This window comes from Oncorhynchus clarkii, chromosome 3 (genome assembly GCF_045791955.1).
Source record: "Oncorhynchus clarkii lewisi isolate Uvic-CL-2024 chromosome 3, UVic_Ocla_1.0, whole genome shotgun sequence".
NCBI lineage: Eukaryota > Metazoa > Chordata > Actinopteri > Salmoniformes > Salmonidae > Oncorhynchus > Oncorhynchus clarkii.
In genome coordinates this window covers 38,456,506-38,744,557 of record NC_092149.1, presented here as the reverse complement: position 1 = coordinate 38,744,557, position 288,052 = coordinate 38,456,506, and the positions used below count along the sequence as shown (strand labels likewise).

Sequence of the window (288,052 nt, the reverse complement as noted above, 5' to 3'; positions counted from 1 at the left end):
AAAACCCAATTTCCTTTATGCTTTTTTATATCCTGGGAAGGCTCTCCTTGACGACCCTTTGGTCTTTTGTTCGAGAAAACGGAGCTAATATCCTCTAGCTCTCTGTGCAGTTTAAAGGTCTTAATTGGATTCCATTAGTATATTGCTTGACATGACACTTGAGTCTGCTGTATTAGAATACCCTGCTCGAGATTAAAAGTCTCCTCCATTCATTCTTTCCGCCAGCCCCTTTGTTACGTCTCCAATATACTTTGTTGAATTCGTAGTTTTCGCCAATGTTATTAAGCTTGAAATGACTTAAACAGATGACTTCACTTGTAGAAGATGTGCAGTAATGGGCACAATGGCAGGCCCACATCTTCACGTGTGTCCACTTTCTCTGCTCAGCAAAATATACATGTGTTTCATAGCAAATCGTGTATAGCCTACATGTGTTTCTGTGTATGTCTCACATGTTCAACTCCTTCTAGATTTCGTCATAAAGGAGTATCAGGAGTATCATAAAGGAATGAATGCTTCTTGCTGTGGTTTGATGGAGTGTACAATAGACATATTGTACATTCATGTATTGTACATTCATGATGATATTCGTCTTTATCTTCCCAGTCCTGACTTGACATGGAGGGATGTGCAGCATCTGATCGCCATGACGGCCAAGGTCCCCGACCCCAAAGAGCCAGGATGGAGTGTCAACGGAGCAGGGTACCACGTCCACGATAGGTACTAGTTCCACACACAGTGTAAACACACCACACACATCATGTGTGGTTCCCAAACCTTTTATAGTCCCGTACCCCTTCAAACATTCAACCTCCAGCTGAGTACCCCCTCTAGCACCAGGGTCAGCGCACTCTCAAATGTTGTTTTTTGCCATCATTGTAAGCCTGCCACACACACACACTATACGATACATTTGTTAAACATAAGAATGCGTGTGAGTTTTTGTCACAACCCGGCTCGTGGGAAGCTCTTATAGGAACAGGGCACAAATAATAATATAATCATAATCCATAATTTTGCTCTTTCTTTATCCATCTTACACATGAAACCTTATGTGTTCATTGAAAATGGTGAATAACTCACCACAGGTTAATGAGAAGGGTGTGCTGCAATGTTGGGTTGTATTGGAGAGAGTCTTAGTCTTAAATTATTTTCCACACACAGTCTGTGCCTGTATTTAGCTTTCATGTCAGTGAGGGCCGAGAATCCACTCTCACATAGGTACGATGGTTGCAAAGGGCATCAGTGTCTTAACAGAGCGATTTGCCAAATCAAGAAACTCAAGCGCAGCCCAATCCAGAAATCTGGCAGTGGCTTTTGATTCAATAAAATTTTCACAGAACCGCTTGTTGCAATTTCGATGAGGCTCTCTTGTTCAGATATCGGTAAGTAGACTGGAGGCAGGGCATGAAAGGGAAAATGAATCCAGTTGTTTGTGTCATCCGTTTCGGGAAAGTACCCAACTCACTCAGGTGCTTCACTATATATCATTTGACATTGTCCGTAAGCTTGAGTTCATTTGCAAACAAAAAAATAATACAATGATGGAAAGATCTGTGTGTTGTCCTTGTTAATGCAGACAGAGAAGAGTTCCAACTTCTTAATCATAGCCTCAATTTTGTCCCGCACATTGAATATAGTTGCGGAGAGTCCCTGTAATTCTAGATTCAGATCATGCAGGTGAGAAAAAACATCACCCAGATAGACCAGTCGTGTGAGAAACTCATCATCATGGAAGCGGTCAAACAAGTGAAAATGATGGCCAGTAAGAAAACTTTAAGCTTGTCTCTCAATTTAAAAAAAAAACTTGTCAATACTTTGCCCCTTGATAACCAGCGCACTTCTTTCTGTATGTTGTAAAAAATTATTTGTCCTCCAAACACGACGAGTTGAGTTTTTACAAAAAAGTTACATTTTGGTTTCATCTGACCATATGACATTCTCCCAATCTTCTTCTGGATCATCCAAATGCTCTCTAGCAAACTTCAGATGGGCCTGGACATGTACTGGCTTAAGCAGGGGGACACGTCTGGCACTGCAGGATTTGAGTCCCTGGCGACGTAGTGTGTTACTGATGGTAGGCTTTGTTACTTTGGTCCCAGCTCTCTGCAGGTCATTCACTAGGTCCCCCCGTGTGGTTCTGGGATTTTTGCTCACCGTTCTTGTGATCATTTTGACCCCAATTGCTCCCACAGTTGATTTCTTCAAACCAAGCTGCTTACATATTGCAGATTCAGCCTTCCCAGCCTGGTGCAGGTCTACAATTTTGTTTCTGGTGTCCTTTGACAGCGCTTTGGTCTTGGCCATACTGGAGTTTGGAGTGTGACTGTTTGAGGTTGTGCACAGGTGTCTTTTATACTGTTAACAAGTTCAAACAGGTGCCATTAATACAGGTAACGAGTGGAGGACAGAGGAGCCTCTTAAAGAAGAAGTTACAGGTCTGTGAGAGCCAGAAATCTTGCTTGTTTGTAGGTGACCAAATACTTATTTGCAAAGACTTCCGGCGCCGACAGAGATGGCCGCCTCGCTTCGCGTTCCTAGGAAACTATGCAGTTTTTTGTTTTTTTACGTGTTATTTCTTACATTAGTACCCCAGGTCATCTTAGGTTTCATTACATACAGTCGAGAAGAACTACTGAATATAAGATCAGCGTCAACTCACCATCAGTACGACCAAGAATATGTTTTTCGCGACGCGGACCCTGTGTTCTGCCTTACAAACAGGACAACGGAGTGGATCCTATGCAGCGACCCAAAAAACGACTCCGAAAGAGAGGGAAACGAGGCGGTCTTCTGGTCAGACTCCGGAGACGAGCACACCGCGCACCACTCCCTAGCATTCTTCTTGCCAATGTCCAGTCTCTTGACAACAAGGTTGATGAAATCCGAGCAAGGGTAGCATTCCAGAGGGACATCAGAGACTGTAACGTCCTTTGCTTCACTGAAACATGGCTCACTGGAGAGACTCTATCCGAAGCGGTGCAGCCAACGGGTTTCTCCACGCATCGCGCTGACAGAAAAAAACATATTTCTGGTAAGAAGAGGGGCGGGGGCGTATGCCTCATGGCCAACGTGACATGGTGTGATGAAAGAAACATACAGGAACTCAAATCCTTCTGTTCACCTGATTTAGAATTCCTCACAATCAAATGTAGACCGCATTATCTACCAAGAGAATTCTCTTCGATTATAATCACAGCCGTATATATCCCCCCCCCCAAGCAGACACATCGATGGCTCTGAACAAACTTTATTTAACTCTCTGCAAACTGGAAACGATTTATCCGGAGGCTGCATTCATTGTAGCTGGGGATTTTAACAAGGCTAATCTGAAAACAAGACTCCCCAAATTTTATCAGCATATCGATTGCGCAACCAGGGGTGGAAAGACCTTGGATCATTGTTACTCTAACTTCCGCGACGCATATAAGGCCCTGCCCCGCCCTCCTTTCGGAAAAGCTGACCACGACTCCATTTTGTTGATCCCTGCCTACAGACAGAAACTAAAGAGGCTCCCACGCTGAGGTCTGTCCAACGCTGGTCCGACCAAGCTGACTCCACACTCCAAGACTGCTTCCATCACGTGGACTGGGAGATGTTTCGTATTGCGTCAGATAACAACATTGACGAATACGCTGATTCGGTGTGCGAGTTCATTAGAACGTGCGTTGAAGATGTCGTTCCCATAGCAACGATTAAAACATTCCCTAACCAGAAACCGTGGATTGATGGCAGCATTCGTGTGAAACTGAAAGCGCGAACCACTGCTTTTAATCAGGGCAAGGTGTCTGGTAACATGACCGAATACAAACAGTGCAGCTATTCCCTCCGCAAGGCTATCAAACAAGCTAAGCGCCAGTACAGAGACAAAGTAGAATCTCAATTCAACGGCTCAGACACAAGAGGCATGTGGCAGGGTCTACAGTCAATCACGGACTACCGGAAGAAATCCAGCCCAGTCACGGACCAGGATGTCTTGCTCCCAGGCAGACTAAATAACTTTTTTGCCCGCTTTGAGGACAATACAGTGCCACTGACACGGCCTGCAACGAAAACATGCGGTCTCTCCTTCACTGCAGCCGAGGTGAGTAAGACATTTAAACGTGTTAACCCTCGCAAGGCTGCAGGCCCAGACGGCATCCCCAGCCGCGCCCTCAGAGCATGCGCAGACCAGCTGGCCGGTGTGTTTACGGACATATTCAATCAATCCCTATACCAGTCTGCTGTTCCCACATGCTTCAAGAGGGCCACCATTGTTCCTGTTCCCAAGAAAGCTAAGGTAACTGAGCTAAACGACTACCGCCCCGTAGCACTCACATCCGTCATCATGAAGTGCTTTGAGAGACTAGTCAAGGACCATATCACCTCCACCCTACCTGACACCCTAGACCCACTCCAATTTGCTTACCGCCCAAATAGGTCCACAGACGATGCAATCTCAACCACACTGCACACTGCCCTAACCCATCTGGACAAGAGGAATACCTATGTGAGAATGCTGTTCATCGACTACAGCTCGGCATTCAACACCATAGTACCCTCCAAGCTCGTCATCAAGCTCGAGACCCTGGGTCTCGACCCCGCCCTGTGCAACTGGGTACTGGACTTCCTGACGGGCCGCCCCCAGGTGGTGAGGGTAGGCAACAACATCTCCTCCCCGCTGATCCTCAACACTGGGGCCCCACAAGGGTGCGTTCTGAGCCCTCTCCTGTACTCCCTGTTCACCCACGACTGCGTGGCCACGCACGCCTCCAACTCAATCATCAAGTTTGCGGACGACACAACAGTGGTAGGCTTGATTACCAACAACGACGAGACGGCCTACAGGGAGGAGGTGAGGGCCCTCGGAGTGTGGTGTCAGGAAAATAACCTCACACTCAACGTCAACAAAACTAAGGAGATGATTGTGGACTTCAGGATACAGCAGAGGGAACACCCCCCTATCCACATCGATGGAACAGTAGTGGAGAGGGTAGCAAGTTTTAAGTTCCTCGGCATACACATCACAGACAAACTGAATTGGTCCACTCACACAGACAGCATCGTGAAGAAGGCGCAGCAGCGCCTCTTCAACCTCAGGAGGCTGAAGAAATTCGGCTTGTCACCAAAAGCACTCACAAACTTCTACAGATGCACAATCGAGAGCATCCTGGCGGGCTATATCACCGCCTGGTATGGCAACTGCACCGCCCTCAACCGTAAGGCTCTCCAGAGGGTAGTGAGGTCTGCACAACGCATCACCGGGGGCAAACTACCTGCCCTCCAGGACACCTACACCACCCGATGTCACAGGAAGGCCATAAAGATCATCAAGGACATCAACCACCCGAGCCACTGCCTGTTCACCCCGCTATCATCCAGAAGGCGAGGTCATTACAGGTGCATCAAAGCTGGGACCGAGAGACTGAAAAACAGCTTCTATCTCAAGGCCATCAGACTGTTAAACAGCCACCACTAACACTGAGTGGCTGCTGCCAACACACTGACACTGACTCAACTCCAGCCACTTTAATAATGGGAATTGATGGGAAATGATGTAAATATATCACTAGCCACTATACCAGGTGGTGTCAGAGGAAGGCCCTAAAAATTGTGACAGACTCCAGCCACCCAAGTCATAGACTGTTCTCTTTGCTACCGCACGGCAAGTGGTACCGGAGTGCCAAGTCTAGGTCCAAGAGGCTTCTAAACAGCTTCTGCCCCCGAGCCATAAGACTCCTGAACATCTAATCAAATGGCTACCTAGACTATTTGCATTGCCCCCCCCCTCCCTTTATAAATCGCTGCTACTCTCTGTTGTTATGCATAGTCACTTTAATAACTCTACCTACAGTACATGTACATACTACCTCAACTAACCGGTGCCCCCCACACATTGACTCTGTACCGGTACCCCCTGTATATAGTCTCGCTATTGTTATTTTACTGCTGCTCTTTAATTACTTTTATTTATTATTCTTATCCATATTTCTTTTTTTTAACTGCATTGTTGGTTAGGGGCTCGTAAGTGAGTATTTCACCTGTTGTATTCGGCGTATGTGACTAATAACATTTTATTTGATTTGATTTACACTTCAGACAGCATATATACACCTCAGATACTACACCATACTACTGATATCACACCCACATTGTAAAAAAGACACTCTTTTATGACTTGGGAATAAATGATTTTGGCAGGGGAGAAGTAGCATTGTTAGTGTCACCATGCATGTGCCTGACGAGTGTGTCTGAGCGTGTATCGATGGTCTGATTTACTGCACCGAGCAGGGCTCAGGAAAATGAAAGCACTCTCTCCTAATGTGCGAGGCGAGAATCAGAGTGAGAGATGCTTTAAGCGCCAGGCTCCTCCACACGTCGTATAAATGCTTCTACATCGCGTTTACAACGCCTTTACAATGTCAGTCGAGCAACGGCATCGCAGTGATCAGTCTCAGAGTTGTAATGTGTTTTCTCTCTCTCTCTCTCTCTCTCTCTCTCCCCCTTCTCCCCTGTCTTCTTTATCTCTCTCCCTACTCTCTCCTCCTTCTCCCCTGTCTTCTTTATCTCTCTCCCTACTCTCGCTGCATCTTTATCAGTCACTTCCTCCTCTTCTTTTTTTTTAAATCTGTCTTTTTGTCTCCATCTTTATACCGTATTTATTTCTCTCTCTCCTTCCTCGTCTCTCTTTCTTTTGGTTGAATCCTCTCTCTCTCTCTCTCTCTCTCTCTCTCTCTCTCTCTCTCTCTCTCTCTCTCTCTCTCTCTCTCTCTCTCTCTGTCTCTCTCTCTGTCTCTCTCTCTTTCTCTCTCTCTCTCTCTCTCTCTCTCTCTCTCTCTCTCTCTCTCTGCGATATGTAATAAAACAGATTATAACCAGTCTGTTTCTCTGAGAAGAATAGATTAATTAGATTATAAAGATTCATCACAATGCAGTTGTTGTTGAAATACATCAATGTAGGTGATGTGACTGAGGACGGGTAATGCCCTGATCATACTGTTGCACTGCCCTCAGTAATTACAACTAATGGTTCATTGTGTGGGTAAAGACCGTCAGAGCAGTGCATGGGTTTCGGGTCACTTAAAATGGGTACAGTTGTTAGGAGATGGTGATTAAATGCAACATATCTTAGGTTAAGATTAGGCTAAGAGGAGATATTGTGTGCAGTAGAAATTACGGGAGAGTGTGATGATGCTAGCTATTCTTCGGGTCAAGAACAGTTCTGTTCTACGATGGTAAAGTGTATGAAAGATGATTGAAAAACATGGTTAACAAAACGACACATTAAAGAGGGGAAATGTATGAGTCTTCACAAAGCGTTTAAAGGTGTAAAGAAGTCCGTTGGGTAGGGAGTGGGATCTGGGATGGGTTTTTTCCTCTGGTTCTCTGAGGATCGGCTCACTTTTCAGGAACGATTGTTTTTGGGCCTGGACAGAGTTATAGTGGGGTTATAACTGAGTTATAGCTGTGTTGGGAGAAGTATTTCTGTGCATGAATGATGTGTATGTGTTGTGTACGTGTGGTGTTTGTGTAGTTTGTGGTTTCATTTAACATGGTAGGCTAAAGGTTTCATTGGGGACATGTGTGTACTGTATTGAGGACAGATGGCTGTTGTTATAGGAGCAACTGCAAGGCCTCTAGGGGTGCGATAGAATAGTTCTTTCACAGGAGGTTGATGTAGAGGAGAAAGGGGGGCGAGTGTATACCCAGAATTCGATCTGTGTGACCTCCATACAGACTATGGGGCTTTAGAAACACTTATGTCGTAGACCGACCCCCAGCTCCCATCGCCATGGCGACAATAAACATGTCAGCCGCCACACGCCAGCACAATCTGCAATCAGATTTACTGTGCATGAAATATGGCAGCGTTTTTATTGGTCTAAAGGCTTGTCACTCATAATTTATTGGCTGTTGCTAGGCCTGTAGGGATGTCAGTGAGTTGCCTGCCCTTTCTGGAGTAAGAGAGAGAAAGAGAGAGAGGGAGAGAGGAAGCGGAAAAGGAGGCGCAGAGTGAGAGAGGCGGAAGGAGGCGCAGAGAGAGAAGGGGGCAGAGATTGAAAGAAGGGAGGGGGGAGAAATAGAGAGAGTGATGGAGCTGGAGAAAAAGAGCAAAAAAATAACATGCGTCCATCCTATTTCATTGGTATCAGGTTGACAGAGGAACAGTGCCAGTGCAATCTCAGGTCCACACAAATGAAGCTGCTCTGGCACCCCCTCATACAGCTTTGTATTCCTTTGAACACTGACACCTATTGATCACGTGGTTGACAGTGGAAAAATGTATCTCTGGTTAGTATCTTCACTTGAAGTGTCTGACCCAGAAATAGCAAGTTGGGTGTGTCAGCACTGGGGGAGGATACAGTCCAGAGCACGGCACGTCCAAACAGGCTTCATTTCGTTTCATCTCTTTGGATAGAATAGGTGAAACTATTGTAATTACATCGTGGAAGATTGGATGGAAAATAATTGAGAGAACATATCAAAGAAATGGTGTCGTCCCTGTAAAGACAAAGTGAATATCAAGGAGAATGAGCAGCGAAATGGTATACAAATGAGATAAGATTCCAATCCCCCTTTTTGAGAAATGGAGAACTATTAGAATGTTTACATTTGCGGCATTTTGTTCCATATCAAAATAATTAATTGCCTCCGTTTTCAAATTAAAAGTACATTACAATGCAATTAAGGATGCAAATGAGTCTAGGCCTGTCGCATAGAGCCAGAAAAAGTGAGAGACAGAAATAGAGAGAGAACGTGGTGATGCATGAGAGTCGGTGTGCATTTTTTGTGTATTAGTGGTAATGTACCTTTGCGTGTCAATGTGTGTGTGCATTTGTTTGTTTGTGCATTTTTATGTGTGCTTTTACATGTGTGCGTGCATTTGTGTGTGTGTGTGTGCATTTGTCTCTGTATACTAATGCGTGTGTGTGTGTGTGTGTGTGTGTGTGTGTGTGTGTGTGTGTGTGTGTGTGTGTGTGTGTGTGTGTGTGTGTGTGTGTGTGTGTGTGTGTGTGTGTGTGTGTGCGTGTGCGTGTGCGTGCGTGTGTGTGTGTGCGTGTGTGTCTTTGAGTGAAGAGGAGCACGTTTGAATTGTGTCCTCTTAAACAACATCAAAGTAATCAGGTCACTCTTACAGTAGTAACTAATGGACCATAGGATGGTACATATCCCTTACACACACACACTAAGAGCCTCCTCGTTTTGTATCTTGCAACTAAACATACACATCAATACAAGACACACACAGCACAACACAGCACAGCGCGCACACTCCTCTCTGTCTTTCCTCCCTCGGGCTGTGACCTCCAAGCCAGCGTCTCATGAAAGATGTCTACATCCCTGCCGAACTGTGGACCGTAAAACATCATTTTGCCATAACCTTCCCTCTTTGGAGAGAAAACAGATATAAAAGTATATATCGTGTGGTTTACTGCGGCCCCTTCACCCACCCTGGCAGAGGCACCGGCTGATGGATGCTCCACATCGCCCGTCTTTTAATTGCTCGTAAATTTTTGATCCAGGGAAACGCCACGTTCTCCTTGTCCCCTTGGCGACATGGGTGACAGAGCAGCTGGAGGGGGACAGGGGAGGGAAAGCGGGGAAAGCTATAAAAGACCCTCACACAGACAGAAGAACCATGGAGACACCAGATCAGGAATATCTAGGATAGAGGACAGGATGCAGACCACAGAAACACTGTTAGGGATCTCAAAGAGTAGAACACACAATGTTAAGAGGATGCTGCCGACAAAACTGATAAGCTATGTCAATAGTAAGTAGAGTATATGGCATCCAATACTTTTCTCCCATTAACAGTTTGAACATGAGAATAAAACGTTCAAGCTGTGTCTTATACTGTGTGTTGATTTATTGAAACGGTACTTTGAACATCAAGTCTCTTCAAATTAAATCTGAGAATAATGTTAAATTGTTTGTGTGGGTTGGTCTGGGCCTGTATTGCAAGGGGCTTGTGTACAACTGACACTCAAGTCATTTGGACACACTTTTAGGGGGATTACGGGCTGGGAGGTTGCCTTCTTGCTAGCTTGGTTATTTTAAAACGAAACTCCTGATGTTTGCGCAAATTGCCTGCCTCAGAAAACCTAAGAGAATTATATGAGAAGCTTGGTTGAAAACTAAACACGGAGAGGTCTTTAAGTACTGAAATATACTCTACTAAATTTGAATACTCACAGGCGTTGTAGTAAAGTAGTCCTTTAAGTGCCTTCACAGTGTTGACAGTAATGGATGAAAGTGAGCAGATTGATAAATGACTCATCAGAATTCACATCTCTGTGACTGGTGGGTCCCCAAGTGGAACGGATGTGCATATGGTCTTGTTTTGTTGTGAATTATGTTGAGGTGATTAGACAGATACAGTACATCCTGAAATATTTGGGTTTGCTTGACCATTTCCTGTAGTGTAAAGAAAAACATGCGGCATTGATATAATTGTGAGTGGGAGATAAAAGTGATTCTGAAAACATTCCTTTGAAGGGGAGTATCTAAAATAATGACAATTAGGAAATGTGAAGCTTTAATGTGAAATCATGCAAACATTTATACAATTACATCACAATTTGGAACAATTTCAGATGATCAGGTTTGATGGTATTCGATATGCCTTGTGTGTGTATTGGCTCAATATAAATGTGTGCCACTGCATCACTTTGCTAGTACAGTTTACTATAGATGCAGACTGCATATGAGATTTTCGGGGACTCCTCTGTACCAGACTAGCTTGTTCTTTGAAGGAAACAATTAAATTCTCTCTCACTTCCCTCCCTCCTCTCCCTCCCTCCCTCCCTCCCCGCTCTCTGTTCTCTATTCTGCTCTCTGTCCTCCCTGCTGTCCGGGCCTGCTGTGTGAGTGTTCTTGGCCAGTCTCATTAGTTAGTGTTCCACTAGGTGGGTCTGTCTGTAGTGATCTCTCCTCACATTGATCCTGATCGCTCTACACCCAGCAGCAGCCCTGCATGGCCAACACACACATTGATATTCCACAGGTCACTGTTTAGGGATAGGGGTTAGAGGTCAGAGGGCACTGTGTAGGCTCACGTTCAGCTTTCCAGGCTTATCAATATTTTGTAGCAAGACAGGGGAGGGGGGACGATTGAATCACACACACATACTAACAAAAACACACGTACTGTACATACCAGGGGTTGGAACCGATTTAGGGAATAGAACTGAAAGCCGGAAAATAGCAACATTTTTAGAGGAATGGAAACAGAAATAGTGTTTCCCGGAACCGTATTTGTATATATTCCTAATATCTAGTTTATAATTATGTAATTCATTGAAGTTCTTATGCCTATAAAAGCCTAAACACATTCCAGTTCAGGTCATGTCATAATGTTCAACGCTTCAGGCCAATCCCTCTACATGTCCACCCCTCTCTCTCGCTCTCTCCCCACCCCACTGAAATTTCAGTTGTATCTCGCACCTATTTTTATTTAGAATTTTTTTGAATTTTTACCCCTTTTTCTCCCCAATTTTGTGGTATCCAATTGTTAGTAGCTACTATCTTGTCTCATCGCTACAACTCCCGTACGGGCTCGGGAGAGACGAAGGTTGAAAGTAATGCGTCCTCCGATACACAACCCAACCAAGCCGTACTGCTTCTTAACACAGCGCGCATCCAACCCGGAAGCCAGCCGCACCAATGTGTCGGAGGAAACACATGCACCTGGCAACCAGCGACTCCTGCCCGGCCTGCCACAGGAGTCGCTGGTGCACAATGAGACAAGGATATCCCTACCGGCCAAACCCTCCCTAACCCGGACGACGCTAGGCCAATTGTGCGCCGCCCCACAGACCTCCCGTTCGCGGCCGGTTACGACAAAGCCTGGGCGCGAACCCATAGTCTCTGGTGGCACAGCTGGCGCTGCAGTACGGCGCTCTTAACCACTGCGCCAACCGGGAGGCCTGCTCCAGCACCTATTTGACCAATCAAACATATAAACAATAGCTTACCCGTTCCATATCAAGCTGCTCTATCCGTGCTAATTGGTAGAGTTGAGTAGATGAATGAGCTAAATGTAAAAACGATGTTGATTCCGCTTGTTAAAAAATAATAATCTGAAGAGGAACTGCATGAACCGTTTCTTTTCTTATGGTTCAAACTGGTTCAGAACTTTATAATGCTGGTGGGAACACTGTAACTGAACGGGGGAAAATAGGGGTTCTATTCAGAACTTTATAATGCTGGTGGGAACACTGTAACGGAACGGGGGGGAAATAGGGGTTCTATTCAGAACTTTATAATGCTGGTGGGAACACTGTAACTGAACGGGGGAAAATAGGGGTTCTATTCAGAACTTTATAATGCTGGTGGGAACACTGTAACGGAACCGGGGGAAATAGGGGTTCTATTCAGAACTTTATAATGCTGGTGGGAACACTGTAACTGAACGGGGGGAAAATAGGGGTTCTATTCAGAACTTTATAATGCTGGTGGGAACACTGTAACGGAACGGGGGGGAAATAGAAGTTCTATTCAGAACTTTATAATGCTGGTGGGAACACTGTAACTGAACGGGGGAAAATAGGGGTTCTATTCAGAACTTTATAATGCTGGTGGGAACACTGTAACGGAACGGGGGAAAAATAGGGGTTCAATTCAGAACTTTATAATGCTGGTGGGAACACTGTAACGGAACGGGGGAAAAATAGGGGTTCTATTCAGAACTTTATAATGCTGGTGGGTGGGAACACTGTAACGGAACGGGGGGGGGGGGAAAATAGGGGTTCTATTCAGAACTTTATAATGCTGGTGGGAACACTGTAACGGAACAGGGGGGAAAAAATAGGGGTTCTATTCAGAACTTTATAATGCTGGTGGGAACACTGTAACGGAATGGGGGGGGAAATAGGGGTTCTATTCAGAACTTTATAACGCTGGTGGGAACACTGTAACTGAACGGGGGAAAATAGGGGTTCTATTCAGAACTTTATAATGCTGGTGGGAACACTGTAACGGAACGGGGGGGGGGGGGGGGGGAAATAGGGGTTCTATTCAGAACTTTATAATGCTGGTGGGAACACTGTAACGGAACAGGGGGGAAAAAATAGGGGTTCTATTCAGAACTTTATAATGCTGGTGGGAACACTGTAACGGAACGGGGGGGAAATAGGGGTTCTATTCAGAACTTTATAACGCTGGTGGGAACACTGTAACTGAACGGGGGAAAATAGGGGTTCTATTCAGAACTTTATAATGCTGGTGGGAACACTGTAACGGAACGGGGGGGGGGGGGAAATAGGGGTTCTATTCAGAACTTTATAATGCTGGTGGGAACACTGTAACGGAACAGGGGGGAAAAAATAGGGGTTCTATTCAGAACTTTATAATGCTGGTGGGAACACTGTAACGGAACGGGGGAAAAATAGGGGTTCTATTCAGAACTTTATAATGCTGGTGGGAACACTGTAACGGAACGGGGGGGGGGAAATAGGGGTTCTATTCAAAACTTTATAATGCTGGTGGGAACACTGTAACGGAACGGGGGAAAAATAGGGGTTCAATTCAGAACTTTATAATGCTGGTGGGAACACTATAACGGAACAGGGGGGAAAAAATAGGGGTTCTATTCAGAACTGTATAATGCTGGTGGGACACTGTAACTGAACGGGGGAAAATAGGGGTTCTATTCAGAACGGAACTATTGGAAAATAATTTGGGTTCCAACCCCATATTAATAGACACCTGCATGGACGCACACACATACGCACACTTCCAATCGACCGATACACAATGCCCAGGGCCTGTTCTGCTGGGCACAGAGGGAGAGAGATGGGTAACCATGATCAACCTCACCAGCGTCACCCCCAATTACTCATTCTCTTAAAGGCCTATTAAAACATAATTGCCCAGCGATTTACATCCAAGTTAATGTGGCCCAGGATAATGTATTATTCTCCATAAGCCTTTTTCTTTTGTGTTGGCCAGAAAAGGAGAGAGAGACTGTCATTTCCTGAGTCATGAGGAAAAGACATGTTGGCAGCCGAGTGTAATTGTTTAAAACCCCCTCGCAGACACCTTCCAGTCGCCCCCTTTTAATCCTCGTTATCGCTCTCATTAGCCCGAGTTCAAAGGTCACCCAGCGCCCTAGAAACACAAACACAGGCACCGTAGAGGGATGGGAGAGGGGGGTCCTTCTCCTATCCCTACTCCCTACTGCAGCTCCACTGAGGATGCATATCTAGTATCCTGCCAATCTTCCACCCCTGCTTAGGGCTTAGGGCTTAGGGTGTGTGTGTTAGAGGCTAGTTGAGCCACCTCTGCCTTCACCTCTGCTTGTGATCTGTCTGCAGGAATCAGGACCTTGTTTTCCCCCCAGTGTCCCTCTCTAATTGAAGCTAATAATGATCAATTTAAGTAATTAAGTGCTTTGCCTGCTTGGATGAGGGCTGGCTGGTGAATGCATTAGCAGAGCAGGGCTGCACTTGTCTGCCTTCCCTGCTGCTTACCGGTGGGGCTGGGGATGGAGGATGGAGCTGAGGGTAGGGTTGGAGGTTCCATGGTCACGTCAATAAGCAGGCTCCCTACAGCTCCTCTGGCTTACCGGCAGATATACACACATATAGCTAACCATCTTGTGGTACATGCAGTCGGTGTTTCGTTAGTCCTGCTGTTTCATCGCCCTGACTGGATCTAGGGATGAGCTGGGGATATCCCATTTATTCACTGGGCCCTGCGTCCCTCTCCATATGGCCCCGGAACCTGCCTCTCCTTCCCTGGTCCCGTGTTAGTGGAGCGCAATTGTGTGGAATGTGTAAGAAGGAAGTGTGCCATCATTCAGAGTAGAAGTAGAAGAGCTCAACCGGTTTCCAGCAGACAAGCTCCGAGTCCTGTCGCTATAACTCACACCCAGCTCTTTCCTCCCTGGTTCTCAGCGAGTGGCACACGCACACACACACACGTGTACGTGGTTACGCAAACAAACACGCACATACGCACAAAACACAGACACACACAGAGGATGTAAATGGAAACTTATCACCCTTATTCACATGCTAAAAACACACACATACAAAGACAAGCTTCCCTTACTGCGCTACTGCATTCAAGCATAATGCAGTTCTAGCTGTGTGACCAGAGATTATACATACCTACTGCTGTGGGTGCACGCCCTTTCTGTTTGCTCAATATGATGCACCCTCTGCCATTCTTCAGTCAGCTCTTCCATCTCTAGTCTAATACCTCGAATCTATTGCGCTAACCAGGAATGGCCTCTGCTGTATGCCTATCCATCCTAGACACATTTTTGCTTCGAATTTCATCGCTGTCGTCAAGCAACCGAGTACAAAATAGTGAATTGCAGACATAGAGAGATAATTGCCGTTCACGCACAAAATTTGGCAGGCGCCTTTCCCACGAGACCCCGATGAAATGGTGCCTCAACCCCCGAAACTGTCATTCTTAATGAAATGGTAATTACTAACACAGCCGAACAGCTGAGGGGCCCGCCAAGCTCAGCTAGCAGGACAAACCTGCGACACAAACCAGGAGAGACTACAGACAGAGAGAGAGAGGAAGATCAGGGAGAGAGAACAGAGAGGGAAAGAGAAAGATACGAGAGACATGGAGAGAGAGAGCCCGTGATGAAAACAGAGGGAAAGAGAAAGATACGAGAGACATGGAGAGAGAGAGCCCGTGATGAAAACAGAGGGAAAGAGAAAGATACGAGAGACATGGAGAGAGAGGAAGATCAGGGAGAGAGAACAGAGAGGGAAAGAGAAAGATACGAGAGACATGGAGAGAGAGAGCCCGTGATGAAAACAGAGGGAAAGAAAAAGATATGAGAGACATGGAGAGAGAGAGCCCGTGATGAAAACAGAGGGAAAGAGAAAGATATGAGAGACATGGAGAGAGAGAGGAAGATCAGGGAGAGAGAACAGAGAGGGAAAGAGAAAGATACGAGAGACATGGAGAGAGAGAGGAAGATCAGGGAGCGAGAACAGAGAGGGAAAGAGAAAGATATGAGAGACATGGAGAGAGAGAGCCTGTGATGAAAACAGAGGGAAAGAGAAAGATACGAGAGACATGGAGAGAGAGAGCCCGTGATGAAAACAGAGGGAAAGAAAAAAACACAGACACAGACAGAAATGCGGAGGAGAGAGAGAAACAGAGAAAGAGAAAGATACCGATGGAGAGACAGAGCCCAGGGAGGAAAACAAAGAGTGTAGAACAAGCGAAAGGCAGATACAGATACACAGGAGAGGGAAGGCAAAAAAGTAGCTTGTTTAAGAGTTGTGTTGTAATTGTGAAACTGTAACACACAGTGTACTGTAGATTGGGGGTGGGGGGGTGTCTCCACAGTAGCGATACTCATTAATAAGCCTTGCTGTTTTAAAAGTGTGGCTGTCATCGCGAGGGAGGGGAGCATTTGTTAAAAGGGACCACGCAGCCCCGATAATTGATTGCTTTGTAAGTGAACGTGTCTTTAACCTTTGGGAGGTCAGGCCCGGTCAGATGCCATCAGTCCCAGAGGTTTGAACCGCCTCCAGCCATTTGTCTTGTGCCGCTCCATCGTCTGCTGGGCCGATTTGTTGAGCGTGAGATGCTTTAGGTGTTTAGATTACAGGCAGAGTGGGAGAAAAAAGGCAAAATGCCTCCCCAAACAAAGGGCTCTGCTGAGATCTCCCACTGATACGCATGGGCATGAGGCCAGGAACCCAGAGTGCTGAAACTGAAGGGGCCCTGCCTGAAACAGAGCCACATAGAACCATAATGGAGGCTGAAGCACAGCCCAGTGTGGGCCTTGAAACCCAGCCAGTACGAAGCCTGAATGGGAGCCAATGTGAGGTTTGAACCACTGCCAGAACGGTGACGAGTGATCGAGCCAGAATGGTACCTTGAGACTGAGCTAGAATGACAATTTGAGACTGCGGGCTTTGGATGTTGCTGCTCTTTTACACAGGGAAACTGGGGTCCCGAGCTGAAGCCCTGAATGCTGGAGGCCTTTAAACCACCCTGCTACCCTCCCAGGTATTTAGAGCTGTCAGTCATCATGGCTGTAGAGGCAGGCTGCACTGGGATGATTTATCATAAAGATTATCAGGGCCACTGGTCATCGCGTCACACACACACACACACACACACACACACACACACACACACACACACACACACACACACATGCAAGCAGCCCACCTATAGGACACCACACAGACAAGGTCACGCACACTGCTACACTCTCTACAGTCTCTACGATTTATAGATACCGCCACAACTCCGTATGGTCTATAAAACCCAGATGAATATGGAGAATCCATGGTCTCAGGGCAGAGGTGGCTGTGCCCTGCTAACGCTCACGGCCAGCCGGATAGATGTATTCATTATGGAGACCTTTTTCTTCTTTCGTTCTGTACACCTTCTCTAAGCCAAGTTCTCTGAGCCTCTGAACTGTATGTGTTTTACGACGGAGAGGCAAGGTAATTAAAGATATGGTTTATTCACAGAGCAACAATCCCACTTTTAATAGAACAATTGTTTCATGTGATAATATATGAGTGAATCCAAAATAATAGAATGTCCTATGAATTAAAAATTATATTTGTGAGGGAGACAGGAAGGAGAAGTCCTGTGTGTGTGTGTGTGTGTGTGTGTGTGTGTGTGTGTGTGTGTGTGTGTGTGTGTGTGTGTGTGTGTGTGTGTGTGTGTGTGTGTGTGTGTGTGCGCGCGCGCATGCATGGGTGTGCATGTATATGTGTGATATACTGGCTTTCCTGTTGATTAGGAGGCTTAATGAGCAGCAGGAGGATGAGAATGGGGGCCAGTGTGGTGATGTGACATTGACCTCTGACCCTGATTCCTGATTGGTTGTTTATATTGAATTAGACGGTGTTGGATAAACACAGAGACGATCCAATTTCTATCCTTATTACAGTCAACTTCATCAGTTAGTCTTCTTTCATCACATTGGCTGTGACTAAATATAGCTTCGCACCTGAGAAAATATATGTTCTTGCTTGTGTACCCAAAGTATATGTCGTTGGACATAGAGAGAAAAGAATATGTCCGTTTTGTGTCGGTGGGTAGCGGTAGCTGTGTGAGTGTGTGAGATAAAACCTCAGGGTGTATGTGTGTAAATATATTCAATATGTTTGATCATATTCAATATACATGGTGTGTGTGAGAGAATGTGAAAGGGAGAGGGAAAGGGGATACCTAGTCAGTTGCACTCAACCAAAATGTGCCTTCAGCACTTAGCCCCTCTGAATCAGTGTGTGTATATGTATGTATGTGTGTGTGTGTGTGTGTGTGAGTGAGTGAGTGAGTGAGTGAGTGAGTGAGTGAGTGAGTGTGTGTGTGTGAGTGCGTGCGTGTGTCACATCGACAGGGCCACAGTGGAGAGGGTAAAAATTAGGATCTGAAATTGTCCCTCCACGCCGACACCCTGGTGAAGAAGGTGCAACAGCACCTCTTCAACCTCAGGAGGCTGAAGAAATTTGGCGTGGCCCCTAAGACCCTCACAAACATCTACAGATGCACCATCGAGAGCATTCTGTCGGGCTGTATCACCCACCAACTGCACTGACCGCAACCTCTCCAGAGGGGGGTTGCGGTCAGCACAACGCATCATCGGGGGCACACTGTCTGCCCTCCAGGTCATCTACAGCACCTGGTGTTTTTTAATTTTTTAATTTTTATTTTACCTTTATTTAACCAGGTAGGCAAGTTGAGAACAAGTTCTCATTTACAATTGCGACCTGGCCAAGATAAAGCAAAGCAGTTCGACAGATACAACGACACAGAGTTACACATGGAGTAAAACAAACATACAGTCAATAATACAGTATAAACAAGTCTATATACAATGTGAGCAAATGAGGTGAGAAGGGAGGTAAAGGCAAAAAAGGCCATGGTGGCAAAGTAAATACAATATAGCAAGTAAAACACTGGAATGGTAGTTTTGCAATGGAAGAATGTGCAAAGTAGAAATAAAAATAATGGGGTGCAAAGGAGCAAAATAAATAAATAAATTAAATACAGTTGGGAAAGAGGTAGTTGTTTGGGCTAAATGATAGGTGGGCTATGTACAGGTGCAGTAATCTGTGAGCTGCGCTGACAGTTGGTGCTTAAAGCTAGTGAGTGAGATAAGTGTTTCCAGTTTCAGAGATTTTTGTAGTTTGTTCCAGTCATTGGCAGCAGAGAACTGGAAGGAGAGGCGGCCAAAGAAAGAATTGGTTTTGGGGGTGACTAGAGAGATATACCTGCTGGAGCGTGTGCTACAGGTGGGAGATGCTATGGTGACCAGCGAGCTGAGATAAGGGGGGACTTTACCTAGCAAGGTCTTGTAGATGACATGGAGCCAGTGGGTGTGGCGACGAGTATGAAGCGAGGGCCAGCCAACGAGAGCGTACAGGTCGCAATGGTGGGTAGTTTTTTGGCTTTGGTGACAAAACAGATTGCACTGTGATAGACTGCATCCAATTTGTTGAGTAGGGTTTTGGAGGCTATTTTGTAAATGACATCGCCAAAGTCGAGGATTGGTAGGATGGTCAGTTTTACAAGGGTATGTTTGGCAGCATGAGTGAAGGATGCTTTGTTGCGAAATAGGAAGCCAATTCTAAATTTAACTTTGGATTTGAGATGTTTGGTATGGGTCTGGAAGGAGAGTTTACAGTCTAACCAGACACCTAAGTATTTGTAGTTGTCCACGTATTCTAAGTCAGAGCCGTCCAGAGTAGTGATGTTGGACAGGCGGGTAGGTGCAGGTAGCGATCGGTTGAAGAGCATGCATTTAGTTTTACTTGTATTTAAGAGCAATTGGAGGCCACGGAAGGAGAGTTGTATGGCATTCAAGCTTGCCTGGAGGGTTGTTAACACAGTGTCCAAAGAAGGGCCGGAAGTATACAGAATGGTGTCGTCTGCGTAGAGGTGGATCAGAGACTCACCAGCAGCAAGAGCGACCTCATTGATGTATACAAAGAAGAGAGTCGGTCCAAGAATTGAACCCTGTGGCACCCCCATAGAGACTGCCAGAGGTCCGGACAGCAGACCCTCCGATTTGACACACTGAACTCTATCAGAGAAGTAGTTGGTGAACCAGGCGAGGCAATCATTTGAGAAACCAAGGCTGTCGAGTCTGCCGATGAGGATGTGGTGATTGACAGAGTCGAAAGCCTTGGCCAGATCAATGAATACGGCTGCACAGTAATGTTTCTTATCGATGGCGGTTAGTTAAGATATCGTTTAGGACCTTGAGTGTGGCTGAGGTGCACCCATGACCAGCTCTGAAACCAGATTGCATAGCAGAGAAGGTATGGTGAGATTCGAAATGGTCGGTAATCTGTTTGTTGACTTGGCTTTCGAAGACCTTAGTCTGCTGCCCTATGTACAGTGCCATGCGAAAGTATTCAGCCCCCTTGAACTTTGCGACCTTTTGCCACATTTCAGGCTTCAAACATAAAGATATAAAACTGTATTTTTTTGTGAAGAATCAACAACAAGTGGGACACAATCATGAAGTGGAACGACATTTATTGGATATTTCAAACTTTTTTAACAAATCAAAAACTGAAAAATTGGGCGTGCAAAATGATTCAGCCCCCTTAAGTTAATACTTTGTAGCGCCACCTTTTGCTGCGATTACAGCTGTAAGTCGCTTGGGGTATGTCTCTATCAGTTTTGCACATCGAGAGACTGACATTTGTTCCCATTCCTCCTTGCAAAACAGCTCGAGCTCAGTGAGGTTGGATGGAGAGCATTTGTGAACAGCAGTTTTCAGTTCTTTCCACAGATTCTCGATTGGATTCAGGTCTGGACTTTGACTTGGCCATTCTAACACCTGGATATGTTTATTTTTGAACCATTCCATTGTAGATTTTGCTTTATGTTTTGGATCATTGTCTTGTTGGAAGACAAATCTCCGTCCCAGTCTCAGGTCTTTTGCAGACTCCATCAGGTTTTCTTCCAGAATGGTCCTGTATTTTGCTCCATCCATCTTCCCATCAATTTTAACCATCTTCCCTGTCCCTGCTGAAGAAAAGCAGGCCCAAACCATGATGCTGCCACCACCATGTTTGACAGTGGGTATGGTGTGTTCAGGGTGATGAGCTGTGTTGCTTTTACGCCAAACATAACGTTTTGCATTGTTGCCAAAAAGTTCAATTTTGGTTTCATCTGACCAGAGCACCTTCTTCCACATGTTTGGTTTGTCTCCCAGGTGGCTTGTGGTAAACTTTAACCGACACTTTTTATGGATATCTTTAAGAAATGGCTTTCTTCTTGCCACTCTTCCATAAAGGCCAGATTTGTGCAATATACGACGGATTGTTGTCCTATGGACAGAGTCTCCCACCTCAGCTGTAGATCTCTGCAGTTCATCCAGAGTGATCATGGGCCTCTTGGCTGCATCTCTGATCAGTCTTCTCCTTGTATGAGCTGAAAGTTTAGAGGGACGGCCAGGTCTTGGTAGATTTGCAGTGGTCTGATACTCCTTCCATTTCAATATTATCGCTTGCACAGTGCTCCTTGGGATGTTTAAAGCTTGGGAAATCTTTTTGTATCCAAATCCGGCTTTAAACTTCTTCACAACAGTATCTCGGACCTGCCTGGTGTGTTCCTTGTTCTTCATGATGCTCTCTGCGCTTTTAACGGACCTCTGAGACTATCACAGTGCAGGTGCATTTATACGGAGACTTGATTACACACAGGTGGATTGTATTTATCATCATTAGTCATTTAGGTCAACATTGGATCATTCAGAGATCCTCACTGAACTTCTGGAGAGAGTTTGCTGCACTGAAAGTAAAGGGGCTGAATTTTGCACGCCCAATTTTTCAGTTTTTGATTTGTTAAAAAAGTTTGAAATATCCAATAAATGTCGTTCCACTTCATGATTGTGTCCCACTTGTTGTTGATTCTTCACAAAAAAAATACAGTTTTATATCTTTATGTTTGAAGTCTGAAATGTGGCAAAAGATCGCAAAGTTCAAGGGGGCCGAATACTTTCGCAAGGCACTGTACATAGAGTCATTGAACACTGGTCACTTTAATAATGTTTACTCATCGAATATAACTACTGCTGTACATACTGTGTGTATTTAAATACTTTAATCTTGATTTAGCTCGTTCTATTTCTACTACTGTACATAGCATTTTAGTTACACTGTTTATACACATTGCATATTTATTTATATACTATAGCTCACTATAGACATAGCTCACTACTGTTGTTGTCACGCCCTGAGCTTTTATTCTCTATGTTGGTTAGGTCGGGTGTGATTTAAGGGTGAGTTATCTAGGTGAATTATATTTCTATGTTGGCCTAGTATGGTTCCCAATCAGAGGCAGCTGTTTATCGTTGTCTCTCATTGGGGATCATATTTAGGTAGCCATTTCCCCATTGTGCTTTGTGGGATCTTGTCTATTTGTATAGTTGCCTGTGAGCATTACAGTAGCTTCACGTTTAATTTGTTCATTTTGTTGTTTTGTTCTTTAAAGTTTTTTATTCCAAAATAAAGGATGGAAACATACCACGCTGCATCTTGGTCCACTCCTTATAACGATCGTGACAGAAGATCCCACCACAAACGAACCAAGCAGCATGGCCAGGAGGAGTAGACATCCTGGACTTGGGAGGAGATAATGGCAGGAGACGAAAGCCTTCCATGGAAGCAGACGCAGGAGGATCAACGGCGACTCCGAAGTTCACGACCACGACGGAAGCCCGAGAGGCAGCCCCCAAATTTTTTGGGGGGTAGGCACACGGATTGGTTGACGAGGCCGAGGGGCGAGTCTGAGAGCGAAGAGGAATATTGGGATAAACTGAGCGAGGAGTATTGTGAGATAGTTGAGGGGAGTGATGAGGTAGAGTGGATGTTTTGGTGTCTGGAGCAAGACAGTCACTTTGAGGAGCATGGGACCAGTTTTGCGGAGATACGCAAAGGACGCGTTGTGCCAGCTCTACACTCCAGCCCTCCGGTGAGCCTCCACGGCCCAGTGTATCCTGCGCCTGCCATACGTCCTGTGTCTCCAGTGCGCCTCCACAGTTCAGTACATCCTGTGCCTCCTCCCCGCACTCGCCCTGAGGTGTGTGTCATCAGCCTGGTGCCACCTGTACCGGTCCCACGCATCAGGCCTCCAGTGCGCCTCCACAGTCCAGCGGGGGTTCTTAGTCCGGAGCCTCCTGTGAGAGTTCTCAGTCCGGGGCCTCCTGCGAGGGTTCCCAGTCCGGAGCCTCCGGCGACGATCTACATTCCGGAGTCCCCGGCGATGATCTACGGTCCAGTTCCTCCATCGAAAATCCACGGCCCGGCGCCCCCGGCGACGATCCACGGTCCGGAGCATCCGGCGATGATTCACGGTCCGGTTCCTTTCGGGTTGACACACGGTCCGGTTCTTCCGGCAACGAGCCACGGTCCGGTTCCTCCGATGACGTGTCCACGAGCGGAGTGGGTACTTCGCCCCACACCGGAGCCGCCCCCGACGGTAGATGCCCACCCAGACCCTCCCCTTTTTGAGTCAGGTTTTGCGGCCAGGTTTCTGCACTTTCGGGGGAGTGTACTGTCACACCCTGACCATAGAGAGCTTTTATTCTCTATGTTGGTTAGGTCGGGGTGTGATTTAAGGGTGGGTTATCTTGGTGAATTATATTTTTATGTTGGCCTAGTATGGCAGCTGTTTATCGTTGTCTCTGATTGGGGATCATATTTAGGTAGCCATTTTCCCGTTGTGCTTTGTGGGATTTTGTCTATGTATGCCTGTGAGCATTATATTAGCGTCACGTTTCGTTTGTTCGTTTTGTTGTTTAAAGTTTTCTATTCCAAAATAAAGGATGGAAACATACCACGCTGCATCTTGGTCCACTCCTTATAACGATCGTGACAGATGTACATATCATTCTTAGTATATCTTGTGTAAATTCATCCGGTGTAAAGTATATACATATACTGAAGATTGCATTTGGATTACTGTTACAGTGCTATTTGGGTTGTTGATTGGATGCATTCTTACATTATTATTTTACATACATTATTATTTAAAATGTTCAATTGTTTTATTATTTGTGTACTTGTTTGACATTTTACTGCATTGTTAAAAGCTAGCAACATAAGCATTTTGCTGCACCTGCTATAACATCTGCTAAACTGTGTACACGACCAATAGACTTTGATTTGGTTTTGATTTGTGTGTGACACACAGCTGTACCCAGAGGGACAGGGGAAGTGGAGCGCTGTACTTCCTGTGTGGGGGGGAGGGGTGAGCTCTCTCTCGGCGGGGGTGTGCAGCGGGCGTGCGGACGGCCGTCTGCACCCCTACCCCACTCCCACAGCGCCGCGGGCGAGAGGGTCCCCGTGCCCTCCACCCCCACTAATGTATAATTCATGCTAAGTAGCAATTTTGATGTTTTGCTAGGGGGAGAGAAAAATACAAGAAATTTCCAAATAAGGTTGCCTGTTTTTTTCCCCAATCCAGAGTTCATTTGCGATACCACACAATTAGTCGAAAGGAATCTGAGGATATATGGCTGCCCTAGAGTTGCACCAGTAATAACCAAGGGAGAAAAATTCACCCAATAACTTTGTCCCGAGTGTTTCAATTCCCAAAAAGTGCCTGATGGAGAGAGTTGCTAACAAGAGTATATGAATCTCTATATGGACTAATGAACCCCAAATGCCCCATGGTAAAAACAAAACCCACACAACTCCATATCAGACCAATGACTGTGGGTATCAGATGCTTTAACAAACTAAAGAGAGATTCAACTATGTTTGATGCTCATGTACTACACTATATATATGGCAGATGGGTTCTAATCCATGGTATCAAAAACGTGTTACTTTGCTCAGCAAAAAAAATAGAAGAAAAACACTTGGGACTTTGAATAGAATCTTCCGCCAAGCTTTTAGCACTATGCTCACTCACAAGGGCACTATCCTTCAGAGGGACCGGGGGCCAACAACAGCGTCCCCCAGAATTTCATCTTCAAACCCACTTTGAATTTGTGTTTGAATAGCACTCAGGCGACAAATCAAAATATGTTGGATGCTAAGAATGAGGTCACCTGCTATTGATCCTTAAAATGTTCCTAGAGAAGTCTCCTTGTATAAAGGGATGTTTACACGCTCGCTTCTTTGAGTGATAGGCCCAGTGATGGACGGCCGCTCTCTCTCTCTCTCTCTCTCTCTCTCTCTCTCTCTATCTCTCTCTCTCTTTCTCTCTCTCTCTCTCCCTCTCTCTGAAGTGACCGTACCAAGGCCTGTGACAAACGCCTCATTTTCTCCTGACAGATATTTCATTAAACGTTTAACTCTTTGCAAGGTAATTGACTTGACATTTCAGGAGGAGGGTTTTAGCACTACTTATTGTTGCCTCTGCAATTGACTGTCAGATGGACACTTGTCTAATAAATCTCCAAAAGCCATTTAAAGGAAACCCAAAGGGAGTGTCAAATGCTGGCTTGATTAGTGTTTTTAAAGCTTTTCCTGTCTCAAATACTGCTATGGACCTATGTGAACAAAGCCTGTGAAAACCATCAATATTTCAGTACAATAAATAGCATTGTGTGTCTTACAATTAACATTTAAACCAACAAAAGGAGGAAAGTGTTTTATGGCAAGGCCTTGCGCTGTGTAGGTCCCAGTGGCACCGATTTAATTAAGACCTCTTGTCTTAATTACTTAATAAGCCTAATTAGGAACATTTCTGGAGAGAGGTAGTTGGCTGTAAGTGAGATGGAAATCGGTGGAATTTGAGTAAGTCCATTTGTTATTTCATTTAAGTCCAATGTTAATCAAATCAACATATGTGTGTGTAGCACGGCTCGGGGAGATTTTTGATCACCGTGGGATTTGTCCAGACCTCCAATCCTGCATTAAAAACATACTGATGTTAATCATGATACATACGGATAGAAAAATATATAGAAAAATATTTTTAAATAATCTCGTAAACCACATCTGAAAGAGTCTGTGCGGCAGTCGGTTCGAGCCTATAATACTGCCGGTGTTTTGTCATTGTTACCTGCCATACATAGACAGATGTGTGGAGGAGAGGGGGCGAGAGGAGGGTGAGGAGGTGGGGTGAGGAGTGGGGGCTCGCCGTGTCACCGCGGCGATAAGCATGGGGGCGAACCCACCCAATCACATAGTCTGCCGCTGGCGCGTTCCTGGCCACTTAATTAGAGGTTGTTGGTACCACAGAAGGTGTCACCAACCTTTTCACTGGGAGAACAGATGGGTGTCCTTTTTCTGAGGCCCTGCCAATGCCCCACTCTCCCGCGCTCCTGGGAAAATGACCTAACTCAAAGGCAGCTGCTTAGTCCAGCTTGAGTGATTCTTTAGAGACACTTCTATTGGGGATTTAGTGGCGTGTACCGCTGTAGAGAGAGGGGGAAGAGACCAAGAGGACTGTGTCCCCGACCAGTCATTAGTTCTGTGTTTTTACATGTTATGATAGATGGAGTTATATTAGGCTTCCGTATCGATGTTCCTTAGACACGGACTGCAGGAGGAAAGTGAGGGTCAGACCTCAAAGTGCGCGACGAGTTCGCGTTCTGCTTGTGGACTTACCTCCCCCCGCCACAACCAGATGGTGTGAATGTCAACAGAGACTGGTTCTGTCCTGGGTAGGACTGTCTGGGGAACAAACAAAAAAATGAAAGGGTTCCCTCGACAGTTGCAAAGGGGGGCCATGGAGAGACTGTGAGGGGAGGAGCCTGAGTCCTAATAGATAAAAGAACAGAAGAGTTGTGAGAGGGCAGAAGTTTCCACTGGTGAGTGAAAGGAGATGCAGAGAATCTGAGGCTGCAGAATGGTCTGGAGAGGTTCTGGAGGGGGTCCAGATTTTACATTCCCCGTGCTGGGTAAACAGAAGATGGCCTGTCACTCATTCGTCATCTTGGCTCAGACTGGGGAACCAGATGGTTGATTAGAACACAGCGCAATTAGAATCACAGGGTCACATGCCTGTTTTGTTATTGGAGGCTAGGGATATCTAGTTTGCCTGCATATGGTATATCTGTTGATTTTGAAATACATTTTGTACTTTGTAAGTTTAGTTGAATTGTTAGCTCTTGGGATATTTGTTTTGCATTCATACACTTTCATAACAGACTTGTGAAATAATTGCAAACGGTTACACAATAGGAACAATGTTTTTCGCTGTTGTTGCTGATTAATCATTTATTTCCAGAAAGGTGAAAATATATGTACTGTATATAAAGTTTGGCATAAGTGAAAATGTAGAGTAAGAAAAACACATTTTACTCAGGTTTTATGTTATAGTCAGGTGATTCTTCCGATGCCGTGTACTTTGTCCCACCTGTTAGTCGAGGGATCTCATCTGATGGCAGAGTGGGGAGTTTCACTGGAAATAGACTCAGCTCAGTTCAAGCTGTAGCATTTTATTGGCGTGGCAGGACATAAACTATGTCGTTTTCATCATGTCCTATAGTGGGTAAACCTGTTTCCTACTGCTTTTTTTCTATCAGATATATGTCTGCTCAGTTTTATGGTTGTGGAGTTGGGGCCAACCCTGATCGATCTATTGAAGCTTGGGATTTAATAGTTGCACAGCGCCCGGTTCAGGGCAATGGGGAGGAAGGTATATTTAATCACTAAACAGGAGAGAGGTGACAAGCCCCGGTCGCTAACACTTTCTGTTTTATGAGGAGGAGCAGAGCACGGCTCACACAGTCACACACTGTGGTGTTAGGACACGATGGATGGAAGACAGGCCTACAATAGCACAATTGGTCTTTGTTTTTTTTTTAAATCTTGAATTTGACTTGCCATACATCAAAGATTAAACCTGATAGTTTAAGTTGAACTGTTTAAAAGTACTATCTTCTAAATATTGCCCACAGTATTCAAGTGAACCCAAATGATCTTGTCCCAGACGACTACAGATGTCACGTCTCTACCCGCTCCCCCTCTCCGGCGCTCAACATCGCCAGTTTATTCATTATTACTCACACCTGCCACCATCGTTACGCGCACCTGCGCTTCATGAGACTCACCTGGACTCCTTCCCCTTCCTGATTACTTCCCCTATATCTGTCACTCCCTTTTTTTTTTGTTCTTCCCCCCTTGCGTTACTGACTCTGTTTCATGTCTGTATGCTGCTCGTGTTTCTTGTTTAGTTCTATGTTCCCGTGATTTATTCAATTCACTCCCTGTACTTGCTTCCCGATTCTTAGCGCACACGTTATAACAGTAGCATCTCTACGTGGCTAATGGTGAGTCGTGGTTGGTGACTCAGTGCTGGTGATAGTGTGGGTTTAGATTCTGTCCATTAAATCCTGTTGTTGCTGTTTGGAGACACAGAAGGGGAACTCTGGTCGTCGTCGTCCCCCCCTCTGATAGATAGACAGAGCTAAGAGAGATGTGGGGGTAAAGAGAGAGAGAAAGATTGTTAATTTATTAAATACTTCATATCGATTGCTTTGGCAACAGTGGCAACCCATCCATTCATGCCAATAAAGCATTTATTGAATTGAGAGAGTGCGAGAAGGGGGAGATTGGGCAGCAAAATGACCGTCCGTCACTGGGCCAATCACTCAATGAACTGACAGAGCGCACATCCCTTTATACGAGGAGAAATATCTAGGAAAATGTAAATGATCAATAGAAGGTGACTTTCAGAGACTTTGACTTTTTGTCTCACTAATGAGACCTCCTCATAGAGAGAGGGAGAGGTCCCCTGACATTTTTGGCACTGGGAGCTTATAGAGCACTCTCCACCTGTGCCCTGCCATGCTCTCAGACCCTACTTCCCCCTGCCACTGATGCCCCTCCACTTCCACTAAGCTCCTGATGTGTCTAACGTTGAAACTGAGGGTGTACAGCGCCTTGCCCACCAGCTACGCATGTTAAAAGTCCGTAAGTCCTCCGGACCCCCTTGCCAGTCCTCATTCTCTGTTGTCTCTTGCAGTGACGGAAATGGTGGTGGAGAGAGAGGGTGAGAGAGAGCGGATTGACTTATAAATCAGCACCTTCTCCCTGACTTCACCAAGCAGGAGAGAAGGGAGAAACATGGAGAAAGAAAGAGAGAGAGAGAGAGGGGGGGGGGGGGGGTAGAGAGAGAGAGAGGTAGAGAGAGAGAGGTAGAGAGAGAGAGGGGTAGAGGTAGAGAGAGGTAGAGAGAGAGAGGTAGAGAGAGAGAGAGGTAGAGAGAGAGAGGTAGAGAGAGAGGTAGAGAGAGAGGTAGAGGTAGAGAGAGGTAGAGAGAGAGGTAGAGAGAGAGAGAGAGTAGAGAGAGAGGGGTAGAGGTAGAGAGAGAGGTAGAGAGAGAGGTAGAGAGAGAGAGGTAGAGAGAGAGAGGTAGAGAGAGAGGTAGAGAGAGAGAGGTAGAGAGAGAGGTAGAGAGAGAGAGAGTTAGAGAGAGGTAGAGAGAGAGAGAGTAGAGAGAGAGAGAGAGGTAGAGAGAGAGGTAGAGAGAGAGGTAGAGAGAGAGAGGTAGAGAGAGAGAGGTAGAGAGAGAGAGAGGTAGAGAGAGGTAGAGAGAGAGGTAGAGAGAGAGAGAGTAGAGAGAGAGATAGAGAGAGAGGTAGAGAGAGAGGTAGAGAGAGAGGTAGAGAGAGAGAGAGTAGAGAGAGAGAGTAGAGAGAGAGAGAGAGAGGTAGAGAGAGAGGTAGAGAGAGGCCCGTCATCCAGACTAATGACTTTCACTTATTGCAGATTAATGATGGAGCGATGTTAATTACACTACGAGCTCTTTGTCACCCTCTGAGGTTACCACTGGGAATGTTTTGGGAGCGTTATGGGCAGCATTCGGCCTAACAACCGTGATTATTATAGCCTTCATCTCTGGGAGAGAGGGATGGAGAGTCGGAGGATAGAGGGAAAGAGGAATAGAGAAGCGAGCAGGGGAGAGACAGACGGAGGAGAGACAGAGGGAGAGGGTTTGGTGTGAAGGCAGTCTGGGAGAGAAGGATAGAGGGGCGTAGGAGAGAGTGATAGATGGGCGGAGGACAGAGGTAAAGAGGAATGGAGGAGAGAGAGAGAGGCAGAGGGATAGAGGTGGGTGGGAATAAGGCAGCGCTGTGTAAGGGAAAGCCATTGTGTAGCGACCGTCTGATCGTGACGGTAAAGACTGAATAATGGGGCTTGATTACAGTCCATGAACGGCACATCGTTCCGAATCAATCGTCGAGCACAATCCCAGGAGCGCCAACAGCAGCCCTCTGTCTCCCCGGACAGAATAGGAAGTGATTGTGTCAGAGGACAACATCATCCTCCTGGAAATGACTTGTTGCCTCCTCGTATGGAACCATTAGAGCAGGTGCACCCACACCCACGAGCATTTCCTAATGCACTTAGGACACACACGTCTGCAAAAGCTTTCACAGTCACCTTAACATGCACATTCACACACCTCACACACCACATACACCACATAACGCTGCATCAATTAAAGCACATTGGAATCAAATCTACTCAGACAAAGACTGACTGGTGTCTGTACACATGGACACACAAAAGCAATATATAAGTGATATGCCAGATGATACAGATGGTCCTTGTCTAACAATGTGTCTGCCCTGGTCTCAGGTATGGGTTTGGGGTTCTGGATGCAGGGCTGATGGTGCAGCAGGCCTTACAGTTCCAGGCTGTCGCCCCTCACAGGAAGTGCACACAGGAAGTCACTCTTGACCCCATCAGGTGCTGTCACAATGCTCCAGCATCCATTTAAAAAACATACTGGTGCAGAGGAGGGGCAGGAAGGCTAAGAATTGATATATGGGACATATACTTGATGATGTTTTCTGTACTTTGGGACAACACGAATTTAAAAATGATTTAATAATAAAGAAAACAAAATGATTTAAAAACAGCCTGGTGATGTCTCTGGCAGCAGGTTTGTGTGTTGTCAACATTTGATTGACAGCTGTGTGGATGGTTGTGATGGTGTTTGTTTCTCTGAAGGATCCTGCCCTCTGGAGGAGAGGTCAGTGTGAACATCCAATCAGCAGGCTGCTTGGGGACGGACACTGAGGTCAACACACTGGAGCATGTGCAGGTCAGAGAGACAGGTCCAAATGTCATTACCAAGACACCACGCCCTCTAACCGGGTGTGAAATAGTGAAGTGTGTGTGTATGTGAATGTGTGTGCGTGCGTTTCTGTCAGTATGCAAATTGAAAAGGGGTTTGTTTCTGGCTGCTTTCTCCTGGCAGAAAGCGTTGGTCAGGGCATCGCTGCAAGTGTGATTGATGGATGTGTTGCCATGGGAATGTGCTGTAAACAGGAGCAGGCTGTCAGTCTTTTAAAGCTCGGCAGCATCTCACTCTCAGATGTGACATTGTCACACCAGATGTGCTGTGTGAGATGAATGGGGGGGGGGGGGTGCACTTCATCTGTTTAAGACATTCATCTAATATTAAAACTAATACTCCCCCACCTCTCTCTCTCTGTCTGTATCCTTCTCTCTCATACTCACACACACACACAACCCCAGGTGAAGGTGAGTCTCAGCAGTGTGTGTCGTGGTGATCTCTCCATAGCCCTAGCGTCCCCGGCGGGCACAGTGTCTCTGCTCCTGGCCACGCGGAGCAACGATGACTCGGCCGCCGGCCTGAGGAACTGGACCCTGATGAGCGTCCAGTCCTGGGGGGAACACCCTCACGGCGTCTGGACACTCAAGGTCAGCCACGGTCCTTTACCATGTTTACACCCACAAAATAACTTTAAATTCACCTCACACAGCAAATTCACCAGTGGACATTTAACTTGGAAAGGGTTACATTCATCACTTCGACAGAGCTCATAGAAATTTGAATCTAGCTAAATGAACACTTTTGGAGACTCAGTTCATCCCAGTCTCATCCGACAATAGCCTTCTCTATTTTCCTCTCTGCGATACGTTGATGGATTTACTGAGTGATGTTTGATATTGAGGAAGGGACTAAATGGAAAGGAAATTAAGAATCCCTGGTCCATTCCACTGAATGACCCATTAGACTTCAGACGGACTGTTGTGCGATGCAGACAACGATGAGACAAAGTGGGTGAGGTCATTAAGTGTGTGTTTGCGTGCGTGCGTTCATGTTTGTGTGTGTGTGTGTGTGTGTGTGTGTGCATGTGTAGGTCAAATGGGAATCAGGTCTTGTAAACAGTTGGAGGTTTATAGATTTCTAAAAAGCTGGCAAGAGGAAGGGGACCTCCCCCCTCCCTACACACACACACAGAGACAGACACGCACACACACAGGTCCTCCTGCAGATTTACTGTCCCCTTTGTGACCAATTACTCAGGCCCAATGCTGTGGAGACACAGAGAACACAGCAGAGTGACACACGGGCTAGAGTGTGCTCAACACGCATTAACACTAGGAGCTGTCGATGCTCGGCACAGCTCGGCACAGCTTAACACACTGCTAATCAGCACACACAGCACACAACACAACCCTTAACGTACAGCAGCTTACTGTAAATCAGCCGACAGACAACACATACTGTTTGTATGCATACACACACACACACACAACACGCAACAACTTACCTTAACTCAGCACACAAACAACGCACACACATTTACAGTAAACATGAACACAAATATGAATGCAATGCACACCTTGCACTACACACTTGGCCACAGAGAGAGGGATGCCTTACCACACAGACTTAGAGAGGACTTAACACAGCTATCTCCTGTATCAGTGTTTTACTCAAGGACAGTGGAGGGGGTGGAGGAGGCTGGAGGGGTGTTTCTGGCAGGACTGGAGATAGTCTTTATTGATTTGTCATGATGACAATTGTCAAAGGTGGTGAAAGAGCCAGATGGAATTGAAAGAGAAAAAGGAAGGCTCTGCGCCGTGACCTTCCAGCACGCTGAAGGATATCACCGCAGGGCAGTAAACGCTGTAAGACAAGGTAGACTCTCTCTCTCGCTCTCTTTCTCTCTGAGCTCACGCTCTCTCTCCTCACTCTCTCTTTGAGCTCTCGCTTTTTCTGTCTCCACTCTCTATATACTCTATAATGTATCTCTCGTTTTCTGCTCTCTCTCTCTCTCTCTCTCTCTCTCTTTCTCTCTCTCTCTCTCACACTCTCTCTCTCTCTCTCTCTCTCTCTCTCTCAACCCGCCCAGTCTCTAACCCGCCTCTGTAATAGCCCAGAGGAAGCAGAGGAAGCTGGCTGGTTTGTTTACACTGGAGTGGGAATATTAGTGTACATGAATATATCCCTGCTCAATAGAACACTGTTGCCCTTCTGCAGTGTGAAACTGAGGTAACATCACATAGGAAATGAAAGTACAGTATGACAATTTAGACCCAATTGCTTTGTTTATTGTTGGTTTCTACGACAATAAAGAGTAGTACCCATGGAGACAAGCACAGAGACACGTGTGTACACACACACACACACACACACCACTGCTCAACCTCCTCTGGCTCACAACTGCCCCCTCTCTGCCCACTCAGCACACCACAGCCCCTGGTGCCCACACGGATGGCATGGTAGCATGGCATCATTGCACTATGGCTCGGCTTTAGAGGTTTTAGAGGAGAGATCCCTATTCCCAGTAGACTGGATAGAGCTGGATAGAGAACTAACTGCAGGAGAAATAGTGTGTTTAGCCTAGAGCAGTGTGGCGGGCATGACTGACGGATGATGTACTGTGCCTTCGGAAAGTGTTCAGACCCCTGGACTTTTTCCACATTTTGTTACGTTACAGCCTTGTTTTTTTGTAGATTGATGATTTCCCTCATCAATCTACACACAATACCCCGTAATGACAAAGCAAAAACAGGTTTTTAGACATTTTTGCTCGTTTATAAAAAAATTCAAACTGAAATATCACACACGTTTTCAGACACTTTACTCAGCACTTTGTTGAAGCACCTTTGGCAGCGATTACAGCATCAAGTCTTCTTGGGTATCACGCTACAAGCCTAGTACACCTGTATTTGGGGAGTTTCTGCCATTCTTCTCTGCAGATTCTCTCAAGCTCTGTCAGGTTGGATGGGAAGCGTCACTGCACAGCTATTTTCAGGTCTCTCCAGAGATGTTTTATCGGGTTCATGTCCGGGCTCTGGCTGGCCACTCAAAGACATTCAGAGACTTGTCCTGAAGTCACTCCTGCATTGTCTTGGCTGTGTGCTTAGGGTCGTTGTCCTGTTGGAAGGTGAACCTTGGCCCCAGTCTGAGGTCCTGTGCGCTCTGGAGCAGGTTTTCATCTCCCAGTCCCTGCCACTGAAAAACATCCCCACAGCATGATGCTGCCACCACCATGTTCCACCGTAGGGATGGTGCCAAATTTACTCCAGATGTGACTCTTGGTATTCAGGCCAAAGAGTTCCATCTTGGTTTCATCAGACCAGAAAATAGTGTTCTGATTGGCGGAGTGCTGCAGAGATGGTTGTCCTTCTGGAAGGTTCTCCCATCACCACAGAGGAACTTTAGAGCTCTGTCAGCGTGACCATCGGGTTCTTGATCACCTCCATGACCAAGGCCCTTCTCCCCCGATTGTTCAGTTTGGCCGGTTCAGCCAGCTGTAGGAAGAGTTTTGGTGGTTCCAAACTTCTTGCATTTAAGAATGATGGAGGCCACTGTGTTCTTAGGACCTTCAATGCTGCAGACATTTTTTGGTACCCTTCCCCAGATTTGTGTCTCGAGACAATCCTGTCTCAGAGCTCTACGGACAATTCCTTTGACCTCATGGCTTGGTTTTTGCTCTGACATGCTCTGTCAACAGTGGGACCTTGTATAGACAGGTGTGTGCCTTTTCAAATCATGTCCAATCAATTTAATTTACCACAGGTGGACTCCAATCAAGTTGTAGAAACATCTCAAGGATGATGAATGGAAACAGGATGCATCTGAGCTCAGTTTCGAGTCTCATAGCAAAGGGTCTGAATGCTAAATAAATAAGGTATTTCTGTTTTTATTTTTATAACTGTGCAAAACTGTCTAAAACAGTTATTGCTTTGTCATTACGGGGTATTGTGTGTGGATTGATGAGGAAAACAATCAATTGTATACATTTTTATAATAAGGCTGTAACATAACAAAATGTGGAAAAAGTCAAGGGGTCTGAATACTTTCCTAAGGCACTGAATATACTAATACAATCCCAGGTGGCACATCTGAATTCCCTCCTTCTATGCCCCCAAAAGAACCCAGAGAACTCCCACGTAAACACACATGGCATACAAACAGTTAGAAAGTAGATACATGTACTGCAAAATACATTCAAATACACATTCATTTTCACAAGCACATAAACACTCACTCTGGCCCAAGGTGGATTTCTAAAGGTGCATGCATTTGCATGCATTTCCATGTATAATGAGTTTGGGGAGATCAAGCGATCCAACCGCCCCTTTGTGGGCATTTCTATTTCTTTTTAGGGGGGAGCGGCCCTCCATGTGAATATCGCCCACTGTGTGTGTTGGCACCGCATCGCAGATGGTTGGGGCCGAGGGCACCCTGTGGGCATAGGGTACCACTGAGTGTTTGTGTATATGTGCTCGCACTTGCGTGTGTATTTGTGTGTATGCATTTGTGGCATGTCTATGTGTGTTGTTGTTATGTGTGTGTGTGTGTGTGTGTGTGTGTGTGTGTGTGTGTGTGTGTGTGTGTGTGTGTGTGTGTGTGTGTGTGTGTGTGTGTGTGTGTGTGCGTGCGTACGTACATGCATGTGTGTGTGTGTGTTTGTGTGTGTTTGTGTGTGTGTGCGTACCTGCATGTGTGTGTGTGTGTTTGTGTGTGTGTGTTTGTGCGTGTGTGCGTGCGTGCGTGCGTATATGCATGTGTGTGTGTTTGTGTTTGTGTGTGTTTGTGTGTGTGCGTGCGTGCGTACATGCATGTGTGTTTGTGTGTGTGTGTGTTTGTGTGTGTGTGTGTGTGCGTACATGCATGTGCTTGTGTGTGTGTTTGTGTGTGCGTGCGTACATGCATGCGTGCGTGGTGCTCCCAGCTTGCTGAGCGGCCACCGTGGCCCTGTTTTGGATGATTGATGCAGTAGAGGGAGCAAAGAGAAGCTCAGGTTCAGCCAGAACCTCCAGTCTCACACACTGCTGGGCCCCCGTTGCTTTACATATGTAAGCCCAGCAAGACTTCTGCTGGCATCTTCCACAGCACTCTCTCTCTCTCCTCCCCCTCTCTCTCTTTTACTCAATCACACACTTTCTCTGTATATGCAGTTGGAAGTTGGAAGTTTACATATACTTAGGTTGGAGTCATTAAAACTTGTTTCTCAACCACTCCACAAATTTCTTGTTAACAAACGATAGTTTTGGCAAGTTGGTTAGGACATCTACTTTGTGCATGACACAATTAATTTTTCCAACAATTGTTTACAGACAGATTATTTCACTTATAATTCATTATATCAGAATTCCAGTGGGTCAGAAGTTTACATATACTAAGTTGACTGTCCCTTTAAACAGCTTGGAAAATTCCAAAAAATGATGTCATGGCTTTAGAAGCTTCTGATAGGCTAATTGACATAATTTGAGTCAATTGGAGATGTACCTGTGGATCTATTTCAAGGCCTACCTTCAAACTCAGTGCCTCTTTGCTTGACATCATGGGAAAATCAAAATAAATCAGTCAAGACCCCAGAAAAATAATTGTAGCCCTCCACAAGTCTGGTTCATCCTTGGGAGCAATTTCCAAACGCCTGAAGGTACCACGTTCATCTGTACAAACAACAGTATGCAAATATAAACACCATGGGACCACGCAGCCGCCATACAGCTCAGGAAGGAGACGCGTTCTGTCTCCTAGAGATGAACGTACTTCGGTGCAAAAGTGCAAATCAATCCCAGAACAACAGCAAAGGACCTTGTGAAGGTGCTGGAGGAAACGGGTACAAAAGTATCTATATCCACAGTAAAACGAGTCCTATATCGACATATCCTGAAAGGAAGACTGCATCAAACTGAAGCATATCAACATATCAACATATCAACTTTCCCACGGTAAAGTTTCTGAAATGCTGTGCCATCCTGCAGTTATCATGTTAAACACAGTATTAGCCACTATCAGTATCAACCTTCAGTAGGCCTAATAAGAACGCATAATAAACTGCCAATTCACTGCTAGTTCCCTTTAGCTGGTATAGCCTACATTATCATTCCATTTAATTACATTGTTTCATTTACCTGCATTTGTTTCCTCTGCACAAGCCTTCACGGCCATGTGCTTGTTGCTGAGGATCATTAGTAGCAGTAGATGATATAAAGAAAGACATGTAAGCTAATTTAATAGTTTTGGAGTGAAGCGCAGACCAAGCCACAACAGTTGGAATCCGACGCATGGCACAATACTTGGCTGTGTTATTACACTGTTCCATGGTTGATGCAGGCAGTAGACGAGGGTATTGCCTACTATTGCACACTATTCTCCCTATTTTAATTCTATGTACACTAATCTTCCAAAATTACCATGGGTTAAAGAACTGAATGTGGCAATATTCAAAATGAATCAAGCCACTGTTTTGTTCCTTCGTGCATTAAGGCTCGTCAAACCTCGTCAAACCTGTTTTTTTTTAAATGATTTTCATGATTCACATATACTTTCCTCACCAAATATGCATATATTTAGATTTCTTTCCCTAATATTCTAAACCCCGTTCTCTCGATATATTCGTTTGAGTCTGTCGATAAAACATCGTATTTAAAGGGATGGCTTAAGATTCAGACCCCTTCCCTTTATCCACATTTTGTTACTTTACAGCCTCATTCTAAAATGGATCAAATTTTATGTTTTCCTCATCAAGCTATAAACAATACCCCGTAATGACAAAGCAAAAACTGGTTTTAAGATATTTTTTCCCGTTTATTAAAAATAATAATCAGAAATACCTTATTTACATAAGTAACCAGACACTTTGCTATGAGACACGAAATTGAGCTCAGGTGCATCCTGTTTCCATTGATCATCCTTGAGATGTTTCTACAACTTGATTGGAGTCCACCTGTGGTAAATTCAATTGAAGGTCCCACACCTGTGGTAAATTCTATATAAGGTCCCACAGCTGACCGTGAGGGAAAAAGCCATGAGGACGAAGGAGTTGTCCGTAGAGCTCCGAGACAGGATTGTGTCAAGGCACAGATGTGGGGAAGGGTACCAAAACATTTCTGCAGCATTGAAGGTCCCAAGAACACAGAGCCCTCAATCATTCTTAAATGGAAGAAGTTTGGAACCACCAAAACTCTTCCTAGAGCTGATTGCCAGGCCAAACTGAGCAATAGGTGGAGAAGGGCCTTGGTCAGGAAGATGACCAAGAACCCGATGGCCACGCTTAGAGCTCCAGAGTTCCTCTGTGGAGATGGGACAACCTTCCAGAAGGACAAACATCTCTGCAGCGTTCCACCAATCAGAACTTTATGATAGAGTGGCCAGACGGAAGCCACTCCTCGGTAAAAGGCACAAGACAACCAGCTTGGAATTTGCCAAAAGGCAACTAAAGAACTCTCAGACCATGAGAATCAAGATTCTCGGGTCTGATGAAACCAAGATTGAACTCCTTGGCCTTAAGTTAAGCGTCACGTCTGGAGGAAAACTTGCACCATCCCTACGGTGAAGCATTGTGGTGGCAGCATCATGCCTTGGGGATGTTTTTCAGCGGCAGGGACTGGGAGACTAGTCAGGACCGAGGGAAAGATGAACAGAGCAAAGTACAGAGAGATCCTTGATGAAAACTTGCTCCGGAGCGCTCAGGACCTCAGACTGGGGCGGAGGTTCACCTTCCAACAGGACAACGACCCAAAGCACACAGCCAAGACAACGCAAGAGTGGCTTCGGGACAAGTCTCTGAATGTCCTTGAGTGGCCCAGCCAGAGCCCGGACTTGAACCCGATAAAACATCCTCTGGAGAGCCGTGAAAATAGCTATGCAACATGAGAAAATCCAGCAAGTGGGAGGGTTTTCAGCGGTTGAATTACATTTATTCAGCGCAGAAGGGAACCACGCCTGCAAAGGCCATTACGCACCTTCAGAAGGTAAGTCTGAATAACAACTTCTGAGAAGTGTGTAGGAAAGACATGTGTAAGAAAGGCGGAAATCTGGCCCTAGGTGCCTTTTGTTTCTTATAATATAGCCCATCTGTTTCTCACTCTGTATTGTCACAAAGTATCAGTCACTTCTATTGCCTCTCCCTTTCCGTTGTTTTAATCTCTTACATATACAACTCAAAGTGCAATTTCATTTAAAAAAATATATATATATATTGTAGAAATACTAGTCCCATTACATTTGTCCGGACAACAGGGGATTATGACAATTGGTATTTAAAGTAAATCCAACGAAGAATCTCTCATTAGACACAGACAGACAAACAAACAAACCAATCAGATATACAGTGCCTTGCGAAAGTATTCGGCCCCCTTGAACTTTGCGACCTTTTGCCACATGTCAGGCTTCAAACATAAAGATATTAAACTGTATTTTTTTGTGAAGAATCAACAACAAGTGGGACACAATCATGAAGTGGAACAACATTTATTGGATATTTCAAACTTTTTTAACAAATCAAAAACTGAAAAATTGGGCGTGCAAAATGATTCAGCCCCCTTAAGTTAATACTTTGTAGCGCCACCTTTTGCTGCGATTACAGCTGTAAGTCGCTTGGGGTATGTCTCTATCAGTTTTGCACATTGAGAGACTGAATTTTTTTCCCATTCCTCCTTGCAAAACAGCTCGAGCTCAGTGAGGTTGGATGGAGAGCATTTGTTAACAGCAGTTTTCAGTTCTTTCCACAGATTCTCGATTGGATTCAGTTCTGGACTTTGACTTGGCCATTCTAACACCTGGATATGTTTATTTTTGAACCATTCCATTGTAGATTTTGCTTTATGTTTTGGATCATTGTCTTGTTGGAAGACAAATCTCCGTCCCAGTCTCAGGTCTTTTGCAGACTCCATCAGGTTTTCTTCCAGAATGGTCCTGTATTTTGCTCCATCCATCTTCCCATCAATTTTAACCATCTTCCCTGTCCCTGCTGAAGAAAAGCAGGCCCAAACCATGATGCTGCCACCACCATGTTTGACAGTGGGTATGGTGTGTTCAGGGTGATGAGCTGTGTTGCTTTTACGCCAAACATAACGTTTTGCATTGTTGCCAAAAAGTTCAATTTTGGTTTCATCTGACCAGAGCACCTTCTTCCACATGTTTGGTGTGTCTCCCAGGTGGCTTGTGGCAAACTTTAAATGACACTTTTTATGGATATCTTTAAGAAATGGCTTTCTTCTTGCCACTCTTCCATAAAGGCCAGATTTGTGCAATATACGACTGATTGTTGTCCTATGGACAGAGTCTCCCACCTCAGCTGTAGATCTCTGCAGTTCATCCAGAGTGATCATGGGCCTCTTGGCTGCATCTCTGATCTGCATCTCTGATAAATGTCGTTCCTTGTATGAGCTGAAAGTTTACAGGGACGGCCAGGTCTTGGTAGATTTGCAGTGGTCTGATACTCCTTAAATTTCAATATTATCGCTTGCACAGTGCTACTTGGGATGTTTAAAGCTTGGGAAATCTTTTTGTATCCAAATCCGGCTTTAAACTTCTTCACAACAGTATCTCGGACCTGCCTGGTGTGTTCCTTGTTCTTCATGATGCTCTCTGCGCTTTTAACGGACCTCTGAGACTATCACAGTGCAGGTGCATTTATACGGAGACTTGATTACACACAGGTGGATTGTATTTATCATCATTAGTCATTTAGGTCAACATTGGATCATTCAGAGATCCTCACTGAACTTCTGGAGAGAGTTTGCTGCACTGAAAGTAAAGGGGCTGAATCATTTTGCACGCCCAATTTTTCAGTTTTTGATTTGTTAAAAAAGTTTGAAATATCCAATAAATGTCGTTCCACTTCATGATTGTGTCCCACTTGTTGTTGATTCTTCACAAAAAAATACAGTTTTATATCTTTATGTTTGAAGCCTGAAAAAGGTCGCAAAGTTCAAGGGGGCCGAATACTTTCGCAAGGCACTGTACTTGATCATCAAATCATAGTTCCATATACGCACGATCTATGATTGTGATGTTATAGTATGTTTTCGCATAAAGTCACACATGAAGTGCCCTGTCAACGAAATTAAAGTGAATTTAATAGAATTTAATGTAATTCAAACTGAAATGTAATTGACCTGATTGGAATTCGGGATTCCGTTTCACCTGTGAGACTATTGGTGTCAGATTGCGATCCAGCTCTACATTAGAGCATGGTCTCCTCTCTCTCCTCTCAGCCATGGACGGCCGGCTATCGACCCACCTTTGGCATCACACTGTTTGTTTACCAACAACAAATCAATGCTGCGCTCAGCTGGGGGCTGCTGGGAATGGTATCTGTTCCCCTCACATACTCACTCAACAAGCACACACACACTGTCAACATTCAAACACACGGCCAGTGTGGCCAATGCCACTCAAATGGACTGGGCTATACTGTGTTGGACTGTTTGAGTGTTTGACTTATTGTTGCCCTAGAGCCTAGTACCTGACATTACACGTGTATTCTATACACACATTGACAGAGTGTTACGGTGTAGATAACAAGGTCTATTAAGATTTAGATTATAGAAATTCTGTAAAGACTTCAAACGAAATACTGTAAAGAAATGCTGTATATACAGTTGAAGTCGGAAGTTTATATACACTAAAGTTGGAGTCATTAAAACTCGTTTTTCAACCACGCCATAAATGTCTTGTTAACAAACTATCGTTTTGGCAAGTCGGTTAGGACATCTACTTTGTGCATGACACAAGTAATTTTTCCAACAATTGTTTACAGACAGATTATTTCACTTATAATTCACTGTATCACAATTCCAGTGGGTCAGAAGTTTACATACACTAAGTTGACTGTGCCTTTTAAACAGCTTGGAAAATTCCAGAAAATTATGTCATGGCTTTAGAAGCTTCTGATAGGCCAATTGACATAATTTAATAATTTGGAGGTGTACCTGTGGATGTATTTCAAGGTCTACCTTCAAACTCAGTGCCTCTTTGCTTGACATCATGGGAAAATCAAAAGAAATCAGCCAAGACCTCAGAAAAAAATGAAATAAATTGTAGACCTCCATAAGTCTGGTTCATCCTTGGGAGCAATTTCCAAACGCCTGAAGGTACCACGTTCATCTTTACAAACAACAGTATGCAAGTATAAACACCATGGGACCACGCAGCTGTCATACCGCTCAGGAAGGAGGTGCGTTCTGTCTACCTGAGATGAACGTACTTTGGTGCGAAAAGTGCAAATCAGTCCCAGAACAACAGCAAAGGACCTTGTGAAGATGCTGGAGGAAGCAGGTACAAAAGTATCTATATCCACAGTAAAATGAGTCCTATATCGACATGACCTGAAAGGCCACTCAGCAAGGAAGAAGCCACTGCTCCAAAACCGCCATTAAAAAAAACAGACTATAGTTTGCAACTGCACATGGGGACAAAGATCGTACTTTTTGGAGAAATGTCCTCTGGTCTGAAAAATAGAACTGTTTGGCCATAATGACCATCGTTATGTTTGGAGGAAAAAGGGGGAGGCTTGCAAGCCGAAGAACACCATCCCAACCGTGAAGCACGAGGGTGGCAGCATCATGCTGTGGGGATGCTTTGCTGCAGGAGGGACTGGTGCACTTCACAAAATAGATGGAATCATGCGGGAGGGAAATTAGGTGGTTATATATTGAAGCAACAGCTCAAGACATCAGTCAGGAAATTAAAGCTTGGTCGCAAATGGGTCTTCCAAATGAACATTGACCCCCAAGCATACTTCCAAAGTTGTGGCAAAATGGCTTAAGGACAACAAAGTCAAGGTATTGGAGTGGCCATCACAAAGCCCTGACCTCAATCCTATAGAAAATTTGTGGGCAGAACTGAAAAAGCGTGTGCGAGCAATGAGGCCTACAAACCTGACTCAGTTACACCAGCTCTGTCAGGAGGAATGGACCAGAATTCACCCAACTTATTGTGGGAAGCTTGTGGAAGGCTACCTGAAACTTTAGACCCAAGTTAAAATAGTTTAAGGCAATGCTACCAAATATTAATTGTGTATGTAAACTTCTGACCCACTGAAAATGTGATGAAAGCAATAAAAGCCGAAATTAGCATTCTCTCTACTATTATTCTGACATTTCACGTTCTCAAAATAAAGTGGTGATCCTAACTGACCTTAGACAGGGAATCTTTACTAGGATTAAATGTCAGGAATTGTGAAAAACTGAGTTGTAATGTATTTGGCTAAGATGTATGTAAACTGCTGACTTAAACTAAAGTAAACTAAAATATAAGCACAACATGTAAATTGTTGGTCCCATGATTCATGAGCCGGAATAAATATCCCCACATTTGTCCAGTTGGACACAAACCTTCTTTCTCTTAAATGTTGCGCACAAATTTGTTGACATCCATGTAAGTGAGTTTTTCTCCTTTGCCAAGATAATCCATCCACTTGACAGGTGTGGCATATCAAGAAGCTGATTAAACAGCATGATCATTAAACAGGTGCACCTTGACAATAAAAGGCCACTCTAAAATGTGAAGTTTTGAGGAGTTTCTGTCTGTAATAAAGCCCATTTGTGATGAAAAACGAATTATAATTGGCTTGGCCTGGCTCCCCAGTGGGTGGGCCTATGTCCTCCCAGGCCCACCCATGGCTGTGCCCGTGCCCAATCATGTAAAATCCATAGATTAGAGGCTAATTTATTTATTTCAATTAGCTGATTTCCTTCAATGAACTGTAACTCAGTAAAATCTTTGACATTGTTGCATGTTATATCTGTGTTCAGTATACATTCTGTATAAATTCTGTATTAACTGTGTGTAAAGTGTTGCTATTAGTTTGACTGTATACAGTCAGGGTGTGTGTGTGTGTAACAGTGCTGTGTCCCGGGCCCCCAGGTGACAGACAACAAGGGGACAGTGGGCCGCTGTGTCAGGGTTAGCTCAGAGGAGGCAGCGGGGGCCATCCTCAGTGTCACACTTCTCCTCTACGGCACCTACAACCCACACAGGAGCCTGCATGGTACGAGGCATCTGTGTTTGTGTGTGTGTGTGCGTCACTCTGTCTGTCCGTCTGTCTGTCCATTTTTCTGTTTGTTCTTTCTTCCGTCCGTCTGTCTCCTCTCTATATCACCCATCAGGAAAGTCTCCCTCTCTTCGTACCAACTGTGAGTCCACTCCCATTTCCCCACTGCTGTACAGTAACTGTAGTGAAGTCAGTTCTACAGTATGTCTCTGTCCCGCTTATTCGTCTCTTCAACCTCTCCCCTCCCTCCTCCCCTCTATGATAACTGCAGCCATTTCTCTTGGCAGCGGCGGCAGGTGGTGACCAGGGGAAGTCTGATGTGTAATTACTGAGTGACCCCGGCAGAACCCTGGTGCCCCCCTCCTCAGTGTGTGTCAGCTCCCCTGTGCCCTCACACACACACACACACACACACACACACACACACACACACACATACACACACACACACATACACACACACACACACACATACATACTGTACAGGCACACACACCAGGTCGGGCAGGCCAGGGGCCGTGTTTAAGAGGTAGGAGCTGGTGCTGTGACAGAGACACGTAATCCGTTTCATAGCCCACCTCCTCTTTGGTTCCTCCTCTCTCCCTTCCTCCCTCCCTCCTCACTCTCTCTATCCAGCTCTTCATTCCTGGATCTAGTTGTAGTTCACGCTGTTAGTCCATCTGCTCTCCGTGTGAAGACACACTTTGAACTGAGAACGCAAACACAACGAGCTCTCCGTCTCACTGCAGAATTAGACATTTATCCACGTTTCTCCCAACGTCAAATTTAGAAGGTTAAGGTTTTTGATAGGGTTAAAATGTTACGTTTAGGCAGTCATTCCGAATGGTTAAGGTAAGGGTTAAGGTTTGGGATAAGGTTAAATAAAAAATAAATAAAAACGAGTGTCCCGCAATGGGATCAAACATGCAACCTTCCAATCCAGTCATGGGATTGTGCCTATCCGCTACCCTCATTCACAATACCCTAGCAAAACCCAAGCCTCTTTGATGATAATAGCGCTCACTGTTGCCCCTAGTGGCTGATTCTGAAGGTATTTTCTGACGTCCCCAGGACATGAATAGACTCTTGAGCGATCTGCCTGCGTAAAAACACATGCAGACTGAAAACACACTTTTATGAACACACACACAAAGGCACAGATACTCAGATATCCAATCTCAGATGAACCAGTGGAGGGAGGGAGGGAGGGAGGGAGGGAGGGAGGGAGGGAGGGAGGGAGGGAGGGAGGGAGGGAGGGAGGGAGGGAGGGAGGGAGGGAGGGAGGGAGGGAGGGAGATATGGTCAATTCCCATCACCAACGATATCATAGAATTGCAATTTTGCAGTGAATTTGTGGGGTTTCCATCTCTATGAGATTTCTGGTGTTGAAGATGCTACAGTAGGTCATCATTACAGCCATCATTAGGTATAGTTAACTATTAGTCAGTGCCACTCAATATAGCTATACTTTGTGTGTGTGTTTTCCCTCTGCACAGTATGCTGCTGCATCAAGACAACAGGTATTTTGCTGCGCACATCAATGTGTAGGATGAAACCAGCTAGGTGCTGTCTTTGTGATTGTGCTGTCTGTGTGTTTCTGGTGTGTTTCACTCGTGTGCATGTTGTGTGCTGTAAGTGAAAGTCAATTGCTGTGATTATGTGGCAGTAATTGAACAGGGACGGTGTGTTTAATTGAGTTGTTTGTCCCTGATGTTCCTCTATAGTAGCAGATCTGCGCTAGTGTGTGTGTGTGTGTGTGTGTGTGTGTGGGGGGGGGGGGGGGGGGGGGGATGCTTTACTGTTTGTTGGTTTACTGCATTTGTAAGCTGTTTAAATATGTTTGTTCTTCTTTGCCTGTTTGTAAAATAGGTTACTGTATGTTTTTTTTTTTTGTGTGTCTGTAAGGCTTCAGTCCGTTATGTTATTCTTGGTTGTGTGTGTGTGTGTGTGTGTGTGTGTGTGTGTGTGTGTGTGTGTGTGTGTGTGTGTGTGTGTGTGTGTGTGTGTGTGTGTGTGTGTGTGTGTGTGTGTGTGTGTGTGTGTGTGTGTGTGTGTGTGTGTGTGTGTGTGTGTATTCTCTATCTGATGTGCCTCCTGGGTTCTCTCACCCAAATCAAATGGTAGGAAACATCAATTTCACCACTCTCCCCTCTCTTCTTATCTAATCCTCCCCTGTCTCTCAAGCCTCTTCTCTCCTTCTCCCCCTCCTCCTCCTCTTCTAGTCTGCCTTCCTCTTCTCCTTCCCTCCAGCTCCTCTCCTCCTCCTCCTGTCTCTGTCTATCTTCTCCTCCTCCCCCTCTCCTCTCCCTGCTCTCTCTGTCTCTGTGGAGGTGTGATTACCCTCCTCCCCCGAACAGTGGTGATCTGAGCATCCGTGTGTGCACTGCGTCAGGCGTGCGTCTGTCTGCCTGCGTGCGCGCTTGTGTGTGCGCGTTTGTGTGAATGCGTGCATGTGTGTGTATGTGTGTGTGTGTGTGAGCAATGGTGATCTGAGCATCCTGGCGCTGGGCATTGTGCAGAGCGATTCATGGGCCACGTCTGCAGATGAATGTCTCCATTCACAGTTACACTCTCTCCATTAGACGCTGCCACCGCTGTGTCGGAACGCCTTGTTGTCTTATTTTTTCCCCCCAATAAAAACAAAAAACAATTAAATCTGGACAAAACAAGCCAGGATAAAACGGTGCACCTGAGAACAGCAAGGGCCGAATCTTTAACTGAGTTCACACAATCTCTTGCGTCTGTCGCGTCCATATGCATACAGACAATCAGTCTCATACCCTGTACCCTATAAGTCTTACATTCTTGCACCTATGTATGTTTGAGTGTTTATTTTATAGGCACGCACACAAACATACTATCTCTCTCACTCACTCACTCACACACTCACACACACAAATATAAGCACACATATAACATAATGATGTTCTTTCCCCCCCGCTCTCTTAGAAGAGCCCCTGCAGAGTTTTTTGTCCATGGGGGCATACCACCATGTCCCTCGGGCGGGGTTGTATGTTCGGGACAGGTACCCACCTCAGGACCTGATCCAGAGGGCCTTTGAGCTAGAGAGAGACAGGAAGGTGGGCACTGATGACATCCCCGTCCCGCGCCAACGCAAGGTATACTGCACCACGGGCACACACACACACATTTGCACACACTGGCACATACACACAATCCCTCTCGCACACACATACACTTGTGCACCCTGTTCTACAAGTGTGTTAACTATACACACACACACACATCACACACATTGATTTACTATTACAATAAATCACTGGCGTCACCTAATTTCCTATGGATTTCAATTTCCCCTGGACAAATCTGCATTGATCAACCTCAGGTGTGTGTGTGTGTGTGTGTGTGTGTGTGTGTGTGTGTGTGTGTGTGTGTGTGTGTGTGTGTGTGTGTGTGTGTGTGTGTGTGTGTGTGTGTGTGTGTGTGTGTGTGTGTGTGTGTGTGACCTCACTTTGAATGTTGTTTTGTATGTTGGTAGTTCATGATTACCATAATTTACTAAATATACATTATAGTATTAGGCCAGTTGATTGCACTGTTTATTATTCAATGAAAATTCAAAGGCAACGTACTTGAAAGGGGATACCTAGTCAGTTGTACAATTGAATGCATTCAACTCAACCCCTCTGAATCAGAGAGGTGCAGGGAATTGCCTTAATCGACGTCATCAGCGCCCAGGGAGCAGTTGTTGTTGGGGGTTAACTGCCTTGCTCGAGGGCCCTTGAGGGATTCAAAACCAGCAACTTTTCGGTTACCGGCCCAACGCTTTACCAGGTGTCTTTCCCGCTTTCATGCCTTTCTGTAGGGAGGTCGTCACAGTGGGAGACAACCTTAGGTTTAAGTCAACTCTTCACCGTTGAGATTAGTGTTTTTCAGCTATTATTTAATGAAGCTGCCAGTCGAGAGCTTGTGAGGCGTCTGTTTCTCAAACTAGACAATCTAATGTACTTGTCCTCTTGCACCGGGGCCTCCCACTCCTCTTTCTTTTCTGGTTAAAGTCAGTTTGCGCTGTTCTGTGATGGGAGTAGTACACAGGGTTGTACGAGATCTTTAGTTTCCAGGCAATTTCTTGGCTGGAATAGCCTTCATTTCTCAGAACAAGAATAGACTGACGAGTTTCAGAAGAAAGCTATTTTGAGCCTGTAATCGAACTTGATGCTCCAGATACTCAACTAGTCTAAAGAAGGCCAGTTTCATTGCTTCTTTAATCAGAACAACAGTTTTCAGCTGTGCCAACATGATTGCAAAAGGGTTTTCTAATGATCAATTAGCCTTTTTAAAATTATAAACTTGGATTAGCTAACACAATGTGCCATTGGAACACAGGAGTGATGGTTGCTGATAATGGGCCTCTGTACTCCTATGTAGATATTCCATTTTAAAAAATGTGGTTTCCAGCTACAATCGTCATTTACAACATTAACAATGTCTACACTGTATTTCTGATCAATTTGATGTTATTTTAGTGGACAAATAATGTGCTTTTCTTTCAGAAACAAGGACATTTCTAAGTGACCCCAAACTTTTGAATGGTAGTGTACGTCGTAGATAGTCAGTCAGTGTAGATGGCCCATGTTGTCTATCTGTGTTCTAGATGAGCTGTGTCAGTGTTCGGCTACGTTGTGGGCCTGTTCACTTGGGAAGACAATGTATTTCCTGGGGTTGTTCCCCCCCAGAGGCAGAACTGAATGGATCGCAGAGGCGTGGAGGAGAAATAAATTGGAGAAAAGGATAAATCGATGCTTGACGGAGAGTAAACAGACCTTCTAACCCCCGGCCCAAACGCAAACGCTGACGTTTTCTCCTTGGGCTGTATTGGATTGGTATGCGGAGCTGAGGAGAGGGGGCTCAGAAAAGGACTTGGCCTACAAATGATGTCCTTTGTTTGATCCGTTAGGGAGGGGACCTCTACTGTCCCATGGTGACAGTGGGGGAGGGACGGTTCTAAGAAACATCTCTGTCAGCTTCCTCTAATGGAAGGGGGGTGGGGGGAGATTTGAAGGGAGAGTGAATGAAAGTATGTAGAGGTTTTTTTGGAGCCATACTTATCTTGAAAACCCAGTCAAAGGTAAAATCTAGTTGTTTCAACTAAATATGATTAAGTTACATGAATTTAAGTGAGCATTACGTTTTGGTTGGCCCAAACTTAGCTTCAACATGAGAAAACTTTGGCAAAATGTCTGCCAACATAAAATTATGTGTTTACTCAATTTGTCTCTAATGTTCATCCAACTAGATGTTTGTTTGTGTGGAATTTTACAAAAAAATGCCTGTGGAACTAAACTGAATAAAAATATCAATGCAACATGCATCAATTTCAAAGATTTTACTAAGTTACAGTTTACATAAGGAAATAAATGAATTAGGCCCTAATCTATGGATTTCACATGACTGGGAATACAGATACTGTATGCATCTGTTGGTCACAGATACCTTTAAAAAAAGGTAGGGGCATGGATCAGAAAACAAGTCCGTATCTGGTGTTACCACCATTTACCTAATTCAGTGCGACACATCTCCTTAGCATGAAGTTGATCAGGCTGTTGATTGTGGCCTGTGGAATGTTGTCCCACTTCTCTTCAATGGCTGTGTGAAGTTGCTGGATATTGGTGGGAACTGGAACACGCTGTCGTACAGGTCGTTCCAGAGCATCCCCAATATGCTCAATGGGTGACATGTCTGGTGAGTATGCAGGCCATGGAAGAACTGGGACGTTTTCAGCTTCCAGGAATTGTGTACAGATCCTTGAGATGCAGATGCTGAGACATTAGGTGATGGTGGCGGATGAATGGCAAGACAATGGGCCTCAGGATCTCGTCACAGTGTCTCTGTGCATTCAAATTGCCATTGATCAAATGCAATTGTGTTTGTTGTCTGTAGCTTATGCTTGCCCATACCATAACCCCACTGCCACCATGGGGCACTCTCTTCACAATGCTGACATCAACAAACTGCTTGCTGACACGACGCCATACGTGCTACGCTGTCTGCCATCTGCCCGGACAGTTGAAACTGGGATTCATCTGGGAAGAACACTCTTCTCCAGCATGCCAGAAATGTATCGGTTCTGCAAACCCACAATTTCATCAGCTGTCCGGGTGACTGGTCTCAGACAATCCTGCAGGTGAAGAAGCCGGATGTGGAAGTCCTGGCGTGGTTGTGCGTGGTCTGAGGTTGTGAGGCCAGCTGGACATACTGCCAAATTCTTTAAAACGATGTTGGAAGTGGCTTATGGTAGAGAAATTGACATTACATTCTCTGGCAACAGCTCTGGTGGACATTCCTGTAGTCAACACGCTTCCTCAAAACTTGAGACTTCTGTGGCATTTTGTTTGCACTAACAGGGATGTAAGCAAAATTGTGCACAACATTTTAGAGAAATAAGATTTTTGTGCATTTGGATCATTTCTGGGATCTTCTATTTCAGCTCATGAAACCAACACTTTACATGTTGCGTTTATAATTTAGTTCAGTACAGTTAGTTACACACAGTGCTTTTTTACCTATCTTTTTTACCCCTTATTCACCCCAATTTCATGGTATTAATATTGGTAGTTACAGTCTTGTCCCATCACTGCAATTCCCTCACAGACTCAGGAGAGGCGAAGGTCGAGAGCCGTGCATCCTCCGAAAACACAACCCAGCCAAGCCGCACTGCTTCTTGACACAATGCCCGCTTAACCCAGAAGCACCAATGTATCGGAGGAAACACCGTACACCTGTTGACCGTGTCAGCATGCACTGCACCCCGGCCCACCACAGGAATCGCTAGAGCGCAATGGAACAAGGACATCCCTGCCAGCCAAACCCTCCCCTAACCCGGACAATTGTGCGCCACTACGTGGGTCTCCCAGTTGCAGCCGGCTGCGACAGAGCCTGGACCTCTAGTGATACAGCAAGCACTGCAAGTCAGTGCCTTAGACTACTGCGCCACTCGGGAGGCACACACAGTGCTTTTAACGTACAATGTTTTCAACTTACATACAACAATTGCATTGTGCATGTTCATTTATACAGTAACTAGTATTCAACATGTCCTCACCTGGGATTTGAACTCCCCACCTCTTGGTTCACAGCATTCCATGAACCATGAGGTTGTGAGTTCAAATTCCAGGTGAGAACATGTTGAATAATAATTATTGTATAAATGCACAATGTATGTATTTCAAATATGTATGTTTAAAGCACTGTGTGTAACTAGCTCCACTGTGTTTTGTTTAGGTAAAAATAACAATTTCTAGTTGAATGAACATATTTGGCTAAATGTGAACCAGCGGAATCCGCAGATTCAGTGCCTCCCCACTACAGACCCACTATGAACTTTCCGGTTCAAATCCTCCACCTCGACAACATATTTGTTTTACCCAAATATCACATTCACCAACCTTTGCCGACAGATATTCATTTTTAAATCAGAAGAGATGATCTTTAAACTAATATTTCAGATGGGAGTGATGTGCTTGACTTTAAAGTTCAAACGTTCCTATGATTTTATGTTCAGTCCGATTTCCCCCCTGTGCTCACGCAGTCTATTTAGACTATTTTGGCAGTGGTGGAAAAGTACCTAGTTGTCATACTTGAGTAAAAGTAAAAGATTCCGTAATAGAAAATGACTCAAGTGAAAGTCACCCATTAACATGCTACTTGAGTAAAAGTCTAAGAGTATTTGGTTTTAAATATACTTAAGTATCAAAGTAAATGTAATTGCTCAAATATGCTTAAGTATCAAAAGTACAAGTATAGATCATTTTAAATTCCTTATATTAAGCAAAGCAGACAGCACCATTTTCTAGTTATTTATTTATTTACAGATAGCCAGTTGCACACTCCAACACTCTGAAATCATTTACAAACGAAACATGTGTTTAGTGAGTCCACCAGATCAGAGGCAGTAAGGATGACCAGGGATGTTCTCTTGATAAGTGTGTGAATTGGACCATTTTTCTGTCCTGCTAAGTATTCAAAATGTAACGAGTACTTTTGGGTGTCAGGGAAAATGAATGGAGTAAAAAGTGCATTATTTTCTTTAGGAATGTAGTGAAGTAAAAGTTGTCAAAAATATACACTGTAAAGTAAAGTACAGATACCCCCCCAAAAAACACTTAAGTAGTACTTTAAAGTATTTTTACTTAAGTTCTTTACACCACTGTATATTATTTTCTACTATTCCAAAAACAAGGTATGATGGCATTTACTGTAGTTCTCTAGGTTATTCGCTCTCTGATTTTTATAGTTTTGCAGTTGTTCATACCCCCTCTGGGCTTTTATTTTCACAAATGACATTAGAAGGAACTGAAATGCTTCAGTGCACTTAGAGTTTATGTGAGTGTTTGAAGAACACTTCATTCTATCGAAGCATATCAGTAAGATCTCCCTGGATTCTGAATTTCTTTCATTTATTTACCACCATGTCTCATGTTTGGGATGTGTCTATTTTTTTCTCTTTTAGAATTCCGAACTGGTTCATCATCCGGTGCAGTCCTTCAATGTTCTGGATCTGGATGATACTGACGGAGCAGACCTCCACTCCCACCTAAAGCTCATGTGGAACACTCTCAGGGATAAAGTGAAGACCAACTGGTTTCTCTATAAGTCCATTACAGGGAATCAGTCTCCACAGGTGACTGACTACCAGAGACAATACAGTATTTATTCTGCGTGCGCTGTCTTCTATTTGTTAGTTGTCTGCATGGGCTGGGTTAATGATCCTCAATACAGCTCATTGTGTTTTCTGTGTGTTATTTCTGCCATCATGCTTGAGTTTGCTGTTTGTTTGTCTCTTCCAGTTAAGATGGGCAGACATTGCCCTGCAGAACTTCCTGGGGGCAGGACCAGTGGTGGGGGTGGAGCCTCCTGGGATGATGCATAAACGCCGTGACAGTGTGGGCGGAGTCACCAGGTCCTCACCACCTCAAAAAAGGACACGGCTATTGCATGATGTCGCCGTGGACGTCCGAGAGATGCCCCTTACGGATCTTCTCCGAACCAGCAGAGCAACGGCACGCAGGGCAGACCGTGGGCAGGGGCAGAGCAGGGGCAGAGCAGGGGCAGAGCAGGGGCAGAGCAGGGGCACCGGCCAGTGAGGGCAGGGGCAGAGCAGGGGCACCGGCCAGTGAGGGCAGGGGCAGAGCAGGGGCACCGGCCAGTGAGGGCAGGGGCAGAGCAGGGGCACCGGCCAGTGAGGGCAAGGGGTAGAGTTGAAAAAGCATCTCTCAGCCCTGGTCCAACAGAGACTGTAAAGAGAACTATGGGATCTGTGTGTTTACATTTGCCTAAATGTGAGAGCGAGAGAAAGACATTTTCTACATAGCCTTAATAAAGAGGATGAGGTTTGTGAATAAAATACATTCTCACAAAAACGTTTTTGTTTAGAAAATAAATAATTCTGCACAATTCTCAATAACCACCTCCTGTTTTGACTCGTGCTGCCAAAGTTGTAAAGGTTTATGAAAGCTACATTTGTGTTTTTGTTTTTACTTCATGGAAGTGTGAATTCAGCTCAGGAAATGAATTACATTCTCATTAACTGACTGTGTCATTCCTCATTGGGTTGGACAAACAACAAATGACATTTCAGCTGTCTAATTTATCCCTGTCCTCCACTGATCTCAAATAACCACATGATAATCCAGATAATAGCAATTTGAACGCTCTCGGCCTTTTATCAATAAATTTTTTTTAAATGCACACTGACAAAGAAACAAATAGTTGGTTGGCTCATGTCTTCAATGTTTTCAGGACCCAAATGTCCACTTGTAATGGAGGGACACGGTTTTATAAGTACTCGTATAAGACAATACAATCACACATTGGGCATAGAGGAGTGAGATACATTGTTTTATTAAGGCGAGGTCTAACACAACCATCTACACACTTGATAACAGTAACATGGTAGGTAGGCCTAGCCCGTTTGATTTTAACAAGAGTATCAAAACATTTATCAAAACAAAACAACATGATCAAAAAGTTTATTTCCCAAGATGTGGTTTGTGAACATAAGATCTTTCTCCCAGATGACCATGGTACCGCTGTGAAGTACCTCTACCGTATTGACACGGCTATATTGATGTTTCAATTAGAATAGCGTTACATAGCGCAGCAGCGTGGTAACACAGCATCACCAACCATCTGCTCCGACTCCACGTCTGACGAACGAGGCACGTGGGGCTAATCGAGCCGCAGATGAGCGATGGGACCGCGAGATCTCGCACACACGCATGCACGCACACACACGTACAAAGATATACCATCACTCTCTCACACATACATAGATACATAGACACACTCGGTCTGTCTCACACGTCTCACACGTGTCCTTGCAGAGAAAGAAGGGAGGGAACCGAAGGGAGGCTCCTCACCCTCGAGTTCAGACACCCTATAGGGACAACCTCTGATTCCATCTCTCCCTTTTCGTTTTGATAGGATCACCTAACAGGGTAATAATGCATTGACAGGGAAGAGAGAATCATACCAGATGTGTGTGGAGAATTCTTCAAAAGCGCATCCGACAAAAAGATTTGAAAAGGAAATGCTTTGTGCCAGGTTGGCGTGCTGGGAGGGTATGAAATAATTCAGGGCATTATGCTTGGCATTACTGTCTGCCAACCCTAGAATCAAAGACATGGTCGTGTGGATTACCTCCCTAATCTGTTGATGCTTTTGAGGAGCGATGCAGGTGTTTATGTGCCAGATTTTTTTGTGTGTGTATTTTCGGGAGAAGTGTTAGGTTGTAAATCTGCGTTAAATGCTTTCTGGGGAATAAGACATGATGAAATGGAGCCAAGAGATCTCACTGAGAGCGTGGCACGCTTTATTTTAAAACAGCATGCTGTTGAGATAGTTGTAATACCGCTGCCAATGTGGAGGAGGAGAATGTAGGCATATACACCACTTGTTGACTTATTTGACAGTTATGGTAGGATGAAACTACAACTTCTGAACTACTAGGCTACGATCTAACAATTTACCAACTAACAATACCTACTAACATGTTTTTTTTTTACAACCAATGCTAAAAATACCTCCGTTTTAAAAGTTGAAATGAACAAGATCGCCAATGGCACTAACCGAAAACTACATCCATAGCTCTAGGACCAACCCATCTTATTGTCGGGGGTGGTTAGTCTAAAGATCAGCTCATCAGTGGACTTCCAGAGAACTATACATTGGGTAATCCTCCCTTTTTCTCTTCACTGGGTGGTCTCATCCAGGTTTAAAGAGGGACAGAATACACCTCCCACCACAATAGAGTCGAACCACTGGGGCTCTGCTTGCTGAGGGGTGCAGCTTTAAGCAGGCCTTTGAGGGGCCTAATTGCATTGGAATACAGGAGCCTGAGAGCTTGGCTCTGATCACACCGACATGTGGAGGGCTCGCTCCCCAGCACCTCCAGAGCCATACTTTGCCAAACCCTTCACAATACACACAATTAATACTCTCCATGCTCTCCCTCTCCCTACTCTACCGCTCTTTCTCTTTTCGTCACTCCTTTCTTTCTGTCTTTCTTTCTTTCGTTCTCTCCCTCTCGATCCCTCACTCGTATGCGCACACACACACACGCACTATTAATTCTCACGCAACCTGTCAATCCAATTTCCTTTGATACATACACCAATTACAGCATGGACTATATGTAAGAGCTGTAGGGGGAAAAAATGGGTCAACTTAACACACACCAATCCTTACACAAGTAGCCTATACTACTAGTTGAATAATGTACCGGTATGTAATTACCTTGCAAAAAGCTAGTAAGTATATGCAGTTAATTCATCTCTGTATGGTGACATAACCTGACCACTGAAAGGTAGCAACGGTCCAATGCAGTGGGATATTGGTCTGGATATAAGGTTTTCAAGGACATGTTTCAGTGGTTTTACATATCAGACTACCTGTTACCTTCATGTTAAATTATGACTGTGTCTAAGTCTAAATCCTTTCTATTCATTTCTAACCTATGGCATGAGAATTATAAGCATTGTATTTCCTCCAGTTCAGTACAATTGGAGGAGGGGACAGGAAGTGGTCACAGGCATGTCCTGAATGTTAATATGGTAACATCACATCTACATAATGAAAAGTGAGGGATTCGTCTATGAGGCCAACAGGTCTGTCTTCATCCTAATTATTATAAATTAGGGTTTTCCAGTGACACAAAAAAAAGAATACCTACCAATACGTTTTTTTTCCCCCAGATGACCATTTGTAAGATTGCTTGCTGAAAGAGTGAGATAGTAGGCTAGATCAAGTGAGATTATGGGTCTTGTGTACGTTAATAGGCCTACTCTCTAAACGTGAATCAATGGAGTGTGTATGGAACAATTGAAGATTTTAAAAACATCATATATTTAACTAACTCATCATTAGATTTTTCATTACATGAACAATTTATGAAATGTAATTATTTTCCCCCACAGCATTTGAACACAAACGAGTTCTTGTGAAAAATTCGCAGAGGGATACGAGTTGATGTATGGGGAGACAGTTACCTAATTAGACCGTTAAAAATTGAAACTTTACAGCATGCGGGTCATATAATTACTGTTAATTTAACGCTCAGATTCTCCATCGTTAATTTTTATTCCCTTAAATGTTTGGCAGCAGCTCTTGGAGCACAGGAATATATTCTACTGTATGGGAAAGCACACTGCCCCCTCCGAATGAATTACCACGGACCCCGCAGTCCAAATAACAAGACTCGCATCATTTATGCGTTGTTAAGCCATGTAATTGAACGACCCATAGTTTGCATATTACACCATTAAAATAATGTGCTTTGCATTTCTCCCAACACGACTATTTAAGCCTGTGTGGCGATGTGGTAATTCCTTGAATTACAGCCCTAATTACCACAAATGTTCTTTTGATTTGGATGGTTTCAGTGTTACGCCACAATGATGATATAAAACAAATTAATTACTGAACCATGCCTTGAAACTTTTGTGCTTGGACTTTAATCCTTTCATATTTGCACTGTGTGATATGCACAGTCTATTTGATTATGTTTATATTCATATATTAATAAGGATTATTTGCTGCGACATGTCAAGAGAATACTCAGGTCAAACTATTGGTATAATGGATGGATGCACAAATATGTGGATATGCCATTCAGTCAACCCGTATTGTTAATCTACACTCTTATGAAACCGGAAAGGGTTCTATGCTTGCTTCATATATGGCATCCCTTAAGGTTCTATTTATAACCGAAATTGGTTCCATATAGAACCCTATATGGAGTCCAAGGGTTCTATATGGAACCAAGTTTGGTTCAGTGAAGAATAACTTTAGAATCTAGAACCTTCAGGTGTGCCATATATGAAGCAAGCGATATAAATAACCCTTTTTGGATTTATCCAGAACCTTTTTTTGTGTATTGAACTAATCAGAAAATGGATTACCAGTAAACTGTTCCAAGCTAAATGAAAGATTGTTTCGATTATCCAATAATGGTACCTATTTTAATAGGCCTATATGCCTTTATTATGTGCATTGACGGTTTGTTGAGCTTGTATAGGCTACCTTTTGATCGTTAGCTTTTTTAAATATTCGATTGAATTCATATTAGATTTCAATCTATTTTAGTCCCCCCCCCCAAAAAAAAACAAAAAAACAATCATACTGTTTTTGAACACGTTGTAAGCCTATTTGTTCTGGCGGTCAATTCCATGCTCCAAAATATGAACATATTTACTGGGGATATTTCAGAGGGCTATTCTGTTTGGCCTGCACACTAGACTGATAGGTTAGTCTACTATTAAAGAAGACTCAAGCGGGTAGTTTGACCTAATATTTGTGACGGATAATTTGCTTGAATGATGCACAAAAGTTTGAGAATGGAGAAGTGGGGCCAGTTTTAACCCCTTATGTCGTTTGTAAGCCTATCATAACTACTCTACCAGGCATACACAGAAACTCTCTCACTCCTCCCTCCCTCCCTCTCATCCCTTCTCCTTCAACGTTCCCACTAACACCCACTCCCTCCTTTTCTCCCTCCAGCCTTTGTCCCACCAGAGGGCCCCTTTAAATAGGCCTTTAGATATTCAAGAAGAGGGGGCGAAAGTAGCAGTGACGTGAGCTCTGTTGTTTCATTTACTCCTCTCTATGGCAACCAGCAGTGGTTCGACAAGAATGTCTCTCTTTGGACAATGTCCTATCCTATCCCTGAGCCGCACAGAGAGGAGGAGAGAGAGAGGACGGCAGCTGTGGCGGGTTTGACACCTGCGCACCACGCCACGGATCGAGGCATGATCTCACTAAGCCGCTTGTATGCACTTCTGTCCTTGATGCTTCACTGAGTAAACATCAGCCAGTCGACTCCCACTCTAAGAAACATTTTAGCCTTATATTGGCCTAAGCGAGAGAAAAAAAGTATTTTTTTGTATTACTGACTAGTAATTAGCTGGTTGATAAACTGGATCAGGTTATTTATATCTGGAGTATATCTGGAGTTGAATTGTAAACCTCTCCAGGAACAGGTTTGGAGAGCCCTGTTGTAGACTACTAGGCCTGCTACGCCTATAGGCCTACAATCTCAAATCATAAATGGAGGCTATGACTAGGCCTATAAACACAGGGTTGGGTAGGTTACTTTCTAAATGTATTGTAATCCAGTAATATAACTTTTGGATTACCCAAACTCAGTAACAATCGGATTACTTACAGTTACTTTCCCTTTCCCATCGAAAGCATTTGGTGTGTCATCATCGTAGTCTCTGAATTGTGGTCAGAGCTCGCTCAGGTGGAACAAACTTAAACTTGCGCCTTTTTTCGAAGATAAATTGAATGTCATTGGAAAACAGAAATGTGTCATAAGGTATTTTTTCGCAAACATCCCTTCTACTTAAAAAAAAACACAGTAAGTAATAGCTTTTTTTAAAGTATCTGTAATCTGATTACAATATTTTTGCTGTTAACATAACTGATTACAGTTAGTTTTTTGTAATCAGATTACATGATTAGGCTACATGTAATCAGATACTCCCCAACCCTGTATAGACAATATGTGTATAGGCCTACTTCAGACATAAAATATTGATTTCCTTGTACTGTATATAATATATAATGTATTTAATGTATATAATGTATTTATTACTTATTTTCCCCTATGTTTTAATCAAATAAGTAGCATATTGAAAGCTAATTGTCCAAAGATCATACTTTTAATGGGTTCGATTTGAAAAGTATACTTAGGCAACACAACACTAGTCTTGCCTATATAACCGAATTCAGCACTGTGCTTAACGCGTTACGTTCACTTCTAAGCCACTGTGGAACGTTTGTTGAGTAGGCGCAATTTAATCATGGTATGCAAACTTTGGCTATAGTTAGTTAGTTAGGCCTACAGCTGGAAACACCTAAGCATATGCCATGCTTATTTAAATATTTGAAATGTTGTGTCTCTGTTCCACAGGCCTTTTATGTATCTGCCTTGTCACGCACATCTTTTATAATCTCTTACCGTCATTGTTTGACATTGTTGTGGTGGTCCAACTTTTTTGTTTTATTGTAGACGTTTTATATTCGTGTAGTTCTCCATAATCCAAACATGTTCAACTTGGTATTTACAAATTACATCAACGAATTGTTCTACTAAACCTAAACCAAATAAAATAGTGCCCAAACGAATATCTGAAAACTCGTACCATTTCAGACCCGATTTTCATAGGTCTGAGGTGGAAGCGTTTCACACACACACACACACACACACACACACACACACACACACACACACACACACACACACACACACACACACACACAAACACACACACACACACACACGTCCTAAACAACAATGACATCATAGCCAATGAACAGCGTGCCCATAGTTGTACATTATGCACTCCGGTTTTAAATGCATACTCCAACTATTAAACAATATATTATCACAAATGGCGTTTAATACAAGACTGCTATTTCTAGCTTCTGATGTAAACAATTTGAGTCATAAGTAACCTATTACTGAACGTTTTTATTTGAAGGTTTACACCTTCATATGGCGTACAAGACTAGTTTGATTCTAAATGTTTATTTTACTTAGCCTTATATTTGTATTGTCATACAATTACATCCCAGTATTGTAGAGCACGTGTAATGCAGAGGGAAATGTCATTACATCACCGACATTGTATACAAACAGATCACGTAACACATGCACACGCAAAGTACTGTCAGTGGCACAAAGCACGTATCTATACAGATTCACAGTAAAACATGTTTTCATTCCCTGCATTTTTGGCCATAAAAAAAGAATTAAGCACTACAATCATTTCTATCATGCAACCAGCACTGATCCTCGCAATAAGTCTCAGTTACTCTCATTCGGCTATTCAATATCAAGGAATCCATATCCTATCTCATAGTATAAGCCTAGTAACACAATAAATACATAACACATGTAACTGCAACTATCCGCCTACTACCTCAAACAAAACTTTATCCTTGAAGAAAAAAAAGTTTTCGCCACAATCACTGAACGACCAAAATATGAAAATGCCCACACAGTTATTATAAGTATTAATAACATTTCATGTCTGGAAAAAAAAGTGATACAATAAATACAAACACAATTTACTCCAAATAAATAGGAGAAGATCTATAACCGTACTCAAATGGACATTTCACAAAAGCTTTTGAAGCATGCATCACTCGAATGATCTGCAATCACGATATTCCTACATTGGTTTAAAACATTATCGTATTAATTTGAGTAAATTCCTTACAGTTCCATTTGAAATCTCGGCCAGTGCCTATCCCCTCTCTCCGTTTTCCATGCCGCACTCGGTCTCTCACGTTTCAGAGGTACCGCAGCAGAACTCGCAGTTCTCTAGAAAGAGGTAGTGTTTGTTGAGACTCTCTAACGTCCAATGAGTGGGCTGTTGCCAGTAGCAACCACGTCCATCAGCCATTTCTGTCCAATGAACAGCGGGACGAGGCGGAGTGCAGGTGCGCGCCGCTGTGTCCACTTGGCAGAGTGCCTGGGAGACGCCTGTGGCAAAACAGTAACTGTCAAATGCAAGGTTCCTTTAATAAGAGCGATCAGTCCGGCTCCGAGAGTCATGGCGACCACAGCGTCTAATCATTACAATATCCTCACCTCCAGCGCATCCATTGTGCACTCGGAGCCCGGGAGCATGCAGCAAGCATCGGCGTACAGGGACGCGCAGACCCTGTTGCAGAGTGACTACTCATTGCAGAGCAACAGTCACCCGCTCAGCCACGCGCACCAGTGGATAACGGCACTGTCGCACGGAGAGGGAGCTCCGTGGTCAACCAGTCCGCTCGGCGAGCAGGACATCAAACCCGCGGTGCAGGGCACCAGAGACGAGATGCACAGTTCCAATAACCTGCAGCACCAGCACCAGCCGCGACCGCCCCACCTGGTGCACCAGTCACATGGGAACCACCACGACGCCCGAGCGTGGAGAACTACCGCAGCCCACATACCCAGCATGGCAACATCCAATGGTCAGAGCCTTATTTATTCACAGCCCGGATTCGGCGTCAACGGCCTGATTCCAGGCAGCGGACAGGGAATGCACCACCACAACCTAAGAGATGCACACGAAGACCACCACAGCCCTCATCTCAGCGACCACGGCCACCAGGCGTCCCAGCACCAGCAACAGAGTCACCACGACCATTCGGACGAGGATACACCGACCTCCGACGACTTGGAGCAGTTCGCCAAGCAGTTTAAGCAGCGGAGGATCAAGCTGGGCTTCACTCAAGCTGACGTCGGACTCGCCTTGGGAACGCTGTATGGAAATGTGTTTTCCCAAACCACTATTTGCAGGTTCGAGGCCCTGCAGCTCAGCTTCAAAAACATGTGTAAACTCAAGCCTTTGTTGAACAAGTGGTTGGAAGAAGCGGATTCCACCTCGGGCAGCCCAACCAGCTTGGACAAAATCGCTGCACAAGGGAGGAAAAGGAAAAAACGGACCTCTATCGAGGTAAGCGTAAAAGGGGCGTTGGAGACCCATTTCTTGAAGTGTCCTAAACCCGCAGCGGCGGAAATTACTTCCCTGGCGGACGGTCTACAGCTGGAGAAAGAGGTGGTGAGGGTTTGGTTTTGTAACAGGAGACAGAAAGAGAAACGGATGACTCCTCCCGGTGGACCGCTTCCTGGAACCGAGGATGTGTATGGGGACACACCGCCACATCATGGAGTCCAAACACCGGTTCAATGAACAATAACGGACCACTATTAGACTTTTCCTGATTTTGTTTGTCTTGAAAATGATATATAATTCACTGGACTATGAGCGATAGTGGGTGTTTTATGTATAATAGCCAAGCCTATGGCATGAGTAGGCTACTTACACAATATCTGCATTGAATACCATTCAAAACCCGAATATCATTAGCGATGGAGTGGAAATTGTTTTCTTCAAGAGCTAAGCGAACACATGTTCGAGGATATGCCTAGCACTGTGACTCAACGCAGTTTCAAGGTGTAGCCCTATTGTGAAAAATATTTGTCGTAAAGGAAATTATCGTTAAAAACTAGCCTCGGGATTCATAGCTAAAATGGTTTACATTCTCGCCTTTTGTGGTGTATTCAACACACGGCGCTGCGTAATCATCATGGTTTTGTTCTGGACGTGTGGGTCCGACAATAAAAGTCATGAGAGCTGCATTCGACAAAACATAGCCTAAACGCCATTTCTCTGTCCCAGACAAGCAGCTGGGGGTTGAGCATCGGCTGAGCAATGTGTGAGGGTTGATCATCCGTCAGTCATCTTTTTCCAGTTAGTTTTGACATTCAACATTGCTTTGAGGCGTTTAGGCAAATGATTATGTGCGAAAGCTTTATTATTTTAGCCTGTTACCTGTTATATCCCTATTATTATTATTATTGTTGTTGTTGTCAAGAGCAGTTCGAAGGAGCTCCTTGAATAATTGATACCACATAAATCGTATGGTTTTAATATTTCGTTTGGACGCACACAGGAGCACATCATCCTCCTCGTTCTCTCAATGATATCAGCACGTGTGGATCAAACACAAAAGGCTGCCAACACTGAGCTCCGCTCCACGCCACGCGGCCAGCAGCTAGCAGTCAGGTCACGGAAGGGCTACGTGGCGATGGAAACCTGGCACTTTTCTAGAGCAAGATATATCACCAAGTTTCACAGAACATTGTGATCAATTTTGTAAATATTGTATAACTAAACAGTCACGGCTTAGTTCCTTCTCACTGGGGCACTTTTTTTCTTTCGGTGTTTTCAAAACAAAAACAGGTTTTAGCTGTTTATTTTTTTATTCCAAATGGTTTTGACACAATTTTTAGGTTTCAATAGCCTACCTTGTATTTTTATTTAAAGTTATTTGTAGCTGAAATTATGCTTGTTGTTTGCAGTGTAATGTGTTTGGGAAGCATTTTATGTTCAATTCAGAGGGATTTCATTGATGTGAGTTCAATTGGATTGGCAGAATTAACTTCACATGTTGTCCTGACATTGGCTTTCAATAATGTCCACCTGACATTATATTTTTGAATCAAATATATGCTTTAAGTAATTATGGTCTAATTGATTGGCAACTAAATAATTAATCAGCCCACAGATTGGCAAAAGAAGGCGATATGCTCGCTGAAATATATTTTATTTAAAAGATGTATAATTCCTTTACAAAAGGAAATAGATATTTAAGTGTTCTACATTTTATATCAACTTTTAAAAACAACGTGGACCCTTTGTCAAAAACAAGTCACCTGACATCACATATCATGAAAATAATAATAAGAATAATATATTATTATTATTTTATTATTTATCATAGGGTGAGGATTTTATTTTATCCTCGCCACCTTTCTTTTGTTTTGGTATCATTGCGATATGGGAATAATGATCAAATACGTTAATTTTATAATTTTGTTATTGAGATTGTAATTTATTCTATAATGACTTTTATAGATGACAAAGTACAATAGATATATAAATGGCATCGAAAAGGCTTGTGGAATATAGGCTAGTCAGAAAGGGGGAGAGATAGTATTTTTTATTTCAGGGGGATTGCCATAGCCTATACCGTCAATGCTACGTGTATATATACATGTTTTATGATAACCATATGGCTTGTTCTCCGTAGCTTTGTTTCATTTTATGCAAATTATATCCAGGGACTTGTGTTCTTCTCATTTACTTTTGTTTTTTTTAAGAAAAAAGTTAATGGTATTGATCGTATTTCTTCTGTAGCTTGAATAATTCGACCAATCATACAATTCTCTGATAATCAAACTGTGGGATGTACAAATTCGATGTTTTGTTTTGGTTTTGTTTATTGTTTTTTTTCTTCTCCCCGCGTTTGTCACATTCACTTTTAATTGATGTGGATAAACCTGGGGGTTAAACACGCAGATGGTGATGTGTAGGTAATATTTCATCACTTGATATCACATGAACAAAGACTTGCACATTTTTAAATAATGGGGTTGATATTAAAAAGCTTTTTTCAATGTCGAGATCTAATGTATTTTTATTTAAAGCTGCATGGAACATGGTCTTTCTGGCTATTTCCCACCATCTTTTTTTTATTGTATTCTCATCAAAGTTCTTTTCGTGGTAATCACGCCATGACGACGAATTTGGTTCATTTTGAGTTTTGCAAGAAGAGAGGCATCGAATTGGTTAATACCATTTTGAAATTTAGAACAATAACAAGATTGAAATGTTTATCAGTTCATGGCCATGGCGCATTGTATTATGCCAACCAAATGCTAAAACCAGATTAATGCAAGTTACCGTTTCACGACAGCTATGCCATTTCTGTGCATTCGTTCATATTTACTGACTAGACAAAACTATTTAATATGAGCAAATGGGTGGTGAGCCTCGGCTATAGGGAAAATATAGGCAAAAGGCCTATTTCGTTTCTGCTTTCTCAACAGCGTGCGGTCTTTTGTAGGCTAAATGTAGGCCTACATTCCACAGGTCAAATGGACCACAACACCATTGAGCCCTGTGGACGTGTCGATTAGTGTCAATGAATCCATTTGAACATGGGTTCAAAAGAATAGGGCCAACAACTGCCCTCTATCGATCACGACCATAGACTTAGATAGACATGGCATCATTGTATCCGTCCTTATTATGGCGTCCGTCAGCGCATGGGCAGCGTTATTGGCAGCCCATTGAGGACTCCTCCATTTTGAAGTAGTCCATTTTCTTCTTCTACTACTTTTATGACCTGGCAAACAAACTGGAAGGGGGCATACTGCCATCTGTAGTGTGTTGTTTGAACATGTATGAAGCCAAGGTTGGTGATTTACTGCCAATGTTAGCTCATTACTATAATTCATTGGCTTATTCCTCCTGATGACCAGGATAGAATCACGTTGACTACTTCAAAATGGTGAAAGTCCTCATTGGCGCTGTACATGCTAAAACAAGCTCTTATTCCACAACTGATGATGGATCAGGCCCTATAGGTGCGGCTTATTTTAAATGCTTAGGCCTACCCTATAATAATGGACTTAAAAATATTTGGCAAATCATTCCGCACGTTGTTAGATATCATGAAATATATTGAGGCAAAAAGTACAGGCAGTAGCCTAGAATTAACAAAATATAATCTAGATTTGAGAGACCTCTATTTAACTCTGTGGTCACAACCCAGACAAGGGCATGGCTCTCCGAGCCTTCGTAGCGTTAAGATCCTCTTTAGAATAATCTTATGATGTATAGTAGCCGAGCTTTTCCCAAAACCATCGTTACTCAAGTTGCACAAAATAACGCTCGATATTTATTGACGGCCTCAGACCACTCGTAGAACATCTAAGGGAGTCGTTAGATGCTTTTTTTGCCGTCACTTTATACGCAGAAAATCTCCGTTTAACACTTAATCAAGAGGTTCGTCGGTCTGTCTCGGACTGCGGATAAGTTCAGAACGCAGTCGACTACAAATAGGCTAGCCTATGTTGCTTGTGTCTTTGCATTTGTTACAAACAAACGAATAATAAAACGATGCGTGCTTCATATGAAAACCGAGATGACTGCAAAATAGAACTGCGTTATAGGCTTCGTGGGCCTATTTTTAAATCACATTGATATCAATTTGATGTTCATTCAATTGAATTATATTTGGCTAATTCTAGGCTATTGTCTGTACTTCTTGCCTCAATATATTTCACGATATCGAACAACATGTGCGGAATGATGCGCCAAATCTCGATTTAGTGCATTATTATAGGGTAGGCCTAAGCATTTAGAGTAAATCGCTTCAATATTTGCAGCCAAAGCTGGTAATATCTATAGGAGCTGATCCATCGTCAGTATTGTAGATTAATTATAGTGCTATAGTAATATTTGAAAGTTGATCAGAGAGCAGCCCCACTGAGCACAGTCGTCAATTCAACGTCTATTCCACCGTGGTTCCATGACGTGGAAACAACGTTTATTCAACCAGTATGCCCAGTGGGGCGTTGCTTCTCTTTCGACACAAATGTTCTGACGACGAACTACTCTACGTGCTTGTTTGGGAAAAAGTAAATAACAATGCATCTGGTATGATCGTAGTACTTAAGTTACATCACAACATCATGTTTATCTTGAAACATTTTGGGGGATAATATAATCCCAACATTTTTTAACCTTTATTTAACTAGGTAAGTCATTTAAGAACAAATTCTTATTTACAATGACGGCCTACCCCGGGCCAAACCCGGACGACGCTGGGCCAATTATGCGCCCCGCAATGGGACTCCCAATCACGGCCGGGTGTATAAATGCAGCCTGGATTCGAACCAGGTACTGCAGTGACGCCTCTTGCACTGAGATGCAGTGTCTTAGACCACTACTCGGGAGCCCAATAATTCAAAGCAAAATGCCATATTGTATTGCATAATTTAGAAACATTGAATACACGTGGATGTCCCTTATTTTTTCAATTTTGTTTACATACAATCATATGATGATAATCTGAGCCAATCATACTTATCAGCCTTTCTACCTACACAAACACTCGATGCTTCAAAAGTTCAATAACGTTTTGATGTGAAAGGGTGGAAGGCATATTATCGATGGTTTGAAAGTGTTAATGTGACCGGATCTAATGGAATTTCATTAGTCTTGATATCGATAGGTAGGCCTAGGCTACTAACTGTAATGACATGGTAAAGCAAATATATGCGTTCAACAGCAAAGAGCGTTTATTTAAGGCGAAGAAGCATAGCTTTCCTCCTTCGCCTGTACGGCGATGCTGTATGTCCTAATACCTTTATGTATTAGGAGATGACTCCTTAGTGACAATCTACCATTAACACCTGATTGATACATTTGCATGGACTTGGCTGCAGGCTACCTCAAAGACTCCCTACGAAAGAAGGCATATCAATATGAGAACTGCAGAGCTTGGTCTAGCTTGGCTTTCTTTTGGGAACTTGTGGAAATTGCATGTCCTAGCCTACGTGACACATTTGTAGGCCTATGAACATTTACTGTTATTGCAGTGTCATTCTTTTTGAATTGTTATAAATTGTTTACATAGCCTTGGTTTGTTTACTGAGCATCTTTGCATATACCAGTAACATGTTATATTTGAATAAAACTAAATATTCAAAAGGAAAGTGTGCAGGAGCCCACAACGCCATTTCAATGTTTTGCATAAAATGCACCGGCCTCTGATCTATCTCGACCCTTACAGAAGCAACGCCTAATTATATATATATATATATATAACTAAATGTACTTCATTCGTTCACTTGCAGATGCAATTAATACTGCGACATGTTAATTACACCTTCCTCTTTATTTAGTTTGCTTGAAATTTCCCATTAGGCTCGCGCGGTACACGGTTCTGCTTGGTGCTTATCCGCTACACGCAGCTCAAGTTGCACAACGTCAATCCTCTGGTGCCATCTAGCGAGTCCTTGGCTGAATAATAGCATAAAAGAGGGGGCAGTTTAGTGTAGCCTAGGCCGACACACGGAACACATTCTTTCTTAGAACTTCTTAAATTGATAAGGACATGGGTTTACAGCTTGCCTACTGCTCATTTCATTCTTAAGACATGCTTTCATAATTTCCAATCATTGGTCAATTGACAAACTCAACAGTTTAAGGCACCTTCGCATCAGGCTAACATAGCTGGTCTTTCGTGGTGGGATCCTATTCAGTAGGCCACTTAACATTCATTATGTAGCCTAGGCCGATTTATAATGTATTATAGGCCTCATAATAATAATCAAATTAAGAAATCTTAGTGCTCTATTTAATCATACCTGCTTTAGCTGACATCGGCATAGAGGTTGTTTTGGCGGTGTGGGACAGGTGTGGCTTCATGAAATTGATCAAGAGCAACTGCTCACCAAATTGACAGCTCCAACGCAGTTGTATCTCAGACACCTCCAAAACATCAGCTATGTGTGTGTTGGCTATTGCTGGTTAGTGCTTGATCTGATTGATTCTAGGCCGTAAGTTAAACACACTTTAAATTGTATGTGATTATTTACCACTGCCACCAAAAATATAATAGCAAATGAAAAGTAACACTGAGCAGATGTATTTTCATATTTAGCAATAGGATATTATATACATACATACATACATACATACATACATACATACATACATACATACAGTGGGGCAAAAAATAATTTAGTCAGCCACCAATTGTGAAAGTTCTCCCACTTAAAAAGATGAGAGAGGCCTGAAATTGTCATCATAGGTACACTTCAACTATGACAGACAAAATGAGAAAAAAAAATCCAGAAAATCACATTGTAGGATTTTTTATACATTTATTTGCAAATTATGGTGGAAAATAAGTATTCACGCTTTTCAGGTCTGCCCACAGTTTGCCCACAGTTTCTATAGGATTGAGGTCAGGTCTTTGTGATGGCCACTCCAATACCTTGACTTTGTTGTCCTTAAGCCAATTTGTCTCAACTTTGGAAGTATGCTTGCGGTCAATTGTCCATTTGGAAGCCTCATTTGCAACCAAGCTTTAACTTCCTGACCGATGTCTTGAGATGTTTCCATCCATCTATTTTGTGAAGTGCACCAGTCCCTCCTGCAGCAAAGCACCCCCACAACATGATGCTGCCACCCCCGTGCTTCACTGTTGGGATGATGTTTTCGGCTTGCAAGCCTCCCTCTACCAAAGTACGTTCATCTCTAGGAGACAGTACGCACCTCCTTCCTGAGCGGTATGATGGCTGCGTGGTCCCATGGTGTTTGTACAGATGACAGTGGTACCTTCAGGCGTTTGGAAATTGCTCCCAATGATGAAGCAGACTTGGAGGTCTACAATGTATTTTTTTTTCAGAGGTCTTGGCTGATTTCTTTTGATTTTCCCATGATGTCAAGCAAAGAGGCACTGAGTTTGAAGGTAGTCCTTGAAATACATCCACAGGTAAACCCCCAATTGACTCAAATTATGTCAGTTAGCCTTTCAGAAGCTTCTAAAGCCATGACATCATTTTCTGGAATTTTCCAAGCTGTTTAAAGGCACAGTCAACTTAGTGTATGTAAACATCTGACCCACTGGAATTGTGATACAGTGAATCATAAGTGAAATAATCTGTTTGTAAACAATTGTTGGACAAATTACTCGTGTCATGCACAATGTAGATGTCCTAACCGACTTGCCAAAACTATAGGTTGTTAACAAGAAATTTGTGGTGTGGTTGAAAAACTTTTCAATGACTCCAACCTAAGTGTATGTAAACTTCTGACTTCAACTGTATGTGAGAATGCTGTTCATCATAGTGCCCACAAAGCCCACAAACACCGTAGTGCCCACAAAGGTCATCACTAAGCTAAGGACCCTGGGACTAAACACCTCATTCTACAACTGGATCCTGGACTTCCTGACTAGCTTCCCTCAGGTGGTAAGGATAGGCAACAACACATATGTCACGCTAATCCCTCAGGGGTGAGTGCTTAGTCCCCTCCTGTACTCCCTGTCCACCCACGACCGCATGGCCAAACAGGACTCCAACACCATCATTAAGTTTGCTGACGACACAACAGTGATAGGTAGGCCTGATCACCGACAACGATGAGGCAGCCTATAGGGAGGAGGTCAGAGACCTGGCAGTGTGGTGCCAGGGCATCAACCTCTCCCTCAACTTGAGCAAGACAAAGGAGCTGTTCGTGGACTACAGGAAAAGGAGGGCCAAACAGGCCCCATTAACATCGACAGGGCTGTAGTGGAGCGGGTCGAGTTTCAAGTTCCAAACACACCAAGACAGTTTTTAAGTCACAACAACACCTTTTCCCCTTCAGGAGACTGAAAAGATTTGGTATAGGTCCCCAGATCCTCAAAAAGTTATACAGCTGCACGAACCTGCCTGGTATGGCAACTGCTCAGCATCTGACAGTAAGGCGCTACAGAGGGTAGTGCCTACGGCCCAGTACATCACTGGGGCCCAGCTTCCTGCCATCCAGGACCTATATACTAGGTGGTGTCAGAGGAAGGCCCCAAAAATTCTCAAAGACTCCAGTCACCCAAGTCATAGAATGTTCTCTTTGCTACCTCACGCAAGCGGTACCTGAGTGTCAAGTCTAGGTCCAAAAGGCTCCTTTACAGCTTCAACCCCCAAGCCATAAGACTGCTGAACAATTAATCAATGACCCCCCCCCCCCCCAACACCCCTTTGTTTTTACGCTGCTGCTACTCTCTGTTTATTATCTATGGATAGTCACTTTACAAATTACCTCTACTAACCTGTACCCCCACACATTGACTCGGTACCGGTACCCCCTGTATATAGCCTCGTTATTGTTATGTAGTTTTCTTGTGTTACTTTTTGATTACATTTTTTACTTTAGTTTATTTAGTAAATATTTTCTTAACTCTATTTCTTAAACTGCATTGCTGGTTAAGGGCTTGTGAGTAAGTATTTCACAGTAAGGTCTACACCTGATGTATTCTGCGCCTGTGACAAATACAATTTGATTTGACATATAAGGAAATCAGTCAAATTACATAAATTAATTTGGCCCTAATCTATGTCATAGGTCCACCGGGTGGGGAGCCAAGTCCAGCCAATCAAAATGAGTCTTTCCCCTACAAAAGAGCTTTATTACAGACAGAAATACTCTTCAGTGTCATTAGCTGTCCGGGTTGCTGGTCTCAGATGATCCCGCAGGTGAAGAACCCGGATGTGGAGGTCCTGGGCTGGCGTGGTTACATGTGGTCTGTGTTTGTGAGGGCGGTTGGACGTACTGCCAAATTCTCTAAAACAACGTTGGAGGCAGCTTATGGTAGAGAAATGAACATTCGATTCTCTGGGATCAGCTCTGGTGGACATTCCTGCAGTCAGCATGCCAATTGCACGCTCCCTCAAAACTTGAGACATCTGAGACATTGTGTTGTGTGACAAAACTGCACATTTTATAGTGGCCTCTGTTTAACACTTTTTTGGTTACTACATGACTCCATGTGTTATTTCATAGTTTTGATGTCTTCACTATTATTCTACAATATAGAAAATAGTGAAAATAAAGAAAAACCCTTGAATGAGTAGGTGTGTCCAAACATTTGATTGGTACTGTATATATTTTTGCCAACCACAGGAGCCCGCTCTCAATGTTCAAAATACACCAGAGAGTAATTTAGCCACAAAGGATCAATAGGTTCTTAAACATAACTGTGGATTCAATTTTATCACAAGCACATATAGGTAACTGCCAAAATAAAGGAAACACCAACATAGTGTCTTAAAGAGTGTTTGGCCACCACGAGCTGCCAGAACAGCTTAAATGATCCTTGACATAAATACTGCAAGTGAACCTAAACCATGCCAGGAAAATTCACCCCACACCATGACATATTATTTATATCCTTAATTTAGTCAAGTGTTTCCTTTATTTTCACAGTTACCAGTTGCCTACATTTGGGAAGGCTGCATGCACTCCAATATATACAGCTTGTTACATTGTGGCAAAAGACATGCAGTGCCTTCAGAAAGTATTCACACCCCTCAACTTTTTCCACATTTTGTTGTGTTACAGCCTAAATTTAAAATTGAGTAAACTGTGATTTTGTGTCACTGGCCTACACACTATAGAGTACCACAGTATGAGTGATAATATCCATAAAACCTAGCAGTCAAACAGGGATATGGTTCCTATAATTTTTCCACCATTCATTTTTCCCATGGGGGATTTTAGAAACGCACATAAGGGCTTTGCTTCATGTAGGCTTACCCTGGCGTGATGTTTTGATAACCTTGTAAATCTCTCTTGGACAAGGTGACTTTTAACAATAGCTGCCCTCAGCGCAGCATTGGAAAACCTTCTGGTCTTTGTGGTTGAATCTGTGTTAGTCCAGCAGATAGGTGAAATAATTGTTACATTTTATGATACAAAGGGAAGGTACAGGGTTGCCTGTCAGTCAACCAGTGTGGTCAATTTAATAAAATGCTGCCATCCTGTCACGCCTACACCCTCTCCAGCGCTCGGTCTACTAACCACCGGTCCTGGCTTCATCATTATGCAAACCTGAACCTCATCATCACCTTGATTACTTTCCCTTAGTAGTCAGGCAGTGTAAGAACCAACGCTGGAGATGAGAAGCAGGTATGGGGAATCCACATTTAATTTGGAACGGACAGGTCACGGTCTCCTGGTTTGTTTATCTGCCTTTCTTATCATTAAACTCACCTTCTGCACCTGCTTCCTGACTCCAAACGTATACGTTACAGAATACTGCCACACCATCTGGAAGCAGCAGAAGAAAAGGACATCTCCCAGACGGTCAACGAACAGGGACACCTACCCCGCCAACACCATGATCAGCTGGTGCAACTGGGTGCGGCTATTGATGAGGTCCTCTTCGTCCTCCACCACCTCGACACCACCCGAGAGGATTCACCTCCAACTAGTGGAGGGCCTCCTACCACAAGTCATCCCAGCCTACCCAGCAATCCGTCCAGGTCAGCGATGCTAGTATGATGGGACTCTATTCAAATACCGTGGCTTCCTACTCCAGTGCTCCCTCTATTTCACCCATCAGATGGGAGCCCCTACCACTGAGGTCCAAGATTGTCGTGGTCATTTCCCTGCTGACCGGGTGGGCGTTGGAGTGGGCTACAGCCGTCTGGGAGACAGGAGCGGAAGAGCTGGGTTCCCACGAAGTTCATAGCTCTGTTCAGGGCGTTCTTCGACCATCCATTGGAGGGCAGAGAGGGATGTGAGCGACTAATTGTACTCCGGCAGGGTGCCCAGACTGCTACGGAATATGCTCTCACCTTCCATGGCAGCCTCCAGCGGATGGAATGAGCTGGCGCTCCGCACCATATTCCAAAGTGGACTCAGCAAGGAGGTCCAGATGGAGTTGGCATGTCAGGATGACAACCTTTTGTTGGATGTGCTCATCGCGATGGCCATCTGTCTGGACATCCCTTCGCCTTCCTCCTTTGGCCGTCCTGAGGCAGAGCCTGAACCCATGGAGGTAGGGGCCACACACCTCTCCGCGGCAGAGCGGCGTCGCAGGAGACAGCTGGAGCTATGTTCCTATTGCGGCCAGAATGGGCACCAGCTTCAGCGGTGTCCGGTACCTCCCAACCCGCGGTCCACAGGGAGAGATGGGCGGTCCCGTGATCATCTGTCTCCTGGGGTAGGCGTGAGTATTTCATCATCATTGCTTTCCACCAAATCCTTCCTGGTTTCCATTTTACTGGCTGGTTGTTTCTCATGTGTTGTCGCTATAGCTCCAGGAGGCCCTCGCCTCCTCCCTGAACACCACCTCGCACCCGCGCTCCTCTCCTTTTCCTGTCCAAGCCTTGGATAATTGACCGTTGGGATCCGGCACAATCATGCACATCACAGCAATACTCACCCTCACCTTGGGACCCCAGCACCAAGAAAGCCTTCCCTTCCTCATCATCAACACACCAGTACACAAAGTCATCCTGGGCCTCCCGTGACCCCAATGTCATGATCCCACCATCTCCTGGTCGAGGATGTCGGAAGACCTGCTTTCCCTTACCCTGTGGTTCAACGTCAGTTGAGAGTCCTGTGGTAGCCCTCCAGCCCGACCTCCCAGAGGTTTACCAGGATCTCCAGGGGTTTTTCTCCAAGACCCGAGCCCCCTGTCTCCCTCTTCATCACCCCTGGGACAGTACCATCGACCTGCTTGCAGACTCTGCGCTTCCACGCAGCCGCGTCTACCATTTGTTGGTGGTTTGAAACCAAGGCCATAGAGGAGCTCTGTGGGGCCAGTTTTCTTTACTAAACTGATCAATCTGATCCGCATGCAGGAGGGGAATGAATAGAAAACGGCCTTCAGTACGATATCTGGGCACTACAAGAACTTGGTGATGCCTTGTGGATTATGCCTTGTGGATTAGCCACGGCGCGTCTGTGTTCCAGTCATTCGTGAATGAAGTGTTCCGGGACATGCTCGGGCGCTAGGTGGTCATGTATATCGACGACATCGTGGTCTACTCGGCCACCTTGGAGCATAGCATCGTCCACGTCCGGATAGTCCTAGGATGCCTCCTGGAGAACCGCCTGCCTGTAAGTCAAAGCGGAGAAGTGCCAGTTCCATCAGATCGCCGTCTCCTTCCTGGGATACCAGATCAGCCCACAGGGAGTGGTGATGGAGGAGAGGAAAGTCGAGGCAGTCAGGTCATGGCCAGTCCCAACCACCATAAGGGACAACAAAGCTTTTTGGGGTTTGCCAACTTCTACTGCCACTTCATTAAAAACTTCAGCTCCAAAACCTCTCAAGGGTGGTCCCCGTAAGTTGGTGTGGAGTCCTGCAGCTGATGAGGCCTTCCGCCTACTAAAGGGGCGTTTCACCTCCGCCCCATTGCTGAACCACCGAGATCTTATACTGCCCTTCGTGGTGGAGGTGGATTCCTCAGAAGTGGGCATGGGGGCCATCCTGTCCCAACGCCAAGGTAACCCACAGAAATTGTATCCATGTACATACCACTCTAAGAAACTGTTTTCTGCAGAGAGGAACTTTGACTTCGGCGATCGGGAGCTCCAGGCAGTGAAGTTGGCATTAGAGGAGTGGAAACACTAGCTAGAGGTTACCAAAGACCCATTTCTTATCCTCACCGACCATCGGAACCTGGAGTACATACGGACAGCTAGGCGGCTGAACCCATGCCAAGCAAGGTGGGCCCTTTTCTTCACTAGATTCAACTTCACCCTGTCATATCTCCTATGTTCAAAGGCCATCAAAGCCGATTCCCTGTCCCGTCTCTACGATTCGGGAGAGGTTCCTGTCCTGAGTGCACCCATCATTCCGCCCTCCCGAAACATTGCCCCCGTGCTTTGGGACACAGACGTGGACATCCACCAGGCTCTGGAGAGGGAACATGTGCCTACTACCAGCCCTCCAGAGCGCACCTGCGTCCCCACAGAGGTAAGGGATCAGCTGTTGACCTGGAAGCCCACATCCCTTGCCACTAGACACCCAGTTATCACCTGCACCATTCAATCCATCTCTGCGAAATACTGGTGGCTCACTTTTGCGCAGGACATCGCCCGTTATGTCAACTCCTGCTCCGTGTGTGCCCAAACCAAATCTCCCCAGCACACTCCAGCAGGGAAACTCTTTCCCCTTCCCGTGCCTCAGCGGCCTTGGTCCCATGTGTCCATAGATTTCGATACTTCCTCCATCTGAAGGTTTCACCAAATCCTGCCATTTTATTCATCTCTCTGGTCTCCCTACTGCTCTCCAGGTCATTAATGCACTGTTCCAGCAGGTCTTCCGGGTACTATGACCTTCTGGAGGACATTGTCTCCGATCGTGGCGCCCAATTCACGTCGCGGGTATGGAGAGCCTTCGTGAAGAAGTTTGGGGCCACGGCCAGCCTCACATACAGGTATCAAATCAAATTTTATTGGTCACATCCACATGGTTAGCAGATGTTAATGCGAGTGTAGCGAAATGCTTGTTCTTCTAGTTCCAACAGTGCAGTAATATCTAATAAGTAATCTAACAGTTCCACAACAAATACCTTATACACACAAATGTAAAGGGATGGAATAGGAATATGTACATATAAATATATGGATGAGCGATGGCCGAGCGGCATAGGCAAGATGCAATAGATGGTATAAAATACACTATATACATATGAGATGAGTAATGTAAGATATGTAAACATTATTAAAGTGGCATTACTTAAAGTGACTAGTGATCCATTTATTAAAGAGGCCAATGATTTGAGTCTGTATGTAGGCAGCAGCCTCTGTTAGTGAATGCTGTTTAACAGTTTGATGGCTTGAGAAAGAAGCTGTTTTTTAGTCTCTCAGTCCCAGCTTTGATTCATCTGTACTGACCTCGCCTTCTGGATGGCAGTGGGGTGAACAGGCAGTGGCTCAGGTGGTTGACAAGCCAAATTTCTTCAGCCTCCTGAGGTTAAAGAGGTGCTGCTGCGGGGGTGGACCATTTCAGTTTGTCCGTGATGTGTATGCCGAGGAACTTAACGTTTCACCTTCTCCACTGTCACATCAATGTGCTCCCTCTGCTGTTTCCTGAAGTCCATGATCATCTCCTTTGTTTTGTTGACGTTGAGTGAGAGGTTGTTTTCCTGACACCACACTCCGAGTGACCTAACCTCCTCCCTGTAGGCTGTCTCGTCGTTGTTGATAATCAAGCCCAATACTGTTGTGTCGTCCACAAACTTGATGATTTGAGTTGGAGTTGTGCATGACTACGCAGTCATGGGTGAACAGGGAGTACAGGAGGGGGCTGAGCATGCACCCTTGTGGGGCCCCAGTGTTGAGGATCAGCGAAGTGGAGATGTGTTTCCTACCTTCACCACCTGGGGGGCGGCCGGTCAGAAAGTCCAGCAACCAATTGCACAGGGTGGTGTTGAGACCCAGGGCCTCAAGCTTAATGATGAGCTTGGAGGGTACTATGGTGTTGAAGGCTGAGCTGTAGTCCATGAACAGCATTCTTACATAGGTATTCCTATTGTCCAGATGGGATAGTATGGAGAAGTGTGGAGTGTGATAGCAATTGCATCGTCTGTGGCCCTGTTGGGGAGGTATGCAAACTGAAGTGGGTCTAGGGTGGCAGGTAAGGTGTAAGTGATATGATCTGGCCTCAGTCCCACGGGCAGGTGGAGAGGACCAACCAGGAGCTGGGGAGGTTCCTTCCCTGGGCAGAGTATACCCAGAACTCACGTCGTCGCCCCTTTCCAGTGCATCCTGGGATATCGGCCCTGGTTCCATGGACTCTGAGCCAGACCAAAGCCCCTGGGTGGACAAGTAGTTCTGACAAACAGATGAGATTCGGAACCCTGCCCAGGTGAGGTTCCAATGTGCCGTCTGCCACCAGAAGGCGCAAGCGGACCGCCATCGCAGTATTTGTATTTATTATGAATCCACATTAGCTGCTGCCAAAGCAGCGGCTACTCTTCCTGGGGTCCAGGAAAATTAAGGCAGTTTATACAATTTTTCAACATTACAATACATTCACAGATTTCACATAACACTGTGGGCCCCCAGGCCCCTACCACATATCTACAGTACTAAATCCATGTGTGTTTGTCAATGTTTGTGCTGCTTCACAGTCCCCGCTGTTCCATAAGGTGTTTTTATCTGTTTTTTAAATCAAATTTTGTTGCTTGCGTCAGTTACTTGATGTGAAATAGAGTTCCATGTAGTCATGGCTCTATGTTATACTGTGTGCCTCCCATAGTCTGTTCTGGACTTGGGGACTGTGAAGAGACCTCTTGTGGCATGTCTTGTGGGTATGCATGGGTGTCCGAGCTGTGTGCCAGTAGTTTAGACAGACAGCTCGGTGCATTCAACATGTCAATGCCTCTCATAAATACAATGAAGTCAATCTCTCCTCCACTTTGAGCCAGGAGCGATTGACATTATTAGTTCTGTGTACATCCAAGGGCCAGCCGTGCTGCCTTGTTCTGAGCCAATTGCAACTTTCCGGAGTCCTTTTTTCTGGTACCTGACCACACGACTGAACAGTAGTCAAGGTGCGACAAAACTAGGGCCTGTAGGACCTCCCTTGTTAATAGTATTAAGAAGACAGAGCATCGCTTTATTATGGACAAACTTCTCGCCATCTTAGCTACTACTGCGTCAATATGTTTTGACCATGACAGTTTACAATCTAGTGTTACTCCAAGCAGTTTAGTCATCTCAACTTGCTCAATTTCCACATGATTTATTACAAGATTTAGTTGAGGTTTAGGGTTTAGTGAGTGTTTTGTTCCAAATACAATGCTTTTAGTTTTAGAAATATTTAGGGCTACCTTATTCCTTGCCACCCACTCTGAAACTAACTGCAGCTCTTTGTTGAGTGTTGCAGTCATTTCAGTCACTGTAGCAACTGACATGTAGAGTGTTGAGTCATCCACATACATAGAAACTGTGGCTTTACTCAGTCAGTGTCATGTCATTAGTAAAAAAATAATAATTAAAAGCAGGGGGCCTAAACAGCTACCCTGGGGAATTCCTGATTCTGACTGGATTATATTTGATAGGCTTCCATTGAAGAACACACTCTGTCTTATGTTAGACAAGTAACTCTTTATCCACAATATAGCAGGGGGTGTAAAGCTATAACACAAGTTTTTCCAGCAGCAGACTATGACCAATAATGTCAAAAGCTGCACTGACGTCTAACAAGACAGCCCCCACAATAATTTTATCATCAATTTCTCTCAGCCAATTATCAATCATTTGTGTAAGTGCTGTGCTTGTTGAATGTCCTTCCTTATAAGCATGCTGAAATTATTTTGTCAATTTGTATACTGTGAAAAAGCATTGTATCTGGTCAAACACGATTTTTCCCAGAAGTTTACTAAGGGTTGGTAACAGGCTGATTGGTTGGCTATTTGAGCCAGCAAAGGGGACTTTACTATTCTTGGATAACGGAATGACTTTAGCTTCCCTCCAGGCTTGAGGGCACACGCTCTCTAGTAGGCTTAAATTGAAGATGTGGCAAAAAGGAGCGGCAATATCGTCTCCTATTATCCTCAGATTGTCAGACCCCGGTGGCTTATCAATGTTAATGGACAATTTTTTCACTTCTCCCACACTGACTTTACAGAATTCAAAAGTACAAATCTTGTCTTTCATAATTTGGTCAGATATACTTGTATGTGTAGTGTTGCTGGCATGTCATCCCTGAGTTTGCTTATCTTGCCAATGAAAAAGTCATTAAAGTAGTTGGCAATATCAGTTGGTTTTGTGATGAATGAGCCATCTGATTCAATGAATGATGGAGCCAAGTTGGCTTTTTTCCCCAGAGTTTAATTTAAGGTGCCCCAACGCTTTTTACTATCATTCTTTTTATAATGTATCTTTGTTTCATAGTGTAGTTTATATTTTATTTAGTTTAGCCACATGATTTCTTAATTTGCAGTACGTTTGCCAATCAAACTTAATTGCCATACCTTTTCCCTCATCCCTCTCAACCATACAATTTTTCAATTCCTCATCAATCGAAGGGGATTTAAGTTTTAAAATCATTTTCTAAATGGGTGCGTGCTTAGTAGTAACTGGAATAAGTAGTTTCATAAATGCGTCAAATGCAGCATCTGGTTGCTCCTCATTACACACCACAAAGTAGAAAATATACTTTACATCATCAACGTATGAATCACTACACAACGTATTGTATGACCTCTTATACACTATATTAGGCCCAGCCTTTGGAACTTTGGTGTTCCTAGATATGGCTACTATATTATGATCACTATATCCTATGGATTTGGATACTGCTTTCAAGCAAATATCTGCAGCGTTAGTAAAAATGTGATCAATACTTGTTGATGATTTAATTATTGTGCTGTTTGTAACTACCATGGTAGGTTGACTGACAACCTGATCCATGTTGCAGGCATTGGTTACAGTTTGAATTTTTTTTGGCAGCTTGATGATAGCCAGTCAATATTTAAATCTCCCAGAAAATACACTTCTCTGTTGATATCACATACATTATCAAGCATTTCACACATATTGGTGAGGCTCTTGTGTTCCATCCTTGTGATCACATCTGTCTCTCCAACCCCGGTTTGTGGGGCCCTTCAAGGTCCTCCAGAGGGTCAATGAGGTAACATATCCACTATCCAATCTCACCCTCTTTATGTTTCCCTACTCAGACTGGTGGTTCCTGGTCCCCTGGCTGGTGTCGTCCCCTGTGACACCCCTCCACCTCCCATGGACATCGATGGGACCGGGACGGTCCGGACGGGACCCAACAGCACTCCTCTGGGCCGCACCCCTCTCAGTCGACCAGGTACTGGAGCCGACCCCCACAATGTCGGGAGTCCAGGAGAGACCTTAATAATCTATTCCGTCAGGTCTCTTCTGGACTCCCGACGTCGTGGGGGTTGGCTCCAGTACCTGGTGGACTGGGAGGGGTACAGCCCAGAGGAGCGCTGTTGGGTCCCGGGAGCCAACATCCTGGACCCCAACATCGTCCGAGATTTCCATCTCTGCCGACTGAACTGGCCCGCTCCTTACTCTCGGGGCTGTTCCCCTGGCCTGCGTCGTCCTGCGACTGGAGCCACGCGTCAGAGAGCACACCTGCTCCCCATCGTTACACACCTGTCCACCTTTTCTGTAATTTGAATTGGCCATCATTTAATTAGTATGTGGCATATTAAGCCTAATAATGACTTAAAATTTTCAATGTAGTGTGGGAAATACAATCAAATGGATCATGTATGTTTTTTAAGACGTTTTAGAAAATATGACCAAAAATATGCCCAAAATGATGTCCAAATCACTGATTTATAAAAATATTTTTGATTCTTCGATTGAGGATAAAATTTCAGCATGCTCTTAATGATTTCAAAAGAGTGTGTGATATCTGTGGATTAGAATATATAACATGTACCAAAACAGTGCTTGCTTAATAATTAATGTAGGCTTCGTAGCTCGTCCCGTACATTAAGTTATACAAAGGGTGGGTTGAATGCTGATTGCTTAAAACTGCATTCCAGCAAGTTACCACCGGCTAAATCTATGATGTTAAATGGCTATTTACTCTGTTCCATCTGACTGTGTAATCCACTGTCTCATCAGCCCAGCCAGGCAATTTATAAATTTGATCTTCACTATAAAAAGCATCTAAACATTATCTCACATTTATTTTAGACTAATATTTCTCCCGAGTGGTGCAGCGGTCTAAGGCACTGCTTGAGTGCAGTGCTTGAGGCGTCACTACAGACCCGGGTTCGATCCCAGGCTGCGTCACAACCGGCCGTGACCGGGAGTCCCATAGGGCGGCACACGGGTTAGGGGAGGGTTTGGCCGGGGGGGCTTTACTTGGCTCATTGCGCTCTAGCGACTCCTTGTGGTGGCCGGGCGCCTGCAGGCTGACGATGTTTCCTCCGACACATTGGTGCGGCTTGCTTTCAGGTAAAGCGGGCGGGTGTTAAGGAGCTTGGTTTCGTGGGTCATGTTTCGGAGGACGCATGACTCGACCTTCACCTCTCCTGAACCCTCTCCTGAGTTGCAGCGATGAGACAAGATCACAATTGGATATCACAAAAGGGGTAAAAAAAAAATCTATCTATACATACTAACATTTAGAGATTTGTATAAACCTTGCTGTCTGTCTCTCCGCCATTTGCAACACTGTTTCAATATTAAAATTCAATATCTAGCTGTCCCATAGTAATGGACGTGTCCGGAGTTGAGATGAGACAGACCGAGAGGCAGCTTTTCTAAGCTAGTCAATCATGAATCAACATCGTTTTTATGCATATATTCAAAGAACTATCAATAGAAAACAGGTAAAACAGCTAGTTTGCTGTCTTTCCAACTTCAGTTTGAAGTGATTGCGTTAGCTGTATTGGGTCGCGTCCCTGGCAACCAAACAAATGACCAACCGGCTTGGGTAGCAACCCTATATTTTTGTCACGACTATATCTTGTGGAAATGAATCAAAATAAAGTTTTTAAATGAACATTTTTAAATCATTATTTGAATATGTTGGTAACCAAGTGTATAAAAGTGATAACGCCCTCAAGCCGGTGTTTGGAGAATATATTGGCACGACTTCATCTCGGGTCTAACAACACCCATGCCAATATATCCTCCAAACACCGGTTTCGACGCCATTATCACTTACGTAGAGTTCTATTGGAAATGGCTTCATGTCCATGGTTCCAAAATGCAGATTAAAGTACAGACAAAATGTGTCATTTTGGTAGATTTTTGGGCACTTCTTCACCACTTTTCTACCAAATATTTAAAGGATACATATACAGTATATGGCATACTTGGGCCATTTTATTGTGTTCTTCAGACCCCCTCTGTAACGATTCTCCTCTTCTTCTGACGAGGAGTAAGAGAGGTCGGACCAATGTGCAGCGTGGTAAGTGTCCATTTTAGTTTAGTAAACTGAACACTCAAAAAATACAAAATAACAACGTGAATGAACAAATTAAAATCTAAACAGTCCCGTGTGGTACAGACACAGGAAACAATCACCCACCACTCAAAAGTGAAACCAGGCTACCTAAGTATGGTTCTCAATAAGGGACAAAGATAGACAGCTGCCTCTGATTGAGATCCATAGAAGGCCAAACACAGAAATCCCAAATCATAGAAAAAGGAACATAGACTGCCCACCCAACTCACCCTGACCATACTAAACCACAGACATAACAAAAGAACTAAGGTCAGAATGTGACACCCTCAAATATTTTAGGGCATCATTGGGCTGTATGTAGGCTTAACAATGATTTATTGAGATATGGCCATGTGAATCATTTTCATTACGGCACTTTGGAACTGGTTGGTGATCAGTTTGGAAACCTGAGTATAATCAAGGGTGTAGTGCTGCTGGAGCGCACCAGAGCAATGAATTACTGTCTCACATCACTTACTGAATGATTAATTAGTACTCTACATAACAGACTGAATATAATAGCAGACTATAACGTTACATTAGGACCAAAAACACCACGTAATTTAAGGATGATTGTGCTGAATGTTAGCTTTTTTTTTTCTCATGATGCAGCCAAAATTAAACAACGCGTGGCATACAATAAATATACTTGGATGGAAACAATACAGGTTGGCTAGTCTGTAGCTTGTTCAGGTGATCAACTTTCACTGGGGATGGGGTCATGTCCCCTCCACATTCTGAAATTGCATTTTTGTCCCCCCCCCAGTTTTATCATTGTATGTGATACAAAAGCGGCGATGGGGTGCTTTAGGACCATGCAGACACCTCCAAGCAGTCAGGTAGGCTGTTTGGAGTGTTCAGCCGGCTAGATTTAGGACCACTTGTGGACACCACAGAGTGGGCTGACAGGCTGTGTGAAGGCAAAGCTTCTGGATGGCTGGCTGGACCAGCATTGGAGAGTTGAGAATAGTTCCGTGTGTATGTGTTGCGTTCTTTCACCGAGTTGTAAAAGCAAGCAGAGCAGAAATTGCCTCTCCTTTAGTTGACTGATGTAGCTGGCAAGGTCACCAATGTTTAACTTAACAGAAAAAAAACTAAACTAGTGTTTATTCGCAGTGCTGAGCAAGTATTGTAACTTGACATGTAATGTTAGCCAATGTGTCATCCCCCCTCAACTGAGGTGAATGAATAAGCTACGCTAGCTAAGTAGCTACCACAGCCAGGTCAGCACTAGCACCTCTAGTTATCAGTCAGATAGCTGTTGGGACAGCTTTATGTAAGCCCTAACAGTTTGTGGGCACCGTTTGAGTGCAATTAATGTATTGTTTAGTGTTGTGGCTTTGCTGGCATGCATCCCACTTTTTTTTTTGATGGACCCCACGAAGATTTACATGCTAAAATCGCCACCGAATATGAGTGACCAATATTTAGGCCTATTTCTAGGCAATGTAGTAAACTATGGCCTAGTCATAGGCCTAGTTTGGAATAACATTTCCTTGGAAAGATAACTGCTCCGTTATCCCCCAACCATGAATAGGCTATAGCCAACTATTTAATTGAGAACACACGCACACCTGATCTCGCAGGTACGGCTACTGAACTGGAAACAGCAAGACTGATGACAGCAACACTTGCTAGGTTTTGCATAGGCCTATAAGATATAGTCTACCATATAGGAGGACGATTTGCAGGCAGAGACAAATAAATGGGTAATCAATATTTATAGAAAATGAAAAAGGCACAAGGTTGCTCACCATAGTAGCCTAAACAATGTGCGCATTGTGCCTTTTCCTTTTCAAATTATTAAATTTTTTGATTGCACTTCGACTCACGTTGGTTGAGCACCCTCCACTTTGTTCCATTATGAATGTGTATTTACAGACACTGTAGTACAGTCTAGTCTAATCATATTCAAGTAAATGTCCTATTCAAATGATCTGCCCCTTGATTCTCCACCCATGTAGGCAGCCTACTCTATTTCAATGAGACCACGCACACTAGGCGCTCTTGAACTCTCACGCCCAACTAGGAGAGCAGTGGTAGGCTACTTAAGTTGAAGCAGAGTGTGTGACTAATGCAAATAAAAATGTGCTTTTAATACAATATGTAGGCTAATGCATACAAAGCAGAAAGAGGACCGTTCCAAATAATCTGTGGGACAACAAAAATATGTTGATCCCAATGTCGCCTGACAGACAGCCCGCTCCCACCCTCAGCATGAAAAATACAGACCGTGCCACAATGATCTCTGTTGGGACCCGTAGGTCCCGCAGGTATTCCGTTGGGATGCAGCCCTCTAGTGCAGTCAGTACACAACACTATACTCATCATGTCTTAGCAGGATCAGAGGGCGATCGTGTTCCCAGCAGGGTCAGACTGCAAGGGGAGAACAGTCTACGGAGTTCAGGTGAATTATGCAGTAAGCCTATATTAACAATAACAGTGAATGACACAACGTTCCATCTTGAATTGATGGGTAGACCTACAGTAACTACAGGACAGCAGTTTAAGTGTAAAGCTACAGTCTGGGAACTGGGTATCATGGTAATTTTAATTATTGAACCATTGATTATATTATTGGATAACATTATGTATAAATAAATGTACACCAAGGTAATTCTTTGTCATACCTCATTTTTAGGAGGATTAGATGGTGACAGGGGTTTCAGCAGTAGGGAAGACCAGTTTGTGACAGAGGTGAGGTGATTTTTCCGCAGATGCAACACTTTATTCTCTCGGTGCAGTAAACACTGGACAAGTAAGATGTTATATTAAGGCAGTCTGACAAACCTCCAAAGTTGATTTCCAAAATGTATCAAGGGTTGAAAGAGAATGGCTACATATGTGTTTGAATACCCAGTCATGTTCATACCATCTCAGACATAAATTACTGCAGTTGAAGGCCATCCATAGAACATTCTATATGCCATTGAAACTGAATATCATGCACTCAGAAATATAATTCCTCTGCTGGAGGTGTCAAACACAAAAGGGGACATATTTGCATATATTACGGTCTTGTGAAGGCGGGCTGAATTATGGCAAAGAGTATTTTCTTTTATCTCAGCATGTCTACAGATTCTCCCTTCTCCCTGTTTTTGTTTGCTTGGAAATGTTGATATTGGGGACTTATCTGAATAAGCTGTGTAACCAAGCATTTATACAGTGGGGCAAAAAAGTATTTAGTCAGCCACCAATTGTGCAAGTTTTTGCACTTAAAAAGATGAGAGAGGCCTGTAATTTTCATCATAGGTACACTTCAACTATGACAGACAAAATGAGGGAAAAGAAATCCAGAAAATCACATTGTAGGATTTTTTATGAATTTATTTGCAAATTATGGTGGAAAATAAGTATTTGGTCAATAACAAAAGTTTATCTCAATACTTTGTTATATACCCTTTGTTGGCAATGACAGAGGTCAAATGTTTTCTGTAAGTCTTCACAAGGTTTTCACACACTGTTGCTGGTATTTTGGCCCATTCCATTTTGGCCCATGCAGATCTCTTCTAGAGCAGTGATGTTTTGGGGCTGTTGCTGGGCAACACGGACTTTCAACTCCCTCCAAAGATTTTCTATGGGGTTGAGATCTGGAGACTGGCTAGGCCACTCCAGGACCTTGAAAGAACACAATTGGTGGCTGACTAAATACTGTTTTGCCCCACTGTATAAACTCAGCAAAGAAACATCCTCTCACTGTCAACTTTTTTCAGCAAACTTAACATGTGTAAATATTTGTATGAACATAACAAGATTCAACAACTGATACATAAACTGAACAAGTTCCACAGACATGTGACAAACATAAATGTGATAATGTGTCCATGAACAAAGGGTCAAAATCAAAAGTAACAGTCAGTATCTGGTGTGGCCACCAGCTGCATTAAGTACTACAGTGCATCTCCTCCTCATGGACTGCACCAAATTTGCCAGTTCTTGCAGGGAGATGTTACCCCACTCTTCCACCAAGGCACCTGCAAGTTCCTGGACATTTCTGGGGGGAATGGCCTTAGCCCTCACCCTCCGATCCAACAGGTCCCAGATGTGCTCAATGTGATTGAGATCCGGGCTCCTTGCTGGCCATGGCAGAACACTGACATTCCTGTCTTGCAGGAAATCACGCACAGGACGAGCAGTATGGCTGGTGGCATTGTCATGCTGGAGGGTCATGTCAGGATGAGCCTGCAGGAAGGGTACCACATGAGGGAGGAGGATGTCTTCCCTGTAACGCACAGCGTTGAGATTGCCTGCAATGACAACAAGCTTAGTCCAATGATGCTGTGACACACCGCCCCAGACCATGACGAACCCTCCACCTTCAAATTGATCCTGCTCCACAGTACATGCCTCTGTGTTACTCTCATTCCTTTGACGATAAGCGTGAAATCGACCATCACCCCTGGTGAGACAAAACTGCGACTCCTCAGTTTTTGCCAGTCCTGTCTGGTCCAGCGATGGTGGGTTTGTGCCCATAGGCGACATTGTTGCCAGTGATGTCTGGTGAGGACCTGCCTTACAACAGGCCTACAAGCCCTCTGGCCAGCCTCTCTCAGCCTATTGCGGACAGTCTGTGCACTGATGGAGGGATTGTGCGTTCCTGGTGTAACTTGGGCAGTTGTTGTTGCCATACTGTACCTGTCCGGCAACTTGAATGTTTTGATGTATCGATCTGTGCAGATGTTGTTACACGTGGTCTGCCACTGCGAGGACGAACAGCTGTCCATCCTGTCTCCCTGTAGCGCTGTCTTAGGGGTCTCACAGTACGGACACTGCAATTTATTGCCCTGGCCACATCTGCAGTCCTCATGCCTCCTTGCAGCATGCCTAAGGCACGTTCACGCAGATGAGCAGGGACCCTGGGCATCTTTCTTTTGGTGTTTTTCAGAGTCAGTAGAAATGCTTCTTCAGTGTCCTAAGTTTTCATAACTGTGACCTTAATTGCCTACTGTCTGTAAGCTGTTAGTGTCTTAACAACCGTTCCACAGGTACATGTTCATTAATTGTTTATGGGTCATTGAACAAGCATGGGAAAAAGTGTTTAAACCCTTTACAATGAAGATCTGTGAAGTTATTTGGATTTTTATGAATTATCTTTGAAAGACAGGGTCCTGAAAAATGAAGATCTGTGAAGTTATTTGGATTTTTATGAATTATCTTTGAAAGACAGGGTCCTGAAAAATGAAGATCTGTGAAGTTATTTGGATTTTTATGAATTATCTTTGAAAGACAGGGTCCTGAAAAAGGGATGTTTCCTTTTTTGAAGGGTTTCTATATTCCGGGTTGGCAGGTAGCCTAGTGGTTAGAGCATTGGGCCAGTAACCGAAAGGTTGCTAGATCGAATCCCCGTGCTGACAAGGTTAAAATCTGTTGTTCTACTCCTGAACAAGGCAGTTAACCCACTGTTCCTAAGCAGTCATTGTAAATAAGAATTTGTTCTTAACTGACTTGCCTAGTTAAATAAAAAATACACACACACATATAATTTAAAAGTGTCTAATAGAATGTGGCAAAAACAAATGTAGTCATTAATAAATGCATTTCAATATCTTCCTAAATATTTTCTACAATGATGGGGGAGTGCCAAGATGGAGGAACGGTGGCTTCAACATAGCACCCTCTATTAGTCAGTTAGTGTATACAGTGCCTTTGGAAAGAATTTTGACCACTTGACCATTTTCCACATTTTGTTAAGTTACAGCCTTATTCTAAAATTGATTCAATTGTTTTCCCCTCATCAATCTACACACAATACGCCATTAATGACAAAGCAAAAACTGGTTTTTAGACATTTTGCATAATAATATCCCATTTACATAAGTATTCAGACCCTTTACTCAGTACTTTTTGAAGAACCTTTGGCAGCGATTACAGCATTGAGTCTTCTTGGGTATGACGCTACAAGCTTGGCACACCTGTATTCTGGGAGTCTCTCCCATTCTTCTCTGCAGATCCTCTCAGGCCCTGTCAGGTTGGATGCGAAGTGTCGCTGCACAGCTATTTTCAGGTCTCTCCAGAGATGTTCTATTGGGTTCAAATCCGGGCTCTGACTGGGTCACTTAAGGACATTCAGAGACTTGTCCCGAAGCCACTCATGCATTGTCTTGGCTGTGTGCTTAGGGTATTTGTCCTGTTGGAAGGTGCACCAGTCTGAGGTCCTGAGCAGGTTTTCATCAAGGATACATTGCTCCGTTAATCTTTTTCTTGATTAGTCTCCCAGTCCCTGCAGCTGAAAAACATCCCCACAGCATGATGCTCCCACTAACATGCTTCACCATAGGGATGGTGCCAGGTTTCATCCTGACATGATGCTTGGCATTCAGGCCAAAGAGTTCAATCTTGGTTTCATCAGACCAGAGAACCTTGTTTCTCATTATCAGAGTCTTTAGGTGCCTTTAGGCAAACTCCAAGGGGGCTGTCATGTGCCTTTTACTGAGGAGTGGCTTCCATCTTGCCGCTCTACCATAAAGGCCTGATTGGTGGAATGCTGCAGAGATGGTTGTCCTTCTGAAAAGTTCTCCCATCTCCACAGAGGAACTCTGGAGTTCTGTCAGAGTGACCATCGGCTTCTTGGTCAAGGCCCCTCCCTGACCAAGGCCCTCCGATTGCTCAGTTTGGCCAGGCAGCCAGCTCTAGGAAGAGTCTTGGTGGTTCCAAACGTTTTCCATTGAAGAATGATGGAGGTCACTGTGTTCTTGGGGACCTTCAATGCTGCAGAAATGTTTTGGTACCCTTCTCCAGATCTGTGCCTTGACACAGTCCTGTCTTTGTGCTCTACGGACAATTCCTTCGACCCCATGGCTTGGTTTTTGTTCTGACATGTACTGTCAACTGTGGGACCATATATAGACAGGTGTGTGCCTTTCTAAATTATGTCAAATCAATTGAATTGACCACAGGTGGACTCCAATCAAGTTGTAGAATCATCTCAAGGATGATCAATGGAAACAGGATTCAACTGAGCTCAATTTCTAATCTCATAGCAAAGGGTCTGAATTTATGTTTTACATTTTTAAAACATTTGCAAAAATTTCTAAAAACCTATTTTCGATTTGTCATTATGGGGTATTGTATGTACATTGCTGAGGATTTTATTTATTTAAGCAATTTTAGAATAAAGCTATGGAAAAATTCAAGGGAAAAAGTACTTTCCCTGCCGCAGGCTATGTACCTTGGGCATATATACAATAGATCATTGTGTGCCCAAGGTACATAGCCTACAGCAGTGTTCCCCAATTTACATTTTACAGAATTTTCATTGTTGGACACAAAAGACTAAAAACACCAGGAAATCAGCTCCAAGTTATTTTAATTTTGGATATCTGTTCCTAAGTATTCCTACATATAATAATAGAAAGACATGATCGTATACAAATGTAAGCAAAGGTTTCAAATGATTACATTTTAGTGAAATACTGGGAAAAAACTGGTTGAATCAACGTTGTTTCCACATCATTGTGATGACGTGGGAATCCACGTGGGAAACTGATTGGATTTGAAAACAAGTCATAAACCTAAGGGAATTTAGTATTTTTTTCACCCAACTTTTAACCTAAATCCAATGACATGGTGAAATGTTTTGTTGATTTCACGTTGAATTCACCTTAGTTGACAACTCAACCAAATGTAAATCAAAACTAGATGCTCGCGCCCAGTGGGATGATTCTCTCGCTCCCTCTAGACAGATAACTGTGACAAAGGCTCACCAGCCCCCATAACTCCACCTGCTCCCATAATTCCACCATTTGACATTGTTGCTTTTCAACCATACTCAGATGCATCTGAGCTAACTACACTGTGCACCCTTAAGTACACAAATGTTTGTGTGCGTTCATTTGTAAACAAGTTATTGTTAATTATAACTTTGCGTGAACTTTGCTGATCAGTGGAGCGAAGCATGTCTCCCCTTCAGTGAGTAATTATTCAGGCTAATTGCTGGCCCTGTTCACGGCGTATAAAGCACTGCTCATCCCTCAGCATGGCCATCTCACATGCCTTCATTTCACTGGCTCTGTCCCAAATAGCACCTTATCCCCTATATAGTGCACCAGTTTTGATCCGAGCCCTGGTCAAAAGTAGTGCACTATATAGCGAATAGGGTGCAATTTGGGAAGCGCTCACTAGCTGTCTCCTCAACAGAAACATTAGCAGCCTTTTAATGGTTCAATGTCTCTTATGATCCTAGTTGTCAAGATAAAAGCATATGGTGCTGAAAAGAAGGAGGGGGTGGTTATACATGTTATCCTTTGATTCACACGCCTAAAATGGATAAAATAATACTAAAAACATGACGTTAGCAATTTGTCTGTCTTTACACCATAAACATGCATTGTGGTTCCACCCAGTCTGCCCTCCTTCCAAATCAAAGCTGGGTAATCAGAGGAGACAAAGCCACATAATGACGACAGTCATGGTGAGGCCTCCCTCAGGCAGGTTAGGCTGAATCTCTCTCGCTAAAGATGAGCAAAAAAAGACTACATAAAATATATAATACAAATACTGAGCTGTGTTGTATGCTACATTTTTTAAAACAATGATATTATTTTATCCCCTTGCTAGAATAACAACACTTAGCCTTTTTCTAAAAATGCTTTATGAGATTGGAGAATACATTAAGAGGGATCTTAGACCATTTTCTCCATACAGAATCTTTCCAGATCCTTGATATCCTTCGTCTGCTCTGATGGACTGCCCGCTTCGATTCAAGGTAGATCCACTTGAGGCCAACATTCAGCCTCCTGGCAGAGGCAGCCAGGTTTTGGGTTAAAATGTCCCGGTACTGGGTATAGTTGTTGATGCCGTTGACCTTAACAAGGGTCCTAGGACCAGTGGAACCAAAATGGACCCATAACATCAAAGATCCACCACCATTTTTTACAGTAGGTATGGGGTTATTTTCTTATTACTGTATGCTTCCTTATTTCAACGCTAAACCCACCACTGGTGAGTGTGGCCAAAGAGGTCTATTGTCATGTCACCCGACCATAGCACTGATTCCAATCCATGTGCCAATGCTGTTAAGCAAACTCCAGGCGTTTACATTTGTTCAATGTCATGAAAATAGAGCTCTTTGGCCATGCACACCAGTGGTGGGCTTTGCTTCGGGAAAAAAAGATTGGCACACTTGTACTTTTGACCTGAATGCATTTCCTCCTCACCTTTGAGACCACATCCTGCTCCAGAAATCTCACATCAGTTCATTTTCAGTTCTTCCCCATCTCTCACAACAGTTACGATGGCATCTCTCTGTCAAACAACAACTCCTCCCTGAATATCTTCAAGAAGATCAGCGAGAGGAACAGCGAAGGAAACATCTTCTCTCCTCTGTTAATATTCAGAACCACATTCCTGTAAAGATTAAAGAGGATCTCATGTTAAATACTGTTGAAGTAATATGGCTACAGGTTCATCTGCCTCACCTAAAGGCCATTCTGGTGTGAAGCTGCTATAAACCACCAAGTGCTAAGAGTCAGTATCTGGATAAGATTTGTGAAATGGTTGATAATGTATGTGATATCAACAGGGAACTATATTTTCTGGGTGATTTTAAATATTGACTGGCTTTCATCAAGCTGCCCACTCAAGAAAAAGCTTCAAACTGTAACCAGTGCCTGCAACCTGGTTCAGGTTGTCAGTCAACCTACCAGGGTAGTTACAAACAGCACAGGAATGAAATCATCAACATGTATTGATCACATCTTTACTAATGCTGCAGAAATTTGCTTGAAAGCAGTATCCAAATCCATAGGATCTAGTGATCACAATATAGTAGCCATATCTAGGAACACCAAAGTTCCAAAGGCTGGGCCTAATATAGTGTATAAGAGGTCATACAATACGTTGTGTAGTGATTCATACGTTGATAATGTAAAGAATATTTGCTGGTCTGTGGTGTGTAATGAGGAGCAACCAGATGCTGCACTTGACACATTTGTGAAATTGCTTATTCCAGTTACTAATAAGCACGCACCCATTTAGAAAATGACTGTAAAAACTGTTAAAACCCCTTGGATTGATGAGGAATTGAAAAATTGTATGGTTGCGAGGGATGAGGCAAAAGGAATGGCAAATAAGTCTGGCTGCACAACCGATTGGAAAACGTATTGCAAATTGAGAAATCATCTGAATAAAAAGAAAAAGAAACTACACTATAAAACAAAGATATATGAAATAAAGAATGATAGTAAAGAGCTTTGGTGCACCTTAAATGAAATTCTGGGAAAAAAGGCAAGCTCAGCTCCATCATTCATTGAATCAGATGGCTCACTCATCACAAAACCAACGGATATTGCCAACTACTTTAATGATTTTTTCATTGGCAAGACTAGCTAACGTAGGCATGACATGCCAGCAACAAATGCTGACACTACACATCCAAGTATATCTGACCAGTATTATGAAAGACAAGCATTGTAATTTTAAATTCCGTAAACTTAGTGTGGAAGAGGTGAAAACAATGGTCTATCAACAATGACAAGCCACCGCCTTCTGACAACTTGGATGGAAAATTATTGAGGTTAATAGCGTCCCATTTTCCTATTTAAGTCCACTAGAATGTGTGTGCCCCCAGGCTTGGACGGAAGCAAAAGTCATTCTGCTACCTAAGAATAGTAAAGCCCCCTTTACTTGCCTAAATATCCGACCACTTTAAACAATGCTACTTAATATAATGTTTATATACCCTACATTACTCATCTCATATGTATATACTGTACCCTATATCATATACTGCATCTTTATGTAATACATGTATCACTAGCCACTTTAAACTATGCCACTTTGTTTACATACCCTACATTACTCATCTCATATGTATATACTGTACTCGATACCATCTACTGCATCTTGCCTATGCAGGTCTTTACCATCACTCATTCATATATCTTTATGTACATATTCTTTATCCCTTTACACTTGTGTGTATAAGGTAGTAGTTTTGGAATTGTTAGGTTAGATTACTCGTTGGTTATTACTGCATTGTCGGAACTAGAAGCACAAGCATCTCGCATTAACATCTGCTAACCATGTGTATGTGACAAATACATTTGATTTGATTTGACCAATCCACCTGTTACCAACCATTAGTAAACTTTGGGGGAAAATGGTGTTTGACCAGATACGATGCTATTTCACAGTAAACAAATTACAACAAATGTTCAGCATGCTTATAGAGAAAGACATTCAACAAGCACAGCACAGCACTTACACAAATGACTGATGATTGGCTGAGAGAAATTGATGACAAAAGATTGTGAGGGCTGTTTTGTTAGACTTCAGTGCGTCTTTTCACATTATAGATCATAGTCTGCTGTTGGCTAAACTTGTGTTACACCCCCTGCTATATTGTGGATAAAGAGTTAGTTACCTGTCTAACAGAACACAGAGGGTGTTCTTTAACGGAAGCCTCTCCAACATAATCCAGGTAGAATCAGGAATTCCCCAAGGCAGCTGTCTAGGCTCACTACTTTTTTCAATCTTTACTAATGAATTGGCACTGGCTTTGAGTAAGGCCAGTGTGTCTATATATGCGGATGACTCGACACTATACATGTCAGCTACTACAGCGATTGAAATGACTGCAACACTTAACAAAGAGTTGCAGTTAGTTTCAGAATGGGTGGCAAGGAATAAATTAGTCCTAAATATTTCTAAAACTAATAACATTGTATTTGGGATCACTAAACCCTAAACCTCAACTGAATCTTGTAATAAATAAATGTGGAAATTGAGGTGACTAAACTGTTTGGAGTTACCTTGGATTTATAAGCTGTCATGGTCAAAACATATTGATACAACAATAGCTAAGATGGAGAGAAGTTTGTCCATGATAAGATGCTGCTCTACCTTCTTGACAGCACTGTCAACAAGGCAGCTGGCCCTTGGGTGTACACAGACAGCTAATATTAATCATATGCATGTCAATCTCTCCTGGCTCAAAGTGGAGGAAAGATTGACTTCATCACTGCTTGTATTTATGAGAGGTATTGACATGTTGAATGCACCGAGCTGTCTGTTTGAACTACTGGCACACAGCTCAGACACCCATGCATACCCCACAAGACAAGCCACAAGAGGTCTCTTCACAGTCCCCAAGTCCAGAACAGACTATGGAAGGCACACAGTAGTACATAGAGCCATGACTACATGGAACTCTATTCCACATCAAGTAACTCATGCAAGCAGTAAAATTAGATTTAAAAAACAGATTAAAAAAACACTTTATGGAACAGCGGGGACTGTGAAGCAACAGAAACATAGGCACAGACACATGCATTCACACGATAACATACGCACTATACACACACGTACACATGGATTTTGTACTGTATATATGTGGTAGTTGTGGAGTAGGGGCCTGAGGTCACACAGTCTGTGAATGTATTGTAATGTTTTTAAATTGTATAAACAGCCTTAATTTTGCTGGACCCGAGGAAGAGTAGCTGCAATGGAGATCCATAATAAATACAAATCTCCTCTGCTTTGGCTAAAGTATTCCTTGAGGCCAAGGGCAATATTGCTACACAGATGTCAGAGGCGCTGCACCTCCACAAAGCTGAGGGTGACATCCACGATGGGTTAAAAAAAACTCCTGTCTGAGCTGAACAAAGACAAACCCCATACACACTTGAGCCTGGCCAACTGCCTGTTTGGAGGGGCCAGGGGCCAATAGTGGGGCCAGGAGCAATACTGCCACATGGATGTTAGAGGCCCTGCCCTTCCACAAAGCTGTGGTGTTCAGAAAACTCCTGTCTGGGCCCCGTACACACTACCCCCATGCACTGAACCTGGCAAAGCCTTTTCAAAAGCTTTTCTCTGTGAAACTAGGAAGTACTACGATGCCATGTTAGAGTCTGTCGACTTCGAGTCCAATGCGGAGGCAGCTAGGGTTAATATAAACAACTGGGTGGATAAAAAGACCAAGGGAAAACTCCAGGACCGGTTGCAAAAGGGAGCTGTCAACAACCAAAACTTGTTGGTGAATGTCATTTATTTCAAGGGCAAGTGAGGAAAGCAGTTCAAGAAGAGATCCAGCAGAGAAGCTCAGTTCAAGGTGAGAGAACATTTGTGTATCAGGAGAGCATGTTCTGCTTGACCTTAATCCCTGAGGTCAACTGCCAGATTCTGGAGCAATCTGAGCACGCTCCCGGAAGAGATAGGGGACAAACTGGGCTAGAGAAGCTGGTGAGGGACTTCACGTTATGATAACTTTGTTACATGGACCTGGCCCATGTGGGACATATGCACTTGTCCAGACTGAAGATGGAGAAGGCCTGCAACCTGAAAGCCGTTCTGGTCAGCATGGATGGGCATGATGGACTCCTTTGAAGGGCTCAGGAGCAATTTCTCAACCTGGAGTTGTCTGAGGTGGTGCACAAGGCCTTTGTAGAGGTGAATGAGGAAAGCACAGAGGCTGCCACAAGGCTGTGATCAGTAATGTTAAGAAAGCATAATATACGTACCTTCAAAGCCGACCACACTTTCTGTTCTTCATCCGCCACAACAGTAGTCAGAACAGCCTCTTCTGTTGCAGGTTTTCTATAAACGGTCCCCAAAGATTTTGCCCAATTGTGTGCAACATCATCCAATTCGTATGACGTTACGTCCTGGGGAAAAAAAGAAGATATGTTACGAATTCCAATTCGTACCATTGGACTTTGAAATGCTTGTCAACAATGTTGTAATAATTATGTTCATGTATGTAATCTCGGTTAACCCAGAAGTAAAATCTTGTGTAATTTGTTCAGCTGCATGATCAACTTCTGGGACTATACGTGTTAGAGGTTGAGAGTTCCGGCAAAGATGAAGGCCTAGATTCAATCAGATCAGGCACTAACCGACGATAGCCAAAACCCGCATAGCTGATGTTTTGGCGGTGTAAGAGGTGGAACTGTGTTGGAGCTGTCAAATCGGTGAGGAGCTGCTCTTGTGATCATTGTCACGAAGCCACACCCGTCCCGTAGAAATAATGACGCTCAAATTGAAAATCATTAAATGTGATCATGAGGATTTCTATCAGCTTAATCAAGGTGTATACACCATTTCACATTCTAGACTTGTTAGCTCAGCTGTATGGGATTTATCTTAAAGCGACTCGGTGCAACCAATGGCCATGTCTGCTTTAGGTATAATGCTGGGAGCCGCTTGTGGATTTGACAGCTCTAAAACAGTCCCCCCTCTTACACTGTCAAAACATCAGCTATGGGGATTTCGGCTAAAGATGATTTGATTGAATCGGGACCAAAGTCTCCACCCTCACAAAGCCAAAGCCCCCCCATGGGCAAAGCACTTGAATCGAAACGGTTTAAGCACTGCCTTCGCCCAATCCTAAAACATCCAAAATAACAGAACTACTGCTGCTTGTTATCTCACGCATCTCATTCAGTTCCAACTGATTCTTTGGTCTACACACAGAATCTCCCTATAAGAGATTATACTGTTATTTTATGTTTGAGGAATTATGTTTAATAATGTAATTATGTAATCGTTTTAAAATTGCATAATAATGTCTGCGTAATCTTGAGTGGAATATTTTTTTGTTTGTAATTGGTGTCTGAAAAAAAACGACAAAAGGTTTGGCAACCTACAGAAACATGCGTTATAAAATCAGAAATCATCCATAAAATCAGATATAGCCCATTTTGACTGTGTGGCTGTGGTAACTAGTGGAAACCATAAAATTAACAAAGGAACACCACCATTCTGAAAAAACTACAGCTTGGACAGAGGGAAAATTCCAACAGTGACATCACTGATCCAAGCACTGCTTTTTCACGCAAGTGTGCCAACAAGATCCGACCTGTGCTGGCGCAGTTATTTGATTTGATTTGATTTATTTTATTTTCGCATGATCCTTTCCCGCCTAGTTCCAGCAACTATGGTGGATCCATAACCAGGCCAAGCTTGGTTTGGTTCGGCTCAGTAGTGTGGAAGCTCTCATTATGCCATGCTTAGATATTTGCTTGTTAGACCAGCAGTAACCACAATAGTTCAACATCATCTGTTGGGACAGTTAACATCTTGCTCCACACTTGTTGAGGGTACAAACATTTGACTTCAGAACTTTTACATTTAAGAGGCAATAATTTCATCCAGACTTTTTTTCTTCTAGATTCATCTGGCCTGGCTCTTGCAAAAACAAATACAAGCTAAACTAATTGCTGAGGATCCCCTACGGATGCATCAGGATTATAGTAGAGCAAGACAGTGAAAAATCAAGCCGATGCATCGAGCGGAAAGTCTCCATGAATCACGTTCTGTGTGTGTGTGGGGGGGGGGGGGGGGGGGGGGGGGGGGGGGGGGGGGGGGGGGGGGGGGGCAGGCAGCGGCGGTGGTGCAGTAATCATCGGGGAGGCAGTCCAAATTAATACTTCATCGGCGGCCGCCTCGTGCTGCATCATTAGGGCACATTACAGGGCCACAATATACATCATTAAACTCGGGCATAAACAATTCATTAAAAGGCAATTAAGGAGACACGCGAATGTCACTTCTCCCTGTAGTATTAATAGGCAGTAAAACGGCAGAGGGTTAAGGCTAATGCTGAACTCCCAGTCAACCTGACTAATAGCCTCTAGTTGTTCCAGAAACACAAGATGGCCCTTTGCCTGGCTACCCAAACGCCTTGCTCCGGCCAAATTGCTACGCCACGCCCACGGATGTCTCTTCCTTACAATGAGCCTGGATCGGAGTACCTATATGACAATTTCTAGAACGGAAAAAAACATGAACCGTTCTGATTGGTCCCAGAAACAGATGGGCTGGGCAAGAGCCAGAACACACGCGTGTAAAGCCTACGTGTAAAGCGGAGGTTTGAAAATGTGTCATTGGCTTTGTTACTCCGATTGGTTAGAGATGATCCAATCGCTGATTACATTGTTTGGTACAACACCCGTCATTTTGACGTCACCACAAACGACTTCATGGCAACCTCAGACTGAAGTTGGTAACAAACGATAGAGCAGCGGAAAAAAATACGTTTGAGTCGTCAGGCAAGGTGACCTTACCCCTACACTTCAATATAGTCATTACTGTTGAGTCACCGCTCACGATAAGGCACTTCAGAAAAAAGGGTTCGACATTGACCCTTTTCCATCTAAAGAAACGTGCCATTTTAGGGTTCTTTGTTGGGTGAAAAGGTTCTACCTGGTTCCAAAAAGAATGATCCTACAGGGACAAGCCAGAGAACCCTGTAATGGCACCTTTCTAATTAAAGAGTGATCAAAACAAGGCGGTGTAATGTCAGCACCCTGTACACTATGAGCCAGAAATACAAGGCAGTAGTCGACCCTGGCATTTCAATGGACATACAGTTGGGGATAAATACGTAGTCTCAGTCATCAACCTTCATTTTATTTCAAATTAAAGCACCCAGTTTCATCGTAGTACAGGTGCAACCTTTTTCAACACTTTCGAGTGGTTATCTGCCAGTGAGTCTTGATGACACCACACCTGACATTCACACTTAGTTAAGGGTACATTACTAAAGGTTCTACAAATGGCACTAAGTTTGACCACACACACGCATCCAAAACTGACTGGGGGAAAGTCCATCAATGCAAAAAATAGCAGGTCCACATCAACAAATGCCTCTAAATAAAAGTAGCATTACAATGTGGCGAAAACTGTGGTGACTTTGGTCAGCTAGTGACCGGACAAAGGAGAGAAACTAGATTTGTGTAGCGGGATGACAGATTGTGTGTGTTCGTTGCACAAATGTTAACATTAATGTGTTTTTCAATAGTTTCCCTGTGCAGGTTACTTTAGTGATTTGAGCGTGACCAGACCACGTTCCCACAGATAAAATAATATGTAATCCAAAAAGCAGACATAACTGCCACTTAATAAAAAAAGGGAATTGAAAGATGGAGATAAGATTCTGCTTAAAATAAATATGGCTTTGCATATGTCAAATCAAGATGACAGATCTGCATGGGTTTCTTCACTGGTCAAATGAAGCTATAGCGAGGGACATGGGATTTGATGGTAACTTTGGTAGAGGGCAGGAAGCAAAGCATTACAACCACTGACACAGACACCACATTCAGTCATGAATATAAGGCACAAAAATACCTCACATACTAGCTAGCTACTGCTCAAAATGACACTCCCAAGTTTTGCTTAAAGGTAGATTCAGCTATACAAATTCCAGTAGCTGCATATCAGGCCAATATCCCCAACAACGAAGAGAGTGAAGCGAGAGGCTAATCTACTCCGCAGTAGTTGTCCCTCAGCTATCACATTTGCAGGAGAGTGAAGCGATCTCCCATGCACATGCGAAGATGCTCTGTACGGGACTGTGGGTGCTCACATGTACAGCCTATTGTATAGCGTTTATTCCTAAATATATATTTGTTTCACACTGCTGCTCGTATCGCTGAGTCTCAGTTTAAAGGAAATGCTAACGTAGCATTGGAGATGTGCAATAATATATTACAAGATCAATAAATAATTAAGGATATTGATATCATTTTACAATCATACAATTTGCACAATATTGAACATAAAAAAAAATGTTTGTCTCAGTATCAGTGCCCAATGTACATTTTTCCCAGAATTCTCGTTGTCTCAGAACAAATCAAACAGGACTCAAATGTTTCTCTCAGAATAAAAGGAGGCTCTTCTGCTGGTTTCTGGAAAAAAAAAAACATCTACATAATAATTGAACAATATGAACAAGATAAAACCCCTGAGATTTCAGATTCCGATAAAACACTGAGGTCAGACATTTTACAAATGAGTCACAGGAGGGGTGGACAGATGACCAGCAGCCGCCACCAGATGTGTCAGTTACTAGGCTGACCAACAATGAAATCTAGCGACTTTGGCACCCGTGACCCTGATTTCAACCAGTTTCTCCTCTCAAGACTCTCTCTTGTATTCAGCGGCTTAACATGAGGAGACTGTGTTGAGATGTAGGTGAGGTGTTCAGCCGATGCTCATGTCACCACAACAAAACACTCCTAACCATTTAGTCCATATTATAATAGGCCTCAGTGCTCTCGGCCATCAGACCCCATTCATTCTACCCACTGGGCATTCAGTAATACTCCACTCCACTAGTCAAAAGTAGTGCCTCCCCCCTGGTGTCGCTGTGACGGTGTCCCTGTGTCACTGCCCCTGTGTGAGGGTGTGGGTAAAGCTCTTCTTGATGGCCACATTGGGGAAGAGTCCGCAGAGCTCTTGGACAATGCGGGCGTCCACCTGCGCGCAGAAGGACACGTCCAGGAGGAGGAGCTTCGGACACGCCTGCAGCAGCTTCCTCAGGGAGGAGGAGCTTACCATCCGGGTGCCTGTCAATCAACAACACAAACATACCACATAAGTGAGCAACATTTGTGACCACTTGATGAATACTGTGTTCTAAATGCCCCAAGTAAAATACTATATTCAAATATCGGGTGTGAACACATCTGTGGTTCTACCTAAAATGACTTAATATAAACTGGTGTGATAGAACGAGAGAAAGAGAGACAGATTAAGAAAGGAAGAGGGAGGTAGTACCCACCCAGTATGTCGAGGTGCTGCAGTGCGGGGCAGTTGGCAGCCAGCTCCTCAATGTCCGAGTCGCACACGGTGCGGTTGGCGGTGAGGAAGAGCTTCCTCAGGCACTGCAGGTTGCGGGCCAGGTGCTGGAAGCAGCCCGAGCTGCTCTGCAGTGTGGAGCACCAGCCCAGGTCCAGCTCCTCCAGTAATCTGCATCCTGCAGCCAGCTCGGCCAGGCCGCGCTCCGACAGGCTTCTGCAGCGCCACAGGTCCAGGGAGCGCAGTGAGCGACAGCGGACAGCCAGCATGCTGGCCACCACGTCATAGTCCTCTATCTGCAGGGAGAACATAGGGGCGGTGACCTTGGGGCTGTTAGCCAGCACAGAATGACTGAATCAATTGTCATGATTCTCGGTTGTGGTTCAGTTAAGGGGTGAGGCTGATCCTAGAATGTCTCTCTGGCGCAAGAGCAGGGTATGATAGCGAGTGCATTTGTGGGGGGCATCTTACCATCACACAGCTCCCCAGGTTGAGGTGTCTCAGCTCAATACAGAAGGTTAGGATGCGCAACATGGCTGTTTGCTGCAGCAACATAAAACAAAGCAAGCGAGAGAGAGAGAAAATGTCAAAGTTGAGTTAAGTTTCTATCGACTGACCCAAAATATGATGATTGCACCCCTTTTTGTACACACACAGTAAAATGAGACTGAGGAATGTGCATCAAAGGTGTCGCGTCAACATTTTACAATAACAGGTCTACCCCATGTTATTCAATATCTCTCCAAGACGACTTGGTCTGGCAAACACATAACTCAACAGTATTATGGTAGTGTAACATTTCAAAGCGTAAAAAAAATATACATTTGCTTATCACCTATCCACCATTGCTAGACAGGGATAGAGGTGGGATTTCAATGTGGAACTGTCAACATGCCACCCAATGGCAATTGGGTGTGCGTGATTGTGTACTTTAGCAAGCATCTCTAATGTGTATGCTATGTGTTTCGAGAGTGTGCGTCTGGTGGTCTCTTTTTATGACTTTTGGCAGCCAGAGAACTATTTAATTATACCAGTGACAGCTTAATGACAGCTTAATGACAGACAACAGGGCTTGGATGACACATAGGACTGGAGACAAACACACAGCCTGCTCAGTCTGCCTGCAGTAAACGACCTGAAAGCTTAGACCTCAACCTCACTACACTGGAAAGACTACGGTATGGTGTTTGCCTTAGGAAAGGCTGAAACATGAGAACAACACTCAGAAATGCCCTGTAAGGTTTTGTAGCAGGCCTGGGCAAGAACAGGACCTGAGCTCTGAGTTCATTACAAATGATGACAGCAGAGAATTAGTCCTACGTAAACCACAATGGTGCCATGCACAGGCCATGTATCTGATAGAAAGCTCAACTACCTCTTAACCCATACACCACCAATATACCCATGTGCATCAGCCTAAAAATATGGCATCATTTGTGTTACAACATCGTCTCAATATATGCTACTTAGCAAACACTTTTAACAAACTATAGTTTTGGCAAGTCGGTTAGGTCATTTACAAAGTAGATGAAAGTAGTATTTTTTCCAACAATTGTTTACAAACAGATTATTCCACTGTATCACAATTCCAGTGGGTCAGAAGTTTACATACACTAAGTTGACTGTACATACACTAAGTTGACCTTTAAACAGCTTGGAAAATTCCAGAAAATTGTGTCATGGCTTTAGAAGCTTCTGATAGGCTAATTGACATTATTTGAGTCAATTGGAGGTGTACCTGTGGATGTATTTCAAGGCCTACCTTCAAACTCAGTGCCTCTTTGCCTGACATCATGGGAAAATCAAAAGAAAATCAGCCAAAACCTCAGACAAAAAAGTCTGGTTCATCCTTGGGAGCAATTTCCAAACGCCTGAAGGTACCACGTTCATCTGTACAAACAATAGTACGCAAGTGTAAACACCACGGGACCATGCAACCGTCATACCGCTCAGGAAAGAGACGCGTTCTGTCTCCTAGGGATGAACGTACTTTGGTGCGAAAAGTGCAAATTAATCCCAGAACAAGAGCAAAGGACCTTGTGATGATGCTGGAGGAAACAGGTACAAAAGTATCAATATTCTCAGTAAAACGAGTCTGATATCAACATAGCCTGAAAGGCCGCTCAGCAAGGAAGAAGCCACGGCTCCAAAACTGCCATAAAATAGTCAGACTACGGTTTGCAACTGCACATGGGGACAAATATCATACTTTTGGAGAAATGTCTTCTGGTCTGATGAATCAAAAACATAACTGCTGGCCATAATGACCATCGTTATGTTTGGAGGGTAAAGGGGGAGGCTTGCAAGCCGAAGAACACCATCCCAACCATGAAGCACGGGGGTGGCAGCATCATGCTGTGGTGGTGCTTTGCTGCAGGAGGGGCTGGTGCACTTCACAAAATAGATGGCATCATGATGTGGATATATTGAAGCAACATCTCACGACATCAGTCAGAAAGTTAAAGCTTGGTTGCAAATGGGTCCTCCAAATGGACAATCAATGACCCCAAGCATACTTCCAAAGTTGTGGCAAAATGGCTTAACTCTTGGAAGTACCGCTCCCGGATCCGGGAGAATTGTCATCAACTGACACTAATTAGCATAACGCAACGGACAAAAAATATTACTAGAAAATATTCATATTCATGAAATCACAAGTGAAATATATTGAAACACAGTTTAGCCTTTTGTTAATCACCCTGTCATCTCAGATTTTGAAATGATGCTTTACATCCAAAGCAAGACAAGCATTTGTGTACGTTTATCGATAGCCTAGCATAGCATTATGCCTAGCTAGCAGCAGGCAACCTGGTCACGAAAATCAGAAAAGCAATCAAATTAAATCGATTAACTTTGATGAGCTTCAGATGTTTTCACTCACGAGACTCCCAGTTAGATAGCAAATGTTCATTTTTTCCATAAAGATTATTTTTGTAGCCGAAACAGCTCCGTTAGTTCTTCACGTTTGGCTGAGAATTTGTCCGGAAATTGCGGTCACGACAACGCTGGAAAATGTAGAAAAAGGAACGTAGAAAAAGGAATCTGGTTGATATCCCATTCACTGCTCAATAGGGACGCATCGGAATGCAGAGCTTTCAAAACATGAGTCACTTCCTGATTGGATTTCTCTCAGGCTTTCGCCTGCAATATCAGTTTCGTTATACTCACAGACAATATTTTTACAGTTTTGGACATTTTTATAGTGTTTTCTATCCTAAGCTGCCAATTATATGCATATTCTAGCATCTTGTCCTGAAAAAATTGCCCGTTTACTATGGGAACGTTATTTTTCCAAAAATGAAAATAGTGCCCCCTAGTTTCAAGTGGAGTGGCCATCACAAAGCCCTGAACTCAATCCCATAGAAAATGTGAGGGCAGAACTGAAAAAGCATGTGCGAGCAAGGAGGCCTACAAACCTGACTCAGTTACACCAGCTCTGTTAGGAGGAATGGACCAAAATTCACCCAACTTACTGTGGGAAGCTTGTGGAAGGCTACCCGAAACGTTTGACCCAAGTTAAACAATTTAAAGGCAATGCTACCAAATACTAATTGAGTGAATGTAAACGTCTGACCCAATGGGAATGTGATGAAAGAAATAAAAGCTGAAATAAATCATTCTCGCTACTATTATTCTGACATTTCACATTCTTAAAATAAAGTGGTGATCCTAACTGACCAAAGAAAGGGAATTTTTACTAGGATTAAAAGTCAGGAATTGTGAAAAACTGAGTTGAAATGTATTTGGCTAAGGTGTTTGTAAACTTCAGACTTCAACTGTACGTTATATTAGGTATGCAAGGTAGCTTTGATATCGGTTTTTAACATCGGCATTAAACTTGGCAGATGCAATACCGATGTTGGCATTTTTAGCTAATATCGGACGATTCCGATATGTTCACTGATATATTGTGCATCCCTAGTTGAAGATATTGAAGAGCACTGCAAAATAAGTGTACAAACAGTGTGTAAAAGACCCAAAACAAGCTTTTTTACGACTCATTGATGATGAGCACTGTAGCACAGAAAAATAGAGACCAAAGTGATGGTGAGAGCTTCCAAAGAGCTCTTTGATCAGGTGCTTGACAATATCACAGCTGAGCTGCAGAGGCATTTTTCAAAGACTTGCAAGATAATGCAAGGGATCCAGTCTCTCAACCCAAAGAGTACAACATTCTTGAATGAGGAGCCTCTGTTTGCCTTTCCTCAGAACTTTGAGTCAGACTTAGAGGACCTCAAACATGAGGTTCATCAAACCAAGCGGCTTTCGACTTTGTAAGATTTCTGTTGTTACAACAGTCAGCAGTGTGTCTTGCGAGAGAAGCTTCTCAGCTTCAAAACTGATTTAAACCCACCTTAAGACAACAATGGTTGATGACATGTTAAGTCACCTCGGAATTCTCAGTGTTGAGTCAAGGAGGGCATGCTCCCTCAACATGGATGAGTTTGTGAAACATTTTGCCAGTTCTCACCAGAAACACAGAATTATGCTGTTTTAAATCTACCTAGGATAATTTGGCTCTTAGGCAGTCCCTCTGGTCATGATTAAAACCTGCACTGTGTACTAGCTAGTACACTGACATTCTAAAATGATAAATCCAAAGGGTATCATGTCACACAGATTTAATTTGGTCTTGATTAGGCCAATTCCAAAACTTTTCTTTGCTATTAGTTAACATAATATATATCGGCATAAATATGATAGTGTAAGTATGTAACATTGATGGGCATCAAAATTATTATTATTTTTCAAGTCCATTTCTGCTTGATACCAGGTATGTCAAATTGCAGTGTGTTTTTTTTTGTCAATTACATTTTTTTGTAAATAAACTAATGTAATTTATGTAACACACAAATGCTCTTATCTCCTTGAGCTTAATTCTCTGAAAATATTTTGGATGTTCAACACTTATTGACACAGATTATATATTCATGAAAACAGAGTGACCCAAGTCTCTCCAGTATGTGAGTACAGTACTGTGTGCGTGTGCGTGTGTGTGTGAGAGAGAGAGAGAGAGAGAGAGAGAGAGAGAGAGAGAGAGAGAGAGAGAGAGAGAGAAATTGAGCTGCAGTGCCGAGGTAGAGACACTGACTCTTCATGTTAAAGAATTCTAGTGAAGTAACCCTTTTGGACCACACTATCTGCTACATCGAAGAACTATTTCCATGAGACAGAGAGCAATCATTCGATCTTGACCGCTGGCACGGATGTGCTGGCCTGTACCAACCAAATTATGATTTGCTAATCTGTGAGCTATTCCCCAAGTTTCACAGCATCAAACATTGACAACACCAAACTGCTGTTTACTTATTTCACTCACCTCGACATCATCGCTTTTAAAAGTGCAAGGATGTGTGTGAATCCGTATCACCAAACAACATAGATAAAGCCTCTTTCACAGTGAAAAGTCATGTCTGCTTCAGCCATGTCATTTTCAGTCATTAAGTTAAAAAAAAAAGTCAAATGACAGCATACCCTGTTTCCGGTCGACGACAACAGCCACGCCAATACGACAAAAGGTTGTTAGAAAGTTCACTTTGCAATATCGACACAGATATTATCGTTTGAAAGACAAGGCCGTTCGTGGCCGTTATAGTAATTTAAAGAAAGGCTGTTCTAAAGTTAATGTTTTTTGAATGACTACCTCATCTCTGTACCCCAAACATATAAGGTCCCTCAGTCGAGCAGTGAATCTCAAACACATATTCAACCACAAAGACCAGGGAGGTTTTCCAATACCTCACAAAGAAGGGCACTTATTGGTAGATGGGTAAAAATTTTAAAAAAAAAAGCAGACAGTCCCTTTGAGCATGGTGAAGTTACTCATTACACTTTGGGTGGCGTATCAATACACCCAGCCACTACAAAGACACAGGCTTCCTTCCTAACTCAGTTGCTGGAGGAAGGAAACCACGAGGCCAATGGGGACTTTAAAAACAGTTACAGAGTTGAAAGGCTGTGATAGGAGAAAACTACAATGCTGTTGATCCATCCTCAGTTAATGTCACAATACAAACCCAATTGACAGAGTGAAAAGAAGGAAGGCGGTACAGAATAAATATATTCCAAAACATGCTTCCTGTTTGCAACAAGGCACTAATATAATACTGATAAAAATGTTTGTTCTGAATACAAAGTGTTGTGTTTGGGACAAATCCAATACAACACATTACTAAGTACCGCTCTCCATATGTCCAAGCATAATAGTAGTGGCATGCTTGTAATCAATCATTAAGGACTGAGGAGTTTTTCAGGATAAAAAATAAAACAGACTGGAGCCAAACAGTCATTATGGGGTACACACTGTCATTATGGGGTATTGTGTGTAGATAGGTGTTTTTTTTAAACCATTTTGAAAATTCAGACTGTAACACAACAAAATGTAGAATAAGTCAAGGGGTACTTCTGAAGGCACTGTACCTCTATCCTTGTGCGGTAGAGCACTAGCCGGCGCAGGCGGGTGAGCTTGGAGATGTGTGTAAAGGCCTGGGGGTGGAGGCGGTCGCACGAGGACAGGTTGAGCTCCTGCAGCCCAGGACACGTCTGGGAGATGACCTCCAGACACGGTTCACTCAGGAAGTGACAACACGACAGCTCCAGACACACCAGGCTCCCACCACACGCCTTCATGAAGCTGAAAGGGAGGGGGGGGTCAGACCTGTGTTGTGGCATGGCAACAACATTAACACGGAAGTTCAGGATTTGACAACTTTATGTTAGTTTCAGGTTCAAGTTTTATTAGTTGTATGTACGGGATACACATGGTATACGCTGTCCAACTAAAAAAAAATGCTTACTTGCAGGTTCCTTCTCGACAATGCAACAACAAGAAATAATGAGAGAATACAAACATAAAGTAAATGGCTCAGTAGAATACAATAAAGATTTTAGCACAAGTAAAATACAGAAAGGCACAATTTATAGTCCAATATTTACACAGACGGTTCCTCACCCTGAAATCAACCGAAGTGATGGGCACACACATGCCACTCTAAAGACAGACACCGATGAACCACAAAATGTCCAGATTCTCTAGTACCCCCCAGCCCCATGCCTCACCTGCTGAAGCCGGTGAGGGTGAGGGCTCCACGGTTACCGGTCCAGGAGAGGTTGAGCCTCTGGAGCAGGGTGCACCGGCCCTGCAGGTGGCCCAGGGAGGTGTCACTGAGGCGAGCCCAGTATGGCTGCAGGCTCAGCTGGATGTACTGGAGTGGGTCACAGCAGTGCTGGCGGAGTAGCTTGCAGGTCTGGGTCAGGCGACACAGGTCGGGCAGGGTCAAGTGGCTAACTATCAGCTGGATCAACTGCAGGGGGAGAGAAGGGAGAGAATTAGAGAGAGATAATAAGAGAGAAGGGAGGATGGTGGGAGAGGGGGTAGAGGGAGAAGGATAAATAACGATGGAGGAAGAGAGAGAAGAAAGAAAGCAAGAAAGAGACAGAAGGGATGATGTCAGGCAGAGCAGAATAATATAAAACAGTGTATGTTGAACACACACACAAAGCAATATCCTTGTGGCAGTGAGTCTGCCTGTTCGTGCAATATGGAAGTGTGCTTCTCAGTAAGACAGAGGTAGAGAGAGAGAATAGGTGTGTATGTGTGCAGTGAATAAACAATACACTGTGTGTTCAACAGGGTATCCGCTAGCAGATAATAGCTATATTGTATTTCAGACACACACACACACATCGGTTGTGAGGAGTGAGGTGAATGGCAGCGGTTTGGAGAGCAGTACATAAAACCAAGAGAACAGCTCGTCTTAGAAAATATGACATGTCTTTTATAACATGAAAATGACTATTTTGTAAGCTTAATATCAAATATCTCCATGGGTCCAAGACGGTATGTGTAGGTCCATGGAAGACACATTTTTGTCAAATTAAGTCCTGGCAAAGTACAAAAAAACTGCCCAAGATACCCTAAGCATAAACCTTTTCAGTAGATGGGACTACACTTAAAACTGCAATACATCACTTTTTGGGTGACCCCAAACAAATTCACATAGAAATGATATATCATATGTTATAGATCTGTCATTCTCATTAAAACCACATCTAAGAAGCATTATATCTCTTCTGTGTGTGCTATTTCTATGCTCCCATTGTTAAGTTTAGTTTCTGTGTCTTTTACTTGCAGTTTTGTACACCAGCTTCAAACAGCTGATTATGTTATGAAAAATATATTTCATAGCAGCTCAGATGGTACAATGATTCTCTACACTATATTTGCTTGTTTTAGTCACATAAGCAGAAATCAGGCGAACTAGTCACATGTTTGCAAACAGGAAATGGCGGAGCGATTTCTGCATAGTCCATCTTTAAAACCAAAGCGAGAATTGTTTGGAAAACAGCATCTTGCAATTGTCCTGCAACTATTGCCAACCTTTTTTTTCAAATTTCAGTGCCGTTTTGTGGACAGAAAATGCAGCCAGCAGCCATATTGTTGTAGTATATGTGAGTGTCTAATAGCGTATTCTCCCCACCTCGTAGGGCAGTTTATCAAAGTATCCATTCCCTAGGTTAATGTGCTTGCCATCCCCGGCCTGTCTGAAGGAGGCTCCCGGGTCAGACAGTTCCTCATCGCTGTCACTCAGGTCACAGATGTCGATCCTGGGCATCTTATAACGGGAGAGGATGGGCCTCTCTTTCTGGCCACGCAGGACGACGGCGTCCAGCTCCGTGTAGTACTTTAGCAGGGAGCTGTTGACCTCCAAGCGGATCAAGTTGGTGGGGAAGCTCAGCTGCTTGATGCTGGGAGAGAACTGCCTGGCCTGGGGAGTCAGCACCTTGGTGGGCTCCTCAGCCCACAACACCTCCCACCTGGGGACAGAGAGGTACACCTGTCACGAGGTACACACAGACTCACCATTCTTTAATCTGAGACATTCACTTAGGGCAGTTTGCCCATGCTAAGCCTAGTCCTGAACTATTAAAAACATGCTCAATGGAGAATCTAAGTGAAAGTGCTTCTTATTCTGAGACTAGGCTTAATCTGTGTCTGGGAAACCAGCCAATAGAGTACAAACACACATTCCGTTGTGGTCCTTTGTAGCTCAGTTGTTAGAGCATGGCGGTCGCAACTCCAGGACAGTGGGTCAGATTCCCAGAACTACCCACATATTAAAAGAAATACAAATAAAAGTACAAGCATGACTTTAAAAAGGTCCAATGCAGCCGTTTAACTGAAAACAAACAAAATGGCTTCTTAGCAAAGAGCAGTTTCTCAAGCAATAATTTTGCTAGGACTGTCAGAGTGGTCTGAGTGGAGAGGGGGAAAACTGAAAATGAGCTGTTATTGGCAGAGAGGTTTGGTCTATGAACTTATTAATAGAAAAACTACATTCCACAATTGAGAGCACCTTGACTGGCTGCATCATTGCTTGGTGTGACTACTGCACCGCCCTCAATCGCATGGCACTACAGAGGGTGGTGCGGAAAGCCCAACTACATCACTGGGGCCGAGCTCCCTGCCATCCAGGACCTCTAGATCAGACGGTGTGAAAGGAAGGCCAGGATAATTGTTAAAGAATCCAGCCACCCAAGCCATAGACTGTTCTCTCTGCTTCCGCACAACAACTGGTACCGGAGCAACAAGTATGACAACAGCAGGCTCCTGAACAGCTTCTATCTCCAAGCCATAAGACTGCTAAACAGATAACAAAATGGCTACATGGACTATATGCATTGAACCTTGTATTTCAGTTATATTTTTGCACCGACTATGCACACACTCACTCCTTAATTTTCTCACACACATTCATTCTTTCTCCACACACACACACACACACACACACACACACACACACACACACACACACACACACACACACACACACACACACACACACACACACACACACACACACACACACACACACACACACACACACACACACACACACACACACACACACACACCTGTCCATTTTAATAGCCGGGCAGCTGCACACATTTCAGCACATAAACGCCTGTTTCAAATAAACGCTGGGTCTAAATGAATGGTTTGAGGTTACCATGGACACAGCTTTGATATTCCTATGGTCATGTGCATTAAAAACATTCTTTCAAAATTCTGTCATCGTTGCTAGCCATGACGCCACCAAAAAGAAAAGGTGACTTCAGTGATTACCGATACTGCTCTCCATGGTGCTGAAGTGCGAAATTGGGGTGTATGATAGGCAGCCTAGTCTTTGCAACTCTGACCTTCGATAGATTTGCTATTATAATGGTTACAAAAAACAATGTGGTAGTCTTTTCAGAAATGTATTGAGCAACAGCTGTGTGCATTAAGGAAATAGACGACTGACTCAAATAGAAGCACCGGTTGTGTTGAGAGATTGAAGCAAATATATATAAATGTACCCTTATTTTACCAGGTAAGTTGACTAAGAACACATTCTCATTTACAACAACGACCTGGGGAATAGTTACAGGGGAGAAGAGGGGGGATGAATGAGCCAATTGTAAACTGGGGATGACTAGGTGACCGTGATGGTATGAGGGCCATATTGGGAATTTAGCCAGGACACCAGGGTTAACACCCCTACTCATGATAAGTGTCATGGGATGTTTAGTGACCACAGAGAGTCAGGACACCCATTTAACGTCCCATCCAAAAGACAGCACCCTACACGGGGCAATGTCCCCAATCACTGCCCTGGGGTATTGGGCTATTAGACCAGTGGAAAGGGTGCCTCCTACTGGCCCTCCAACACCACTTCCAGCAGCATCTGGTCTCCAATCCAGGGACCGACCAGAAGCAACCCTGCTTAGCTTCAGAAGCAAGCCAGCAGTGGGATGCAGGGTGATATACAGGGATGGTGTGAAAGTGGCTATGGACGAAAAACAAAAATGTCATGATAGAAGAAATTTCTACAACCCGAGTCCCACACCACCACTGGTCCTTACCGGACGTCGGTGGGAGGGTTCTGGGAGAAGGGGTTGAGGGAGCAGGCCATGATCTGGACGATAGCACCCGGGTGGTAGGTCTCCAGCACCTCCACAGCTGTGGGGTAGACGGGTTCCTCGAAGGCCAGCTCGATGTAGTCCTGGCTGTGGAAGGCCTTGGGCGTGCGGCGGAAGGGAAGCGGCGCGCTGGCACACTGCTCCCACCACGCCCCGTAGGCCCTGAACACGGCCGTCTGGGTGAAGTCCCCAGAGCTGGGGTAGACGTTGGGCATGCCGGCCAGGTTCCACATGGTGTACGACATGCTGTTCTCACTGCCGTAGTGGGAGCTGAAGTCCAGCACCTCTATAGGATAGGATAAGGTTAGTCCATCTGCTCCCAATCCACCAGACAATAGCAGACAAACACACAGCACACATTATGGGAGGAGCACACAGTGCCGGCTCCAGTGCAGCACACCTGGAGCTATTTTAAGGGGTTGGGCTAAGTGCCTTGCTCAAGGGCACAATAGCAGGTGAATGATCCTACCTTTGGCATACTGTTCCACCTCCATGCTGATGGGCAGGGTAGCCCGCTGGCCTGACTCCACGGCGCGCCTGCTGGTCAGCGCCTCACCCCGAGTTCCGCTCCTGGACCGGCGCCGCAGACAGATGTAGTAAAACATGCTCAGAAGGGTTAGCATAAGGAACAGTGGGTCAGGGGAGCAGTGGGCTGGGTGTGGCTTTCGGGAAGCGGCCCCAGAAGCCCGCCTGGCTCGGGGGATTGTGCCCAACACAACGCAGGCTACAAGCCCCAGCCACATACAGGACCTGTGGGTTAGGGGGGAGACAAAAAGACACACAAGACAAGAGTTAGAAAAGCAAGACAGAAAAATATTCCCCGATGATCTTCAAGAGTGCTAGTAGTAAAACTTTGGGACAATCCTTTTTCCCCACAAATTGCTAAGAAATAAGCAAATGTATCGGTCTTAGGGATGGATTGAAAAAAAAGTGTATTTATTTTTTATTTAGTCCAGTGGTGGGTCATGTCATTTGTAATTTATGAAATGTATTTCTCTGTGTTTTAGAATGAATTGATTATTAAGGCTGTATAAACTCAGCAAAAAACAAAACGTCCACTGTTTCCCATGCTTGTTCAATGAACCACAAACAATTAATGAACATGCACCTGTGGAACGGTCGTTAAGACACTAACAGCTTACAGACAGTAGACAATTAAGGTCAAAGTTATGAAAACATAGGACACTAAAGAGGCCTTTCTACTGACTCTGAAAAACACCAAAAGAAAGATGCCCAGGGTCCCTGCTCATCTGCGTGAACGTGCCTTCGGCATGTTGCAAGTAGGCATGAGGACTGCAGATGTGGCCAGGGCAATAAACTGCAATGTCCGTACTGTGAGACGCATAAGACAGCGCTACAGGGAGCTGATCGCCCTTGCAGTGGCAGACCACGTGTAACAACACCTGCACAGGATCACTACATCCGAACATCACACCTGTGGGACAGGTATAGGATGGCAACAACAATTTTGCGAGTTACACCAGGAACGCACAATCCCTCCATCAGTGCTCAGACTGTCCACCTGTTGGATCGGAGGGTGAGTGCTAGGGCCATTTCCCCCAGAAATGTCCGGGAACTTACAGGTGCCTTGGTGGAAGAGAGGGGTAACATCTCACAGCAAGAACTGGAAAATCTGGTGCAGTCCATGAGGAGGAGATGCACTGCAGTACTTAATGCAGCTGGTGGCCACACCAGATACTGACTGTTACATTTGATTTTGGCCCCCCTTTGTTCAGGGACACATTATTCAATTTCTGTTAGTCACATGTCTGTGAAACTTGTTCAGTTTATGTCTCAGTTGTTGAATCTTGTTACGTTCATACAAATAATTACACATGTTAGGTTTGCTGAAAATAAACTCAGTTGACAGTGAGAGGACGGTTCTTTTTTTGTTGAGTTATATATATATATATATATTTACTATATATATATCGATGCCACCAATCATCTCTGATTCTCCGCTGGGCGCGCAATTTGAAGTGCGCCTATAGGCTATTTAGTGTGGTCTCAATCAAATGACCCATAGCATATAGGCAGGCTATAGCATTTGGATGCAGTTTAATAATGTAGACAACGTTAGAGCACAGTGTAGAATTTGCCAAAACAAAATCTCATATAAAGCCGGTTCTACGCACAACCTACACCGGTATATGTGAACTGTGCACCCAACTGTGAAGCTAGCTGTAGCGGAGCTTCGAGAAACTAGCGGGCCTGCTAGTGATAGTGGTGGAGCCAGCACCTCCGTACCCACTCAGTCACGTAGGCCTACTCCGCGACCCACGGCAACGCAGTCTTATATGGACCAGTTTATGCCAAACGTCTATGTCTGTAGCAAAACAAGGCCAAAATTATATTGCATTGGCTAAAAGGATTGCCACCGATTTCCAGCCATTTTCAATGGTGGAGGACAGAGGTTTAAGAAATTATATGTATATGTCAAAATCCAATGTACACAATTCCAGGCAGAAGAACCATTTCAAAATCAGTTATTCCACAACTGTAGGAGAGTACACAGGCTTCAGTGCGGGAAAGAGTCCAAAAAGCTTCTGCAGTTTGCCTTACCACTGAATGCTGTACATCAAAGGTAACCACTTCTTACATGTCGGTTACATGTCACTTCATTGAAGATCTGTCGATGTCTAGCTGTCTTATGGACTGCTTTGAGTTCAGCGACAGACACACCTCAGAGAACTTGGCAGAGGAACTGTTGAGAATGGCAAGTAGATGGAAAAGTGGTCTGTTGTGTTAGCGACAATGCAGCTAACATAACCAAAGCCGTGAAAATGTTCAAATGGACACATCATCCATGTCTTGCCCACACAATCAACCTGGTTGTAAGAGATGCTGTGACGGTGATGAAGCTCACTGTGGACAAAGTGAAAGCATATGTGGAATACTTCCAGATGGGGATGCCTGAGCTGAGGCCTAAACAAGACTGCACTACAAGGTGGAATTCAACATTTTATATGCTGAAGCGGTTTCTTGAGTCAAAGGATGCCATCATCTCTACCCTGGCCATTGTCAATGCACCTGTTGATGCTCTGACCCAAGAGGAATGGGAGGTGGTGGAGGAGGTGTGCAGAGTCCTGGAACCCTTTGAGCAGGTCACTGTGGAGACCAGTGGAGAGAGGTACAGTAAGCAGTTATTACTACATCATTATTTAATCCAGTATTATATATGTATATGACCAGTAGATGAGAATGTAGTATCAGTAGACAGAACATGAACCTGAACTATTAAGTTACTGTTCTCTCTTTTCAGCTATGTGACAGCCTCAAAAAGGATACTTCTGTGTAAGGGTCTGCAGCGAATCACAGCCAGCCGCCAGAGAGAAGCAAATGTAACCACAGGACATGTGATAGAGTTGATGGACACCCTATGTCCATCAATGGACAGAAAGTTCCACATAATGGAATATAATCACATGCTATCAGAAACCGCTGTACTTGACCCCAGATTTAAGAAGTTAGCCTTCAGTGATGCCAGAGCGATTGATGAGGCTCTTCAAATAATGACCTCAGCTGCAGGGAGGGACAGCCCCAGCAGTCAGCTGGTTCAGGCACCAGGAAGAAGAGGGATCCGATGGAGCAGAAGCACCAGCAGTAGTGCCACAAACGTCTGCTGTTTGGATGCTGTTTGACGAGAGAGCAACTGGGGATGCAGCACGAAGGAATCCCTCAGCAGATGCCATAATGGAGGTCCGATCCTATTTGGAGGAGCTGCAGATCCTCTGAGCTGGTGGAAGAACAAGGCCTCTTTCTACCCACGGCTTACTAAAGTCATGGCAGGGAGACTCTGCATAGTGGCCACATCCGTTCCCTCTGAGAGGGTCTTCTCGAAAACGGGACAAACAATTACTGAGAGAAGCTACCGCATCGGCCCCTCGAAAGTGAGGCAGCTTGCATTTCTGAATGCAAATCTCTCATAAAAGGCACAATATGGTCAGCGTTGCTGTGTGCTGCTGGTTATAACATGGCAATAAAGAGGAGAGAGAAATGAGGGACCAGCTTAAGGTTTTAAGTGGGATGCTGCAGTGTGTCAAATGATCTTTCCTCTACTTCCCTCTCCCGTGGGTCTATACCCCCATCCTAGCCAATGTATGTAGCTAGAATCCCTCCACAGTCTACACACATTCTTGACATAGCTAGCTAAGCTAACCCTACCCCAAACACCTGTCAACTAGCAACAGAACATGCCATTGCAGGAATGCCAGATGTAGCTCGTTACGTCGATGTTGTTGCTGTAACGTTAGTTGTTCTCGTGATTTAACGTTACTACAGCTAGCTAACGGTGAACCAACTTGTCGCCTTGACGGAACCCACACACATGAACGTCAAAATCACCCAGGAATGTGGCTAGCTTAGCTGTGATCATCTTGACATGTGGTGGACCACAAATAAACCAGTAAAAAATAAATAAATCGGTTCCGTTAAAGTTGATGCACATGCTCACTTCATCTAATATTCAGAAGACATGATAATATGACGTTTGTCCCAAAAGAACATTGAAGTATATCGCAGCCAGATAGCTACTAGAACGTTAGCGATGGCTAGCAAACGAGCAAACTACTGTGGCAGACTCAATAGTAAGAACACATGTAACAAGGATTACATATGTACTTACGTTAACAGTCAATCAAATTAAGCGTTCACATAGCAAGGCTGTCTTTGTTCCATATCTGAGATTATTGTTGCAGAAATCCTGAAACCATAGACTTTTCTTCTCACTTCTGTTTACATCGAGAATTAACGCCGATGAAGCGGAGCATTATGGGAATTATAGTATTTTGTACTGGAAACAGATTTATTCTTGTTACAACTGTCTGTGTGTGTGTGGTGTGTGGTGTGTGTGTGTGTGTGTGTATGTGTGTGTGTGTGTGGTGTGATGTGATGTGTGTGTAGTGTGTGATGTGTGTGTGTGTGTGATTGTAATCAGGGCTGATAAAAAAAAGTGTGAATAAAACATTTGTCCGTCAGAATTGACTGACAATGTAGTGGTGTGACATTTATCCTCTCCTAACAGAGCACTCTCCTGTCACAACCTGCCTCTGACCTCTCAAGGCAGAGGCAGAGGGACTGCATTGTTGGCTGTCCATCACACACAAACACTCACACAAAATCAGAGAGAGAGAGAGAGAGAGAGAGAGAGAGGGAGAGGGAGAGATTAATGGATGCTTATGGTCATGTCTTGGCTGGCATTTGCATAGATGAATGACTTGTCCAGTCACTTTGTCTCTCTGGTGCGTTGAGGCCCTATTGTCACCACAAAAGAGCAATGGGTCCCTGCGGAACCCTCAGCAGCCAATCAAAAGCCAAGCTCTCATTAGCAGGCATCCTTTGTGGGTGACTAGAGCAGATTAATTACCTTTGACTAACAGAGCTCCATTTCTCTTTTCTCTCAATTTTAACAATAAATAACCCTTTGGGTTATTTAGTAATAAACACATCATTTAATAATCACAAATCCTTTCTTTCTCTTTGAAGCTTTGATTTCAATTCAATGACCAAATAGCCAAAAATATTTGTCATCATAACTTAATTGACACGATAAGCATATTTTTCTTGTCCGACAAAAATTATAAAGGAGAACAATTCAATGTGTTCAATTGTATTATATGTAATATAATAAAAAAACAGAATAATTTCCTTATATTTCCTTTGATTATTTCTTATCCCTAGAATAGGCTTTGAGACCGCTGCGGTCACTGGCCAAGGTACATTACCAAGACACTGGAACAGAGGAGAGTATCAGAGGAGAAGCTGGTGTCTATCCAGCTAGAGAGTTAACGAGAGAAAAGGGGGGTGATTTGGAGCCAGCGGGCACCGGGGCTGCCAGTTCTGTGATTGACAGTCCAGGCGGCTGTCAGCTCTCCTAGGCATCACCGCCGTCTAGCCTGTCTACTGTCAGGCCTTTGTTCCGGCCCACTGTGCCACACATGCATATATACACATGGGTGAGCACACACGCATGCAAATGACCACACACACACACACACACACACACACACACACACACACACACACACACACACACACACACACACACACACACACACACACACACACACACACACACAAAAGTCAAAAGTTAATTTCTGTCCCTGTACTTTGCCCCAGCTGTCAGAAACTTAGTTAAATAACGAATCTGCCCCTCTCTTGCCTCTGTGGAGAGGCTAAATGAACCTAATGTAAAATGAGTAACGCTGCTTGTTTAGCGAGTACCACTTCCTCCCAATTTGGCCCATACCTGGCGCAAGCTGGTAAAAGCTGGCTATTCGCTGGCACAAGTGGGGACACTTCAAGCTGAGGAGTAAGGTTCACACATCCACATGTGCTACATTCACCCCTCAAAATTACTCACCAGCGACCCCAGCACAACTGTAGATCTGGGTCACGGCACCACTGTAAAAGACGTCACACTGCTTGCTTAGTGAGTACCACTTCCTCCCAATTCGGCCCATACTGGCACGAACTCAAGACCTCTGCCTTGCTAGCACACGTGACCGCCCTCCTCAAGCATCTTAGCCGATCGTGCCCCCTCAGAAGCTAGCTAATGAGGTGACGCAAGCGGGACACCCAAGGGAGTAAGTTTCACTCAACCACATGTGCTACACTAACATAGCAGGCGTATAAGAAATGCCTGAACGGGATGCCCCACATTCTGGTCCTAAAGGGGGGGGGGTTCTCTTCTCTTCTGTACTGTACTGTTAAACCAAACCAATGAATGTGGAGGAGGAGTTCAGATGGAGTGTCGCCTTGTTAACGTCCAAAAGCGGAAGGTTTCTTCCATTTCCATCCCTGGAAACCGACAGACAGTAGAGGGAGAAGCTGCTCTGCATCGCTATAGCCATGCCCACCTTCCCAGGCAGCCTTAGTCAAGCCACATGGGGTAACATCTCATGGGGTGCATAGAACATCCAGCCATGCCTAGTGCCCATCCCCCTCTGCATTAGCATAGAATCTGGCCAATGCCAGGCCTTAACATAGAAATAGATAGGGTGCACTCAATATGGCCACCGGTCCACCCATCATAAAACATTGATTTGATTTGAATGGGATTGTCCAATCTAATCCTTATATTTCTATATTCACCAACCCTCATCGAAGTTGAATACAGAATGTATTATTTCCATGTACATCATTTTTTTCTCACGTCAAATAAAGCCAGCAATCAAATGTCCCAGCTATTAAAACATGACTTCCAGGTGCCAGTATGTTAATTATTCACATACATTTAAATGCATTTGATATCCCAACAGGTGTTAACAAATGTATGCTGCACATCACCCCGGCATGATGCTCGACTGAAGTCACATCACAGGCTGCTACACAAGGCCTCCTCTACAAACACAGAGGGTAAAGAAAGGTGAAGAAAGACTGAGGTTGAAAAAAAGAGGAGGTGATGTGTAAGTGGGGGGGGGGGCAGTGAATGCAGTAAATAATAGAGGGGGGTAGGTATATACTGTATCAGTATGAAGTATGAAGAATAGAAGAGAAGATGGAGGAAATGACAAGAAAGTGAGTAGAATGGTATAGAAACACAGCAAAAGACACACACGCTCACTTGAAATCACACACCTTTTGCATTACAACCAAGGCTTTCAGTGAGGTTATAGGAGGCAACGCTAGAAGAAAACAAAAAGGACTGAAGAAGACAAAGGGCATTCTTTGCATTTCTGAATCTGATCAACTTCAAGGTGTATTGAGAATGCTTAGCAGAATAATTTACACTTCTTTTGTTCATAATGGTTTGTCCAAATCCAAGAACAAAACAAATATTGACTTGAGGGCGGCAATAGCCTTTGCATAAAACAATCATTAGCATTAGGCGATACCTTTCACCATTCATCAGGGCCAACCTTCATTTGTAATCATTTATAAGATAACATTCCATTAATTAAGTTTTAAATTCCAACCTCCCAATCAAAATGATCCCATATCTAGCATTTGACTCCAGTTTCAAAGGTTGGCAATACTATCTAAAGAGCATTTGAAATATTTCACCCTGATTACAAAAGCTATCGGGCTTTTGTCTAAATGACAGAATCTGCAAATATAATTAGCACAGGAAGAAATACAGCAAGATAGCGGAAGAGCTGTCATCTCCTTCTGCTATTGTTTTCCAGCGCGCGTCCTCCAACTGAACTTCACCGTTAGCTCTTTAATTGGTTTCAGGAAATAGGTTGCGATGAAAAGTCATGACCTTGATCTTTCCTTTCGATAAATTCTGTTTTTTTTTGCCTGGTACATGCAAATAGGAGGTTGGTTGGGGTGGAAAGTAAACAGACACAGATTGTTTCATTTTATTTTGTGTTTAGTGGCTGATTAGAAGCCTAATTAAATACACTGTTAAAGAGTTCCCAAGCACACAGAGGAGACTCTGACCCTGCAACTTCTCATAGACCCCAGAGATCCACTAAACAAAGAGATTATTAAATGCACCCCGGAATAAAGAGCATGTACTCAGAGTCTTTAACAAACAACCATTAGACCTTTGTTATTATCAGATCCTGTTCTTCATTTACTTTTCACCTAACAGCTGAACATTAATGGGGGTATAAAGGGAAAGGAAGCCGACCAAACATTAGCTCATTAGGTTGGTGATATACTGTATATCAACTTGGCACTGTTCCAGCGGACGGCAGGGTCAACACAAGCACAGTCAAATGTCATGCCTAGAACAGGAAGGTGAGTCAAATGGGCTTGTAATGTAAATCCAATAGAATTCATTAGATTCATTTTATGACCCAATGGTGAAAACAAAAGAGATTTGACAAATAGCCCACATCATCACTGATTCGGTCAGCGATGATGAGCTCCCCACATCGTCTCGCCACCCCTTCCACTTTCCTTTCAGTTCAGAAATTCAGTGTACCAGGGCATCTCCCATCCTCCCAATTCATCTATGGAGTGGACAGAATGGCATTATTGTCTAGTCATTCTATTTCTATGAGCTAGGCCTACAGTAAACATCAGTCCTGGTGCAGGAGAACTCTCTCACCTCTCAAGGTCTCCGGGATGTTCTTATACTGTAAAGCAGAGCAGCCTTGACGCAGTGCGTCGTCGACTCGTCGCTATGACAGCCTCAGACACAGAGGGCACACGTTACACCACAAAACTCACAGCAGGCGCTTAGCTACTCACAGTGAACTAACACACCACACACTCCTGGAGGTTCTCTCATCCAAAAGGTTAAACATGGCTGTGCAGAGGGGATTATGCTTGTCATCCTATCTATCTCTCTGGACTCACTCTAGCTGGTAGTGGAGGGCAGTGGTCAGAGGAAGGGTATTAGCCAGGTAAATAAGTCATGTAAAGCCAAAACATCGTCGCTATGTAACGGTACATCGGTGACAGGCAATACTGAAGATTCACAGTCATATGCAAATATGTTAGTGATTATCTAAAGGAAGATACATGTTTGTCCAAACAGGCCATAATACAATTACGGTGGGCAGTTCCTATGTAGTCCATATTCCTCCTCCTCCAGCTGTGAGGGCTATTTCAGATGCCACCCGTCCACCCGTCCTCTCCTCACCGCCTCTGTCCACCGCACCGCTGACAACAATACACCTCTCTTCCCTCCTCTGTCCTCCTCCTCCTCCTTCTCAACAGGCTTCTGTGGAATTTATTCAAATATTTTGACATTTCGCCTCTCCTCACTTCCCGAGCAGAAATGATTTGTGACAGACGGAGATGGGGCTTTGTCTGAAGAGCTTCCTCTAACGCCCACCCAAGGGTTCTTTTTTCCCGATTTTTTTCCCCCTCTTTTACAAAGGCCAGTTCTCTCCTCCTTTCTTCTCCTCTGCTCCTCCTGTCAGCTGTTGCAGCCAATGAAAGCAAAGCTCTACTCCTGGTTTTCTCCATGTGCCGCTCCACTGCCATCAACAAACTGTGTGAAATTGCAGTTGCTGACATAGTTTTATGTGCTTTTAGCTCAGTGGCCACCTGCGATCCTGACACTATGTATAACAACAATGTAAGGGTGTAAAAGTACTGTAACCTGGCAGGCCAAATACTTTAGCACACCCCCTTAAGGTGTCACGTCTTCACTACACAGCAAATTCTCCTGTGTTAAGTCAACACTGAGAGTGTTACATTTAACACTGAGTATTAAATGAACACACTGCTTAGTTTAAAGCCTTATTTGCATATATCCCAGTGTTTTGCCTTTCGAGTGAATTGTAGAGTTACCACCAATGACAGTATTTATTAGCGACGGAGACATGGTTGTTGTGTTCATCCATTTTCAGTCCTATGGACTTCACCAAGTGTGATCCTAAGCGAATATGTTAATATTAAAATGAAATTTTTTAACACAAGACATATTAGTTTAGTTGAGAAAATGTCAGTTGTATTTGAGTAGCATTACATTAATTCATCAATCAATGTACAAACAAAAAACATAGATATTGAAACAAACATTTCTAAAAATCAACCTGCAATAGTGCATGCTGGGAATTATGATAATGATGGGTGTGGCTTTGGTTCAACTCTGGTATAAACACCAACATTGGGGTTCTTTTAGTTATCCATTCCTGTGTAGTTATCCATTATACTCCATTTCATTAAAAGCAGTTTATTCTACAAGCAAAATCTAAATGTTGAAACAGTCAGAGTAGTCTCCAGTAGAATACGTTGCTATTGTACTATTGTACTACATAAGTAGTGGGAGATGGAGTACATTTCTGCAAAATCAAAAGGAGGATGTTGTGTCCACTGAAGGAAGCAGCTCAGATAACAAGCGATGTAGAGTACACTGCTGTAGACTGTTCTGCTCTGACAACACAGCCTTTATTTGAATAATGCTGCTTATTAGCTTATGGAGAGGTTTTTTTCTGCTCCTGTCTGTCCCTGGTCACTTTGCTACGCCACAATAGACAAACAAGGCAACTGAGCGGAAATGTTGTCATCCATCAACACAGAGAGAGAGAGAGAGAGAGAGAGAGAGAGAGAGAGAGAGAGAGACAGAGAGAGAGGCATGAAGCAGTGCAAGACAAGTGCATTTCTGTCTTGTTATTTCTTCACCAATAATACGACTTCTCTACCCTTCACATTCGTTCTCCCCTATCTGAAACCCTGGTCTCCACACAGCTTGAAACATAAACTCCAGTACATTTTAAACCAGGCATATTACCAAACTGCACAGCTAGCAAGTGAATGTTGCTCAGTGTCACATATGACACCACACACACATGCAAGACAGTCTATACCAAAGACTCCAGCAACCCTAGTCATAGACTGTTCTCTCTGCTACCTCACGGCAAGCGGTACCGGAGCGCCAAGTCGAGGTCCAAAAGGATTCTTAACAGCTCCTACCGCCAAGCCATAAGACGCCTGAACAGCTAATCAAAGGGCTACCCAGACACCTCTTTAACGCTGCTGCTACTCAATGTTTATAATCTATGCATAGTCACTTTAACTCTACCTACATGTGCATATTACCTCAATTACCTCGACTGACCGGTGCCCCCGCACATTGACTCTGTACCGGTACCCCCGGTATATAGCCTCCACATTGACTCTGTACCGGTACCCCCTGTATATAGCCTCCACATTGACTCTGTACCGGTACCCCCTGTATATAGCCTCCACCATGACTCTGTACCGGTACCCCCTGTATATAGACTCCACATTGACTCTGTACCGGTACCCCCTGTGTATAGCCGCCACATTGACTCTGTACCAGTACCACCTGTGTATAGCCTCCACATTGACTCTGTACTGGTACTCCCTGTATATAGCCTCCACCATGACTCTGTACCGGTACCCCCTGTATATAGACTCCACATTGACTCTGTACCGGTACCCCCTGTGCATAGCCGCCACATTGACTCTGTACCAGTACTCCCTGTATATAGCCTCCACATTGACTCTGTACCGGTACCCCCTGTATAAAGCCTCCACATTGACTCTGTACCGGTACCCCCCTGTATATAGCCTTCACATTGACTCTGTACCGGTACCCCCTGTATTTAGCCTCCACATTGACTCTGTACTGGTACCCCCTGTATATAGCCTCCACATTGGCTCTGTACCGGTATCTCCTGTATATAGCCTCCACATTGATTCTGTACCGGTACCCCCTGTATATAGCCTCAACATTGACGCTGTACCGTAATACCCTGTATATAGTCTCCACATTGACTCTGTACCGTAATACCCTGTATATAGCCTCCACATTGACTCTGTACCGGTACCCCCAGTATATAGCCTCCACATTGACTCTGTACCGGTACCCCCTGTATATAGCCTCCACATTGACTATGTACTGGTACTCCCTGAATATAGCCTCCACATTGACTCTGTACTGGTACCCCTGCATATAGCCTCCACATTGACTCTGTACCGGTGCCCCCTGTATATAGCCTCCACATTGACTCTGTACTGGTACTCCCTGTATATAACCTCCACATTGACTCTGTATCGGTACCCCCTGTATAAAGCCTCCACATTGACTCTGTATCGGTACTCCCTGTATATAACCTCCACATTGACTCTGTACTGGTACCCCCTGTATATAACCTCCACATTGACTCTGTATCGGTACCCCCTGTATATAATCTCCACATTGACTCTGTATCGGTACCCCCTGGATATAGCCTCCACATTGACTCTGTATCGGTACCCCCTGGATATAGCCTCCACATTGACTCTGTATCGGTACCCCCTGTATATAACCTCCACATTGACTCTGTATCGGTACCCCCTGGATATAGCCTCCACATTGACTCTGTATCGGTACCCCCAGTATATAACCTCCACATTGACTCTGTATCGGTACCCCCTGGATATAGCCTCCACATTGACTCTGTATCGGTACCCCCTGTATATAACCTCCACATTGACTCTGTATCGGTACCCCCTGGATATAGCCTCCACATTGACTCTGTATCGGTACCCCCTGTATATAACCTCCACATTGACTATGTACTGGTACTCCCTGTATATAGCCTCCACATTGACTCTGTACCGGTACCCCCTGTATATAGCCTCCACATTGACTATGTACTGGTACTCCCTGTATATAGCCTCCACATTGACTCTGTACTGGTACCCCTGCATATAGCCTCCACATTGACTCTGTACCGGTGCCCCCTGTATATAGCCTCCACATTGACTCTGTACTGGTACTCCCTGTATATAACCTCCACATTGACTCTGTATCGGTACCCCCTGTATAAAGCCTCCACATTGACTCTGTATCGGTACCCCCTGTATATAACCTCCACATTGACTCTGTATCGGTACCCCCTGTATAAAGCCTCCACATTGACTCTGTATCGGTACTCCCTGTATATAACCTCCACATTGACTCTGTACTGGTACCCCCTGTATATAACCTCCACATTGACTCTGTATCGGTACCCCCTGTATATAATCTCCACATTGACTCTGTATCGGTACCCCCTGGATATAGCCTCCACATTGACTCTGTATCGGTACCCCCTGGATATAGCCTCCACATTGACTCTGTATCGGTACCCCCTGTATATAACCTCCACATTGACTCTGTATCGGTACCCCCTGGATATAGCCTCCACATTGACTCTGTATCGGTACCCCCTGTATATAACCTCCACATTGACTATGTACTGGTACTCCCTGTATATAGCCTCCACATTGACTCTGTACCGGTACCCCCTGTATATAGCCTCCACATTGACTATGTACTGGTACTCCCTGTATATAGCCTCCACATTGACTCTGTACTGGTACCCCTGCATATAGCCTCCACATTGACTCTGTACCGGTGCCCCCTGTATATAGCCTCCACCATGACTCTGTACCGGTACCCCCTGTATATAGACTCCACATTGACTCTGTACCGGTACCCCCTGTGCATAGCCGCCACATTGACTCTGTACCAGTACTCCCTGTATATAGCCTCCACATTGACTCTGTACCGGTACCCCCTGTATAAAGCCTCCACATTGACTCTGTACCGGTACCCCCCTGTATATAGCCTTCACATTGACTCTGTACCGGTATCTCCTGTATATAGCCTCCACATTGATTCTGTACCGGTACCCCCTGTATTTAGCCTCCACATTGACTCTGTACTGGTACCCCCTGTATATAGCCTCCACATTGGCTCTGTACCGGTATCTCCTGTATATAGCCTCCACATTGATTCTGTACCGGTACCCCCTGTATATAGCCTCAACATTGACGCTGTACCGTAATACCCTGTATATAGTCTCCACATTGACTCTGTACCGTAATACCCTGTATATAGCCTCCACATTGACTCTGTACCGGTACCCCCAGTATATAGCCTCCACATTGACTCTGTACCGGTACCCCCTGTATATAGCCTCCACATTGACTATGTACTGGTACTCCCTGAATATAGCCTCCACATTGACTCTGTACTGGTACCCCTGCATATAGCCTCCACATTGACTCTGTACCGGTGCCCCCTGTATATAGCCTCCACATTGACTCTGTACTGGTACTCCCTGTATATAACCTCCACATTGACTCTGTATCGGTACCCCCTGTATAAAGCCTCCACATTGACTCTGTATCGGTACTCCCTGTATATAACCTCCACATTGACTCTGTACTGGTACCCCCTGTATATAACCTCCACATTGACTCTGTATCGGTACCCCCTGTATATAATCTCCACATTGACTCTGTATCGGTACCCCCTGGATATAGCCTCCACATTGACTCTGTATCGGTACCCCCTGGATAAAGCCTCCACATTGACTCTGTATCGGTACCCCCTGTATATAACCTCCACATTGACTCTGTATCGGTACCCCCTGGATATAGCCTCCACATTGACTCTGTATCGGTACCCCCTGTATATAACCTCCACATTGACTCTGTATCGGTACCCCCTGGATATAGCCTCCACATTGACTCTGTATCGGTACCCCCTGTATATAACCTCCACATTGACTCTGTATCGGTACCCCCTGGATATAGCCTCCACATTGACTCTGTATCGGTACCCCCTGTATATAACCTCCACATTGACTATGTACTGGTACTCCCTGTATATAGCCTCCACATTGACTCTGTACCGGTACCCCCTGTATATAGCCTCCACATTGACTATGTACTGGTACTCCCTGTATATAGCCTCCACATTGACTCTGTACTGGTACCCCTGCATATAGCCTCCACATTGACTCTGTACCGGTGCCCCCTGTATATAGCCTCCACATTGACTCTGTACTGGTACTCCCTGTATATAACCTCCACATTGACTCTGTATCGGTACCCCCTGTATAAAGCCTCCACATTGACTCTGTATCGGTACCCCCTGTATATAACCTCCACATTGACTCTGTATCGGTACCCCCTGGATATAGCCTCCACATTGACTCTGTATCGGTACCCCCTGGATATAGCCTCCACATTGACTCTGTATCGGTACCCCCTGTATATAACCTCCACATTGACTATGTACTGGTACTCCCTGTATATAGCCTCCACATTGACTCTGTACCGGTACCCCCTGTATATAGCCTCCACATTGACTATGTACTGGTACTCCCTGTATATAGCCTCCACATTGACTCTGTACTGGTACCCCTGCATATAGCCTCCACATTGACTCTGTACCGGTGCCCCCTGTATATAGCCTCCACCATGACTCTGTACCGGTACCCCCTGTATATAGACTCCACATTGACTCTGTACCGGTACCCCCTGTGCATAGCCGCCACATTGACTCTGTACCAGTACTCCCTGTATATAGCCTCCACATTGACTCTGTACCGGTACCCCCTGTATAAAGCCTCCACATTGACTCTGTACCGGTACCCCCCTGTATATAGCCTTCACATTGACTCTGTACCGGTATCTCCTGTATATAGCCTCCACATTGATTCTGTACCGGTACCCCCTGTATTTAGCCTCCACATTGACTCTGTACTGGTACCCCCTGTATATAGCCTCCACATTGGCTCTGTACCGGTATCTCCTGTATATAGCCTCCACATTGATTCTGTACCGGTACCCCCTGTATATAGCCTCAACATTGACGCTGTACCGTAATACCCTGTATATAGTCTCCACATTGACTCTGTACCGTAATACCCTGTATATAGCCTCCACATTGACTCTGTACCGGTACCCCCAGTATATAGCCTCCACATTGACTCTGTACCGGTACCCCCTGTATATAGCCTCCACATTGACTATGTACTGGTACTCCCTGAATATAGCCTCCACATTGACTCTGTACTGGTACCCCTGCATATAGCCTCCACATTGACTCTGTACCGGTGCCCCCTGTATATAGCCTCCACATTGACTCTGTACTGGTACTCCCTGTATATAACCTCCACATTGACTCTGTATCGGTACCCCCTGTATAAAGCCTCCACATTGACTCTGTATCGGTACTCCCTGTATATAACCTCCACATTGACTCTGTACTGGTACCCCCTGTATATAACCTCCACATTGACTCTGTATCGGTACCCCCTGTATATAATCTCCACATTGACTCTGTATCGGTACCCCCTGGATATAGCCTCCACATTGACTCTGTATCGGTACCCCCTGGATAAAGCCTCCACATTGACTCTGTATCGGTACCCCCTGTATATAACCTCCACATTGACTCTGTATCGGTACCCCCTGGATATAGCCTCCACATTGACTCTGTATCGGTACCCCCTGTATATAACCTCCACATTGACTCTGTATCGGTACCCCCTGGATATAGCCTCCACATTGACTCTGTATCGGTACCCCCTGTATATAACCTCCACATTGACTCTGTATCGGTACCCCCTGGATATAGCCTCCACATTGACTCTGTATCGGTACCCCCTGTATATAACCTCCACATTGACTATGTACTGGTACTCCCTGTATATAGCCTCCACATTGACTCTGTACCGGTACCCCCTGTATATAGCCTCCACATTGACTATGTACTGGTACTCCCTGTATATAGCCTCCACATTGACTCTGTACTGGTACCCCTGCATATAGCCTCCACATTGACTCTGTACCGGTGCCCCCTGTATATAGCCTCCACATTGACTCTGTACTGGTACTCCCTGTATATAACCTCCACATTGACTCTGTATCGGTACCCCCTGTATAAAGCCTCCACATTGACTCTGTATCGGTACCCCCTGTATATAACCTCCACATTGACTCTGTATCGGTACCCCCTGTATAAAGCCTCCACATTGACTCTGTATCGGTACTCCCTGTATATAACCTCCACATTGACTCTGTACTGGTACCCCCTGTATATAACCTCCACATTGACTCTGTATCGGTACCCCCTGTATATAATCTCCACATTGACTCTGTATCGGTACCCCCTGGATATAGCCTCCACATTGACTCTGTATCGGTACCCCCTGGATATAGCCTCCACATTGACTCTGTATCGGTACCCCCTGCATATAACCTCCACATTGACTCTGTATCGGTACCCCCTGGATATAGCCTCCACATTGACTCTGTATCGGTACCCCCTGTATATAACCTCCACATTGACTCTGTATCGGTACCCCCTGGATATAGCCTCCACATTGACTCTGTATCGGTACCCCCTGTATATAACCTCCACATTGACTCTGTATCGGTACCCCCTGGATATAGCCTCCACATTGACTCTGTATCGGTACCCCCTGTATATAACCTCCACATTGACTATGTACTGGTACTCCCTGTATATAGCCTCCACATTGACTCTGTACCGGTACCCCCTGTATATAGCCTCCACATTGACTATGTACTGGTACTCCCTGTATATAGCCTCCACATTGACTCTGTACTGGTACCCCTGCATATAGCCTCCACATTGACTCTGTACCGGTGCCCCCTGTATATAGCCTCCACATTGACTCTGTACTGGTACTCCCTGTATATAACCTCCACATTGACTCTGTATCGGTACCCCCTGTATAAAGCCTCCACATTGACTCTGTATCGGTACCCCCTGTATATAGCCTCCACCATGACTCTGTACCGGTACCCCCTGTATATAGACTCCACATTGACTCTGTACCGGTACCCCCTGTGTATAGCCGCCACATTGACTCTGTACCAGTACCACCTGTGTATAGCCTCCACATTGACTCTGTACTGGTACTCCCTGTATATAGCCTCCACCATGACTCTGTACCGGTACCCCCTGTATATAGACTCCACATTGACTCTGTACCGGTACCCCCTGTGCATAGCCGCCACATTGACTCTGTACCAGTACTCCCTGTATATAGCCTCCACATTGACTCTGTACCGGTACCCCCTGTATAAAGCCTCCACATTGACTCTGTACCGGTACCCCCCTGTATATAGCCTTCACATTGACTCTGTACCGGTACCCCCTGTATTTAGCCTCCACATTGACTCTGTACTGGTACCCCCTGTATATAGCCTCCACATTGGCTCTGTACCGGTATCTCCTGTATATAGCCTCCACATTGATTCTGTACCGGTACCCCCTGTATATAGCCTCAACATTGACGCTGTACCGTAATACCCTGTATATAGTCTCCACATTGACTCTGTACCGTAATACCCTGTATATAGCCTCCACATTGACTCTGTACCGGTACCCCCAGTATATAGCCTCCACATTGACTCTGTACCGGTACCCCCTGTATATAGCCTCCACATTGACTATGTACTGGTACTCCCTGAATATAGCCTCCACATTGACTCTGTACTGGTACCCCTGCATATAGCCTCCACATTGACTCTGTACCGGTGCCCCCTGTATATAGCCTCCACATTGACTCTGTACTGGTACTCCCTGTATATAACCTCCACATTGACTCTGTATCGGTACCCCCTGTATAAAGCCTCCACATTGACTCTGTATCGGTACTCCCTGTATATAACCTCCACATTGACTCTGTACTGGTACCCCCTGTATATAACCTCCACATTGACTCTGTATCGGTACCCCCTGTATATAATCTCCACATTGACTCTGTATCGGTACCCCCTGGATATAGCCTCCACATTGACTCTGTATCGGTACCCCCTGGATATAGCCTCCACATTGACTCTGTATCGGTACCCCCTGTATATAACCTCCACATTGACTCTGTATCGGTACCCCCTGGATATAGCCTCCACATTGACTCTGTATCGGTACCCCCTGTATATAACCTCCACATTGACTCTGTATCGGTACCCCCTGGATATAGCCTCCACATTGACTCTGTATCGGTACCCCCTGTATATAACCTCCACATTGACTCTGTATCGGTACCCCCTGGATATAGCCTCCACATTGACTCTGTATCGGTACCCCCTGTATATAACCTCCACATTGACTATGTACTGGTACTCCCTGTATATAGCCTCCACATTGACTCTGTACCGGTACCCCCTGTATATAGCCTCCACATTGAATATGTACTGGTACTCCCTGTATATAGCCTCCACATTGACTCTGTACTGGTACCCCTGCATATAGCCTCCACATTGACTCTGTACCGGTGCCCCCTGTATATAGCCTCCACATTGACTCTGTACTGGTACTCCCTGTATATAACCTCCACATTGACTCTGTATCGGTACCCCCTGTATAAAGCCTCCACATTGACTCTGTATCGGTACCCCCTGTATATAACCTCCACATTGACTCTGTATCGGTACCCCCTGTATAAAGCCTCCACATTGACTCTGTATCGGTACTCCCTGTATATAACCTCCACATTGACTCTGTACTGGTACCCCCTGGATATAGCCTCCACATTGACTCTGTATCGGTACCCCCTGTATATAACCTCCACATTGACTATGTACTGGTACTCCCTGTATATAGCCTCCACATTGACTCTGTACCGGTACCCCCTGTATATAGCCTCCACATTGACTATGTACTGGTACTCCCTGTATATAGCCTCCACATTGACTCTGTACTGGTACCCCTGCATATAGCCTCCACATTGACTCTGTACCGGTGCCCCCTGTATATAGCCTCCACATTGACTCTGTACTGGTACTCCCTGTATATAACCTCCACATTGACTCTGTATCGGTACCCCCTGTATAAAGCCTCCACATTGACTCTGTATCGGTACCCCCTGTATATAACCTCCACATTGACTCTGTATCGGTACCCCCTGTATAAAGCCTCCACATTGACTCTGTATCGGTACTCCCTGTATATAACCTCCACATTGACTCTGTACTGGTACCCCCTGTATATAACCTCCACATTGACTCTGTATCGGTACCCCCTGTATATAATCTCCACATTGACTCTGTATCGGTACCCCCTGGATATAGCCTCCACATTGACTCTGTATCGGTACCCCCTGGATATAGCCTCCACATTGACTCTGTATCGGTACCCCCTGCATATAACCTCCACATTGACTCTGTATCGGTACCCCCTGGATATAGCCTCCACATTGACTCTGTATCGGTACCCCCTGTATATAACCTCCACATTGACTCTGTATCGGTACCCCCTGGATATAGCCTCCACATTGACTCTGTATCGGTACCCCCTGTATATAACCTCCACATTGACTCTGTATCGGTACCCCCTGGATATAGCCTCCACATTGACTCTGTATCGGTACCCCCTGTATATAACCTCCACATTGACTATGTACTGGTACTCCCTGTATATAGCCTCCACATTGACTCTGTACCGGTACCCCCTGTATATAGCCTCCACATTGACTATGTACTGGTACTCCCTGTATATAGCCTCCACATTGACTCTGTACTGGTACCCCTGCATATAGCCTCCACATTGACTCTGTACCGGTGCCCCCTGTATATAGCCTCCACATTGACTCTGTACTGGTACTCCCTGTATATAACCTCCACATTGACTCTGTATCGGTACCCCCTGTATAAAGCCTCCACATTGACTCTGTATCGGTACCCCCTGTATATAACCTCCACATTGACTCTGTATCGGTACCCCTTGTATAAAGCCTCCACATTGACTCTGTATCGGTACTCCCTGTATATAACCTCCACATTGACTCTGTACTGGTACCCCTGTATATAACCTCCACATTGACTCTGTATCGGTACCCCCTGTATATAACCTCCACATTGACTCTGTATCGGTACCCCCTGGATATAGCCTCCACATTGACTCTGTATCGGTACCCCCTGGATATAGCCTCCACATTGACTCTGTATCGGTACCCCCTGTATATAACCTCCACATTGACTCTGTATCGGAACCCCCTGGATATAGCCTCCACATTGACTCTGTATCGGTACCCCCTGTATATAACCTCCACATTGACTCTGTATCGGTACCCCCTGGATATAGCCTCCACATTGACTCTGTATCGGTACCCCCTGTATATAACCTCCACATTGACTCTGTATCGGTACCCCCTGGATATAGCCTCCACATTGACTCTGTATCGGTACCCCTGTATATAACCTCCACATTGACTCTGTATCGGTACCCCCTGGATATAGCCTCCACCATGACTCTGTATCGGTACCCCCTGTATATAACCTCCACATTGACTCTGTATCGGTACCCCCTGGATATAGCCTCCACATTGACTCTGTATCGGTACCCCCTGGATATAGCCTCCACATTGACTCTGTATCGGTACCCCCTGTATATAACCTCCACATTGACTCTGTATCGGTACCTCCTGTATAAAGCCTCCACATTGACTCTGTACCGGTACCCCCTGTATATAGCTTCAACATTGACTCTGTACCGTAATACCCTGTATATAGTCTCCACATTGACTCTGTACCGTAATACCCTGTATATAGCCTCCACATTGACTCTGTACCGGTACCCCCAGTATATAGCCTCCACATTGACTCTGTACCGGTACCCCCTGTATATAGCCTCCACATTGACTATGTACTGGTACTCCCTGTATATAGCCTCCACATTGACTCTGTACTGGTACCCCTGCATATAGCCTCCACATTGACTCTGTACCGGTGCCCCCTGTATATAGCCTCCACATTGACTCTGTACTGGTACTCCCTGTATATAACCTCCACATTGACTCTGTATCGGTACCCCCTGTATAAAGCCTCCACATTGACTCTGTATCGGTACCCCCTGTATATAACCTCCACATTGACTCTGTATCGGTACCCCCTGTATAAAGCCTCCACATTGACTCTGTATCGGTACTCCCTGTATATAACCTCCACATTGACTCTGTACTGGTACCCCCTGTATATAACCTCCACATTGACTCTGTATCGGTACCCCCTGTATATAACCTCCACATTGACTCTGTATCGGTACCCCCTGGATATAGCCTCCACATTGACTCTGTATCGGTACCCCCTGGATATAGCCTCCACATTGACTCTGTATCGGTACCCCCTGTATATAACCTCCACATTGACTCTGTATCGGTACCCCCTGGATATAGCCTCCACATTGACTCTGTATCGGTACCCCCTGTATATAACCTCCACATTGACTCTGTATCGGTACCCCCTGGATATAGCCTCCACATTGACTCTGTATCGGTACCCCCTGTATATAACCTCCACATTGACTCTGTATCGGTACCCCCTGGATATAGCCTCCACATTGACTCTGTATCGGTACCCCCTGTATATAACCTCCACATTGACTCTGTATCGGTACCCCCTGGATATAGCCTCCACCATGACTCTGTATCGGTACCCCCTGGATATAGCCTCCACATTGACTCTGTATCGGTACCCCCTGTATATAACCTCCACATTGACTCTGTATCGGTACTCCCTGTATATAACCTCCACATTGACTCTGTATCGGTACCCCCTGTATATAACCTCCACATTGACTCTGTATCGGTACCCCCTGTATATAACCTCCACATTGACTCTGTATCGGTACCCCCTGTATAAAGCCTCCACATTGACTCTGTATCGGTACTCCCTGTATATAACCTCCACATTGACTCTGTACTGGTACCCCCTGTATATAACCTCCACATTGACTCTGTATCGGTACCCCCTGTATATAACCTCCACATTGACTCTGTATCGGTACCCCCTGGATATAGCCTCCACATTGACTCTGTATCGGTACCCCCTGGATATATCAAATCAAATCAAATCAAATTTATTTATATAGCCCTTCGTACATCAGCTGATATCTCAAAGTGCTGTACAGAAACCCAGCCTAAAACCCCAAACAGCAAGCAATGCAGGTGTAGAAGCACGTGTATAGCCTCCACATTGACTCTGTATCGGTACCCCCTGTATATAACCTCCACATTGACTCTGTATCGGTACCCCCTGGATATAGCCTCCACATTGACTCTGTATCGGTACCCCCTGTATATAACCTCCACATTAACTCTGTATCGGTACCCCCTGGATATAGCCTCCACATTGACTCTGTATCGGTACCCCCTGTATATAACCTCCACATTGACTCTGTATCGGTACCCCCTGGATATAGCCTCCACATTGACTCTGTATCGGTACCCCCTGTATATAACCTCCACATTGACTCTGTATCGGAACCCCCTGGATATAGCCTCCACATTGACTCTGTATCGGTACCCCCTGTATATAACCTCCACATTGACTCTGTATCGGTACCCCCTGGATATAGCCTCCACATTGACTCTGTATCGGTACCCCCTGTATATAACCTCCACATTGACTCTGTATCGGTACCCCCCGGATATAGCCTCCACATTGACTCTGTATCGGTACCCCTGTATATAACCTCCACATTGACTCTGTATCGGTACCCCCTGGATATAGCCTCCACCATGACTCTGTATCGGTACCCCCTGGATATAGCCTCCACATTGACTCTGTATCGGTACCTCCTGTATAAAGCCTCCACATTGACTCTGTACCGGTACCCCCTGTATATAGCTTCAACATTGACTCTGTACCGTAATACCCTGTATATAGTCTCCACATTGACTCTGTACCGTAATACCCTGTATATAGCCTCCACATTGACTCTGTACCGGTACCCCCAGTATATAGCCTCCACATTGACTCTGTACCGGTACCCCCTGTATATAGCCTCCACATTGACTATGTACTGGTACTCCCTGTATATAGCCTCCACATTGACTCTGTACTGGTATCCCTGCATATAGCCTCCACATTGACTCTGTACCGGTGCCCCCTGTATATTGCCTCCACATTGACTCTGTACTGGTACTCCCTGTATATAACCTCCACATTGACTCTGTATCGGTACCCCCTGTATAAAGCCTCCACATTGACTCTGTATCGGTACCCCCTGTATATAACCTCCACATTGACTCTGTATCGGTACCCCCTGTATAAAGCCTCCACATTGACTCTGTATCGGTACTCCCTGTATATAACCTCCACATTGACTCTGTACTGGTACCCCCTGTATATAACCTCCACATTGACTCTGTATCGGTACCCCCTGTATATAACCTCCACATTGACTCTGTATCGGTACCCCCTGGATATAGCCTCCACATTGACTCTGTATCGGTACCCCCTGGATATATCAAATCAAATCAAATCAAATTTATTTATATAGCCCTTCGTACATCAGCTGATATCTCAAAGTGCTGTACAGAAACCCAGCCTAAAACCCCAAACAGCAAGCAATGCAGGTGTAGAAGCACGTGTATAGCCTCCACATTGACTCTGTATCGGTACCCCCTGTATATAACCTCCACATTGACTCTGTATCGGTACCCCCTGGATATAGCCTCCACATTGACTCTGTATCGGTACCCCCTGTATATAACCTCCACATTGACTCTGTATCGGTACCCCCTGGATATAGCCTCCACATTGACTCTGTATCGGTACCCCCTGTATATAACCTCCACATTGACTCTGTATCGGTACCCCCTGGATATAGCCTCCACATTGACTCTGTATCGGTACCCCCTGTATATAACCTCCACATTGACTCTGTATCGGTACCCCCTGGATATAGCCTCCACCATGACTCTGTATCGGTACCCCCTGTATATAACCTCCACATTGACTCTGTATCGGTACCCCCTGGATATAGCCTCCACATTGACTCTGTATCGGTACCCCCTGGATATAGCCTCCACATTGACTCTGTATCGGTACCCCCTGTATATAACCTCCACATTGACTCTGTATCGGTACCCCCTGGATATAGCCTCCACATTGACTCTGTATCGGTACCCCCTGTATATAACCTCCACATTGACTCTGTATCGGTACCCCCTGGATATAGCCTCCACATTGACTCTGTATCGGTACCCCCTGTATATAACCTCCACATTGACTCTGTATCGCTACCCCCTGGATATAGCCTCCACATTGACTCTGTATCGGTACCTCCTGTATATAACCTCCACATTGACTCTGTATCGGTACCCCCTGTATATAACCTCCACATTGACTCTGTATCGGTACCCCCTGGATATAGCCTCCACATTGACTCTGTATCGGTACACCCTGTATATAACCTCCACATTGACTCTGTATCGGTACCCCCTGGATATAGCCTCCACATTGAGTCTGTATCGGTACCCCCTGTATATAGCCTCCACATTGACTCTGTATCGGTACCCCCTGTATATAGCCTCCACATTGACTCTGTATCGGTACCCCCTGGATAAAGCCTCCACATTGACTCTGTATCGGTACCCCCTGTATATAGCCTCCACATTGACTCTGTATCGGTACCCCCTGTATATAACCTCCACATTGACTCTGTATCGGTACCCTCTGGATATAGCCTCCACATTGACTCTGTATCGGTACCTCCTGTATAAAGCCTCCACATTGACTCTGTATCTGGTACCTCCTGTATAAAGCCTCCACATTGACTCTGTATCGGTACCTCCTGTATAAAGCCTCCACATTGACTCTGTATCGGTACCTCCTGTATATAACCTCCACATTGACTCTGTATCGGTGCCCCCTGTATATAGCCTCCACATTGACTCTGTACTGGTACCCCTTGTATATAGCCTCCACATTGACTCTGTACTGGTACTCCCTGTATATAGCCTCCACATTGACTCTGTATCGGTACCCCCTGGATATAGCCTCCACATTGACTCTGTATCGGTACCTCCTGTGTAAAGCCTCCACATTGACTCTGTATCGGTACCCCCTGTATATAACCTCCACATTGACTCTGTATCGGTACCCCCTGGATATAGCCTCCACATTGACTCTGTACTGGTACTCCCTGTATATAGCCTCCACATTGACTCTGTATCGGTACCCCCTGGATATAGCCTCCACATTGACTCTGTATCGGTACCTCCTGTGTAAAGCCTCCACATTGACTCTGTATCGGTACCCCCTGTATATAACCTCCACATTGACTCTGTATCGGTACCCCCTGGATATAGCCTCCACATTGACTCTGTATCGGTACCCCCTGGATATAGCCTCCACATTGACTCTGTATCGGTACCTCCTGTATAAAGCCTCCACATTGACTCTGTATCGGTACCCCCTGGATATAACCTCCACATTGACTCTGTATCGGTACTCCCTGTATATAGCCTCCACATTGACTCTGTATCGGTACCCTCTGGATATAGCCTCCACATTGACTCTGTATCGGTACCTCCTGGATATAGCCTCCACATTGACTCTGTATCGGTACCTCCTGTATAAAGCCTCCACATTGACTCTGTATCGGTACTCCCTGTATATAGCCTCCACATTGACTCTGTATTGGTACCCCCTGGATATAGCCTCCACATTGACTCTGTATCGGTACCTCCTGGATATAGCCTCCACATTGACTCTGTATCGGTACTCCCTGTATATAGCCTCCACATTGACTCTGTATCGGTACCCCCTGGATATAGCCTCCACATTGACTCTGTATCGGTACCTCCTGTATAAAGCCTCCACATTGACTCTGTATCGGTACCTCCTGGATATAGCCTCCACATTGACTCTGTATCGGTACCCCCTGGATATAGCCTCCACATTGACTCTGTATCGGTACCTCCTGTATAAAGCCTCCACATTGACTCTGTATCGGTACCTCCTGTATAAAGCCTCCACATTGACTCTGTATCGGTACCTCCTGGATATAGCCTCCACATTGACTCTGTATCGGTACCCCCTGTATATAACCTCCACATTGACTCTGTATCGGTACCTCCTGTATAAATCCTCCACATTGACTCTGTATCGGTACCCCCTGGATATAGCCTCCACATTGACTATGTATCGGTACCTCCTGTATAAAGCCTGCACATTGACTCTGTATCGGTACCCCCTGTATATAACCTCCACATTGACTCTGTATCGGTACCTCCTGTATAAAGCCTCCACATTGACTCTGTATCGGTACCTCCTGGATATAGCCTCCACATTGACTCTGTATCGGTACCCCCTGTATATAACCTCCACATTGACTCTGTATCGGTACCTCCTGTATAAAGCCTCCACATTGACTCTGTATCGGTACCCCCTGGATATAGCCTCCACATTGACTCTGTATCGGTACCTCCTGTATATAGCCTCCACATTGACTCTGTATCGTTACCTCCTGTATAAAGCCTTGCTTGTTATTTTACTGCTGCTGTTTAATTCTTTGTTACTTCAATTTTCTACCTATCTATTTTTTACTTAAAAATTATTTTATTTTTTTCTTAACTCTTAAAGCATTGTTGGTTAAGGGCTTGCAAGTACGTATTTCACTGTAAGGTTCACCTGTTGTATTCGACGTATGTGACAAATAACATTTGATTTGATTTGAATCAACGTGGAAAAGTGATTGGATTTGCCAAAGTCATCAATGTCAGGGAATGTTGTCTTTTTGTTACCCAAATTCTTACCTAAATCCAATGGCATGGTGAAATGTTTTATTGAGTTCACATTGAATTCCCATTAGTTGACAACTCAACCAAATGTAAATCAAAACTAGACGTTGAACTGACATCTTTGCCCAGTGGGCACACACACACAGACACACACACATTACAGTTTTGTGGGGAATTTTCAAATCTCTTAGTACAAAACTGTATAAACTGGTAACTATTGTAACTCAGAAAATCTTATATTCAAAACCTTTTATTTTGTTTGAAAACATCTTACCACACAACCACTGATCCAGTTTACTGTGAAATACCATGAGAACATTGATTTAATCACCAAAACCATTGATCCAGTTTACTGTGAAATACCATGAGAACATTGATTTAATCACCAAAACCATTGATCCAGTTTGCTGTGAAATACCATGAGAACATTGTTTAATCACCAAAACCATTGATCCAGTTTGCTGTGAAATACCATGAGAACATTGTTTAATCACCAAAACCATTGATCCAGTTTGCTGTGAAATACCATGAGAACATTGTTTAATCACCAAAACCATTGATCCAGTTTGCTGTGAAATACCATGAGAACATTGTTTAATCACCAAAACCATTGATCCAGTTTGCTGTGAAATACCATGAGAACATTGTTTAATCACCAAAACCATTGATCCAGTTTACTGTGAAATACCATGAGAACATTGATTTAATCACCAAAACCATTGATCCAGTTTACTGTGAAATACCATGAGAACATTGATTTAATCACCAAAACACAACATAGATGTTCTAACAACCAGTTAATTCAATAGCAAAAAAGATGCAAGATACAGTGGGGCAAAAAAGTATTTAGTCAGCCACCAATTGTGCAAATTCTCCCACTTAAAAAGATGAGAGAGGCCTGTAATTTTCATCATAGGTACACTTCGACTATGACAGACAAAATGAGAAAAAAAAATCTGAAAATCACATTGTAGGATTATTTATGAATTTATTTGTAAATTATGGTGGAAAATAAGTATTTGGTCACCTACAAACAAGCAAGATTTCTGGCTCTCACAGACCTGTAACTTCTTCTTTAAGAGGCTCCTCTGTCCTCCACTCGCTACCTGTATTAATGGCACCTGTTTGAACTTGCTATCAGTATAAAAGACACCTGTCCACAACCTCAAACAGTCATACTCCAAACTATACTATGGCCAAGACCAAAGAGCTGTCAAAGGACACCAGAAACAAAATTGTAGACCTGCACCAAGCTGGGAAGACTGAATCTGCAATAGGTAAGCAGCTTGGTTTGAAGAAATCAACTGTGGGAGCAATTATTAGGAAATGGAAGACATAAAAGACCACTGATAATCTCCCACGATCTGGGGCTCCACACAAGATCTCACCCCGTGGGGTCAAAATGATAACAAGAACGATGAGCAAAAATCCCAGAACCACACGGGGGAGACCTAGTGAATGACCTGCAGAGAGCTGGGACCAAAGTAACAAAGCCTACCATCAGTAACACACTACGCCGCCAGGGACTCAAATCCTGCAGTGCCAGACGTGTCCCCCTGCTTAAGCCAGTACATGTCCAGGCCCGTCTGAAGAAGATTGGGAGAATGTCATATGGTCAGATGAAACCAAAATATAACTATTTGGTAAAAACTCAACTCGTCGTGTTTGGAGGACAAAGAATGCTGAGTTGCATCCAAAGAACACCATACCTACTGCGAAGCATGGGGGTGGAAACATCATGCTTTGGGGCTGTTCCGTGTAAAGGAAAGAATGAATTGGGCCATGTATCGTGAGATTTTGAGTGAAAACCTCCTTCCATCAGCAAGGGCATTGAAGATGAAACGTGGCTGGGTCTTTCAGCATGACAATGATCCCAAACACACCGCCCGGGCAACGAAGGAGTGGCTTCATAAGAAGCATTTCAAGGTCCTGGAATGGCCTAGCCAGTCTCCAGATCTCTACCCCATAGAAAATCTTTGGAGGGAGTTGAAAGTCCGTGTTGCCCAGCAACAGCCCCAAAACATCACTGCTCTAGAGGAGATCTGCATGGAGGAATGGGCCAAAATACCAGCAACAGTGTGTGAAAACCTTGTGAAGACTTATAGAAAACATCTGACCTCTGTCATTGCCAACAAAGGGTACATAACAAAGTATTGAGATAAACTTTTGTTATTGACCAAACACTTATTTTCCACCATAATTTGCAAATAAATTCATTAAAAATCCTACGATGTGATTTTCTGGATTTTTGTTTCATTTTGTCTGTCATAGTTGAAGTGTACCTATGATGAAAATTACAGGCCTCTCTCATCTTTTTAAGTGGGAGAACTTGCACAATTGGTGGCTGACTAAATACTTTTTTGCCCCACTGTACATGTTTCAAAATTGGCCTTCGAATATTATATGTACATTACACAGCTTTTACATTAGGCAATATACTTGCACTACCCATCAAATTGACCTATCAAAAATATCAAATCAAATTTCCATCATTCTATCCCTGTCACGATGGACCAAGATGCAGCGTGGTATGTTTCCATCCTTTATTTTGGAATAGAAAACTTTAAAGAACAAAAACAACAAAACGAACAAACAAAACGTGAAGCTACTGTAATGCTCACAGGCAAACTATACATTGTCAAGATCCCACAAAGCACAATGGGAAAATGGCTACCTAAATTTGATCCCCAATCAGAAACAACAATAAACAGCTGCCTCTGACTGGGAACCATACTAGGCCAACATAGAAATATAATTCACCTAGATAACCCACCCTTAAATCACACTCCGACCTAACCAACATAGAGAATAAAAGCTCTCAATGGTCAGGGCGTGACAGTACCCCCCAAGGTGCGGACTTCGGCCGCATAACCTGACTCAATAGGGGAGGGTCCGGGTGGGCATCTACCGTCGGGGGCGGCTCTGGTGCGGGGCACCCACTCCGCTCGTGGACACGTCATCGGAGGAACCGGACCGTTGCTCGTTGCCGGAAGAACCGGACCATGGGTCATCGCCAGAGAAACCGGACCGTGAATCGTCGGCCGGATGCTCCGGGCAGTGGATCGTCGCCGGGGGCTCAGGGCCGTGGATCGTCGCCGGAGGAACCGGACCGTGAATTGTCGCCGAAGACTCTGGACCGTGGTTCGTCGCTGGAGGCTCCAGACCGGGAACCCTCGCGGAGGCTCCGGACCGAGAACCGTCTCAGGAAGCTCTGGACTGGGAACTGTCGACGGAAGCTCTGGACTGGGAACTGTCGCCGGAAGCTCTGGACTGGGAACTGTCAACGGAAGCTCTGGACTGGGAACTGTCGCCGGAAGCTCTGTACTGTGGAGGCGGACTGGAGGCCTGATGCGTGGGACCGGTACAGGTGGCACCGGGCTGATGACACGTACCTCAGGGCGAGTGTGGGGAGGAGGCACAGGACGTACTGGACTGTGGACACGCATGTTGATTTTGTCCACCCACACCTGTCACGTGTGCGCCCTCTCCGGCCTCTAGGTCACCAGGCTGCTCATTATGGCGCCATCATTACGCTCACCTACGCGTCATCAGACTCATCTGGACTCAATCACTTCCCTGATTACCTTCCCTATATACAGTATGTAACTCCCTTTGGTTCCTTCCCCAGGCGTTATTGTTTCTATTCCAGTGTTCATGTCTGTGTGCTGTTTGTGTTTCTTGTTTTGTATGTAGTTGTATTTTCTTTAATAAAACACTCACTCCCTGAACTTACTTCCCGACTCTCTGCGCACTCGTTATAACACCAGACACGATTAGGACAAGCAGGATGAAATATGAAAACTAACCATGAACCAACTATATTAATTTGTGGACAGGTCGAAAAGCATTAAACATTTATGGCAATTTAGCTAGCTAGCTTGCTGTTGCTAGCTAATTTGTCCTGGGATATAAAGATTGGGTTGTTACTTTACCTGAAATGCACAAGGTTCTCTACTCCAAAAACACATCTACAGATAAAAGGGTAAACCGAGTTTGTTTCTAGTCATTCCTCCTCCTTCAAGCTTCTTCTTCTTTGGACATTATATTATACCGGTTGGTAACCAGGTGCATTAAGGTGCATTACCACCACCAACTGGACTGGAGTGTGGACCTCAGTTCATCTCACCCACGTGGGTATAACTGAGGTTCAGTTCATCTCTTAATCACCCAAGTGGCTATGTGATCCTAAAAAACTAATGAGGAGATGAGAGAGGCGGGACTTGCAGCCCATCAAGTGTCACAAATAGAACCAAGTTCTATTTTAGCGCCAGGCTACTCAGACGTTCGTTGGCCCGTCCAAGCAGTGTGGGTGCAATGAGGTGTAAATGTATTTTGCAACGCTCGCGCACCCGAAGCAAGCGGTGTGGTCAGCATTTAAGGGATGCATTAAATACAGTACATATCTGATCTTGTCAATATCAGATTTGATTGAATATTTTCTAATGGTACATTACAATATATAATACTTTAAGTGTTTATATGTAAAACATACATTTTCATTATGTAGTTCTCAAAATCTGTTGGAGACAAACCAGTTTAAAATCTATAGGTTTACAAAGTAGTTAAGTGATTATCAATTGAGAACAGTCAGATTAAGTCAAATGTATTTTAACAAATCATATCAAAAGTAATGTGAGCATTGATTTGTGAAAATCAATTACTTTACATCAGCATGTATTGCAATGTGAAACGGGTATTCCTAGATGAAACGCTGATTACATTTGGTGAAAAAGTAAGTGTATGATTTTGTGTGTTGTACTTAGTCAATTGAAAATGTGCTTGGAGTTTTGAAAGAACTGCCTTTTTGATGATCTGTTTTGAGTTTTGTACTAAGCGTTGTGAACACCACATACTTGTGAATAATGCACCCACGCGATTGGAAAACATGTAATCAACTTTCCAAACCACACATCCCAGAGAGGCCAGCCTGAGCTAATACGGAAACAGGCTATTTCTAGTGATCTAGGGCCTGCTACTAGACACTTCGTCATCACTCAATCTCAGTGATCTTCTACTAACTCCTATTTCTCCCGCTCTACCTCCTCCTCGTCCTTTGCTACCTAGAATGAACTGTGGCAAGCAACCCCTCCACTCACAGTGCCTCACAAGTTTAAAAAAAAATGTCAAATCAGATCAATTTCAACAATAGAGAGAACTGAACTTCCAAACAGAATGTGGATTTGGCGGGTGTAACAATTGGAAAACAGGTGTAAGTCACTAAGCAATAGGCCAATAACCCCACTGTAGGCGTTGTGAAATAACCCCAGCTAGAAGAGTATTGTGCCATTTCGCTACTATGACAGGCCTGAAAACAGACTCCAGGTTTGGGAACAGAGAGAGAAACAGCAGTCAACTGCTACAGACAGCCCGTGCTAATAAATGTGTAACGTGATAGAAATCGAATTAGTTCAATTCCTTCCATCTCATTGATGAAGAGCCAATCAAAATCAAAGCGAAACATTCCATGCAGATTGTGTTTTGGAATTCAAATAGGCAATGCTTCAAAATGACAAATCAGTGCATCGGAGTGGCGCATGTTGATTGATTCCATCCATGAAACTCCTAATAGATTTAGTCCTCTGTGAATTTGGCACTCGTTAACCTCGCAGCGTTTTCATATGAGAATGTATTGGAGCCATTTTATACACCACTCAAAGGCAATTCACTGGGTGATAAATCCTTTGGCTTATCTGGATCCAAGTGACAGCACAGGAAAGTACATAGGACAAAAACACACACACCCGCAAGTGTGTGCATATACACACAAGTGCGCACGCACAGATGTGCGCACACACAGACACAAACCACACCCAAACATGCATGCACATACATACACATGGAGGTGTGCACACACACGCACACACACACACACACACACACACACACTGGTTGCCTTCATCTGTAGGCTCCTGTGGCATCTTCAGCTAGCGTTCTTCTGAATAGGTTGTCATGGTGACCCGGGCGTATGGAGAGGATGCGGAGCACGGAGAGTGTGATCCAAACGGAACCGAAGAGAGACACTCCACGACCTGAGTGACTGAGTGCAACAGAAAATGCTTCCCCTTTCCCTCCCCCCAAAAAATGGAGGCTAAAAAGCTGAATTCAATTACACAGCTGAAACCCCACTCCAACCCCTCGGGAGTGTTACCAGTGCCATTTAAAAGTCTTATTACTCACAAAACCAATAACATTTTGACTCCTTGGTAATGGACCAGTAGATTAGAAAATTTAGATTACATTTAACCTCCTGTAGATTCTCATTAAAACACCACAAACTAGTTAGAAACAATAGGTAATTAAGAGTTTAATGAAGCCTGTTAGTGTTAGTGCTAGTCGGCTGTATGCTTCTCTTGTGGGACCAAGCCTTACTTTGCACTTACTGTATCCTGCAGCAAAGCCAGTGCAGCGTCTCATTTGGGCAATACGACATATTTAATTAGATTAATGAATTTCTGTGGCGTCTCCCAGGGCTCAACGAGCTCCTCGCGGTGACAGAGTAACAACAGATTATATATTAGGGGAGGCCCGCGACGCTCCAGGCAGACTGGTATGGGTCGGTCCCTCGTGACGGTACTGCGATATGTGACAGGTACGATGGCTGTGTAACCTGTAGCCCGTTTATCCTCCTACGAAATTGCGGAATGCAAATCATTTCCCCCACAAATTTGTTTATGTGAGTAAACAAGAACTTGATTGTTAAGCCATTTAAGATTTAATTCTGAAGGTGGTGTTAATGATACATAAATAAAAATGTGTGAGGTGACAACAGAACGGTAAACTCAGTCCTGCCAGTTCCTTTTTTCAGACGATGGTGTCGAACTGAACTGCACTCTCACAGTACGGTTCAGGACGATGTGTCAGTGTGAAAAGGGTACTGAAAAGCCCCTTTTTGCTCTGACCTAAACCAAAGGTCCATAGATAACTGCTGGAGTTACTACCCATTGAAAGCTAATAACATGTTGGATATAAAGGGCCTCTATGATCTGAGAGGACTTGCAGCAGATTGAATCACTTTTTCTTGCCATTCCTTTTTATCACTCTATCCAGACAGATAAGATCAGAGTTCAAGAAGGACAGTACATTGGTGGTGTCAGCGGGGTTCTGCTAATAGCAACAGGTCACTGTTCTGTAGTGAAACACTGCCCTCTATAGGTCTTCATACCAACTTGTACTATATACCGTATATTATTTTTTTATTTTAATTTAACCTTTATTTAACTATGCAGGTCAGTTAAGAAAAAAATATTATTTACAATGACGGCCTAGAAACAGTGGGTTAACTGCCTTCTTCAGGGGCAGAACGACAGATTTTTACCTTGTCAGCTCAGGGACCAAGGCTCTCAACCCCGTTCCTGGAGAGCTACCGTCCTGTAGGTTTACACTCCAACCCTAATCTAGCACACCTGAGTCTAAGAAGTAGCTGGTTGATAAGCTGAACCAGGTTAGTTCGAAAAACCTACAGGAGGGTAGCTCTCCAGGAACAGGGTTGGAGAGCCCCGTCATACACAGACACCATTACCCCTCTGTGGAGTTTTAATACCATTTAAACTGCAGTGGGTCTGACTACTGAACCATCTTGACGATAGAAGCAAACTGTACACTGTTATCCAATCATCTGGGGCTACTATAAACCAACACAACTGTGAATCATCTCTGTATAAACCATGGAGACTGAAATGCAATATTATGCATTTAAACCCTCAGACACCTCCACCCTCAGACACCGAATGTGTTTTCTCCAGACCTGAGCTCTGAATGACACAGACACAGCCCTGCACCACCCGGGGAATTCCGCAATATCAGCAGCACACACACACATACACTCACGCTCACACTCTCTCACACACACACACACCTCCAGCCTAACTGTGTTTGTAAACAGCTGAATAATTGAGCCACATTCAACACATTCAAATCCACTGCCATTCCAGACCGAGAAAAGAGGAGGAGAGGAGGAGGAGAGAAAGAGAGAACGAGACAGATGGCCTAGCGTAGATAGTGCTAGAGACTGGGAACTGGGAGCGTACTCTGAAGGACGGGCCCCGGCATTGTTCTGGCTGTGAGGGCTACTCTGTCAGGACACGAACCATTGGTCCCCAAAGAGCCCAGGTCTTATGGTGTCAGTGTCCCCATCCCCGACCCATTGTCATTCCCTCATTTTTTAATTTCTAAAACGCAATCGAGTGTGACACAAACTGTTTACCTAGCGTGTCTGCCACCACAACCAGGAAGGAAAAAAACAGAAACACCCGCCAGGATCTCGGCACAAAAATAATCCCCCACAAAGCCAGAGAGTTTAAAGAGGCTTTGCCAATATCCCTCTGCTCTTCAGGAAAAAAAGAGAGAAAAAACATGAGAAAAAGCTGTTAAATTTGCCCCTCAGTCTCGTTTGGGATTGCTAATGATTGTTGTTAGAGCCCAACAATTGGGGTATTAGGGCATAATCAGCAGAAGATAACATCATGGGGAAGGGAAGGATGGATGGAGGGAAGAAGAGAAGGGGAGTGCAGCGTGGGGAGAGAGATTATGGGCCAACAGAAGGGAAGCCATGATAGGGCCTGGTCCATAGTGGTGTCTCTATCTGTGCTCTGCGCTGGGGCCTGAACTCTTAGTCTCTCGCTTTCTTTCTTTCTTTCTCTCTCTCCTTCCCTCTTTCTCTCGCTCTCCCACTTTCTCTCTGCCCTCTTTCTCCTTCTCCCAGAGGAGAAGTTAACATTAGAGTCACTAACCTCAAAGTATATCAGTGGTTGAAACATCCCCACAGACCAAGTGACATAGCGAAACAACTAGATCTGCTGATAAATAGAGCCACGTGTGAAAGGCTCATAGAGTGGCAAAATGCTCTTAAGGTTTACCATGACCGTCTGTATAAATAAAAACCTACGGGCTTACTCAAAACATTACATACACTATGTTGTATGGAGACCCTCTATGGTACTCCATATAGCTCATACAATATGTACAAGTGCCGCATTTAGTCATGAGCAAAAATGGCAAAAGCGAAACCAGACACACAGTAATCTGAAATACAACCAAAACAAACAGCAAATATGCGTCCAACACATTTGTGTAGTCATTGTGTGCTATGATGTAGTCATTGTGTGCTATGATGTAGTCATTGTGTGCTATGATATAGTCATTGTGTGCTATGATGTAGTCATTGCGTGCTATGAATATGGGACCAAATACTTTAATACACATACGAGAATTTCTCCCAATACTTTTGGTCCCCTAAAAGTGGGGGACTATGTACAAAAAGTGCTGTAATTTCTAAACGGTTCACCTAATAAAATACCCTAAAATTCAAGCTGACTGTCGGAACTTTAAATTCATAGTAATTGTTTGATTTCAAATCCAAACTTTTGGAGAACAGAAACAAAAGAAGAAAACATTTGTCACTGTCCCAATAATTACGGAGGGCACTGTTTATAAACACACACACATACAGTACCAGTCAGAAGTTTGGACACACCTACTCATTGAAGGGTTTTTCTTTATTTTTTCTTACATTGTAGAATAATAGAGAATACATCAAAACTTTGAAATAACACATATGGAATCATGTAGTAACCACAAAAGTGTTAAACAAATCAAAATATATTTTATATTTGAGATTCTTCAAAATAGCCACCCTTTGCCTTGATGACAGCTTTCCTTCTTAATGTGTTTGAGCCGATCAGTTGTATTGTGACAAGGTAGGGGTGGTATACAGAAGATAGTCCTATTTGGTAAAAGACCAAGTCCATATTATGGCAAGAACAGCTCAAATAAGCAAAGATGAACGACAGTCCATTCTTACTTTAAGACACAGTTTCTTCAAGTGCAGTCACAAAAACCATCCAGCGCTATGATGAAACTGGCTCTCATGAGGACCGCCACAGGAAAGGAAGACCCAGAGTTACCTCTGCTGCAGAGAATAAGTGCATTGGAGTTACCAGCCTCAGAAATTGCAGCCCAAATACATGCTTCACAGAGATCAATTAACAGACACATCAACTGTTCAGAGGACTCTGGGTTCGCGCCCAGGCTCTGTCGTAACCGGCCGCGACCGGGAGGTCCGTGGGGAGACGCACAATTGGCCTAGCGTCGTCCGGGTTAGGGAGGGCTTGGCTGGTAGGGATGTCCTTGTCTCATCGCGCACCAGTGACTCCTGTGGCGGGCCGGGCGCAGTGCGCGCTAACCAAGGTTGCCAGGTGCACGGTGTTTCCTCCGACACATTGGTGCGGTGTTAAGAAGCAGTGCGGCTTGGTTGGGTTGTGTATCGGAGGACGCATGACTTTCAACTTTCGTCTCTCCCGAGCCCGTACGGGAGTTGTAGCGATGAGACAAGATAGTAGCTACTAAAACAATTGGATACCACAAAATTGGGGAGAAAAAGGGGTAAAATATATATATTTTTTTTAAATAAAAAATTAAAACTGTTCAGAGGAAACTATGTGAATCACGCCTTCGTAGTCGAATTGCTGAAAAGTAATGACTATTAAAGGACTCCAATAACAAGAAGAGACTTGCTTGGGCCAAGAAACACGAGCAATGGACAGTAGACCCGTGGAAATCTGTCCTTTGGTCTGATGAGATTTTTGGTTCCAACCGCAATTTCTTTGTGAGATGCAAAATAGGTGAATGGATGATCTCTGCATGTGTGGTTGCCACCGTGAAGTATGGCGGAGGAGGTGTGATGGTTTGGTGGTGGTTTGCTGTTGACACTGTCTGTGATTTATTTGGAATTCAACAGGTCAATGACCCAACACACCTCCAGACTGTGTAAGGGCTATTTGACCAAGAAGGAGAGTGATGGAGTGCTGCATCAGATGACCTGGCCTCTACAATCACCCGATCTCAACCCAATTGAGATGGTTTGGGATGAGTTGGACTGAAGAGTGAAGGGAAAGCAGCCAACAACTGCTCAGTGTATGCGGTAACTCTTTCAAGACTGTTGGAAAAGCCTTCCTGGAGAAGCTGGTTGATGGAATGCCAAAAGTGTGCAAAGCTGTCATCAAGGCAAAGGGTGGCTATTTGAAGAATCTCAAATATAAAATATATGTTTATTTATTTTAACACTTTTTTGGTTACTACATGGTTCCATATGTGTTATTTCATATTTGTGATGTCTTCACTATTATTCTACAATGTAGAAAATATTAAAAATAAAGAAAAAACTTTTAAAGATTAGGTGTGTCTAAACTTCTGACTGCTACTGTACATGCACGCACGCACACACGCACGCATGCACGCACACACACCTATCACACACACACCTGTCCCATGAACGAGTGGGGCGGTCAAAGTCATCTGGAAGCCTCCACATGCCAATGAATAAATAAAGCTGTAATTAGTAAAGAAAACAGCGCCACCTGTTGGTGTCAAGTCCCCATGAACCCAGGCATTGTGGGGAACACCTGAGCCTGTGGGGGATGCGGCAGGCGGCTGGTTGTGGGTGTACTTTGTCGGTTGTGGAGGTACTGTGGCGTGTCCCGGGGTCCATTGGGGCCCACTGGGACCCCCCTGGCAGAGAAGGGGTGATTCTGGAGGATGACCAGCTGGCCCGGAGGCCACAGTGGCCCTTGTCCCCCAGGGCCCCAGACAAACAGTGGAAGGCAGATGGACTGGTCACTGCCACTGCCAGAGAGCCAAGGGAAGGGCCAGCCAAAACCATCAAAACACACACATTCACACTCACAGTGGAACAGATCAATATGCTTGAATATGTTGATATATAGTGAATTTATCCATGGTTAATGAAATGCACAGACAGAACTTTAACTTAAAAATCATCACAAAATCTCGTGACATATGTATCATATGTTAGGACTTGAATTCACCCACTTTACGATTCAAGCACAAATTGTGCAACTCACTCCTACAACCACTTTTTGAAACATACACATTTTTTCTCTGAAATACTAACATACAACTAACTTCTCATACCTCTTATATGTCACATGTATGGGCCTACTCTTAAATATACTGAGCTAACAATCTTGGATTCATTCTGTAGTTGTGAATGCACTGTCATGGCATACCCAACTATATATATATTTTTGTTGTTGTTGTTGTTGTTGTTGTTGTAAATATGATAGTTGGAGTTAATCTGTTAAAGTTTGTTAGTGTAACTCAATGAGAGTGTAGAGAGTGTGGGTTGGTTCGAGAGAGCGTACAGTACTGTGCTGTATGGTGGCTGTAGTGGTGGTGTCTGAGGTTGAGGATGCCACCAGCTCCCCTCAGTCAGTCCAGAGCCACAGATGCTCCCGTGTTTGTGTGTTGACTCAGTGTAATTTGTTTGCTCTAATTTGTTTTGGTGTGCCAAGGGAGTTCCCTTTTTAATTTTCCTCTCTGTGTTTATCCCTCTTTGTGGAGCACTGATCTGTTAAGCGCGAGAGAGAGAGGGAGAGGGCCAAGGAGAGAGAGAGGGAGAAAATTAAAGAGAGGAGGGGGCACAGAGAAAGAAAGAGAGGCAGTGAGAGAGGTGGGGAGTTTCAGAAAAGGAAAATTAAAAAAAGGAGCTGTGCATATTGTTTTAAGCTCTGTGTGCTCCTTCGGGCCCAAAGGCCTCGCTCGCAGCCTACACCTGCTCCATCCCTGGGGATCCTGGTTCCTGATCCGTGGCCCTCTCTCCCATCTCCCCCAGCCCAGCACCACCACACAGCCCCCTCTCTCCGAGCCCCAGCTTTCTCTCCTCCACCTCTCCCCTCCTTGCCTCCAGCGCCTGGCAGAGCCTTAATCAGCCTGCCTCCGCGCCTGGATGCCTGCCACTCGTTAGCCTGATTGAAAACACTGTGGCTCACATGCTAAACACACACACAATAAATGCAGAGTAATAATTCAGGGTACTAATATCTAGAATGCTAATATATGTACACAAGCAAATAATGTTAGAGGTGAAAATAATTGAGAAATTAATTATTATAAATACTGAATGCGCAAATTTAGTACATTTACGGTAAAAAAATACCAACGTTCAGACACACAGTAACACAACTCATACAGAGATCATTTTTTTAAATTGTCACAGCTATTGTTTAATTGAATCATTGAGAGTAATCATTGTCATCATAATAGGACATCCATGGCAGTATGTTACAGTGAGTTTATCACACTTGCGTACATTTCCCCGCAATGTAATGTTTCCACTAGCAGGAAATATATTGTTCTAATATAGCTTGACAAAGCAGTCGCACTGCCATGAGTTATTCATATGTAGAATGGTAAAAACACATCCCAATAATATAACGCAGGTTGATGTTTTTTGGGGATCAGTCAGGTTCTGGAGGCAGCTCTACCTCATATGATAGCGTCGCCTCTGCTGTTCTCTCATTGAGGGTCTGGTCTACCCATGCTTCTAAAAAAAACAATTATTTTCAACAATAGGACAACGCAATTCACTCAAACTCCCTTAAAAATATTTTCTCAATTACAGACACAAAAAAAGTCTAATTAAAAGACACTTGAGAAAAGGTTTAGACAGATCCATGTCTTGGTCCACATTGTTTTGCAATGTTATGTTTCATCATCGGGAGGTAGGGTGAGCATAATCCTAGCAGATTGACATTTTACTGTTTTATTTGGTCTTTTGTCCATGTGCCTTTGCAAACAACTATTTACTTTGACATTGCTACTTTGCGAATAAATATGATCTTCTCTCAGGCTCATCCTGATTACACACCTATCAATATTCCAACTTAAATGCCTAGCTACTACACAGACATCCAGTGACCTGTGTCATTGATATACTGCACATGTCTCATTCCATTCATTTGACCTTACCATCTTCTCATCACAATCCCCAGCGTCCTAGGTGCGTTAGTTTTGCCCATTTTAAACATGACAACAAAAATATTGCAAAAAAATATATCTCTCCTTGGGAGCAATAAAGATACAAACGATAAAACATTGCAAACTTAAGTTCATCACAAATAAAATAAAAAGTGCTGGCACTGTTTTCAAATAAGTGTGAGTTCACTGAGTAAAGAAAGCAAAATCCAACCTGTATCCACGATTCATATTCAACTTCATCATTTCTGTGCACTATGGCTTATACCATACCTGGTAATGTAGTCATATTACAGCCCACTATCATCTTTCCGGTCTCTTTCTCTCACACACACGGACACACACACACCTAAAAGGATAACACTACTTGCTACAAATGGGCCTTTCCATTCTGTTTCAGTAACTTTCTGTATTAGTTTGGTGTTAATACTGAAGTGAAAACGAATGCAGCTGTTTTTTATCTCAATATCAAATCATTTCTGGGTAACATGATTGTTTTCAATTCAAATGGCCAACAAGAAACAAAAACAGCTTCTTAGCAAAGAGCAAATTGTCAAGCAAGAATTTAGCTAGGACTGTCTGGGAGTGGTCTGGTTGGGGAGGGGAAAACTGAAAACTAGCTGTTATTGGCAGACAGGTCCATTTCCTAATGGTCTATTCTTATTGGTCTGACTCCATCCCACCAAAACTGACTGACATTTCAGGCAGTCTTTTCAAACAGCTGTTATATTAAAAGGGTATTATCATCATTTTCACAATATCATTCCAACCTCAGTGTGGAAATATATAAAGTTGAAGTCGGAAGTTTACATACACCTTAGCCAAATACATTTAAACTCAGTTTTTCACAATTTCTGACATTTAATCCTAGTCAAAATTCCCTGTTTTAGGTCAGTTAGGATTACCACTTTATTTTAAGAATGTGAAATGTCAGGATAATAGTAGGACAATTATTTATTTCAGCTTTTATTTCTTTCATCACATTCCCAGTGGGTTAGACGTTTACCTACACTCAATTAGTATTTGGTAGTATTGCCTTTAAATTGTTTAACTTGGGTCAAACGTTTCAGGTAGCCTTCCACAAGCTTCCCACAATAAGCTGGGTGAATTCTGGCCCATTCCTCCTGACAGAGCTGGTGTAACTGAGTCAGGTTTGTAGGCCTCCTTGCTCGCGCACGCTTTTTCAGTTCTGCCCACAAATTTTCTATGGGATTGAGGCCAGGGCTTTGTGATGGCCACTCCAATACCTTGACTTTGTTGTCCTTAAGCCATTTTGCCACAACTTTGGAAGTATGTTTAGGGTCATTGGCCATTTGGAAAACCCATTTCCGACCAAGCTTTAACTTCCTGACTGATGTCTTGAGATGTTGCTTGCAAGCCTCCCCCTTTTTCCTCCAAATATAACGATGGTCATTATGGCTGAACAGTTCTATTTTTGTTTCATCAGACCAGGGGACATTTCTCAAAAAAGTACCATATTTGTCCCCGTGTGCAGTGGCAAACTGTAGTCTGGCTTTTTTATGCCAGTTTTGGAGCCGTGGCTTCTTCCTTGCTGAGCGGCCTTTCAGGTTATGTCGATATAGGACTAATTTTACTGTGGTTAGAGATACTTCTGTACCTGTTTCATCCAGCATATTCGCAAGGTCCTTTGCTGTTGTTCTGGGATTGATTTGCACTTTTCGCACCAAAGTACGTTCATCTCTAGGAGAGAGAATGAGTCTCCTCCCTGAGCAGTATGACGGCTGCGTGGTCCCATGGTGTTTATACTTGCGTCCTATTGTCTGAACAGATGAACGTGGTGCCTTCAGGCATCTGGAAATTGCTCCCAAGGATGAACCAGACTTGTGGAGGTGTAAAAAAAAATGTCTGAGGTCTTGGAAGATTTCTTTTGATTTTCCCATGATGTCAAGCAAAGAGGCACTGAGTATGAAGGTAGGCCTTCAAATACATCCACAGGTACACCTCCAATTGACTCAAATAATGTCAATTAGCCTATCAGAAGCTTCTAAAGCCATAACATCATTTTCTGGAATTTTCCAAGCTGTTTTAAGGCACAGTCAACCTAGTGTATGTGAACTTCTGACCCACTGGAATTGTGATACAGTGAATTATAAGTGAAATAATCTGTCTGTAAACAATTGTTGGAAAAATTACTTGTGTCATGCACAAAGTAGATGTCCTAACCGACTTGCCAAAACTATAGTTTGTTATCAAGAAATTTGTGGAGTGGTTGAAAAACGAATTGTAATGACTCCAACCCAAGTGTTTGTAAACTTCCGACTTCAACTGTATAAAACACAGGAATATCACGCTTTGACTGCGCTGGGCCTTTAACATTCCAAGTGGCAAAAACTGCAGGACTCGAGACCATAGAGCTAAATAGACAGCAGGATGAATGTATAGATAGAGCACCCTCTAGTGGTGAGATACAAGAGTCGGCTCTACAACCAGCCTGTACTGGTAAGTGTACTCGGACAAGAGTGTGACATCTCCAGTTCCTTTTGCGCATCCCAATCTCCTTTACTAGAGTGAAGTTAGACACAAATGGTTGATGGAAAGGCCAGTGATTGTGGCTGATGCTCAGCAGCAAGCCACAAACCATAGGACTACTGGTAGAATAGCCCACCGTTAGTAAGACACAGACTAGAGCAGCCGCCATAGTAAGCAGACTCTTTATATATATATATATATATATATATATATATATATATATATATATATATATATATATCACTTTACAATATGTGTCCAAGTCTTAGCAAATGACTGACCCCTGTTTTCTAAAATCCAGTGATTTCATGTTTCTGCTACCATTCATGGTCTCTCTTTCACTAGTTACAATTCTAAGAAACAGCCGTGTTGCCTGTATTCCATGGACAGACACACCTGTTTCCACCAACAATCTCTCTCAAAATGTTTCACGCTAGCCTGTACCCTGGGACAACTGACACAAATAAGGCAACGTCTGTGATTGTGACATGTTTTCAATGTCACCATCACTCGGGGTGAGGAAATCATAATGCAACGCATGTAACATGGGGTTCGATTTATACGCTCTGCATACAAATACCCAGTTTGTCTGAGTGCACTGATATTACATTGTTAGGATATAGTTTTCAGTCATCATGGAATATAACAGAGCCTCCATGTGTGAGCACAGATCTCTGAAAGAGAGGGAGAGGCAGCAGCAGAAGTGAGAACTGTGCCTCTGTGTTCCGCGGCTCTATGATGCCAATCCAGATAGCAGCGCCCTGATTAGTTTGACGTTCCGGCCGTCTGACTGCCTCAGCCAAAACCACCCCACCTCACTGGATGAGGGTGGGTCAAGGGTTGAGAGGTTTGGGACTGGGGTTGGAAGGGGCAGAACTAGGGGGGTCAGGACTAGGAGGGTCACACTTGAGCTGCGGCTCGTTCTCCGAGCCCGTGCCCACGTCTGAGTCGAACAGCGAGTGGTCCGTATTGGGGGAGTGAGTGTGTGAGTGTGTGTGTTTGTCAGAGGCTTCACTCTCCTCCATGGTGTCTGTCCGGGAGAACAGGCCAAAGTCCATCAGGCATGTAGGAGAGCCCTCGCTGCTGTCAGTGTCTGCTCCGTCATAGCACAGGTCCTCTATGTCCACAAACCACTCAGGCCAGAACTTTCTCCGCATGCGCTCACAGAACATGGCCAAGTTGACGAGCTCGCCTAAAACACAGTGGACAGGGAATAGAGGAAGTGCAGGTTCCAACATCGGTACACAAGGAAAATGTACATCCGTGCCAGAGTATCCTTTGATTTCCTATTCAAACTTTGATTGTCAGATTTTGTGCAGTTCGAAAATGAAAATAGACTGGTCTTTGATCTCTGATCAAACATTCTCTAAAGACTGAAACCATGACGAGCAAATGTGCAACAACACTGCACATTACAGTCTTTCACTGTCATCTAGTGGAAGACGTAGGCAAGTACACTTGGATAAAAAAGGAGGACATTGCATCCTATTCTACACCTGCCTTTAAATCTATAGAATAACACATTAGGTACAGAATGTGTTACACAATCTCGATAACAACATAACAGTAACACAATCACAAGGCACACTTTCAAAATCAATCAATTAGGATGCTTTGGTATTGTGAGTATGAGTAAAACATTTCACAGAGGCTGAGAGATTGAACTGACCTTTGATGAGCTGTTCAGGTTGTGTGCCAGGTAGTGTCCACATGGCCTGGGCCAGGTGACCAAACACAGCAGCGTCTACTGTCGACATTTTAGGTCCCATGAAGTACTTCTTATCTCCTGCAGGACAGATGAACAGCTGGGGTCAGTAACAAATATCAAACCAACCATCAGCCAACTATAAGAGAACATGATAAGAAAAGCCTGCTGAGTGCCTCAGACTCTTCACGGAGCAGCCTGTAAATTACAAACAAAACAGCGAAAACAATTGTGTATGGAAGTGGGATTGCGCATTTTGCAACTCATGATTACATCTTCTCTCGTCGTGGGAAAGACGCAGCGTTTAAAACATTTGTAAACAACTGGTTGCAGATCAGAGCCAACCTGGATACTAAGGAGATCCTGAGGAAAATCGACGAGTATCAACAGCATTGTGTTATGGAGGAACAACATACTCCATCGTGGAAAGATCCGGCTAACTCACAAAATATTTTAACCCGACAAAAAAATAAAGAGATTTTTTAGAGATTAATCTACAGACACGGACGATTTACTTACCATTTATGTAGAGGATAATGCTCTTGCTGGAATCCATGCAACACTTGAAAAACTGTGTGAGGAGATAGCAGGGCTGTGTGGGAGTTTGGAGTTTAGCCAGAGTGAAATTCTCACACTTCAAGGAGAGAACAAGGCACTCTCAGCCAAAGTAACTATCGATTCCAACATGGATTGTCTACTCAGGGAAAACAGGGTGGTGAGGGAGTCGCAACTAGACATACAAAGCCGCAGCATGAGTGAAAATCTAATATTTTCTGGGATTCCTGAGGACCCATCCAATAATCCAGAGGGGGCGATCAGAGTTCATGCAATCCGCCTTGAAACTTCCTCTCTAGAGACTGTAAACAAGGTGTCTTTCCACCGAGTGCACAGACTCGGAGTAACAAGACCAAGAGTCCCCCGACCTATCATCGAAAATTGTGAACACCACCAACAAAAGGAGCTGATCAAAAGCAGGGAAAGGGAGCATAAATGGACCAAATTCGGTCTCAATGACCAATTTCCCCGGGAGATAAACGAACGTCCGAAGAGGCTGTATCCTGTACAGAGCAGAGGCGGGAGAGGGGTAAGCGTGCCTTCTCATTGGGGACACACACTTTATAGATGGGACAGCTCTTCCGAGACAGCTCCATAACACCGTGGCTGTACTAAATTCTACGGGGATGTCAGGTTACGAAGTAAAAAAAGTATGGGAACTGTAAAAATATCTGAAAACTATGAAGTTGATATGAACACACACACACTTGATCTCTCTCTCTCTCTCTACCTCTCACTATTGTCGAGAACTTTTCTCTAATTGAATATGTTTTTTTTGTTTATCTATCTTTTCAATGTCTTTGTCTACATCTTTATCTATGTTTACAACAAGCAAGGGGAAGGTATCAGAACAGGGACATTGGGAAATAATAACAACATATTGTATGGGATACCTTTGTACAGCAGTGAAGCCGTCTCTATAGTAATGCAAGGTCTCTTTCATGATCATGTGAAACGTCAACTGTTATGGAAATGCTGGGATGTGTTTTTCTATGAAAATTCTGTTAGATGTAATTACGATGAAACTGTGATGGTGATACGATATGGATTACAGTTATCATCTTGAATATTAAGGCTATACTCATTTCATGTTACACACAGACACTCAACCATGCAAATTGGCTGGGTTATTATTAATTTAGACATCACACTTGATAGTCGTACTCTTATCCAGACATCCTACACACTCTCACTAAATCACATCCAATATCATACACATCAACCTACTCAGATTTACTACACACAATATTTGTACAACATTTTCTAACATCTGTGGCATTGGCTCACAGGCAAACAGGCAAGGGAATAAAACAATTATTGCTAGAACCTGTTTCTTGAATTCTAAATATCAGACATTTGAAATCTCAAATGACCGTCATAATACCTCTTACGGCAGAAACCTTACAAGCACTAATTATGGTCAATTTAGACTGAGAATAGTATCTAGTTATGGTAAGGGGTAAAATAAGTATAGCCAGTTATAATTCTAATGGTTTAGCAAATTATTTTAAAAAAGATCAGTCTTTATGTGGCTAAAAGAAAATAAATATAACATATACTGTTTACAGGAAACTCATTCTACATCCAAGTTTTATAGTAATCTCTACAGGATTGGTTTTGCCCCTGCTAACATGGGCTAATGTGATTAACATGAGGTTGTAAGTAACAAGAACATTTCCCAGGACATAAACATATCTGATATGGGCAGAAAGCTTAAATTCTTGTTAGTCTAACTGCACTGTCCAATTTACAGTAGCTATTACAGTGAAATAATACCATGCTATTGTTTGAGGAGAGTGCACAGTTATGAACTTAAATGTATTGATAAACCAATTAGGCACATTTGAGCAGTCTTGATAAAACATTTTGAACAGAAATGCAATGGTTCATTGAGTCATTCTAACTTTGCACATACACTGGTGCCATCTAGTGGCCAAAATCTAAATTGCGCCTAGATTCCCAAGTCATATATTGGCCTTTCTCTTGCATTTCAAAGGTGACGGAACAAAAAACAAAAAAAAATGTTTTTTTTCCCAATGTATTATCTTTTACCAGAACTAATGTGTCATATTCTCCTACATGAATTTCACATTTCCACAAACTTACGTGTTTCCTTTCAAATGGTATCAAGAATATGCATATCCTTGCTTCAGGTGCGGAGCTACAGGCAGTTAGATTTGGGTATGTCATTTTAGGCAAAATTGAAAAAAAGGGTGCGATCTTTGCAATGTCTCATTGAAGATCTAGATAACTTTTCTGGAATCTCTGGACTAAAACCTAATTATGATGTACTATATTACGTATTGGATCTTTAAAAAATATATATATATTTTTTACATCACTCTGCAGTTTACCTATAAAATGGGCTGACGGTGAAGTAGACATACTTAGTATTCATTTCACAAAATATATAAAATGAGCTCTCTATAATGAATTTCAATAGAAAACGTGTAAAAATAGACCAGATCCTGCAACTATTTATGTGAAAATTGCCCTGATTAACTCCTTAATCATATCTCAGTTTACTCACTTACTTATGGCGCTGCCTACTCCAGATGATTCGTTTTTCAAATCATATGAGCAAAAAATATTTCACTTTATCTGAGACGTTAAACCAGAAAAGATAAAGCGTGCCTCTCTCTATAATGAATATGAACTGGGTGGGTTGAGATTATTCAATATAAAAGCACTAAACCTCTCTATAATAACTTCACTTATTCAAAAGTTTTACTTGAACCCTAAACAGTTCTCAAGTAGATTACGAAGAAAAGCTCATCCATTGTTTAAAAAGTGCCTTTATTTTTTTCATTGTTGTTTTCCTGTCTCTATTTTGTTAATTTTGTTGGTTGTTGGTGCATGGGGGGGGGGGACTTATATTCAAAGCATTATAAAGTAAATTCAGATTGCACATATTACACTACAGTTTACCACCTTGCAAAGAGTTTATGCTAAAATCAATAGACATTCTCTGCTCTTTTTCCGACTAAAATACATTTGAAACACATAATGTAGTTGGAAGCACAGTGCATATACAGTGTCTCACCACTAGAGAGTGGAAGAGGGTAAAATGGAGCTCTGTATAAAGGACAAACCCCACAACAAAGTCAATCTTACAGTGAACTTCAACTGACCCCATGTTATAATTGATACCGGATGATTAGAAAGCCTTCCTTTCCCATTGTTCCTCATATCTCCATCAGTAGCCAATTCCTCAACACTGACAATACTGTGAGAGCGTTGAGAAATTGGCTACATCATAAATTGTTCTTCAATTGCCCCTAGTCTCTCCCTGAATCCCAAATCAACCCCTAGTCCCTACCATCTGGGTTTGTGTGTAGATCTGAGAGGATTGGATCGCTGTAAGCAATATGGTTGTTCCTCCATTTTGCACTCTGATGGGCTAGGTAGAATTTTCGCTGGATTGCTTACACCTGTCCAATCCTCTCATATCTACACAAGTGCCTAGGCCTAAGGGTAGTGCCCATAGGTTGATTTGGGATTAACCATCTGTCTACTCATACCCTCCCATCCACCTGTACCCCTCCATACATACCGAGCAGTTCGGCCAGTGTGCGCATGTCCTTTTCCATCAGCTTGTAGACTTCCTTCTTGGAGAAGCGTCCGATGCCATGGCCGTACATCTCCCTTTGCACCATGCTGCTGTTCAGGTGGCTGAGGATCCACTTTAGCATGTCACCGAGAGGACCAGTGACTGACAGCATCTTCTGGGTCTCCTCCAGGTTGTCTACCCACTGGCAATAGGCTATTGTCCTGTTTAGAAACACAAATATACAGGTTATAGTACAGTCTTATATAGAAACACACAGACAGGTTGTCGACTGGCAGTAAGTTATCGTCTTGTATAGTTAGACAAGCATAATGCAGGTTATTATCCCAGGGGTAGTATAGTACAATCATATGGAAACACATACACTGTGTGTACAAAACATTAGGATCACCTGCTCGTTCCATGACAGACTGACCAGGTGAATCCAGGCTGCCTGATATACACTGTGTTGTAGGCCTCTAGCAGCCCAGTAGGCAGTAAAACAGGGTGGCAGGGAGACAGGCAGCTGAGGGAAAGTACGGAATAACGGTCTCAATAACTGCTTCAATATGCAGATAGATTGTAGGTTCCATCAACGTAATTGTCAACGTAATTGCATCATTTCCAATTCATATATATACATACACACACACACACATACATACAGTCGTGGCCAAAAGTTTTGAGAATGACACAAATATACATTTTCACAGTCTGCTGCCTCAGTGTCTTTAGATATTTTTGTCAGATGTTACTATGGAATACTGAGGTATAATTACAAGCATTTCATAAGTATCAAAGGCTTTTATTGGCAATATATGAAGTTGATGCAAAGAGTCAATATTTGCAGTGTTGACCCTTCTTTTTCAAGACCTCTGCAATCCGCCCTGGCATGCTGTCAATTAACTTCTGGGCCACACACTGATGGCAGCCCATTCTTGCATAATCAATGCTTGGAGTTTTGTCAGAATTTGTGGGTTTGTGTTTGTCCACCCACCTCTTGAGGATTGACCACAAGTTCTCAATGGGATTAAGGTCTGGGGAGTTTCCTGGCCATGGACCCAAAATATCAATGTTTTGTTCCCCGAGCCACTTAGTTATCACTTTTGCCTTATGGCAAGGTGCTCCATCATGCTGGAAAAGGCATTGTTCGTCACCAAACTGTTCCTGGATGGTTGGGAGAAGATGCTCTCGGAGGATGTGTTGGTACCATTCTTCATTCATGGCTGTGATCTTTGGCAAAATTGTGAGTGAGCCCACTCCCTTGGCTGAGAAGCAACTCCACACATGAATGGTCTCAGGATGCTTTACTGTTGTCATGACACAGGACTGATGGTAGACCATGTCTTCTCCGGACAAGCTTTTTTCCGGACGCCCCAAACAATCGGAAAGGGGATTCATCAGAGAAAAGGACTTTACCACAATCCTCAGCAGTCCAATCCCTGTATCTTTTGCAGAATATCAGTCTGTCCCTGTTGGTTTTCCTGGAGAGAAGTGGCTTCTTTGCTGCCCTTCTTAACACCAGGCGATCCTCCAAGTCTTTGTCTCACTGTGCGTACAGATGCACTCACACCTGCCTGCTGCCATTCCTGAGCAAGCTCTGTACTGGTGGTGCCCCGAACCCGCAGCTGAATCAACTTTAGGAGACGGTCCTGGCACTTGCTGGACTTTCTTGGGTGCCCTGAAGCCTTCTTCACAACAATTGAACCGCACTCCTTGAAGTTCTTGATGATCCGATAAATGGTTGATTTAGGTGCAATCTTACTGGCAGCAATTTCCTTGCCTGTGAAGCCCTTTTTGTGCAAAGCAATGATGACGGCACGTGTTTCCTTGCAGGTAACCATGGATGACAGAGGAAGAACAATGATTCCAAGCACCACCCTCCTTTTGAAGCTTCCAGTCTGTTATTTGAACTCAATCAGCATGACAGAGTGATCTCCAGCCTTGTCCTCGTCAACACTCACACCTGTGTTAACAAGAGAATCACTGACATGATGTCAGCTGGTCCTTTTGTGGCAGGGCTGAAATGCAGTGGAAATGTTTTTGGGGGATTCAGTTAATTTGCATGGCAAAGAGGGACTTTGCAATTAATTGCAATTCATCTGATCACTCTTCATAACATTCTGGAGTATATGCAAATTGCCATCATACAAACTGAGGCAGCAGACTTTGTGAAAATTAATATTTATGTCATTCTCAAAACATTTGGCCATGACTGTATATATACACATACATACAGTGGGGCAAAAAAATATTTAGTCAGCCACCAATTGTGCAAGTTCTCCCACTGAAAAAGATGGGAGAGGCCTGTAATTTTCATCATAGGTACACTTCAACTATGACAGACAAAATGAGAAAAGAAAATCCATAAAATCACATTGTAAGATTTTTTAAAAGTCCGTGTTGCCCAGCAACAGCCCCAAAACATCACTGCTCTAGAGGAGATCTGCATGGAGGAATGGGCCAAAATACCAGCAACAGTGTGTGAAAACCTTGTGAAGACTTACAGAAAACGTTTGACCTCTGTCATTGCCAACAAAGGGTATATAACAAAGTATTGAGATAAACTTTTGTTATTGACCAAATACTTATTTTCCACCATAATTTGCAAATAAATTCATAAAAAAATCCTACAATGTGATTTTCTGGATTTTTCTTTCTCATTTTGTCTGTCATCGCTGAAGTGTACCTATGATGAAAATTACAGGCCTCTCTCATCATTTTAAGTGGGAGAACTTGCACAAATGGTGGCTGTGTCTGTACAGCCCCACTGTACATACACACACATACATATACACACACACTACCGTTCAAAAGTTTGCGGTCACTTAGAAATGTCCTTGTTTTTTTAAAGAAAAGCAACAAAAAAAATATCCATTGAAATAATATCAAATTGATAAGAAATACAGTCTAGACATTGTTAACGTTAATGTTAATCTTTCTACTGACTCTGAAAAACACCAAAAGAAAGATACCCAGGTTCTCTTCTCATCTGCATGAACGTGCCTTAGGCATGCTGCAAGGAGGCATGAGGACTGCAGATGTAGCCAGGGCAATGAATTGCAATGTACGTACTGTGAGACATCCAAGACAGCGCTACAGGACGGACAGCTGATCGTCCTCGCAGTGGCATACCATGTGCAACAACACCTGCACAGGATCGGTACATCCAAACATCACATCTGCGGGACAGGAACAGGATGGCAACAACAACTGCCAGAGTTACACCAGGAACACACAATCCCTCCATCAGTGCTCAGACTGCCCGCATTAGGCTGAGAGAGGCTGGACTGGGGGCTTGTAGGCCTGTTGTAAAGGCAGGTCCTCACCAGACATCACTGGCAACAACGTCGCCTATGGGCACAAACCCACCGTCACTGGACCAGAAAGGACTGGCAAAAAGTGCTCTTCACTTACGAGTTGCGGTTTTGTCTCACCAGGGGTGATGGTCAGATTCGCGTTTATCGTTGAACGAATGGGCGTTACAGAGGCCTGTACTCTGGAGCGGGATCGATTTGAAGGTGGAGGTCCTTTGCTGTTGTTCTGAGATTGATTTGCACTTTTCGCACCAAAGTAAGTCCATCTCTAGGAGACAGAACGTGTCTCCTTCCTGAGCGGTATGATGGCTTTGTGGTCCATTGGTGTTTATACTTGCATACTATTGTTTGTACAGATGAACGTGGTACCTTCAGGTGTTTGAAAATTGCTCCCAAGGATGAACCAGACTTGTGGAGGTCTACAATGTTTTTAGATTTTAGATTTTTCCAATGATGTCAAGCTAAGAGGCACTGAGTTTGAAGGTAGGCCTTGAAATACATTCACAGGTACACCTCCAATTGACAAAAGCCATGACATCATTTTCTGGAATTTTCCAAGCTGTTTAAAGGCACAGTCAACTTAGTATATGTAAACTTCTGACCCACTGGAATTGTGATAAAGTGAATTATAAGTGAAATTTCTGTCTGTAAACAATTGTTGGAAACCGACTTGTCAAAACTATAGTTTGTTAACAAGAAATTTGTGGAGTGGTTGAAATGGAGTTTTAAGGACTCCAACCTAAGTGTATGTAAACTTCTGACTTCACCTGTATGTGAAAATGCTGTTCATTGACTACAGCTCAGCGTTCAACACCATAGTGCCCACGAAGCTCATCACTAAGCTAAGGACTCTTGGACTAAACACATCCCTCTGCAATTGGATCCTGGACTTCCTGACAGGCCGCCCCCATGTGGTAAGAGTAGGCAACAACACGTCTGCCACGCTGATCCTTAACACTGGGGCCCCTCAGGGGTGTGTACTTAGTCCCCTCCTGTATTCTCTGTTCACCCATGACTGCGTGGCCAAACACAACTCCAACACCGTCATTATGTTTGCTGACAACAGTGGTAGGCCTGATCACTGACAACCATGAGACGGCCTATAGGGAGGAGGTCTGAGAACTGGCAGTGTGGTGCCAGGACAACAACCTCTCCCTCAATGTGAGCAAGACTAAGGAGCTGATCGTGGACTACAGGAAAAGGCGGGCCAAACAGGCCCCCATTAACATTGACGGGGCTGCAGTGGAGCGGGTCGAGAGTTTCAAGTTCCTTGGTGTCCCCATCATCAACAAACTATCATGGTCAAAACATACCACGACCGTAGTGAAGAGGGCACGACAAAACCTTTTCCCCCTCAGGAGAAAAAGATTTGTCATGGGTCCACAGATGCTCAAAAGGTTCTATAGCTGCACCATCGAGAGCATCCTGACCGGTTGCATCACCGCCTGGTATGGTAACTGCTCGGCATCTGACCGTAAGGCGCTACAGAGGGTAATGCGAATGGCCCAGTTCATCACTGGAGCCCAGCTTCCTGCCATCCAGGAGCTATATAATACCCTGCTGACCCTGCTCATCATCTATGAGCTTTTGAACATCTTGGCCATGTTCTGTTATAATCTCCACCCGGCACAGCCAGAAGAGGACTGGCCACCCTTCATAACCTGGTTCCTCTCTAGGTTTCTTCCTAAAGGTTCTGTTCTTTCTAGGGAGTTTTTCCTAGCCACCGTGCTTCTACACCTGCATTGCTTGCTGTTTGGGATTTTAGGCTGGGTTTCTGTACAGCACTTTGTGATATCAGCTGATGTAAGATGGGCTTTATAAATACATTTGATTGATTGATAATAGGCGGTGTCAGAGGAAAGCCCATAAAATTGTCAGAGACTCCAGTCCCCCAAGTTACAGACTGTTTTCTCTGCTACCACACGGAAAGCTGTACCGGGGCGCCAAGTCTAGGACCAAAAGGCTCCTCAATAGCTTCTCGCCCCAAGCTGAACGATTCATAAAATCGCCACCGGACAATTTACAATTGACCCCACCCCCCCCTCCTTTTGTACACTGCTGTATGTTCGCTGTTTGTTATCTTTGCATAGTCGCTTTGCCCCCACCTAGATGTACAGATTACCTCAACTAGCCTGCACCTCTGCACACTGACTCGGTACCGGTGCCCCCTGTACATAGCATCGTTATTGTTATTCTTATTGTGTTACTTTTTATTATGACTTTTTATTTTAGTCTACTTGGTAAATATTTCCTTCTCCTTGAACTGCACTGTTGGTTAAGGGCTTGTAAGTAAGAATTTCACGGTAAAGTCTACACTTGTTGTATCCGGCGCATGTGACAAATAAAGTTTGATTTGATAATGTGTTGTGTTTTTTATTTTACCATACCATCTCTCCATCACCTGCTCCACCACTCTAAGGCAATGAGATCACAGAGACATTTTGAATTAATAGTTCACCTTCAATTATCAGGACAAAAGCAATGAATGTATTGTGATAATTAACAGTCAGCTCTCTAGACAAAAAAAAGATTGAGCTGTCTTGAAAAGGATCTGAGGGGAAATTTGCTTCAGGGGCTAAACCAGACAAACCCGAGATCAACCTGAGATCAAATCATATACCTATTTCAATGATTTCAATATCATTAAACAGTGCTCTTACTTACAGTGCCTTGCGAAAGTATTCAGCCCCCTTGAACTTTGCGACCTTTTGCCACATTTCAGGCTTCAAACATAAAGATATAAAACTGTATTTTTTTGTGAAGAATCAACAACAAGTGGGACACAATCATGAAGTGGAACGACATTTATTGGATATTTCAAACTTTTTTAACAAATCAAAAACTGAAAAATTGGGCGTGCAAAATTATTCAGCCCTTAAGTTAATACTTTGTAGCGCCACCTTTTGCTGCGATTACAGCTGTAAGTCGCTTGGGGTATGTCTCTATCAGTTTTGCACATCGAGAGACTGAAAATTTTCCCATTCCTCCTTGCAAAACAGCTCGAGCTCAGTGAGGTTGGATGGAGAGCATTTGTGAACAGCAGTTTTCAGTTCTTTCCACAGATTCTCGATTGGATTCAGGTCTGGACTTTGACTTGGCCATTCTAACACCTGGATATGTTTATTTTTGAACCATTCCATTGTAGATTTTGCTTTATGTTTTGGATCATTGTCTTGTTGGAAGACAAATCTCCGTCCCAGTCTCAGGTCTTTTGCAGACTCCATCAGGTTTTCTTCCAGAATGGTCCTGTATTTGGCTCCATCCATCTTCCCATCAATTTTAACCATCTTCCCTGTCCCTGCTGAAGAAAAGCAGGCCCAAACCATGATGCTGCCACCACCATGTTTGACAGTGGGGATGGTGTGTTCAGCTGTGTTGCTTTTACGCCAAACATAACGTTTTGCATTGTTGCCAAAAAGTTCAATTTTGGTTTAATCTGACCAGAGCACCTTCTTCCACATGTTTGGTGTGTCTCCCAGGTGGCTTGTGGCAAACTTTAAACAACACTTTTTATGGATATCTTTAAGAAATGGCTTTCTTCTTGCCACTCTTCCATAAAGGCCAGATTTGTGCAATATACGACTGATTGTTGTCCTATGGACAGAGTCTCCCACCTCAGCTGTAGATCTCTGCAGTTCATCCAGAGTGATCATGGGCCTCTTGGCTGCATCTCTGATCAGTCTTCTCCTTGTATGAGCTGAAAGTTTAGAGGGACGGCCAGGTCTTGGTAGATTTGCAGTGGTCTGATACTCCTTCCATTTCAATATTATCGCTTGCACAGTGCTCCTTGGGATGTTTAAAGCTTGGGAAATCTTTTTGTATCCAAATCCGGCTTTAAACTTCTTCACAACAGTATCTCGGACCTGCCTGGTGTGTTCCTTGTTCTTCATGATGCTCTCTGCGCTTTTAACAGACCTCTGAGACTATCACAGTGCAGGTGCATTTATACGGAGACTTGATTACACACAGGTGTAATCAAGTCATCATTAGTCATTTAGGTCAACATTGGATCATTCAGAGATCCTCACTGAACTTCTGGAGAGAGTTTGCTGCACTGAAAGTAAAGGGGCTGAATAATTTTGCACGCCCAATTTTTCAGTTTTTGATTTGTTAAAAAAGTTTGAAATATCCAATAAATGTCGTTCCACTTCATGATTGTGTCCCACTTGTTGTTGATTCTTCACAAAAAAATACAGTTTTATATCTTTATGTTTGAAGCCTGAAATGTGGCAAAAGGTTGCAAAGTTCAAGGGGGCCGAATACTTTCGCAAGGCACTGTATGACAACTCGAGCTCTACACAATAGGAATGGAAGACAAATGACAATCTTTACTAAACCAGACACTGAACTTAATACACATACACAGTACACGTACGTTGTGAACTAACAGCACAATCTCCCAGACCAGGGCCCAGATTCACAAAACACCTCTTATGCAAAAGCTTCTTAAGAAAAAAAAGAAGAAGTTCATAAGTTAATTCGTAAGTGAAATTCCTCAACAATATCTTTAGGTTTCAAGATTTTCTGACAAACTTCTCAAATATCTTCTGACGAATCTTCTTAAGATGTTTGTTGCCAGGCAACCGATTTAGCGAGCTATTAATGGCAATCATGTTAACATATTTCCTACAGAGATTACTGTTCTAAGATGTTCTTGGGTTTAAAATAAGTGAGTGAATTAAACATGTTCAATTGCTTTCATGAGCTTAGTCTCTCACTGCCCTGAATGTAAGGGTTTAGCTATCTTGGAATTAAGAACAAATCCCCAAATTGTATTTTCAATAATCTAATTTCTTCTTAACTTTTTGCTTAAGGAGAAACATAAGAAATAGAGCAATAAATGTCCAATACCCTTTGAGGAATATCAACTTTGCTTAACTTTCTTCATAAGTCTATAGTTAATAAGGAGGTTTTATGAATCTGGGCCCTGAGGCATATCTCTGTCACAGAGCAGCCTTCCTCTTCGTGTTGTCATAGCAACATCAATCATGCTAATTTACGGGCCTGAAGAGCTGTATATGATCTCAGGACGCTGTGACCCATGCTGCTAACCTCAGCTGGCCAAACAGAGCAACAAGCAGCCCCATAGTCCTGCACAGCCATTAATAATGTAATCAATAGTAAACACAGCCTGCGAGAGGGAGGGGGAAAGAGGAGAGAGAGTAGAGAAGGAGGTGATAAGGGGAAAAGAAAACGGGAGGAAAACAGAGAGCAAGAGAAAGGGAGTGGAAATGAGAGTTATATGAATGGCCCCTTACTCGACAGCTGCAGAGCAATATTATGGAACCCCCGCCCCCCTCCAATTCATGGCTCTGGTTCTGAATGAGATTCACAAGATCTGATGCACAGAAACATGTTACCGACTGATTTCTCGCCCTGTAAATATTGTAGAAAAGAGCTTGATGAGCAAGTATGCCCTCTTTTCTTTGACATTCATGCTCAGACACAAATGCTTGTAGATGTGTCATTCATCCGACTACCTTTCCCTGGGCCCCAACCGGGAAAGGCTCAGTCTGCGTCCAAAATGGCACCCTGTTCCTTACAAAGTAGTGCACTATATCAGGAATAGGGTGCAATTTGGAATGCAGGATCAGTGACTTCCCAGCAGAAGCCTCACCAGTACAGATGCCCAGCAGTGACTCACCAATAATGTGGAGTCCCACCCTTCTATATACTGTAAGTAGATCGGTAATGTAGCTGTGTGGATGACCACTTGGGAACACTAGAGTGAGCGAGCTTAGCCAGTCCCAATTCATTCCCAACCCTCCCATTGGCCCTAACCCTTCAATCTCTTCCCATCTGTACGGTGGAAGCAATATGGTGGAAACTTCACCACTACCCTGCGTCTACACTTCATGACCAAGAGTATGTGGACACCTGCTCGTCAAACATCTCATTCCAAAATCATGGGCATTAATGTGGAGTTGTTCCCCCCCATTTGCTGCTATAAAAGCCTTCACTCTCCTAGAAAGGTTTTCCACTAGATGTTGGAACATTGCTGTGGGGACTTGCTTCCATTCAGTCACAAGAGCATTAGTGAGGTCGGGCACTGATGTTTGGCGATTATGTCTGGGTCGCAGTCGGCGTTCCAATTCATCCCAAAGGTGTTCGATGGGGTTGAGGTCAGGGTTTTGTGCAGGCTAGTCAAGCTCTTCCACACCAATCTCAGCAAACCATTTTTGTATGGGCCTCACTTTGTGCACGGGGGCATTGTCATGCTGGAACAGGAAAGGGCCTTCCCCAAACTATTGCCACAAAGTTGGAAGCACAGGATCGTCTAAATTGTCATTGAATGGTGTAGCGTTAAGATTTCGCTTCACTGGAACTAAGGGGCCTTGCCCAAACTATGAAAAACAGCCCCAGACCATTATTCCTCCTCCACCAAACTTTATAGCTAGCACTATGCATTGGGGCAGGTAGTGTTCTCCTGGCATCTGCCAAACCCAGATTTGTCTGTCGGACTGCCAGATGGTGAAGGGTGATTCATCACTCCAGAGAACACCTTTCCACTGCTCCAGTCCAATGGCGGGGAGATTTACACCACACCAACCGACGCTTGGCATTGCGCATGGTGTTCTTAGGCTTGTGTGCAGCTGCTCGGCCATGGAATACCTGTTCATGAAGCGTCTGACAAACAGTTCTTGTGCTGACGTTGCTTTCAGAGGCAGTTTGGAACTCTGTAGTGAGCGTTGCAACTGAGGAAAGACGGGTTTTTTTACGCGCGCTTCAGGACTTGGCAGACCCGTTCTGTGAGCTTGTGTGGCCTACCGCATCACGGCTGAGCTGTCGTTGTTTCAAGTCGTTTCCACTTCACAATAAGAGCACTTACAGTTGACCGGGGGCAGCTCTAGCAGGGCAGACATTTGACGAACTGACTTGTTAAAAAGGTGGCATCCTATGACGGTGCCATGTTGAAATTCACTGAGTTCTTCAGTGAGGCCATTCTGTTGCCAATATTTTGCTATGGAGATTGCATGGCAGTGTGCTCAATTTTATACACCTGTCAGCAACGGGTGTGGCTGAAATAGCTGAATCCACTAATTTGAAGGGGTGTCCACATACATTTGTATATCTAGTGTACCTATCTAAACTCTTCAGACATGCTAACATCAAGGGTTAATGGCCAAAGGGGAGGGTAGGGAGCAATTTGGGAATGGCTGTGACATACGGAGTCACCAATGTAGCTTTGGAGGACCCGTGGGTATATTAATTGACTGAGTCACCAGTAGAGGTGCTCCTCCACCATCTTGGTGACAGCCCGGGACACGGCTCTTTCCTGGGGACTGAGGTTCTTGTTGAGGTTGACGCCCAGCTTCTCTTCCAGGAAGTCAATGATGAACTCTGGCCCCGACACCTGCTGCCGGTTATACTCAATCCATGGCATCTTGCCCTGTGGAGAGAGCTTCCCATCAAAGTAGTTCTGCAAGGGGGAGAACAGAATGGGGTTCAGCACTGGGAAATTGACAAACTCTAGTTGTATCCGAATATGTAGGACTGGTTTACCAGACTCAGATTAATCCCTGGACATAAAAAAAAAACATGGATAAGGAGAATTTCCATTTAAAGTGCTTTTAAGTCCAGGAATGTAAGCTTCATCTGTGTGCAGGAAACCAGTACTTTTCAAGTTCTACTTTATCATACACAGACTATTGTACCTGGTAGGGCAGGTCAACCATGCGTAGGTAGGTCTCCATCTTGAGGCAGAATGGTGAGAGGCTGGGGACCCCCGTGTTTGGCCTGGAGAACTGATGGAGGATGATGGCATCTTTAGAGTCCAACTCCTGCTCCTTCCTGGAAAACACCCGGGGAGACAAAATGCCAGCTGAAAAGGTGTGCTATACTGAGGCAACAGAAAACTACACAGGTGGGAGCCCCCATGAGATGAAATACTTGTTAAAACAGTTGTTATCTCTGTGGCAGCCACTTCAAAAGTGATCCAAAGTTTCTGTGCCAACAGTACAGCTATTCCCAGGTCAGTTTGTGGTTGTAGGAACATTATCATACCTCGACCCTAATTGGAGATCAGAGAGGAGAGAGTAAGACTAGTTACAGCGCTGTTTCTGGCTCTTAGTAATCTGACTGGGAGGATTAGGGTCTCACTTGACGCATATTATAGCATGGTGACATAGCAGCGAGAGGAACTATTCTGCAATTCCCCGAGCACTGTGTTACACAGGGCATTTCCATACAAAGGCCGATGAGCACCAACATGTGAAGTTCATAGAAGCATGTCAAATTGTGTGTCAAATAAAAGCGAAGAGTCTATATATTTTTAAATTAAGGCATCTATACATTCTATTACCAAAAACCCACATATCTTTAAGATGTTTCCTAATTTCTCTTCATCAAGAGGGAGGATAATAACATTTCACAGAAGTAACAAGTAAATGTACACCTACCAAGAAGTTATAGTGTTTTTACTGATATCAAGTTGGTCTATGAATTAAGTAATTAAAACTCATAATTCTGTTACCAAATCGGTACCGGAATTACTGCAAAATCAGTAACAGAATAACTGCAATTGAATTGGCTAAAATGGGAAATCATACAAGTCACATCACACTTGGGTCACCTGCTACTGTCCTACCTTCCACTGGCATACTGTTATGTTCAGCTCATAACTGTTTTCCCCTTTCCGTCCCCTGTTGGTCAAATCAGAGAGGAAGAGGCGAAGCGAAAAGGTTTACTCCTGTCAAAATCTGTCCACGACAAGCGGACCGATAAGCAGACTGCCTGCCTTCCCGCCTTTGGGACAACAACTCCCATTGTTAGGGCAGAGACAAGACCATCTTGCCATTATATACAGTATCTCAGGTCAAAGCAAGACTGTAATGACAGTCTGGATAACCCCTCCCTTTCTCTCTGTTGCTCTCAATTTTTTCTCTCTCCGGTTAATGTCATGTCTCCCGGCTCTTACAGAAACCTACTCTCTTTCCATTTACTGTAACCAGCATCCTCACCCACTGATCCCCGACGGACACCGGACCTCATTGGACATTGAAAAGTAGTTGGAATTTGGTCAGTCCGTCCTGGCCAGACCAAATCTGAACCAATCAAAGATGTTTATGTTTCACAGGTTTGGTGTACTGTACAGTACTGTGCTGAACTCTACTGTAATGTGCTCTACTGTGATGTCCAAACTTGTGAAACATTGACGTCTATGGTTGTTTTAGATTCGGTCTGGTTCGGACCAACCAAATGTGGTCTTGTTTGGGAGGGGTGGAGCTCAATACAATAATATCCACTGTGTAGAATAATACCCAGATATTCAAAGAAGAATAATGCATATTTCTACATTTGTTTACCTTTTCAGGATACACCACCATGAAAATAATCATATTCATATCCACAATTCTAACTCAAGGTGTCATGTCATAGCTGACACCCCATTGGTTTCTGCAGATAAATGTCTGCTCAGAATTAAGATAAATGAACAGTTTTTGGAAAACATGGTCGCATTAAAAACTGAGGGAGATTTTTTTCTGTTACAAAACTTTGCATCTGCACAGCTCTTCCGGTAAATGTGAGTTTGTGAAATCTTCTGTGTAAATTGTTCAAAGTAGTCTTTGTATGAGTTGTATGGTTTGTTACACTTTAAAAATAAAATGTTTTGGGTTGGCATAAATTGTGAAATAAATGTTGACAAATCTAAGTCAAAGTGTAATTCTGTTACTGTTGAATTGCCCTAGAACAACCTATCCCCTCACTATATTCAAGTCGCCCGTCTAAACACTCCTGCACACAAGTACACACAGATACAATACACCATTTTAAGATAATGACACAGATATTTTTTTTAAACCTTTTTTTAAACCTTTAGGCAAGTCAGTTAAGAACAAATTCTTATTTTCAATGACGGCCTAGGAACAGTGGGTTACCTGCCTGTTCAGGGGCAGAACGACAGATTTGTACCTTGTCAGCTCGGGGATTTGACCTTCCAGTTACTAGTCCAATGCTCTAACCACTAGGCTATCCTGCCGCCCCTATATTGAGAGGGTAAAGTCCTCATCATACTACTGACTCCATGGTATTCCATGGGCCTACAGCAGAAGAAACTCTAGGATTTGCCTGAACTTCTATTTCAATCCTCTACTACCCTTGAAATCAAGGCCTAGGAGGTTAATCGTGCTTGTGAACATCTGATAGAGTCCTCACATTTCTACTCCACAGTTTATAAACGGAGGGTGTGGGTGACTGACACTGACATCTCTTTAGGCTTCAATAATTAAACAGGGGCGTGCTGCCTTGCAATGACTCTAGTTCTTACCTAAATTCATTTGATGAATTATAGCCACATATCATGTCCAAGAGAGCAGGAATGGACTCCATATAAAGTCAGTTACATCATCAGGCATTTTGTAACACCTTGAAATTAAAATTCATTTCTGGAACTAAATAGGACATGATAGACTACTTTGGCTAATAAAATGTATAGGCTAGGTCTTCGGTACAATAGTCTTGCGCAGGGCAGTCTACGACCCGATAAACAACTCACATTCCCACAAAATGTCGCTGTCCATGGTGCTGAAACCATCGAAACGGTCGAAAGGCGACGTCTCAGTCCATTTTTCCAATGGTGCGGAACTTCTGGACCGTGTCGAAGAAACACTAATGTATTTAGGCCTAGATTACAGGGGGTCCCTTTGAGAAGAAGCACTCAAAAGGGGTGGCATAGAATAACACATATGCTTCAGATTTACTGTCAACATGTAGTTTTCTATGGTAGAAGCATGACAGTAGTAGCCGTATGCGACGTGATTCAACAAATGGTTCCAAATGAGGAAATGCAAAAACTAGTCCTCTTAGAGTGTGTGACAGATTATATGGAGCCCCCGTTACTGAATGTACCATAGGCCTAATGTACCATAGGCCTAAATGCTTGACTGGGGACAGTAGCGCCGGTCATTACGTTAACAATAGGCCTGGATTAATCTTCCCTCTCAGAGATTAAACCAGACGCATTTCATTCAACAGTAGGCTACAAAACGTCCGCTTCCACTAAACATTCTGACACCACTGCTGCAGCGCTAGAGAAATGTATATTTTACGCTCAAGACATGGCACAAGACGCGTGATTTTCCACTTTCCGCTATTTTTTTTCCATCACCTGTCCTTGCCTTCTTGGGAACGAGATCATCAAAGAGCTGTACAATCTAGCCCACAGTGCAAGAACAGATGATTCCGCGAATACATTAACAAATGTGAACAAACGACAGCAATATTCTGTTATTCAGAGATCTGTCTAGAGCAGCTGACCAGAGGTGACAGCAAGCGCGCACACCCAGCCCATCCCCGAGGGTATGAAAGGCGTTTATCATTTTAGATCATTATTGTGAATATTGTATATTAGGCCTACGCAAAACACAGCCCAAGCATCACACAAATGCACACATTTGATCATGTGAACCAATACCGTTGTCATTTGTGGCATATTTGTTTGCCATTGTATAGCCTACCTGATGGCGAGCAGCTCATGTAATAGATAGGCAGCAGCGGCGAGGAGGGCACCGCCGGTGATATAGATGGTCTTCTTCCACCAGGAATCCGACCCCAATCCCGACATGATCCCACCGTAGTCCCGTAAAGGGATTGCGACGATACAGCCATAAAGAGAGTGAGGCTCGTCGGAACCACACATCCCCAAGGGCACGCTGTGATTCCGCCCGAGTTCAACCACACAAGGTCGGGACGAGGCGAAACCAGAACTCCACATACTCTTATCAATCGCCGCGTGGCGCCTGCGTCCTCCCGCAAACCACTATCGCCTTCATCAGTCTGTCACCACAGTCCTATGCTGCATGGCGATATGCTATTTAATCTGCCAAACATTAGAAATAGACATCTTCCAAACATTAGAAACAGACATCTTCCGGCCTGAGCTCGGCATCCTCCGCCAGCCCTCGGAGCCTTTGTCTGTTCCAATGGAAACGAGAAGCAGACGGTGAGCGCTCCCCTCACATCTGAAACCACCACATAATACAGGCCAGGCCTTATATCATGATGATAAAGACATCTGCAAATTACACATTTTATTTAAGTACATTGATTTCTAAATGCCAATTAAATGGATTGAGCAATTCATTTTCACCAAGTCCTGCAATATCTCCATAGCAACATTATTTGCATGGACCAACCTATATACAGTAGGCTTTGCATTTAGCCACTATTGACTGCACAACACTCTTCGAGTGCTATAACGACTGGCGCACGTTCAACAACAATATGCGTGCATAGCAGGTGCATGCTTTTGATTACTTTAGCTGTAGTCGGTTATACTCACTCTGCAGTAACTTCGGAAGTGTAAAAAGGCATTAGTCTTGGATAATTACATCCGATCAATGTGATTTCTGTTGTGATTGTTTGGGCCATACCTAATATTGCGAAACAACTTAGCTTGAAAAACGGTTCCGCGCATTCGTAAGGATTATGTCATGTAAAGTTAGTTACATTTACTGGTATCCCTCAGTCTTGAGCTAGTGCCAACCAACGATGTATATAAACCCTGGATTGCTAATGCTATGTATTGGCCATTGATAGGCTTTGAAGCCAACGGTGGGGCATATTGGCACTCCGCAGTAGGAGCAGTCCTCCATAGGAATGAATGGAATTCTACAGTATTAAATTATTAATATTATAATAATAATATAATATTAAATTAAACGTTCAGAACAAAATTACATGTATTTAAGTATTTTGTTGTTGTGGTGGGGACAGTAACATTAGTCATTTCTTAAAATTATACTTGGAAGATAAAAAATTTAAAAAAGTTTTAGTTTTATGTTCAGCCCACATAATACAATATAAAGTATGCATTGAGGTGTTTGTAATATAATACATGTGGCAAAAACTTCCAAAATATACAATAATGTATATCAGTCAGTGTGGATATAAATAATTGGTGCCAACCCAGTGCCGCCTGCATCCGTGCGCTCTGCTTTTCCCAAAAGGTTCGGTTCATAGTAGTTCTGAAACCGTATTCATTGATCAGTTTATGATCGCTTCCTACAGATTAACTTTTTCTTTAAATATATATATATTCAATAAGAAGGCTTATACATCCAAAATCCTTACTGCACAGCTATTCTGCAAGAAGAGCGCGCACTCCAGCGGCTTCGTGGTCGAGCGCTCATGTCACTGGAGGTAGACTAGAGTGTACTGGACAAATTGTAGACACGTTCATCCTGTTCAAACCCGGTCTGCTCAATTTATGGCAGAGGAATCTTATGCTGCTTAAGTATGTGACTGAAAACCATCCCATGACTGTTCTATAGCCTACATCGACCCATAATCAATAGTTTGGGCATAGAATGAACAGCTTTTAAATGCAATTTGTTAGAAGCCAGTGGGGCATGTGACTAGAATAACATTTGTGTCATGAGGAAAAATACACTTTTTTTGCATTCCAGCACAGTCCTGGGGTTGTCTATATATAAGGGCAAATTGAAAAATATGACAGAAACACACTACTGTGACTGTACTTCTTGAACCATCCGGCCAATGATTTAATCTGTTTTGAAGAATAACTTGCAAGCATGATTTATTTTAGTTGGAAGCTTGTTTGGGTTTTGTGTAATAGTTCAGCAAGAAGCCAATTATAATCTCAAAGTCACCATGGCTACAAAGTAGAGAGAGGCTGAGGCAGGAAATGTGTGGACAGAAAATCTAAAGAATTTTCTAATATAAAAAGCCCTCTACTGAGATCCTGAAATTCAGCACAAAACTTACAACGAACATCACATCACTGATTTGGACTATATTTTCACACTGTTGAAATGACACTAGAGAGGAATAAATCATCAGATCAGAGAATCTTAAAGGAAACTATTTCATTTCCTAATGGAGGATATTAATAAGCATGTCAAGACAAACAATATCCACACGATGGATTTTGATGAACAGACACATTGTGACTCTACTTGAAGAAAACATCTTGCTCAACAGTAAATCAGAGACCTGAGATGTCAACCATGGTGATGAACACTTCTACATAACAGATGGCATTGTAATGACAAGCCTCGAAAGCTTAAACAGTTCACACAATTCAGAGGGACTCATGATGCTTGAACTCACAGAACAATCATGGCCTGGCTGCAAGAAAACATCATGTTCTTGTATCAAGCACTGAACTATAACTTTCAATAGCTTTGTTTTTTTCAGGTCCATTGCCTTTCCTTTCAGAGATCAGAAGATCTGTGCTGCAGCTGACCACGTATGACCACTCTCTCTTCCATGGTCAAGTCAGTTGTACCAGCGTCTGGCCTTAGCTTGGGCAACTATCACGGTGGGGTCTTCGGGGTCGTCCTCGTCGGGGTTCGGTTCCTCCTCGAGTTTGACCGCGTGCAGGGCGTAGTTGATGCTGGTGCTCTCTGTCCAGCTCCAGGCCCGTGACAGAGGGTTATACAGCATCCCTCGGATAGACTCCACACGGAAACCATCTGGGACGGAGTAGAGATAGAGAGAAATTGGTCAGACAGAGAAAGAGAGGGATAGGGAAAGAATGGGTGAGAAAGAGAGGATGAGAAATAAGAGAATGGGACAATTGAAAAGACAGAAAGCGAGCAAATGGATTAGAGAAAGAGAGCGAGAGAGAGGGTCTCACACACACACTGGAAAGTGAGACCGAAAGAATAAGCCAAACAAAGACACCAGTTTGCCTTCAAAAAGAGGCACCAGCACAATAGTAAAAGACCAAAAGGGACAGTAGAAATAGCGAAGAGGAGAGTGAGGAAGAGCAGCATGTGAAGGAAGAGCAGGCAGACTCACTGGACTCCAGCAGGCGCTCCAGCTCCACGGGGCTGACAAACTTATCCCAGTCATGGGTTCCGCTGGGCACGATGCGTAGCATCTCTTCTGCTGCCACGATGGCCAGGGCGTACGACAGCTGGGTCTTGTTGATGGTGGTGATGAAGAGGGAGCCTCCTGGCTGCACACAGTAGGGAGACCGTTACAACCCAGGGTTGTGTTCATTAGGCACCAAACCAGGAGAGACTTCCTGGACTGGTACCTGGTCCAATAAGAAATGCTAATTTTCCTTTTTGTTGTTGTTTTTTTTGTTTAATTTTTACCCCCCTTTTTCGTAGTATCCAATTATTAGTCTCATCGCTACAACTCCTGTACGGGCTCGGGAGAGACAAAGGTCGAAAGTCATGCGTCCTCCAAAACACAAGCCGCACTGCTTCTTAACACAGCGCTCATCCAACCCGGAAGCAAGCCGCACCAATGTGTCGGAGGAAACACTGTGCACCTGGCGACCTTGGTTAGTGCGCACTGCGCCCGGCCCGCCACAGGAGTCGCTAGTGCGCGATGAGACAAGGATATCCCTACCGGCCAAACCCTCCCTAACCCGGACAACGCTAGGCCAATTGTGCGTCGCCCCACAGACCTCCCAGTCGCGGCCGGCTGCAACAGAGCCTGGGCGCGAACCCAGAGTCTCTGGTGGCACAGCTAGCGCTGTGATGCAGTGCCCTAGACTACTGCGTCACCCTCATTTTCCTTTTCTGTTGCAAAAATGTTTTTTTTTTGTTGTTGTTGTTGTGTACACAACAGATGTGTGTTGCTTCGGGTGGCTCTATTGTTGTCAATTGAGTGGCAGCGACACAAGTTTGACAGATAAGAATTCAATAGAAAAAAAACACTGAAAGATCAGGTAAAGGGGACCGTCGATAGTACAAATCACTCACACCACAGAAAACACGGATAACTCAATGAAGTGACTGTTCTCTCCGAAAATACAGTCACACGGCCACATCACACGCGAGTCACATGACCCACCTTGAGCACCTGGTTGCAGCAGAGTGTGAAGGTTTCCAGGTCAGCCAGATGTTCCACCACCTCAGAGGCCACCACCGCATCAAACTGCCCCGCTCCCTTCCCCCCCTTCTCAGAGAGCTCCTCCAGAGTGATGGCACGGTAGCGCACATTGCCACGCAGGTCTGGATCATGCCAGGCATGTACCTCCGCTGTCCCAATACTGTCTGCCACCGGGTCAATGCCTAGCACATCTGCCCCCAGTCTACCCAAGGGCTGGGAGGTTGGGAGAGAGGCAGGGTAGAGGAAGTGAGTTTATACATACAGTGCCTTCAGAAACTTTTCACACATTTTGTTACAAGGTGGGATTAAAATTGATTTCATTGTCACACAATGCCCCGTTATGTCAAAGTGGAATGAAAATTATACTTTCCATAAACATTTTTAAATTGTAACATACTAATATATCTTGATGAAATAAGTATTAAAACCCCCTGAGTCAATACATGTTAGAATCACCTTTGGCAGAGATTACAGCTGTGAGTGGTTTTGTGTAAGTCTTTAGGAGATTTGCATACCAGGATTGGGCAAATATTTTCCCATTCTTTTTAAAATGTCAAGTTGGGTGTTGATTATTGCTAGACAGCGATTTTCATGTCTTGCCTTTGATTTTCAAGCTGATTTAAGTAAAAACTGTAACTAGGCCACTCAGGAAAATTCAATGTCATCTTGGTAAGCAACTCCAGTGTATATTTTGCCTTGTGTTTTAGGTTATGGTCCTGCTGAAAGGTACATGTGTCTCCCAGTGTCTGGTGGAAAGCAGACTGAACCAGGATTTTCCTCTACGATTTTGCCTGTGCTTAGCTCTATTCCATTTATTTTCATCCTAAATAACTCCCTAGTCTTCACCAATGACAAGCATAGCCATAACATGATGCAGCCCCCACCACCATGCTTGAAAATATGAAGAGTGGTACTCAGTGATGTGTTTGCCCCAAACATAACACTTTGTATTCTGGACAAAAAGTTAATTTCTTTGCCACTTCTGCTACTCCTCTTGCTCACTCTCTTTTTTGCAGTATTTTAGTGCCTTATTGCAAACAGGATGCAATATTTTTATTCTGTACAGGCTTCCTTCTTTTCACTCCATCATTGAGGTTAGTAGTGTGAAGTAACTACAATGTTGTTGATCCATCCTCAGTTTTCACCTATCAAAGCCATTAAAATCATTGGCCTCATGGTGAAATCCCTGAGCAGTTTTCTTCCTCTCTGGCAACTGAGTTAGGAAGGACACCTGTATCTTTGTAGTGACTGGGTGTATTGATACACCATCCAAAGTGTAATTAATAACTTCACCATGCTCAAAGGGATATTCAGTGTCTGCTTTTAAATTTTGTATTTACACCCATCTACCAATGGGTGCTCTTCTTTGCGAGCTATTGGTTATCCTCCCTGGTCTCTGTGGTTGAATCTGTGCTTGAAATTCACGTCTCGACTGAGGGACCTTACAGATAATTGTGTGTGTGGGGTACAGAGGATGGGGTAGTCAGTCAAAAATCATGTTAAACACTATTATTGCGCACAGAGAGAGTCTGAGAATTATGTGACTTGTTATGCACATTTTTACTCCTGTACATATTTAGTTGCCATAAAAGACGTTTCAACTTTTCATTTTTAATACATTTGTAAAAAATGAAAACTAAATTCATGATGGGGTATTGTGTGTAGATCAGTGACACAATCTCAATTTAATCCATTTTTAAAATTCATGCTGTACACAACAACATTTTTGAAAAAGTCAAAGGATGTGAATACTTTCTGAAGGCACTAATTGGATTCCAGAGTAAAATGATGAACACTTGGCCCTTAAAAGAACACTGTCCGTCTATAGAGCAACGTGATAGAATGAAGCCACGGCAGAGAGAGCGAAAGTGAGTTCATGCATATGGATTCTACAATAGAATTACGAACGCCTGACCCTTGAAAGAACACTGACAGTCTATTTAGTGAGTGAAGTGCTGGAAGGAAGGTAGAGGGGGAGGGAGAGGTGGCCGGTGGGGATTGGGAGGAATTTCGATAGAGAATTTGAGGAGAGTTGATGAAAGTCCCTGAGACGCAGCGCCCCCTTCTGGCTAAATGTGTGTATGGCGTTGGCACGTGTGTTTACAGCGCAGTGCTGCCTGCTCACCCGCAGCCAATCTCCATCCTTCCACAGCTGATCTCTTCTGAAGGGAATTTCCCTAACGACACGATTCTCTGAGACAGACTCATACAGCCTAAAGTCTAACAAACTGTGTGTGTGTGTGTGTGTGTGTGTGTGTGTGTGTGTGTGTTTCTCTCTGTCTGTGATAGAGAGCTATATCAGACCTGAAGTTGTCTCCTCAAATCAAACTGCTGGTGTGTGTTCACTTCAAATAAGAGCAAGGAAACAAATGCAATCCTTTGTAGATGTGAAGTTATCAAAAAACTAACAAACACAAACAACAAACGACCAACTGTCTTTTCCACCAAACCCTGACCAGTCAAATTGAAAATAAATGTGAATTTAGTTGACATTTAAACATATTATTAGCAACTGGTAGAGCAAGTAGAGCAAGGAAAAGGCTTGCATCACAAGCCAAATTGTACTGTACAGGCTATATTCAAAGTGAAGCTAAATCTGATTTGATGGCTTGCAATTCAAACAATTGGAATTTCCAAGCAGGCGTATGGGGATAGGAGTCTGTCCACAGCAGCATCAGACTGCATATCTATCTCGTTCTTACACACACACACATTTTACCTCAGTGAGCAGCCCCCCGCCACAGCCTACGTCCAGTATTCTGAGCCCTGCCAGGGGTTTCCCCGGCTGCCGCCCGCCATGTGCGTTCAACAGATTATCCCTGAAATAGAGGTCAGAGGTCACACTATGAAAACACACAACCACTCTGTCCACCCCATCCCCAGAGCCATACAGTGCATTCAGAAAGTATTCAGACCCCTTGACTTTTTCCACATTTTGTTACGTTACAGCTTTATTCTGAACTTGATCAAATGTTACTGATCAATCTACGCAAAATACCCCATAATGGCAAAGCAAAAACAGGTTCAGAAATGTTTGCAAATGTATTAAAAATTTAAAACAGATCACATTTACATAAGTATTCAGAGGCTTTACTCAGTAGTTTGCTGAAGTACCTTTGGCAGCGATTACAGCCTCAAGACTTCTTGGGTATGACGCTACAAGCTTGGCACACCTGTATTTGGGGAGTTTCTCCCATTTTTCTCTGCAGATCCTCTCAAGCTCTGTCAGGTTGGATGGGTAGTGTCACTGCACAGTTATTTTCAGGTCTCTCCAGAGAGAGTCCAAGCTCTTGTGGGCCACTCAAGGACATTCAGAGACTTGTCCCGAAGCCACTCCTGCGTTGTCTTGGCTGTGTGCTTAGGGTCGTTGTCCTGTTGGAAGGTGAACCTTCACCCCCGTCTGAGGTCCTGAGCGCTCTGGAGCAGGTTTTCATCAAGGATCTCTCTGTACTTTGCTCTGTTCATCTTTCCCTTGATCCTGACTAGCCTCCCAGTCCCTGCCGCTGAAAAACATCCCCACAGAATGATGCTTCCACCACGCTTCACCATAGGGACAGTGCCAGGATTCCTCTAGACCTGACCCTTGGCATTCAGACCCAAAGAGTTAAAATCTTGGTTTTACTGAGGAGTGGCTTCCGTCTGGCCACTCTACCATAAAGGCCTGATTGGTGGAGTGCTGCAGAGATAGTTGTCCTTCTGGAAGGTTCTCCCATCTCCATAGAGGAACTCTGGAGCTCTGTCGGAGTGACCAGTGGTCACAGAAGGCCAGCATCCTGGAGTCGCCTCTTCGCTGTTGGCGTTGTGTTTTGCGGGTACTATTTAATGAAGCTGCCAGCTGAGGACTTGTGAGGCGTCTGTTTCTCAAACTAGACACTCGAATGTACTTGTCCTCTGGCTCAGTTGTGCACCGGGGCCTCCCACTCCTCTTTCTATTCTGGTTAGAGCCAGTTTGCGCTGTTCTGTGAAGGGAGCAGTACACAGCGTTGTACGAGATCCTAACTAAAATAAAAAAGTTACGATGCTAACTGTGGCTGCAGTGCATACGCAGTGCATGGGCTTTCTAATCCTACAGTTACAAATAACATCTTCCATTGATTAGATATCTCCTGACTTTTGCCACACACACACAGTGAGGCTCTATGACCGTAGCTAATTGCAGCTTTGAATGATTTAGAATTGGCCAACAACAAGCTACACGCGCCACTCTTGTGAAAAGCAAGAGCATTAGCATAATTTAACAAATTGCTCTCTCCCTCTCTACGACAGCAGTTGTGTTCAGATCTGTATGGGCTCTCCCGGACAAGTCAGTGCAAATTACACATAACATAGACCCGAAACAATAATATCAGAGCTGGCATTATTTCGAATTATGGGATCCAGACCGGAGTATTCGGGTACTGGTGGATCCGTGAAGATTTATAACTGGCTCCGACATAGACTCTACGTCTGAAGTGGCCCCAAGTCACTGGATGATTGTGGCATCTTTAATAATATGCAATGGCGTGAGTAATGGGGGTGAATAAACTATAGGCATACACACACGCACCGTATGAAAGGCACCCTGAGGTCGTTCATTGAGTGGAGGGCTGCGAAGTCTCCCTGCTCGTTCCACCACTTGGTGGCGAGAAGCTGGAACCTCTTTACCTCATTTGGGTCCACAGTGGTCTTGGAGGCGTGGCGAATCCTAAAGATGCAAAACAATTGTCATCGGGTACTCAAATAGTGACATGGATTAGACATTGGGGAAGTCCCGGGTCGTCTCTATTGCAGTCACACAGCGTAGAGCTCACAATGGCTGGGTCATATATTCGTTAGTGCACACACCCGACGCAACAGCAGGATACATTGACTAAGGAGGCAGTGAGGGCGCACTATTTTGGGGGGCTCATGCATTGGAATTATATTGAATTCTGCTTATATCACGCTATACTAAATAAAGTTAGAACGCTGAGACAGAGACCTTTGAGTGCTTCTGAAGGGACAGATAGGGTAGACTACAGATTTTGCACCAGTCTCCTCTGCACTGTAGCAGCACAATAGACAGTGCCCTACACACTTAAACAAGGCTATTTTGGTCATGAATCTAGGCTACAAGATAAAGTAATTCACCCATTACAAACAGCCCATGTGAATGTCTTACCAAAATAATGCAAATTAAATGCTGAAAGAAGTGACAGGTAGCGTAGCGGCGATTTCGCGCCTCTATCAGCACCATGGGAAGCGCTCTACACGCTACAGAAAGACAGCCCAAAACCTACATTTTCTGAAATGACGCCACTGGCTATGCAACCAAGATTTTGATTGAAACCAACCAGCCAGATTGTTTGTTACCTTTTCAGAAGTTGCAGCCTCGGTGATGCTCTGTGGAGCATCTTGAGTAATCGATCATTCCATTCTCCCCGAAATCTTTCCCCTCAAAATGCCAGTTGGATTAGTTTAACTGTCCTAGCGCTTCTTCCGTGCTGACTGAACACATTTGTGACAGTGGATGAAGCTGTGGACACTCCACTCATGAGCCCTATGATTTCATTTGGAATATTGCGTGACATGTGTGCGGCGTTGTGGGTTTATGGTGCTAAAACACCTTGCCAAGTTCGTTGTCTTTTCCTAGAGTATATTCCATCAGACTGAAAAAGTCCACAACCCCCTCCCCCCCAACTCTATCATGTCCAATGTCCCCCTCAGTGGTCACTGGTTTAAAGTAAGTCAATGATGTCCACAATCACCAAAATTCTGTGATCTCTTGCCAGCTGCCTGTCATTAACAAGTGTTGACACCAATATTTCCCATAGCACTTCAAAATGGTTTCTTTTCACAGTGCATTTCAAATGCTCTTTGCGTGCCTAGCAAATCAAATCAAATTTGATTTTGTCACATGTTTAGCAGATGTTATTGCGGGTGTAGCGAAATGCTTGTGTTTATAGCTCCGACAGTGCAGTCATATCTAACAATTTCACAACCATATACACATCTAAAGTAAAGGAATGGAATTAAGAATATATAATTTTTTGGGGCGAGCAGTGTCAGATCCTTTGGTACTATCAATAGCATGCTTCCAGTCAGAATTACCCAGCTTGGGTGAAGGCCTTGTCTGCGTTAGCATTGGACCCAACATAGAACCTTCGACATAGGAAACAAAATGCCCCATCTGCAGTAAACGAGTATTCCAGCCACTCTCATCCTATGAACCAGTTGCTATTAAATGAATGTTTTTGGACAGAAACCCTGCAGCTAGGGTAGGATTCTAAGCTAACCTGGGCTGGCTACTCTGTTCCAAGATCGTCAGGAACAGTCGGCGGTGGAGGGGCTGTGGAGCCGTTATCCTGGTGGAGCTTGTGGGAGGGTGGGTAAGCTCTGCATGCACAGCTAGCTGGAGCTCGACAGCATCATCGCTGCTAGGCTTGGCGGCGGCCTCGGTGATTGACGCTGCCGCTCATCGCTATCCTTCTCCTTTTGGCTTGTTTGGGTACTTTGGCAAAGCCAATTTCTGATATCCAACGTGGCAGATCAGTTGGTTTGAGCTGGCCAAATAGGCGAAGGCTAATAACACAACCTTTTAACAGCTAGTTAAGAGGGTAACTAAACTCTGTAGTGGTGGAGCGTGAGGCAGAGTTGAGTGAAGCAGCTTCAATGGTAAACTTGACCCCGCCCTTACAAATCAAAAATTACAGGCGGAGGCGTATCACGTTATTCACTTAGCCTACTACAGATGAGAAGTGCTTTTTATGGAAACCTATGGGGGGTGATAAGAGACATATATAAGCCGATGCAACCGTACTACCGTGTGGCTGTTGCCTAGCATTGAACGTCTGACTGACATGACTAATGTCTGCGTGACGCCTGAGTTGCGTGTTAATGAAAGTCATAATGTGTATAGGTTATATTGATATGAATTAAATCTCAACCATAAATGTTAGAACACTTTTTCTGTGCAAGCAGACATTCCGACGTAAACACATTGATCTATAGTGTAGCTTACGGCTTGTGTATTTCCTGTTATTGCTAATGGCCTAGAAAAGATTGTCCAATCTATAGGTAATCTGTCTTTCCTTCAACACCTCATGGCATGGTATGTCATCTTATCTCGCTGTATACAGATCTAAATGTTGTTAGCCAATCAGTCTGTTGTTAACAGTTCCCAGTAGCCTACATCAGACAACCAATAAGAGTTGTGTCCATGGCTTTCAGTCGAATAGAGGAGTTCATAGCTGCTATCCTTGGGATGTCCCTACCTCGATCAAGTATAAATGTATAAAATACAGTGCCTTGCGAAAGTATTCGGCCCCCTTGAACTTTGCGACCTTTTGCCACATTTCAGGCTTCAAACATAAAGATATAAAACTGTAGAAGAAGAATCAACAACAAGTGGGACACAATCATGAAGTGGAACGACATTTATTAGATATTTCAAACTTTTTTAACAAATCAAAAACTGAAAAATTGGGCGTGCAAAATTATTCAGCCCCTTTACTTTCAGTGCAGCAAACTCTCTCCAGAAGTTCAGTGAGGATCTCTGAATTATCCAATGTTGACCTAAATGACTAATGATGATAAATACAATCCACCTGTGTGTAATCAAGTCTCCGTATAAATGCACCTGCACTGTGATAGTCTCAGAGGTCCGTTAAAAGCGTAGAGAGCATCATGAAGAACAAGGAACACACCAGGCAGGTCCGAGATACTGTTGTGAAGACGTTTAAAGCCGGATTTGGATACAAAAAGATTTCCCAAGCTTTAAACATCCCAAGGAGCACTGTGCAAGCGATAATATTGAAATGGAAGGAGTATCAGACCACTGCAAATCTACCAAGACCTGGCCATCCCTCTAAAAACTTTCAGCTCATACAAGGAGAAGACTGATCAGAGATGCATCCAAGAGGCCCATGATCACTCTGGATGAACTGCAGAGATCTACAGCTGAGGTGGGAGACTCTGTCCATAGGACAACAATCAGTCGTATATTGCACAAATCTGGCCTTTATGGACGAGTGGCAAGAAGAAAGCCATTTCTTAAAGATATCCATAAAAAGTGTAGTTTAAAGTTTGCCACAAGCCACCTGGGAGACACACCAAACATGTGGAAGAAGGTACTCTGGTCAGATGAAACCAAAATTGAACTTTTTGGCAACAATACAAAACGTTATGTTTGGCGTAAAAGCAACACAGCTCATCACACTGAACACACCATCCCCACTGTCAAACATGGTGGTGGCAGCATCATGGTTTGGGCCTGATTTTCTTCAGCAGGGACAGGGAAGATGGTTAAAATTGATGGGAAGATGGATGGAGCCAAATACAGGACCATTCTGGAAGAAAACCTGATGGAGTCTGCAAAAGACCTGAGACTGGGACAGAGATTTTTCTTCCAACAAGACAATGATCTAAAACATAAAGCAAAATCTACAATGGAATGGTTCAAAAATAAACATATCCAGGTGTTAGAATGGCCAAGTCAAAGTCCAGACCTGAATCCAATCGAGAATCTGTGGAAAGAACTGAAAACTGCTGTTCACAAATGCTCTCCATCCAACCTCACTGAGCTCGAGCTGTTTTGCAAGGAGGAATGGGAAAAATTTTCAGTCTCTCGATGTGCAAAACTGATAGAGACATACCCCAAGCGACTTACAGCTGTAATCGCAGCAAAAGGTGGCGCTACAAAGTATTAACTTAAGGGGGCTGAATAATTTTGCACGCCCAATTTTTCAGTTTTTGATTTGTTAAAAAAGTTTGAAATATCCAATAAATGTCGTTCCACTTCATGATTGTGTCCCACTTGTTGTTGATTCTTCACAAAAAAATACAGTTTTATATCTTTATGTTTGAAGCCTGAAATGTGGCAAACGGTCGCAAAGTTCAAGGGGGCCGAATACTTTCGCAAGGCACTGTAGTTACATTTAGTGTTAGTTTAGGGTTCAGGGTAAGGACGTCCCAAGGAATCCGGATAGCAGTGACCGTTCATAGAGAGACGGGCACGGTATTTGAGAGCTAGGCGGCAACACAGACAAGTGGCAGAAGAGATTGGAGTGTCCTTAATCCAACTGAGGAGTAAGTAGGCTATATTTCAATAGTGATATCATTAGGAAATATTTAGGTCTACTGTGTAAAGGCAAATTTGGTTTATTTGAAAATTATTTTACCCCCCAGGTATTTGCATTTAAATGTATGTATGTATACAATTACTGCCGCTAAGGTTTTAACCGAGTGAAAAACTGGTTGGTATTTTCCCCCATTATAAGTAAGGTAATGGAGTTAGGCTAGGTTGCTAATGGTTTACATGAACGAGAAAGGATCAACATGGCGTGCAAACTTTCTGTACTCTTTTATTTTCTATGAACAAAGGCTCAGTTTAGTTTAGCTAATATATATAAATATGGAATGTCACAAAAAATTGTTAGTGTTAACATTTGTATGAAAGTAGCGTTTAACAGTTCGCTAGCTTGATGCAAACCACATTTAGCTTGGCTAAGCGCTAGTTAGCTCTAGCCTAGTTGGATTTAGTCAATGTCAGCTTACATGTTAGTGGTTAATAATGTAATGGTCGTTTGTATTGTTTCCCATAGGCATCCAGTAATTTAGAGTTTTTCGAAATTGACACTGATAGTACATGTTAATGTGTAGATGTATGGTGACTCCACATTTGCATGAACGAACCAACGGGACTGACATGGGCAAGTCCCTTGACGGGTTCCAGGAATGGTGGGAGGACAATCTGAAGGTAATTATCTTTACACACAACACAGCAGTGTACAGGCCTCCAGAGTATTCACCCTATCGCCTGCTGTATGGAGGGGAGCCGCAGCAGTTTACTGCAATTGTATATAACATTATTGCATATACTGTAGTATAAAAAAATGTGTGACTGACTTAGTGTTTTTCTATTGTCGTTTTTGTATAACGTACTTTGAGGTCATCGATACTCCACCTGATGTGGTGGAAGTTGTCGAACCAGATCAGAACGCCTTCGAAGACCACCTTCAGCACGGTCTGGAGGTTTTTGATGTGGAGGTTTTTGGCCAGGTAAAAATTATTGTCCGCTGTTCATTTATTTTCTGGCCTTCCAAGAGATATAAGATATGTATTCGTAATAGTATGAAATATAAATTGGATTTATTTATATTATCAATCAAGGTGAGACTGAACATGGACAGGGCGTATGAGGAAAAAGGAGAGCCACCGGAGAAAAATCATGGGGACCAAGTGCCTCGACATCCGGGTGAATGACTTGGCTTGGAAGAAGGACAAAAGGAACGCGAGACCTGGGAAAGCATGGTGCTCCTAGCTGGAGTCACCATCCGTTAAGGTGAATTTAAAAATCTCTGATGATAACTATTTGCATTTGCCGCCTCGTGGTGGGCGGCATCGCCATGCTGTCAGCAGTACCAACACTGGCCCAGGGGTTTCTCCAAATAGTCCATCTCTAGGCTAACCACTGGGTCACGTTAAGTAACACCCACTTCCAGTGTACGAAAGACTATCGAGAGTAAATATTAGTTCATCATAGGAGAGAGCTGTAGCTCCGCCCAAAGGTGATGTGGAGCAGAGCATGCTGGGCGATCTCTGAGGAGAAGGAAAGAAGTCACTAGAGAAAGTGTGTATCTTTCAGAAATGTGAGTTCATATTTCTTATCATTCATGTGTTGTGGACGCACACTTTTGTTATGCTAATCTACCGCGAGCTAGCAACTGTAAGGTTGCTAACCTTGTTGTTTCTGCCATCTCATTTCAGACATTTAGCGTTAGCATTTCAGTGTCTCGTCTTATATGCCATGCCCTGTGGTTATATGGATGTATACTGTATACTGATTGTGGGTATTTTGTTAGCAATGAGCCCTGTGGATGGATTATACATTCAAGTTCATGCAGTTGTGTGAGGATGATGGCACTGCTCAGTACTGCTGTGTAATTGCACTCCTCTGATCATTCATTAGTAAAGTCTCAGCCATGTTGTTAGGTTGTATCGCCCTGTGCAGCAGATAAGCTATTGGTTGTTGAAGATATCCCTCTAGTGGTGTGGGGGCTGTGCTTTGGCAAAGTGGGTGGGGTTATATCCTTCCTGTTTGGCCCTGTCCGGGGGTGTCCTCAGATGGGGCCACAGTGTCTCCTGACCCCTCCTGTCTCAGCCTCCAGTATTTATGCTGCAGTAGTTTATGTGTCGGGGGGCTAGGGTCAGTTTGTTATATCTGGACCTGGCCATGCTGCTGCTCCAGTTTAAACTGTTCTGGCTTATTATTATTGGACCATGCTGGTCATTTATGAACATTTGAACATCTTGGCCATGTTCTGTTATAATCTCCACCCGGCACAGCCAGAAGAGGACTGGCCACCCCACATAGCCTGGTTCCTCTCTAGGTTTCTTCCTAGGTTTTGGCCTTTCTAGGGAGTTTTTCCTAGCCACCGTGCTTCTACACCTGCATTGCTTGCTGTTTGAGGTTTTAGGCTGGGTTTCTGTACAGCACTTTGAGATATCAGCTGATGTACGAAGGGCTATATAAATAAATTTGATTTGATAAGCTATAAATAATATGGCTACATATGGTTATGTAATTGGAGGTTGTTTTAAGCCTATATCTGCCATTAACTATTGCATTTAATTTCACCCCTTTTCAGAACCACACAAACTCTTAGTTAACTTAATTGTCAAGCCACACACTGTGCTGTGCCATTACTGCTCTGTGACTCGGCGTCATTAAACAACCTGAACTGGAATCCTACCGGTCTGTCATCTGTGCCCTTACAAGCATCTGGGAGAGAACACATAATGCTAAGTAAAAACCTAACCCTAAATAATATACAGTCCACCAAGTCCTCAACTACATCCAGGTAGGTACTGTTAAAGTGTATGACTCCAGTGGTCATGACACCGCCCTGGAGTTTCTCTCACAACTCTCTCTCTTTTCCAGGGCCCATCCCTTACCTCCCTCATCAACCCCACTGACATAAAAAATTAGACATGTATCCTTTCATTTCGGTCCGCCATTCATATTATTGCATGTCTAATCAAACATTTAAATTAAATCATTCAATAACTATTTTTACATACCTGATAATCATTTGAATCTGTGTGTTTGCTTGTTTACGTCTGTCTCCTACCCTGTTCCCTTTACTCTTTACCCCCTTTACCTAGGGGGTCCTGCCTAACACCTAACCACGCTCCAACTTTTCATTACATCAGCTACTGTTATTGTCATTATCTGCTAAGAAAGAGCAAGAAAACTATCATACTGGCCACATAATGTGATTAGCAGATTAGCTAAAAACACTAGCAATGCAAACACTCAGAACAAAGAGGGCAGCAGCGCCTGGACTTTATTGTAAATTGTAACGTATCCCTTGCTGGTATTTGTTAGTATGTCTTACAATACAACAATGTTGAACTATCTATATATCTATATATGGGTGTACTAATGAACTATGAGGTTTTTTTTAATCATAGAGGATGAATATTGTTTCAGTGTAGATAAGGGGAGGTCTGTTTAAAATGAAAACATGCCAGTCAGACAAGCCAGTGTATGAATCAAATGTATTTGCATATGAATGGAACGAAAATGTGTCTGACTTTGTGATCTGTGTGGGGAGGGGGCATTGAAATTATATTTTTTACCCTGATGCCTGTTAATTCATAAAAAGCACAAGATGGTAAATAACATTAATTGCAATGGTTAGCCTTTGCAAATTAATAGGAATATATTTAGCCTAATTGGTAGCAAATATGACGTGGAGGAAAGTAAGGATCCTAATCAGGCTTTTGTTTGTCAAATCCAGATTAAATAAAGGTCTTCATGTGTATCAAATCTGTAGGCGATTGTGAGCTAAATCAATGACAAACAGCTGAAATGTTCAGGCTTCATCGAGATCTGTGATCAGAACAGGCTGGGGTGTTTTCGGTTATGTTTGGTTCAAGGATATGCTTAACAACGCAACTGCACTGAAATGAATAGCCCGTTTCAATGGGATTCTCCTGAATAATAAAATGTTTTTATCTGTTAAGCTGTTTGGTCTATGCATAGACCCATATCGATTCTAACTTTTTGGTATTTTGCAGTAAGGCATAGCTCTAAATTGCAGAGCATTTAATAAACCAACATTTTCCTGTGATGTTGAGGCTGAGCAAGACCTATAGGCTAGTAGACTATGCGGAAATAATCGTGGAGTTAATCATTGTTATAGCCTAGATCACTTTATATAGTCTGGACCGTTGCTTTTCCTATGGCTGAGAAAACGTGGTAGCATATGCTTTTTGCTCATCTCTATACCAAGGGTTAGGCCTATATCCTCACATACCCCCTCAATTTGAACCCTGCTTTTAACCATAAGACATCTTCACATAAATGTATAGCCTAAGGATTGAATGGTGACGGTGACTGTCTCTGTTAATCCGGTAACAGACACAATTCTGAATTGGAATTCGAGTTGGATGACCGTTCAAAAATCGACCAATTAAATTGTACATGTGATGTGAACGCGTCGGCAGTTTGACGCTTTAGAAACAAACTTGTCTCCATTGACAGTCCATGTTAATTCATGGCAGTATTTTATGGCACTAGGAAGACGTTTGGGGACTTGGTGAGAGGTATTAGTAGCCTCTCGAGGCTTAATTCTGGCATGGATCACCCCCCATAGAAAGATTTGTCGCAAACTTGTCACTCAATCAATCATTTGAACTTTTTTGCTATTTCTGTTTATATAGGGCCATAAAACTAGAATGAGAGGGCACATGCATGATGGACACACAGAAGCTCAACTAAACAGTCCATACAACACTGGGGAACATTTGGAATCATCAGATTTGCTAACGCGTACAATTATGAATACAACCCTGGGGTGTAATAATTAGTACACGCAATAGCAAAACGTTTCGCAACGAAATCTAGTTGCTATTCACGTGGGCCCCTCTCCATTTGCTTTCTAGTCTAGTGATGAAAACCCATGCAGCACCCTTCTGAGATGCTCCGCAAGGCTGCAAAAAAGACTACCTGGAACGAAACCATTTTCCGTCAGCATGGAGTTAGAGAAACTGAGTCCATGTGCAATCGCCAATACCCTCATACCACATCTGCAAACTAAAATGTAAGCGTACCATACCTCACAACCGCGAAACCATTTTGAGAGCGACGCTCAAGAAACTGCTTGTGATGTTTACGTACTGAAGTCCAGCTGACTGCAGTCCGAGCTGAAGTTGTAGTGCCATTCACCGCGCTTGTTAAACAACGGGTACAAACCCCTAAGATGAACCGTTCAAACTTCTTTGAATACATGTGGTCTGTTTTTTACATGTATGTTTCTGTTCGGTATCGACAGGTCAATGTGACCGTGGTGTATTCATTATCTTACTGTTCGAGTGGAACCACTGCTGTGCACAGACAGTTCCTACTAGCTACTGGTTCCGGGCACAATCTACTCCAGTCCCAAATTATTATAGTGTATAAAAGCTCAATCAAGCCAACACTATGAGTTCAGTAACATATAAATGATTAAATACGTAGCCTGTTGTAAAGTAAGGTGGGGGGGGGGGGGTGATGATACATTTTGATGATTGGTGTTGTGTTGAACGTATACACAATATATACAAAAGTATGTGGACACCCCTTCAAATGAGTGGATTCGGCTATTTCAGGCACACCCGTTGCTGACAGGTGTATAAAATCGAGCACACAGCCATGCAATCTCATTTCCAACAAGTAACTATATCAAATTTCTGCCCTGCTAGAGCTGCTCTGGTCAACTGTAAGTGTTGTTATTATCAACTAGTGATGGGTCGGTCGCGAAGGTGAACGTTGGGAACCGGCTCGAATATCAAGAGACGAATCTATTTATAAACATTTTTAAAAATGAAGATATGAATCATCAAAAGATTTAAATTAATATAATTAACTATTTCAAAGAACGAAAATAGTAATAAAATAATATAGGCCTAAATGCTCAAGCACACACATTCGTTCTGTCTGCTCAGACTAACAGCTTCACCTGTTGTTCCTGTCAATCAGACACGTGGTGTCAACCAATGAACCAAAGATGCATGAGGGAGGGCGGAGCCAACTCACTCACACACTTTGCAGCCGAGGAGAGAGAGGAAGGACAGCTGTGATATCAACAGCTGGAAAATGAGTCGGAAGTACAGTAGCATTTGGATGCATTTTAATCATGTAGACAATGTTGAGCACAGTGTAGAATTTGCCAAAAACAAAATCTCATATAAAGCCGGTTCTAAGCACAACCTACACCGGTATATGTGAACTGTGCACCCAACTGTGAAGCTAGCTGTAGCGGAGCTGCGAGAAACTAGCGGGCCTGCTTGTGATAGTGGTGGAGCCAGCATCTCCGTACCCACTCAGTCACGTAGGCCTACTCCGCGACCCACAGCAACGCAGTCTTATATGGAACAGTTTATGCCAAACGTCTACGTTTGTAGCAAAACAAGGCCAAAATTATATTGCATTGGCTAAAATGATTGTCACCGATTTCCAGCCATTTTCGTGAGTGGAGGACAGAGGTTTTAGAAATTATAGCAATAGTCTAAATCCAATGTACACAATTCCAAGCAGGAAATCCTTTCAAAATCACTTATTCCTCAACCTGTGCAAGAGCACGCAGACTTCAGTGCGGGAAAGAGTCCAAAAAGTTACTGCAGTTTGCCTTACCACTGAATGCTGTACATCAAGGGTAACCACTTCTTATACATGTCACTTCATTGAAGATTTTTCGATGTCTAGCTGTCTTCTGGACTGCTTTGAGTTCAGCGACAGACGCACCTCAGAGAACTTGGCAGAGGAACTGTTGAGAATGGCAAGTAGATGGAAAAGTGATCTGTTGTGTTAGCGACAATGCAGCTAACATAACCAAAGCCATGAAAGCAGCTGTGAAACACTACCACAGGAGCACAGTAGGTGCTGAAAAACTTAAGTCTACACAGCGCCAGATGGGGATGCCTGGGCTTAGGCCTAAACAAGATTGCACTACAAGGTGGAATTCTCATGTTTATTGAGTCAAAGGATGCCATCATCTCTACCCTGGCCATTGTCAATGCACCTGTTGATGCTCTGACCCAAGAGGAATGGGAGGTGTGCAGAGTCCTGGAACCCTTTGAGCAGGTCACTGTTGAAATCAGTGGAGAGGTACAGAAAGCCGCTATTACTACATTATTTAATCCAGTATTATATATGTATATGACCAGTAGATGAGAATGTAGTATCATCAGACAAAACATGAACCTGAACTAATAAGTTAAAGTTCTCTCTTTTCAGCTATGTGACAGCTTCAAAAATGATACTCCTGTGTAAGGGTCTGCAGCGAATCACAACCTGCAGACAGAGAGAAGCAGATGTAACCACAGGACATGTGACAGTTGATGGACACCCTATGGAGGAGCCCCTCCAAAGATCTGCAGATCCTCTGAGCTGGTGGAAGAACAAGGCCTCTGTCTACCCACGGCTTACTAAAGTCATGACAGGGAGACTCTGCTTAGTGGCCACATCCGTTCCCTCTGAGGGGGTCTTCTCAAAAACGGGACAAATAATTACTGAGAGAAGAAAACACATCAGGCCCTTGAAAGTTAGGCAGCTTGCATTTCTGAATGCAAATCTCTCATAAAAGCAAAATATGGTCAGCATTGCTGTGTGCTGCTGGTTATAATATGGCAATAAAGGAGAGAGAAGAGGGTCCATCTGTGACAGAACCGCACATTCAAGAGTGGCCTTTTACAGTACCCAGCACAAGGTGCACCTGTGTAATGATCATGCTGTTTAATCAGCTTCTAGATATGCAACACCTGTCAGGTGGATGAATTATCTTGGCCAAGGAGAAATGCTCACTAACAAGGATGTAAACAAATTTGTAGGCAAGATGAGATAAACTTTTATTTCAACTCATGAACCATGGGACATATGTTGCATTTTTTATTTTGTTCAGTATGGATGAATTTGTAGTGTTCATATAGCAAAATGTTCCTCTTTGCCCCTAGAATTAAATACAATTAATAATGGCATGTTATCAATTGCACTTAATCCAAATTACTGCAGGTATAATGATACCCCCCCCCCCCAAAATAAAGAAAATACTCAGAATAAGGGATCATTTCAGTTTTATTCAACAATTTACATTAATATGTTTATCCTGTTAAGCTTTTTAAAATGACACATCTTTCCAAGATTCTACTGACTACAAAGCCTCCGAGCTTTGCATGATAGAAGGCAAAAACCTAGCATTCAAAATGTCCTGTTTGCCGACTTGCCCTTAAAAATAACATATTTACAAAGATAGGTGGGGGGGGAGTGGAGAGTTCACCTACACCATTGCCTCTATAATGAGACAAGCCTGTTAAACTCATGGAATTTAAAAGTGCACAGATCAGGGAGCCCTGCGCTCCTCAACGCCTACGCCTGGCGGGAGACGTGGACCTGAAACAGACGCAAAGGGGAACATTAATGGTGCTGCACCATTCACACACACACACGCAAAATGACACACAGGCTAAAGAAACAGTCACACCCTCACTGGGGCCCTGTTAACATCAGCTCATCACGAGGACAATATATTGCATTTATTTCTGAATGAACTTGGTCACTCTCCTTTGGGAAGAACAGTTACTACATTCACACAAGGCACTAAAATAGATTGATATGCTGCACATGCCCAACAGGGGGCACTATGGAGACAGAGGAACAGAAACTTGGCTACAAACGGTTCCTTTTTTTCTCCTTACACATCATGAAAAGATTAATGATTTATCTTTGTAAGGTAGCCTTGAGCCCTGACAGAGAACAAGGAAAGTTGTACAAAATAAATATTACTGGGCAGTCCACCTCCAATATGACAACAGAAACATGTTACAACAGAAAAAATAATGGTAAAAAATGGAATACTACCTTGATCGTGACTTAGACTTGTTTTTGCGGCTTGCCTTCTTACCAGACTTGTGAGATTTTTCCGTTGATCTTGAGCGACTACGTTTGGATTTCTTAGACTTCTTTTCCTTGCTAAGCTCGGGGGTTTGGGACCTGCTCGACTCCGAGTCGGAGTACCTCTTGCTAGATTTGGCGGAGCCCTTCTTGCTAGCCTTGCTACCCTGATGGGAGTGCTTGTCACCTTGAGGGTCTGTGTGATCGCTGCTTTCTTTCCTTTTCTTGGATTTTCCATTGCTTTCCTCCGCCACCACAGAGCTCACCTCCCTATCCCTCTCTTTCTCCTTCCCCCTCTCCTTTTCCTTCCCTTTCTCCTTTTCCCGCTCTTTGGCTTTCTGCCTCTCCTTCTTCCTATCTGACTCTTTCTCCTTCTCCTTCTTCTCTTTCTCCTTCTTGTCGTGGCTACCGCTACGGTCTTTCTTCCGGTCCCTATCCTTGCTGGAGGCTTTCTGCTTGTGCTTGCTGCTGTGACTGTCCCTGCGGTCCCTGCTCCTCTTCCTGTCTCTGTCCCTCTCCTTGTCCCTGCTCTTGCTGCGGCTGTGACTGTCCCTGCGCTCCCTACTCCTCTTCCTGTCTCTGTCCCTCTCCTTGTCCCTGCTCTTGCTGCGGCTGGCCCTGTCCTTGGACCTGCTCTTGCCTCCCCTGCTGACCCTTCGCTCTCGAGAGTGGCTGCGGTTCCGGTGGCGGGCAGAGCGCTCTGTGCTGTGGTTCCGACTGCCCTTCCTCCTCTCCCGGGCCTTGTCGCCGCTGCGCTCCCCGTGACGTCTGTGGGAGCCGCGACTGTGGCTGCGCCGGCCACCGCGGGCCCTGTGCGAGGATGAGCGGCTGCGCCTCCTCTTCCTCCGGGGCGAGGAGGAGGGCGAAGAGGAGCGTGAGGAGGCTGAGGATGATGAGGAGAAGGAAGATGATTGGCTGCTGGCACTGCTGGAGCTGGAGTGGGAGCTGCTGCTGCGTCCGTTGCTGGGGGAACCGCTGGTGCCCCGCACTATGCCACGCTCCTTACCCCGACCCACCTGCCTGACCTCGTTGCTAACCTCAGGCTCACTGCGGGACCTGCGTCTCTCTGCTGTGGGTTCCGCCTCCCTCTCTCTCACTTCCTGTTTGTGGAGGCTCTCTAACTGGCCCTCATCATAATCCCCCCTCTCTCTGCTCACTCTGTCCAGTGCCATCTCTTCTGGAAGACAGACAGAAAACAAAACATATATGTTAAAACTCAAAGACAACGTCACCGCTGCTTATTGATATTGCCTTTAGTTCCCTCACCACGTGCGTGCTGCGCCTCCTGCGCTTGTCTCTCCTGCAGCTCCCTCTCCTTACGTCGGAAGGCGTCTATCTTCTCCCGGATACGGTGGTGCAGCTCCTCCTCGTCCGTGTCGGAGGACTCGGACGCCTGGGCGCTGTGCTCCTCCTCGTCCTCACTCAAGTCCGAGCCATAGTCGCCAAGTCCACCTGCCACAACAGAGCCCCCAGCTTTTTGAGCAAGACCGCTGCAACTAGCCATACACCCAACCAAGCTTCCCATCAAAGACGAGCCTACTGTCTGTCTGTTTTCAACTGAACTTCATACTAGAAACCCACTGACACCCCACTTACTGTGGAGATGGCATGCTCTTTAGTGTTCTGATAAGAAAAAAAACTTTGTAAATCTAAGGCTAAGACACTCAAACTGTGCTGTGAAGGATTGCAACATTTCAGAAACATTCCCCAAATTCCCAGTTTTATCAGAAATCCCGGGAGAAGAATTCCAGGTTGGAGGATTCCATGACAGCTAATTCCCTTCCAACCGGAATAAAAAAATAAATAACAAATACTTCTGGTAATGTTTGGGGAATTTTGCAACCCTAGCTGTGAGGTGGACCCTTCCCTTCGGCTGCCTCAGTCACTCTTCTGAGCTACTAAAGCAGTGAGGGGACAGGGGTTTGAGCTCTGATTCTTACCCAGCAACACCCCCCCCTCCCAACCCCCCCGCCTGGAGGAAAAGAAGGGGAACTCACCAATGCCGATCAGAGAAGTCAGTGCACTTGACTGTGCCAGCTGTTTGGCAGGCGCTTTGATTCACATCAACAACAGGAACAACATGTTAAAACACATAGAGCCACCATAGAGACAGCCACCATAGAGAAGTCTCTAGAGAAGGGGGGCACAGATAATGCACTATTCACAAGAGCGGTCTTTGGCAACAACAACAAAAAATTCAAAAAATAAAAAAATAATGAGAAAACGGAGAGAAGAGAAGGGGTTAACAAACAACGTCTGTCACACACATTCAAAGTCAAGACAGTTGGAATAGGGGAGAAGAACCACTCTGTACTAATGCACTAGTGTCAGATAAACGGGGACAAGTCACTTGAATCTGATCTATAGGTGAGTGTATGTTATAAAGTCAATGGGTTCAGAAACAGTCATTCAGGAGGACCTTCAGGAGCAGGAACCAGGGAAAACAGTTTAGGTTACTGTTGTTTTGTTTTAAATACACCAGCTGCTCGGCTGTCTTTACCAGGGACATTTTCTTTTTCTTCCGTTGCATTAGCAGAGAATGGTTGAAGATGCATATGATCACATTTGGAAAATACTCCTAAGTTTGCCACTCAATTACCCTGACTTACGGAGATGAATTGAGTGACGTTTTCAGACTATATAAAACAGGCTTAAACATGATGTCTTTGTGACAGGCACAGATGATGCGTGGGCTCGAGGAGACGGGGGTAAGCAGACCTTTGGTGGCTTTGCGGTGAGTCTCTTTGGCCACAGTTTGGATCTCTTCGTTGGTGACCTCCAGCAGGATTTCCGTCAGCAGAGTTTTAGTCACAATCATCTTTGGAGAGAAATGTGAGAAAAGGCTCTGACATGAGTTAATGATAATAATTTGTTTGTTAAGAGGGCAATTTTCTTGCAATCTTGGATAGGATGTTTTTGTTATATTTTGAAATTAGTGAAAACAGGGACCACTAAATTCAGAGCTGCAATTAGAGCACCAGAGCTCTATAACATAACACAAACAAATGTATAACAAAAGACATCCTAATAGGGCTGGACGACGTGGCCGAAAAATGACATATAGATTTGTTTCAAACTTATAGGCGATTCACGATATATACATTGTTGTTTGTTGTTCATGGTTTCTCCAAATAAGCTTTGTTGTACAATTAAAAAGGTCCAATACATTGATCTAATGAATTCAGGGCGTGTGAAATTATACCGAGGCTAAATGTAAGCCTTCCACAACTCACTAATAATTTAAATATTTTATCAAGAGTTTATTAACCTGCTTTTTTGCAATAATAACTGATCTGGAGTTCAAGTCTGTCTATTAAAATGTCCTTTTTGTTACAAATTTAACCACAACCATGGACAATGCACTTCTTGTAGCAGGCATTATAGAAAACTAACGCAGGTCAAACAATCTCTCAAGCACAAGCCCACGTGCTAGTGAATAGCTAGCTAATCTTTATATTTCAAGTTAACTTGGATCTATTTGCTAGCTAACAAGACAGAACAGTTGAATTGCTATGAACACTGTCTCCAACTGTTTGAACAGCGTGCTAGCCTGTCCATTTTTTTCAGAACGGCATATCTTATTTCTCAGAATGAGAACAAATTGCCAACTCCTTTATAACAGGTGCTTTATGCTTATTGCAAATGTATAAAACACAGACTAGACAGCTAGTATAACAGTCTTTGGCTGAAATGCTGCTAGTGGTACCGCAATGCCACGCCTACAAACTGAGCATACATTTTCCTGAATTTTCCTGTTTTTTATTACAGTAAAAAGTATAAATGTGTTTCGGTGTCCATATGACCGATTCTGTTAGACCAAACCTCAAATCCAAATAGTAAGTTGAAACTGCTTGTCAGATAGGAAGTGATCTCTCATCTTTGTTGTTGTGAGTGGCTTGGTGTGTGTGTGTAAACACAGAAGAAGATGCGAAGCGAGAGGTTTCTCTCTTGCCAAAATCTATCCAAATTTAGCCCAGTGCGTTTCTATGGTCATAAGTTTGTCGCCTGTCTTCCCGCCCTTGGGACGATTCCCATTGTTAGGGAGGAGACATGAGCATCTCATCATTATATACAGATCCCTGGTATAAATGGGAAGGTACACACATAACAGAAGGAGCAAGAGACTAAACAAAAAGAGACGAGACAAAAAAAAAGGACAAGTAGCCTACAAGCCAACAAACGCTAATTAAAAAAAAAAGTTGACTCTTGCGATACAGGCATTTAGAATATCGCGCAAGAATTCAAATTATCGCACAACCCTACACCCACCCCAACGTGTCAGAATGGTAGCTGTAAGCAAAACTGACCAGCTGGAACTCTCTCTCCTCCTCAGTCATCTCTGGTTCGCTCTGGTCCTCAGGGGGAGGTGACGGGCTCCTGCTGGCCAGTTCCTGCTTCCTGGTCAGGACCCGGTCCTCATCTTCCCTCTCCTCTTCATCACCCTCTTCATCATCACTGTCCTGTTACAGGGGAGGGAAAGGGGTGGTAGGTCAGATATACAAAGATATGACAACAGAACCTCCTGAAAGCTCACTAGTGTCACAGGTTTACAGGAATATAATGAAATTATTTGGGGGATATTTCAACCCACTGTTCATAAGGTTAATGGGATTCATGACGCCATGGAAACAAAAAGTGATTGATGCTTACAAATTTACTCTTGCGGGGTAAACGAGGCCCATCTCCTCCCTCGTCCACCGCGTCGCTCTCTTTGTCTTCATCTTTAGCCATTTCAGCACGCTGTTTCTCCATGCGCTCCTTCTCCAGCTTCTTCTGTTTCTCCCTGTCCATCTTCTCCAGGCCCTCTCGGATCCAGGCCGGCAGGGTGCGCCTCTTCACAGCATCTGAGAGGAGAGCCAGGTCATTGGATGCTGTGTGTGCGTGTCTGTTTTCCTGCGTGCCTGGGAAAGCTAATTGAGAAAAGTAGAGATCAACACAGACACAAAACATGGTGAGATACAACATTTAGGATGTTGTGGGTATTTCAAGGCAAGAGAGTTGAAGCAAGTCTCTGCCTCTGACAGCAGAAAGTGTCCAGGGATGAAATCCTGATCTGCGGCCATTTAATGAGGACGTTTTTGTACCAAGGTGTTGGTGAAGATGCTCACCGAGGGCGGCAGCAGGAGCATCTTGTTTGGGGATCTGGATGGGGGACCTCTGGCGATCCCTAAAGCCAGGGGGCCTGTCCCGTCTGTTCTGTGGGGGACCCTGTTGCCAGTATGGAGGGTGGAACCCTGTGGATGTGGGGCCGTAGGTGGCAACCGCCCCATGCTACAGAGAGAGAAAACGAGAAATGAGGACCATCCAAACTAGTTGAATGACGGAGAGACCATATACAGCAGCCAAGGAACTCTAATGTAACTGTGTGGTGTGTACCTGATAATCAAACTGGTTTATGGCCATTGGGTTCATGGCGTAGTTGTCGGGCTGACCCCCGAAGCCGTGGCTGTTCTGGGGGTAGACCCTGTGGTGGCCTTCAGAGAACTCCAGACTGTCCTGGCTGTTGCTGTCCTCAGAGGGAGCCACCACATCCATAGGTCCAGTCCCCATAGGTCCTGTTCCTGGGGGGATCCACACCTGGTCTATGGGTGGAGGAGGAGGGGGCTGACCGTGCATCCCCCATTCTGTAAACAACAAATGTACATTGTTATTGTTTATTAGGATCTCTTTAAGCCCACCAAAAGGCTTGTCTTACACGAGACCATTCAAAAATCAAAAACATACACTTGCAGTCATGCTATTCTAACATTAAACTACTGGACTGCAGGGAACTAAGTTGATTGGGGCACAGCTCTGTTAATGTGGTGGATGTGAAATTCTCCCATAACATGTTCGCTGGAGTACATCGGTGACATCACATCATCCCTGAGATATAATGACAAATTATGTACCGACTGAGTATAGCAAGCATGATTGTCTTGCAACGTGAGAAAACAGATCACCGACATAAGCCTTCTATATTCTCCATCCCCAGAAAATTATGCTTAGAGTTTACCAGGTTGCCACAATCTGCCAAAATTGCCGTCGCCCTGGAAGGAGCCATGGTTATTGGGCATCACAGGATCCATGCCAGGGATGTCCTGTCCATTAGGATGAATGTTCTGTTGGTCTACTGTAGGGCCTGTAGACTCTTTCTGAGCAATCCAGGCCTGGGCCAGTGCTGCCCAGTCCACTTGGCCTGCACCACACAGAGAGAGAGACAAGAGAAGCGTTGTTTGGGGTGTCATTTTGTATGCATGGTCAAAGCAATGTTACACCAATCCAATCTTGGATAATTTCCATTTGTACAGTGCTCCATGCATACAGGTCACCCACTTGGATCTTGCTGGTGCTGGAAGGACTGCATCCACTGCTGCTGGTTCATAGGCCATTGCGGCCAAGGCTGTCCACCCTGGTCCCACATTTCTCACCCTGTAGTTCCTACGCTTGTAGCCTGCCTATGTGAGACAGAAGCATGATATGACATTACTGTAATTGAATAGTGATATTCTCAATGTGAACCGTCCATGCGAACTGGACGTATGATGACTGGCCGGGGTAGGACGTCATTGCGAAATAAGATTTTTTCTTAAGTGACTTGCCTAATTAAATAAAATGTTAAATAAATACAAATAAATGTGTTAGCAAGCTAGTTATGTAGCCTCAGTTATGTAAAGTTAGCTACATGAGGCGGTTCACCCAAATGGCTTGGATCAAACAAGTAGCGTTAGCATCGATGCAGATGATTTTTTGACAGTGCTGAAGCCAACGAATTAAATAAAGGCAAAGCTAAATTGCTAACCTTGATAGCTAATTGAGATCTGCGTAATTGTGGCTAGCTAGTTACCTAGCTAACATTCACGCCCCTAAGTTAACTGAGGCGGACATGGATGTTTGCTGGGTGGCGCCAGCTAGCGAACGTTTGCACTTCACGCTACGAGTGGATTTCATTTACATTGCATGCACTTAATTTGTGATATCTAGGTAGGTAAACACTCGTGTTATATAAACTACTGTGTATTACTCGTCTGCTTCATCAGTCAATTTTTTTCCGAATTCCCCAGGCTCGGTGCAAAATGCAGCTGGCTAACAGTTAGCCAGCTAACAGTTAGCTATCGTCAGCTTGCTCGTTTTCCAAGATTCGGGTTGGAAAGTTAGAAAATAGCTAGCCGTGATTTGGAATAACGCTTCAAAGATCAGTCGCTAACATCACCCACTGTAACATCTGCATGATGAGAATGCACACAAACGAAACATCATAACTAACGTGAGCGTCTCCCACCTCACCGACTTGGTTCTTCGCCGTCGAGCACTCAAAATGGCTACGACCTGGAAGTAGTCTGGTCGGCAGCCACAGGAGGCGACCTCGCCACAACCCATTGGGGCTCTATGGGGCCAAAAGTAGGCCTGCTGATTGTAAATTATGGCCAAAAGATCATGAAAAAGTGACAAAACAATCAACTTAACAATTCTGCAGAAATGATGTACTATCATTCTTCTGGTACACATTACAAGCTATTTCCAAATGACAATTTGGCCCAAATTGTATTTAGTAGAGTAATTGTAAATATTTTAAAGTTCATCTTTTCATGATATAGGTATGCTAAATCTAACTACCTTATATATGTTTTTTTTAAGGGTAGCGTTAGTGTAGCTTAATTTCTTCCAGTGTGAAGTAATTGGTAGCTTGGTACACTATATTTTCAGAGTAGTTTCCCCAACACCGGAAGACATATTCCCTTGAAATTAACATGGAGAGGTATGGATTGGAATAGGTCAATAAAGAGGAGATGGTGGTTGAACCGTATCGTGAGCTTTACACACACACACACACACACACACACACACACACACACACACACACACACACACACACACACACACACACACACACACACACACACACACACACACACACACACACACACACCTATGGCCTGATTAAGACATATTCACTTGAAATGAACACTGGAGAAAATAAGTCATGGTGTAGATAAAAGAGGAATGGAGAACAGGAACAAGGAGACAGAGCTGTGGGAAAGAGTGAGCGTCTTAGAAGAGGAGAGAAAGCGTTTACACGCACCTCTTTTCCACCTCTTTCAGTGGAGTAGAGACTCCACTTCTCTTTGTTTGCATTCTTATTTGTCTCTGTATTCTCTGCATTCCTCTTTGCCTCAGAGTGGTTTCACGCGTGTTCTCTCCCCAACAGCCGAAGAGTAGTGAGCATTCCATGATGATGCTCCTCGGAGCATCTGCCAGGGTGCTCAACAACCTAAACTCCACTGGTAAAACTCCACCTTGTCATCTCAAGACCACAGTGGCTGTTTTATATTCTCTATTCCTGGACTAAAAAACGTGCATAACTAAGAATTTCTGGGTGCGTCCAAAATGACACCCTATTCCCTAAATAGTGGGAATATGTCTACACACCTCACAAGCTACAGACAACACTCACTCACTCACACACAGATGCACTGCCACACTGACAAGTGCGATTATCATCTGAGTTTACTCCAGCCAGGAGAACATGGGCGTGTATTTTTTTGCTCAGATGTTCAGCAGTATCTGACCCCAAACAGGTGACGATTTGAGACTGAATTTCTACGTGAAATATATGTTCAAGGCCCCTGCTATAGTGTCCTGTACAGGGATTGAACTTGTGCATGAATCCTGTGACGGCCTAGCTGTGAGTGTAAAATCTAGCTGTGAGTGTAAAATGTGTTGCATATATCACCAAAGTTACAATCCATAAACAGCTGCCCTACTACATGGAATTCTATGGCTAAGCTTCTAACATTCTAATGTCAATGGCACAATATGGGCCATTTTTAAACAATGGTTGTAGCTGGGGCTTTCAAGGTTGGTTAAATTATACATCGTTTAAAAGGTAATTTCATGACCTTTCAGAACCACTTGAAACTCATTTTGAAATGAACCAGGAATTATTTTTTAAAGCATAGAGGTAATTCTGATATGTACCTGAGACTCAAGGTCAAAGTTCTGTTGACCTGAAAATTCTGAAAATGTGTCTGATAGATAGCTGGGAATCTAAGCTTTCCAATGATATCTGATGAAAGGGTATATGTGAGCAATATATATACCACCATTGTTTGTCATAGGGTAAAATCTTACATTTTTTTCTACTAATAATTGGCTATCAGATTTTCCACCAATGCTCCTTATAGGACACATCACTGCACTCTATACTCCTCTGTAAACTGATCATCTCTGTATACCCATCGCAAGAACCACTGGTTGATGCTTATTTATAAAACCTTCTTAGACCTCACTCCCCCTATCTGAGATGCCTAGTACAGCCCTCATCCTCCACATACAACACCCTTTCTACCAGTCACATTCTATTAAAGGTCCCCAAAGCACACACACATGCCAGGGTCGCTTGTCTTTTCAGTTCGCTGCAGCTAGCGTCTGGAACGAGCTGCAAAAAACACTCAAACTGGACAGTTTTATCTCAATCTCTTCATTCAAAGACTCAATCTTGGACACTTTTGCTGACAGTTGAGGCTGCTTCGCGTGATATATTGTTGTCTCTACCTTCCTGCCTTTGTGCTGTTGTCTGTGCCCAATAATGTTTGTACCATGTTTTGTGCTGCTACCATGTTTTTCTGCTGCAATGTTGTGTTGCTACCATGTTGTTTTCATGTGGTGTCGCTACCATGCTTTGTTGTCATGTGTTGCTGCCATGCTATGTTGTTGTTTTATAGGTCTCTCTTTATGTAGTGTTGTGGTGTCTCTCTTGTCGTGCTGTGTGTTATGTCCTATTATTCTTATCCCCCGTCCCCGCAGGAGGTCTTTTTTTTAGGCCATCATTGTAAATAAGAATTTGTTCTTAATTAACTGACTTGCCTAGTTAAATGAAGGTCAAATAAAATAAAACATAGTTTTTAAAGAATGACATGAAAATATTATTTTTCACATTTCTTTCATTAGACTTGTACATCGTGAATTGTCTTCAAGTGGAGAGATGAAAGAAAAGATGGAGAGATGAAAGGGTGATAACACACAGAAAGCTCCCATTGCTGCACTGCTGTCACACATTTCCAGCTCTAGGGACAATGACCTTCACGAAAATCACTATGAGACATTGTCACCCCAAGTGAGCCTTCTAGTAAAAACAACCATTTTTACTAGAAACGTCTAAAAAATTACATTAGAAGATGTAATATATTTTTATACGATGTAATGTCATCTATTTTCAGGGGGAATGGTTTTGTTAAAATATTTAATCAGTTTGTAAGATAGACATTATGCATTGCTTGGCAAGAACATTAAAGGAATAAAAAATAACTTAATTTATCAATAATTATTGCATTCAAATTCTTTGGGACCTGAACTTATTTAGCAAGATTTAGCAAGCAGCTGAGGACAAGGGGGTATAGAAATACGCATCGTAATTATAGATGGACATAGATTTAGAATTGAACCTCCCCATTCAGTTCCCTGTTTCGGTAGTGCACCCAAATTGAGACCATGACCAGAGGGGAAAGAGAGAGTGGGAAAGAGCCCAGTGAGCACCGACGGACTCATTGAGGCTATTGGCATGATCTTTATCAATGAGAGTCAATGCCATTGGAAAGTATTTTTTAGTTTTTTCCCCCAGGTTAGATGGAAGTCATATTATACAATCTGTGTCTACCCTCTTTCCGTGGGCCTAAGCTCTTGGTTGCATTCGAGACAAGGTCTTTTTTTATTGATCTCAGTCAAGATCTGTAGCCTGTCATTTCTGTAATTCTTGTGGTTGGCTATTAAAAATATGGATGTTTCCCTACTGCACGAGGCCCTGTTCAGTTCCAATGGCAAACAGCTGTCTGTATCCAGTGCATGCAGCCATCTGGTGGACTGTCTGGGACAGAGCACATCGGCTCTATCCGAAAATCCCCTAAATTCAATTGATTGAATTCTGTCCAGTACTGTGATTCTGTCTAAAACCTCTGAAATAAACATTTGAAACACAAGACGGCAACAAGTCAAGACAATAATGCTATAGACTAAAATAAACACCCGTGTACTGTATGCTGCCTAACACAGATGCTGACAGAGAACATGGCAGTGAGAAACAAACCCTTGGTACCACGTGACCAGTGCCCTGAAAGCAATACGCTTCCAAGCTTGAAGGGGACACACTTCGATTTCCGCCTTCCATGGCAGTGACTAAATGTTACGCTGAGCCTGAGCACTGTCCCTTTGTACTGTACTGTACTGTAGTAAGAGATGAACACTGCAGCGGTCCCTTGTCACTGGTTTCCATGACCACCGTGACAGAGGAAAGAGGACCAGGCCCTTTCATTAACTGAGATTAAAATCATATCTGATCCTTCAAGAGAACGTCCCCAAGCAAGAGCCCCTGCTTTTAAAAATAGACCAAATACATGAAAAAAGAAAAGAAAACCGTGCTGTGTTGTTGGTGGGTGGCTTGACACTCTGCTTTAATGTTTTAGCAGCGTGATTGGGATGTCAGTGTGTACGGGACCGGGAGGTTGGACGATGGGATACTTTTAGACGTTGCCCTTTTCCTGATTCCACACCCACCTCCTCCTCACCAGCTCGCGACATGTTTCTCAAAACAGCGCTGCTTTGCACCCGTCACGGCACATCGCCGCCACCGACAGAGTGAATATGGCAACTATGGGATTCACTGTGACAGCCCCTGACTAATGGCCAGCACCGTCTTCACACAGTAAAGAGGGATGACACAGGTTCCAGTGTAAAAACAACAGCCGTACTCATCCACTATCAAGTACTTTCTGTGGCGGAGAAAAAAAAAGGAGAGAGGATTCAAACATCCACCCAAAATAAGAACATGCAAGCTGAGCCTTGTTGGTATCCCATTTCATAAATTAGATTTATGCTCTTCCGATATATATGATTTCACATGAGCCAACGGTGTTCCCGAGTTCCTTACTGAAATCGCATTTTCAGAAGGAAAAGAAAGCCCGAAGAAAAAACCCTGTGGCACCATATCCATATATGGTTTAGTATTGTGGTAATTCACCAAATTCTCATGGTTTTGCATTTACATTTCACACAAGCTGTCTGTATGCAAATATGTGTTCACTGTAATTATTTGTTCTTAACATGCAGAAGCATAATAATCCTAGAGTGTAGGCACTGAGTATTTATTTGTTTTTTTTGGGGGGGGGGGACAAAAAAACGTATCTTTACTTACAGAAATCCCTCACTTGACCAGAATAATTTGGCAATTTCCCAACAATCGACAGATGAAATATCTCCATTTCATTCCCCACAAAAAAAATGTGCAGAACAATTAAACATAAATGGTGAGACACATTTGAATCCCAAGATTGATCAACACACGTTAGTTTAACTACAGCAGAACATATGGGGATAAAAATACTAAATGAAATGAAAACAATCGTTTATTGTCCGGCGAGCTGGCATTCATATATGTAGCAATGTCCCTTTGTTAAACGTCACAATGTGTTTGTATCTGTGTGGTTAGAGATTGTTTGTGCACCAGTGTGCATATTTAATAGAACTAGGATTTGAAAAAAACAGTGCTGACCAACACAGTAATGTATTGGTCTGAAACACACTCGAATGGCCTGCCACATGATGGACCTCTCCTTTCAGGAATAGTTTGAGATCACATTCTTTTGGTACTTTTGTATATGTTTCCCATAATTTTATATAATTTCTCTTACCAAAAACTATTTTGGCAATCACCATTTAATGATAGTCACACATTCGCATGTTCTACAAAAAATACAATACAAATACAATTCACCACAGCAGGCTGTAAAATATAAATAACACAGCATTCTTTTTGTACATTTAATCAAACATACTATTCTGCCACTCTCTCGCTCACTCCCTCTCTCTCACATACAGAAGTATGAGCAATGGTATGGGGACGTTCAGTAAGTGGACCAGCGTGGTGATCCTTCAATGCTGAGCAGTCCAGTAAACATCACAGTGACTTTATGTCCCTGATGAACTACCAATCCCATCATGTAGTACGTGCCATGTTTCATGCTCTTGGGAGTCAAAGTTTAGAGAGAGGTATACCCAAAGCAGGTCTCTCTCTCTCTTTTTCCCCTCTTCCTCTGTCTCCTGAGACACCAATGATTGTTGGGCAGCTCCGTGCTCTGGCAGTCACAGCATCTCCTCGTAGAACAGCAGGTAGGCTTGAGAGTTGAGGACCCTGGACTCTGGTACCGCATGGACATTGGTGTCACTTACATAAACCCACTGACCCTGTGTGGCACTGCTTGCTTCCCTTGGACCTGAAACACAGTAAAGACATGTTCATAGCAACACTGGTATGTAGGTAAGACAAATTAGACCAAGCGTGTTTCATAATCATAACAAATCAAATGTTATTAGTCACATGCGCCGAATACAACAGAATACAGGGAAATGCTTACAAGCCCCTAAACTCTTACTGTTTGCACTAAGTCTATTTTAAACTTAAACTGGGCAGACATTACAGGTTTTTAACCTGATCTACAGGATCCTGGCGCATTTTTCAAAATCGGAGGAAATCGGAGCAAACCGTAGGTAAAATATAACGCCACAGCCCGTAAAGTGTAAGCGCATACCCAATTTGCGGTTGAAGGCTCTCAAGGGCACTTACGGTGTCCCGATAATGAGAAAATATATAGAATATATTCGGCCGTAAATCAGCCAAGTGTGAGTTCTCCCATTGTACCGCCGTGGAGGCCGCCAGGTGTACACTACGATTTGACTGAATTGTTAAATGCGAGAGGTTCTCTGATGGTTAGAGCCCGTAGACCGGGCAAAAGCCGTGTGGTGTATTTCAGCCTTTACCTGACGGAAGGTTACAGCAGGGTGAGGAAAACATGTATTGAAGCAAAAGAGAAAAGCAGTGAGGAGAAAATAAAGAGGGGATAAAAAAGATGAGCATTGTAAGAAGGGATGTGTTGACACGAGGAGATGGATGGTGGACGACAGCGGCGTTGCCATTTGATGGAGACAGACGAACCGTGGTTACCGAGGTCCCTTTGACCTCTCTACGGTGGCTCACCAATGCTGCCAAGACAATGTCACCTCAAGTTCTATACTAGTTAATTACCAGCGAGGACAACTGCTCACACAGACCTCTGTCACAAAGACATTTTGATTACAGCTGAGCATCGCTGAATGGCAGGCGCTTTCCTTGAGTATGGAAAGGAGAAAATACATCTATATAACGCTGGACATCTATACACACTACACCGCTTTTTCTCTCATAAATGCCGCCTTCAAGGTTACGCAGAGTGAGGCCTTCACACAAATACAGTGCGTTTGTATGTGTAAGCGACACATACTTTTTTACAATCATACAATTCCATGCTTTGGTCGATATATATATATATTTGAAATGTAAACGCATTGACAGACTCTTAAGACAAAATTGGTAAAGGAATAGAGTGTATTTTATTGACAGACAGAAAGAGAGCGTTTTTACCTGCCATGTTTCTGCGGTGTGGCTGCTCGGTTCTCCTCTGGGGCCAACGGACCTTTACGTATGCTGTGTAGTGGCCCCTGCGCATCGACCCGCTGTGTTCCACGATGCCATACAGGCTGTAGAGCACACGCTCCCCTGCCACCAGGTTCTGCCCAAATAGAAACACACACATCAATGCACTCAGGATGAGGAACAAGCACAAATACTTATCATTTGAGCTACAGTGTCCAAGGACCCATATTAATTTCAGTGTGAGTTTTTTTTATAGTAAAGATAATGTCCCTGTTTTCACGTGAAGAAGAGTGAGTACCTTGCAGGATGCCGAGCAGAACGGCGCCAGGTCCAGGATGAGAGGGAAGTTGACGTGACGGTTGACTTTTCGTAGGTTCATCCCTGCCTTCACACACACACACACACACACACACACACACACACAATCAACCCCAAAGATATCAACACACAATAAGACACAGTAATAGCCTACACCATGATCACAACAATTTAGATAAACAGGAGAACACAACGTAATTCACATGAAAATGATATATCATGTAGTATAACGTAAAGATGTGTACAATAATGCATAATATGCTAACTTGATGGAAGCGTTTCAGGTGCAGAGTGACCACCGGGGGCAGCGAAGAGATCAGCATCTGTTTGCGAGCGCTGGTGTACACCTTGTCAGACTTCTTCTCTGTAAGCAGTGTTGCAAAATGTACACAATTGTCATACTTGGGTAAAACTACCTTAATAAGAAATGACTCAAGCAAAAGTTATACAGTAAAATACTATTTGAGCAAACGTCTAAAAGTATTTGGTTTTAAATATACTTAAGCATCAAAAGTAAATGTAATTGCTAAAATAAAAAAAGTATAAATCATTTCACATTCTTTAAAGTAACCATTTAACCATTAACCAGTCCTGCTAAGCATTTGAAATGTAAAGAGTACTTGTGGGTGTCAGGGAAAATGAATGAAGTAAAAAGTACATTATTTTCCTTTGGCATTTAGTGGAGTGAAAGTTGTCTAAAATCTAAATAGTTAAGTCAAGTTCAGATTCCCTAAAAAAAACTACTTAACTAGTGCTTTAAAGTACTTGTACTTAAGTACTTTACACCACTGTCTGTAAGCACATATAGACACCACAATGTCACTTTGTGAATGGGAATTTTTCAAATGCATGATTGCTCTGCAAGTCAGTGTAGCCTAAATGTCTGCATTTGAAAATCTGTGTAAATGCATGACATGGATAGGTGCCGAATAGCCACGCATTTCCATAACACCTACTGCTGTCACTATCAGGTCAGAATCTCAACAAATTGTCTTTAACAACTGTTAAAGGGCTCCCGAGTGGCGCAGCGGTCTAAGGCACTGCATCTCAATGCAAGAGGCTGGTTCGAATCCAGGCTGTATCACATCCGGTCGTGATTGGGAGTCCCATAGGGCGGCACACAATTGGCCCAGAGTCCTCCGGATTTGGCCGGGGTAAGCCATCATTGTAAATAAGAGTTTGTTATTAACTGACTTGCCTAGTTAAATTTAAAAAATACATTACATCTTTCAAACCAGCACAAGTTCTCTATCAAACGATGTATGTGTTTTACTAACCTACTGAGGTGCTCTTCCGCAGTTGTTTCTGCCGGCGGTCCGTGCAGCTCTCGCACAACAACTTGTTGTTGCCCATCAGAAGCTCCACCGAGGTGAACTGGTGAAGGCAGGACTGAATGGAGCACTCCTTGGAGCAGGGCGTGTAGCTGTGGGACAGTGCCTTGAATGCCCCCTGGTGGTTGGAGTGAGGAGACTGTTGAGGATGTTGAGGTTGGGGCTCCCTCTGGTCCTCAGGACAGTGTGTGGAGAGTGAGTCCCCTGAATCAGGGCCCAGGTTCATCTTATGCACTGCACTGACCAGCTGCTCCACAGCACCACCCTGCTGGGTCCTGGGGGAGAGGGCAGGCGGGGTGGGAGACTGGGTAGGAGTGGACCCTCTGCCACCATGGCTGTGGCCCGAGGGATGCCGGGGGGTCCACTCGCTCTCCGAGGCCTCGCTGTCGGCGTCGTTGCTACTGTCCTGAGGGCCTGAGTCTTTATCGCTGCCATCCGATAGGCTGCTGGTGGCGGCCATTTTGGAACCTCCTGCGGCACGGGCCATTACGGAGGGGGACTCCTCCTCGGGGTGGTCTGAGGGGCTGTCTGCCCCCTTCTCCTCCACAGAGCCAGGGGACTTCTGGCCCTGCTGCTGCTTCTGAGGGAGGTAGACACACACAGTCAGCAAAACACACCCACCCACTGACTCAAACTACACAGACACAAAAAACACACACACCTGTCCGCTAAGTTTCCTGCTGTTCTTATTGAGCACTGCGGAAAGCATCTCGCCACCGTGGGAGACGTGAGCTTCTTGCTCCCGACTGCTCTTCCCAGTCCTGCCCGGGTTGGACGGCTTGGACATCTGAACAGCACCAGGACATGACACGAAGATAGAGATGAAACCAACATACTATACACTTATCACGTATGACCAACATGGCAGAAGCAGACTGGACACTATTGCAAAACTAATGCAAAGATATGCTCACCCGCTCCTCAATGACGGGCAGGGAGATGTCAATGAAGGCTTCCTTCACTGTGGAGATCTGTGGGAGACAGAGGACAGGCACCCATAACACTCACAATCAAAGTACGTCCTGGCTTTCAGCTGGGAGCAACTAGTCTTACTGAAAAATGAACGCTGCTCATTGAGAAGTGGTTTAAAATGGTTTAATTGTGTATGACACACACAAAACATATGGCTCAGCTGGTAGAGCACGGCACCTTGCAACACCAGGATTGTGGGTTCGATTCCAAGGGTAAGCCGTACATAAAATGTATTTAGCGTGATTGTAAGTCACTTTGGATAAAAGCATCTGCTAAATGGCATATATTATTAATATATAATAACTATAGTTCTATGATGAATCACCATTAAGTATTAAGGAATACAGCCACACTATTCAGTGGTTGACCACACACACACACCTAAATGCACCTAGATTCCAGTAACCATAAACAGAAAGGACAGACAATGAATCACTTACATGCTCACACTCCTCACACATGATGGTGTTGGTCAACTCCCCCACAAAGATGCGATCCACAAAGTTCATCGTCACACCCTCCTTCCCGTATGCTGAGATAAGAGGAAATAAAGGTGAAGCAAATAAAAACAGCAAAGTTCAGCTACAATCATGCAGGATAAATGGACTTCAATCAATGCCTATGTTTTATCATGAAACATGCTTTGCGGTTCCTTTGGCTGAGGAATTTTTCCATAGTATGTAAGCCATTGAACAGTATATCAAGCTGCCACGAGATGGCGCTATCGATTTAGGTCAAAACTCATGAGGGTCCGAATGGAACAGGAACCTTTGACTTGGCGTTTGGTCTCATCATCTGCAGTCTTCTCTGTGGGGTTGTTGAAGGATTTCAGAATGCCCGCCTTGATCCGCTGGGAATGTCAAACACTACATTGATCTCATAGAAATGCAACTTAAGTAGATAGAAAATTGGAGGACTACAAAATGGAGGTTTTACACAACAAAGGGTGATTTATATAAGAGCTACCATGGGAAGCCAAGGAATTGAAACCACTACAAAAATGATAGTGGGTTTGTAAATACACATTAGTAAACAAATACACACTCTTCCAGAGCTCTCTCTGTGTGTGTGTGTGTGTGTGTACTGTCTGTGGGGGTGTGTGTGTGTACACAGCGGCCGTGTGTATACTTCATATGTGTGTGTGTGTACTTCTCCTGTGTGTGTTTGTGTGAGTAAACTGCGCATGTGTTTGTGTGGAGCGTGTCAGCCAGCCGTCTCTGACACTCTCGGTGGCGGGGCCGTGGGCAGTGATTGAAGGTGACATGGTCAGCGAGTGTGTCGGCTAGTAGAAGAAGAGGCACCAAACACAGTAAAAAACCAATCAATAGATAATTGGCCGTGGTCTGTGGACCCAACTAGTCGCCCCTATTGTCCCCGGACCCACACACTGGACTGGCTATTTAGGTCAAAAACCTGGTTAATCCCAGCTCTGCACCCCTCCTGTACTCCTCTCCCTAGTCAGTCAGACCCTGCTGAGCCCCACACTAATTAATCACCAGCAGGACACCCCCATCCGCCACCCCCCCCAGAACCCCCCTACCCAAAGTAACAGTGTGTAGGCTCAGGTTAAGGGAAGGGGCGTGAGGAAAGAAAAGGTTGGAGGGGTGTAAACTAAATTAAGATGGGCCAAGAAGGACAGGCCATGCCCTGAGAGGGAGCATTACATAACGTCTCAGCTAATTGGTGATGATTGACTGTGTGCAATTAGCATATTTAGACTTCTGAAACTAAATGGCCAATCAACACAAATACTTGGGCCTCCTAGGTTGGTGTTGACAGGCTATGGGAGAAATGGCCAGTCACTCAGAGTGAGTGTGTGTGTGTGTGTGTGTGTGTGTGTGTGTGTGTGTGTGTGTGTGTTTTATTGCACGTTTGTTTGGGCTGATTCCGTGCAGTTGAGGTCATTTGAGTTGGTGCAAGCTAAACACGATGAGTGTACCTACAATTCCGTTTTGAGTAAATAAAACGTGTAAGTGTCAAGATGATGTGTATACAATATTTGTTGGGTTGTATTTATGTTTTTTCACTTTTATTTATTCACCAGGTAGGCCAGCTGAGAACAAGTTCTCATTTACAACTGTGACCTGGCCAAGATAAAGCAAAGCAGTGCGACAAAAACAACAACACAGAGTTACACATGGGATAAACAAACGTATAATGAACAAACCTATAATGTATGTATGAATAGGGCCAGCTCCCCACCCTTCACCCCTCCCTCCCGGACTCCCTGATTTGAGCAGGGGAGGGGGAGGGGGGGGTGACCCTCCAGCACAATGGGGCGACCCACAGCTGCGTGTTTCCCAGATCACACAATGACGCCCGTTGTGCCACTTGCAAGTCCAGTAAGTGGCACAACTGTCAGTGTTCACAAGTTTAAAAAGAACCAGGGGGAGTCCCAGCCTGTACCCTTGTCCCCCTGTCACTGGCCCCGGGCTGACCACTCCACACCCGCTACTCTCCTCTCTTTTTGGGGCTGGCTGAGCCGCTGGTGGGGTCGAGGGGCCAACTGACTCAGCACCGGGCCGGGCCCACAGTGATGGTGGGCTCCCCCTAATTGCTGAACGAGGGGGGGGAGACTGTCTGCACTTGCCAGAAAATATGGTACCATAAGGTTAAAAGACAATGGCTGGCCGAGGAGCAAAGGCAAAGACCAGACCCTGCACACTGTCATCCACAAGCACACAGGTGAATGTCTCCCATGGCTTTCAGTCTGCTCTCCGTTGGCGATTGAAGTGTGCTTCTCAATTGCAATCAAAACATTGGCTGTTCTTTTGCGTACTCCTACTAGCTTGGACACCACCCTACATGTAGCTTGGCTGCGGGTATCATAGACACCGTTCACATAGAGAGTAAGGGCTTTAAGTCACCATGTTCATACTTCACAAGTCACAGGGTGTGTTGGAGAGCAAACATTCTGCTCAGTCACTTGACTGATCTACAAGAAGAAGAAAAAAAGGCATCCTAAATAACTACTTATTACGAACGATTCGTAGATGGGTCAGTCTGCTCAGTCAGTGTGGATCTCAAACACGGCCACTGGCACAGAGCGGGAGCCATGGTACTAGGCCGAGTGGAAGAAGGATGTGGTGTTTGTAACGTGGGTCTATAGTCTCACCTTAGTCTCCTCTACTCTCATGGAGTCCAGTAGGTAATGGAGCAGCTCCTGGCTGTCCTGCTGCTGGTAGCCCTTAAAGCGTGGAGCCCTGGTGAGACGGAGAGAACACAGTCAGAACATATACACTCACACAGAAACCATGTCAAATGCGTACACATACGCACACTCTTGTGTAAACATCATTCTGTATTTTATTGCTTTTTTTTCTCTTTCTTTTTTTTTTTTACAGAGATTGACAGATCTTGAGAGAGGGAGACAGTTGAGAGGGATGAAAGTTAGAGGTGGACGGCGGACCGAAACCTGTCTCCAGGGCCAGTACATGTGGTCTGAAGCGGGCAGCTCTACTGCTAAGCTAGACCAGTCACATGCATGTTGTTGATAATGGATGATAGTTTATAAAAAATGAGTAAATCTAGGACAGGCAAACACAAATCAATTGGTACACCAACACCCACCCACCCACACAGGCATGCACAAAGCAATCAACCACATGCATAAAGCAATCGGCTGTATCACTAGTGCATACAGAGACATCAATGAGAGTGGAGAAAGGCCATACATTTTTCTCAAGGACTTTTCGTTGGTTCATCCATTCAAATTTCCTCTCCTCTCTGCAGCTTTCTGGTGCTTAAAGGCAGCCATTGTTTCATTCCCACAGCTTTCATTAAACCAGTTACGGTCACACACACATATATACATGCATACCCAGACAATGACCTCCTTCTGCCTTTGGGTGTTAAGCAAGATTCCAAGTAAAGACGATGACAATGACATACATTCATTACTTTATGGTGTACATGAGAATGTCTTTCTTTTCGTGGCTAATTGTATGACCTGTGCAAGTATTTGCAAATTAAATTTGATATTGCAGGTGAAAATGGCTGTTGGGCTTACCAACGGCCTACTGTGCAAGCCAATTCAGAATTTCTTCAATAGAAAGCACTTTACTGTCTAGAGTACACATATCTCCCATCATCATCGTCATTCCCCAGCAGCACATGTAGTTAAGGGTGAAAACGTATGGCGATGGTGCCAGTGGACATCCTGCGTGTTCACGCCTCAGCACTCGTAGAGGGAGCTCTCCTTGAGCCTGTCCCTGGCCACAGCAGGGCAGATGTAGGGACAGATGCTACGGCCAGATGGGCGTCCAGGGCCAAAACCACCATCACAACCTGTTGGGCAGCGCCAGCCACAAAGCCATAGAACAGGTTTGCCTGACAGGCTGGCAGGAAAACATGCAGCTGACCCGAGAGAACCACTGACCACTCCTGACCCAACGCTATCGGAGCGCACAGGGTGATAGAGGGTGGCAAGTACATTCGTTGCCTCTTTGATACCAGTCTAGAATCTGACCATCTACAGTGGCCAGCGAAAGTATTGTCTGTGAGTTTTGGAGGGCAGCCCTCTCTTGGCAGGTTTGTTGTGGTGCCATATTATTTTCATTTTTTAATAATGGATGTTCAAAGTTTCAGATATTTTTTATAACCCAACCCCGATCTGTACTTCTCCACAACTTTGTCCCTAACCTGTTTGGAGAGCTCCTTGGTCTTCATGGTGCTGCTTGCTTGGTGTTGCCCCTTCCTTAGTGGTGTTGCAGACTCTGGGGCCTTTCAGAACAGGTGTATATATACTAAGATCATGTGACACTTAGATTGCACACAGGTAGACTTTATTTACCGAATTATGTGACTCCTCAAGGTAATTGGTTGCACCATATCTTATTTAGGGACTTCATAGCAAAGGGGTGAATGCATGCCACACTTTTCTGTTTGTTAAATAAAAAAATCACCAATTTGGACTATTTTGTGTATGTCCATTACATGAAATCCAAATAAAAATCAATTGAAATTACAGGCTTTTGCGAGGCACTGTATATAACAATGATCACCGTCTCGATCACTGGAATGTCTGTACGTCCTATTTTAACGCCCCTGAGCAGCTCACCACAGAAAAATGTGTCCTCCTAAAAGGCATTGTAGGGGCTTCATTGTCCCAGGTTTGGCATCCTGATCCGATGTCATATCCTCTCTACATACAGGCCAATGACCCATCCAGATTGGCCTGCAATGCAAATGAAATCAAACGATTTACCCCTTTGAACCGGTGAACCATTCATCCTGGAGTGCTCCCAAACCCAATCAGAACAGAGGTATGCATCCTCTAACTGGCAGCAGAGTGGATGGGCCTACAGTCTGGGTCATCTCTGCCATGTGCTGATGGATGTTGACGTCTAGCCCCAGAATGGGTGACGGGAGCTGGGGGAGAGATGAATGGCCACCTGCCCCCAACACAGGGCATGAGTAGGAGGTCTAGAGGACCAACTCAGTCCCCCTTCTCTACCTCTGTCCCTTTGCCCTCTCTCTGCCACACGCAAGAGGGGCGGAGGGGAGGATCACATATGTCCCTCATTTCATTCCCTTTAAAGATGCCAAAACATTTAATGAAATATCTTCCTTCAAATGTGTACAAAATGAGCATGTTTTCTTATCATATGACCAACTTGTCTGAATACTTGAGCTGTTAGCTTGCCACCTCTTTTGTATCCTGTGTAAAGGAAGTGTAAGAAAGTAATTGAACGCAAATGGGAATTACAATGGGGAATTTGGCTTTCTATCAAGCAAATCGTGTCTTGCATGCATGCCAAACACACTCATCCCCAACTCGGCATATCTAACAGCTCAAAGACAAAGCGGGTCGGACTGGTGCAGGATCTGGTCGGCACACAGTGATAATCAGGATTAAAAGACAGACAGAGGCACGCAGCAGTCTTGGGGTATTTTGTTCCGGGAAAGGAGCACGGAGCAACGACGGGTGAGAGGCAGACGAGCAGCTCCAATGGGATCAGTGGGAACGGGGCAGTCTAGAAGCTCATCCCAGTGGAAGAGAGGCAGAAGGGCCCTGTAGCGCTGCTCCCAATCTGGCCCTGACCAATGCAGACAGCTGCGGTGCTAATACAATTAACAGCGGATGAGTTAGTACCAGACGCAAGGCAACCCCGGCACGTTGCACCACCTCGACAGGCAGAGGGGCGCCTACACACTGCCACACACACATTCAATACAACAAACTCAGCAAAAAAAGTAATGTCCCTTTTTCAGGACCCTGTCTTTCAAAGATAATTCTTAAAAATCCAAATAACTTGACAGATCATTGTAAAGGGATTAAACACAGTTTCCCATGCTTGTTCAATGAACCCTAAACAATTAATGAACATGCACCTGTGAAACGGTCGTTAAGACACTAACAGCTTACAGACGGTAGACAATTAAGGTCACAGGTAATTTAAAACTTAGGACACTAAAGAGGCGTTTCTACTGACTCTGAAAAACACCAAAAGAAAGATGCCCAGGGTCCCTGCTCATCTGCGTGAACGTGCCTTAGGCATGCTGCAAGGAGGCATGAGGACAGCAGATGTGGCCAGGGCAATGAATTGCAATGTCCGTACTGTGAGACGCCTAAGACAGAGCTACAGGGAGACTGGACGGACAGCTGATCTTCCTCGCAGTGGCAGACCATGTGTAACAACACCTGCATAGGATCGGTACATCCGAACATCACACCTGTGGGATGAACATATCAACAACAACTGCCCGAGTTACACCAGGAATGCACAATCCCTCCATCAGTGCTCAGACTGGGGCAGTGTGTCAGAACATTATCGGACTGAGCTTGTTGTCATTGCAGGCAATCTCAAAGCTATGCTTTACAGGGAAGACATCCTCCTCCCTCATGTGATACCCTTTCTGCAGGCTCCTCCTGACATGACCCTCCAACATGACGATGCCACCAGGGGCCTCCCACTCAACCGGGGCCTTCCACTCCTATTTCCATTCTGGTTAGAGCCAGTTTGCGCTGTTCTGTGAAGGGAGTAGTACACAGCGTTTTACAAGATCTTCAGTTTCTTGGCAATTTCTCGCATGGAATAGCCTTCATTTCTTAGAACAAGAATAGGCTGATGAGTTTCAGAAGAAAGGTCTTTGTTTCTGGCCAGTTTGAGCCTGTAATCGAATCCACAAATGCTGATGCTCCAGATACTCAACTAGTCCAAAGAAGGGCAGTTTTATTGCTTCTTTAATCAGACAACAGTTTTCAGCTGTGCTAACAATTGCAAAATAGTTTTCTAATGATCAATTAACCTTTTAAAGTGATAAACTTGGATTAGCTAACACAATGTGCCATTGGAACACAGGAGTGATGGTTGCTGATAATGGGCCTCTATACGCCTATGTAGATATTCCATAAAAAATCCGCCATTTACAACATTAACAATGTCTACACTGTATTTCTGATCAATTTGATGTTATTTTAAAATGGACAAAAGATGTGCTTTTCTTTCAAAAACAAGGACATTTCTAAGTGACCCCCAAACTTTTGAACGGTAGTGTACATTGAGTCGCTTTCCCATTGACACACACGTTCGCATAATAAAAGCCACTTATCTATCCAGCACAAGCATGTAAAAAAGAAAACACTCATCTATTATCCATGTAAAAAAAAAACACACATCTTTAACATAAAAAAAAATCAACACTTATCTGACTTATAGAACACCCTGGCTCATAGGTAATTACATTCACAGTGTCACAGCGCCACAAGCAATCATTAAAAAAAAAAAAAAGACATTCCTTTTAATAAGTGTAGGTCTATTTCTTAGCGACGTCTCGCTCTTCTGCCATACTCACATCACTGAATGCAGCTTTTTATCCACCTCCCTACACGTATGAGTGCATTGAATCCTTTTCATTCATTCACGTATAGACTACTCCTCACAAGGACAGACAAAAGCGTGATATGGAACATCAGAAATGGAATGAATGCCCTGTATAGGCAGCTGCAGCTCTGTGGACATGATTTATCAGGCATTGTGAGACCAGCTGAATGTGACCTTCCTCTGCGAATGCCTGGTCTTCAATGCTTCACCGGCAGGAGATCGTCCATGCATGTACAGACCTGTGTGGCCATGTGCCTTTGTGTGGCTGCCTGCTAGAGATGTGGCCCATTGTTGTACCCTGCTATTTTCCTAATGCGTTGGACTTACACACAGGTTGGTAGAAACAGACTACAAGTAATGAAAGAAGGTCAGTCAGTGTGTATGTGTGTGTGTGTTTGCGGAGTGCATTTGTGCAAGTGTGTGTGTTCGTATTGTGTATGTACAATTTTATAACTGAATGCTAGTGTAAGGAAAATGGGGGGTAAAAGTGTTCCCGTGTAAGCATACGCAAGCTTTGCTGACAGCCCAAAGTCACATGACAATTTACATCAGAATACATTGTAGCGCTTTTTCCTCTCATGCACCATACACACATCCCCCACCACAGCAGCATAGGCCCAGTTGGCGGGTCTGGGTACAAGCTGAGTCTCTCACTGGCACCAGATACAGTGTGTGGTGTTGACCTTCCAAACCGCTGGGCCTGGCGCTGGTCCGAGCCTGACCCGTCCAGCTGGCGCAGGAGGCCTGGCTTTGGGTATAGCAGGGCAGCCAGAAGGGCAGGCCAGGCAGGGAGTGACTCAGCTGGTCAAGGGTGAACACAACACAACACACACTAGGCTCAATCTTCCTTAAATACCAAGGACAAACACACACCGTGGGGTCCTATCCAAGTAGCCAGTTTAACAAAACAGTGTGTTGTTAAGCAACTAGGGTGCACATTCCCAGGTCAGGGCCGTCAACACGCCGCTGAGCTACGAGACCTCGGGTAATAAAGACGAGGATTGGACATGCACACAGCCTAGTGTGTACATGGCTTTATCCATCCCGAAGGTCAACACGCCGCGGGAGAAATATCATAAAACAGCATCAGGAGAATGTCCCTGTATAGAGGAGCGACTCTTGACCCTGCCCCACTGACATGCAGTAACAGACAGAATGAGGAGAGCGATGACAAGTCATAGGTGTGCGTGGAGACATGGAATGAGGGGTGTAGCATGTGCATTTGATTGTGCCGAGTCAATTTGTGCATGGAAGAAGGGTTTGAATAAAGGCATGCGTTGGTGTCATGTGCATGTGAGCGTGAGGAATGAAGTGAGGTCCACTGGGTGAACGTGTGTCGGTGCACGTGCATGCGTGTTATGCCTATGTGCACACCCGGCTGAGTGCATGTGCGCTGCAGGGTGAGGTGGTACCAGGTGAGGGGTGGCGTTGCTCTCACACTCACACACACCTGGGCAGATGAAAAGGCCAGGTGCTTGGACACACCAGAGGCACCCAGCCGGCCGACAGTCTCCGCGCTCCAGCCACCCGAACGTTCCCCATCCCACCCAGACACAGCCAACTGTACAGAGCCCGGTCCTACCTAACCCAACAGGCTCCACACATCACAGCCAGCCTGGGCCAAACCAGTCGTTCAGCATGTTCCAACAACAAGAGCCAACCAACCATTCACCACACGTTTAAAGAGAGACCTAACCAACCATTCAGCATGTTCAGAGGGGACCGTGTTCATAAGCTTTCGCCATGAAACTGGGAGGGCTGCCTGGGCCAGCCACTTAGCCGGTTTACCATGCTCAGGTTCAAACACCTACACAGGTGGTGCGGTGTGTTAAAGAGAACAAGGACATGCCATGCTGTTTTGATTGCAGCTGGAAGCAGAGTGCACCAGAGCCATTTTGTGCAGTGAGGTCTGTTGTTCGTTCCGTGTGGAGTTCGTTGGTGTTAATGGGTTTAGTGTTGAGCAGCGTTGAGAAGCAGGGTGCACTGAAGACTGGATGGACCAGGTGCTGGTAGGGTCCAGCAGGTTGAGACATCCTCTTCTCTGAAGTGGTCGCCATGGCAGCTTGACAACAGGGCAGGTAAAATGCTGAGGCCCCTGCCTGTATTGTGTGGTTGACTGTTGCCACTGCAATGGAGAAGTGCCAGACCAGTTGGGGCACGCTGACCTCGATCCTTGGGAGCAGGGCAGCTTGTCTGCATATGAGGCTGTGTCCAACATTGATGCATCGCCAACGCTGCAACCACAGTGCAATGTTTCTGCGCAGCGGTGATTCCATCACTCAAGTAAGGAAGAATTGATGGCAACGAAAGCTATTGATATCTCTTGGTGATCAAGTTTGTCATTAGTACACAATAAAAGAGAACATAATTATGAAAGCTTTAGCCAACCTTTTACAGGTCTGTAGTGCCTCCTCTGGCACCCTACAGGGCAGCCCTCATATGTTCTTTTCATAACATATATTTTAGCATGGACCAGCACAGGAAGTAGGTTAAGTCCACACCCATGGCTATACAATAGCCTATACTGGGTTCCGGCACCATCAACACCAATGCTGCGAGATGGCCAAAACAAAAAATAAAGACAAATGTGTAGACTCTTACTTCTGGCAGAGCTGGTTGAAAAGGATCTTGGGGTTGACAGGGCCCTTCCCAGACTCCTTCACGCTGTGTAGGAAGAGGAACATGGCCGAGGTCAGGGGCTCTGTGCTGGGCAGAGTCACCGTCAACGCCCCCTGAAGGACAACCCCAGGAAAGGAGAGAGCGAGCGAGAGAACATATGAGTGTTAGACAAGGCATGTATTTCATACATTGTTGCACTACCATGGAAAGGCTGAAGGGGCTCGACTGCATTTTACAGATGACTGGAGACGTGGGGGGTGGGCTACAACATGACTTAAGGGTTATTTACGATAGCCTGTATGCTAATAATAAAAAGAACCACCCATATAGACAGTAATAAGTGGCTTCCTGTGCCATGTACAGTAAAAGACTACAGTGGTGGACTGGACCACATCAAGCGGATGAGGGTGGAACGTACCACGTTTGACTCGGCAGGGGGGCAGATCTTCAGCTTGTGTCCCTTCTCCTTCACATCCTGTATCAGGTCGTTCAGCATGTGAGTCTGGGACAGATTCTGATGGACAGAAATCAGCTGTTACTAACGATTTACCATTAATTTAGTCATCATCGTTTTCCCCTGCATGGACAGGAAAGAATAATTTCTGATCAGTTAGAAGAATCACGAATTAACATCTTCCTGCACTTCTTCCTTTTTATTTCATCATCCCTTCACAAAAAAAAATGATAAAAACTGAAAAATATTACAAATGCAAAAAAACCTGGAAAGTCTACAATTGAAAAAATCTCTTAATTCTGAGAAACTGGCAGGTGTTAGCCTAAATACCATTATGCTAAAGAAGCCCTTTCCAAAGAAACGATGAGCTGTGACTGAAACACAGAAAGGATTGCCCAGAGCCACCATTGTCCCATCATATTACTGCAGCATCTCTTTCTTCCCTTTCAAGCGACAGTTGTTTTGTCACATCCTGGCAATGAAGACAGTTGCTATGGAAAAGACACAATGACTTCAGCAGTGTGAGCTTTCTCTCTGACAATTATGTTGTTTCACCAGCAAAATTGCAATTTTGAAGGAGACAATGAGAATAGAAAGAGACAGAAAAAGAAAACGTGTAAAGAAAGAATGTTCGGTCTGGTTTCATTCACTAGAGAGCTCCAGAAGGTGATTAACAAAATGGCAGAAAACAGAAAGGGAATGTAAGTTTCAAATCCCCAAGACCAGACAGCCAATACGCACTGCAACATAGAGAATGTGTTCCATACCAGTCCTATTCTCCTGTGGATAGATGAGTCACACATATGCATTTATAATACCCTTGTACTATATATGCATAACTTGACCTTGCCTATACAGCTGTATTGTAAAGACATAAAACAAATATGACCGATGGCATTATGGCAGAACCTGTTTATATGTGTTGCCGATGCCTGGTATGTTATGGTATTTTACTGTAGGGAGGAGCAGCACTTGACATGGCAGTTGGTAGTTTGACCAGCCGCCATGTTTACAGTACACCGTTCCCTAGACCAGGGCTACCCACGCCACATCTATTTCTATGGGCACAAGCCCTGTTTATGACACCTCTCTTGTTGGGGGAGAGAAAATGTTGCAAGTTTAAAGCTAATTTCCAGCAATTCCACACATTTTGTTATGGGGTGCAGACAACATGTTGCCGTTTTAAAGCTAATCTTCTTGCAATTCTATACATGCCATGCCATGCTTAATGTTTATTCATGTGATATTTGAGCGACTCAAACATCAGAAAAAAAATCTACGGGCTAACAAACCTAGCAAGAAAGTGTTAGCGGACATGGGCTAGTTGATCTTCACATTTCTGACAAGTTATAAATAGCTCTGTAAGGTATGCAATGACTTTCATCACACCATGACCTCGACATGACCTTATCCCTATGGTTGCATTCCATAAGCAGCCGCACCAGTGACGTAATGTTTACGGTATACAAACCAATCTCATAATGACAGCACCTGCATAACTGCGTTAAAGAAGCAGGTGTTTCCGAGGTTGTTGATGCCTTTGACCAGGACCAGTGTGCTGTTGTTGACCGGACTCTTCCCTCTGGACTGGTCTGCATAGTCGCTGGGCTCCTCTCTAAGCTTGATCATTTTCGATGTGGTTCCTGCAAGGCACAAAGAGGAAGGGTTGTTTACCTCCAATACACAAGGTTGTTGTCATTTTTAAACTCTAGACTAGAATCGAGTACTCATGCCTAACTCAAGGTTTTGTATTCGATTACTAATGAGTGCCTGACATTTTCAAATGCAACTATTAAGCAGGTGAAATGTACAGTGCATTCGGAAAGTATTCAGACCCCTTGACTTTTTCCACATTGTTACATTAGTCTTATTCTAAAATGGATTAAACAGTCCCCCCCCATCAATCTACACACAAACCCCATAATGACAAAGCAAAAAGGCTTTAATTTTTTTGGGAGCAATATCGCATTTACATAAGTATTCAGATCCTTTACTCAGTACATTGTCGAAGCACCTTTGGCAGCGATTACAGCCTCGAGTCCTCTAGGGTATGACGCTACAAGCTTGGGACACATGTATTTGGGGAGTTTCTCCCATTCTCCTCTGCAGATATTCTCAAGCTCTGTCAGGCTATTTTCAGAGATGGTCAAATCAGGTAAAGTCCTGGCTCTGGCTGGGCCGCTCGAGAACATTCAGAGACTTGGCACGAAGCCACTCCTGCGTTGCCTTCGCTGTGTGTTTAGTGTCGTCGTCCTATTGGAAAGTGAACATTCACCCCAGTCTGAGGTCCTGAGCGCTCTGGAGCAGATTTTCATCAAGGATCTCTATATACTTTGCTCCGTTCATCTTTCCTTCAATCCTGACTAGTCTCCCAGTCCCTGCCACTGAAAAACATCCCGACAGCATGATGCTGCCACCACCATGCTTCACCGTAGGGATGGTGCCAGGTTTCCTCCAGACGTGACATTTGGCATTCAGGCCAACGAGTTCAATCTTGGTTGCCGTTTTAAAGCTAATCTTCTTGCAATTCTATACATGCCATGCCATGCTTAATGTTTACTTCCGGCGCCGACAGAGATGGCCGCCTCGCTTCGCGTTCCTAGGAAACTATGCAGTTTTTTGTTTTTTTACGTGTTATTTCTTACATTAGTACCCCAGGTCATCTTAGGTTTCATTACATACAGTCGAGAAGAACTACTGAATATAAGATCAGCATCAACTCACCATCAGTACGACCAAGAATATGTTTTTCGCGACGCGGATCCTGTGTTCTGCCTTACAAACAGGACAACGGAGTGGATCCTATGCAGCGACCCAAAAAAACGACTCCGAAAGAGAGGGAAACGAGGCGGTCTTCTGGTCAGACTCCGGAGACGGGCACAGCGCACACCACTCCCTAGCATTCTTCTTGCCAATGTCCAGTCTCTTGACAACAAGGTTGATGAAATCCGAGCAAGGGTAGCATTCCAGAGGGACATCAGAGACTGTAACGTTCTTTGCTTCACGGAAACGTGGCTTACTGGAGAGACGCAATCCGAAGCGGTGCAGCCAACAGGTTTCTCCACGCATCGCGCAGACAGGAAAAAACATCTTTCTGGTAAAAAGAGGGGCGGGGGCGTATGCCTTATGACTAACGTGACATGGTGCGATGAAAGAAACATACAGGAACTCAAATCCTTCTGTTCACCTGATTTAGAATTCCTCACAATCAAATGTAGACCGCATTATCTACCAAGAGAATTCTCTTCGATTATAATCACAGCCGTATATATCCCCCCCCAAGCAGACACATCGATGGCTCTGAACGAACTTTATTTAACTCTCTGCAAACTGGAAACAATTTATCCGGAGGCTGCATTCATTGTAGCTGGGGATTTTAACAAGGCTAATCTGAAAACAAGACTCCCCAAATTTTATCAGCATATCGATTGCGCAACCAGGGGAGGAAAGACCTTGGACCATTGTTACTCTAACTTCCGCGACGCATATAAGGCCCTGCCCCGCCCCCCTTTCGGAAAAGCTGACCACGACTCCATTTTGTTGATCCCTGCCTACAGACAGAAACTAAAACAAGAGGCTCCCACGCTGAGGTCTGTCCAACGCTGGTCCGACCAAGCTGACTCCACACTCCAAGACTGCTTCCATCACGTGGACTGGGAGATGTTTCGTATTGCGTCAGATAACAACATTGACGAATACGCTGATTCGGTGTGCGAGTTCATTAGAACGTGCGTTGAAGATGTCGTTCCCATAGCAACGATTAAAACATTCCCTAACCAGAAACCGTGGATTGATGGCAGCATTCGTGTGAAACTGAAAGCGCGAACCACTGCTTTTAATCAGGGCAAGGTGTCTGGTAACATGACCGAATACAAACAGTGCAGCTATTCCCTCCGCAAGGCTATCAAACAAGCTAAGCGCCAGTACAGAGACAAAGTAGAATCTCAATTCAACGGCTCAGACACAAGAGGCATGTGGCAGGGTCTACAGTCAATCACGGACTACAGGAAGAAACCCAGCCCAGTCACGGACCAGGATGTCTTGCTCCCAGGCAGACTAAATAACTTTTTTGCCCGCTTTGAGGACAATACAGTGCCACTGACACGGCCTGCAACGAAAACATGCGGTCTCTCCTTCACTGCAGCCGAGGTGAGTAAGACATTTAAACGTGTTAACCCTCGCAAGGCTGCAGGCCCAGATGGCATCCCCAGCCGCGCCCTCAGAGCATGCGCAGACCAGCTGGCCGGTGTGTTTACGGACATATTCAATCAATCCCTATACCAGTCTGCTGTTCCCACATGCTTCAAGAGGGCCACCATTGTTCCTGTTCCCAAGAAAGCTAAGGTAACTGAGCTAAATGACTACCGCCCCGTAGCACTCACATCCGTCATCATGAAGTGCTTTGAGAGACTAGTCAAGGACCATATCACCTCCACCCTACCTGACACCCTAGACCCACTCCAATTTGCTTACCGCCCAAATAGGTCCACAGACGATGCAATCTCAACCACACTGCACACTGCCCTAACCCATCTGGACAAGAGGAATACCTATGTGAGAATGCTGTTCATCGACTACAGCTCGGCATTCAACACCATAGTACCCTCCAAGCTCGTCATCAAGCTCGAGACCCTGGGTCTCGACCCCGCCCTGTGCAACTGGGTACTGGACTTCCTGACGGGCCGCCCCCAGGTGGTGAGGGTAGGCAACAACATCTCCTCCCCGCTGATCCTCAACACTGGGGCCCCACAAGGTTGCGTTCTGAGCCCTCTCCTGTACTCCCTGTTCACCCACGACTGCGTGGCCACGCACGCCTCCAACTCAATCATCAAGTTTGCGGACGACACAACAGTGGTAGGCTTGATTACCAACAACGATGAGACGGCCTACAGGGAGGAGGTTTTTTATTTATTTTTTTATTTCACCTTTATTTAACCAGGTAGGCTAGTTGAGAACAAGTTCTCATTTGCAACTGCGACCTGGCCAAGATAAGGCATAGCAGTGTGAACAGACAACACAGAGTTACACATGGAGTAAACAATTAACAAGTCAATAACACAGTAGAAAAAAGGGGAGTCTATATATACATTGTGTGCAAAAGGCATGAGAAGGTAGGCAAATAATTACAATTATGCAGATTAACACTGGAGTGATAAATGATCAGATGGTTATGTAGAGATATTGGTGTGCAAAAGAGCAGAAAAATAAATAAATAAAAACAGTATGGGGATGAGGTAGGTGAAAATGGGTGGGCTATTTACCAATAGACTATGTACAGCTGCAGCGATCGGTTAGCTGCTCGGATAGCAGATGTTTGAAGTTGGTGAGGGAGATAAAAGTCTCCAACTTCAGTGATTTTTGCAATTCGTTCCAATCACAGGCAGCAGAGAACTGGAACGAAAGGCGGCCAAATGAGGTGTTGGCTTTAGGGATGATCAGTGAGATACACCTGCTGGAGCGCGTGCTACGGATGGGTGTTGCCATCGTAACCAGTGAACTGAGGTAAGGCGGAGCTTTACCTAGCATGGACTTGTAGATGAGCTGGAGCCAGTGGGTCTGGCGACGAATATGTAGCGAGGGCCAGCCGATTAGAGCATACAAGTCGCAGTGGTGGGTGGTATAAGGTGCTTTAGTGACAAAACGGATGGCACTGTGATAAACTGCATCCAGTTTGCTGAGTAGAGTGTTGGAAGCAATTTTGTAGATGACATCGCCGAAGTCGAGGATCGGTAGGATAGTCAGTTTTACTAGGGTAAGTTTGGCGGCGTGAGTGAAGGAGGCTTTGTTGCGGAATAGAAAGCCGACTCTTGATTTGATTTTCGATTGGAGATGTTTGATATGGGTCTGGAAGGAGAGTTTAGAGTCTAGCCAGACACCTAGGTACTTATAGATGTCCACATATTCAAGGTCGGAACCATCCAGGGTGGTGATGCTGGTCAGGCGTGCGGGTGCAGGCAGCGAACGGTTGAAAAGCATGCATTTGGTTTTACTAGCGTTTAAGAGCAGTTGGAGGCCACGGAAGGAGTGCTGTATGGCATTGAAGCTCGTTTGGAGGTTAGATAGCACAGTGTCCAAGGACGGGCCGGAAGTATATAGAATGGTGTCGTCTGCGTAGAGGTGGATCAGGGAATCGCCCGCAGCATGAGAAACATCATTGATATATACAGAGAAAAGAGTCGGCCCGAGAATTGAACCCTGTGGCACCCCCATAGAGACTGCCAGAGGACCGGACAGCATGCCCTCCGATTTGACACACTGAACTCTGTCTGCAAAGTAATTGGTGAACCAGGCAAGGCAGTCATCCGAAAAACCGAGGCTACTGAGTCTGCCAATAAGAATACGGTGATTGACAGAGTCGAAAGCCTTGGCAAGGTCTATGAAGACGGCTGCACAGTACTGTCTTTTATCGATGGCGGTTATGATATCGTTTAGCACCTTGAGCGTGGCTGAGGTACACCCGTGACCAGCTCGGAAACCAGATTGCACAGCGGAGAAGGTACGGTGGGATTCAAGATGGTCAGTGATCTGTTTGTTGACTTGGCTTTCGAAGACCTTAGATAGGCAGGGCAGGATGGATATTGGTCTGTAACAGTTTGGGTCCAGGGTGTCGCCCCCTTTGAAGAGGGGGATGACTGCGGCAGCTTTCCAATCCTTGGGGATCTCAGACGATATGAAAGAGAGGTTGAACAGGCTGGTAATAGGGGTTGCGAAAATGGCGGCGGATAGTTTCAGGAATAGAGGGTCCAGATTGTCAAGCCCAGCTGATTTGTACGGGTCCAGGTTTTGCAGCTCTTTCAGAACATCTGCTATCTGGATTTGGGTAAAGGAGAACCTGGAGAGGCTTGGGCGAGTAGCTGCGGGGGGGGGGGAGCTGTTGGACGAGGTTGGAGTAGCCAGGCGGAAGGCATGGCCAGCCGTTGAGAAATGCTTGTTGAAGTTTTCGATAATCATGGATTTATCGGTGGTGACCGTGTTACCTAGCCTCAGTGCAGTGGGCAGCTGGGAGGAGGTGCTCTTGTTCTCCATGGACTTCACAGTGTCCCAGAACTTTTTGGAGTTGGAGCTACAGGATGCAAACTTCTGCCTGAAGAAGTTGGCTTTAGCTTTCCTGACTGACTGTGTGTATTGGTTCCTGACTTCCCTGAACAGTTGCATATCGCGGGGACTGTTCGATGTTAGTGCAGTCCGCCACAGGATGTTTTTGTGCTGGTCGAGGGCAGTCAGGTCTGGAGTGAACCAGGGGCTATATCTGTTCTTAGTTCTGCATTTTTTGAACGGAGCATGCTTATCTAAAATGGTGAGGAAGTTACTTTTAAAGAAAGACCAGGCATCCTCAACTGACGGGATGAGGTCAATGTCCTTCCAGGATACCCGGGCCAGGTCGATTAGAAAGGCCTGCTCACAGAAGTGTTTTAGGGAGCGTTTGACAGTGATGAGGGGTGGTCGTTTGACTGCGGCTCCGTAGCGGATACAGGCAATGAGGCAGTGATCGCTGAGATCCTGGTTGAAGACAGCGGAGGTGTATTTGGAGGGCCAGTTGGTCAGGATGACGTCAATGAGGGTGCCCTTGTTTACAGAGTTAGGGTTGTACCTGGTGGGTTCCTTGATGATTTGAGTGAGATTGAGGGCATCTAGCTTAGATTGTAGGACTGCCGGGGTGTTAAGCATATCCCAGTTTAGGTCACCTAACAGAACAAACTCTGAAGCTAGATGGGGGGCGATCAATTCACAAATGGTGTCCAGGGCACAGCTGGGAGCTGAGGGGGGTCGGTAGCAGGCGGCAACAGTGAGAGACTTATTTCTGGAGAGAGTAATTTTCAAAATTAGTAGTTCGAACTGTTTGGGTATGGACCTGGAAAGTATGACATTACTTTGCAGGCTCTCTCTGCAGTAGACTGCAACTCCTCCTCCTTTGGCAGTTCTATCTTGACGGAAGATGTTATAGTTGGGTATGAAAATCTCAGAATTTTTGGTGGCCTTCCTGAGCCAGGATTCAGACACGGCAAGGACATCAGGGTTAGCAGAGTGTGCTAGAGCAGTGAGTAAGACAAACTTAGGGAGGAGGCTTCTGATGTTGACATGCATGAAACCAAGGCTTTTTCGATCACAGAAGTCAACAAATGAGGGTGCCTGGGGACATGCAGGGCCTGGGTTTACCTCCACATCACCCGCGGAACAGAGAAGGAGTAGTATGAGGGTGCGGCTGAAGGCTATCAAAACTGGTCGCCTAGGGCGTTGGGGACAGAGAATAAGAGGAGCAGGTTTCTGGGCATGGTAGAATATATTCAGGGCATAATGCGCAAACAGGGGTATGGTGGGGTGCGGGTACAGCGGAGGTAAGCCCAGGCACTGGGTGATGATGAGAGAGGTTGTATCTCTGGACATGCTGGTTGTAATGGGTGAGGTCACCGCATGTGTGGGGGGTGGGACAAAGGAGGTAACAGGGGTATAAAGAGTGGAACTAGGGGCTCCATTGTAAACTAAAACAATGATAACTAACCTGCACAACAGTATACAAGGCATATTGACATATGAGAGAGACATACAGCGAGGCATACAGTAATCACAGGTGTTGAATTGGGAGAGCTAGCTAAAACAGTAGGTGAGACAACAGCTAATCAGCTAGCACAACAACAGCAGGTAGAATGGCGATTGATTAGGCAGAGAGGGTCGGATTAACTACACACAGAGCCTAAGTGCGGCTGGGGCCGACAGATAAAACATAAACAAGCAGAATGGATTACCGTGATTAATGGACAGTCCAGCATGCATCAGCTATGTAGCCAAGTGATCAGTGTCCAAGGGGCAGCGGTGGATGGGGCAGGGAAGCTGGACTGGCGAGTGTTATCCAGGTTAGAAAACTAACAATGACCAAATAGCTTGTAGCCAGTTAGCTGGTTAGCTTCTGGAGGTTCTTGAGTGTGTTCTAAAAATGAAAAGATAATAGCGGTTCCGTATCACATTGGGTGAGGCAGGTTACCGGAAGGTATAAACAAATTAAAAATCGAAAAGGGATAGAAAGTAAATATGGGTTCAGTGAGTGTTTGGGACGCGGCGATTCAGACGGTTAGCAGGCCTGTGCTAACAAGCTAACAGTTAGTAGACGGTGCTAAACACGGTAGCAGTTAGCGGACCGGGCTAAACAAGCTAGCAGTTAGCAGGCCGAATTTGCAAGCAAGGAGATAGCAAGGGCTAGAGAGTTAGCCTTTGGGGACGTCGCGATGGGGGTATCTGTTTATTCCTCTTCATGCAGTGACATCGATGGACCGGTCGTGGGTCTGGATATTGTAGCCCAGGAGCTCAAAATGTTCCGTTTGCGATGGGAATCCGGGGATGAAAAATAAAATAAAATAATAAATAGGTCCGTTATGCTCTGGTTAGAGTCGCGTGGTTAGGTGAGGGCCCTCGGAGTGTGGTGTCAGGAAAACAACCTCACACTCAACGTCAACAAAACTAAGGAGATGATTGTGGACTTCAGGAAACAGCAGAGGGAACACCCCCCTATCCACATCGATGGAACAGTAGTGGAGAGGGTAGCAAGTTTTAAGTTCCTCGGCATACACATCACAGACAAACTGAATTGGTCCACTCACACAGACAGCATCGTGAAGAAGGCGCAGCAGCGCCTCTTCAACCTCAGGAGGCTGAAGAAATTCGGCTTGTCACCAAAAGCACTCACAAACTTCTACAGATGCACAATCGAGAGCATCCTGGCGGGCTGTATCACCGCCTGGTATGGCAACTGCACCGCCCTCAACCGTAAGGCTCTCCAGAGGGTAGTGAGGTCTGCACAACGCATCACCGGGGGCAAACTACCTGCCCTCCAGGACACCTACACCACCCGATGTCACAGGAAGGCCATAAAGATCATCAAGGACATCAACCACCCGAGCCACTGCCTGTTCACCCCGCTATCATCCAGAAGGCGAGGTCAGTACAGGTGCATCAAAGCTGGGACCGAGAGACTGAAAAACAGCTTCTATCTCAAGGCCATCAGACTGTTAAACAGCCACCACTAACACTGAGTGGCTGCTGCCAACACACTGACACTGACTCAACTCCAGCCACTTTAATAATGGGAATTGATGGGAAATGATGTAAATGTATCACTGGCCACTTTAAACAATGCTACCTTATATAAATGTTGCTTACCCTACATTATTCATCTCATACGCATACGTATATACTGTACTCTATATCATCGACGGTATCCTTATGTAATACATGTATCACTAGCCACTTTATACTATACTATGCCACTTTGTTTACATACTCATCTCATTTGTACATACTGTACCCGATACCATCTACTGTATCTTGCCTATGCTGCTCTGTACCATCACTCATTCATATATCCTTATGTACATATTCTTTATCCCCTTACACTGTGTACAAGACAGTAGTTTTGGAATTGTTAGTTAGATTACTTGTTATTACTGCATTGTCGGAACTAGAAGCACAAGCATTTCGCTACACTCGCATTAACATCTGCTAACCATGTGTATGTGACAAATAAAATTTGATTTGATTTGATTTGATTTTTCATCAGACCAGAAAATCTTGTTTCTCATGGTCCTTTAGGTGCCTTTTGACAAACCCCAAGCGTGCTATATTTGAATTTATTATGGATCCCCATTAGCTTCTGCCAAGGCCATATCTACAATGCAAAATCCATGCGTACGTGTGTGTATAGTGTGTATGTTGTCATGTGTTTGTATGCATGTGTCTGTGCCTGTGTTTGTGTTACTTCATGATTCATGATTCTACTGCTTGCATCAGTTACCTGATGTGGAATAGAGTTCCATGTAGTCATGGCTCTATGTAGTACTGTGCGCCTCCCATAGTCTGTTCTGGACTTGGGGACTGTGAAGAGACCTCTGGTGGCATGTCTTGTGGGGTATGCATGAGTGTCTGAGCTGTGTGCTTGTATTTTAAACAGACAACCATTTTGAGCCATGAGAGATTGACATGCATGTCATTAATGTTAGCTCTCTGTGTACTTTTAAGGGCCAGCAGTGCTGCCCTGTTCTGAGCCAACTGCAATTTTCCCAAGTCCCTCTTTGTGGCACCTGACCATACGACTGAACAGTAGTCTATGTGCGACAAAACCAGGGCCTGTAGGACCTGCCTTGTTGATAGTGTTGTTAAGGCGGCAGAGCAGTGCTTTATTATGGACAGACTTTTCCCCATCTTAGCTACTGTTGTATCAATATGTTTTGACCATGAAAGTTTACAATCAAGGGTAACTCCCAGCAGTTTAGTCATCTCAACTCGCTCAACTTCCACATTATTCATTACGAGATGTAGTTGAGGTTTAGGGTTTATTGAATGATTTGTCCCAAACACAATGCTTTTAGTTTTGGAAATATTTTTTACTAACTTATTTATTGCTACCCATTCAGAAACTAACTGCGGCGCTTTGTTAAGTGTTTCAGTCATTACTCAAAGCCAGTGGCATGTCGTTGGTAAAGATTGCTTTTTTCAATGGGCCTAAAGAGCTACCCTGGGGAATTCCTGCTTCTACCTGGATTATGTTTGAGAGGCTTCCATTAAAAAACACCATCTGTGTTCTGTTAGACAAGTAACTCTTTATCCACATTATAGCAGGGGGTGTAAAGCCATAACACATACGTCTTTCCAGCAGCAGACTATGATCGATAATGTCAAAAGCTGCACTGAAGTCTAAAAAGACCCCCACAATAATTTTATCATCAATTTCTCTTAGCCAATCATCAGTCAAGTGCCGTGCTTGTTGTGTGTCCTTCCCTACATGCGTGCTGAAAGTTTACTAAAGGGTTGGTAACATACCGATAGGTAGGCTATTTAAGCCAGTAAAGGGGGCTTTACTATTCTTGGGTAGCGGAATGACTTTTGCTTCCCTCCAGGCCTGAGGGCACACACTTTCTAGTAGGCTTAAATTGAAGTGGCAATATCATCCGCTATTATCCTCAGTAATTTTCCATCCAGATTGTCAGACCCCAGTGGCTTGTTATTGTTGATAGACAACAATACTTTTTTCACCTCTTCCACACTGAGTTTGAAAGGCCCGGTTTCTCTTATGAAGGTTTAATTTTTATTGCCACTTCTTTGACTTCAAAGCCGTTCAGGTTGTCAAACATGATTTCACAGGAGGTATTTTCAAGTGCACTGCAAATAGTTCATAAATTATTTCCCCATTAGTCTACTTCTCCCACTCTGAGCCATGCATGCTGCAAACTCTCTGGGTTGAATGTTTCATCTCTTACACCCTCCACTTCTAACCCTTTCTCCTCCCCCCTAACCCACTCTAACCCTCCCGACAACCCTCACCTTCATCCTTCAGGAACCTAAAGAGTCAAATGCCACTTAGCGGCTATGCAACTTCTCCAGAGAGGCTGAGAGAGACAGGCTGGGCATGGGCCGGACCCTGTCAATCTCAGCGCAAAGAAGCACAGCCACAGAGAAAGAGAGAAGAACTTTGCCATTACAGGATTAGTGAATTCAAATAAATCCAACCCTAGGAGGCCCTTTCACGGATTCCCTGTTGCTCATGACCAGGCTGCCACTTTGAATGGCTACTTGCTATTATGCAAGGAGCAGGGTATGAGCTGCAACATCATACACCCATCAGCCGGTATTTCACAGGCAGGCCACTTCGACAGTACTTTGATTGACTGTTGTTAAGCAATTGTCCACCATGATACCACAGTTCTCCAATTTATATTGGAGAATTTGTATTTGTATTTGACTCCACCAAGTAACTCTTTCTCGTTAAAGGGCAGTCTTGTGCATTCTTTAATAAAAAAAGGTGTAAGAGGAAAGATATTTTCGGCCATGCCGTGACTTAGCAAGCCGTTAAATCAGTTTCTCCCTTTGTCATATGCTCCGTAAAGAACTTCATAAAAACTAGGAACCTTTTGATTGGTAATAACACACAGGAACCAGAACCCAGATGAGCTGGACAATTTCTGGATTCGACTGAATTGAGTACTTAAAAAAAAACGTGGAACGAAGAAATTGGAATGCCACGACAAACGCCTATTATTAACCATTTTCCCCGCCATGTTTTCCCATTTTTCATTTGGAATATTATAATTCCGCCGCAGTAGACCAGTAGGGGGAAAATGGAACACTTGTTTTATTGTAAGCAGGCAGGTATTTGGCAATAACGCACCGTGATGTCAATGTACACCTAAAATGCTTAACATGAACACAGACCATAAATCACTAGGCTATCTGATTACAGTCTCTTTCCCCCCTTCTCTCTCTCTGTCTGGTAATTGCTGCTGCCTTGTCTGAACAAATGCCCAAGTTTGTTCTCATGTTAGGAATTAGGTTTCATCTGTTTGGGAAAAAAACAGCTGGGATTGTCGGGAGCGTTTGATAGGAAATGTGGGGCTTTTATTTATGGCTCGTATACCTGGGACTTTCACAGGCCTTCTGCTGTGCTTCTGTGGTATTTTATCCAAGTTTTATGACAGGCCATTTATCCCCAGTTTAACTCCTTAAAGTGGACAGTTGTGTAGCTGGGCTTTGCGGCTGAGGCCAATTACACCGTGGCTGTATTTATTGTTTGACCACTCTCATTTACCTTTAGTCATGGCCGACCTCCATCTCTCTCTCTCTGTGATGCAGCTCATGGTCGTATACAGTGTTACAAGCTGTTGAACAGAGATTCACTGCCTTCAGGAATGATTCATACTCCTTGACTTTTTCCACATTTTGATGTAATTACAGCCTAAATTCAAAATTTATTATTTTTAATTATTATTATTTTATTTTATACATCTACACACAATACCCCATAATGACAAAGTGAAATCATGTTTTTAGAAATGTTAGCAAACTTATTGGAAATTAAGTACAGAGGAATATAATTTACATAAAGTATTCACACCTGAGTCAGTTCTTTTCAGAAGAACCTTAGGCAGCGATTACAGCTGTGAGTCTTTCTGGGTAAGTCTCTAAGAGCTTTCCACTCTTGGATTGTGCAACATCTGCCCATTATTATTTTCAGAATTCTTCAAGCTCTGTCAAATTGGTTGCTGATTATTGTTAGACAACCATCTTTAGGTCATGCCATAGATTTTCAAGTAGATTTAAGTCAAAACTGTAACTCGGCCACACGAACATTCACTGTCTTCATGGTAAGCTACTCCAGTGTATTTTTGTCTCTGTGTTTTAGGTTATTGTCCTGCTGAAAGGTGAATTCATCTACCAGTATCTGTTGGAAAGCAGACTTAACCAGGTTTTCCTCTAGGATTCTGCTTGCGCTTAGCTCCAACCAACTACCTACCTCATCCCCATATTTGTTTTTGTTTATCTGCTCTTTTGCACACCAGTACTTCTACATGCACATCTTCATCTGCATGTACAGTTGAAGTCGGAAGTTTACATACACTTAGTTTGGAGTCATTAGTTTTTCAATCCATTCATTTGTGGTTAACAAACTATAGTTTTGGCAAGTCGGTTAGGACATCTACTTTGTGCATAACACAAGTAATTTTTCCAACAATTGTTTACAGACAGATTATTTCACTTATAATTCACAGTATCACAATTCCAGTGGGTCAGAAGTTAATATACACGAAATTGACTGTGCCTTTTAAACAGCCTGAAAAATCAAGAAAATTATGTCATGGCTTTAGAAGCTCCTGATAGGCTAATTGATGTCATTTGAGTCAATTGGAGGTGTACCTGTGGATGTATTTCATGGCCGAGCTTCAAACTCAGTGCCTCTTTACTTGACATCATGGGAAAATCTAAAGAAGTCAGTCCAGATCTCTGAAAAAAATTGTAGACCTCCACATGTCTGGTTCATCCTTGGTAGCATTTTCTAAATGCACCGTGATCATCTGTACAAACAATAGTACGCAAGTAATAACACCATGGGACCACGTAGCCGTCATACCGCTCAGGAAGGAGACGTGTTCTGTCTCCTAGAGATGAAAGTTCTTTGGTGTGAAAAGTGCAAATCAATCCCAGAACAACAGCAAAGGACCTTGTGAAGATGCTGAAGGAAACTATATCCACAGTAAAACGAGTCATATATCGACGTAACCTGAAAGGCCACTCAGCAAGTAAGAAGCCACTGCTCCAAAATTGCCATAAAAAAGCCAGACTACGGTTTGCAACTACGGAATTCAAAAGTTACATTCTTGTCTTTCATAATTTGGTCAGATATACTTGGATGTGTAGTGTCAGCGTTTGTTGCTGACATGTCATCCCCTAAGTTTGTTTATCTGGCCAATGAAAAAGTGATGAAAAGTAGTTGGCATTATCAGTGTGTTTTGTGATAAATTAGCCATCTTGATTCAATGAATGATGGAGCCGTGTTGGCTTTTTTCCCCAAAATTGAATTTAAGGTGCTCCAAAGCTTTTTACTATCAGTCTTCATATCATTTATCTTTGTTTCATAGTATAATTTCATTTTATTTTGCTTAGTCACATGATTTATTAATTTGCAGTACATCTGCCAACCAGTTGGGCTGCCACACTTATTTGCCAATCCTTTTGCCTCATCCCTCTCAACCATACAATTTTTCAATTCCTCATCAATCCAAGGGGTTTTAACAGTTTTTACAGTCATTTTCTTAATGAGTGGGTGCTTATTAGTAACTGGAATAAGCAATTTCATAAATGTGTCAAGTGCAGCATCTGGTTGCTCCTCATTACACACCACAAAGTAGAAAATATACTTTACATCATCAACGTATGAATCACTACACAACGTATTGTATGACCTCTTATACACTATATTAGGCCCAGCCTTTGGAACTTTGGTGTTCCTAGATATGGCTACTATATTGTGATCATTAGATCCTATGGATTTGGATACTGCTTTCAAGCAAATTTCTGCAGCATTAGTAAAGATGTGATCAATACATGTTGATGATTTAATTCCTGTGCTGTTTGTAACTACCCTGGTAGGTTGACTGACAACCTGATCCAGGTTGCAGGCACTGGTTACAGTTTTTTCCTGAGTGGGCAGCTTGATGAGAGCCAGTAAATTTTTAAAATCACCCAGAAAATATACTTCTCGGTTGATATCACATACATTATCAAGCATTTCACACATATTATCCAGAAACTAACTGTTAGCACTTGGTGGTTGTCAGGAGAATTCTATACTCCTGTTCATTTACCAATTCAATTAGATTACCCTTAGTCTGTTATATCAGGATTTGTAAGATACTAATAGAAAAGAAAACAGACTGAGGCCCAGTCTACCAAAGTTAAATGTTTATTCACGGAAAGTTCTGACGTATACAGTACAGGACCTTCAATTTATAGTGACACACATACTTCCACACCAACCATCAAATCCGCCCGCCAATTGAGCCTAGGGGAGTACGTGAGAATAGTGTCTTCCTACCCTCCCCTAAGATAGGGAGAGACCTGGGACTGGGAAGTTCTCAGTGTCCCAGCCAAGGTCGCCCCGGATCTGGGCTCAGACAGATAGTCTGTTCTCAAAACACTAGACGCATTGTTCCCAAAACATTGATTCTGACTAAAACCACATACAGTATTATAATATAATCATCAAATGAGTCTAACCCTTACACACATGTATTATAATCATCTAATGATTCAAATTAATTTCATACAATCACATGGTTTCAGACCTATGGTTTCAGGACTGTAACATTCTAATAATTTATTAAAACACATTTCCTTATCAGTGGTCTATAGCAGCTTCCAATTAGAATGGGTTTTAGGTGAGGCAGATGAACCTGTAGACATATTACTTCAACAGTATCGAACATTAGATCTTCTCTAAGCTTTACAGGAATGTGGTTATTTATATAGACAGCAAACACCGCCCTCGTTGGAATTTCTGTATTTTCGGTAAATGTTATAACCATGTATTGCTACCAATGTAGTACCAATGTCAACTCAAAGATATGTATTTTTTTAATTGAATCTTTATTTAACTAGGCAAGTCAGTTAAGAACAAATTCTTATTTACAATGACGGCCTACCAAAAGGCCTCCTGCAGGGACGGGGGCCTGGGATTAAAATAAATAAATAAATACAATATAAATATAGGACAAAACACACATCACAACAAGAGAGACAACACAGAGATAGTTAAAATATGAATGTCATCTGTTACAAGCAAGTTATTGACTTCATGGACCGGCATCTGTCATAGAACAGTCGGAAGCAGCCTTGTGATGTCCTGTACTCGTACTCCTGGGTAGCACAGGGTTTTTGCCTTGGGAACAGAGATGTTTCTCACCATAGAGCTGCCTATGATGACAGCTGGCGATGTTAAATGGGTTGGTCTCTCAGGCAGCCTCACGGTCTGATGAGGGTGGGAGCTCCGAGGATCTGAACCCGAGGTAGAAGCCACAGGAGAGGGAGACAGAACACAGGACAAAGGCGCAGGTACCTCCGGATCCGATCTTGAATGGGAAGCCCTCAAGGAAGAAAGGCGCTGGAACATCTGGATCCAGGGCGGCAAAGCTGTTCCTGGTCTGTGTCAGGTCCGGGCTCAACATCTCCAAGGAAACCCCTGTTGCCAGAGGACACCGTCTTCGACTTCCACAGCGAGTTGGGCCGAGAAGAGCTCCGTTCTAGGGGGAAGGGGGAAACCCTTTCGGTGATGGAACCCTGCTGAGCACCGGCCAGTCGACTGTGGAGAGCCGACACGGCGGTGACACTTCCACCAGACCAGAGCGGCGTCCGGCTACTGGGGTGGAAGAAAACGAAAAGGTAGGCGGGAGTGGATTCCCCATTAGCTTGTGTAAGGTTTGCTACTTGCTTGCTAAGAGTAGCCGCTTCGCCCCTGTAGTCCTCCGCAAGCAAGCAGTTGCTACATTGAAAGTCAGTGCGGTCCACATTGTCACGGAACAAAGCAAAGTAAACACAGCTCCTGCAGTGCTGGCCATGTTCAATAGCAATCTCCAATTGAGCCCGCCGAGCCAGTTAGGCTAGCTGGGCTTCCGTGTATCTCCCCCTCTGTGGAATCTGGAGGGATCCCGGGTCAGGCAGCAGCGCTCACAGCAACTAAGCCCAACAGAGCCACAGGATCCAAAATAAAATAAAAGTATATAGAAACAGTGTCAGCTTGACAAAAACAATAAACCGAAGTCTAACGTTCAGCTTTTGGCGTTTAACAACAAACATACTTCGCGCACAGATGACATCAGGGATAATCCACCCCCAGAAATATTAACACATCTAAGGTATTAAGGTAGAATACTGTAAAAGGCTGTCATGTGCCTTTTACTGAGGAGTGGCTTCCGTCTGCCCCCTCTGTCAGAGTGACCTTCTTGGTCACCTCCCTGATCAAGGCCCTCCCCCCCCAATTACTCAGTTTGGGGGGTGGGGCCAGCGTCTTGGTGGTTCCAAACTTCTTCCATTTAAGAATGTTCGAGGCCACTGTGTTCTTGGGGACCTTCAATGCTGCAGACATTTTTTGGTACCCTTCCCCAGATCTGTGCCTTGACACAATCCTGTCTTGGAGCTCAACGGACAATTCCTTCTACCGCATGACTTAGTTTTTTTATTTATTTTATTTATTTTTATTTTAGAATAAGGCTGTAGCGTAACAAAATGTGGAAAAAGTCAATGGGTCTGAATACTTTCGAATACACTGTATATGCACTGACAAATGTTTTCGCTAAGATGCGCTTACTGTTCATTTAGTATGTCAAGTGCAGTGAAAATGTGTTACGTTTTTTTTGCATGTTCTCACCTTTCAAGAGTTTGTCCGTATCAATGTAGCTTGGTGCAGCAAAGGAATTTTGAAACTTTTAACTGTATGAGCTACATACGAGTCACGTACGAGCCAAGTTCTCTGAGGTCGCCAAAGAAAAATCAACACCTAAAGTGTATCTCAATCTCCTGTGAGACCAGAGCCTAATAGTTTGTTCAGGGAGCCAGGGGTTGCATTCAACCCATTATGTGCTGGGGTGGCTTCTTAGTGGGGGCCAGTCCTGGTCCCAGCAGCACACAGACACACACACACCAGAGCAAACTGCGAGCATGGTCTCCTGCGGTGGAAGTGGGTTAACGTGCGGCAGGCCAGGGCGGCAGCTGGAAAAAGAGCTGGGTCATATGGGAGAGAGCAGATGACAGCTGGAGAAGTTTCCGCTGTTTAGGGAGAGATGGCTCTCTGGGCCAGCTGTTACTCCTCCATGACCGTCCCAACTCGGCAAGAGGGAGGCAGTCGTCAGTGCAGAGCAGGCCAGCAGGGACAAGCACAGAAGGATTATAGTTGGGGAGTACTTAGGAGACTGACAGCTCTGTGCACTAGTCTAACACTCAAACCATGGGGTGTGGCTGGCTGAGACAAACTAAGTACATCTCTCTATGCTTAGAAATAGTTGAAACACAGGGCAAATCGGGGCCTAAGAGGCGAACGAGTGATAAGATACTTCTTCTTGACACTTCTTCTTGACACATCTTACATCATTAAATACACATGGTTGTCTTGATGAAATCAAATACAAAACACACACACAGAAGATACACTACACTACAGGTATGTGGATACCTGCTCGTAGAGCATCTCATTCCAAAATCATGGGAATCAATATGGAGTTGGTCCACCCTTTGCTGATAGAAAGGCTTTCCATTAGATGTTGGAACATTTCTGCGGGACTTGATTCCATTCAGCCAAAAGAGCATTAGTGAGTTTGGAAACTGATGTTGGGGGCTTAGGCCTGGCTTGAAGACGGCATTCCAATTCATAGGTGTTCGATGGAGTTGAGGTCAGGGCTCTGTGCAAGCCAGTCAAGTTCTTCCACACCGATCTCGACAAACCATTTCTGTATGGACCTTGCTTTGTGCACGGCGCCATTGTCATGCTGAAACAGGAAAGGGCCTTCCCCAAACTGTTGCCTCAAAGTTGTATGCACAGTATCATCTATAATGTTATTTTATGCTGTAGCGTTAAGATTTCCCTTCAATAGAACTAAGGGGCCTGGCCCGAACCATGAAAATCGGCCACAGACTATTATCCCTTCCACCAAACTTTACAGTTGGCACTATGCATTAGGGCAGGTAGCGTTCTCCTGGCATCCAGTGGTGGCAAGCTTTACACAACTCCAGGCAACGCTTCGCATTGCGCATGGTGATCTTAGGATTGTGTGCGGCTGCTCGGCCGCGGAAACTCATTTAATGAAGCTCCCAATTAACAGCTATTGTACTGACATTGCTTTCAGAGGTAGTTAGGAACTCGGTAGTGAGTTTTCTAACCGAGGACAGACGATTTTTACGCACGATGCTCTTCTAAACTCGGCGATCCCATTCTGTCAGCTTGTGTGGCCTACCACTTCGAAGCTGAGCTGTTGTTTCTCCTAGAAGTTTCCACTTCACAATAACAGCACTTACAGTTGACCAGGGCAGAAATTTGACAAACTGACTTGTTGGAAAAGTGGCATCCTATGACGGTGCCACATTGACAGTCACTGAGCTCTTCAGTAAGGCCTCCCAAGTGGCGCAGCGGTCTACACTGCATCTCAGTACAAGAGGCATCACTGTAGTCCCTGGGTCGAATCCAGGTTGCATCACATCCGGCCGTGATTGGGAGTCCCATAGGGCGGTGCACAATTGTCCCAGCATCGTCCAGGTTTGGCCGGGGTAGGCCGTCATTGTAAATAAGAATTTGTTCTTAATTCTTAGGGATAGCCCCCTTTTGTTTTAAATTTTTGCCTAAATATCATAACCAAATCTAACTGCCTAGTTAAATAAAAGGTTAAATTTAAAACAATTATAACCAAAAAACAAAACAAGATAGACCATTCTACTGCCAATGTGTGTCTATGGAGATTGCATGGCTGTGTGCTTGATTTTATACACCTGACAGCAACGGGTGTGGCTGAAATAGCTGAATCCACTAATTTGAAGTGGTATCCACATACTTTAAAATAAACTCAGCAAAAAAAAGAAACGCCCTCTCACTGTCAACTGCGTTTATTTTCAGCAAACTTAACGTGTAAATATTTGTATGAACACAATAAGATTCAACAACAGACATAACTGAACAAGCGCCACAGACATGCGACTAACATATATGGAATAATGTGTCCCTGAACAAAGCAGGAGTCAAAATCAAAAGTAACAGTCAGTATCTGGTGTGGCCACAAGCTGTATTAAGTACTGCAGTGCATCTCCTCCTCATAGACTGCACCAGATTTGCCAATTCTTGCTGTGAGATGTTACCCCACCCTTCCACCAAGGCACCTGCAAGTTCCCAGACATTTCTGGGGGGAATGGCCCTAGCTCTCACCCTCCGATCCAACAGGTCCCAGACGTGCTCAATGGGATTGAGATCCGGGCTCTTCACTGGCCATGGCAGAACACTGACATTCCTGTCTTTCAGGAAATCACGCACAGAACGAGCAGTATGGCTGGTGGCATTGTCATGTTGGAGGGTCATGTCAGGATGAGCCTGCAGGAAGGGTACCACATGAGGGAGGAGGATGTCTTCCCTGTAACGCACAGCGTTGAGATTGCCTGCAATGACAACAAGCTCAGTTTGATGATGCTATGACACACCACCCCAGACCATGACGGACCTGATACCTCCAAATCAATCCTGCTCCAGAGTACAGGCCTCGGTGTAACACTCATTCCTTCGATGATAAAAGCGAATGCAACCATCACCCCTGGTGAGACAAAACCTCGACTCGTCAGTGAAGAGCACTTTTTGGCCTACAAGCCCTCAGTCCAGCCTCTCTCAGCCTATTGCGGACAGTCTGAGCACTGATGGAGGGATTGTGCGTTCCTGGTGTAACTCGGTAGTTGCTGTTGCCATCCTGTACCTGTCCCGCAGGTGTGATGTTCGGATGTATCGATCCTTTGCAGGTGTTGTTACACGTGGTCTGCCACTGCGAGGACGATCAGCTGTCCGTCCTGTCTCCCTGTAGCTCTGTCTTAGGTGTCTCACAGTACGGACATTGCAATTTATTGCCCTGGCCACATCTGCAGTTCTCATGCCTCCTTGCAGCATGCCTAAGGCACGTTCACACAGATGAGCAGGGCATCTTTCTTTTGGTGTTTTTCAGAGTCAGCAGAAAGGCCCCTTTATAGTGTCCTAAGTTTTCATAACTGACCGACCTTAATTGCCTACCGTCTGTAAGATGTTAGTGTCTTGTTCCACAGGTGCATGTTCATTAATTGCTTATGTTTTTTAAAATCTTTATTTAACTAGGCAAGTCAGTTAAGAACAAATTCCTTATTTTCAATGACGGCCTAGGAACAGTGGGTTAACTGCCTTGTTCAGGGGCAGAACTAAATATTTTTTTTACCTTGTCAGCTCGGGGATTCGATCTTGCAACCTTTCGGTTACTAGTCCAATGCTCTAACCACTAGGCTACCTGCCACCCCGGTTCATTGAACGGCCTAGGAACAGTGGGTTAACTGCCTTGTTCAGGTGCAGAACTAAATATTTTTTTTACCTTGTCAGCTCGGGGATTCGATCTTGCAACCTTTCGGTTACTAGTCCAATGCTCTAACCACTAGGCTACCTGCCACCCCGGTTCATTGAACAAGCATGGGAAACCGTGTTTAAACCCTTTACAATGAAGATCTGTGAAGTTATTTGGATTTTTACAAATTATCTTTGAAAGACAGGGTCCTGAAAAAGGGAAGTTTATTTTTGTTGCTGAGTTTATATGCTAGGACCTAGTACAAACATTACAAGCAATAAACAATTAACAATTCTTCCAGCAGCCCAACATTTCCTATTCCGTTGTCATCAGTGTCATTTGTGAAGGGAGAGACAAGTGGTGTTCCGTCACATTAGGCATTAATGAACAAAACAAGTGAGAGGACCCAAGGCTGACGAGATGAAAGAAAGCACCCTCTGTGCCTGTTTTCCTTCCTGCCCCTCCCCCCTCCCCCCTCCCCCTACCCTAAAACCATAACTCACACCATTTACACAATTTATCCCTTTTCTTCATGCTCCGGGAGAGAGCAAGCTGCTTAACCGTGAACTAACACACATTTCTCACGAGTACCTTAATCAGAGTTACAAGACTATCAGAGATGGGAAAAGGTGGGTGCCGTGCTAGCTACCTGATTGCCATTTTGCTTTACTGCCTGTCCGTCTCTCTGTTCATTTGTGATTTTCTAAATGGGAAGACATGAGAAATGTGATCATTTTGGGTGCTCAATGTCAGTATGTGACATTTTTATGACTATAATTGTGTGACATTGTTAAAATTTGGGTGACAGTATATGGGGCTACCTGCAGTACCGATTTCATCATATAAATGGTATCAAACGGAGATTGCCATAGCTGCATGTACCATAAGTAAACCAAACCAGCATGTGCTTGGTTACAGGTTAAGCTACCTTGAGGACTTCACCCCGACCAGACAGACAGACGGCTCAGTTAGCAGTGGACCACTTGCTGCTGCCCTACTCCCCAAGCCAATGAGGCAGTCCGCTTCTGGCTCTGACCCAGCATTACAAGGGCAAGGTGAGAGAGACATGGACGAAATGACCCTTAACCCAAGGTTATCGTTGTGAAAACAATCGACCCTCCTGCCCACCCTTTCCCTGCTAAAAACAAACACATAGGCCTTGCACATGCTCCCTGAAGAAATCACTCCTTTGTAAAAAGGTAGTTTAGGCTCAGCACAAGATAAAAAGCTGTGTTCAACGAGCAGCCAGTCAGTCCCACCACTGGGTTCTGCCCAACTGAGGGAAGAAGGACCTTGACAAGCGTGACCTGGCCGTCTGATGTTCAGACACATAGCAGAGTGGAACCTGAACACTTTTAACGCACACTCAGCGTAAGTACTGAAAACATGTTGGGTCACTTTAAAAAGATGGAGAACAAGCTATAGGATGAAACATTTTGGCGCAGGTACAGACGACTAGCGCTAGCTACCAAGTATAAATGTATTTTACAAATGGATACTTTGAGTCAAATATCAATACTCACTACCATAGAGTATGACCCAGTTTGTAAACCCACAACAGAGATCAGGACAAGTGTGTAACTATGGCAGGCTGAGGATGTAGACGGTCTCCCCCCAACCCTCCCTGCTAGATCTACTCTACTGCGACAGAATCAGTTAGTGATCCTGCTAAAACATCGACTGAGAATGTCAAACATCAAATATTGATGATAATTACTCTGATTTATGGCAGATGGATCTTCTTTGCCTGGCACTATGATGGTCTCTGTGACCAAGCGGGGCGGGGTTCCGCCTTGGGACCATTCAATGGAGTGTTGGTCCACCCCAGTCCAGCCAAAAGCATCTGTCCCTCCAGCCGCCCCACTGGAAACATCTGGAGGCCTGTCTGTCTGGAACTAAACAGCCATCAGGGAGGGGCCCATATGTCCACACTACACAACACATTGCAAACAAGTGTGTACAGGGTAGTTCCTGGTAGAAAGAGAACGAGTCAGAGAAATACGATACGTTTTTTCTGGAATCTGTATGCGATGGGGAAAATGTGACGAGATGGGTTTGTAGCTTTGTGAGAATGTACCTGTTTATACAAGTGTGTGTGTGTGTGTGTGTGTGTGTGCGTGAGCATTCCGACCGGCTCCTTGGCTAAGGAGAGGGGGGAAAACTGGGCGGAATGGGAATGCCTATGGACACAATTCATCTAGGAACGCCACTCAAGGTAAACAATGTTCAGGGAGCCATCTGCCCGGGAAGGGTGTGTGTGTGTGGGGGGGGGGGGGGGGGGTGCAACGGGCAGAAGCATATGGAAAAGCAGATTTTTCCTCCCCCTGCAGCAGTCGGGAAGGCAAATGTCAGCATGCGCTGCGTCCACGCTTGACTGTGCCGCGCTCGGCACCACCACCTGGCCCTCCTTGCTCAGCCACCGAATATGGGCAGCAGTGACACTGTGGAGCTTGTCCCCAGGGCAGACTAAACGATCCCAATGCCTGCCTTCCCCCCTCCTGCTGACTCTCTCCTCGACTCAAAGCTCTTTTTCACACAAGCGAGAAAGAAAAACGGCTATTGTTTGCTTTCTTTATGAAAAAAAAAAACGTATCTCCAAGAACTTGAAAAGAATTGGACCAGAAAGCAGGCAAGCCTGAATGTTGCATTCATATTGAGACTGAGGTTTCATTTATTTCTGAATTTGTGGAATACTAATCGCAATATTTCAACAGCGCAAATCTAAATCTATAATTTAATGCAGGCAATACATGAAACAACAGTTGGACACACTGTGCGCTGTGTGCGGTCACTAGATGCCGAAAAGGCTTCTGACAGGCTCAAATGGCAGTATTGTGGGCGGTCTTAAGGAAATTTGGTTTGGGAAAGCATTTTATCGATACGGTTCGTGGATCGTATGCTAAACTTTCTGCCATGGTGTCTACAAATGACATACAATCAATCTTTTTTTTGTGGATGTAGACAAGGGGATGATTTATCCTCGAAATTCATTCTCTCTCTAGAGCCGCATTTGTGGCAGAAGATTGGTGTCAGGATATAAGTCAGCATTAAATGTCACTCAATGAAGCAGCCAATAAAGTTTCACTTCACTCAATAAATCCTGTTAAAACTCAGTCCACTTATTTGGGCATTAAAGCTGCAATATATAACTTTTTGGGCGAACCGACCAAATTCCCATAGAAATGTGTGTTATAGATATGTTCTATGTGCGCTATTTCTATGCTTGCCATTCTTAAGTTTTGTTTTTGCGTCTTTTACTTTGTTTTGTACACCACCTTCAAACAGCTGAAAAAAAAAAAAAATTGGTTATGGGAAAATATATTTCACAGTGGTTTAGATGATACAATGATCCTCTACACTATACTTGCTTGTTTTGTCAGAAACTGAAACTAGGTGAACTATTAGAATTTTAGCAACCAAGAAATGCCAATTTCTGCATTGTGCATCTTTAATATACAAAACATCTCTGCATGGTTTGGTGAAGTTTAATTATGAGAACATTTACAAAGAGGTTGAACGAGATCGAAACATTTGGGAGAAGTTGCCTGCTTCCTTACCAACAAGGGATGCTTCCATAAAGATGAGTGTTGCCACGTATTAATTTCCGTAGCAATGACGATTCCACTCTTTCCAACACTAGATTACTGGTTAAGGATTGATAAACTTGTAAGTAAATACCTTTGGAATGGAAAACATCCAAAGATCTGGTACCTCAAACCGGATCTTTGGAGACTTGCATTACCAAAATGTTTATATTTACCACCAGTCCTTCCAGATATGCCTACTCATGGTTAGATCAGTCTACATCAGTCTCTTGGAGAGCTTTTGAGGAGGAACTCATTTTTCCTATTAGATTACAATACGTGTTATTTTCTGGTATAACTATTAAGAAATGCATGTTATACTATGGTTCCATTATCTCTAATACTAAATATAATTTGGGGTGGGTTGAGAAGTGAATAGGTGTAACTGGAAGAGGCATCTCCATACCCCTCTGTGGCATAACCAGGCTGTTACTTCAGGTAATAAAGAATTTGAGTCAAAAGTCTGGGCTGCAAAATGGGTCAATAATCTAGAGGAAATACATGTATTTAACTCAGAGGGTCTCCTTAGTTTTCAGTTTGCCAGGGTCATCGTTCTTTCTTCATCTTAGACTAGGGTCAGCACCTATGGGATCCCATGGGGTACGCGTTTGGGAAGGAACCCTGTGATTGGATGGGAATGTAAAAAAATTCAGAGGTTGTGTCAGTTATTTACTCTCATCTTCAATTACTAAAGCGGAAAGATCTTTCAATTGTTAAAGCGTGGACAAAGGAAATGACTATTGATGATGAGGCTATTGATTGGGAGAATGTCTGGGAGAATATACACTGCTAAAAAAAATAAAGGGAACACTAAAATAACATCCTAGATCTGAATGAATGAAATATTCTTATTAAATACTTTTTTCTTTACATAGTTGAATGTGCTGACAACAAAATCACACAAAAATGATCAATGAAAATCAAATTTATCAACCCATGGAGGTCTGGATTTGGAGTCACACTCAAAGTTAAAGTGGAAAACCACACAACAGGCTGATCCAACTTTGATGTAATGTCCTTAAAACAGGTCAAAATGAGGCTCGGTAGTGTGTGTGGTCTCCACGTGCCTGTATGACCTCCCTACAACGCCTGGGCATGCTCCTGATGAGGTGGCGGATGGTCTCCTGAGGGATCTCCTCCCAGACCTGGACTAAAGCATCGGCCAACTCCTGGACAGTCTGTGGTGCAACGTGGCGTTGGTGGATAGAGCAAGACATGATGTCCCAGATGTGCTCAATTGGATTCAGGTCTGGGGAACAGGCGGGCCAGTCCATAGCATCAATGCCTTCCTCTTGCAGGAACTGCTGACACACTCCAGCCACATGAGGTCTAGCATTGTCTTGCATTAGGAGGAACCCAGGGCCAACCGCACCAGCATATGGTCTCACAAGGGGTTTGAGGATCTCATCTCGGTACCTAATGGCAGTCAGGCTACCTCTGGCGAGCACATGGAGGGCTGTGCGGCCCCCCAAAGAAATGCCACCCCACACCATGACTGACCCACCGCCAAACCGGTCATGCTGGAGGATGTTGCAGGCAGCAGAACGTTCTCCACGGCGTCTCCAGACTCTGTCACGTCTGTCACATGTGCTCAGTGTGAACCTGCTTTCATCTGTGAAGTGCACAGGGCGCCAGTGGCGAATTTGCTAATCTTGGTGTTCTCTGGCAAATGCCAAACGTCCTGCACGGTGTTGGGCTGTAAGCACAACCCCCACCTGTGGACATCGGGCCCTCATACCACCCTCATGGAGTCTGTTTCTGACCGTTTGAGCAGACACATGCACATTTGTGGCCTACTGGAGGTCATTTTGCAGGGCTCTGGCAGTGCTCCTCCTGCTCCTCCTTGCAAAGGTGGAGGTAGCGGTCCTGCTGCTGGGTTGTTGCCCTCCTATGGCCTCCTCCACGTCTCCTGATGTACTGGCCTGTCTCCTGGTAGCGCCTCCATGCTCTGGACACTACGCTGACAGACACAGCAAACCTTCTTGCCACAGCTCGCATTGATGTGCCATCCTGGATGAGCTGCACTACCTGAGCCACTTGTGTTTGTTGTAGACTACGTCTCATGCTACCACTAGAGAGAAAGCACCGCCAGCATTCAAAAGTGACCAAAACATCAGCCAGGAAGCATAGGAACTGAGAAGTGGTCTGTGGTCACCACCTGCAGAACCACTCCTTTATTGGGGGTGTCTTGCTAATTGCCTATAATTTCCACCTGTTGTCTATTCCATTTGCACAACAGCATGTGAAATTTATTGTCAATCAGTGTTGCTTCCTAAGTGGACAGTTTGATTTCACAGAAGTGCGATTGACTTGGAGTTTCATTGTGTTGTTTAAGTGTTCCCTTTATTTTTTTGAGCAGTGTATTTCACTCAAAAGAACCCACACCATCAGTTAATTCATTTGAAGCTCACAGCTCATACTTGACACCACTTGTAAGATTTCATGCGAAACAGTCTCCAAGTCCAAACTGTGACCTATGTTCCCTCAATGAACTTGACACATATAAACATATGATATGGGATTGTTCTGATGAGTTCTGGAGGACAGTATTCTCTCTGACACGATTGATAAAACCGTGCCCCTTGAATCAATCTCTCTGTTAATGACAGATCAGGTATGCAGCTGAATGACAAACAGCGCAAGGCTTGGCTGACTGGTGCCAAAAAACGTGTTCAGCACCGGTTGCCACCACATGACCTTCATATAAGGAAATGGTTGGCTTATTTTCAGGACATTTTTATGTTGGGAGTAAAACATTTGTTCTAGTATGCATTGTTAGGGACTTGGGAGGGTTGGGTTAAAAAGGAGGCAAATTATTTTTTATTATTTTTATTGTATTGCCTTTGTGATCTACTAAAAACAATTGTTCACAAAAAAATATTTGAAAACCTGACAAGACGATAGAGGTTATTCATATGATCAAATGTACCGCCATTCCACCACAAACTACTTTTTTATTATAAATTGAATTCACAAGAAATCACTAGATTGATGCGGTGAATGAAACATATTTGGGATGTTGACATAAATATAAAATAAATCACTACAGTCGCTATTGTTCTTGAGCAGACTAATGTAACAACTATGGTTGAAAACTTGAATACACCAGCCACAATATAGGGCTAGGCTAAAGCTAAAATGGATATCCAAAACGTATCAAAAGACAAGCTAAACGCTACTTGACCTCTCGTTTGACATACTTCCTCAAAAGCCTATGAAGCGTTGTCATCACATTAAAACATTGAAGCAGATACTTGAATAGAGCATTTATCAAGAGGCTTGTTTGATTAATTTCACCATTTAGAATGGGACCGTAGTGGAGAGCCAAGGACAGCTCTCATCATGCAGCAGAGAACAGGCAGTCAAGGGGAAGGCTGGGCAACACCAAAAGTCTTATTAATTTGTTGCGACTGCAGGGCATGAAAAGCCTGCTTTCTTGCCATCTGAGGCCAAAAGAGCCCACTGCCATGGGCTCGCAAACACACACGCAAATATACACACTTTCCAAGCAGTTGCTGGCCACATTGCTTGCCTACATTAGTGTGCAGTGGTGGGAAAAAACTACAGAAGCACCCTTGATTAGCTTAATAAAAGGGACCACCAGGGTAAAAGTTTCTCTCTTGTGGATATTACCCACTGACTGACTGTAGACCAACACTATATCACATGTAGAACAGGAACCCTGGATTTAAACAAGTGTCTTATGGGCTGACCAGGGCCCCCAAGAATAGAACATCTAGCCAGCTGTAACGCTAAAGGGTTTAGAGGGTTATCCAACATGTCACATGGTAAGAGTTGAGTTGTGTACTTTGAGAGATGCCATTTAAATGGACACAACAAATACATTGTTTTCTCACAGTTGAAGGTCCTAGATGAAAAAAAGTCTGAACACATAAAACCAAAATGTCAAAAAGAGAAAGAGTGTATAAATGGAATGCATTGCACAAGATGGTCTCTTTTAGGAGGGAAATATTTCTATAGCACAAATGTGTTTATTTGTCGAGAGAGAGAAAACAAAAACGTTTACTTTCACCAGGTACAGCATTCTGTTCCACTGTGGCTAGCATCTTTCTAAATACAAAAAATGCATAACACCAGCAACTAGAAAGGTAAAGTTCTTGCTGAAACAACAGTAGAATAAGGTGATTAAGGTGGGAGCAGCCATATTAAAGCCCCTATGCAGTCATTTTCATTTTCAGTGGGTGTTTATTTCATTAAAATAACTCGATATATATATATTTTTTATTTTATTTCCTTGAGCCTCCTTTTGCCATTGAAATGCTCAATCTGATCTGATGTGGTTGTGTTGATACAAATTTCAATATTTCTAGTCTAGAGCCTACCCCGCTTACCCCTTCAAAGTAGGAGGATACACTATGCAAATAAATCGTGACTGGTTATTGGTCAGAATAATACAATCAGATTGTGATGTCATGCGGTGAGCCAAAAACTCCATCCCACCTAAACATGGTTAAATTAAAATACAAAAGGCTCTTACACTAGTGAAATGGCATTATCATAATTTTTACAATTTCAGAGTTATTTCAACCTTATAGTGGAGAAATATCAAGAAAACATGAAAATCATGTTGTCTGAACTGCCCCTTTAACAAAGTTGACATGGGTTCTCTCATTTAGTTTTGAAGAAACATTTCTGTGTCATCAGCCTTGGATATCAAGCTATGGTTCTTATACTTCTAAAAATTCTATTGAGCATTAAATACTGAAATATTGTGGTCATAGAGACGTTATGAGATTGTGTGCTGGTCTTAAAAAATGTAATTAAAAAAAGTACCAGCTCAAAAAGCACAAGCTATCTATTAAACATATAGCCATTGGTTTTGGTATATGAGTAGGAGAGGTGGAAGAAAAATATAATAGTTTAATAGTAATAAGTAAAGATTCCGTACAATTATGTGCGTGTCCTTGCTGCTGCAAGTACACTAATATCAAAGAGGGGGGGAAAATGACTCACTTGGATGGATGAAAATCAATACCAGAAAATAATGGGCAAAACGCAGCGAGCGCCAAGCTCTGATGCCTTTTCAAAAGAAACATTTTAATTTCCTCCACAAAGACACCCCAGCTGTGTTACAAGCCGAAGACTAGCTCCCTGAGGTCAAGTCTCCTTTTAGTGGGACTCTGGTACTTGAGCTGAAGGCCTTGTTGGTGAGAGAGTACGGTTAATAGATTTTCTTTCTTCCCTGAGCTGTTGTTGTACAAAACTATTATGGATTCAGAAAAATTCTTGCTGGAGCTCTTTTGTGCCTGGGGTCTATGGTAAAAAGAGAATACAACAACAGACTTTGCCTAAAAACCTGGCCTTCAAGCAGAAATGCAATTCACCAGCTCCCCATCTGACAGCAGCAGTTCATTTTCGCTGCAACAATGGCTGCCCGTTTTCTGTCCCTGTTTCGCCAGCCGGTGTGAAACAATCAGGTGGGAAGCACGGTGACAGGTAACGTAGAGTTAAAGGGGAAGGGATGTTGGCTGTTGGTGCCCAGCAATGTTCACACTCTGTGACCCCTCAACACTGGACCCCTGCCACCCCCACAGACTCAAAGGGACTGATATTGTTTTTTTTTAAAGGATCAGCGACATCGATGTGTAACTGTGCCTCGTGTAAGTTGTCTATTCCACTGAGTGAGTGGATGGGTGACAGGAAGTTATCTAGAGAGCACACCATGTTTCATGAAAAGGAATGGCAAACTCTGCCATCACAATAACAACCTCGTCATTTACGAGGGAACAAGATGGAATTTCAGTTCTGTGTAGTCCTGTACGCTTTGTCAAGGCTGGAGTGAGAGGAGGAATGGAGAATCTAATTGGATAGTGGTATGTTCAAACCGCAGTGCCCTTGAAGCTGGGGGAATAATACTGGAGGCTACAGCACCATTCTGTGATTTCTAAGACACAGGAAGAGAAAAAGCCCAACACAAACTCATATACCAACAACAACAACAAAAAACTATTCACACAATCTATACAATTCAAATCAAAATGGATATGTCACATACACGTGTTTAGCAGATGTTATTGCGGGTATAGTGAAATGCTTGTCAATTGAAGGAATGTGTGTGTGTGTGTGTGTCGAGTCATTGAGAGTGTTCGTCCCTAGGAATGCGCTGCAGCTGTTGATCTCCAGCACTTCGGACTCGTTGTTGGACCCTGGCTCTCACAAGCATGCCCCACAGGCCCTTCCCAGAGGTGCTGAGACATGCAGCGTGGGACAGAGGGCACAGTGAGCTGAGGGGACTGTGGGGGGGGGGCTCAGCTCAGTGGCCGGACCCCACACAGCTGCTCTCGTTCTTCAGGGAACCCAGCCGGGGAGCGTCGCTCAAGCGCCTAATGCCACTAATGAGTGCGGTCATGCGGCAGAGGCGGGGAACTGGAGCATCATTCCCACATCACTACAGCCTGCCTGACTGACTGTGGTGGACCAGCCTAAGCTTAGGCATGAACACGGGGCAGGCGGAAGGATGTGGAGGTGGGGGGGGGGTCGAGGAGAATGTGGCGGCCTGGTTGAGGGTGGCTCAGCTGGCTGGGGTAAGGTGGAATTGGCTTGGTCTGTACAGTTTGGGAAACGCATGGCTAGGCTACACAACCACTTTTGTGAAGGGGCAGAATCATGAAACAGTCATGGCAAGTGCAGGATTTTACTTGAAAATTCCAAGGAAATGTATCCTGTACAAGCCCGTTCACAAAAGCATTTACCAAATTGCTTATTACATCTCACTTCAAAAGGAGAAAAAGCTGTACAATGAACCATCTTATCTTTACGAGTTTTCAGTTGTCACCTGTGTGGCCTCCAAACGGCAGCTTTTCATTTCATTGATGTCAACAGTTAAGCCATAGTGTGGCCCTGACCAACATAAATGGGGAGGTCATCACAGCTTCCGTCAACTTAAAACACACCTCAGTGCGTCTTTTAATGCAGAAACGTTCTGTAACAAAGCTTTGGACATTCTTGAACCTGAAGCAAACTACGGCAAATGATTAGTTGACATATTTGCACAGCAATACCGGTTATTACACGCAACATTCTCAGAGGATTATTTTACTGATACGGAAAATGATGGTTAACAATAGGGATGTAACGACTCACCAATAAACATTTGAACCGGGTCCTGATGCGTAAGATATGAGTGCATCTGTTGCAGCACAAACCGATCCAAATTAAGCATGCATCGGGCAGAAAACCGATTCAAATGTTAAGAGTCGCCTTCACTAATGGATGTTTTTTACTCATATTGTTGTATTCCAAAAATGATTTATTTGTTGCGACTGAACTGTTGCGTCCTCTCCTTCAGTTCAGTAGCCTACCAAACTTTTATGCATGTAAGTGCATATGACTGTCAGATAACAACTGTGCACACTGTGCTGTATTAGTTGAGTGACAACCATTGTAGATTGTTGGGTTATTGTTACCAAATGCACTGCAGACAATTGTGTTTTACCGGAGTTGTGTAGCCTATGGGAGTGGAAGCAGCAACTCAGATCCAACTGCTGATTGGCGTTTTCAATCATTCAGATTTGATTTAGATTGTTCAGGTTCCTCATAAGAAATAGTTTTGCTTTAAAGTGTCAGTGTATTTGGTCATTTTTACATGAACAGGGTCATTTCATAAAGGACAGCAATCATTTCGTATTCATTGGTCTGAGCTTAAATTCCAAACGGTCTAAACCAGGGTTCCCCAACTGGCACCCTTAAAATTAATTCGGAATATTTCTTTCATAAAAAAAAATGATATACATTATTTTAGAATCTCAGACCTGAGATGCAAAAACTCCCAAATGCAATGTCCCAAGAAGGAAGTGACCCTATCTAAATAATGCAAAAGTTACATTTTAACCTAATTCATGCGGAGAGTGAATGCAGGAGACAATCAACTAATAAAGCAGGCTACAGGAACATTTTGTTGTGCTGCTGAAACGTAAAGCTACAACCGCAGTGCAATCAATAGGTGGTGAACAGTGCCTGGTGCTGATAATATAGTTAACATGTTATGCAAGTGTTGCACAGCAACATATGGAGAAAAACAACACCAGTCGAGTAATTGATTTCAACAATAATCTTCATTTTAATTTGACTTTACAAAACAACAAGAGTGCTTTAATTGGAGTCTATTTCTTCCCGAGCCTATGCCTATATAAAATAACTTAACTGGCTGAGGTAGGCTTAAACTGTGAGGCTTAACAGCATCTTTCACAATAATTTTTGCTGTTGTTGTTGCTTAAATAAAACCATTTTAAGAAAAAAAGGCAATGTGTGTCTGAATGTCTGTATCGGGATAGCCTGTTCCAGTAACGACAGAATAAACAGAAAATACTGTCAGCTTGAGACCTAAATATCCCTGGATAAGCACTCGTGATAATGTTAGTATTTTCTAAATACAGTCATACAGGCCACTAAGTTACTTACTCAATCGGAAAAGTTGTATTTCCCTCAGATACGATCTTGTGGATGTCAGGTGAGATGGATGTGATTTTGACCTCAATTGACTTATGTGAAAGCCGGTTCCTGTCGTGAGTCTATATTGCGTGAGGTTATATTGCGTACATAGAAGAAAATTAGGACTAATACACGTGTAAGTCGATCCAAACATTGTTAGCACATAAAACGCGAGTATCTTTATTGTGCTGTATTCCTCTGAGCATGCCACCCAAAACGCACACAAGGACTCTGCGTTCCTGAGCGCATCCCTGATTTGGCTCGATGTCTGGAATTCATTCAGCTCAGTTTGAATTGCGGCCTCATCCAGAGAGGGTATCGTTTTCTTAGCAAGGGAGGAGTATTGTCCACCTGGGTGGACTGTGAGAGGATCAAGTACAAATGCAATATCTTCGGGCATGCTGTAGTCTTCAAATCTGGTGGAGAAGTTGTCCCTCGGCTGCTTGATGAAAGCTTCCATCACCTCTGTGACTATACTGCGGCCTGGTTCCACTGCCTGTCGTTTCTTCAGTGTGCTGAAGTGCAGTAGCCTTCCGGGTGACAAGTCCGGAAGGCTACAAGTTTTTCCACCATGTCCATGACAGTTTTCCCTCTTCCTTGTAACTACAGATTTAACCTGTTTAAGTGACAAAATATGTCCGCCAAAAACGCAGTGTGTGTAGCTTACAGTTAAGGCTTCAATGTTTCTGCGTCTGGCCTCTGTCTGGGGCGGGAAGGCCACTTTGAAAGTTCCATGCTTAGATCTTTAATGACGTCTGAGATTGAATTATCTCACTGCAAAATAAGACACACTGGCTTGGCATTGGGAAAATACGGTAAGAGAAACACATATCTCCTTGCATTCTTCCCTGAAACTTCCATTTTCACTATCCACCTTTCTTTTGATACTTTTTGAGAGCGACATTCTCTTGCGACCAAGCTAATTGTTCTGAACAAATGTTGACGTTAGAAAAAGTAGTGTAGTCTACAATAGGCTCCGTAGACCTGTTTTCCCCCACCAATCAACCCACAGAAAAAGACTAAAATAAATGAAGAGGGTCATGGTGATTTTATGAGCGTAATCAGATCAAAATGATTATGTTATTGTCACTGAATTTATTATGTACTAATCAGATGTGTTAAAAATGTTGTTCAATTCGTAGTGTATGCCAATTAATTGTGCTAATATTATATACAAATTATGTTCTGGCCCGCAGACTTAGCTCAGAAACAAAACTTGGCACAAGGCCTAACCTAGTTGACGAACCCTGTCTAAACCATTCACTTTCAAGACAGGGTAAAATCCAAAGCTGCATAATATTAATTGGCTAAATACCATGCTAATTTCTAAATATAAATATTGACATAGTACTAGCTCAAAACATGTTGAATCTGTAAAAATCTGTAAAAAAGTTAATCAGTGGGTGATGTCATTTCAGATAAAAAGTTGGGGGGGACAAAAAGCATACATTTCCACCACCCCTAATCTGATAGTGGGGTGGTAGATGCTCAGTCTGGGCTCAACTGCCTATACACACCTTTGACATGGTCTCACACACACACACATGGGGCCACTCAGCTTAGAGAAGTAACCGCAGACAGATCCAGATCAGAGAGGCCCAGTCCCTGAGCTCCCTTCAGCAGCAGATATTTAAATAGAAATGTGTTCATGCAATACATTTTAGTGCATCGAATCGCATCACATCATTTTGTTCCCCTAATCAAACCGAATAGCACCGAATCGTTTCAAACTAAAACGTATCGTTCCTGAATCATATCGGAGCCCATGCAGCTCGATGCGTATCGAATCTTTCATGAAAGAAGAGATGCACATCCTTAGCTAACAATTTTATGGGCCACAGTTTTAAAGAAAAAGGTGTCTGGATTCTGGAATCCAAAAAGCCTTGGCCACCAGGGGGAGTTGGTGTGTTGCACTCAACTCCACACCTTCAGGTGAACATCAATGGAGTTACAGGCACCAATGTAAGTTTATAGAGAAGAGTCTCCACAGAGGGTTTCTGCATTCAGTAATAACCTATATCTCTATGTATTAGCACATATTGTAAAAACCAATAGCAATTGCACTCAAAATACATAGAAGTGAAAGGAAGCTGAAATTGCTTCTTGGAAATCTAGGCTCTAGCCTAGAAGATAGAAGAGTTTTTTTGAATAGTGGTTCTCATTTATTCAATTCTTCAGCTTTTCATTCAGTCCAGCGCCTTTGTCAAGGCCAAGAAACGTCAATAATTCAATTTGAAAAAGAAGTGTGAGTTGTAGCAGCACCTTGTGCGGCATCACTGTTTACCCACCCTTTTTCATTTCAGGTGGTAGGTAGCCTTCTGTTCTCTTGGTCTACACATAAATATACCTCAAATGTATCACCTTTCATTGAGTGGCTGGCCTTGTCAGGTGTTGAACATGTTACCTGAGGCTGCCTTGACAGAGTGCTTTTGTAGGAAGTCCAGGGTCTGGGCCAAAGCCTTCTTATTGCAGTGAGTGGAGAGTTCTTCGTTACATTCAAAACACCTGTGAACAAATTGGAGAGAGAGCGAGAGAAAGAGCAACAAACACAGTCATCAGCTTACTGATATGAAATTGTCATTATTTTAGGTGGTGTGAATAACTACCGCTCACAACATTTACTGGAGATTCTGAGGCAAAATGTAAATATTCAAATAACTTTTCAGTTCAAGATCCTCTGCCTACAGTGAAGACAAAGGGATAGTGCTACATCAGCCTATTTGGAATGGCAGAATGGCTGTAAAAAAAAAAATTGTCGTCCTGTTATAATCTGTACGTTCCATGTGTTGCTGTAGGGTCCTCACCAGGCCTTCCAGGTGCCGAGGCTAACAGTGATGCAGTGGGACTCAGGGTGGAGGGTTTGGTGATGCTTGGTGGAGTGCTGGCTCTCTGACTGGCTACAGCCCTGTGAAAGGGGTAAAGGTCACTGGATCACCATTTCTTAGATAGGCTACCACCATCCATACTCTTTGCCGGTCAGATTGTTACAAATGAAACGAACAGTGTTTCATTTCCAAATCGCATGTCAAGTGCAGCAATTCATACATCAACATACTGATAGAACCTTCATCCTCCCACCTTAGATAAAATATTTCAAAGCCAAGCTCACCTGGAAGCCGCACTTGAGGCATACGAGGATGTCGTGGCCACTGGCTGGCTCTCCATCTATCATAGTCCTTTCTCTCAGGCAATCTGAACACATCGACCACATGCTCGAGGTCACCGCCTTCTTGACAGAGCTCAGGTCCACCGCCTTGCTGACATGCTGGCAGGTCAGCCCTGAGGAGCATGAAGTCACATTGATGTTGCTCGCTAACCCAGCATCTACAAATCCCTTAATGACCATGATTTACAATAGATGTCAAATAAAGGCATAATCTGAACTACATGAGTCCCCTGCCATAGAATTAATCAGACATGATTGGACTATCCATTACTAGAGCAGAGACTTATCTCCCTCACCAACTTTAAACATCTGCTATCTGAGCAGCTAACCGATCGCTGCAGCTGTACATAGTCCATCGGTAAATAGCCCACCCAATTTACCTACCTCATCCCCATACTGTTTTTATTTATTTACTTTTCTGCTCTTTTGCACACCAGTATCTCTACCTGCACATGACCATCTGATCATTTATCACTCCAGTGTTAATCTGCTAAATTGTAATTATTCGCCTACCTCCTCATGCCTTTTGCACACAATGTATATAGAGTCTTTTTTTTCCACTGTGTTATTGACTTGTTTATTGTTTACTCCATGTGTAACTCTGTGTTGCTGTCTGATCACACTGCTATGCTTTATCACGCGATTTGATTTGATATCTTGGCCAGGTCGCAGTTGTAAATGAGAACTTGTTCTCAACTAGCCTACCTGGTTAAATAAAGGTGAAATAAAAAATAAAAAAATAACATATTGGGTCAATGAAACTTTTTTTTGTTTTTTTCCCATCACAACAGGGAGCATGATCTTACCGCTAACTTCGTCCGACGACTCCTCATCTCGAGGCTTCCTTGGCTTGTTAGTCCGCTTAGTCATGCCGACGACTTTCAACGAGAAGGGATCCTTTAGCCGCATCTGTAGCTGTAGATTGGAGAGACATAGGAATATCAGTACCACTCTGGGGTTTAAGCAGTGCCCAAAACTGACCGGGCCAAGAGAAAACATTGAAGGCAAATCTAAGAGCTTTGCAGCATGATTTAGTGTAGGGCTGGTCAACTCTAACCAACTCAGTGGCCTTGTGATTTGAGTGTCCACCTGAGATTGGAAGGTTGGGATTTCGATCCCTGACCGAGTCATACTAAAGACAGTAAAAATGGCACCCAGCATTAAGGAGATAGATTGGGAGCAAGGACCTGCAATAGACTAGCATCCCACCCAGGGGATATACTTGTTCATTAAGCTGCCTCACGCTACAGAAACAGGAGATCTGCTCTTATGAGCCGCTCTAACTCGTGCAAGGTTACTTACTTACTGGGCATCTCTGGCATTGACGGGCTGCTGTATGTGCAGGCTTTTGTTTCCGCCCAGCCCAACACAACACAACACCAGATTCAAAGAATCACATAGTCATGGTCTTGAATGGCCGCCACAATTAGAATTAGTTGAATATAGTGTGGTTAAGAGCTGTAGAGAGGCAAGACTGATGATGCCTGGCCTCCAGACTGAACTAACGTTTGGAGGGCACAGTCACACACACAATAATCTAAACGACAATAGCTGAAATATTTTGTTCTGTAGAGATATCGACAATGGTTCATTCAGCTAATTTATAAAGTCACCAACTTCAACATGATGCAAAAGCATATGACACAGCTCTATTTTGTAGAAGGCCATAGCTACAAAAACAGACAATAATACTTTTAATTGTGTTTTACAAATCAATTTTAACTGGATTACACTTAATATAACAATATAAAACCAAGTCAAGCCACCGTGACGTTTAGCTAACGCAGTACATGACAAGTTAACTAACGTTACAGGTAGCTAGCTAACAGTTACTAGTACTGTCAAAGGGGTCGCCATATAGACTAACGTTAGCTAGCTAAGTTAACTTGGGAGTTCGTGGTTTTAAACGCGTTTTGCTACTAGCTGGCATACCACATTGCCTCTGATGATTTTAAAAATATGTTGTTGCTAACGTGAAACAACTCACCTATTTTTTTTTTGCCCTGAACCTGGCCAATGAGCTAGCAAGTTAGCTAGCTAGCTAATATGTCAACACACTGCAGTGTCGTAGCTTATTTCAAACGATTGAGAACTGTATTGTATGTCATATAAATCAAGAAACTCGAAAGTCCACAGAATACTTGTAGCTAGTGTTCAAAACGCTAAATACAGTTTCAGTTATAAACTTGACTTTCTAAAACGATTGGGATCATCGAGAACTACCATCTGAACCCACAAAAAGTCAAATTGGTGAACTCAACATGTGACGCAATATGGTGGCTCGTTCAGGTTAAACACAGCTAGCAGGAAAAGCGAAGTTATGATGGTAGTAAAGTAAATTATGGAGCTATATTCTTATGAAAATGTGTTTGCTTGTGTAAACATACGACAGATTTGATTTGAGAAGTGCGTTTTACTGTCTTTGGTGTGATATGTACACTTCGGTGCACGCGCAATGTTGCGCATGCCAGTCAGAAGGACGGCAATTGATTGTTTTGCAGTTGAACACGTTCTGGGATAGAACAATTTTGCATCTGAAGAGGTACATTTAGCTAAACCTAAACCTTTTCCTAACCTTATCCTCATTATCATAACCTGCAACGTTAATTATCCTAAACGGCTACATTAATTCTCATAAGCTGCTACATTAGTTCTCTTAACCTGCTATGTTAATATTTGGTTATTCCGATATTCATTACAGTTTAAAATGTTCAACAAGTAAAAATTAATAATTAATTTAAAAAAGGAATGAGATAAATCTGCCAGTCAATTCAATCCACAATGTGTCTTTGGGGAGTGGAAGGTTGAGCTGGCAGTTGCTGGATGAAGGTGGCAATTCTGGTTGGTCAGTGCTGTGTCCAGGGTTGATGCTGGTGTTGGGCCTGGGAAAAGGAAACCCTGGGTTGGTGTTGGGGCCAGGTTTGAAATTGTGGTGGTATCAATGTTGGAAAACCAGGGGTTGGTGTTGGGACTGTGGTTCTCTGAGAAAACAGGAACCCAGCACCGGGAACTGGGGCGGGGTCGGGATCTGTAGAGGGGAGGAAAGACAACCTGAAGAGCAAGCAGATGCAAGGGAGCCCTAGACCTGGAGGTCAATTGTGGCACTCCCCCTGTGGTCTGCTTGCTCCGGGTGAAGGTCTGGTGTTTGTTCCCTCCGCACTTCGCCAGGTGGTCTGGTGCTGGGGCCGGCCAATGGTATCTGGATTGGTGCTGGAACTGGTTCTGGATCTGCAGAGGGGAAGAAGAACAACCTGAGAAGCAAACAGGCACAGGAGCCCTAGACCTAGGGGTCAGTGATGGCATTCCCCTGTTGTACGTGTTTGAATTTACACCCATAACAGTACGCTCGCTCCGGGTGACATTAAGCCATGGTGCACCTGGCTATGGCTGGTCTAACCAGTAATGGAGTGCTGATGTTACGCTCATCACTGTTGATCCACCAACTGATGTTTTTTTGCAACACCTACTTTCAGTCACACTCCAAGTATGCAATTACCCATACGTTCTATGCCTGAGTAGGGTATTTTAGTTTTTGAAGGACTGAAGGGTTGGGAAAGTATATATTTTTGTTACTTTTTTTGTTGTTGAAGTGCGTGTGGATCAATGTACATGTTCGCCTCCCGTGTGGAGTTGAATTTTCTTTTGTAAACATTTTACCCCCGTCCAGTTGGTGGCGCAAAACACCTTTTGAGTGTTGTTCGTCATAAAACCCAAAGAAGAAGATGAAGAAGAAAACGACAGCGCTGTCGCAGTCAATACAGTAGTGTCGTTTTGAGTTTTGAAACCTTTGATTTAGTTTCATGTGTAAATATTGACATGGCTCAGAAAGCTTGTCCGAGGCTTGCTGCAGCTATTCCATGGCTTTTAGCAAACCGAAATGTCATTACAGCCTCACGAAGAGCGCTGTCAAACACATTCGGTACTCACTCCCGATGTGCATCATGTAAGTCTGCTTGGCATGGGTTGAAATGAATAACCAGTCTTAAGGCACTGTAATCAGCGAAGTTGAAAACGTGAGGCTTAATTGTAAACTTTTGTAGTGAGTCTTTTACACTAAACTCATTCAAAATGTGTTGTTTTTTTCTGCTCACTAGTAAACAACCGTTGTTTTATATCTTTCAGATATCCATGCCACCCACAAAGTGTACGTGTTACGTAGTTTCAGCTCATCCCCATTGCCAGAAACTGATGTCTCTTACGAACAATTAAAGAAACTACTCGCTACCCGAACAAGTGTGGTAATAGATGTCCGGGAGCCGTGGGAACTCCGAGAGTACGGAAACATCCCGGGGTCAATCAACGTACCTCGTGAGTTATCCTTTTCATTATAACCTGTCTCATGACATAAACCTCTAAAGAACAAATCTGCATATTGTAAAATGTGCTGCAACATGGTACAATATGACGTAGAGTTTGATCTGAAGCCATTCTTGTGATTGTGTTTTTGCTATCCATTGTAAATAATGTTTGTGGGCCTATGTAGCCAAATTACATCTCAAATCAAATGTTATTTGTCACATGCGCCGAATACAACAGGTAGACCTTACAGTGAAATGCTTACTTACAAGCCCATAACCAACAATGCAGTTTTAAGAAAATACCAACAAAAAAAGTAACAAATAATTAAAGAGCAGCAGTAAATAACACTAGCGGTGCTATATACAGAGGGTACCGGTGCAAAGTCAATGTGCGGGGGCACCGGTATTGAGGTAATATGTACATGTAGGTAGAGTTATTAAACAGAGAGTAGCAGCAGCAGCATAGAAAGGGGGGACAATGCAAATAGTCTGGGGAACCATTTGATTAGCGGTTCAGGAGTCTTATGGCTTGGGGGTAGAAGCTGTTTAGAAGCCTCTTGTGCCTAGACTTTGGCACTCCGGTACCACTTGCCGTGTGGTAGCAGAGAGAACAATTTATGACTAGGGTGGCTGGAGTCTTTGACTATTTTTAGGGCCGTCCTCTGACACCGCCTGGTATAGAGGTCCTGGATGGCAGGAAGCTTGGCCCCGGTGATGTACTGGGTCATTCGCACTACCCTCTGTAGTGCCTTGTGGTCGGAGGCCGAGCAATTGCCATACCAGGCAGTGATGCAACCCGTCAGGATGCTCTCAATGTGCAGCTGTAAAACCTTTTGAGGATCTGTTGACCCATGCCAAATTTTTTTTGTCTTCTGTGGGGGAATAGGTTTTGTCGTGCCCTCTTCATGACTGTTTTGGTGTGCTTGGACCATGTTAGTTTGTTTTTGAGATGTGGACGCCAAGGAACTTCAAGCTCTCAACCTGTTCCTCTACAGCCCTGTCGATGAGAATGGGGGCGTGCTTGGTCGTCCTTTTCCTGTAGTCCACAATCATCTCCTTTGTCTTGGTCACGTTTAGGGAGAGGTCCTTGCACCACTCGGTCAGGTCCCTGACCTCCCTATAGGCTTTCTCATCGTTGTCGATGATCAGGCCTACCACTGTTGTCATCAGCAAACTTAATGATGGTGTTGGAGTCGTGCCTGGCCATGCAGTCATGAGTGAACAGGGAGTACAGGAGGGGACTGAGCACGCACCCCTGAGGGGCCCCTGTGTTGAGGATCAGCGTGGCGGATGTGTTGCTACCTACCCTTACCACCTGGGGGTGGCCCTTCAGGAAGTCCAGGATCCAGTTCCAGAGGGAGGTGTTTAGTCCCAGGGTCCTTAGCTTAGTGATGAGCTGTGAGGGCACTATGGTGTTGAACGCTGAGCTGTAGTCAATGATTAATGTTCTCACATAGGTGTTCCTTTTGTCCAGGTGTGAAAGGGCAGTGTGGAGTGCAATAGAAATTGCACCATCTGTGGATCTGTTGGTGCCGTATGCAAATTGGAGTGGGTCTAGGGATTCTGGGATAATCATGTTGATGTAAGCCATGACCAGCCTTTCAAAGCATTTCATGGATTCAGACGTGAGTGCTACGGAGCGGTAGTCATTTAGACAGGTTACCTTAGTGTTCTTGGGTACAGGGACTATGTGGGTCTACTTAAAACATGTTGGTATTAGACTCGGACAGGGAAAGATTGAAAATGTCAGTGAAGACACTTGCCAGTTGGTAAGCGCATGCTCGGAGTACACGTCCTGCTAATCTGTCTGGCCCTGCGGCTTTGTGAATGTTGACCTGTTTAAAGGTCTTACTCACATTGGCTGCAGATAGCGTGGCATGATCACACAGTCGTCTGGAACAGCTGATGCTCTCATGCTTATTTCAGTGTTACTTGCCTCGAAGCGAGCATAAAAGTTATTTAGCTCGTCTGGTAGGCTCGTGTCACTGGGCAGCTCTCGGCTGTGCTTCCCTTTTGTAGTCTAATAATTTGCAAGCCCTGCCACATCTCACGAGTGTCGGAGCCGGTGTAGTACGTTTCGATCTTAGTCCTTTATTGATGCTTTGCCCGTTTGATGGTTCGTTGGTTGGAGGGCATAGTGGGATTTCTCATAAGCTTCCGGGTTAGATTCCTGCTCCTTGAAAGCGGCATCTCTACCCTTTAGCTTAGTGTGAATTTTGCCTGTAATCCATGGCTTCTGGTTGGGGTATGTATATTTTTCCCTCTGGTTGCACATTTAACTTGGAGATGGAAATGAGGTAAAACTGATTTAAGTTTCCCTGCATTAAAGTCCCCCGGCCACTAGGAGCGCCGCCTCTGGATGAACCTTTTCCTGTTTGATTATGGCGGTATGATCATATGTAATCAGTCATGCTTTTTTATATGTTCTATTTTATCTGTAAATCCACCAATGAAGTCCAGCCATGATTACAGACACCTATGTGTGTCCTTTCAAACTACTGTATACATGTGCACTTTGATGGGGGTCGTAAAAGGCCACTCTTAAATGTGCAGTTTTGTCACACAATGCTACAGACATTTTAAGGGAGTGTGCAATTGGCATGCTGACTGCAGCAATGTCCACCAGACCTGTTGCCAGAGATTTTAAAGTTAATTTCTCTACCATAAGCTGCCTCCAACGTTGTTTTAGAGAATTTGGCAGTACGTCCAACCGGCCTGACAACCGCAGACCACATTGTAACCACACCAGCCCAGGACCTCCACATCCGGCTTTTTCACCTGCGGGATCATCTGACCAGCCACCCAGACAGCTGATGACACTGAGGAGTATTTCTGTCTGTAATAAAACCCTTTTGTGGGAGAAAGTCTGGGCCTGGCTCCCAAGTGGATGGGCCTATGTCCTCCCAGGTCCACCCATGGCTGCGCCCCTGCCCAGTCAAGTGAAATCCATAGATTAGGGCCTAATGAATGTATTTCAATTGATTGATTTCCTTATATGAATTGTAAACATAGTAAAATCATTGAAATTGTTGCATGTTGTGTTTTTATATTTTTGTTCAGTGTATATATAAACTCGTGACCCACTGTGTTATCCTGATGGAGATGGTTAAAACGTTGGTTATTAAATTATTGCATCTGCACTCCTAGTGTGTGCCGCTCACCATTTCTTTTACAATATGATTTTCTGGCACAAAAACAAATACATTTCATAGCAAACAAACACTTTATGATATGGCAACTTCTAGTAGCTCTCGTGGACTTCCACCAACCTCTTTGACATTCCTAGGACACTGTTAGGGACATGCTCTTTATGCCTCAGTTCTGTTGTATACTGTTCTTTTCCATTCCATTGCAGTGGGACAAGTGAACCTTGCCCTCCAGCTGAACCCTGAGGAGTTCAAGGAGAAGTATGGTGGAGACATGCCCCAGCCGACAGACCACATTGTCTTTTCTTGCCTGGCTGGGATCAGGAGCCAAAAAGCCCTAGACCAAGCCGTCTCTCTAGGATATAAAGAGTGAGAGACTGCATTATCCACACACTACTAGTAGTACCATACTATACATTGCAGGCCTATATCATATTGACATAAAATGCATAGGCTAGAAATAACTTCTCACTTTAGAGATTTCCTCATGTCATGCTTTTTCATGCTATAGAAAATACAATTCAGCTCTTGACTTCATTTTGTTTAAGGCCCATTTAGGGAACTCCCTGTTTTATTTCACTTTCTTACACAACTGTGCTTTACCCAGCATGCTCAGCACCATGGGGAAGTGCCACATACAGTACCAAAACATCTGATCAAGTACATGGAAATATATATTTTTTTATGCTGTAGTTGTGAAAAACAGGGACTGTTTCATTATATCGGTTTTTATTTAACCTTTATTTAACGAGGCAAGACAGTTAAAAACAAATTCTTATTTACAATGACGGCCTAGGAACAGTGGGTTAACTGCCTTGTTCAGGGGCAGAACAACAGATTTTTACCTTGTCAGCTCGGGGATTCGATCTAGCAACCTTTCGGTTACTGGCCCAATGCTCTAACCACTAGGCTTCCTACTGCCCAGTTCTATAAACATTAATTGCTCACTTATTCTCTTCTTTTTCTCTCTCTTTCTAGCGCACAACACTATGCAGGTGGATGGCAAGATTGGGCAAAATGTGAACAGGAAAGCTGATTGTCTGGGAGGCTCAAGAATTGTGCCATTCTTGGAAGTCATTTTGCTTAATCATACCAGAAGTTTTAATGTTTTATTTAATCAATCAAGATTGCGCTGACATTTCAGATTATTATGGAAGGTAATCCATAAATAGCCAATTTTGATTTATATCATTAAAGAGGGAATGTACACAGCAAATTGACCACTGTTACCTGTTGATTCAAGAGTGAAATTGACTGTGGTTTAAAATAAACCCATTGTTGGGTGTTAATAACCAGTTTCAAGTGTGATTGTGTCAGTTTCTCTGTGGAACGTAAAACATTACCATTAAATTCACGCCCATCATTATCTTATTTCCCAGCATGCTCTACTGCAGCAAAAAAAAATAGGATTGTTTAATAGTGTTTTTGCCTGTACATTGATTCATTTCAATATCTTATGCTACATAAAGATAAAAAAACAAATTCAATCAGTTAGTTTGATTTATTGCACCTGTTACTGAAATGGTTGTTCCAGGTTAAATGGTAGTCTCCTTTTATTAATGTTCCTAACCCTAACAGTCATTCTGAATAAAGGTTGCAGGTGAATAAACATTCCAACTGTTGGATGTCCTAACACTGGCTAGATTCGAATAGGAATTCACTTGGTTAAGTCCACAGGACTGAAAATGAACAAGTTCAACAACCATGTCTTGAAAATGAAAAAATTCAACAACCACTAACAAATTCTGTCATGGGTGGTAACTTTACAATTCACTTCAAAATACAAGGCACACTGGAAATTATATATATTGCCATGGGTATTATTAGCAAGCCATGCTAATATATCCTCCAAACACCAGCTTTGAGGGCATTATCATTTGTATACAATGGGTTACCAACATTCAAATAATGATTGACATATTTTCATTAAAAACACGATTTTGATGAATTTATTCATACTATTAATTATTCCATGAGATATAGTCCGACACACATCTAGGGTTACTACCCAAGTCGGCTGGTCGTTCGTTCTATCGGTTCGGTTGCCAGAGTATCGACCCAGTCGTTAAGTCCTTTTGTCTATGGATGCGACCCAGTCGTTCATTCTAAATGTTCCATTGCCATGATCGCTGAAGAGCTTAGTGACTTTCAACGTGGCACCGTCATAGGATGCCACCTTTTCAACAAGTCAGATTGTAAAAGTTCTGCTAGAGCTAGAGCTGCCCCAGTCAACTGTTGTGATATTATTGTGAAGTGGAAACGTCTAAGAGCATCAACGGTTCACCCACGAAGTGGTAGGCCACACAAGCTCACAGAACGGGACCGCCGCGTGCTAAAGCACGTAGCGTGTAAAAATGGTCTGTCCTCGGTTGCAACACTCACTACTGAGTTCCAAACGGCCTCTGGAAGCAACGTCAGCACAATAACTGTTCGTTGGGAGCTTCATGAAAAGGGTTTCCATGGCCCGAGCAGCCGCTCACAAGCCTAAGATCACCATGCGCAATGCCAAGTGTCGTCTGAAGTGGTGTAAACACGTTCTATGGAGCGTTGAATCACGCTTCACCATCTGGCAGTCCGCCAGACAAATCTGGGTTTGGCGAAGGCCAGGACAACGTACCTGCTCGAATGCATAGTACCAACTGTAAAGTTTTGTGAAGGAGGAATAATCGTCTGGGGCTGTTTTTCATGGTTTGGGCTAAGCCCCTTAGTTCAAGTGAAGGGAAATCTTAACGCTACAGCATACAATGACATTCTAGAGGATTCTGTGCATCCAACTTTGTGGCAACAGTTTGGGGAAGGGCCTTTCCTGTTTCTTCATGACAATGCCACCGTGCACAAAGTGAGATCCATTCAGGAATGGTTTGTCGAGATCGGTGTGAAAGAACTTGACTGGCCTGCATAGATCCCTAACCTCAACCCCATCAAACACCTTTGGGATGAATTGGAATGCCAACTGCGAGCCAGGCCTAATCACACAACATCAGTGCCCAACCTCACCAATACCCTTGTGGCTGAATGGAGGCAAGTTCCCGCAGCAATGTTCCAACATCTAGTGGAAAGCCTTTCCAGAAGAGTGGAGGCTGTTATAGCAGCAAAGGGGGGACCAACTCCATATTGATACCCATGATTTTGGAATGAGATGTTCGACAAGCAGGTGTCCACATACTTTTGGTAATGTAGTGTATTTGCTCTCTCACCAGGCCACTGTTCAGAAGAGATAGCTGTGAAACGTTAGCCAACTTACGTAATCACTTCAAACTGAAGCTGCAATGACAGCAAACCAGCTCCATTTTTTTTTTCTATTGACATTTCTTTGTATATATCCATAAACATTGTGCTGATTCATGATTTTGAATGGCTGAGAAAAGACACCAACCAGCCTGTATGCCTCGTCCTTACCCCCGGCACGTTCAGTACTGTGGTACAGCTGGAGATCGAATTTCAATATTGAAACAATGTTGCAAATGCTGGAGATATAGACAACCAGGTTAATACAAATCTCTGCTGTTGAAAACAAAATGCTAGTCTAAAAGAAATGGGAGATAATGTCTAGATGCTTTTTACAGTGTAGATCTAGTGTATAAATTGTGTGGCTGGGCTGATGAGACAGTGGATTGCACAGTCAGATGGAACAGAGTAACTTGTGGAATAGACTCCGGATAGAATACAGTTTTAACCAATCAGAATCCAGGATTAGATCCACACGTTGTATAAGTAATCAACTCCAAATGATAATGTTTTTATTGGTGGAGTATGTCGCTGTGAACCTTGTACTTTGTGCAGGGTACCGTAGGTAGCTGATATGGTAATATAGGATATGTTTTGGCTTCAGATTGTATCTGAGCTAAGTTCAGCAGTACACAACATTGTGACACATTCAGATATAAATATATTGTGTAGGACAGACCTGATTCTCTGTCTGCTTATCCATCAGTCTTACGAACACTATGAACTGGAAAAACAATCAGGCCTTAAATGTCTGTACTAAAAATCTCTACCTGGTACAGCCAGAAGAGGATGGGCCCAACCCTCTGAGCTGTATTTTTCTCTAGGTTTCTTCCTAGGTTTTTTCTGTCTAGGGAGTTTGTTCTGGCCACTGTGATTCACTTCAGCTTGCTCTTTGGGATTTTGGCAGGTAACTGGTAAAGCACTATGACAACTGCTGTTGCAAAAGGGGCTTTATAAAATAAACTTGATTGACATGCAGAATAAAGAATGACATCTATTCGTGACATTTCTATCTGCAGCGTTCCACAATGTTTGCCTACTCAATGTGTTCCAGGTCTCTGCTGTCAAGTAAATATGAGCATTGGTGAATACAACATGCTGTGTTGAAGGCTAAGTTATTGGATATAATATACTGTAGATAGGTAGGTTGTTGCTGCATATACTGATCAAATACACAATACGTTATTTAGCTTCTGTATGAAATGAAATAAACACACATTGAATTAAAATGTCTCTTAATTGTCAAAAAGGTTTTCTGAGGATCGAGCAGTGGAAACTAGGCAAAATCTATAACAAGGTACAAAGAACATTATTTACTATGATTTACATGTTCTCATGAAATAACAGACACGGCCATATGATATGCTATATAACTGAATTAAATTAGGATATTTGTCTGCTATGAAAAAGGTATTGGTAACTTAATCCCTGCCGTGTAGAAAGCTGGTGCACTGGGGTGATATACTGTATGTAATAACCACTTGAAATAACCAATACCTCTCCATATGAATTTGCCACATAACCTCCAGGAGGCATTCACAAGTTCGTTTGTCATCAATGATAGATGTGTCAAGTTTTGTTGCCAAATTCAGCACAAATTCCTTGTACACAAGTACATAGCCACAGGCATCTATTCACCTCGTGGTTCTCCACTTCATCCAACTAAAAAACACACCATAAACACATTCCAGGTCCCAATAACAAGAGGCAGATCTTTTAGAATGGCTTCAGAAGCAGCAATATCTGTGCCTTCTTCATTTTCCCGGCTCAACATTCTCTGTTTAATTACATTGCCATCTTGAACTATCGTATGACCAGGGTTGGGGCCAATGCCATTTCAGGAAGTAAATTGTCATTCCAATTACACATTTTTTCACATAGACATCCTTTGAGGCAAATTGTAATAGGAATTTCAGTTTACTTCCTGAATATACATGGAATTGACCCGCACCCTGTTCATGAAAGGGTACATAGCCAAAAACAGAAAGTAAGAAATATTTTTGGACAAGTTGACGCCTTCTCTAGGACAATGCAGAGCCATATTAATTTACAGTGCCTTCAGAAGGTATTCGTACCCCTTGACTTATTTAACATTTTGTTGTGTTACAGCCTTACTTCTACCCCCTCCTTTTTTGAACATTCTGTTAAAAATCGCGCAACTTTTCAGCGTCCTGCTACTCATGCCAGGAATATAGTATATGCATATGATTAGTATGTGTGGATAGAAAACACTCTGAAGTTTCTAAAACTGGTTAAATCACGGCTGTGACTATAACAGATCGTGTGTTTCTTTGAAAAACGCAAGAAAAACTGCTCTCTGAAAGCTAAAAATAATTTCCATAAGTCACTTTCATGGGTTGTTAAAAGAGGACAAAATTTAATATCGACCTGCATGCAATTCATACAAATTCCACACGATGTCGCCATTGTCGTCATTTTCAATTGAATTTTTTGTTGGAAAATCCAAGTATCTGGCTTCCGTTTCTTCCAGTCTCCACCAGGACGCTGTAAATGTGGACAATGGCAGCCATTGATTTGCAGACGAGGAGCTATTGAATATACATCGCCCTGTAATCATTTTGATAGATTATAAACGTTTACTAATACCTAAAGTTGGATTACAAAAGGATTTCGAAGTGTTTTGTGAAAGTTTATCGTCGACTTTTTTAATTTAAAAAAATGATGCAGCATTAAAAAACTATGTTTTTTTCTGAATGACACAGCTTCCATAGAAAGCTATTTTGGGTATATATGGACCGATTTAAACGAAAAAAAGACCCAATAGTGATGTTTATGGGGCATATAGGAGTGCCAAGAAAGAAGCTCGTCAAAGGTAATGAATGTTTTACATTTTATTTCTGCGTTTTGTGCTGCGTCGGATAAGCAGAGTCTTTGTTTACGTCGCATTCAGGCATTTTCAGGTGGTGCATGCTATCAGATAATACCTTCTCATGCTTTCGCCGAAAAGCATTTTAAAAATCTGACTTGTTGGCTAGGTTCACAACGAGTGTAGCTTTAATTCAATACCCTGCTTGTGAATTTTGATCAAGGTTTGAGTTTTAACGAGTACATTTAGCATTTAGCGTAGCGCATTTGCATTTCCAGGTGCCTACTTGAGACATATGCGTCTCAAGTAGAATCAAGAAGTTAATTAAACATTGATTAAATCGATGTGTTTTCTCATCTAGACACAATATGCCATAATGACAAAGTGAAAACATGTTTTTTTAATTTTAGCATGTTAATTGAAAATGAAATACAGAAATATCCAATTTACATAACTATTCACACCCCTGAGTCAATACATCTTAGAATCACCTTTGGCAGCGATTACAGCTGTGAGTCTTTCTGGGTAAGTCTCCAAGAGCTTTGCACACCTGGATTGTACAATATTTGCACATTATTCTTTTAAAAATTCTTCAAGCTCTGTCAACTTGGTTGGTGATCATTGCTAGACAGCCATTTTCAAGTCTTGCCATAGATCTTCTAGCAGATTTAAGTCAAAACTGTAACTAGGCCTCTCAGGAACATTCAATGTTATCTTGGTCAGCAACTCCATTGTATATTTTGCCTTGTGTTTTCGTTTATTGTTCTGCTGAAAGGTGAATTTGTCTTCCAGTGTCCATTGGAAAGCAGACTGAACAAGGTTTTCCTCTAGGATTTTACCTGTGCTTAGCTCTATTCCGTTTATTTTTATCCCCTCAAAAACTCCCTAGTCCTTGCTGAGGACATGCATACCCATACAATTATGCAGCCACCACCATGCTTGACAATATGAAGAGTGGTACTCAGTGATGTGTTGTGTTGGAATTGCCCCAAACATAACACGTTGTATTCAGGACCTAAAGTTTTGTCTTTGCCAATTTCTTTTGAGTTTCACTTTAGTGCCTTATTGCAAACAGGATGGATGTTTTATGTTTTCTATTCTGTACAGGCTTCCTTCTTTTCTCTCTGTTATTTAGGTTAGTATTGTGGATTAACTACTATGTTGTTGATCCATCCTCAATTTTATCCTATCACAGCCATTAAACTCTGTTTTATAGTCACCATTGGCCTCATGGTGAAATCCCTGAGTGGTTTCCTTCCTCTCCAGCAACTGAGTTAGGAAGGACGCCTGTATCTTTGTAGTGACTGGGTGTATTGATACATCCAAAGTGTAATTAATAACGTCACCATGCTCAAAGAGATATTCAATATCTGCTTTTTTTTTTACCCATCTACCAATAGGTGCCCTTTGTGAGGCATTGGAAAACCTCCCTGGTCTTTCCGATTGAGTCTGTGTTTGAAATGTACTGCTCCACTGAGGGACCTTACAGATAATTATATGTGTGGAGTACAGAGATGAGATAGTCACTAAACAGTTATACTAAACACTATTATTGCCCACGGAGTGCGTCCATGATACTTATTATGTTACTTGTTAATCAAATGTATACTCCTGAACTTTTTAGGCTTGCCATAAAAAAAGGGGTTGAATACTTATTGAGTCAAGACATTTCAGCTTTTCATTTTTAATGAATTTGGAGAATGTTCTAAACAGACAATTCCACTTTGACATTGTGGGGTATTGTGTTTGTAGGCCGGTGACACAAAATCTCAATTTAATCCATTTAAAATTCAGACTGTAATACAACAAAATGTGGAAAAAATTAAAGGGGTGTGAATACTTTCTGAAGGCACTGTATATCTCTCTATATATGGCTCCGGCACTGTGCACCCTTGTGCAATGGAGCGAGTATGTTATGGATGAGTGATGTCAGAGTTTGATTAGATGTTGAACTGCGCTGGTGGGCATACTTAGCTTCTGTTCTCATCACTGAGATATGCAGAGCAGACTCCTCCACATCCCACACGCCTGCAAGCTCTGAGGTAAATGGAAAGAATCTTACCAATGGAAAATTCAGTGAATCTCTCGTAAAAGTGTTGACACCCTCACACAATGTTACAATTTTGGAGTTTTTCAGATCAGGCAAAAGGCCTATAGGACAAGAGTCTGTATTTGAGGTAACACTTTAATATGTGATTATTCTTGTCAATCAATACCCATTGTTTCGCTGTACTTAAAGGGGCAATCTGCAGTTCAAACAACAACAAAGCCTACACTACGCCACTGTTTTGGTAAACAGCTGAGAGATGGCCCCTTTATCGTGAATTGTTTTACTGCTATATGTACAGTATAACAATGAGTATTCATTACCTACACGGTATGTACAATAATTATCATAGTAATAACACTGTAAAATAAAGTGTCACCATTTTTGACAGTTTTATGATTTTGGCAGTGGCTCAAGAAAATAATGGGCGGGAACCATAATATCCTGAGTATAGCACGTAGGCCAGCAGAAGGTTTGCTATCTTCTATATACAGTGCTGGCCTAGTGTAGCTCATTCGAGAAGCCTGACTTCAGTGGTGCATAGTTAGTAATAGGGAATACACATATTGATGCTGTATGTACAGTATGTACTTACTGTCTATTCTTGTGAGTATGTTTGGGGGGTTTTGTTTGTTAGTGGTCAGTTAGGGTTTAGGATCAAGGCAGTATCTTGTCAGGACCATGTCTATTTGCTGACGCTCTGGCCGGCTGAGTGGCCTAATAGGTGTTGTAGTAGGAGCTACTCCCTGTCCAAACCAGACTATCGTTTACTCCATTCACATCCTTCTGCCACATCAAGCATGAACTTCAGACCAACCCCCCTGCTTCTTCATTTTCCCTGATTCTCTATCAAGCAGTTAATTCCATTTTCTTTCTTTTTTCTTCCTGCATATCCTTTATTTCATGTAAAAAAAAAAACAGACCAGACTAATAAGTACTAATTTATGTCAAATCTCAGGCAGCCCCTTGTCCTGTCCCTCTGAAGCCAGCCTGACCTCATCGGGTCACCCCCTGGCCCTGTGCTCTGCATGCAATTAAAGCCCCCCTGCCCCATCGGAGCAGATTACATCAGTGATCTGCTGTTGGACGCACCTACTGCCTAATGGGCCCTGCTAGCGCTGCCTCTGTTCTATCTGCCTTTCTGTTCCATAGCCCCTAATTCAGCTCCTCGCAGGGTGCTGGCAGATGTCTGAATGTCATGGCAGGTCTGGCCCACTGTGGTGCTGAGGTTAGAGATTCCAGAGGTCTTGGCTCATGTGTTGGGTTGGGCCAGGCCATGCCTTTGGGCTGGGCTAAGCCAGGCCGTGTGGACTATAAAGAGTCTCAGGCGATGGAGCTAGTGCACATCAAAAGCAGCAGAGGTCCCATAGGTGAAGACTGACCACATCCAGAGAACGCAGACAAAGGCAAACCCGAGCAGCCGCCAACATGAGTCGCAGCCCTGAGAGGATTTCGTCCTACCGACGCCACTTTGAGGACAGCGGCAGCTCATCCTCCTACCAGGTTAGGGTGTCCAGCCCATCCCCGACCCGGAGAGTTAACCGCCACCAGTCAGCCAGCTACTCGCGCAGTGCCGGAGCCAGCAGTATGCAGGCCCAGACCATGGGCAGAAGGACCGTCTCCACCTCACGTAACGCCCGCATGGCTGGGTAAGATGCTCACTCCACCCTGTACACCAAGTACACTAATAGCCTTTTCACCGTACTAAGCCAAACTGAGCTGTACTGAGCTGGCCTGGTTCTGCATCCATCATAGTTGCTAGGGCTATACCAAAGATCTTTATAACTAACCCAAGATAGACCAGAGCCTGCCGTTTCCAATGGGAACAAATTAATCATAGTGGGCAGAACAAGCAAGGAGGTGGGCAGAGTCAAGCATAAGCTAGCGAGATCCTACTGGCGCATTTGAGCATTTATTTGCATATTTCAGGGAACGCCTACTCTCTGAAGTGCTTATGTGCAATACTGTAACTCAATTGGCCCATGCACTCCTTCTAAACAATGCCATTTTTACAAACTTGGCCAAAGGATAAAGTCTACAAAACGTGGTCCACTCTGTTTGTTACAGGTTCTAGTTTTGGAAACAGAAAACTGCATTAAGATCAAATGTTTCATTGAGGAGAAAATTTGTAGAATGTCAAAAAAAGTGGTTAGAGCGTCGGGCCAGTAACCGAAAGGTTGCTGGATCCAATCCCCGAGCTGACAAGGTAAAAATCTGTTGTTCTAACCCTGAGCAAGGCAGTTTAACCCACTGTTCCCCGGGTGCCAAAGACATGGATGTCGATTAAGGCAGCACCCCCGCACCTCTCTGATTCAGAGGGGTTGGGTTAAATGTGGACACATTTCAGTTGAAGGCATTCAGTTGTACAACTGACTAGGTATTCCCCTTTCCCTTTCATCACCCAATTTGGTAGTGAGTGGAAACGCCGACCGGATGCTACACATTTACACATCCTGTGAAATATCTGATTCATTGTCCAATCTGTGGCTTTACTCAAATGTTCAAGCCCAGTAAGGCACAGTATGGTTCGGTTTGGCATAGTAGTGGGTAATAGAGGTTATATAGATACAGCTGATAAAATATAGGTAACATCTTAAAGAGAGAGTGCGAGATTACACACTGCTGATACACCACAAGTATTCTATTTGTGAATTTACAGAAAGCGACTTGTTACATTACCACCAAAAAACAGGCAGTTATTACAGTACAAGATAGATGATATGTTGCTGTCAACAGTGTATGTACCTCCCCTCCTCTTACTGCTCTTCTGAGGCTATAAGCCACTTTGTCTCCTTACTGGCAGATGACTCAAAAACTTATTCCTGACAGACATAACACATCAAATTCTCCTTCACTCTGTGAAATACATTTTCCCGTCTAATTGCGCTAGAGACAAGCCTGTCTTTCAGAGTTGATAGGCGACCTTTATTGTTATCAAGCAATTAAAAACACCATCAAGCTAATTAACTCTTAGATAGTGGAACCACAGACAATTTATAATCTACCACCTCTCCCTCTCTTATACAAACCACAGTTGTAATTGTTTCTTATTGTGCAGCACTAGCCTATTTCTGAATGTATTCTTGATGCAAGTCGAAGGCATCAGTTGATTAAAACGAATAGAGAAACTTTTAGTTGTCAAAAAGTAAGGCCTGTGTCAATTTTCCACATAACTATTAGCCTACAGGACTAGCATCTAAATAATTTACAACTCTTTATATTATTATGAATTTTAGGTTTTAAGGATCAATAAATAAATAAGTAGGTAGGCCTAAACACTGGAAGAGACTAAATTCAATACATTTCAAAAACAGCAAAATAGCTCACATCCATGAGAACAACATACATTTTATTCAAATGAAGTATTTTAATTTGTAACAGCTGTAGGCCATAGCTGTGGGATTTGTGGGTGCTGCAGCACCCCCTGAAAAATCTGAAGTTTAAAAATCTATAAATTACGGTTTGTAAAAAAAATAAAATAAAAAAAAAGTTGTATAATTAAGAAAAGTATTTTGAACGATTCAATAGTTGGAAGTGTAAGAGTTGTTGCCCTGACCCTTTCTCTGCAATTGTCATTCTATTGGAATCAATAAAGAACAAAACCCTATTCATCAAACATTTACATCAAAAAGTGCAAAGTTATGGGAAATACACAAACAAATAACAAATAACATGGAAAACAACCACTTTTTGTGAAGTATTAATTTACCATCTTTACAAACTACTTAATGTCAATGTACATTACTGTATTGTATTGTATTGTTTGTTTTTTTTTATCACAAAAAAGTAGTGCACTGGCCTTTACTAGTCCAGTATTAGCGGATGGATATAGACGTCTTCAGCCCAGCCAAAACATTGTTTTGCATCTGACATCAGAGTAGGAACAAATGTGGCACCTGGAAATTAATAAAATATTGTGACAAGCCATCGATCAACCATGTGGCTCTGATATGACATGCAAGTGGCAATAACATTTAATGTTGACGTTATGTCTTGACGTTCACAGAATAACAAAGTGATGTCAGTTATCTCCAGGTCAAGCGGTGAGTGTTGAACTGTCTGTCGTTTTAGCGGGAATGTGGGAACATTGGCATGTGTGGGCTATGGCAACGGGGCCCCGGTGGACCTGGACGCATCTGCTGCGGAGAACAAAGTATTCCTCAGCACGCGCAGTGGTGAGCGGCAGGAGATGGTCGTATTGAACGACAGACTTGCTGTTTACATTGAGAAGGTAAGCACTCACCACGCTTTGCTCACACACAAGGCGCACAGACTAATTGACACAACATATGGGGATGAACTTGCTGTTTTTGTGCCTTTCATATTAGAGATAGCCAACTTTCTAGTAAGCCATAGCCTATACATAGCTGTTCTTCACACATGGATGTGCTATTGTGTGTGGGTTCTGGCCGGATACATTGCCTCAGTGCCACAGCCAATATTCTTTAACATCTATGCGATATTCTGCCGCCCATAAGTAGAGGAACAATGTTTATTTGGTGGAATTTGTCTAATTAGACTATGCTTGCTTGAGTGTGCCATACAGGCATGCAGCCTTCTGGCTGTGGAGACGGAGTCGCTCATTATTCCCACGTATTTGGGCAGCGAGCATATTCAAGTGAGGGGCCCTGGTGAATTTGATGATTATTCATACAGAATAAGAGAAGAGAATTGTCATTCTCTTAAAAGGTTCGGTCCCTGGAGCAGCAGAACAAGTTGTTGGAGATGGAGATTGACGGCATCCAGAACCGGTTCGTGAAGCCGTCGGGCCTGCGCAAACTCTATGAGGATCAGCTGAGAGATCTGAAGAAGATTGCAGATCAGATGAGAATGCAGCGGGTGAGACGGAATGACTTAACCCACACGTCATCACTGTCACCTTTTTTATTGTTTACCTCGCAGAAAACAGAAAACACACACACAGAGGAGGAGAGGGAGAATTGGAATGAGTCCAATATGGTGACACGGCTGACACAGCCAATAAGTTATTATCGGCTTGTTACCTTTATACCACAGGTTAATATGTGTTTTGGTTTACAGGACCAAGCCTTAGCTGGCAAAGAGGCCATGGCAGGTCAACTGGAGATAACCAAAGTCAAATACGAGGAGGCAGTTGAGCTGAGGAGGCGGGCCGAGATGGAGATCGAAGCATTCCGTCCGGTGAGAGGCTGTTTAATCACTGTTAGCCAAAATTGCCTAATAAACATCAACGTGCCATTGACGCCATTGTGTGCCGCTATATGGTTTTCAGGATGTGGACAGAGCCACCTCTCAGCGCATCGCCCTGGAGAAACAGCTCGAGCAGTTGGAGGTGGAGATTGAATTCCTTCAGAGGGTGCACAAAGCGGTAGGTCGCGTTATAGCCCGCACTGATTGATTTGGACCGACCTATACCAACTCTAGCTAATGGACAAAATGATAAACAGTAAATCAAAGAGGGGGGGAGGGGTACATTTACTCTTAAGAGTTATCTTAACCCTCAAGAGAGTGATATGCTTCCTGTGTCAATAACTGGAGTTTATTGGGATGGAGTACTTTTAACTCCATTAAGAGTAACCAGAGAAAGGGAGTTAAATCTATGGAGTTTTCCACAGATGTGGGAGGGGCCTCATTGTCATATTTCCCAGCATGCTCTGTTGCAGGCAGTTTTTTAAAATTTTTATATTGTTTCAATATGTGTTTTTGCATGTACATTGATAATAAACACACATTTTTTTCTAAACAAATCCAATCTGTAAAGAGTTTAATTAACTCTTGTGATTTTACTGTGTAGGCCTACATCATCTTTTTTATTTAACGAGGCAAGTCAGTTAAGAACAAATTCTTATTTACAATGACGGCCTAGGAACAGTGGGTTAACTGCCTTGTTCAGAGGCAGAACAACAGATTTTTACCTTGTCAGTTCAGGGATTTGATCTAGCAACCTTTCGGTTACTAGTCCAATGATCTAACCACTAGGCTACCTGCCGTCCCCTTTAACCATTTAATTGAACCTTTTTTCTTTCTCAGGAAATTGAAGAGCTACTGAAAATGATATATGCTGCCCACTCCTCAGCCCAGAGCGCTTATGACCTCCCCGACATCTCAGGCGCTCTCAAACAAATCCAAGCTCAGTATGACGAAATTGCGGCAAAAAATTTACAGGTTGGCCTATTTATAATTAACTGGAGTGTATACATACAGCAGTCATTCATTTAAAGGTGTGAATGTGTTTCATGACCTCAGAATATGTGTTTCATGGCCCCTATATGTTATAGGAAATGGATTCCTGGTATAAAAGTAAATTTGAAGACCTGAACAACAAGACGACGAAACATGTGGATATAGTTCGAAGTGTCAGGGAAGAAGTTGCTGGCGCCAAGAAGGATGTAAGTTAGGCTATTTGATAAAGATATTCCTACATGGTTGTAAAATGTGACGCATTAACTATTATTATCGAGTCTATATCCAAATAAGAGTTGTAGCCTATGGCAATGGATATTTTCCTCAATCAAAATACGAATGAAAAAGACATTTGTATTGTATTTTTCCTAACCTTTGAAGATCCTAAACAAAGAGCGTGGCCTGGAAGCTTTGAAGACCAAGAATGAGGCTCTGGAGGCACAAATTCGTGAAGCACAGGAAAAGTACAAGAAAGAGCTGGAGGACCTTCAGGTGAGCACGTTCGATCAGAAGGTGGGAGGGTCCAGTTATTCATGAACCTTACCTCAGTCCGGTTTACTACAGAACTCAACCATTAAATATCTGAATTGATTGTACACAGTTCAAATCCAAGTAGGGTACATATGAAAGGTTGGTGTTAAACCTTTCATCTGTAGCCTACTAAGGTGCAAACTCAAGCTGGCTCTTTTGACGTCACAGGCAAGAATTGAGGCCCTGAAGGAGGAGCTGAAATCCACCAAGTCTAAAATCGCTCTGCACCTGCGTGAATACCAGGACCTTCTGAACATGAAGATGGCTCTGGAGATTGAGATCACAACTTACAGGTGAGGTTTAGTGCAATGGATTTAGATATGATCATACAGAGCATGTAAATAACCTTTAGAAGAGCACATTTGTGGTAATGTCATATATTCTTGATTCTGATCCATTGATACGACTTTTCTCTGTTTCCATAGGAAGCTGATTGAGGGTGAGGACTTGCGACTCACAACCATGGTTGGGACCATGTCCATAATGAGTAGCAGCTCAAGCTCCATGAGCGCTGGGATGAGTGTGGGCATGGCTGGAGGCATTGGACCTGGAGGCAGTGGTGGAGGAATGGGTGGAGGAATGGGTGGCGCTGGAAGCTTAGGTGGAATGGGTGCTGGAGGGATGGGAGCTGGAGGCATGGGTGCAGGAGGCAGGGGTGGAGCTGGAAGCATTGGTGGAGGAATGGGAGCTGGAGGAATTGGAGCCAAAGGCGTGGGTGCTGGAGGTGTGGGTGCTGGAGGCCTAGGAGCTGGAGGAATGGGTGGAGGTATGGATGGTGGAGGAATTGGTGCTGTAGCCAATGGTGCTAAAGGCATGGGTGCTGGAGCCATGGGTCCTGGAGGCAATGGTGGAGGCATGGGAAAAGGTGCAGGTGATTATGGGTACGGCGCCTCCATGGAGTACTCCCACGAGGAACAGGCAGTGGAGATGACGGAGAGGAGGACGGTGCTCATCAGGTAAAAGTAACCTGCACTTAAACAATAATGTGAGTATTGTAGGTTTATCATTGACCATTGTTAGGACAGAACATTGTTAGGTCAGTATGTTTAACACAATGAAAATTCTTCACACCGTGTCTTTTGTAAAGAAACTTATTCAACCAGGTAATTTTTTTATTTCCCTTAGAACAGTTAAATCGGAGGATGAAACACTGGAAAGCGACACAAAGGAGCAAACCTACATAATCTCTGGCGCTGCCGACGACTCGGACGAGGAATAGGCGTAAATGACCATGTGACCTCCTTTCACCCCTTAACCCCTCACGCCCCTGGAGCTTTGCACTGACGGCTCATGTCTGGTCTCTGACCTTTGACCAAGACATGAGACCATGAATGACCCTGCAACCTAGTCAAGCAGTACCCTTCAGCTCTTGTGATGTGCCTTTGAACCACATATTCAGAAACTCTGTGTGCCTTACACAGCTACTCAACAAGCAGCAAATAAAGCTCTCGGCATTCAATTCCTGGTGTTTCATTCATTACATTGTCTGGTTTGGTTTAGTTATTAGGCTACATAATATTTTTGTGCACAATGAATCATAGGAAATGTTATCCTGAAATGCATTTCCATATAAGCTTTTGTGACATCCCCCTAAGGCACAATGAAAACCACAATCGATATGGTACCATGGAGAGGTTAAATTACACACATTCCATGTTACACAAATTCTCACTCGCTCTCCCACTCACATTGAATATATGAGGTGGTCCTTGCTCTGCACACTAGGCCTATGGGTCGTACGAGCGTGTGGAGAGGCAGGGTGCGATAGAGCAACAAGAGTGAAGGAGAGGT

At 44.0% G+C, this 288,052-nt stretch overlaps 9 protein-coding genes and 1 pseudogene across 16 annotated transcripts in view; 5 read left to right on the top strand and 5 right to left on the bottom strand.

The window, feature by feature from the left end:
• Positions 1-53,016, top strand: part of LOC139385550 (PC3-like endoprotease variant B) — a 151,724-nt gene extending 98,708 nt beyond the window's left edge. The window contains exons 14-21 of the mRNA XM_071130706.1: positions 607-720; positions 30,489-30,599; positions 30,864-30,957; positions 31,395-31,580; positions 43,786-43,909; positions 46,862-47,031; positions 52,383-52,553; positions 52,720-53,016. Coding sequence (XP_070986807.1) covers positions 607-720; positions 30,489-30,599; positions 30,864-30,957; positions 31,395-31,580; positions 43,786-43,909; positions 46,862-47,031; positions 52,383-52,553; positions 52,720-53,016 — 1,267 coding nt within the window. The remainder of the gene's footprint in view (positions 1-606; positions 721-30,488; positions 30,600-30,863; positions 30,958-31,394; positions 31,581-43,785; positions 43,910-46,861; positions 47,032-52,382; positions 52,554-52,719) is intronic.
• A 7,958-nt stretch (positions 53,017-60,974) lies between these two features.
• On the top strand, positions 60,975-62,737 carry LOC139405966 (POU class 3 homeobox 2b). Its single transcript, XM_071148423.1, has one exon. It carries the CDS (start codon positions 60,991-60,993, stop codon positions 62,119-62,121), a length of 1,131 nt encoding a protein of 376 aa, XP_071004524.1. The 5' UTR covers positions 60,975-60,990; the 3' UTR covers positions 62,122-62,737.
• A 14,203-nt stretch (positions 62,738-76,940) lies between these two features.
• Positions 76,941-96,013, top strand: LOC139385544 (serpin B6-like; annotated as a pseudogene).
• A 2,549-nt stretch (positions 96,014-98,562) lies between these two features.
• Positions 98,563-116,480, bottom strand: LOC139394833 (F-box/LRR-repeat protein 4-like). 3 transcript variants are annotated; one of them, XM_071142826.1, is made up of 9 exons: positions 116,343-116,480; positions 112,188-112,468; positions 111,662-112,004; positions 109,237-109,573; positions 107,816-108,060; positions 107,177-107,390; positions 101,228-101,299; positions 100,740-101,052; positions 98,563-100,524 (listed from the first exon to the last, which is right to left on the bottom strand). In XM_071142826.1, exons 2-9 carry the CDS (start codon positions 112,459-112,461, stop codon positions 100,343-100,345), a joined length of 1,980 nt encoding a protein of 659 aa, XP_070998927.1. In that variant the 5' UTR covers positions 112,462-112,468; positions 116,343-116,480; the 3' UTR covers positions 98,563-100,342. The 3 variants fall into 3 exon arrangements, with proteins under 3 accessions (XP_070998927.1, XP_070998928.1, XP_070998929.1); XM_071142827.1 differs by having other exon boundaries at positions 112,188-112,288; positions 116,343-116,456; XM_071142828.1 differs by lacking the exon at positions 116,343-116,480 and having other exon boundaries at positions 111,662-112,002; positions 112,188-112,297.
• A 40,020-nt stretch (positions 116,481-156,500) lies between these two features.
• On the bottom strand, positions 156,501-176,510 carry LOC139405965 (failed axon connections homolog). The gene is made up of 6 exons (XM_071148422.1): positions 176,254-176,510; positions 172,453-172,588; positions 172,021-172,217; positions 161,487-161,704; positions 157,343-157,459; positions 156,501-156,865 (listed from the first exon to the last, which is right to left on the bottom strand). Exons 1-6 carry the CDS (start codon positions 176,508-176,510, stop codon positions 156,507-156,509), a joined length of 1,284 nt encoding a protein of 427 aa, XP_071004523.1. The 3' UTR covers positions 156,501-156,506.
• A 1,760-nt stretch (positions 176,511-178,270) lies between these two features.
• LOC139394807 (coenzyme Q3 methyltransferase) lies at positions 178,271-194,952 on the bottom strand. 2 transcript variants are annotated; one of them, XM_071142824.1, is made up of 6 exons: positions 194,689-194,952; positions 185,154-185,291; positions 183,327-183,426; positions 180,569-180,820; positions 179,561-179,720; positions 178,271-179,232 (listed from the first exon to the last, which is right to left on the bottom strand). In XM_071142824.1, the coding sequence occupies exons 1-6, from the start codon at positions 194,859-194,861 to the stop codon at positions 179,036-179,038; spliced, it is 1,020 nt and encodes a 339-aa protein (XP_070998925.1). In that variant the 5' UTR covers positions 194,862-194,952; the 3' UTR covers positions 178,271-179,035. The 2 variants fall into 2 exon arrangements, with proteins under 2 accessions (XP_070998925.1, XP_070998926.1); XM_071142825.1 differs by having other exon boundaries at positions 194,751-194,946.
• Positions 194,953-197,666: 2,714 nt separating this feature from the next.
• Positions 197,667-205,816, bottom strand: LOC139394761 (PNN-interacting serine/arginine-rich protein). Of its 4 annotated transcripts, none has more exons than XM_071142820.1 (12): positions 205,762-205,816; positions 204,816-204,937; positions 204,496-204,678; positions 203,877-204,124; positions 203,609-203,771; positions 203,151-203,410; positions 202,808-202,960; positions 201,219-201,318; positions 200,498-200,551; positions 199,767-199,952; positions 198,468-199,677; positions 197,667-197,999 (listed from the first exon to the last, which is right to left on the bottom strand). In XM_071142820.1, exons 2-12 carry the CDS (start codon positions 204,901-204,903, stop codon positions 197,969-197,971), a joined length of 2,676 nt encoding a protein of 891 aa, XP_070998921.1. In that variant the 5' UTR covers positions 204,904-204,937; positions 205,762-205,816; the 3' UTR covers positions 197,667-197,968. The 4 variants fall into 4 exon arrangements, with proteins under 4 accessions (XP_070998921.1, XP_070998923.1, XP_070998924.1 ...); XM_071142822.1 differs by having other exon boundaries at positions 198,468-199,674; XM_071142823.1 differs by having other exon boundaries at positions 205,747-205,804.
• Positions 205,817-210,600: 4,784 nt separating this feature from the next.
• On the bottom strand, positions 210,601-266,287 carry LOC139395012 (ubiquitin carboxyl-terminal hydrolase 45-like). The gene is made up of 18 exons (XM_071142841.1): positions 266,010-266,287; positions 264,829-264,937; positions 263,966-264,135; positions 263,661-263,761; positions 263,261-263,361; positions 227,952-228,103; positions 226,425-226,520; positions 225,989-226,119; positions 218,677-218,764; positions 216,330-216,411; positions 216,002-216,093; positions 215,504-215,560; positions 215,251-215,376; positions 214,536-215,169; positions 213,525-213,622; positions 213,239-213,325; positions 212,929-213,076; positions 210,601-211,744 (listed from the first exon to the last, which is right to left on the bottom strand). The coding sequence occupies exons 2-18, from the start codon at positions 264,929-264,931 to the stop codon at positions 211,614-211,616; spliced, it is 2,397 nt and encodes a 798-aa protein (XP_070998942.1). The 5' UTR covers positions 264,932-264,937; positions 266,010-266,287; the 3' UTR covers positions 210,601-211,613.
• Positions 266,288-267,727: 1,440 nt separating this feature from the next.
• On the top strand, positions 267,728-272,956 carry LOC139405964 (thiosulfate sulfurtransferase like domain containing 3). The gene is made up of 4 exons (XM_071148421.1): positions 267,728-267,965; positions 268,145-268,330; positions 271,676-271,835; positions 272,445-272,956. The coding sequence occupies exons 1-4, from the start codon at positions 267,839-267,841 to the stop codon at positions 272,500-272,502; spliced, it is 531 nt and encodes a 176-aa protein (XP_071004522.1). The 5' UTR covers positions 267,728-267,838; the 3' UTR covers positions 272,503-272,956.
• A 7,953-nt stretch (positions 272,957-280,909) lies between these two features.
• On the top strand, positions 280,910-287,617 carry LOC139405962 (desmin-like). Of its 2 annotated transcripts, none has more exons than XM_071148419.1 (11): positions 280,910-281,217; positions 283,640-283,799; positions 284,258-284,407; positions 284,609-284,728; positions 284,820-284,915; positions 285,578-285,712; positions 285,826-285,936; positions 286,112-286,222; positions 286,430-286,554; positions 286,687-287,217; positions 287,387-287,617. In XM_071148419.1, the coding sequence occupies exons 1-11, from the start codon at positions 280,997-280,999 to the stop codon at positions 287,478-287,480; spliced, it is 1,854 nt and encodes a 617-aa protein (XP_071004520.1). In that variant the 5' UTR covers positions 280,910-280,996; the 3' UTR covers positions 287,481-287,617. The 2 variants fall into 2 exon arrangements, with proteins under 2 accessions (XP_071004520.1, XP_071004521.1); XM_071148420.1 differs by having other exon boundaries at positions 287,392-287,528.
• The last annotated feature ends 435 nt before the right edge of the window (positions 287,618-288,052 follow it).

Coding starts and splice junctions, on each gene's coding strand:
- LOC139405965 (XM_071148422.1), bottom strand. CDS start 176,510: ATGTGGAGTTCTGGTTTCGCCTCGTCCCGACCTTGTGTGGTTGAACTC. Junction 172,218..172,452: donor TGGTTGACCTGCCCTACCAG/GTACAATAGTCT, acceptor TCCCCCTTGCAG/AACTACTTTGATGGGAAGCT. Junction 161,705..172,020: donor GTGGAGGAGCACCTCTACTG/GTGACTCAGTCA, acceptor GTTTCTAAACAG/GACAATAGCCTATTGCCAGT.
- LOC139405964 (XM_071148421.1), top strand. CDS start 267,839: ATGGCTCAGAAAGCTTGTCCGAGGCTTGCTGCAGCTATTCCATGGCTT. Junction 267,966..268,144: donor TCACTCCCGATGTGCATCAT/GTAAGTCTGCTT, acceptor TATATCTTTCAG/ATATCCATGCCACCCACAAA. Junction 271,836..272,444: donor GTCTCTCTAGGATATAAAGA/GTGAGAGACTGC, acceptor CTCTCTTTCTAG/CGCACAACACTATGCAGGTG.
- LOC139395012 (XM_071142841.1), bottom strand. CDS start 264,931: ATGCGGCTAAAGGATCCCTTCTCGTTGAAAGTCGTCGGCATGACTAAG. Junction 264,136..264,828: donor GTCGTCGGACGAAGTTAGCG/GTAAGATCATGC, acceptor CATGCTCCTCAG/GGCTGACCTGCCAGCATGTC. Junction 216,412..218,676: donor TGAGAGTAGAGGAGACTAAG/GTGAGACTATAG, acceptor TGACATTCCCAG/CGGATCAAGGCGGGCATTCT.
- LOC139405966 (XM_071148423.1), top strand. CDS start 60,991: ATGGCGACCACAGCGTCTAATCATTACAATATCCTCACCTCCAGCGCA.
- LOC139405962 (XM_071148419.1), top strand. CDS start 280,997: ATGAGTCGCAGCCCTGAGAGGATTTCGTCCTACCGACGCCACTTTGAG. Junction 284,408..284,608: donor ATCAGATGAGAATGCAGCGG/GTGAGACGGAAT, acceptor TTTGGTTTACAG/GACCAAGCCTTAGCTGGCAA. Junction 286,223..286,429: donor AAGAGCTGGAGGACCTTCAG/GTGAGCACGTTC, acceptor TTGACGTCACAG/GCAAGAATTGAGGCCCTGAA.
- LOC139394833 (XM_071142826.1), bottom strand. CDS start 112,461: ATGTGGCTGGGGCTTGTAGCCTGCGTTGTGTTGGGCACAATCCCCCGA. Junction 109,574..111,661: donor AACCCTCCCACCGACGTCCG/GTAAGGACCAGT, acceptor CTCTGTCCCCAG/GTGGGAGGTGTTGTGGGCTG. Junction 101,053..101,227: donor ACCTGGGGAGCTGTGTGATG/GTAAGATGCCCC, acceptor TTCTCCCTGCAG/ATAGAGGACTATGACGTGGT.
- LOC139394761 (XM_071142820.1), bottom strand. CDS start 204,903: ATGTGGGACCAGGGTGGACAGCCTTGGCCGCAATGGCCTATGAACCAG. Junction 203,411..203,608: donor TGCTCCTGCTGCCGCCCTCG/GTGAGCATCTTC, acceptor TTTCTCAATTAG/CTTTCCCAGGCACGCAGGAA. Junction 198,000..198,467: donor AAGTCTAAGTCACGATCAAG/GTAGTATTCCAT, acceptor CGTCTGTTTCAG/GTCCACGTCTCCCGCCAGGC.
- LOC139394807 (XM_071142824.1), bottom strand. CDS start 194,861: ATGTATTCAAAGAAGTTTGAACGGTTCATCTTAGGGGTTTGTACCCGT. Junction 185,292..194,688: donor AATGGTTTCGCGGTTGTGAG/GTATGGTACGCT, acceptor TTGCATCTTTAG/GATTCGCCACGCCTCCAAGA. Junction 179,721..180,568: donor GCTGCAACCAGGTGCTCAAG/GTGGGTCATGTG, acceptor TACTGTGTGCAG/CCAGGAGGCTCCCTCTTCAT.